Genomic DNA, 210529 nt, shown 5'->3' with positions numbered 1-210529 from the left:
GCCACACAAAAAATCTACTCAACCCCCTGGAAAGTCAAGTGACAATTGTTACATGTGAAGTACCATTAATACATTTATTTCATTATAATTTATTTTTCAACCATAAATTGGACAAAGCGTGGTCCTGGTCTACTCAATAGGAAAAATAATAATAAAAAGTAACTTAAAAATCCAAAATTCACCAGTATCAAACAATGCTAAGTTCAATATTACCTGGAATACAAAGAAACAACCAATTTGTCTATCTATAGAAACTTTAATTAAGAACCTTGCATTGTAAAGCAGATGATACAATGTATATTTAGTTGTGCTGACAACTGTTGAGGAGTGAATACCCCAATAAAATTTGAGCAATCGTGTGCAACAATGTAACCCAGGGATTAGCTGATTAGTATGGCTGATGAAAACTCTGTGTTGCAGATGAAATTAAATAAGTGTGCTTTGACCTTCCAAATTGTCTTCATGCAAAAACGGTCTGGTCTTGTTCCTTATATTATGTGTTAGAAAATTAAAGGCAGTCATGCATTTTGGCAAATTTCTTTTTAGTTGTATTGTAGGTTATATAAAAATGAATTACACTGCATAAAAACCTAAACCAAATCAAAACAGTTTCCAAAGGATTAGTTTCTCTTGCATGAAGACATCTTCGTTTCTTTCAAAGTAGTACAGAATTTATGAAACTCAGTAGTGCTCGTATAGCTTTGGACATTCTTCAACACGGAAATTATAATTTTCTCTTACTGTTTAAAAAAGTTTCAACTTGTAACAAAGAGTCAAAATCAAAGTAAAACAGTATTTTTGATATTTTTCATGACAAATCTAGACTTTTAAAATGTAAATTTATAGTACAAAAATTATACAAATCAAAGAAAGGGTGTAAAGTATTGACAAGGTCTGTTCTGGCTTCACGAAGACAGTATTATCATGGGCGGCTACAGTATCAGTCCTAAAAAGTTCAGTTCTATCTCTAAAGCAGCTAGCAAGGCTGTGCTAATAAAATGATTCAAAAGCTTATACTTCTTGAAGCATCAGACATTGCACTATTACTGAAGTCATCTGATTCAATATCAATTGAGTGGTGCGTTTCCACCCTCACATTCACACCAAACTCCCAGCACACCATGGAATCTGAAAGAAATTGGTATTTCTTTTTTTTTAATAACTTTAAATACAGCATAGAAACAGTCAGAACAAAGACATTCTGTATCTCCTGTGGGAATCCCAGTGTTGAAAGCTTAACTAAAACATAAAAGCAGGCAGAACAGTTGAGATCTTTCTGAATTTCAGTAACATCTTTTCTATCTTTTGGGGTTTTTTTTTAAAAAGGGAGAAATCATATTAGAACTTTACAACTCTTATTTACAGCTCTAGGAAGTAGAACAATATTAATTTATTGGAAAATGCAAATCATTCTCCTAATGGTTGGCCTTCACTAAAGTAAGGCAATATATGTGTCACAAAAAAATAACACTCAGGATAGTTTTTGCTATGTGCTACATTTGTCTTTCTTCTTTACTGCATAACCCATTTGTTGTTACCATAGACGATTCACACTACTTTAAATACTCTATCCATTTTTAAATTGACTCTAACGTGGAATCATTTTTCAAATTTCACTGTGCCATTATAATGACTATTTATAATCTTAGAATTTAAATCTTGTACTTTATGATTGAAGTAGAATTACTCAAATATGGCAATAATACTTGGATACCCTGCATATCTGAAATAAATTTGCTTATATAGCTATTAATATTTTTTACAGCAAAACAAACATCTCTGTGACTGAGAAAAATTACACTTGGCTTGACTAGCATTATTTTGTAAAATTACATCTTGAATTACTCTATGGCATTATAATTAAGGTGCTGGAAAATCCTTTACGGTTAGTATTTGTAGAACAGCTCCAAACCCATCTGAAATAAGAGCCATTGTGAATGAACTTGGATTCCAGTGTTCTCAACCCACAATTTAGTCACTTCAAGAAGAAAAGCTGCAAAAAAAATGGGAGCAATGTGTTTGCTTTGACTGTATCTCTAAAAATCTGGAATGTCATAAATGACAGGGGCCATTCAAAAATATGCAGTACACAAAACATATAGGATAGTACGGACAGACGTAGTTACTCCTACATATACCACATACAATCAACATTTCAATCTCTATTATGTTTTCACAATTTGTTATTAAAGTTAAAGCACCTATGTATGGTGGTTTTACTTTTACTGTACAGCCTATGTTATTGGGTTTTAACACTGTAACTTGCCCGATTGGACTGAATCATGCAACTGTCGCAGATCAGCACAAGTGTTTCATAAGGCATAATTGGAACAAGTTAAAAATCATTCCTCAAACTTTCAAAAGTTGAGTTGCTTGATGAAGGAGTTCCCGGATGCCTCGGTCTTTGAAGTCCGTAGTTAAGTCGGGAGGATAATTTGCTTGAAAGTGTAATTTATTTGGCTTAGGTTGGTGCCACAGGAATCAAAAAGGAACGGAAATCCTCTCAGGTCGGAAGGTTCTTTGCACTAAATTGTGGATGTGTAAAATCCAGCTACATTCAGAATCCCAAGGAGGCAAGGATACCAATGGCAGGCAGCAATAAACCAAGACAACTAGGTGATATTCCAGCAGCAGCTCCTGGAAATAAAGCAGATTGTGTTTATGAAAAAAAATCTGGAGAGAGCCATTGAACACTGATTGAAATTATATGTAAAACAGTGTTAATGTTGATTTTGATATTTATTTATTATACTCTGCCCTTGCCACCCCCGAAGGGGGACTCAGGGCGATTTACAAACTATATCAATAATTCAGTGCCAGATGCAGACAATAAAAATAATAGTAAAACTGTAAAAACAAATAATAGTAAAACTGTAAAAATAATAGTAATATTATAAAACTGTAAAAACAAATACATATCTATTATAAATAATATTTCAGATGATTCAAACATGGTAAAAGTCTAGCACCAACTTAACTTTATAAACATTAAACCAATTGCTTCCACCATTCTTATACAGGTTCCATCAAATTTATGTATTATATTAATTTTTGTTCTGGTTCTTGAGCATATCTTCTCAAGTTGTCATCATTTACCAAGTGCTGGGATTATTGTTCTGTTCCCCCCCCCCCCCCCCGAGCTAACTCTCTCGGGTGCCCTATTCTCGGCAAGAACACAGTTGGAAACTCACAACAAAAGGTGTAACAGTAAACAAAAAATAATTTAATTTTATTGAAGATCAGTACCCTAACTCCTCCCAGTGTCTGACTAACAAACAATTACTTGAAGGAACAGATGGAAGTTAACTGGGTTTCTCTTTATTTCTTCCTAAGAGATCTTTCTAGCCTCTTTTCTGTGTCCTTTGTCTAGTTCTGACTTCTGTTAACATCTCCTGTTAAGTATCTTTTTTTTCAACCATGGACTTGGTCCCTCAATACTTAAAGCTTGTTTCTCCAAGTCTTAAACTTAATGTCTCCAACCTTTGGTTTCTTAAACTTTGACTGAATTCCCTTAACATTAGATGTGAAAGATATTGCAGCTTCTAGATTCCTTGGCACCTTTAGACTGACTAACTGTGAAGGGGTTGTAGAGGAGGACTTCAATCTCTACCTCTTAGGGGGTTTCTTAAAGGGACAGGGTTGAATTAAGGTTCCCTCCAACAGAAAACTATACAAAAAGAAATGGAACCCATTTTAACTAAGGGGCATCTGAGGCTTAACAAAGAACAGTAAAAGCCTTTGGGGAGCATGACAAATATGCTAAGGCAAAACTCATCAGCCTACCTAATTCAATCCTGCACCTTCCCATTTGACAGTTTATTATCCAGATCCCCAAGACTCTATATAAACACTATGTGTAAAAACATAAAAATACATAGTTTCCTTTCTTCATGTTTTGTTGCAGCTCATATATTATTTTCTTAGTGTCCCATTTTTGGGAGAAACTTGGGATACAGTTTGAAACAGATGAAAAATTAGCAATAAATTCCTAATGCCACACATCTTGTCTGGCTTGCTGACATTACAAAACAATTTCTTCTGTGGACATTTTAAATGCATCATTATTTTTAAAGGCTTTAATTGGAGCATATTCAACAGGAAAAAGCTATTACCAGACTTACTGTTTGAATTATATTTAAGAGAGTAATCATTATGTTTTGGATTACTAGTCACAAGTCATTTATGTAAAGAAACGCCTAGCAAAGCAAAATAAATTAACCATATGTAAGTGGGACTCATAGGCCTAAACAGAATATCTTAAATCCAAATAATGTTCTTGCATAAAATGTGGAGGCCACATTGATTCAATGCTAACCATAGACTGCTTCCGTCTTCAAACATATTACTGTCTACAGCAATGTCAGTGGTTAATAAATGCCTGAAGAGGTCTAATATAGGAGAGATCTGATATTCTTGAGGAAGTGGGATTCTTATGGCTTTCCGTAGAACAGATATATAGGTCAGGAGTACATCTGGAGAGCTTTGTTCTAGAGAAGCATTCGTTAGAAATGAAGGAGTGGCCTATTATAAAGACTAACAACGCAACATAAACTGAATCATTATCATTCATGTCTTCGTTGTTGCCTGAAATGCCTAATGCAAATCCCTAAAGCTGAGTTTGAGTAACTGCCAGGTAATTTTTACAAAAGGTTGCAAAATATGCTATGTGACAAAGATATCATGCATCCTTGAAGTTCTTGATCATGACAGATACAAGAGTACAGGAGCATAAACTCTGGGCAGAGGTGCAAGAAACAAGGTGATATACCTTCTAGGAAAGCTAAAACATGTTCGAATCCCAGGAGGAAGGCAGAGGCAGCCAGCACGTTATTTCTACACCTCCTGCCATACCCTACTGTAGTCTTCAAATAGAGCAGAACATCAAATAAAGAAATCAATTATTGTGGTAAAAACATGTCTCTGCATTTACCTCAACATATGGCTCATCTGCACTGACCCACAATCCCAAAGGGGTGGCAAATCAGAACTGGACACAACTGTGGCCCAGGGATATAGGAGGGCACTCATTCTTCCCCTTCCATTCTTGTTGTAGCAGTGCAGGCCCGTAGCCAGGATTTCGTTTTTTTTTTTGGGGGGGGGGGGCTGAGTTTTTTTCAGGAGGGGTTTCGGGGGGAGTGAGTTTCGGGGGGGCTGAGTCTAAGTGAAAGAGGGTCTGCCTTAGCAACCCTTTTGTATCATTACCCCAATACCCCCATGCATATGGGATATATTGAGTATGGTGATCAGATCATGATATGAATAAACATAACAGTTTACATAATGCACCAGTAAGGCCTTTTTGCGAACCACCATGAGCATTTCGGGGAGGGGGGGCTGAAGCCCCTCAAGCTCCCCCCCCCCCCCCCCCGGCTACATGCCTGTAGCAGTGCCAAAGGACACAACATGGCTACTGTCCACTCATAAACTGGAATGATGTCAATCAGGGCACCAGTGTGACCGGAGAAGGGAGAGGGAAATGCCTCCTTTCCCCCTCCCCTCTCCCATGTTGCTCTGGAGCCCTGTCCAACACCACTTCAGTAATGAGCAAAAACTTGCTGGTTGCCACTATGACAAGTGAGATCCAATTTTTTTTAAAAAAATCCAGTGAATCTTGATTAATTTGTTATATCTGTAAAACAACATAATAGGATGGAGAAAGCTTTATTTTCTATCTATCCTTCTAATTATTGAAGAGCAACTCAATTTGATTGACATTGGATTATGTGACTTTAAATAAGTGGCTTTAAGGTTTAGTATGTTTTTAATTATTGTTTTAATGTATATGTTTATTTCACTATGTATGTCCACATGGCATCGAATTGCTGCTTATATATGTAAGTCGCCTTGACTCTCCGATGGGGTGAGAAGGGAGGGGTATAAATATGGTACATAAAATAAAAAATAAATTTCAATATAAAACAGTGGACATTCATATTGCAATAATTTTATTAGAATGACAATGGCATATAGTTTGGAGAAAAGGAAATCGATAGTTTGAAATTTCAAAGTCAGGTACATTTTAAAGTCCACACACCTGGAATTTTGACTTGAGCTACTTCTCCATCTCCCCCTTCACTGTGTACTCGAACTTCAACAACGTATTGACCTGTAAGGGGAGCAGGAACTTCTATATAGTGTTTACCAGTCTTAAACAGTGTGCCATTAAATTGGCCATCGGGTCGGTACAGCACCTTTCAAAGACAAAATATAATATGGCATCAGACATAAGTACACATTATACTTCAAGAACAAAAATAAAGATTGTGGTATTTATTTTAACAACTCATTAAAATACCTAAAGGATGAAATGAGCATTCTTCATTAAACTATAGCAAATCAAATTGATTTGTTCTAATGGGAATATTAAGAGAAGTAAACTGATTATACACGTCAGCAGTCCCTACTGAAAGAAGGAAAGGTTCAGAATTACCATCTTCATACAATTTTAGAAAAATTGTCTCTGCTGCCATCGTTTAGCCACTTGAAAAAAGACAGGAGATCCTATGCATGTCTTAGGGTGAATTTACACTGCAGAATTAACATGCATGATTTTGCTTACTCTATACTAATTTGTATGTTATACACCGCCTTGAGTCACCAATTGGCTGAGAAAGGCGGTATACAAATACAGTAAATAAATAAATACATAAATATGTTGTTGTTTACTAGGGAACCCCACTGCAAAATCTGGAGAAGCACGAAGGAGTTTTGATTGACGATTGCAAGAAGATGGATCATGTGCCCCTCCATAAGTTGTTACTTTTTAGTATTCCCCACCATTGGCTACACTGGCAAGGGACTGCTGGAAACTGCAGTCCCACAATTTATGGAGGCCCACATAATAGCACCCCTGGCACATTGGCTTGAACGTGCAAAATAAAGGAAGTTAATATTAAAATGTGAGCTAAACATATTCTTCTCTACTATGTCATATAATCCTATTAATGTCTTGACAAGAGCCATATCTAGTAAAAAGTTCTAGGAATTAGAAAATAGTACACTTGAAGGCAATAGTGAGGACTAGATCTTAAGATTATATATATATACACACACACACACACACACACACTGTTAGCTGTGTATGTATACCTTAGAAATTGCTCTTTTTTGTAACTGTAAAACCTAATGAGAAATAACTTAATAGTTGCCCTGCTTTTAAATGACTTGTGATCCATTGAGAGAAAAATAAAATTGACACACCAGAGTAGCCAAAAATTAAACAGTGAATCCAAATTGTTTTTATGCAAAACTTACTTTATATCCTTTCACAGAAGATTCGTTAGACTGTGATTTAACGTGGTCCCATTTGATGAGAAACTTTGAACCAGATCTTTCAACACTGACTATTCTTGGTCGCTGCCTTGGAGCTGCAAAACATCCATACCAAGAAGTACTATTAATTTTTATTACTGTTAATTACAGCTTGTTTGTGAATTTTCCTTCAATGTCTCACACATTTCTTATTTCTAAGAGATTATGGTTACAGTTGATCATAAATGATTGCCATCCATTTCAAACTTTACTGATCAAGGCAGAGTATATATTTAAAAATAAATTGTGATGTCACTGGGATGCTGTGAATTTTCCGGGCTGTATGGCCAAGTTCCAGAAGCATTCTCTCCCGATGTTTCAGCCCAGAATACTCACAGCAATCCAGTGATTCCGGCCATGAAAGCCGGAATCATCTTGATGTAACTGTAAAACAGCACCAACATCTTGATGTAACTGTAAGGCAGAACCATTTTAATGGCAGGGTTACATGTTCTCTAACTTACAGAACTCGTTAAGGCTTTATAATATCAGATAGCCTGACAAAATTGAGTGCCATACTACAAATGGAAAATTTCTAAAAGCTGACATCTATATTTTTTTAATAATAAAAGCATACCACTGACATTTATATACAAATACTTCTCATTACTTTATTTTTGACTTCTCCAATTAAGCACTCTGTCAATACCATGAAAATAATAAATAAAAACGTAATAAAAATGTTTTTAGAGCACAGAATAATATAACAAATCACTATAAAAGCTACTTTACTTACGTGCTTTTTCCGTCGTGAAGCTCAATAATTGGGAGGCAGGTCCAAAGCCTGCCGTATTGAAAGCTTTCACGTCTGCATTGTATTGTGTGTCAGGTTTCAGGTTTTCTAGCCTTACTGAAAAATTCAAATTGCTCACTTGTACTTTATTTGCAGCATCTTCCTTTTCATGGTGGGACCAGTACCGGATCTGTATGTGTGAAGAAATGCGGTTATATGACCCACGAAGAACTGATTTCTACAAAGAATGCTTTCTAACAACTGTGTGGTTACAAAAGCAATGAGGAATTATGTTTGAGAATGGAAAATTCAGATTTGACTCAAATTTCATTACAATAAAAGGATTCTGTTCAAAATAGACTTTGAAGTTTTAAAGTGCTAAATACAGCAACATGACTTAACTTAGGTCCCATGTGAACAATTAGTAACAATGTTTTAAAAGGGCTGAACTGGTTGCTAATTAACTTCTGTTGATGGGAATGACATTCAAAACAGTAATTAGCTCAGAAGCTTGATAAATGAGAGTGTCTCTCCTGATACATGCCTGCCTAAAGTCTATGGAAGAGAGCCTTCTCTGATGGTGTGATTTGTGATCTGCTTTCTAACACTTTCTCCTTCTGAACATAATAAGGTTCAAACAAACTGGTTAGAGATACATCTAAGACAGTACACTTGTCTTTTGAGGATTTTTAACCACAGTGTGAATTTGTCTAAGCAAAATGAGCTTTCAGAAATTGGCAAGGACTATCCAATCCCAGATTTCTCTCAGCAATTGTTCAGATTCCTTTGTGTGAATGCATTTGCAACATTGACCAAATATTCAAAGGTTCAAACTAAGGGTGCTTCAACACAGACACTATAATGCAGTTTGCATGTGGAGGAAAACAAACAATTTTTTTTGCTGTGCAGAACCAACAAAAACATTCCAGGAACTGGTACCATGTGGGAATGGTGGCTAGAGTATCTGCTGGTTGGTGGATCAGAACTGGACTCAGGAGCATAGTATCCTTTACAAGACAGCCACCGGAAAATGTCACTAAGATGTGTTGCAGCTGATGAGAGTATATCCGGGTTTTGAACCCTGTGTGACAAATACTTTGATCAGTTGCAGAGCATTATCTGACTTGTTCTGGGCTTTCTGGGGAATTTTTTATTGCACTGTTTCTGGCTTGATGCATACTGTAGCATGAGTTGGAAGTGTATGTCTTCTGGACCTGCTGCCCCTTGAACCAGCTTTGATCTGAAATATAGTGTCTGTAGAACTGCCCTATATCAGTGTTATAGGACATTTTAGCCTGGTCAAAGGTGATACATGACTCCTAAAATATTGTTGTGATCTTTAGAAAGTTAAGAAAGATAAAAATGTTAGAAACATTAGAGGTGATGCACAATGTGAAGAACAAAGAATAGTGAAAGAGAAGGAAAGGTAATGCAAACAAGCATAGCAGGTGCAGCTTTCTTGAGAAATAAAGCCCAGTGTTCGTGATGGCCTGCTTTATCCAATAGCTTTGTTAAAGGTTACTCAATTGTTATAATCACATCAGGAACAGAATCACTTGAGGGATATGCCATGTGTGAAGCATGACAGAGGAGCATGTGACCTTGTAGCTTACCTCCATGCATTTCTTCAGCCTGTAACTTAGGCATCTCTTTTTTCTTTCTTTTATTGCTTTATCTTTCAACTGTTAGTATCACACTACTGTTGCATGAAGCTGGTTGCAGAATTATTTACCTTATTCAGGTCTGTGAGAACTATTGGTTACATTCTAGCACTTGTGACTATGCTACCAAGATCTTCTCATGATCTGGCCAAAGTACAATGGTCTCAGTTTACTAATCATGGCTAAATATTTTCCAAATTGAATCTAATTTATATTTACACAGACACAGAAAAAGAGAGATCCCCAAAGTTCCTATCATTCCATAACCTTGTGTTATATCTATTTCATTCCAAAACCAAATCTAAATGTGACATCATTTGCTGCACTTCCTTGTTTCGCATTAAGTACACAGCTGTCAGTACTTTGTGATATACCTCAATTAATGGGTTTTTGAAAGCTCACCTCATATCCTGTGACAGCTAGATTGAAAATATGCTCCCAGGAAACAACAGCTTCAGTGGATGATCTGACTTTTACATGCACATTTCTAGGTCTTTCAGAAGGAGCTGAAAAAAATTGAATAGAATTAGTAAAAATTATGTCAAATACTATGAATGATGTATACTACAAGCAAATTTTTAATTTGTTCATGTATTCTCCACAAATCCTAGTTTTGTTTAATCAGATCAGTAGAATTTACAAAAAAAAAGATTGATTTAGCAACTTTCCATTAATTCTAACTGGGATTAATTATTGTTTTTGGGGCAAATTGTGAATCTTGGTTGTGTTTCTTGCTGGACATACCTACAAACAAAAGCAGAGTGTTCTCTATTATGCTGCTGGAAAGAGAGAATTGCGGTCTGTGAATATAAAATCATGTTGGCTCAATAGTTCCATGTTTTGCTACAACTAAAATTAGGATTAAAATGACTGTAAATGTTATGTATATTTTTGTTTATTGTTTTAAAATCTTTTAGAGTCTATATTTTTTACATGGTTCATAATGTAATTCTATCACATCTTTTGTATGTTTTTAACTACAATTTCTTAGATATGTAAACTGACTTGAGTTCCAGTCTTGGGGAAAAGATGGGACAAATATTTTTACTTAAATTAAGCTCACGATTAAATAAGTAGTTAACATTTGTGAACATAAGGCTATATAGTGTCTACGAAGGATTTCATTTTCCAAACAAAGATCAATTCTGTTTTGTGAATCTTCAGTAACAAGTTGCAACAGACAAGCTCAGGAAACCTTTCATATAACTAATCTGCTTACTGGGCATCCATTCAACTATGCATCAAAACAGGCACTGTTCAGGGAAATACAGTTTCAGCATGGATGAACAATGTCAAGGAAACCTGAAGCATCTTGTATGAGACATCATTGTTTAAAAGTAACTTTCAATAATAGTGAATATATCACACTGGAAATTCTAATATGTTATCGAAAAAAACAAAGACAGTGTATTTTCACATGGTGATCATAACTAACTGGTTCCCCAAAGCTTTTCAATATATGAATCTATCTGAAGATCAATATAAGGTACTTCTCATCAATACAAAGAATGTGTGATCTAATTATGATAATAAAAAGTGTGATCAGATTTTCTGTGAATAATTTTGCAAATATGTGGCTGATGAGAACTAAAAATGAACCTCAGTAACTTGAAATTATGCATGTTCATTAAAGATCAGTCTATCAATCACTTCTAATCAGATGGACAAAAATTAAGGTAAGAGGTAGTGTATCTACAAAACTTGGAAAAGTTACTCTCAGGGACTATAAATCCCATATTTGATCTGATCCAGCTGTTCATTTTCAGGTCTGGTTTCAGCTCATCCATAAAAATGGCTTACCCAGATGTCATTAATCTCTTTGCTATGTCTGCATTGTGTGCTTCCAACAGATAGGCTAAAATGAGTGGTCTAATCCAACTGGAAATGCTCCATATAATTGAAATGGAACATGAGCTTGCAGCTATTACATTAAGGACCTGTCTGTTTAGCAAAATGTGGAAGCGAGTGCATTGGAATACACATAACATGCGATTTCTACTTACCATCTTCTGCTGAATGGATAATAGCAGTAAGGCTAAATGGTCCTTCCCCTTTGTTGTTAAATGCTCTCACTTTCACTTGGTATCTTGATGAAGGAGGCATTGAGTCATCCTTATGCACATATCGACCAATATCAGGTTGAGGAACTGTAACTCTTTTCCATTCTTTTTGATCAAAGGATTTGAATGCTACTACATATCCAAAATTATTACCAAAATGATATTCTCTTGGCAAAGGCTACAAGACAAAACAGTGAGAATTTAGGTTTATAAGTAGGGGACTGCAATAAATGCTGATGTGTACCTGCACCCTTTAGAAAGAGTATTTCTTGAAAGGACTTCTATCAACCAAGAACACAAGACCTACAGTTCCAGGCTTATGTGGTCCTGGAAGATTTCTGGGAGAAGATTTCTTACTCTCCACAAATCTATATTTTGGAGAGGAAAAAATAACACTATGGATTAAGTAGCTTTCTGCACTTGTAAAATGATTGTTATAGGAAGCTCTTAAAATTTTCAGCCTGTATAGACTATTTCTTATTCTTTGTTTTCCCTTCAGATTTGATCCCTAATTCAGTGGGAACAATCCTTACTTCATAAGGCAAACTATCAATACAATTTTGTCACATTTCCTTATTTTCCTGAATGTCCTTCCAATATCACACTATATAAAATTGCTTTTTTTTTGCAAAAGAAACATTTCAGAGAGGAGTTAATCCATGTTTGTGCACATCCTTTTAACCAAATGGGAAACAGAAGTAATAGCTGCAGCTCAGCAGAAAACCATTTGCTTCGTATGTGGAAAGTATAGATTCAGTCTCTTGTTTCTCTTGGCAAGGATGTAAAACATTTGCCTGACAATGATACTGAGTGGAAAAATGAATTATCTAGGGCGAGGTCAGCAAATGGACAAATGGTAAATGTACACTAATCTTAGGTGCTACTATCAGTAGAGTCCTAAAAATGAAAAATATTAAGGCCCTACGTTTAGGACACAGATATTCACCCATGTACGAAGTTGCATTATCAACAAAGGATGTCTAAGCTATGAACTCACACAGCTGATTAGCTCCCTACCCAACATTTTAAATTGGTTTTGTGTATATGCCTTTAAGTCATCCATCAATCTATGAATTTCATAGGGTTTTTCTAGGCAAGGAATACTCAGAGGGGATTTTGACAGTTCCTTCCTACATAGTCAATAGTACCAGGTATTCATTCATTGGTGGTTTCCCATGCCAGTACTAACCAGGGCCTGCAGTATTGTACCTGCCAAATTGGTTGCACTTAGAGCTTTATTTATATATCTTCTGAGAAAAATGCAATCATACTTATAGAAGAACTTTTACATTTGTATATTGTCTTAACAGGATTTGATGCTAAATTTTAATTTTCATTATGAAAAATGGTTAGAAGTTGTAGAGCAACTTTATATTCCTATCATTCTATTTCCAAAAGAGAATTTGGAAATGTATCACTCATTGAGGCTTAATGAATCATAGTAAATCCTCAAGGTGTGCCAACTTACCTTACATTCTGCTCTGATGCCATCACTTATGTAATTACTGAAATACAAAATGCTGACCCACAGCCTTAGTTGAACCTTTATAACCAGATTAACTGTTTGAAGAACCAAATTATTTAACATCGTGGATAAACACGATGGAAGACTCGGAATAAGCAAATATTTCATAATGAAATAACTGGATTCAATAATTTTCTGCATTTAAAGCAGATGGGAATGCCATCCATTAGCTGAGATAAATGTTTGCTAGATATATATTTGGGTCCATGTATAAGAACAAACTGATCTTGTATGAGTACTCTCCGATCTCATATTAGTCACCACAATATGGTTATAATTTTAAACATTTAGTCACAGTTGGCAATCATCCAAACTTGACACTGCCAACATGACAACTAGGCATAAGTCTTTACTTGCAATATAAGATGTACCATTGTATTTTTTCATGGTCTGGGAAATCAAAAATATTTTCTGTTAAGTTAGACCTGCCAAACCCGTGGTCCTCCAGGTGTTTGAGACTCCAACTCCCAGAAGCCCTAGCCAGCTTGTGCAATGGTCGGGAATTCTGGAAGCTGAAGTCCAAAATACCTGGAAGGCCTCAAGTTTAATTTATGGTAATCCCATGAATATCATATACTTTTCTTAGGCCAATGGTCAATGGGTGTTTGGCTCACCTTCCTTTGAAATATAGCCTATATATAGCCTGGTATTACTTGGTGGTCCACTTTTCAAGTACCAACCAAGCCTGATCCTGCTTAGCTTCCAAGATCAGATGGAATAACACATACATACAGTTGTGATCCATACGTGTATGTTTGTGTGATCCAGACTGAGTAGATTTCTAGTGAAGGAAGGAATTCGTCCTCCAGTGCCTGCCATGTTCTAGGCTGGTTCCAAGCAGAGATCAAAATAAATGAACCAATCAGTGAAAAGTGCTTCTAAGTTTCTTCTTGAAAATTAGAGTGACTCTTGTGGCTAGAAGGAGCTTCTGGCCACAGAAGGCGAGTCTGAATAGATTTTCAAATATCACCTCCCAAGTAACACATAAAATGATAAAAATCCTAAATCTGACTACTACTACTACTACGTTTATTTATATCACACCTTCTCTCTCCATAAAGGTAAAGGAAAAGGTTTCCCCTGACATTAAGTTTAGTGGTGTCCAACTCTGAGAGGTGTGCTTTCTTCATTTCCTATTGATCTACTCACATTTCAATGTTTTCAAACTGCTAGGTTAGCAGAAGCTGGTCCTAACAGTGGGACCTCACCCTGTCCTACAGATTCGAACCGCCAACCTTTCAGTCAGCAAGTTCAGCAGCTCAGTGGTTTAACCCGCTGTGCCACCACAAGGAGACTCAAAACGGCTCATAATCAAAAGCAATACAACTTAAAATATTATTTATTTAACATATTTATACCCCGCCCTTCTTGCCCCAAAGGGGACTCCGAGTGGCTATACAATATACAAATATACAAATATACAATATATGAATATTAAAACAGTATTAAATATCATTAATATTAAAAACAATTCAAATTAAACCCATAAAAGTATATAAAACCACCATATCCCATGACTTAATTTTTTTTGATCTTTAAATGCCTGTCTGAATTAAAAGGTTTTAACTTGCTGTTGGAAAAACAGCAGGGAAGGGACCATTCTGGCTTCTCTGGACAGGGAGTTCCAGAGTCGAGGGGCAGTCACAAATAAGGCCTACTCTTTCATTCCCACCAACCAAGCTTGAGATTGAGATGGTACTGAAAGAAGGGCCTCTTCTGAAGATCACAGGGTCCGGACAGGTTTGTACAAGTTGATGCGGTCAGCCAAATAGCCTGAACCTGAACTGTCTATGGCTTTAATGGTAATATTAACTGTGCTCAGTATTACACAGTATTTACATAGATGTCATCTTTTGTTGTGTATTATCTATAATATCCAGTGTTCATAACAGTTTGAAAGACTGTAAATACTGGTAATACATTCTTTATCTCTTTGGAGGTTTCAAGTAAATGTGATAAGTATTCTTAGATATAGTATTTCATATTTCATATTTATACAGAGCTTATTTTCCAAGGGATCTTAGAATCAGAAATTGGAAATGTTATAAGGGGAAGAGAAGAGAAGACTTTCTGTGGATTACAACTTGGAAATGTAGTCCAGAAAGTAATTTTTCAAAACTCTTCTCACTTAAGGCAAAGTAAATCAAAATATACTGTGCTTTTTTCAAAGATCTTCAACATTAAATAATTGTAACTTTTTCCCTCCCTCCCTCCCTCCCTCCCTCCCTTCCTTCCTTCCTTCCTTCCTTCCTTCCTTCCTTCCTTCCTTCGTCTGTTAACCTTTTTCAGGAAGAAAAAAATATTGTGGCATACTTAAGACTAATAAAATTATTGAAGCAGGACCATCTGTGGCTATACCCCACTAAAACATATGAATCAAACCATATAGCCCTAGGTAATCGCAGTTACAGTTTGTTGATATTTTGCAAAGAACATAGACTTTTTTTGTTAATACAAAAATGTAAAATGTAGAATTGTGCAGAGATAAACAACCAAACAGAAGGCATATGGGCTGAAAAATGGAAAATAGCAATATTTGGCTTTAAAATATGTATATTGCTATCTTAAAAGGTAGAGAAACTACCCTTTACTGCCATTCACTGCAAAGATTCCAGAACAGTGCATAAAACTATGCATAAAATTGTTCTTAATCTCTAAGGTACTTAACTGTAAACCTATTGTTTCTATTTGGCTCACAATGAAGAATGCTTTATGATGGTTAGTTATGCTGTTGACTCTGAAGAGAACAACTATCACATGGAAAAGAACCCATGCATGCACATGCATGCTTATCTTTATCAAAATCAAACACAACCTTTCAAAATTAGATCTTAGACAAATGAGAGAAGAAGAGGAAAGGGAGCTGTTTAAATCTACAATCCTCATCTCCCGACTCTCTGCTTCCTGCTATTAGTAAAATCACAAACTCTGTATTCATATGACTTGGAAACAATATTTAGGAAGAATATTCTTCAGTAAAACAGATCACAATGCATAAGTGTTCAGTCAATTGATGAAATTATACTGAATGACTGTAAATTACCAGCATTTAGATGTAATTGTTCATATAGGAATAGTATATGAATGAAATGCATCTGACAGTTGGACAGTTTTCTACAATCTTGTTCCTTAATTCATAAAAGCACTAACAAGAAGGCCATGCACCAAAATTGTGGCTTCCTCAAATTACATTCAGCCTCTCTAGGACAGATCCTATTGACCTTCTCAAAGATTCCATTCAATTACATTCTTGGTTGAAAGTACCCTTTCAATTTTATCCTCCTGTCTTCTAAGTTTGCTTCGTGTAAAGAATAACATGCTAGCAAGAGAAAATGAAGCCACAATCTTAGGCACTAGATGAATAAGATGTACAAAATGATTGACATGGGCTAGACTGGCTGGCTCTCAGAATCCACTTCCTTTGATAACAAAACATTATTATCTTCTACTGGAGACAAGACACTGGTTTATATAAACTGTTGATAAGAACCAAACTGGCATTCTTCTGTCTTCTTATTTGGTTTTAAGTTTCACTAGATGTTTAGTGTCTCTTATCCCATTGACTCTACGCTATTAAAACATCACACTTAGAAGACTCCTAAATTTAAGATTAGTAGATTTAAACGCTGTAACTGGAATACAACATTGATGTGATGACCTCAGAATCAGCCATCAAGGTAAAGGCATTTCAGAATTGTATGGGCATTTGTGTAGCAGAGTTGTTCAAATAATATTGTAAAATTTAGTACTGTAACAAAAAGTAGTGTTTCTAATAAAGTTGTATTCTAATTAAGAGTTCCAAAGAATTGTTTCTTGACCTTATATTCACATGCTTGTTTTTCAAAGGTATATTTTATACAGTGGCAGGAGGCAGCAAAGCTCTCCCTGGCTGATTTCAGAACCAGCTTGTTAACTACAGTGGGGGGGGGGGGGGGGAGTATTTTATCAGATACCAATTGTACAAGTTCTCCCACTTAAAAAGATGAGAAAGGCCTGTAATTGACATCGTAGGTAGACCTCAACTATGAGAGACAACATGAGAAAACACATCCAGAAAATCACATTGTCTGATTGTCTGATTTTTATCAAATTTATTTGCAAATTATGGTGGAAAATGAGTATTTGGTCACTTACAAACAAGTAAGATTTCTGGGTCTCACAGACAGGCTCATCTGCCTTCCACTCATTACATGTAGTAATGGCTCCTATTTGGAATACAACATTGTATTGTGGCTGCTATTTGAATAAAGAACACCTGTCCACAACCTCAAGCAGTCACACTCCAAACTCCACTATGGTGAAGGCCAAAGAGCTGTTGAAGGACACCAGAAACAAAATTGTTGCTCTGCACCAGACTGGGAAGACTGAATCTGCAATAGGCAAATAGCTTGGTGTGAAGAAATCAACTGTGGGAGCAATAATTAGAAAATGGAAGAGATACAAGACCACTGATAATCTCCCTCAATCTAGGGCTCCACGCAAGATCTCACCCTGTGGAGTCACAAGGATCACAAGAACAGTGAGCAAAAATTCCAGAACCACATGGGAGAACCTAGTGAATGACCTGCAGAAAGCTGGGACCAATGTAACAAAGGTTATCATGAGGGACTCAGATCCTGCAGTGCCAGACATGTCTCCCTGCTTAAGCCAGTACATGTCCGGGGCCGACTGCAGTTTGCTAGAGAGCATTTGGATGATCCAGAAAAGAACTGGGAGAATGTCATATAGTTGCATGAAACCAAAGTAGAACTGTGTGGCAGAACACAACTCGTCATGTTTGGAGGAGAAAGTACGCTGAGTTGCACCCAAAGAACACCATCCCTACTGTGAAAAATGGGGGTGGCAACATCATGCTTTGGGGATGTTTCTCTCCAAAGGACCAGGGTGACTGATCAGTATACATGAAAGAATTAATGGGGCCATGTATTGTGAGATTTTGAGTGCAAACCTCCTTCCATCAGCAAGGGCACTGAAGATGAAACATGGTTGTGTCTTTCAGCATGACAATGATACCAAGCACACCGCCAGGGCAACGAAGGAGTGGCTTCGTAAGAAGCATTTCAAGATGCTGGAGTGGCCTAGCTAGTCTCCAGATCTCAATCCTATAGAAACCTTTGTGGGGAGTTCAAAGTCTGTGTTGCCCAGCAACAGCCCCAAAACATCACTGCTCTTGAGGAGATCTGCATGTAGGAATGGGCTAACAGGCCAGCAACAGTGTGTGCCAACCTTGTGAGGACTTACAGAAAATGTTTGACCTCTGTCATTGCCAATAAAGGATATTTAACAAAGTATTGAGATGAACTTTTGTTATGAACCAAATACTTATTTTCCACCATAATTTGGAAATAAATTTGTTAAAAATCAGACAATGTGGTTTTCTGGATGTGTTTTCTCATGTTGCCTCTCATAGTTGAAGTCTACCTCTGATGTCAATTACAGGCCTCTCTTATCTTTTTAAGTGGGAGAACTTGTACAATTGGTATCTGGACTAAATACTTCCCCCCCCCCCCCCACTGTACAAACTTTCACAGTGAACGGTCGGTATGGGGGGCATGTTCTTGAGAGTTCTCAATAAGCACAAACTTTTGTTCCTTCCTTCTATATATGAACAATAATTAATTAATCATTAATCATTCTCACTGGCATCCTGTCAGTTCCATTCTGCATTTCTGTAGGGTCCATTTGTTTGAGATAGCCTCTGCCTCAGAATTGCAAGCTTCAGAGAAGCCACAGTCTTTCAGTCTCCACAATAATGATTTAATCAGAGTTGGACAGTCTTATCTTAAATTACAGTTGTATGTAAATATTAAAAAATAACCCACTGATGCCTCAATTAATGTAATTTTATTGGTATCTATTTTTATTTTGAAATTTACCAGTAGCTACTGTATTTCCCGCCCTTGGCTTATACTTGAGTCAATATGTTTTCCCAGGTTTTTTTTTTTTTGTGGTGAAATTAGGTGCCTAGGCTTATATTCGGGTCGGCTTATACTCGCATATATACAGTATGTAAATTTTGATTATTTGATTACTCTATCTTAAGTTAAGAATGTTTCCTAAGTAAATTCTATGCAGACAAAGCTCTCCCTGATTTCCTGGCCTACAGAATGTGTATGTTTTAGAATTTTATTTACAGTATTTTTTTTTCAGCCAGGGATGAATTTATAAGAAAATCATATTCTATTCTTAACATGACAAAGTACCATTACTTAGACTATTGCAAATTTAAGAAATGCCCCTGCCACAGAAGGTAATTCTAAATTTCAGCACCATGACTAAGGTGAATTTTGATCAGTAATTCAAGGAATTTCATCTTCTTTAAAAATATAATTCATGCATGCATAAGACTATATATTCTACAGGGGCTGGGGGTGTAGCACAGCTGGTAAATCATCAGCAATTATAAGATCTATCAACCAAAAGGTTGCAAGTTTGAAGCCCCGGGTTGGCATGAGTGGCCAACTGTTAGCCCTAGCTCATTTCAAAAACAGTTTTACATCACGAGAAACATAAGCTTATACTTAAATTTATCATGTATCAAAAACTTATAATAATTGTTCTTTGCAGAACTCATACTACTTAACAATAAATGACATTATGGAAGATCTAATTCTGAGAGCTTAAAGAATATTTATGTTGTATTCAGACTACCTAATTTCTCCAAATCTATGAATCCCATATAATGCTATTTTTTTTCCTGTGGATGGTAGAAACATGCCCACAACATCGGAGAAATTAGGTACTGCTAAAAAAGCGGGGAGGTCTTTCATGACGGCATAAAGAAGGAAGATCAGAGAATGCTGGGCGACCAAAAGGAAGGAGGAAGCCCTGATGGCTCTTTGTCATAGAGGATGGAGCAACAGCACCCCCTGGACTCAAGCCCAACCTTCCATGGCACTTCCTGTTCTGTTCTGTCTGTCTGTGTATTGTCTTTACAAAGTGGCATTGAATGTTTGCTGCGTATGTGTACTGTGATCCACCCTGAGTCACCTTTGGGGTGAGAAAGGTGGAATATAAATAAAGTATTATTATTATTATTATTATTATTATTATTATTATTATTATTTTAGTGGTTTACAACAATCCATGAACCCTTAGTTCAAAGTTAACATGAACAGGTTTTTTTTGTAACAGATTGCATAATACATGTAGTTTCATTGCAATACTTACCACCCATGTTATTGTTAGTTCTCGATTACTGCCACCTCCTCCTCCAACTTCAGAAGGAGCCACATTAGGAGCTAAATAACAGAAAAAGAAAAAAATTACTTCCAGGAAATAAAGAAACTGTTATTTAATTTTGCATTTTATAGACAACGCAAGCAAGCCCAAAAGATCCACAGAATTATAATAATGATAGCCTGTAGTAGCTTAAAAAATCTCAGGGCTTGCCAAAGATGAAGTGTAAACTGCTGCCAGGGACAAATGCCAATTTCCCTTAATTATAACCTAGGTTTGGCTGAAGTGAATCATCTTTCTTGATTACATTAACTGCATTCCTTTTTATTTCTATTTATTGATAGACATTCAGAATATTCTTACATCACGAGAAACATAAGCTTATACTTAAATTTATCATGTATCAAAAACTTATAATAATTGTTCTTTGCAGAACTCATACCACTTAACAATAAATGACATTATGGAAGATCTAATTCTGAGAGCTTAAAGAATATTTATGTTATATTCAGACTACCTAATTTCTCCAAATCTATGAATCCCATATAATGCTAACATGTTTTTTTCCTGAGGATGGTAGAAACATGCCCACAACATCAGATATCCAGAATTTGGGTCTGAAGCAAACCAATTTATTACATCATTTATAATTGGCCCCATTAACTGGTCTGTTATTACTAACCTATCCAAAGAGCGATCAGAAATCCATTAAATTAACCACTGTTAGATTGTTCTTTGGGATTATATATATATATATATATACACACACACACACACACACACACACACACACACACACACAGGTCCTGAGATCATTTTTTCCTTTTCTTTTCTTGTGCAGTCTCATCACCAAACCTAGTTACTCTGCTGTCGAAAACTTCCTCTCTCCTTTAAGATTCTTCTTCAACACTATTTTTAAACTACACCAGCAGCTTGACTTTAGTTATCACTCTGATAAGTTTCAGGTGGGCCCAGAAATGCTCATTTTAGTATATGCATTCTACAACACTTTATAGCAGAGTTTCTCAAACTGTGCTCCTCCAGGTGCTTTGGGTTTCAGCTGCCAGAAATTCCAGCCAGCTTACCAGCTGTTAGGAATTGTCAGAGCTGAAGTCCAAAACATCTGGAGGAGCACAGTTTGAGAAATTCCACTCTATAGCTCTATTTCTCCAGGTGTTTTGGCATACCCATCATGAACAACTTTAACTATTGGCAGTATTTGAAGGGATGAACCTGGGATGATGGGAGTGGTAGTTTACACATCTATTTATGCATTTTCTAATGGAAACATTCATAAAATGTTTTAGGTTTTTTCTAATAAATAGCATTACAAACTGCCTAACTTGGGCATTGCCAGGTACCTAAGCTAGTATCATATAAAGCCTATGGCTTAGGTTCCAGTTATATTCCCTCATATGAGACTGTCTGACTCATGAGATCATCAAAGGAAAAAAAATCTGTCTCACTAAACTGAAAGTTATGTCTGATAGGAAAGTGGGAATAGATGAGCTCAAAAGATGCTTCCTATCTCAGGAAGTCTATGACAGATTGGTCCTCTCCATGGTGTCCTTCTTTTAGAAGAGGATTTTTTTTATTTTGACAATTATTATTCTTATTATGCATTCAATTCTTCCCATTATTCAAGAACTCATTGATTATCTTGTTCAGTGCTGGTGAAAATGGCAGAATGGCAGGATAATGGCAACAATAACTGTAGTTATTGTAGCGGGGTGACAGAATGAGAGGTGAGGCAATTTTTTTTAATGGCAGATGTGCTCATTATCCCAAATGGCGGAAGCTTTTGCTCATTAACTTGAGAGGTAACATCATATTATTAATACAAAAAGTAACAGCATGCTAATCATGATTTTGCTTTATTTATTTATTTTTTACTCAAAGCTCTTGGAAATCACATTGTGCCCACCTTCTTCATTCTCATTAACTGCCCTGCTTCTGCCCATTCATGCCTCAGAGTTCATGTTCATGTTTTTCTGATCTGGAAAGGATGACCACACAGTGTAGAATGGAAGAAGGTAATGAGATATTTCTTCCTTTACCGATCAAGACCCAAATTAGAAAATAAGATTGATGGTAGATATGTTATTCAGAACTTGGACAGATCCCAAGGAAGACATGAGTTGCTTCTTTTATGAGGATGGCTTTATCACTGGAAAACCTGGTTTGAAAGCTTTGCATTAGGTTTTTCTCAATGGAATCAAGGTTTAGATTCAGTTTCTCAGTGGATTGTACCATTGACCTTCCTTATTCTCCTCTGCTCTCTCTCTCAAAATCACTGCTTGCAGTGTGGTCATTAACATCCATAGAGAACTATATATGCAGTAAAGAATGTGTCTACAAGATGTATTATCTGTACACCACAAAATCAGGACTACATTTTGGGCTTATTTATCTTGATCATCATGTCAACAGGAAAGTAATCAGTAGAGAAGCTGCAAGCATCACAAAAATGAGGAAGAAGGGAAGGGACATGAATAATACATTCTAAACAGCTATATAGCAGTATGAAGCTTCCCTAGTCTCCAAATAAACATCAACAGCATGATGGCAGTTGTACTCTTCAACAGTTCAAGTTCCTACTTAAAAATGCTTTTATTCTGGGCTGAAAGGCAGAGAAATAATTTGCCAAATAATGCCATTCTCCCTTTCCTGTTCATTTCTGAAATGACATATGAGTTCACAGAGAAATGTTTTTATCTCCTTGACACAGTCAAAACAATGTGTTTTATCTCACACAATAAAAGCAGTGTTAATTCCTCATATTGGAAGATTAAGGCCTGTTGAAAGGCAAAGAATATACACAACTGTGTGCTGAGATATAACATAAAGCAATCAGACAAACCAGAATATGTGTTACAGAGGATAAGGTCATGTCTTTGAGGCTGTGTTAGAAGCTTACAGTCAGCTGTAAACAAGCATTATCTAGTCCAAAACACAAGCATGCTTTGACTAGTTTTCTTAGGATCGGAGCAGAGCATTTGCCTATATTATTTTATGTTGTTATAGTGACAAAGCAAAGCATATGCATTACCACTCAAAAGAGTTTCTGTTGCTTCTATCAAGCCTTTTCACACTGAATATGAAAGGACCTTAACTTAAGTATGTGATTAGCTACTCAGTAAATGCTACTCAGTATGAAACAGCATATCTAGTATACCTATTTTTCAAAACTGAGTAGCTTATGCATCTTGACATAAGATTGGCACAGCATAGCCCACTGCTATTTCATTAGGTGGTTCACTCATCTTTATGATTACAAAATCTAGGCTTATAAGTGTAAATAAAATACTACATACAGTGGATAGAATCCATATAGATCAGATACACTGCTTTTCATAAGATATTTTGCTGCTAGCCATAGAATAAAGAAGTGCCATCGAAGCACATAGGACTTTAGCTAGTACTGGATATTTTACTGATCTGTGTCTTCCATATCAATAGTTACTTATGTATATTTATCATCACCTTCAAATGTAGGGTGGGCAAACTGTAGGCCTAATTTGTCCCCAGGGCCCCAGGAATCCATTTTTTTCAAAATAATTACTCCAAAATGGTGTAGAAGGAATTTCCCATATGACACCCCAAATCCCCTGGGTTCAAAATAAATTTTAGAAAAAAAAGTTTTTTAAAGCCTCAGAATAACCTAAAATGTCTCATAGAGAAAGGCTTAAAACATGGTCCACATCTGTTTAGAGGCATGTGGGGGCAAAAACAAATTGTTATAGGAGTGAGTGTGCTGCGGTTCTCCAAGGTCTCCTAGGGATAATGCTGCCTCTTAGCCACCCACAGTTACCCATTCCTATCTTAAAGTGTTAGCAAGGTAGGCCATTGTTTGTTGAGCTGAGATCCATAAAACTAGTTCATTGTAATCTTAAAAACATGACAAATAAAAGTGTGGATCATTCCTCTCCATTCAAATCTGAGTGTGTTTTTCACCGATTTCTTACCTCATCCTCAATCCCTCAATATGCTCAAGGCAATTTTCATGTTTCTTTTCCAATTCCTCATAACAACAGTTCTGAGTGGTAGATCTGCTTTACAGAAAAGCTGGCTGGCTCAAGATTACTCGGTGAACATCACAGCTCAATGTGAACCGTAACTTACATATCTTATATCTTCCCTTCTAAAATGTGTCATTTCACCACACTTGATTCCACTAGACTGTAGAAGTTAGAATGACTTCTACAGTTCATTTTGAACAAATTTCCACTGTATCACATTGTGAACAAATGCCCACTGTATCACAGTTGGGTAAGAAATTTGATTCACCTTCTATTCTCCAATTGACCAGAAATGGAGGCAATGGCATGGAAGTAGGGGAGTGCTACTTTCATTCGATTAAAACTATCAAATACTAGATAATGTTATATATGATGGATAGCACACAGGCAGCCTTTGGACTAAGAGGGTTATAGTTATTATTATCATTCAGTCATGGGATGTGAAGCTTCTGTATTTTTAGTCCTGCAACTGATAAGGAAAAATGCCTCCACAGCTGGACTGAGATACTTGGCTGGGCAGGGACCAGAACAGCCTGAAGCCTGTATCTCTCTACTGATTTCAGAATCACAAGAAGAGGTGATTGCATTAGTGAAGGGCAAATTCCCCCAGCTTCAACTAGTATTGGGTCAGCAATTGTAATGCTTTAAAAATAAGCAATCTCTTCATCCCCAAGCCAAAAGAGTGATTTAACATGCTTTTGAGCTATGCCACATTTCTTTAAACTGTCATTTTTTTGTTGTAAAATCTGAGACATGAACTTAATCTCACAGCAAATAGGGGTTATTAGGAAGGAAGGTCAAAATTATTATATCAGACATTTAAGATGAAGGAATACCTCCAGATAGATTAGTTATTCCTCTACCCAATTTTGAAAGTCTCTGGTCTAGACAATGTCCTATTCTTATTGCCTCCCCTCACTCCCCACTCCCCCATCACAATAATACCAGGGTCTTCACTACGTGGGATGAAAGCTTTCACATTCAGTAAAAATTAGGAAAAACACTTGTCTTGGCAGATTGGTTCTTTGAAATGTCATGGGGCAGGAATGGAGAAGACAGAGATAGCACCAGAAATGAGCAATTCTATTCCGGGATGAAATTCTCCTGTGTGTGTAAAGTTTTGGCTCTAATTATATCCTAATATTTTTTGCATATGCCAGAAGTTTCCTAGGCAAGAATGAAGAAGATAATGGGTCTTTCCTCAATGTCCCAGGGATGTTTTTTCTCCACATAACACTTCAGAAATGCTTCTGTACCTGACAGGAATATTATGTAACATTCTGATTTATCCGAGAAAAGGAAGTACTGAGTTCTCCAGCACAATTCATAAAATTTAATTGAAATGATAGTGATCTTAAAAATATTCCCTGTAGAAAGAGTGTTCTGGTATTCCTGCGTGGATCTTCTGAGATGTAATGTAGGTTTTCTGCTCCTCCTACCCCAAAATAGGACAACATAATGTGAACATTCACTGATTCATTGTGCAATATTGCACCAGAAGAACATTGCAAATCTCTAAAATACTCTGAACTAACCTCAATGTACATGAATTTGTATTTTGGTATGATGATGTAATTTAGACAAGAGGTTTTTCTCTTACATTCACAGTATTCTGCAATTTGCACTTGATGGTTCTGTTAAAGAAATGAATATCTCTCTCTCATGGTCTTTATGCACTGGGATTTTTCCAATAACATTGTTCCCAAAGCCTAAATCCAACCATTAATCCCAACTAGAGCACACTAATAGGTGCAATTGATGAATGGTAAGTTAACACTTACCACTGTTTCAATGGGTAACTTCCAGTTGGGACTAGCAATTGGATTTACGCCAGACTGATTTTGTTACACAGAAACTGAAAAATATAATGCAGAATGAAAAAAGAATGTTCACTTGATCCCAGGTTTGCTTGCATCTGAACTTAGTAGTTTCCATGAAATGTTTATATGGCTAGATTTCAAAACAGAAACTTTATTTAAATCAGATGTAGCATTAATGTATACATACGAGATCCCTCTGTTTGAATTATCTGTGATGGAAGACTTGGTTCTCCTGTTCCTAAAATATTAGTAGCCATTATTCGGAATTCATATTCCATCCATGGGATTAAATCAATCACCTTGGCTGATTCCACATTTCCTTCAACAAGTGGAGGATCTGAAAGAAAACAGAAAGATTGTTTAATTTAAAAAAACCATAAAATAATGGTACAATGACATCCCGTATTGACATTTCCATTGTGAAAGAATACAAATTCCTTACTTGTTAGTTCAATTACCTATGAGACCCCATTCACAAATAGAGTCTGGGCTATTCCAAAGTTCCTTTGCTTCATTCAATCATTTCAACAGATGAACAAACTGGAGATTTTCTTTATTTGTTTTATTATGATGTGTAAACTAGGAGTCAGAGTTTTTGGTTTGCATGTTACAGAAAATCATACACAGAAAATCTAAGGTTTATTTAACTGTTCTTGCATGTTCTTGCACTCAGTCACCACTGAGTGACTGGGTAGCATGCACTCACAGGCGACTCATTCCGACTTGTTCCTAAAGAATCAAGTGTAGATAATTGTGCAGGATGCACCTACACACAACTTAAGCACAATAAGCCAGGATTTTCCTGAAACTAAAGTTTATTTCTATATCTAAACTGGGTTATTATTTATTTTCTCCTTGCATTTGATGCAATCAATATTTCACATATATTAAAATCAGTAGGAAACTACCTGAATATTCTAGTTGATGGGCTATATTTCATATGTACGATAAATGTCTTTTAATAGTACTAATAGCACCAGTATGACAAAAATGAACATCAGATAAATAATCATGTTTTAGAACATTGTATTGAGATATTATATTTAATCTGAAACATTTCATTCTTTATTTTTTAAAACAGTATGCATATGTGTCTGTGCTTTGAACATAAGGCAACATAATTAGGGAATAATTAAATGAACTGCATGGCCATGTTTCTAAACCTCACATTTGATTATTAGTGCTGTTTCATGGTCCAAAATTTCACAATGTTACATTCTTCAAAAAGCACCAAATTTATATCACATTGCCTGCCATCCAACTAGGAAGTGATAGTAGGGCAATAAAACTATTTGAAATAGAGGGGTAACCTTATTTAATTGAAACCTGTCAGCAGCATGGAAAGCAGTTAGCTGCACAACCAGCAAACAGTGTAGTCTCACACAGCATTCCATAAGGGCAGTTAGAAGGTGAAATATCTCAGCTCCAACATACATCTAAAGCAAAGTCCCAGGACTTTCATGATCAAATTTGGTACACACAATTAATTAGTCTAGAAGAGTTGGGTAGCCCTTGTGATACAACTTTCTGTTCCCCCAAGGGACCTCTCACTGTATAGCTATGAGGATACCCTCAGGTAGACAAATACTTCATCACAAGATGCTTCAAAGATGTTCACCAGGAGGTATAAATAAAAGTCAAATTCTGAAAGATAGGTTAATCCAATGAATAAAAAGCCCAACAGTAAAACACAAAATATCATAATATCAAATGAAAGTTGTTTAAATAGACAACTTAATCATAACTTACAATATGTGTTATTTATAACATACATTTTATTATTTTAAAACGCATAACAAAAAAAATTGGAAAGGGGGGGGGGGGGGAGGAGGCCGGAACAGATTAATTGCATTTCAGTGCATTTCAATGAGAAAATTGACTTTGAGATAGGCACATTTTGGGTTAAGAGCTCGGTTATGGAATGAATTAAACTATATGTAACTTTGTGTTTCATGGGAGAATGATTTGATATGAATTAAATATGCAATTAAATAGTCAAAATAATGTTATAACTGTGCAGTATGTAGTACACATGTATAGTTTCAGTGATGTTACTATTATATCACTGCATAACATGAATCTATACATGAGACAAAATATGATACAATCCAGTTCTCACATTAGCCCAGCTTAAACTTACCTGTTTTCATATCTTTCCAGTACTCAGAAAGAAAAGTTCTTGATTGAATTGTGTAATTTGAAATAGGACTGTGATTGTCTGTTCCACGACTCCAAGTAAGTACTACAGATGTATTTTTAATGTCTTCTATTTTGAGTCCTCCAGGTGGACCAGGAGGTCCTTAAACCAATAACATGAAAAACAATCAATAAAGAATTGAAAAGGCGGGTATCTAGAAATACAAGTTTCACAAAAAGGTAATAATATTCGATTTAGGCATTATAACACAAACCCTACTAAAGTAAATTATGGAGTAATTCAGAATAATTTAAGAAGGCAATATATATTTGTAAGGGATTTGTCCAAGATTAGGCTAAATATTAATTTGGAGAAAATCCAATCAGCACAGGTCTTGAAACCCACACACATTACATAGTATACCAGGATAACTAAGAAGGCGAGGTAGGTAGAGAAAGAAGAATAAAGTGAGGTAATAATAATAATCACCATCATCATCTTTATTTTTACCCCGCCACCATCTCCCAGAAGGGACACGGGGCAGCTCACAGAGCACTTGTAATGTAACAATACACACCGTGTAATAAAATACAAATACATCAACACCAAAGGTAAAAACATAATTTACTTCCTTCTGATGTTTCCTTGAAGTTGCTGTTAACACATTAATATTACTGAATCCAATAATAATCACAAAAGTCAAATTAAGTGCATTTCCCCCTAATACCAATGATAGCTTGAACATAAATAGAAGAAAAGTAATGATTTCCCTTCACTTCCCAATTTCCAAGCCCTCTGGATTGGCTCCAGTCACCTTTATTAGATATGTATGTATGGAGAGGGGGGGAGGAGAGAGAGAGAGAGAGAGAGAGGGAGGGAGAGAGAGGGAGGGAGGGAGAGAGAGGGAGGGAGGGAGAGGGAGGGAGGGAGGGAGGGAGGGAGGGAGGGAGGGAGAATTCAGTTCTGGGTAAATCCAGGTTGGGAAATTTCATCTATTCTTTTACATTTAATAATTAGATTTACTTCTGGAGCAAATTTTCCAATATTGAAAAGTTTAATCTAAATTCTGTAAGCCAACAAGGAGAAGCATGATCTCCCTTTGTTGCATTTCAAGATTGGGTGGCATTTTCAAGGATGAGGTTATAAAACCCGCCCATTGCTTCCCTGGGTCCGCCATCGCATAATAGTCACCACTGCATAATAATTGCACACACACCCCTTTTAGGTGTCCTGGCTTGGGGATTTAACAACCCCCCCTGCCTTCCCCATACCTGCCCTTTAGAGCAGCCCTGTAGGTGGGTGGGTGAGGGTGTGAGAGCTGGGAGGCTTCCCTCGGTTGCTGCCAGCTGATTGAGGCTTCCTTTTTCTCTCCAGCAGGCATAAAAGTGATTTTGCAGCTATGGGGTTTCCCTCAGTTGACTTCCACAGGAAGCCTTGTAGCTGCAAAAGAATTTCACTATGTAATAGTCCGGCTCCCCTTTCCTCACCCCCCCCCCAAAGGGGGAAAAGTGTGACTATTATGTGGTAAAATATGGTATTTTAAACCACACTGACATCCTGGTAAAGTATTAGAACTTTAATCACAAGTTCTATGGAGGAGAAATATATGGTGTGACTGTGTGGTGTTAGTAGGCAATGAGAAAAGTCATGCTTTTCTCCTTTGAAGAACTTGTCAGTCAAGTTCTAATGTGTTTTCAGGATGTAAATGTGGGCTAAAATAGCATGGAGAATCCAGAGAAGTCATGTGTGATTTTTATAACCACACCTTTGAAAATGCCACCCAATCCTGAAATGCCTGCCAACATTTTACTAGTTCTCTTAAGATATGTGTATGTATCTTAACAAAATTCTTACCTCTCACAACTAAATCAGCTGATGCTGTTGCATTATCAACAATTGACTGAGCAACACATGTATATCTACCAGCATGACGGAGTTGGGCATTTTTTACTAGGAGTTCACCATTATCTTTTATCTGTGAAAAAAACACATTATAGTATTCGTATCAGTACTATCAAATTGTTTTTTGGGTTTTTTTTACATTTAGACATACTAACAATTTCATTTAGTTCATGATAAGGGTACACACTGGAAGTCAGTATTTAGAACATGTTTATTAATTTGATTCTGGCTATATTCGAAAAATCAGCAGAGACCTGGTATTAGCTAACACCAAACTAGACCACCTGCGACCAAAGAATTTGAATAACTATCTACTCTTCTGGAAACATATTCAAATATCATTTCAGATTTATTTGTTAGCAATGATTTAAGCAGATAAGTGGTTTTCTATGGAATATAATGTCTAAATATTACAGTATGTAACATTCAATTCAGTTTCACAATGGCTTTGGTTCACTCTGTCAAATATAAATCAATATCTTTCTAATTTAACTTTTATTACTTTCAGTGACAATTACACTGAAGGCACAATTTCAATACAGTAACCATGGCATGCTCCTTTGTGTTGCAGTTTGTTAAGAAATTGAAATTAGATCAATTAATGGAGTTATACACATTCTTCCTTTTATAGACTTCTCAGTCACCCTTTCAAAATATATCCAGAGAACCTGCATATGAGGTAAACTATTACAAGAAATTAACAGCTGGATTGCTATCGTATCATCTTGAAATGGTTAGTGTTTACTGCCTTAATTCCCTCAAATCATTCCAATTATTCATTTGATTCATTTTATCTAGTTTCCCACTGGAAGCAGAGAGAGAAGCATTCCTCTGAGATTACATAGGTGTTCACTCATACTTATCTACTGAAGTATTAGAAAGTAATACTTCAAAGAATTACCTTTCAGTAAAAAAAGAAAAGTATTTTGAAGCTTTTGTTAATGAGTATTGATAAAAGCTGCTCTGTTACAAATGGGCAACATTTTCAAGAATGAGGAAATTACCTCAGAAAAAAATAAAATATTTCCAGTTACAGTAAGTAATGTATTGTAACCAGAGCAGTGAGATGGTTTATTCCAATATCTCTGATATATCTTTGAATAACACAGATTCTGGAATGGTTATGCTCATATTAGGCATAGAAAAAAAATACTTTAAAAAATCAAATGGTTGAGAATCACATCAAAAAATCCCAAAGAGAAGAATCCTAGACTGACCAGAATCTTTGCTATCCAGGACATAATATGGGTACAGGAAACTGGATATTATTTTTTTCTGTGTAGAAAAGTCTATTTTCTGCACAGAAAAAGCTGTGATTTCTATGCACATGGTTTTGCGTGCACATTAAGTGTATCTTACATTCAGGAAACAGTTTTTCTAGACAACAAAGGCCCCTGTTTCCTGCACAGAAAATGCTGTTTCTTACAAAACAACATATGAACATTTTGCACTGAGTAAGTCATGAATAGCATTTGCAGGCACACTTAATCATAACATTAATCATACCTTACCATTGAACATCTTGCCTGGCATAACATAAATTACAGTCCAAGGTCTGAGGAGTATGAAAAAATTTAACTATAAATATTGACAATTCTGGGCAAATATGTATTGCCCAACATATACTTTAGGTTGTCTAAAATGTGACAGCTCCATGGAAACAATACATAGCTGAGATTATTTATACTCAAATCAGCAACTGCTGACTTAAGGTAGGAAAGTATACAGTCAGCTTCACATCTACATGATGTCTATTTGCGTACAAAATCTCTAAGAAATCAAACATTTAATGGTTTATAATCTAGCTTGCCAGTCCTCCATGGGAATGTTGGTTTTCCCAGAGGCAAAAACAATCAAATAATTAGCATGGTCAGCAGTATGTTTAGCCACAACACATACATTCATGCCAAATTATATTCTTACTGAAAATCAAATTTAGCTAGGATACAAGGAAGACCTGGGTCATAAACTGGAAATTTTGACATAAACTTGAGAGAAATCCAAAAGGATGTATGCAGTTCACAATTCAGAAGTCTTGTGAAAGTACAAAGCAAAATGTCCACATTTTTAAATCATGATTTGAGACTTAGACATAAATTATTTTGAAATTTTGCTGCAATCACAAGAGATCCTCTCATCAGTTTCTCACAGAAGATAGCTTCATACCGTATTATGGTAGAACTAATTCTATATCACTGACATAAATTGAAAGTGTGGGTTGGCCAAAAATGAATACTTCAAACCTAATATTTTCCTATGAAGTTTATTTTTAAAACAAATTTTATTTGATAATTGATAATTGACTTTGGGAATGTTTATGCTTCTTGCTTCTTTTAACAATAATGGATTGTTTATACATTCTGGATAAAGTTGAGTACACTCTAGCTTTACACTTGAGCAATTCCTTTGTATCAAATATTAGGAAAGCAGGCATGTGAAGAGCTTTAAGAACCTGTTTCAGATGTTAATAGGTTACGCTATGGAATCGAACAAGAGTCCCTGGTGTCACCTTTTGAAACTGAGCCTCAAAGAGGAACTAGACCTAGTTCAAGACTATCTTCTCAATGCCATCACAATTATGGAGTCCCAAAAGATACCGTGGTTGGTAGCATGGAATGCAGATGAAGCCAGAAGAATGAACACACACACTCTAGTTTTTAGTTGACAAGATAAATAGCCAATCTTGGAAACCAATGTTAGTTTAGTATCAAATCTAGATTCTGAAATATGAGGTGTCTTTAATACCTATGGATAACACTATTTCTAAACTTTCCATTTATTTTTCATGACATTTCATAACATGGATAACTGGACAACTGGGCAGACAAATACAATGGTAGTAGAAAAGTGTGATCTACTTGATCTACTTGACATCACCAACACAGCACAATCCCTGATATGAACTCTGCACTTTATCCTGCTGGACTTCTCTTGGTTTTCCCTCAACCTTCTCTGGTGTGGGTTTTCCTTGCACCATTTTCTGGACTCACTAGAAAACCAAAGAACGAATAGAAAAAAAAGAAGTCCCAGAATAGAACAATGTCATTTCCATATCAAATGATCAGTCTGATTTTTTTTTTTTGAAGCACCAATTGGAACAAGGAAAAAATCCCCTGACCAGCCAGGAATCTATCTGAATCTTTATTTGGGTGGACTTTGGAAGACTACTTGTAACACTAAACACTAACATAAGGTGATACATCTGAAAAACAGACCTCATATCCTGATCACTATCATCCCATCCAGAAAAGGAACGAGAATATCATAGCAGAATCAACTCTCTTATTCAGGATCAAATCCTGTACATAGACATACTTTATATATATTGCCTCATAGGGCCTGCACTCCCCCAGGACCCTGGTAAAATGCTAAGCACAGTAGACAGAAAAAAACTAGCAATAATACAAGAATACAAGATATGACTGGGGAAGGGGAAATTCAAATGATATTTTGCTGACCACCTCAAATCTTAGGAAAACATAGGTTTAAAATGCTTTACATAAATTCAATAAAAGCAACATATGATGATTACAGATTGTCTTTTGCTTATATGCAAAGCATATTCTTGCATTCCCTTTTTGTTCTCTGTCTTGAATAGAACTATTCACAGTAAGTGGCACTTGTTTCTACAAAAGCTTCCTCCATTTCTAATGAATGCAAATTAGTTTCTGTTGTATTGCTGTCGGCATTATGACAGATATACAGAAATCTACTGAGATATTCCAGTCAGTTTCATTATTATCCTGTCACTCTTACTTGACTATTAATATTATTCGAGCTATCAAAATCACTGTAAACTCCATCAAAATTTTGAGAAATGCCTGATGCAACATAATATTATGACATAAAACATTCAGCTGAGTTTTATGACAATGCACACTGCAATGATTAATATTTTAATCTTTACATCTACAACTTCAATTGATGAAAATAGTTTGCCTGTAATGTTGGCTCCTGCCATCCCATCCAACCAGACTTCCCAAACTGGAAACAGGAAACCTTATCCAAAGCTGCCATCTGGTGGCTACATCTTATAACTCCGCATTAGAAAAGAAGCAATTTTTAGAGTGAAAGTGCAAGTGGAATTAAATTAAACTTGGTACCAAAGCAGAGGTGGGAAGGATAATAGATTGAGAAATGCCATTCATCTTTCTATGGACTCTATTCCCAAGTTTTCTAGTGGGTTAAAAGGAATGTGTGTGCACATCCACTAGAAACATCAACATCGTAATATCATCAACAATTTCATGTCACACCCACATATCATTCTATATATCCTATGAGTGGGAATTATATGGTTTCCAGATGTTGCTGGACTCCAGTTCTTAGAGTTTCCCACCGTTGCAGTTGTATCATTCCCCCTCGTTTTTTACCCTTATCATGCTAATACAGCATTGCTTATCCACCCCCTAACAGCAGTCCTTTCCAATAAATTTGGATAATAAAAAAAACAAAAGGTAATCACAACCATCCAAGTGAAAGTTCCTCAGATAGAATGTGTTATCTTACCATGATGCTCCTTTCATAATATTCACTCTCTCTATCAACATCTACTGGATATCCATTGAGAAGCCAAATAAAAGTCAAATCTAATGAGGGATCATGGGATGCATGACATTGCATAGTGGCATTTTGTCCAACAATGACATCAACATTAGTAGGAGCTAGAATTATCCTTGTAGGAGCTGTAAAAAGTAAAAGCAAAAATATGCATGTCATCAAACCAGTAGATGTACAACAATCAAAATTTTGTTCTTCTGTGTTATATACTATGTAAAATATTTTGCTGAAGTTTCTCAGTAATAACGAAGAAATTTACATCCACATGCACATGCATTTTAGCATTTATGGAGATTTCTTTTACTCATTATATCTAGTTATAATTTCAATTACAAAAATATTTCACAGAGATTACCACAATAACATTTATAACAATCTGTGTAAGCAATGATATTTTATATCTGTCTAGTTTTTATCTTTCCATGGTCATTATTTTAGCTTTATTTTGTTCTCAATTTTGCTGCACTTTAATTTTTAGTGTACTCTAGTCTTAGTCTTTTGGTTTTACTTAGTTCTTTGCTTTTATATAACCTTCCCAGAATTTTTTTTCACAAAACTGACTCTGAAGTACAAATGCACAGCAGATCTGAGGGTGGTCTCAGAGCATCCAACAGCAACTAATACCATGCAAAGTTCTGTTTTCTGTGTATTGCACATTTATCTTACACATATTGGAAAATACCTGTGGTCAAAAGAGTAGAAGAACTATTTGCTTTTCCTTTGAAATTTTCTACAAAACAGGTGTAGTTGCCCGCATCTGCTACTGTCACATTCATAATTTCCAAACTTCCATCATACCAAATACGTATCCTGTTCAAAGAAAAATGGTTAGGAAAGGTATCAAAGAAGAGTAACAGACCACCCATCCAACAGTGATAGAATTAGCTTCTCCCATCTGAAAATCACAACCCTTAACTAATAATAAATGACAATTTTTCAATATCAAGGCTGGGCCATAAGAATTTTTATCATTCCATCTTACGTATATATTCATGAACACTTTGTCATAATTTCATTAATTAATTAACAAAGTGTGGTTTTCTTTTGGAATCAAGTCAATATGTAAAAATGTCCAGAATTACATATCAAACAAAGACATTCTAATTAACAGAAGCTTTTTGCTAATTTTGCAAAGTCTATGACTTATCTCAAATATCAATGCTATTTCGAACCACAAACTGCAGGTAACATGGAAGACCAGAAATATTATTTTAGTGGCCCATTGCAGTCAGGTATGTACAGTACTTGCCCTATTGAACTCAATTGACTTTATTTCCAGGTAGATATGTATAAGATTTATTGTTGGTCTTATTTTCCCAAGGACTGAATTAGTTTATTTATTTAGAGAATCTAGACTTGTATTTAAGCCACAGAGGCTCTCGGGGTATCTTAGAAATTGTTAATTTGACAGTTCCCTGCCCTCAGGTTCACAATATAAATAGGATACCACATTTAAGTAAAATGGAATAGCAGTGATACTTTCCTCCTTTCAAAGTCAGGGCAGTTAGAATAGAGCGAGTTCTAAAATCTGTACAAAACACCTTTCAAAGTTACAATCAGCTTCAGTACTCAGTATTCCTCCTTTCACTTGTAATAGATACCACAGTGGTATCAATTGCACATCAGAAAATGCTGAATGTTGATCAGAGATAAATTATTCCTTTTTATACAGTTCTAATATACTTAATTGAACAAGCACATTCTAGAGTCCTTCAACTGAATCCAAATGAAGCACATTACTGGAAACATTATTGTTGAAAGTATGCTTTGGCTGAAGCTCTAAGTGTTTGCAAACAGAGTTTAGAGACTATTTCATCGTTTTGGCATGACAGAAACTCCAGCTGTGTGGTATAACACAAACAGGGAATAAAGGACTGCAGTAGAGAGATTGCTTTCAATTTTAATTACATTTCATGATGGTTTTCTTTATCTTTGCACACTGCATAAAAACTAATGATTTCGTGCACATCCTAACACTAATATTATAACTAGGACACTACAGTTTTATTTTTTAGAATAATGTGACAAGTTCCTGGTATGCGTATATATTTGGGGGGCGGGGAGAGAGATTGAGAGAGAAAAGACATTTTTTAAAAAAGGAAAACTCATGATATTGAGTCATGAATACTGTCTTCTAGACGTGTGTCATTGATATAGAATAGGATTCACTTCAGACATTATAAAAAGATGTAAATATACCCACAGAATTAGGAATTGTGTAATCTATAAAGCATGAAACTTCATTAACTCTCCATGGCATCTAAACAAGCTATTATGCCTAAAAAATCTGGGTCTAGGCTACAGAAATTGGTACAATCTGCACAATAACTATTGACTATAAAATGCAAAATCTGTGTTTCCCTTGTATCCTAAATATTTTAAATTAGTCTCCTTTAGCTGTTTTCATCTTTGGTGACTAATACCAAAAGAAGTCACAAAATAGCTAAGGCAAAACAAGGACACTCTTCTGTCAACTGGTACTGAGCAGGAAAGTCATTTTGCTGCCCAGGCAACTAGGAGATATTTCCTATTTTCTCTTCCCCCCCCCCCCCCTACTGACCTGTTATAGCATAGTGAAAGAAAAATAAACATTCCCATGTTGTCTAGACAACTGTACTTCAGTCCAGTCTTAGAAGGAATAAATCATCCCTCCCATATTGTCCAACCTTTCACTGCTGGTGTCAGCACAGTATCAGTAGACAACAAGCACTCTATGATTATACAGAAATACTGATTCCGACCTGTTGATCCCTGTTCTTATCATACTGTGCTATGTCGCAGAATAGAACCGGAATGTAAAAAAAAAAGAGTCTTCTATAAAGTGGGGGGAAAGCCTGTATGATGGATCACACACTCCTGCTAAGAGGAAGGGCCACCCCACCTCTCCTGACCCAGCCCCACCCCTTACTGACCCAGCCCCACCCAGTGCATGCCCACCCTCCATCCTGACCTTCCCAGCTGGGCCATCAATGCAGCCCCAAGGCAAAAAGGTTTGCCCATGCCTTGCTAGACTATTTGTGGTATGTTCCATTTTAAGCAGTGAAGCACACATTGAGTTGAACTGTAACCAGTAATACTGACCGGGTCGAGTTTTTAAGAATATCTGCCCCTTTGATCCATGTGAGTTTTGGCCTGGGAGCTGCCCTGGGCTTGCACTCAATTATAGCTTGACCTCCTCGAGCAGCCAGAACTTCTTTTTTCATTGGGTAGTATTCGAATGTCGGAGCTAAAACTGTAAAAAAAAAAGACATGCATTGTTAGGCATGTATGCAGCTATAGATGATTCTACTAACACAAGCTTATGCACATAAATTCAGAAGTATGCCCTACTGAGATTTTCTCATTTACTTCTGGAAGCCTATATGAGACTACAACTTACATCTTTGACAAGGCAGAATTGAAGAAATTTATTCTTCATTTAATAACTTCTTCTAATTCATGGAAGAGTTGAATAAACATAAAGACATTTGCACATCCCTAGACCTCAAGATATTTTGTTCTTAGATACCGAAGATAGCACAAAAACTTCTGTTACAGAAAAATATGGTGCATAGAAATTTTGAGACTGACCAGCATAATTAAATAAAAAACTTGATAAGCCATCCTCCCTGAAAATACATTTTATTCATTTGGCATAATTTGATCTACTTCCTCCATGAAAGCAACAACTCCAGTGAGATCAGTGGCCAGTTTAGTTCCTGCTCAAAAAGAATGTAAGGAAATGGGGGAAGCCATTTTGCTTTGACCATTGGCTTGTGTTGTTATACTTGATGGACAGAACAGGCACCTATAATATTTACTTTTCTAACGTCCAAAATACTCTAAATATAGACAAATATATTTTACAGAATATTTGCAAAGAATGAAAATAGTTCTAATTGATTATAGATTATGGGTAATCTATTAATTAAATTGAGTTAAATGTTGCATTTGTGTTAACTTTTAAGTTACTTACATTTATACAAGCCTTTCATATGATTTCAAGGTAATCACAACAGAAAAACATAAAATTAAATATCACATATAAACATAAAGAAGTGAAATCAGAAACATTTAAACATTATATTATTAGCAGACACCATATAGATCTGCTTAGCTTAAGAGGTAGAGGAAACTGAATGGCTGAAAAAAATAAAAATTGTTTTGTTTGGCATAAAAATAACATAAGGAGTCCCTATACATAGAGATTGAATGATCAAGATGTCTTCATCCTTTATATGTAACTATCTGCTATATTTCAGATAGCAGAAGCACTCAAAGGAGGTCCTTATAGGAAGATCTTAGAATCTAGAAAGACACATATGGGAATATGCAGTCCTTTAGGTAACTAGTTCGAAAAGATTTTAGAGGTCCAAACAAGCATTTTAAAGCCAGTGATGATTCATGACATTTTTATTGTCAGTAGTTGAAGATAACGCAAATTATTTTTTCACTAACCGATAACTTTTAGCTCAGCATTTGAATAAATCATTCCATGTATATTCTCTGCTACACATTGATACATGCCACTGTCTTCATTCTTCAGGCTAGAAAATCTCAAGTCTCCCTTCCAGTACTACAAAAAAAAAAAAAGCACACAAAATATTGTGGAAATAAATCAAAGCAGAATTCAGTACTATAATCTCAGTTTCAGTTTTTAATAAGTCAGATATTTATCTGCCTGCCATTTGTCCAAATAATAACCACAGAGCAAAGAATGTGTATTTTAAATAAAAAAAATAGTGTTTTTTTAAATTTTAGACATACATAGGCTAAAATGACAAAGGAAAAAAAAGTGTTACCTGATGTACCTCTAACTATTCATAATACTGAGAACAGTGTTAAATGTTGTGTTTGGCAAATGGTGGTGAATGTGTTACACTAAAACCACAGAGGACGTGATTGATGCAACTCAAGTATATGTAGTTTAAAGGGCTCACCATCTATTGATTAATTGTATTAAAAATAAGAGCACATAGCTAATTATTACATATGACTTCATCTGCATACTATTTTTCTTCATTTCAGTATTTTTCTCCTCTGGAGGAGAATGTAAAGAGAGTGAAATATCAGGGTTTTAAAAAATACAAAATTCTTACAACAATCAAGATTCTTTGTTACATTCAGGATAATTATATGGTCTGAAAATAAGGTGTCACTTTTTTTAATCCTGCATGGTAATACAGTATGCAAATTTTCTGTCAGAAATGCGATGTAGTTTATCATAACTATTGTGCCCCATGAAGACCCTCACTGTTTACCCCTATTTAAGCTCTTTTTAGTTAGAGGGATTAATATTTTATGTACAGTTTCTGGGAGGTCAGTCTAGACAGCCTCTTTGCATTTGAAGCCTCTGTTGCCCTGCCCATTTAAGAATCCCCTCAGGGGTGGAGCCTCTGGCAAGGCACTTTTGGTTCTTGGAAGAGTCAGTCTTTTCATGGCTGCAAGGTGAAGAGAGAGAAAGGCCAGAAGGACTATAAAATAGCATGCTTGGCGGAGCTGTATTCAAGTTCAGCCAGAGTTAAATATGGAGACCATCTTAGAGACCAGGGGTCCTCAAACCTTTTAAACAGAGGGCCAGGTCACAGTCCCTCAAATTGCTGGAGGGCCGGGTTATAATTTGAAAAATAAAATGAATGAATTCCTATGTGCACTGTGAATATCTTATTTGTAGTGCAAAAACACTTAAAAACAATACAATAATTAAAATGAAGAACAATTTTAGCAAATATAAACTTATTAGTATTTCAATGGGAAGTGTGGGTCTTCTTTTGGCTCATGAGATAGGATTGTTGTTGTTGTTGTCGTTGTTGTGTGCTTTCAAGTCATTTCAGACTTAGGTTGACCCTGAGCAAGGGCCGGGTAAATGACCTTGGCGGGCCGCATCTGGCCCCCGGGCCTTAGTTTGAGGACCCCTGTTAGAGACAGTTGAACACCATACAAGAAAGGGACAATAAGAAGAAAAGCCCTCTGATTTTAAACACCACACGTTCTTTGGATAGTATTTAATTTTAAAAATACTTTGTCCAACAATGAAATAATTCCTAGTGCAAGAAAACAGGATTGGGGTTAACAGATAGCAATATAAAGACAGCATGTTAATTTTAAATGTTACAGCAGATGAAAATGTCCATTCCAAAACCAATCAGAAAACAATGCTGAATGTATGACACAAAGATACATTTTACATTGGGGATATTATTTAGCCAAAATTTGTCTCATATTCTTTGTTACTTCTAGAAAAAAAGTAATCTAAGCCTACCGGTATTCCATCTTTCAGCCATCGGATTGTTGGAAGAGGTTTGGCTGCAGCTACACATGGCCAGTGGAACTCACTGCCTAAATCTCTCTCCGTGTCATTAATGTGCTCCACCCATTCTGGATATGCTGAAAGGTGTAGAAAATACAACTCTTGTCTTTCATGTAAACTTGAAATCAACTGTTTGTTTTCCTCTTTTGAACAAATTATTTATCTCTATCTTGTTCAATATAAGGAAGCTAATTTGTTTAAATGCATTTAGTCTTATTTGAACTATACTCTAACTTGGGATGTATTGAGATATGGGTCTCCAGATAATCACATTCCTAACATGCATCCTTTTTCACTTATCCTGCCAGGACTGATGAGAACTGCACTCCAACAATATTGGACGGCTACATGTTTCTCATCTCTAATCTAAATAAACCACAGCTCTCTGGGTTCAGAATTCATTGTGATCTGTACTTTGTTTCAAAGCAGATGGTGTCTTTCTCATGTGTGTAGGAGGAAGGTATGGTGTGTATGCAAACTCAAAGCCATTCAAAAAAAAAAAAAGATCATGGTTTCCCAAAAGATTTCCACACATCATCCCTGTTCATGTATTACTCATTGCACATACAGAAAAATATAAGCTGGAGTGGACCCAGCCAACCATTTACATAATTGCTTTCTTCACATGAAAAGTAACATGTCTGAAAAGGAGAGGTTCCAGTTCACATGGAGGCTCTTTCCATACAATTTCAAAAATAGAATAATCCCATCTTTAATCTCCATGCAACTAGAAATGAATTAGTGTTTTCTTTATTAAATTGTGTGTGTGTGTGTTTGTGTATATATATATATATCTTAACTTATGGTAATATAAATTAAAAATTAACATTTAAAGTTGACTATATTCTTAATTGTCTTGCAGAGTAGTCACAATTTAAATACAAGACAATACACCTATTCTGAAGTTATACTGTCCATTAACAAACTTCACACTTAAATTTTGGAACTGAAAGGCAGTTTAAAAAAATGATATAAGAAGCAACAGGCATGAACTATTGAGTTTTAAACATGGTCTTCAGTGTTCATTGTAAGAAAGGAGTCTACCTACCTTGAACATAAACTTTTGCTGAATGCTTATCTTTTCCTCTATGATTTTCAGCTTCACATTCGTAAGTCCCTTCATCTTCAAACTGAATATTGTAGATCCTGAGAACTGCACCAGACATGCTTATTTCTGCGCTAGTTGGCATAGGTTCCAGATATTTATTCCATCTAATCTCAGGAACAGGGCTTTGGGAAAGAAAACAGTAGATATGTGAATAGGGCACAGTAGTCTTGACTCTTTCTCCCATCCTTTCTGACATGCTAACATCTTAGCTCCACAAGGTCAATTTCTTCCAAGAAACTCTCTTAAATAATCAAGTTGATTGATTTCCAGTTTTGCTGAAGCCCCATTCTGAGATCTGCTATTTTAACTAGGATTTTCATTGGAGCAGGAAATTCATCCCATAGCACACTGTAGGATTGCATATCAGTGACTACATACCATATCATTTTATGACATAATTGCCTGACTAAAAGCAGCAGTTGACTGCTCTAAGTGGGAGAAATGAAGAGATTGGGAGTACTTGGACATCCCTAATATTGTGTAGAGAAACCAGGTTTGGCTTTGATTACTGATTAAGGTTGCTAGCCCCCAGCCCAATTAAAGTCTACTCAAACTTGTAACCATGTGTGTAACTAAATTGAAAGCATACTTACTTTCCAAGTGCAAAACACTCCAGTGTCACATTTTGTCCTAAAAGTGCATATATGTCTTTAAATTTGACTCTGATATCTGGAAGATAGCCTTTTGTACCTATTGTGAAGGGAGAAGGAAAGAAATAACCAGCTTATCACACAATACAGCACATACGATCATATGATCTGCGCAATTATACCATGTTTACATCATAAGTGGTTGGCAGGATCATTTAAACAATTAAGTTCACTTTAAGTTGTTTGGCTTCTTGCATGGCTCAATGATTTCTAATGGCTTTTGAACAATTCCAGAGCAAATTCTTCAATATGGACCTCTTCACATGGCCCTTCCGGGCCATACTGTTGCACCAGCAATCAATGGTAAGAGGGAAGGGACGCAAGGTGGCTCGCAGTGCTCCACATCCCTCCCCTCCTCCCCTCATCCCTTGGAGGGATGAGAGGGGGTGTTTTGGCACCATTTCCCTCCCCTCATCAAATAACAGAAAGGATGGCAATGCATGTTACTCTGCCACCCTTTCTGCCATCACATGGCAAAAAGTGGAGGAGCTACCCAAACTGTACTTTCCTGCCCGTAGTGGAGGAGAAAGCACATTTCGGTGCTTCTCTCCACTTTGGGAGGAATGTGGGCAGGGTCTGCTGTGTGTTGTGTGATGGTGCATGGCAGTCCCTGTCCTAGTCATAATTAAAAATGGCAAAATGGGGCAAAAATGTCCTGTGTGAAGAGGTGGCATAACTCATTCATATAACATTAAACCATCAAGTTATTATTTTCTCCTGCTCACCAATTTAACTTTTGTCTAAATTGGTGCCATGTTGAGGGAAATTAAAAGTTTTACCTCAGAGCTGAAGCCAATTTTTTAAAATTCACAGAGCGAAGAACGCTGGAACTAAAAGAAAGGTGAACAGAATATCTCTTATACAACATATGCTGGAAAAATACTTACGATCTGCTTGAGGAATAAGTGGAATAAAACTGCTGAATACACTCTTAGTGATTGAATTGCTGGTCACAAAGCAAGAGTAGTTGCCTTTGTCTGAGGCTTCAACTTTGGCAATGTAGAGATTACCATTTGACTGTGACACATATCGTCGTTTATCCAAAGTAATGAATTCTGGGAAATCATTCAGAACCCAGCGATAACTCAAATCATCTGGAAAGAAAAAAACATTTAAATAAAACCATAACAGAACATATCAAAAGGATACAATAAGTGATTTTATTGAGGTTAAAGCTATTGGTCGTTTGAGCTGACTGAGAGACGTGAATCTGTATGGCAAGCAGATTTTCTTTTAGCTAGAAACGCTAATCAGTTGAATCTTAAATTTAATATAAGATTTTCATTGCCCAAATCCATGATATCACCATATACTGCATCATAAGAAAATAGAAAACTACCTTACATCAAACTACACATGATCCTTCTAGTTTAGTATTGTACAAATACTCACTGACAGCATCTTATTAAAATTGAAGCTAGTGATTGTACAAGGTTGTTTTTCAGGCCTAACCTAAAAGGCTAGGGATCAAATCTGAGACTTTTATATATCAGAGTATTTAATTTTTTATTTACCTCAAATACAGTGGAGGCTCTGAACTCAATAAAAATACGTGCGGAGGTTGTGAGACGTCTTATGGAACGCTTTTTGATAATTTGTCCCATTGTACTTTTTGAAGCCAAATAATGATGTCAATAGCAACAATGGTACTACTTGCTCTCTACACTCTTCTAACTCCATTCTCCATGAGAGGAATTGTACTACTTCATATGTAAAATATATTCTTTCATAGGCTAATGTATTCTTTATATCAGAAGATGATAATGAGTGAACTCATTTATGGTTGAAAATATTGTTTTCCATTTGTGGGACTACAAAGTTATAAGTGCAAAGTTAATTCTGTTATATGTGAAGTTACATGCAATGTTCATAAAGCTTAATCAATTAAAGCTTTTAAAACAACCAAATACAGTTAGTCTAAAGAAAACCAGCTACTCTCTAAAGAAATAAAAAATCTCAAGTAGAGAGGTCGATCAGCACTTCTCATATTACAGGGTTTAAGCAGCTTATGAAGCTTATACACATGTATCCAAAGTTAGTGATTTTGTAATCATGTTAGTTTCTGTTCTGACCTTCCAACAAAAGCTGAAACATATGGATTTAATTACCTGGATAATGAGGTGGCGGGTTACAGAGAAGGACAGCACCAACGCCTTCTCGTACTTTTACTGGATGTCTCTCTTCAGGTGTAAAAGGATAGAGATCTATTTGAAAGAAGTTACAATGATGTTATATAATCATGTTATAACATGCAACTACTCTTACAGAAATAAATAATATATCAAAATATATTCAAAATAAATACACAGTGATATGAACAGATAGACAACAATATATTGATTATTTGTTCTGAATAATCACTTTTCATTTCCCCTCCAAACTAATATGATGAGCTACCTCATTAGTCTTCAACTTATTTCTCTCATTCCAATATCAAACAGAAAGGATGACTATAATTTCTAAGGGATTATTTTTCATGTACTTATGTCATCACAAACAATGGGAAGTTAAGCCTTCATATTTTAAGAGGAAGAAAGTTGCTCTTCGTTTTTCTGAAAACAGGATGCATGCCAAGAGATAAAAGAAGAGCAACTTGCAGGGATGATAAATAGTCCAAATGACAGACAGAGCCTAATACTTTTCAAAGAAGCAGTCATGTTAGCCCCTTGCAGCACAAAAAGAAGAAAGGGTGGGAGAAGAAAAATATAAATGTTGCAGCTTCTTTAATACTAAGTGGTTTTTATTTTTGCAAGTAGATATAACCCCATTTCTTCTTCACTCTGTATGGATTTGAAGAAGTGGGTTTATATCCATGAATGCTCATGAAAATTAAAAAACTAATTGGTCTTAAATCTGCCATTTTCTTTTCTCCTTCCTTTCCCTCTCTTTTCCATCTTTTTGTGACTTACTCCTTGTAAGGCAGGAGCCCTAAGGTTGGAACTGTGAGGTCAGCCTAGATAGGTGTTCCATTGCAACACCAAAGTAAAATGTAAGCCAGGACTCACAAGATAAGAGGTAAACTTCACACCATACTAAACACCAACATGCTTTGCCCTGTCCACAAAAACTATTTTATGTTGACCTTCAAAGGACATGCATCAGGGAAATACTATTTTACTAACTAGCTCTGATGGTCTTTGACATGCTTATACAAGTGTTACCACAAGTCTGCCAAGATAAAATCCATAGTGCAGTCTAAAATGTATTATGTGGAACTGCTACTCTTCATGTTAAGTGTCATTATTAATTTATTTTATTTGAAACATTTATATTCTGCCCTTCTCACCCTGCAGGGGACTCAGGGAGGAGGACAACATATATACGGCAAACATTCAATGCCGGGACATAAAACTATAAATATACACTAACATTAAAATCACTTATATCCACTTTAAAATCAGTTGCTTAAAAACCATTTCAGGACACCATTCTATTATTGCCTCATTGCACTGCCCCAAAGCCTTGGTCCCACAGCCAGATCTTCACCATCCTTCTCAAGGACAGGAGGGAGGGGGCAGATCTAATATTACCAGGAAGAGAGTTCCATAGCCAAGGGGCAATCACTGAGAATGCCCTGTCTCTTGTCACCACCAAATGCACCTGTGACAGTGATGGGACTCAGAGCAAGGCCTCCCAAGAAGAACTTAGTCTTCATAGTGATTCATAAAGGGAGATGCGCTTGGACAGGTAAACTGGGTCGGGGCCATTTAGGGCTTTATAGGCCGAAGCCAGCACTTTTAATTGTGCCTGATAGCAAATCAGCAGCCAGTGGAGCTAACATGGGAGTTGTGTGCTCCCTGTATGCCGCTCCAGTTATTAACCTGGCTGCCTCTTGTTGGATTATTTGAAGCCTCTGAACAGTCTTCAAAGGCAACCCTACATACATATGTCAATGCTAGCTATATTGGTGGTATTTGCCTTAAAAATCCTTGAAAGGGTTGTTTCAGGTATATTTTTGGTTTTTTGGACATAAAATTATATTTCATATAGCATTTATATACATTTAAGAACACATGATAACTGTACCATATGACAACTGAACCAGTGCCACAGAAAAAGAGTTTACAAAACAACAAGTAGAAAATGATTTAAATGTTTTCATTTTTTAAAAAGAAAAATGCAACTTACATCCAAAATTCAGAGTTGCTTCTCGGCTCCTTATAGTTCCATGTACATTGTATGCTATACAAACATATGTTCCTTCATCCCTTGATTTTTCAGGATTATTGATTTCCAGGTTACCTCCTACCATAATATGGTGCTCCTTTGCCATTTTAATATCAATATCCCAGTTATTACGCTGCCACCTATTAAAGACAGATTTAATTTTTACTAAAAAGTAAACATATAGGCAGACCTGTTCAATCACCACATTACACCCCCTCTATTTGATCATGTACTTTGAATAGGGTCCAGATACATTGATAAGAAGGATGGAGCTGTGTATAGTGACTCCAACACCAATGTCCTTGCACAAATACTGCATGTCTGACCATTCAGTGTTGAACAGAGATCTGCAGAAGACTTTTACTTATTTTTCAAGTCTGTGAATATGCCCTCAGACAGCATCCCTACTCCATGGGAAAAGCATGGATACTGATGTGAAAAAAATAAGTACCCAAACTCTCATAGTTAGGATCCTAGATTTTCATTTGGTAACAGCTTTGGCAACATTGACAGAATGGACAAATTTGTTTTTCCCCATTTGTGACAGTATTGACAATTTATTTATTTATTTACAGTATTTATATTCTGCCCTTCTCACCCTGAATGGGATGCAGGATGGATCACAGAACACATATACAGGAAACATTCAATACTGTTGTACATGGACAAGACAGACAACTGTACATAGATAGAGGTATATAGGCTTTCCCATCTTCGGCAGCTTGGAGACTTGTGCTCAGCTCCGGCCATGTGGGGGGAGGTTGCCGTCACTCTATTTTCCCTGCCAAAGAGCTTTTTTTGTAAACTTCCTCCTTGATCAAATCGCCAGCATTTTTCTGGCATTTCCTTATGGGTGTCTTAAATGCTTCCCTGCTTTAAAGTAGTACCTATGTTATCTACTCACATTTGCTTTCAAACTGCTAGGTAGACAGAAGCTGGGCTAAAGGCTAGAAGCTCACCCTGACTCAGGCTTTGAACTGCCAATCTTTTGATTGGCAAGATTTATTGCAGCTGGTGGTTAACCTGCTGTGCTGAAGCCCGGCCCTTTCATTCAGCCTTTTAAGCCAGTGGAACAAACTCTTTAAATTGCATTCTTTCCACTCAACCTCATACCTAAAAAGGTGAATTCCCTCACTTGGAATGTTTCATTTTTCAAATAGTTTTCAGTGCCTGCTTGCACTGTTTCACGTGGAAAATAGCCAATTTCCTAAAATGAGAAGTAGACCTCCAGTCCACTTTCAGGTGTCTTTGGTTTTTAACAGTTAATGAGAATGGTAAGGAGTAGAAAAGTACCACTGTACCGACCACAGTTGCTCACTTCTTATGTAGAAGCCCAGTTTGGGGTCAGCCACTGCTGACTTGCAACTGCATAGATAATTGGATGCACCATTTGTACATCAGTGCATCCAATGTACAATTGGAGCAGCTGAGAGATGCTGATCTAGTGTGACTTGGTCTTGGTATTATTGAAAGAGAATGAACACCAGAACAAACATGCCCTAAAACACACATCTGATCTGATATTCTGTATTTTACACTGATGTTATGTTGAAGATCGAAATATAATTTTGACCGCCAGGGGGAGTTTCTATTTCATACTCAACCTTTTCCACACAAGAAGCTAATTAAATTTTAATACTTGTATCTCTGAGAAGGATCAGCGCCAGAGATTTGTCAGAGACTCAAAACAGATTTCCAGTCAAACAAACACAGCCATAAAGGAAGTATAGCCATATATAGTTTACAAAATGAAAAATTCACGATCAAATTATATAGAATATTAGAATGAATGGGGAAACCTTAAGGGAATAGAACACGTTTGTATATTCTTGCTGAATATCCAGAAATTTAATACATCTTCTGGAACAAGAGTAAGCTCTTTTCATAGGATAGAGTGATGTCCAGAACTCAAGGAGAGGTTAAGGTTAAACATAGCAGGACATGATTAAGGGCGAGGGGGGATGTGCATATGAATGCAAATTGATTTCTATACATATGCTCATTTAAAATCTGACAAAGAGCTTTAAAGTCATAGTGCAATTTCCCTTCACTCCTCCCCATGATCCCTCATCTTCCCTATCTATAGTTGTTATCCCTATGAGGAACTGAGTGATTCTTTAAAGTATATTTCCACTCCTTTCCACAGAGCTAGCCAGCCCCATCTCTTTGGTACTAATGTTGAAGAGTGGTTCTTGGTCAAAGTGGTCCCCAATCAAGTGGGCCCCGGGCAAAGTGGGACCTGGTCAAAAAAGGTTGGGAACCACTGGTATAGTGAAACTGAGATGAACAATTAAATTTAGGTCAAAATCTCCAGTACTAAATTGAACTGCTACTCAAATACATTTACATATAGATATACATTAACATACTTGTAAGTTGGAGTAGGGATCCCTCTTGCTCTACAATTCATAGTAACCCTTCCTTCAGGAGATTCTTCTGGGTAGACTGTATCAATGGGCTGTTCTTCAAAAATTGGCCCATATCCTTTCTGTTCATCTGCAAATAAATTGACATGCATTTATTTATTATTTATTTACTTATTTATACATACATGCCATCCATTGAAAACACTGCTTTAGTGTGTAGAATTTAAAGGCCTATAAATCATTTTATGTCATTATAACGGAACTTTATATCAACAGGGTTGTTGTAGGTTTTCCGGCCTATATGGCCATGTTCTAGATGGCCATATAGATAGCCTCTAGAACATGGCCATATAGCCCGGAAAACCTACAACAACCCAGTGATTCCGGCCAGGGAAGCCTTCGACAATACATTTATATCAACAATTTAAATGTTATAGATGTCTATTTTCCACATTATTACCTTGTCAATATATTTCTGAACAGAAAAGAATAAACTATGTAATATTATGTGAGAAGTACCTGGCTCTCTACTGATGATGTTAATTATCATGTCATAAAGCTGAAAACCTACTGGAGACATTTGTGTTCTTGGAAGATACAGATGACTGAAATATCTCCAACAAGCACCCTCACAAGATGGAAATGACATCTGATATCCTCTAGCTCAAGTCATTATAAACAGCACAAATGAAATCAAAAGTTTAGCTTCATTAGCAATTGGCTTCATTACCATATTCTCAAACTAAACAGTCACCTGATTATTTTGCTAACATGCTTTCTAGGACAGCAGACTATATCCAGGAACTATATGCAAAGTAGAGTTTAGCACTAATAAAGCTTTTAAAGAATATTTACACATTTTCTCATCTTGGACAAGAATGGCTGTTTTCACATGCGGATATCCTCAGTTGAAAGCAAGCTTAGTCAAAATAGTATATGTGCCTCTGGGGCTAAAATGTTCTGTGCAAAAAAAAAAGCCTTGTATAGAAAAAGAAAAAGTTTTATTCTGTGCAAAAGACAATAGTATTCAACCTCAAATAACTATCATTAATTTTTAATTTTTAATATGAAAAATTACCTGTATTTCATCACATAAGAATAGTCATCGCATGTTAGTCATACCCCCATTTTCGGAATGGTAAAAATAATAATATTGCTATTCCTCACATAATAGCTGCACCCTTAGTTCATTGGTGTGACTATTATGTGTAGGGTGCAGGCCAGCCAAAGCAAGCCTCATAGCTGCAGAGGGAACGGGAATGTTTTGCAAGCGAAACCTCCATAACTTGGGAGAGGCATGCAGGTGGATGGATTCACCCATCCACCTGCCTCTCCTATTCAAGCTACACTTTGAAGGTATATCCATATGAGTGGGTGAGGCTTAATCCACTTGTGCAGCTGCACATTCAAAAAGGCAGTGAATAAAGTCCCTCAAAGGGTGATTTTTTCACTATGTAAAGGGGCAAAATGTGACTATTATGTGGTGAAATATGGTATTTTTTTGAAAAAAGTAGTATACTGTTGTCCAGAAAAAAGGAAACACCTGATATTAATACCTGACCAGAATAAGCAAATACTTACACCCGTAGTTGTGGAATGTATGAAGCAGAAAAAAGGAATACATTCACAGATATTATTGTGCCCTGCCACTAAATTCCCACAGCATGTGCCAGAAGTACATTATCACTTGCAATGTTTGGCCTTATATCATCCCACTCAAATCCTCATACATGGTCATAAAGAGATGAAAGTTTGTGTGTTACCTAATCGGACAAATTTGTAGTAAGGTTTTGCACTGACAACTATTTCACATTCCTTCTGGAATCAGTAACACTCTGGATTAATTTACTCTAAGATTTACATTCATCAGTGACCAAACCTGATAGCTAGCTCGAATCGCTACAATACACTTGGTTACATGTGGTAGACACTACAGAAGGAGGGAACTAGTATTTTTGTGTGTAGTGCCTCATCCCCGATGGTAGTGTATTCCCGGTATACTTCTGTCTGCCAGTACTCGAGACATTGATTGATTACAGATGTGAACCTGTGTTGTTCAAAATATATTTATTTATTTGAAATATTTATATTTAGCCTTTCTCACCCTGAAGGGGACTCATGGTGGAGCACAACATATACACAGAAAGCTTTCCATGCCAGATCATAAAATAACTAAAAATATTCACAAACACTAAAATCAGATTATATAGACTATTATATAGACTATTAAAATCAATTGTTTAAAACCATCTCAAAAGTATAGCTGTTCTCAAAAAAAATGCAGCTTTGGGGTTATTTTGTATGGGGCTTGGCATGAAACTGATTTTAAAGGTTATAGGCACTCCTAAACCTTTTTTTTTATTCAAGTTATGAAAGCATCAATGTCAATGCAGACAATGCTGGTTAAATTTCCTAGAATTGAAGTTACGTGGGTAGATTTTGCAGGTGAGGATGTGTGACTTCCAAGCTGAAAATATATGACTTATTTATTTCAGAAAAAGACTGCCCTAAAGCTGATATGTTGCATGGGTTTAAAAAGAGATTAACATTTGCGATAAGATTAGCATTCTCGATATTTACGTCATAGTAAATTCCCCTGATCATAGCAGACAAGCTTCAAATAGAAGCAACTTCTAAGTCATTTTTTTAAATAAAAAATCTCAGTTCACCTGAGGAAAAGCTTGATCTTTACTTACTAGATTCTCTATATTTGAATATTTCAGATGGATTAAAAAAACCTGAAGTCTCGAGTACTAGCGAAATATATTTTCTGACAATTTTAAGACCCTGAAAGCAGCCTTTGATTGCAAATTTCTAAGTCAGCTACATAAGTATGCGAATTACAATTGCAGATATCACCTTTAGTGAGATCTGATGAATTCTCTGGTGTAGTAGACTTTTGATCAGTTTCTAGTACTGAATATATTTAGATCTGTAAGTCTTTAAAAATCCACTGAGGTATGACTGTGCTATGAAGTAGGTTTTCTCTACATACTCTCCCCATGTTAGGACAGATAATGGAGTATTAGGGAGGTATACTGGTTATCTACAATGTGATAAGAGGAGGAAGGGGAGGAGGAAGGGGAGGAGAGAAGTGTGTCTTCCTGTCTGAACAATTGACACTTGGCACTGTACTAGGAAGCAAGCTACCGAGAGTGAGAAAGTGCTTCATTTTCCTACATACTAACTGATAGTGAAAAATATAGCCGCCTCCTCAGAACTTTAACTGCTCCTAATTCAAATGTGTGTATTAGGCTTGGTTGATTTAAAAAAAAATAGTTCAGAACTCGTTTCGGATGTAGGGGGTCCTGGTGGTTCGATTCTAAAGTCACTTCTGAATTTTTCCAAAAAGAAGTCAGAACTTTCCAAAACTTCCAGAACTTCTCAATCACTTCGTTAATGGTGGACGTGATTGCGCAATACGCAGAAAACAGCACTGGTACTGGGGAAACTCCAGGTCCTTCTCCCTCCCTCATTTTACACCAATCTTGATGAACTTTGATATACTGCTACAACACATCCTCCTCTGTAGGCATACCAAATTTCAACATGTTAGGACATGTGAGCAAAAAAATAAGTTTCCAGAAATGACTATGGGTAGGCTTTCTTAAACTTTTCCACCCAGGGCCACTGTTGTTCCAATAATTTTTATATGACTCTGGGTATATAAGTATATAAAATAGATATGTAAATCAAACATTTACTGATAATAAATAATAAGTCAGCCTTTGTAAGGCTTGTCAAACAAGCTGATTTTCCTCTTTGTGAAGAACAGTTGAAGCATCTTTTGCAGAGTCCACTGCAAACACTGCAAATCAGGCTTGCTAATTGCACCCTTAACACTCAGTTAATAGACACTGGTTATTTTGCCCACCCTGGACATTCCACAGATTTATTTATTTATTATTTCAGACATTTATATCCCATCCTTCTCACCTCCATAAAGAGGGGAACTCAGGGCGGCTTACAATTGGGAACCATTAGATGCCAACAACAACAATAAAAACACAGTTAAACATTAAATAAAACATCATCATAAATTTAAAAGACCATTTAAAAGAGACAAGTCCAAGACCAGAGTCATAATTCACATAATATATACTCCACTTGCTTTACCACCATCAGATCCTTTGAAGTTGACATGCTCACCCATGGAAACTCACTTTGGGCAAGCAACACTCTTTAGGAAGGCAATGGCAACATATCTTTCTGGACAGATTTTGCCAAAAAAACCAAAAAATCTCTATAGTAAGCTCACCTTAGCAATGTGCCTTTCACCTTAAGAACAGACAAGCATCCCGAGCTCTGAGAATCACCTGGGAAGGAATCCCACTGGAGCATTGCAGCACACCCAAATTCCTGGGAGTCACTCTGGACCGTGCTCTGACCTACAAGAACCACTGCCTGAATATCAAGCAAAAATTGGGTGCTAGAAACAATATCATACGAAAGCTGACTGGCACAACCTGGGGATCACAACCAGACACAGTGAAGACATCTGCCCTTGCGCTATGCTACTCTGCTGCTGAGTATGCATGCCCGGTGTGGAACACATCTCACCACGCTAAAACAGTGGATGTGGCTCTTAATGAGACATGCCGCATTATCACGGGGTGTCTGCGACCTACACCACTGGAGAAATTATACTGCCTAGCTGGTATTGCACCACCTGACATCCTCTGGGAAGTAGTAGCCAATAGTGAAAGGACCAAGGCAGTGACACTCGCTGGAACACTCCAGCAAGCGAGAGTCCAAAAGTGGCAGGTTCAAACCCAGAACCTCAATCAATGGCTGATACCAAATGAGAGACTCCCCCCTGGGCACACAGAAAACTGGGCAACTTGGAAGGCGCTGAACAGACTGTGCTCTGGCACCACAAGATGCAGAGCCAATCTTAAGAAATGGGGCTACAAAATGGAATCCACAACATGCGAGTGTGGAGAAGAGCAAACCACTGACCACCTGCTGTAATGCAACCTGAGCCCTGCTACGTGCACAATGGAGGACCTCCTTGCGGCAACACCAGAGGCACTCCAAGTGGCCAGCTACTGTCAAAGGACATTTAATCAACTACCAAGCTTGCAAATTCTGTGTTTCGTCTGTCTGTTTGTTTGTTTTTGTTAAAAATGTAATACAAATGTCTGGTTGCTGATGACATGATAAAAAAAGCAATGCAAGCTATCACATGGAGTTTCGTTGCCAAGATCTGTTTAGAGAAAGTTTATCATTGTCTTCCTCTTAGGTCTAGCAAGTGCAATTTGGACATGGTCACCTAGTGACTGAGCAGAAATTTGAATCTTAATCTCCAGTCTTCATCCTAGACTCAGATCTCTTCACTGTGCTAGCTTTCCCATAATACTGTTAATAATGTTTACAATTAGAATAAATTATTATCTACTGGCTGCAGCAACCAAAACACTTTCACACCTTCCCACCCTTCTCCTTTCTTTTCTGCTAAACTTCCCTGTTGTTTGTCCTCTCTCAGTCAGCAGCAGCAATATTGTCAGTCTCACTAAATGTTCTCATCCCTCTTTCCACCCCCTTTTGCTTGACTCTCTGCTTTAAATTCTCATAGCTTAACCCATTTAAATCCAGTTTTCTTAACCTGCTTCCACACAAAAAACTTATCAGTCCCTCCAAATGCTCCCATTACTTCTTCGTGAAAAATTTGCAGTCAAATAATATTTTTTTATATTTTACAAAAAATGCAACCTCTAAGTTGACCCACATTCCTGAATGTGGTGGCCCCCATTCCTGCTGCAGTTGCCACCACAAAGAAGTGCAGGAAACAATTAAATCAATTACAGCAATGATGGGAGAAATGCTTAAAACTTCAGACATTGCTATTCTCCCTGGGTTATAAGCAGGGCATATGGATTTAACATTCTTTATGTTTCCCCTTCTGGCAAATATAAGTCAAGGAAGGTAAAAGCTAAATGTAATTCAAAATGATTCCTTCTTTTTATTCTAGAAAAACAAAATACAAACGCAAAACAAATATTCCACAATAATTAAACAGAGAAGTTCAATGATAATTCAATCAGTATCTAAAACATTTAAGAAGTAATCAGTATAGCTACCACCGCAAGTTATATATAATTTGACCGTTCTTCCAGATATCAATGTCAAAATTATGGTACCATAAAAATAATTTCACTCTGGAGAGAAGCAGCAAAGCCTCACTCTTTTAAAATCCCTTGCATTTGAATCAATTTATTCTTCATCTGCCAAATTACTGTCTGCATGTTTCTAATTTACTGACAAAAATAAATTTTATCCACAAATAGAAGCTGTTCTTGGAAATAAAGTAATGAACTGCCATTTCAGAAACCTATGTGTGATAAACCTTACTAAGAAAACATTGGCAAAACTGTAGGATATTTTGAAATGACTCGTCTTAGATAAGGTATTGTATCAAATCTTTGCAATGATCCAAAGCAGCAGGTGAGGGGACAGCCAAGCCTTACATAGCCTATGATTCCACCCCCATCACATCCTGCATTGTGGCGTCTAGTGCCACACACAAAGCCTCCTGTTCTCTGTCCAGGGACCTCTTCACACCACGCATTTTGCCACATTTTGCAACTTTTAATTGCAGCAAGGACGGGGCCTGCTGTGTGCCATCATATCAATCCTTGCCCACATTCCTCTCAAAGTGGAGAAGTATCAAAAGGCATTTTCTTTTTGAATATGGAGAGAAAACTGTAGTTTGAGCAGCTCTGACAGAGCTACCACAGTTTCCTCCCTTGGTTTACCATGTGATGGCAGGAAGGGCAGTGGGGCAATGCGCAGTGCTGTCCTTTCTGCCATCTGATGCGGGGAGGGAAAGTGTGTCAAAACACCCTCTCCCTTCCCCTCAATGTGATGAGGGGAGGAGGGAGGGTACATGGGGCACCACGAGCCACCCTACACACCTTCCCTTTCACCGGCAATTGCCAGCGCAATGGCATGGCCCAAAAGGGCCACGTGAAGAGGTCACAGGTTTCACCACACTTGCCACAGAACACATTCTGCTATACATTTAGGAAGAAGCAGTAATGGCTGCCAACTTCACCAGCTTCAAAAGGGAATTGAATTTTAAAAAACTTGAAGGATACAGCAATTAATGGTCACAAGACACAATGGATACACAAAGCTCTTTAGTCTTAGAGCAATATTAGCTAGTGGGGAGCATGAGCAGGAGGGAGTTTCTCAGTTCTTGTGGGTTTTTTCGGGCTATATGCCATGTTCTAGAGGCATTTCTCCTCTAGAAATGCCTCTAGAACATGGCCATATAGCCCAAAAAAACCCACAAGAACTGAGTGATTCCAGCCATGAAAGCCTTCAACAATGCAGGAGGGAGTTTATTCAGTAATGCCTTTCTTCTATGCTAGCCACAGGCAACTGGTTGGCTACTACGTAAACAGACTTCTGGACTACTTTTTTCTTATCTCTTGCATCTCATGAATTTTAATGACGTTAATAGGCCAACATTGATGTACCTACATTTTCAGTATAGATCTTGTTTTAATCATAGTAAACACTATTTCTACAGTAGAACTGTGCATTCCTTAAAAATAACTAGAGTTACACTTGTAGACACTACAGGCCAGTGATTAGGAGGATGTTTGCCTCTCAAATGAAGCAGCACTTAAATTAGGTCACCTTAATTAAATGAATACAAACAATGTTCCGAGGAACAGTTTCCTTTTAGTGGCTTTTTGGGTATCACCTGGTTTTTATTCCCATGGCTCAACACTGCAATCATATTATATTCAATAATAAAGAAAAAAAGGAAAGCTAATGAATTTTAGGAAGAAAGAAATTCATTTATAAGAAATTAAATTTTATTTTCAGTCAATGGCATAAATTTAGCAAAAGCTTCAAAAATATCATGACGGTTTATCAGGGAACTACTGTATATAGATTATAGCCATCCAAAGTCCCTTCGGGGATAGGGATTGAGATACAAATAAAGCTTATTATTATTATTATTATTATTATTATTATTATTAGAAACGTTTTTACTGCACATGTATATTGCCAGTGCATATCCAATTTATACCAGTTCAAAAGTCATTCCTTTGTCAAACAATTTTGGAAACTCTGATTTGGTGACATTATGTCATGCCAAAATTCCACCAAAAGATAACTCCCACAATAGAGACAAGGGATAATCATTACACTAGTTTAAATCTGCAGGAGAGACATCTTCTTTAAAATATCACAAGTTGCTCAGTATTGCAAACAGGTGCAATAGCTTAGTTCATTATATGCCTTTCATTCTCTACATCCATTCAACATCTATATCAGACAGTATTCAGTGGCCATTGATTATGCTCACAGGAGAATATTCATAGCTGAGATTCTTCCCCCCCCCCCCCTATTTTTTTCCTACTTCTGGAAGATTTTGGAATTCTCTGAATATTATCAAACTCCTCTCTTGCCCTCTTTTGGTTACATAACTGACACAATTCACTATTTGAAGTGTTATTACTATATATGTGCAGAATATGATTATGAGGAAAAAATTTCAAAGAAATTGGGAAAAATCTAGGCAAGGTATACTTTCTGCTGCATCTCTTTTTAACTTCTCTAATTAGCTACTTATACTTTTACTATTCTGGATAGCTGACTCTGTCCATTCAATAAATGTGTTGGGATACCGAATGCCATGGAGGAGGGGGCTTCTATACTGGCCAGTAATGTGGGGTCAATCCAGCATCCTGATGGATTGGCCCTCTATGTGAGAGGAATTTTCTCACCCCCTTGGATATGGGAGAAAGTCCCCACTAGCCACCCAGGACATGGTTTGGTACTGCTGGGCAGCCACCCAGTGGTGGAGAGCTAAGGAAGCTGACATCAGCCAGGGAGTCAAAGAACAAGGTAGATAAGGTGTTACAGCTAGGAACAGACACCATACAGGTAGGAGGGGGTGACTGAACTGTCATCCTGTGTCCCCAGGATACCTGAGCCCCCGAACACAGAATAGTATTAATTCCAACTGTGGCCAATTCCAGCTAGGAACCAGCCCAGTTGGGTGAAAACATGAATCCTGGGTCAGGATTTGGGCTTTCCCCCAATGTTGTTTAACTTGGCACAAAGCTGCACTAAGGATTAAGCCATATTAATCCTGTGTCGCATTTAGCCACCACAGGATTGACCCAACTGCATAGTGAAGATGAGTCTGTAAAGAACCAGCAAGAACAGAAGCATGATTGTAGTAGTCAGAACCAAGATAAACATCAGGAAGCAAGAGGGAATTGGATACCAAATAAAGATTGTGGACCTGTTGTTTTGCAGCAAAGAAACAGCGCCGACTATACTAATTTACACACTTAAATCGGGATATTCTTTTAAAGCTAGCAAATGTATTTTCTGTGCTTTGGTTGCTGCCATTATTTTTTGCATTCCAAAATGAAGTGGTCTGATCTCTAACCTCTCTTCAATAATATTGCATCCTGGGTGTGCGGGAACAATCCAGGGGAGCAATGGTATTTTAGGGTGCAATTAGGGGGTGTTGAATAAAAATAAGGAGGTGGTGGAAGCATAATGAAGAGAATGTTGAAAAAATGTTAATACTGTGTTGTGTAGCACAGAGTGAAAGTCATAGTGATTATTTTCCTAGTAAACACACACAATGCAAGTTAAATGTGATCATTGGTCAAGTGTGCCAACAGGTAGGTAAGTGTTGGCAGGTGAGTGTGTCGTGCACTGGCAGGAAGTCCAACATGGATTAGCAGGAATATGTGTATATAATGATATTTATTGATAAATTAACTTGATATTTGACAATTTAACATGAAATATAATTACAATATCTTTCTTGACAATACTGTAGGACATTGGCAGAAATATAGATACATAATTTTTCACTGCAGCTTTCTGTTTGTTCCCTTAAAGAAGGTTGATTTCCAAGGGGGACTGAATAGTTTTTAATCTGAAAAGGGGGCAGAAGGCCAACTACATTACAGAACTTCTGCTCTAAATGATGTGGTTCAGACTCGGTTTCCAGATGCTGGCACAGGATTGCCAGCATCTTCTCACTCCAATTGAAGACTGTTATCTTAGTTTTCCTCTTCCTCTTCTTTGTCTGCAGAGGCCTCCTCCAGGTAGGACACGAGGATGAATTTCTACTTATTTCTGTTAAAGAAACCTGCTCCCTGGAATTGTCACTCATTTTCTGCACAATAAATGTTATCCTTTTGAATATTTGGCAAACTATCTCCATTATTCTGACCCTTAGCGACAGCATAAAAGTAAATAATTTCTATATCCAGCCTGCTTGCTCCCTTCCAAACTTGAAAGCATAATGAGGCAAACAAAAATAATTACATGAGCTAAATAATACAAACTTTGGAAATTGTATCAGCTAAAAATATACACAATTATTCCCAGTTTCATAGCAACCAACATCTGAAACCAACATCTGAATTTAGAATTGATTTCAAACTGTTCTTCAGAATTACTGTTTAAAAGGCTCTGGAAAATATTCCAGGGTGAGAAGTAATTAATGCCAAAATGATGAGATAAATTGAAATAAAAATGTCTGTCCACAGTCTCAATAATTGCTTGGTTTATGCTTATGCAGGTGCTCAAATAAAATGAAATATATCACATTAGGTGCAACCAATTTTGAAATAAACCCAAATATCTGAAATTAGTGGACTTCAAGGTACGTTGCAGTATATCAGGCGATAATTATAAAAATTTGTTTTCTTTAACTTCAGCAAGCATTATGATGTTAACAGTATATGGATCTTGAATAAGTCAAGTACAAATTAACTCCTATTAAAAAAGAGGCATATCCTTGACTAACATTTCTAGACTTATACATGATTATACAGAGTACTTGCTGAAAGATACAGAAAAATGGTAGCATATACCTGGCACATAGCATTTTTAAGAAGCATGAACTCTGTAGAAAGGTATAACTAATGGGGAATTTCAAGTGTAGAAATATAATTAGCTTTCAGCTCACAACATGTTTTTCCAAAACTGTTGCCTTAGAAAAGCCCCACACTCATAACACACAATATCAATTCAGATTGTTGGTCTTAAAAGTAAAAAAATTGATCTGTTTTGCTTGTGCTGGGGATACAATGACAACAACATTATTGTGTCTAGACAGTTTTCAAGAAAATCTTCTTCCCAGCATGAAAAAAATGAAGCTACTCAAGATTTTAAAAAGAGAAATGGCTTCAAACAATTATTTAACAGTGAAAAAAATGTGTGTTCAGAAATCATCTTCTGGCAGGTTGACAGTGCAATTTTGAACTACCATTTTGGACCCTGATTTTCCAGAAAATAGCATCTTAGAGAAATATACATGTGTACTACAATTTGGGTATAGTCCATGTGTATAGTTCAACTGTCACTCTTTTTTCCATTAACTACAGAAAGTCCTTTGAAAAGCCATATTCTAGAAAACATATAAGTGAAGGTGACTTCCAGGCATCATTTATCTCAAACACAATGATTGTTGGTTTTCTAACTACTATATTTCTTGAACTTATTCCTGTTAAACTGAAAAACACCATTATTGTAAGACACGTTAATTTCAGTATCACCACCACCAAAATACATAAGATACACCTGCAGTTCTAAGACACATATCATTTTAGAGATGTTTATATAGGGGAGAAAGTGTGTCTTGGAATTAAAGAAATACAGTAACTACTGATCCAAATGGACATAGATTTATGAGAGTTTAAAAAAATAATTGGGATACAAATTTGCACTTTGTGTGAATCTTAATTTCAGTTGGACTCCTGTCAGAACAAAGTACATTTATATAAACTTCTGCATTTTTATACCATCATAACACTAAGTAGAACACATCTTTAAATTAGGGGATGGTAGCAGGTGTTGTTTTTCCAGGAGTAATACAGACGTTTTCAATTGTTGTAAACCATTTTAAAACCTGTATGGCTGAACAACAATTCATAAATATCATAAATAAACTTTGCTTACCAATTTTTATAGGCCCTCTGCTCCTTTAGCTTCATCAAATTTAGTGGGCTTTATGTCTGAGCAGTGTCTTATTGTCTGAGTAGAAATATGACATTGCTGTTGGACAAATTAAAATGTCTTTCTGTTCCATACGTGAGTGCTCAGCCTTGTTTTTGAACTATGAACAACATTCTGATGACACAAAATTGTGAAACAATTGGATGATCTCATTTTGCAAATTGGAGAAGAAGCAACTCACCTCGTACATACACTGTGAGTCCATGGATATCACGTACTACAAACAGAGTTGAGAAAGAGAGAGAGCATTACTTTCCTAAGGGATTTTCTTCAGAACAACTATTATTAAATTAAAAAGTGTCATAGATTTCATTTGCAGGAATGGATTATTGAAGATTTACTGTGTAATTTGTCAAGCATTACCTGTTTTATTACTGCTAACAAAATAAATCTCAGCAAAAAAAGTTAATATTGGCTGCACCTGACTTCTGAACACCAGCTTGAAAGAGGCAAATTAAGACTCCCCAATGTCTGTTTGAAGAATGCTTCTTCCCATTCGTTTTTCAGTACATGTAGAACTCAAGACCAAAAGCACTGAACAGGTAGGCATTCTTAACACAATAGTGAATTTGTAAGCTTCCAGGAAAGACGGCATTATTCTATAAAATAAATAATTTAAATTAAGTACATTGTTTCATATTATAAGTACTTATAATATGAAATAATTAATTTGAATTATTTTTAAGTATCTAAAAGTTTGGAATATAAAGATTTTGTGACAGAATTTTGTACTGCTCCTTATTTTTATGTTAATGGTCTCAATGCTGATTTAGATCAACATCAAGACCATTAAAATAATCATTAGGGACATTACAGAAAGCTGAATTGCCAGCACAGGCTTAGGGATGAAATTATTCACTAATTTTGTTCTCAAAGGAAGCAATGAGTAATTATAGCCATTTTCTTCCTATTGTGAGAATGTCGACAAAAATGGCAGTTTTGAAGCTATTTACAGTTTATTTTGCAATACTTATTATGCAAGAAATTCACATTTGGTATTGTCTCCAGAAACAGGACAGAAAATGTTGTAACTGGGAACTTGTTGTAGTACAGCATGATAGTGACTGTGTTTGGCATTCTTGAGGCTTCTGGGTCTTGACACTTGTTGTACGCTAATTATTACACACATTTTTAACTAAAAGCCATTTTGTTTGCAGAAATTTTCCATGCAGAAAATGCTGTTTTGTATGCAAATTGTCTAAATTTTGTCCTTGGCAAGTTCTGAGATGTGAAGATGCCTGCAAGTCAAGAATTCCCCTGATTGGTTTTCAAATATTTGAGGAATACACTTTTGGATTGTTTTTTTAAAATATTTTAAAAAATTCTTTCCATTTCTACAAAGAATCTATCTGCACTAAGTCACATCAGTGCTGCAGCAATATAAAATGCATCTGTTCAGAAGCAAATCATGAGGTTTCTTAATTTTTACATTACTCACCAGGCGATCCTGCCCCACTGGAAACCCTCTGGCCTGTTTACAATAAAAGAAGAATGAACACCAAACAATTAAAAAATGCATTGTCTTTGTGAAAATATTACAACTTTTCTGCCAGTTTGAACATCTCTTTGGCAATGGGGAAAATGAGAGAAGGAAAGGGAAAATGTGATAGAAGATAAACATTCTTGCAAATGAACTGAAAAAATCATTATCCTAATGTTCCTAGAGCAAAAAAGGAATTGATGGAAGTTCTCTGGGATAACACTGCATGAGATTATGATGGTGGAATATCTGGGTTGTAACATTCATTGGACAATTCTATGCATGCTTATATAGATGTAGGTCCCAGTGAGCTTAATGACTGTTATTGTTAAGCAAGTGTGGAAATAACTGTACAGTCAATGGACCAAACTCAGGTTTTGTTTCAAATACATTTTTTTCTTTCAGCTACAAATTTAAGACAGTAGGCATATACATAAGTTTTTCATCATTTTAATTTTTCCATTTGTTTCTTGACTACAACTCCTAGCTGCCTCAGCCAGCATAATATTAATGCTAGGAATGCTAGGACTAGCAGTCCAAAATTTGAAAGACCACATGATTTCCACTTCTTAGGTTAAACTGTAAAATGATGGCTCTCAATACATATGTAAAAATGTAAAGTAGACATGTGAAACCAATTTAGCTTGAGAGTTCTCATCTAATAGTGTACTCCTTTAGACTAGCATTTCTCAAATTCTGCTCCTTTGTGTGTTTTGGATTTCAGCTCTCAGAAATCTCAGCCAGCATATCAACTGTTAGGAATTGTGGGAGCTGAAGTCCAAAACATATGGAGAAGCAGACATTGAGAAACTGCTATAGACATATATTTAGAAGTAAGACCCACTTTACTCAGTGGTGCATACACATCTATAAGTGTGCTTAAGACTGCAACCTTAGGGCCTTTTCAGAAGCTATTGGTTTCAACTAAGAGGTTATCTTACCTGTCAAGCAGACTATGAAACAGATTGCAACAAAATGACTGGTTAAAGGCTGTAGCTTCATCTTCACGGGAATGTTTATTCACAAGGATTTATGTTGCCAGGCTGATGTTCAGATAATGGAAAATAGCTGACCATAAAAAAAGAAAGAAAAATATAAACATCCGTTTCTAAAGGAATATGTGGTACAATGTAGAATAGCCAAAATAGTGCTATTCAGCTATTATAAGGAAGAAGAAAAAGAACATTCTCGAGATTAAGTGGTTTCAACTTTCAAGGGAAAAGAATGCACAAAACTGCAGTGAGTCTCAAGCTTCTACATCTAAATGATCAATAAAAATGTCAAGGTGGGACACATAGGATGAGTGTGAGACTGTCCAGTTGTCAACCCCTCAGAGACTTCTTAGGTCCGAGCCTTCACTTCTAGTTCAACAATAATTTGCTATCAATGACCAAAAGTTACTTTAATAGAGCAAAATTTTATGTGACCATTATTTTACTGAATCCATTATGGAGCAATTTATTCCATACAATCACTAATACATTTTGGTCAGTTTGTTTCAGGGTAAAAATCTGTTAACACAGACAATCAAAGTATTGCCTTTTCTCTGTTTAGCTTATGTTCCAATTTTCCCCTAAAACTGGGGCTCAAGACAATTCAAAAGATTAAAAATAAAGACAAAATAATAAAGAATGGGATTCAGTACGACCCCATATCCACAGGACATGTATTCACATGTTCATTTATCTAATACAGTATGTCTTCGCTAAACATTCTCTAGTCTCTCCAATGCAACTCTATAGTATTCTTGGGCCAAAAGCCATTCATTTTAATAGATTTCGCTACTATCCATAGTTTCAGGTATCCACACAGAGTCCAGACACATATAGCATTAAAATAAAATTGAATTAAAAGTCATTTCAAAACGATTGGTTGTTGCTGTTTTTATGTCGCTTGAAATTATTTTTAATGCAACAGTGCTATCCCTAGGGGTTTCTTTATAAAACTCACTCCAAAATTCCACTGCATAAAAGTCCACATTTACCTGCTGCAGAAGAGGGAATGGAGCTATCTAACCTTCTTTGGAAAGGAGATTCACAGTAAGCTGATAGATTCCTCAGATTCCCCCAACAAAGGACCCCCCCCCCCCAACTCATTGAACAAGTTTGAATGAATGCAATCTCTCTCAGATTCTCATTAACTCTCTCCTAGTATTGGCTCATTTTTGTTTCTAGTGTTGTTCTTTTTCCTTCCTATTCATTCAATGCTTACTTCAAAAATCTACACAGCAGCAACATGCATTTTAAATTTTAATTAACTGAAAAAGAATTCACTTGAGTAAATTGAAATAATAGAGTAACCCCATGGGGAGAGGACTGATGATAATTATGCATAAATGCATGGCAAATGTTATAACCTACTAATCACACTGTGACTTATACAGGAGGTGGCTTAACTAAGGAATGGACAATAGCATACAAGCTCATCATTTGTCTGGAGTATGGTCCTTGGATTTGCTTTTATCTAAGGTTCCATTTTGAAAGACTGTTGCTTTATCAGTTGTAAGCAGAGACTCTCCAAGAACTCATTAGGGAGTTTCAGTAGTTAAATTGTGTGCTACATACACTTATTAAAAACTGCCAAGGGTTATGCATAAGAAATGAAAGCTATTTCTGAACTGCCCAATCTTTTGAAACAGCAAAGACTTGTAGTTTACATTTGTTCATGTTCACCTAGTGAGAAGCCCTTTGATATACTGCTATCACAAATGTTCTCAGAGCTGTCTGCAGTTAATGACAATATTATAGTTCCTTTCTATAAAACTAAAAGCTGTAACTAACTGGGCTACACCAGCTAAGACACCCAAATAACCATAGAAAAACCAATTTAAGACCATCACATTTTCAAAAGATGGAATTTACATCTACATTAAGACTCCTGTATCCACTTGGGAAATGCTTTTGGTTTCAATGTAAGCAGGAAACTGTGGATGAAACTAAACCCCAATGAAATGAATGACCTCTGCCAGAAGTTGCCATAATGTTACTCTGGGAAACATAGAAAATTCCAAGAGAGGCATCTGTTCTTGAAATCTGATATCTGCTCTAACATTATTCTTGTAACTTTGAGCAGAAACAAACTATAGAATATCCTGGATGACATAGGTCCCTTCTACATCTATATAAATAAACATGTAATGTTCGTTTGTGGGATTAACGTAACTCAAAAACCACTTGATGAATTGACAAGAACTTTGGACACTACACCCCTAACAGTCCAACGAGTGACCATCACTCATAAAATCCCCCCCAAAACAGTGGAAAGGACTTAAACCCCCCCCCCCCCAAAAAAAGCTAAATGATGAAAAACTAAATGACAATACAGAAAAAAAGGGAAGGAAAAGGGAGGGAAGGAAGGGGAGAAAGAAAATAAGAAAGAAAGAGGGAGGGAAAGAAAGAAAGAAGGAAGGAAAGAGAAGGAAGGAAGGAAAGAGGTAGCAAAAAAGAAGGAAAAGAAAAAAGGGGAAGAAAGGAAAGAGGTAGAGAAGGAAGGAAGGAGAGAAGGAAAAAAAATAAGGGAAGGAAGGGAAGACGGAGCGAAGAAAGGAAAGCCAGAAGGAAGGAAAGAGATAGAGAAGGAAGAAAGGAGAAGAAAAAAAGGAAAAGAAAAAGGGAGGGGAAGGAAGGAAAGAGGTAGAGAAGGAAGGAAGGAGAGAAAGAAAGAAAAAAGGAAAGGAAGGAAGGAAAGAGCGAGGGAAGGAAGGAGAGAAAGAAAGAAGAGAAAGAGGGAGGAAACATTGGCCACAGCAACATGTGATGGGTACAGCTAGTAGCTGAATAAAATCCCACATTATCTGCTTTGAATGGGCTATATGGCAGTCTGGACTCAAATATTCCAGTTCAAAGCAGATATTGTGGGTTATTCTGCTTTGATATTCTGGGTTATATGTCTGTGTGGAAGGTCCCTTAGCAAATCTCTAAAGAGATGGTATTTTGTCAAATTGTGAATACAAGTGAAACTGCAAGTACAGGTCCCAGGGGCACAGAATTGTACTATACTGTGTATACATCAAACCCATTGTTTTGTAAAAGGAAGATTTTTTTTACTCAGCAGCTCAAGATTTTTGAGATGAAGAGAGAAGGGACTTAGTATTACATTTGCATCTAATCCAAGTGTGGTCCAGATAAATGATAGTACAGTTTTTTTCTATTTCATTTATACCCTGCCTATCTCCCCATGGAGACTTGTGGCAGCTAACAGCCACACACTTTGGTTCCCATTTAAAACAAAGTGAATATAAATAAATAAATAAATAAATAAATAAATAAATAAATAAATAATGCTGTGTGGTTTTGGTTAAAATACAATTAAAATACAAAAATACAATTAAAATGCATTCTAAAACACTCCACCCCTCCCCCAAAATCCCACCCACGGACTCCCCAGCAGCGTGCCTATTATGCTTCTCCAAATGCCTGTTGGCAGAGAAAGGTCTGTAGCTGCTTGGGAGGGAGTTTCAGTCTAGGAGCAGCCACCAAAAAGGCCCTCCTCCATGATCCCTTCAAATACACTTGGGCAGGTGGGATAGATAGAAGCCCTTCCCAATTGATCATAGATAGCTGACAGGTACATAGATAGAGATATGGTCCTTCAGATAACTTGGACTGGAGCCATATAGGGCTCTATTGGATGTCATCAGTTTGTAGCTATTTATTGCAAGGGTAGCATGGACTTTATTCTGTCTTCACTACGTTGAGTTTCTTGGAAACACAAGGCAGTTTAGATATGATCAATCCAATCTTATCCAACCTTATTGCTTTCTTGAAGTTTTCTAACTAGGATACCAAGCTGCGATGTATGCATAATGTTAACTGATTATTCTTAGAGGCTAAAATATGACCATAGCAGAAGACATTTTTTAAAAACCTTCTCTCCACTGAGGACAAACAGTAACAGATTTTCTCTCAAGATGGCATGTTCCTTAGCAACTATTTCAAATGGAGTGCCTTTTTAACATCAGTCACTTGCTTCTTTTGAGAATACTTAAAACATCTCTTTCATTCTGTGAATGCACAATAAAAATTAACTTAGGAGGCAGCTGTAAGCTAGGAAGAGGAAATGGAACATCAATACAGATCTCCAGCTGATTTCGAACAATGCTGTTTTCTGGTTGTTTATATATTTAACAGTGTTTGTATTGCCTAGGCATTGTACCTCAGAGTTAATAGACAATGTTAACATTAATTGATCTATGGTTTGGGATGGATGAATCTATCAGTTTCAGTTTTTAACTGGTTTGTATTTTCCCAAACTTAAGTTTGCTTAAATCAGTTTGAATATACAGAAATGTGCATGCATTCTGTATACTTCAATAGTAGAATGCAAGTACAAAAGCTCAATCTGATACTTTAAAAACAAAATAGCTTTTAGAGATGTTTAGAAGATGAGTCAAGCCACTGTTATAATTCGTCAGTATACTGAATTATCAAAGTCATTAGGTAACTTCATTAGTCACCATCCCTAAATTTAATCTAACTCAGCATAGTTTTTTGAAGATAAGAGGAGGAAGAGACCTGTCCATTAGCTGACTTCCTTGGAATAGTGGGATGGAAATGAAATCAGAACATATTTTTTATTGCTAAAGGTATGCTTAACTGAACTTTGTTTGCTGTTTATGATCTACTGTGTCACAGCCTTTAACATCTACATAAGGTACAGCAGATGTTGTCCCAACAGATCCTAGCCCTAGACAGTACAGTAGAGTCTTGCAGGAGCATCCCCACAAAATCTTTCAAAATCTTACATCTTGTATGGGTTCCTTGAAATAATGAGAAAGGGAAACATTCATTTGTTCTTGTTCAGGTGTAGGTCAACTGGGTGGTTATAATACATCCATTTCTTCTCAGATATATTCCAGCAGATAAAGCATTGCAAAGATATTGTTGCAGCCCAGCCATCTATGTAATTCCTTTTCACCCACAATGAAGAGCTAATTAGCCCAAATATGACTCAGCCAACAGGAATCAATCAAGTAAGGAAAGGTTTATTTTTTAAAAAGTGTTCTATCAAAACAACTAGTTTGAAAATACATGCCAAGGTAAAGAATACAAAAGTATTTCCAAGTTATATGTAAAAGGCAAAAGCACAAATACATCCAAAGCATATGCTTCAAAAGTCATTTCAAAATATAGGTTATAATCAGAGTGTTCTTAAGGCCACAATAAACAAAGTCCCATACCAACAGTAAAGCCGATACTGTATCCAATTGAGATTCTCCAATCTCTAACAGGAAAACATAACATGAAAGCAAGGTCAGAATCTCCGAGTACAAGGAAAAGCTGACTTTCTTTGGAAAATACAAAGTTGCTCTCACACAGAGCAATCCAAGAGGTTAATTTAAGAAACCGAATTGGTTCCCATGGAGACACTATCTAACTAATACCTAGAATTCCTCTGTTTATCTTTCAAATACTGAGAAAACCTTAATTGCCTCAGTTTGGCGCTATCACATAACTGAAAACACTGCATTATGGGCAACAATCCAGCATCTTCCTCCTCCCTCACATCTTTCCCAGGGTCAGGGAGATGCTCTGGAAAAGGAGCATCTGGCAGAGTTTCATGTGAAACATCCTCACTAAAAGCACATCTGTTTGTAAAATCATTCCCTTTACCCAGGGAAGAACTACTTTCTTCCTGAGGTACTACAGAAGTGGTGGGCTCCAATTCAGGAGCACATGGCCCTACCAAAGGGTTCTCCTCCTCCTCAGATTAAGCCTCAACAGATTTAAGCAAATTTGCTGTTTTATTCACAAATAAAACTTATTTCAAATAATGTTGGAAAGATTCTGTAACCTAAGATTCTGTAATACCTGGAGACACAACAAGTGATTTACAGGTTGTGGTCCTTCTACAAAGTAATTACAACCAGAAAGAGAGAGAAAACATCTCTGGGTGTCTTGGTTTTGGGGGCTATTTGGGACACTGATCCAGAAAATTGCATTGGATAGACCGCCTTAGCTCTAGTTTTTTAGATATGGTTATCATGATTTTTATGGGTAAGCAGATGAAGACTGGTGTATAGCACATGTTCTGTAACTCAAAAACTAGTGCTGATTGGGGAAAACTGCTGCCATTTTTGGAATCAGCACGTCAAATATACCCAGAAACAGATTTAATATTTGAGCCACCAAAATGTGTGTCAGCCAGTGTTATTAAAGGTATGAACAAAGGCGACGGCTCCATAACTCACAACATATATTAACACTATAATCCTTGCTACTGCATATGTAACAAGAGGAATATTCTCAGAGAACATTTTGAACCCTGGGAAACTGATTTTGATACAGTTTTATTGCTTTTGCTTATCAACTCACTGTTCCATAAGGCATAGCTTAAAAATAATAAAGTTTAAATCATCCGAACAATCATGTCATTTTTACTCCATCTCCAGTCCCCATCTACACACCACAGGCTGTTAAATCCATTAAACTCTATGGTAGATTTGCTAGTAATTTCAACAATAAATGGATAGCACCCTGACAATTAATCTACAAAGTGATAGATGTGGAACATATGACAAGCATTTCAGACATTTATAATTAATAAAATGATTAACAGGGACACTAATTTAAATCACAGCTAGATTTTAAACGTGAATACACAAGGGGCATGGGGAGTAAGGTGCAATGTACCAGATCTGTACAATTGTTGTAAAGTTTATAGTCCGTAGGCAATATACAGTCTTTAATGTAATAAAACATTGACTGACTCACTGACTCACACAGTAAGCTAAAATATGTTAGTGCATAGAATTTTGTTACAGTTCAAGATTTTTATTTTCATCATGAGAACAAGGACTGCCCATTTCGCAGAGTGATTGTAATAAACCTTCCCATTCAGAACTGGTTGAACCCAATCTCAAACTTGCATCAAAAACAGTATACTTGAAAGCTGAGGTTTAAATTGCAATGTCATAGAAAAAAAAAACCCAGAAAGTACAACCATACAATTAAATCCCATCTATTAATATCTCTGCTAGATACTATCTTTACTAGCTTCACAACAAGTTTTATGGCCCGGAAATGTCAGCTGTTATTAGCAAAATGAAAATGAATGCAGTGCAGATTTTAATATTTTTGAAGCAGTGATCTCATTCTATCAACATTGTGTTCACTCCATTGTGATTGTGCACATAATTAACATTTAGAAAATAATGTAACTCCTCCTCCTGGTTTAGCTTCTTAACTTTAGATTCTACCAGTCTATTGCAAGCGTTATGACTTGCATAATTTTACTTTCACAGTTAGTTGTTTCAGGTTATTAACCTATTACTCTACCTCTTCTTTATATCTCACTCCCCCATATATAATCAAATTTTAAAAAATATAACAGTAAATTAATATCTTGAATTTGGTTGTTCATTGGTTAATAATTATTTAGAATGAACAACACAACTGTTCTAAACTGATCATTGAGCTGATCTTAAACACCAGCCAGAAGTTTATTGCCAAGATATGTCCTTCTGTTGGTATTACAGATATTAGCAAGTGTTGTTCCATGCAGGGAAGTTGAATGAAATAATAGCTTTATTAAGATGAAGAAAACAACCAAGAATGAAATAACACAATGCTGGGAATTTCTCATTCTATTTGTGTGTGTTTTAATGTATGTCCTTCCTTAAATTAAACAACCCCTCCCAATTGGAGTATTTACATTGTATGGATGAACTAAATTGTATAATCAGACTGAGAAAATACAAATTGAAAGTTAAAGAAAAGAAACTGTATTACGGCACACTCTGCTTTTATAATGATTTTACTTTCCATTAAAGGATTTAAATAAATAAAGGGTTGGGCCCAAGTAGATTTTCAGAAACCAGAGATCTACAGAATTGATGGTGTTCAACTGTCTAAAGCAGCCAATTTATTGTTTCCAGGAGACCTGAAATGAGTAGGAAAACTCTTTTGCCTAGCCCCACAAAGACAAAGGACGAAGCAGATGCTTTTCCCTTATCCATGGCATGTAGTGGAGGGAGAGATCAAAAATTCCCCTGAACATTTATGGCACTCATTTTGTTAAAAGGGACAATTAGATCTGCCTCCTTAAGTCACAGAAACAAGGGTTTAGTCACTTCAGTTCATGAAACTTGAGGGATAACATCAGTCTGGAAGCAACCCAGCTATAGAGTTCTCTGTGCGGCTCAGTTATTTTTCCAAAAGCTAAGGGTGATATCTAGGAAAGACCATTTGCTTCAGCTGTTCTCACATTGACTGCTGTGGTCCCTGGTTAAAAAAACGTTGGGAACCACTGTTCTAGAATTAAAGTGAAATTTATTTTGTTTTATTTTCACAATTGATATTGCCCTTTAAACAAGGCCATTTTTATTTTCACAGGCTATTTAATATTTAACTTAATCTGATTTTCCCTTGGCTAAAACAGTTTGCATTGCTTTGTCGAAGGCTTTCATGGCTGGAATCACTCAGTTCTTGTGGGTTTTTTCGGGCTATATGGCCATGTTCTAGAGGCATTTCTCCTGACGTTTCACCTGCATCTATGGCAAGCTTCCTCAGAGGTGAGGTCACCTCTGAGGATGCTTGCCATAGATGCAGGCGAAACGTCAGGAGAAATGCCTCTAGAACATGGCCATATAGCCCAAAAAAACCCACAAGAACTGAGTTTGCATTGCTCTTCTAGATTTTCCTAATCAGAAATTTGACAGATTATGAAAACAAGGCACATATATTAAGAGATGTTTAATTCACTTGGCAATTTAAATATAGGTTAAACTTTTTTAAATGATTGCATCACTGAGATCATTCTGAATGGCAATACTGACCAAAGAACCAGGGGAATAATAACAATTTTAGAATTCATTACTAACCTGACAAATGTATTTTCTTTACTTGACATTTACTTGACTATACTGAATACCATTTTGGAAAGACAAAATGCAAAATTCAGTAAATGCATAAATAAAATAATTTTTACATCTACTATAACACAACACAGACCAATATGATAAGAACAGCATTGACATTTTGAATTACAGGTTAAATATTATTATTATTACCAAATCTGATACCAGATGTCCAGAAAGACTTTTAACAAACACTAAAAACAAACAAATAATCAAATAATTTAACAAGAGATATGTGACAGAACACCCATATAGAGAGACCAATCAATGTACCAAGCTAAAGAGCCCATTAAGCCAGTTCATCAGGTGGATGATGATGTAAAATATTATTATTTCTATTACTACTATTATTATTATTTATCTATTTATACCCTCCTTTTTCCATTGGCAAACTCAAAGTGGTTCCTCAACTTGTGTTACTGTGCCAATATATTAGATTTAGGAAAAGAAAAAAAAAGGAGGGGATCTAGCTTACCTAAATCCACACTCAAATGCAAGATCTCATTATGAAGAACATTCACATTTTATCAGCTTTATAAACAAGAAATCCAAGAATTCTCTACATTAAAGCAGAAAAAAGAATAAGTGAGACACTCATACTGTTTTTATGTTCACATAATAATATACAAAAGGAGAGCTATATATCTTATATTAGGAAATGTGCACAGTACTAGGCATGATCTGGTGGCAGCTTAGGGCTAAAGTACATGTTCTAAAAATACACAGCATGCATTAGAGATTTGATTTTGCTTTAGCTGTTTCAAAGCAACCACAGATGCAGTAAAAGATAGCCAGAGACATTTTCTGTACAATTCTACAATTTATACAGAATCGTGATCATTTACATACACTGTAAGAAGAAGTGAATGAATGCATGGAACAGAATATGCTAGCTGGTGGAACAAACTGTTCATATTAGAAGATGCAGTTTGTCTCCAGTTAGGAAGGAGTCCAGCACAACAACAATTTAGTTCCAAAAAAACTTCCAAGTGTCACTTGCCAAGACAATTTCAGAATACTAAGATAGTTATCCAAACATTGTTTCTTTTATGCTGGTGGCAAACTTCCTGTATCATGGAAACATCCAGGGTTGCTTAATTCCAAGCACAACTATGCCAAGACATTTTGTTCCACTTACAGTAAACAACATCATGACCAAAACAAACAGTTTGAGACCATTTTCTACTAATCCTAAAGCTCATTTTTGGTTTGGTATTATACCCTAGCTGACCTACTGTGTCTAATTTTAACGAGACTTGTGGAAACAAGTCAAAATTAAATCATGGTCCCTGATTGTGGTCTGTTCAATAGAGCCTGTCCTAAGCTTCATGTAATTATGAAGCTCTGTTAAATGCTTCCAACCTCCTCCTTTGGCATTTAACTATCATGGGCTTTAGGGACTGTGTAGCTGAGCCCTAAAAAAGATCATTTGCAGAACATCACACTCTGTTTTAAAATTGTATCTAAGAAGGTGGTTTATATTTGATAAGATCTCTCTTGACCTAACATAGAGACTGCAGATGAGATCTTATTATTTTTATCTGCTTGACTGGAAGTGCATATTAGTATTTCAAGGGTTAAGTGGGAGAATCAGGTTAAAAAGAGAAAAATCTGAAGAAATCACCCCATCTCACTATTACCTATAGTCTCCACATGAAGAAAAAAGCAGGGCCATGCTCACCAGCTTCAAAGCCCAACTGTTTTAGAGTCCCATGAAGAAAGAAGCCTGATGTTTGCATGCAGACTCCTCAAGTGTCTTACAATTCTGAGCAGTTTTCTTTTCAAAATAAAGGAACAATGCTTTCTAACTTTGGAATAAGCCAGAATCTTAAATAATTCCCAAACCAATTTGTAGCTCCCTATCCATCTGCTTCTCACTCATTTGTTGGGTGAAGTCAACAAACATGAAACTGTGTAGTGGGTGAACAGTCAAACAGGAATAGAATATTAGCCACAAGCAGTAAAATCTGAATGAAAAAAGGAAAGGAATATTATTAGGATGATAGTAGTATAGCTAAGCTTAGCAAGAGAAAGTCAGATTACGCCAATACATTTTAATGCCACTGAGGAATAAAATGTGGACATTTTTTACACTTTTGTCTAAAAAGATTCAATGAAGGAAGAGGCTGAAATACTATGCTATTACTTATGCATTTCTACTTAAAAGAGTAAAAGAGATTTTTAGATATCTTCCTCAAGTATTGCCGATATTGCACTTCCCGGTCATTACTTCACTCAAAAAATACTCGTATTTACTCGAGTCTAATGCACCATCTCAGTTTTTAAAACCCTGAAAAAGATATTTGTTGTTGAATGTAATGCACAGTAGCAAAAGGGGCACTTTTTGTAATTTGACCAAAAAAGGTGTGCATTAAAGTTGTTGCTGCTAATAAAAAAAAAACAACCAAAAATGTTAGAACACCAAAGTTTCCACCAATTGAAAAGATAACTTTGTAGTGCATCTATGCCATAGAACACATCCATTTTAATTGTCATGGTTCAATACTATAGTATGGGGGCTGTAGTTTTTTACAAGGTCTTGAGCCTTCTCTGCCAAAGAATGCTAATACCTCACCAAACTCCAAATCCCAGGACTGCATAGCACTGAGCCATGGCAATTAAATTAGAGGTGAGATCCCTCAAATAGGAGCTCCAGGTGCTCCTGAAGGAGTTCCCTTTTTGTTTTCACTCAGCACTAAGATTACTGTATTACGCCAACCTAATGAGCACCCCAATTTTGGCGAGGTAATTTACTCAAAAAGGTGAGCATTACATTCGAGTAAATACGGTGACAAACTGCATTAATTCTACAATTTTGATGCACCTTAAGAATAATGAATTTCGTGACAAATATGAATACTCCAAACTGCCTTATCTAGTTGTAGAACTTGTCAATTGATGCTAGTATTATAAACCCTGGCATGCAAAAAGACAGACACTCTTGTTACTCAACACTGTGTTCGAATTTTAGGGGGTCCTTAACTAACAGCTCTCCGCAGACGATTTATACATCGGTGTCCCACAGAGCTGTGATGGCAGCAGTAGGCAGCTGTAAGCTGCCATTTCAAATGGCTGCTTTGTTAAAATGACATTACTTCAGGGCAGTATTGGTAATTCCCCTTCCCCAAAGTGCCATTCCCCACAGTGCCTCAGACATACACACAGACATAACTCTCCGGGTTATGGCAGAAAGTTAAAATAGTGGCTAAAAGCTTCCTGGAACAGGCCTCCCAGAACAGATGTCAGCACCATAGGGGCCCCGTAGTTGCCCAGGAATACCAGGTTTGAAGGCATTGCACTCTGGATGTAAATATAATGAATAAATGCATTAAAGGGGCTGGTGCCAAGCCAACTGCTGCCATCTAGATTTCTGTTAAAATAGCTGTGCTGGACACTGAGACTTGGACCTTCTGAAAGTGAAGTCCTATTCTATAAACTGAACTACTGCTGTACATGTACATCTTTGGTTGCTAATAGATTGGCCAACACAAAAGGGAATACACAAACCAATTCAATTTGTGCATTGCAAAGTGCATTAGCATGAGTACCTCTTTATGTATCTTGGTAAGCTGGGAAGAAAATGTTCCTCTCATCATAAAGGACACATTTGAGCCATGAGAACATGGGTTTTTCATCCCAATCTTTATTATATTGATACATTTGCAATATCAGCTATTTTTGATTATCATTTCTGAAACTCTGTCAACATGGTGCTTTCAAAAAAAAAAATGCTGCCAGTTCTACTGCATCTATATCCACTTCACTTCTGCACTAATCACGTCTACTTCCAGAATTGTAGACAAGTCTTTGTTCTCTTAAAAGTCTCATTTTATTTTATGGAAACAACTTTGTATTTTCAAAACATTATAATAGGCCTATTGATCGCAGCTACATGGAGCAAATTCATTCAGGATACCAGTACTCTATTAAAACTTGGAAATATTACATTTTGGGAGTTGTAGTCTAAAAATCCAACCTTTTCAAAATGTACTGTTTCATATTATCTCTAAAATTACAGGAGCTACTTTTAAAATCAAATGGTGCAAAAACAGGTTATTTGATTTGCCTATATTATATATAAATACAATCTAAACACATTACAGACTTATCCTGCAACAAAATAATTTGTCATATTAAAGGAGTAATTTGTCTAGGTAATGATGATAAACATCTGGTAAAACCAATTTCATGTCACCTCTCTTTTATTAAATTGTGTTGTAATTTAATACACAATTATTTATTTACTTACTTATTTCATATCATAAGCATTGCATAAAATAGTATAAAACTGATAAAAAATAGAAGGAGCACAAGCAGCTAAGTGTCTTTTGACCAAAAACTCGCAACAGCTTCAATTTTTTTCCTTTGTACATGAGGCAGGACATTGCAGACAAGCATACAGATGCGGAATTGTCTGTTCTGCTCCACAGTCACACAAGGTGGAGAATTCTTTTAGGTAATTCCATTTTGCAAGGTTGTCTTTTGATACACAATGAATAATGTTTAATTTGAACAAGATCTATACTTGTTTGTTAACTATATAACATAAAGCACATTATTAAAAAGTTAGTCTACAAATTTAGTTCTTGTGTGCTTTCAAGTCATTTCCAACTTCTGATAACCCTAAAGTGAACGTATTACATGGTTTCCTTGAAAAGTCTACCAATATGGCCATCTAAGCATAAAGCATCAATGGAAGAAAAGTAATAATATGCCTCTTTAACTTTGTTTATACAAAGTAAACATATGGATTCTTCAATTCCTTTCCTATTCATGAAATTGCTTTCCTCACTTGCTAGGGTTACCCGGAGTGACCTTTCCTGCAGGCAATTTCTCTACTCTGCTTCTGCCACACTTTGGTTTGGATTAAATTTCTTAATCTGAGAGCTATATGCAGTATACTGCCTAGGGCTGGATTTAAAGGACTTCTGAAACTGATTGCACTATTTTGTTTAGTTTATCTGGCTTCCAGAACACAAAGGCCATGATGCTGTAATCATAGGTTGACTCCATTCAGTGGGGTGTGCAAACGGATCCAAAGTCTAGAATGATAAGACATAAAAAGAGCAATGAACCCATAACTTTCTTCCAGGTTAGTTTTTAGAAGAAAAACTAACTGGCCACTGGATGTCACTATAGCAAAGAAGAGTATGCTTCAAAACACAATTATCAGGCTGCAGAGATACATTTGTCAAAACTGTTTTTAAATAGTCTGTTAATCTCTGGTCCAAAATATCTTTTCCAGCTATTTCAAACTAGCCAAATTCATTTGAGAATTTTAATCTTGGGAGGGGAAAAATAGCACATTCGTTCTCTCTGTATTCCATTTTTCTCTTCCTACTGTATGGTGGTTAAGTGTTTATGTTGGTCTGTAACAGAAAAGTATTGGAGCCCTCGGTGGTGCAATGGGTTAAACCCTTGTGCAAGCAGGATTACTGACTGACAGGTCAGTGGTTCGAACCCGGGGAGAGAGGGTTGAACTCCCTCTGTCAGCTCCAGCTCCCCATGCAGGGACATGAGAGAAGCCTCCCACAAGGATGGTAAAGCATCAAACATCCAGGCATCCCCTGGGTAACATCCTTGCAGATGGCCAATTCTCTCACATCAGAAGTGACTTGCAGTTTCTCAAGTCACTCCTGACATGAAAAAAAAGTATTTTCCAGCAGAGGGAGTGAGGGGAGAGGATGTTGCTTATGTCAGTGATTGAAACATTGAAGCACATGTTGAATTAATTCCCATGGTCTAATTGAGTGGTTACCAGGGCGTGAACTGATAACTTTTAGTGACTTGGGGCTTACTACATGGCCAAAAAATTGGACTTACTTCAAACCAGTGCTGGCTGTCTCCAGGATGTACAGCAAATTCCATTGATATCCTGGTGTTTCTATTCTATGTTGTCCAAGCCACTGACTGAAACACTGAGGAATGTATTGCAAGAATTAAAATAAAACTTATCCATGGCATACACAGGATTCATGTGGTGACACTGCAACCAGGGAGGAAAAAGCTTCAGAACAAAAACTGATTTAATTACCATGGTCTAATGGAGAAATCAGCAGACATGAACTGAACCCTAGTACATGGCCAAAAAGTTGAATTCATTTTGGATCCAGTGTTCATGCTCTCCATGATAGATAGCAATTTCCTGTGAATATCCTGGGTTTTTTATTATTAACCCAACTTTGCACTGTTTTAGAAAATAAACTCCAGAGTATCCTGGAGCTTCATGGCCATCTAGGCAGTTAGATTGGATCCATTCCTGTCTTGTCCACTGTCCACATCAACAGTCTTTCCCTGTGTGATCAGTGTAGGAGAAGGGGATGACTTGTCCTCATGTCACCACTGCCATTGCACATCAGCCACAGAGATGCCTGCAAGCACCTGACTGTCACAGTTGCATCAGCTGGCACCAGAACTGGGCACCCACATAAGCAGCAAGAAGGGGAGGGGAATTGATCAGCAGAGACAACCGTGATGGCCAGACATTCACAGCAAGTCCTGTGGCTGGTAACATGTAACATGTGGGGCGAATGTGGTCTCAGCCTGGCTGGTAACTAAATAGGACTGGCTTGGTGCATCTGGCCATTATCACCATCAATAACCCAAGTTATGGAGCCCACATGTGTCAGTGATGGATCCAGAAATAATACCAAGCTATTTGGCTTTCCCTATTACAAAATGACATGTTATTGTATCATCTTTTATAAGATGTAGCACAGAAGAAAAACAGTGAAGTTTCACTGTTGAGATACACAGAAGTTTGTTTCCTTCTGTGTCAAACTTGGCATAAATGTTTACTTCTTTTTCACAGAGTAGGAGACTATTTAACAGCAGTAATTTCTGGTATGATAAAATCATACTGATTTGAAGCTCCTCATTTCATGCCTCACCAGGCACAACAGGATAGCATGATTGAGCTCTCTCTCTTTCTATCTCTCTCTCATGCACACACACACCCCACACAGAGAGAGTAAAAATTCAAATATATTTATGTCACAACATGTCAAATTTCTTTTCCTAATTACAAAGCATTCAAGAACCAGAATACTATTCTGATTCACAGTGAGATAGGAGGGATTTAAATATATGTTCAAAGGAGCTGTATTGTGATGGCGCCCAAAAAGCAGACCATGTATACAGAGAGAAATAGCTAATGCATCTCAACTGAAAGTATTTTGGATGGAGGTGATGTAGAAAATGTAATTCCCTTTTCTATGACATATAAATATTACTTGGAAGGTAATTATTATGCTGGAGGATACCAAATATGTGCCTACTTTTTTATAACAAGGAGATGGGAAAACAGCCTATGAATATGCATGTTTCCCTCATACAATCTCTTCATATTATGAAAGATGTGTGACACAAGGTAGCTTTAGTTTTTGAATCACTGGTAGAGAACAACACAAGGGCAAAATGTTAATATCTCTCCACAAGGCTATAATACTATTTTGTAATCATGCTTGCAAAGGATAAGCCCTTGGGCATTTTTGTGACATAATATACTGTAAATGGTCAGAGATTAAAACCCGGTGCAATTTAGTTTTTTTTTTAAAAAGAAAATCCTTGATACCTACTGCTAGACTTTGTAAGGATATACTCTGCATGAAGTCAACTGTATTTCACTATTACAGCTGTATGCTATTCAGAGATAAGGTTACACATTTTATTGCAATAATTTGTAAGTAAAATAACTCACATTTATGAATCCAGTTTCAAAAGATTATAAAATTTACCAATTTGAGCCATAATTCTAGGCACTAATGTTTTAAATACAGTTCTGTAAAATGCAATGCAACTAAAATGTACATGTTACATTCAACTAGGATACAATGTGTACATCACTTCGTATGTCTGTACCTATTATGCCACAGTTATATGTAATAGTGAAGTTATACACTTCTATAGATGTCAAGATGATATCCCAGGATCTTTTTGCATTTTCATCACCTAGGAAGGGACTGCGAATCAAGCCATTCAAAGACTATTTATTGAGACTTCAGTGAAACCCCCTAGCCCCCACCCCTGAAATATGCATATTATATACAATCCTGGACTGTCTTCTAAAACTGTTTAGAAATATGTCTTTTTCAAAGGAAAAACAACCACCTTAAGGATAATGAGGAGTGGGTGGAGAAGAGGAGAATCTTGGTCACTGATAACACCTTTTTAATGGCACAGAAGCAGAAAGGATCCATCACTCTAAGTCACAGGTGTCAAACTTGTGGCCCTCCAGATGTTTGGGCCTCCAATTCCCAGAAGCCCTAAAGAGCTTGTCCAATGGCCAAGAATTCTGTGAAATGAAGTTCAAGACACCTGGAGGGCCACATGTTTGATGCCACAGCTATAAGGTAATGGATCCCTTCTGCTCTAAGGTAGATAATGGGAATGCGGTGGGATAGTGAGCTATTGATGGGTTTTACCCATCAATTAAAGAGGTCCGGAGAATCACTGGGGAGAGGCAAACTAGTAATGAATGCACACATGTGATACCTACGGCCACCGATGGTGATGGTCCAGCTACAGTGCTGGTTTGTTTGTTCCATGTCATAAAGTCCAAAGTTTCAATATATGAAATCCTGGAATCGGCAATTTAATGAGAGATATTTAAAATTCTTGGCCAGACTGATCCAGACTCCAAGACTCAGGTTTCCATAGAATGGAGCCATGGCAGTTCAAATGGAATAATATCCCTCTGGTTGTGCGGTATGCAAATGGGTCCATATAAAGTTGGTGTGGGCTAGAAACAGAAGGAGTAATCCATCCCTACACATAGGGCCTCCTGCAGTTACAGAACCTTGGTCCAGAATGTAGCTGTTGCTCTATGGTTGTTGATCATTCCCTCTTCCTGTAATCTCACCAGCACCTCTTTACTCTTAAATCTTCCACTCAGGATAGCTTCAGCAAGAAAATACTGAGAGCAAAACCCTTATCCTCAGACCTTTGTATGGTAATACCTCATGACCAAAGAAGCTTCCTTCAGATAGCCACACATTAAAGCAAGGATAGATAAAGTGCATCCCATAGGTGAAATGCAGTTCCTATAAACTTTTTTTGTTTCTGCCATACTCTCAATGCCCCCTTAGTGTTGTTTTGGATCCCTTCTGCTTCTGTGCAGGTATGCCAGTAGTAAAGTGATTCTTTCTTCTCCTAAAGGCTTACCAGAATGGTAGTAAGAGCCAGAAATGGAATACACTGCATTTCCAAACCCAACCCTTCTGAACACTGGTGTGGGGGAAGGGAAGAGAGAGAGAAGAAGAAGAAGAAGGCTGAAAACACTTTTTTGATTTTGCCTATTAATATATTGCCTTTTTAAACTTAGTGCAGCTTACATTGCCAGTTCAATAGAACTGTTTATAATTGATGGCAACGTGTTATGTATTCATGATCTTGCAAAAGCATAATCAGTTTATTTATTTATTTTAGTACCATATTTAGACTTGCATGTATTTTGAAGAACAGTGTGGCAGTAATAGTACTGAGCTTTTTAAGTTGAGTGCATTACAAGAATATTATTGAGGGCAAAGCAAGGGACAAGTGGCCTTAGAGGACAGAGATGCCTTCTTTGTTCACAGGGGAGCCTTTCACATGCTGCATTTTAAAGCTATCTATACAGTACTGAAGTCCACAAATAAATTACTGAAACAGAGAAATATCTTGCAATATATCTTGAATTTCTGCATCAGAAGGAATCATTGTTGAAAAAACAATAGCCCAATGTTGTTCACTGAAGGTGATACAAAGCCATATTTACTATATTTATATCCCGCCTTTCTCACCCCAGAGGGGGCTCAGGGCAGCAATTTGATGCCATACATACACAAAACAAACAATTAAAATCAAAACCAAGCAATTAAAACATCAATTATTAAAACATTAATTAAAATCACATAATCCAAAGCATAATCCAGCTCAAGAATTGTTTTAGCACTTTGACAATATAGAGTGTTGTTGTTTATTTGTTCATTCACTTCTGACTCTTTGTGACCTCATGGACCAGCCCAATATAGAATATGATAACATAAAAACGCAGTGACTTCACAAAAGCTACAGAGCCTTTTGCTCTGTGTAATGAGGCTTATTTGGTGGCTATCCTAGTATGTTTGGCCTCCACTGAAGTCTTGGTGCTTTCACAGGGTTTTGAAAGGGTAATTTTTTCTACTAGGAATGTAGGCATCAGTCTGCTTAATCAAAAGTTTAATCAACTAGAATTTTAGTTGATTAAAATTGTGAGAATTAATAATAAAAAGGTGGTAAAAACTGTCTGTTAAGAAGATCCTATTTATTACTCTGGCACATTGTTATAGCAGATTTCTTTTTTTAAAAAGATGTGACATAAATATTGAATAGTAACTAATGTAGTCACATCTCATGCTTTAAATACCTTCAAAGCTATGTTCAAGTTGTTAATATGAAAACTTATTTAAGTTAAACTGATTAAATCTGCCATCAAATTGGTAAACAATTCTGTTTTCAATGCATTTTCCTGCCTTGAAATAATCTTTACTGCTCCATTTTTGAGTTATTATTGCTTGAACAATTTCACATCAGTTCCTATTGTTTAATACCGGTAAAATCAGACTCCACTTTCACATGGCATCAATATTATTATATGGAAATCCAACAGTTTCTGATTTGGACAGGAATTTCATGCAGTGACCGTTTATGACATTCTAATAACTATTTATGCTTTAATGAGAAGCTCTGCCCCAGTTTGATTTGAAAGAATAATGAGGTGCTAATAGTGCAGACCAAATTACTTTCTGCTTTGGTAATGCCTACAGACTGAGGCAAAAATGATTCACAAATTTCTGTAGGACGTCTTACTGGGCTGTGTTGCCTTCTAGGAGAAAAGGATGACTAGTGATGCAATTAAATTAGGCCTTGAGTTGGATAGCTGAACACTGCCTAACCCTGTAACTTCCCTGCTTTTCCTTTGTTTCTTCTTTCCTTCCTTCCTTTTTCTTTTCAGAATCTTGACTTAAGAAGTCTTAGATTTTATAGGCACTTAGAAAAGCAGGCGATGTCAAAAGATTCTTAAAATGTACAATTACTCTAAGAATTGGTTGTAGGTGTACTTCCAAGTCTGGGATGAGACTGTCATGGTCCTTCACATATTGTTGGATTGTAACTTCTAGCATTCCTCACATTGGTGATGCAGACTGTGGTAAGAAGGAAGCGGTAATTCATCAACACATGAAGAGTTGTCTATTGCCCATCCCCAATTTAAGAACGTCATACAATTTGACATATGTTACTTCTTGTATCCTCAGATCGATGGGGGACTCCTGTTTTTTCTGTCCCTTCAAAATGATAACTCTGAAGGTACATTGCAAGTATCATGCTATGGAACACTCTTTCTGGCAAGATATTGGAGATATAAAGTATACCTGCACATTATCTTTTCCTCAACAATTATGGAAATGTCAGCACATAAACAGTCTGACATTAAGGATATCACTGATAAATCTGGAAAATTTAGAATTTTTTTCAGTATTTTTTTCCACCAGAAAACACATTGTTCTCTGCGCATAGAAAAATGTTCTAGGCACAAAAGCCCTCTCCTGAATATTTTGTAAAACATACAAACACACACACAATGGGCAAAACTACAAAATCTCACCAGGAGGGGGAAAACATTAACATCACTAAAAGGTTCATTTTGTTCCAATTCTGCCAATATCTCAGCCTTAAGTGAGAACTACTTATTTCACAAAATATTCCATGCTGGAGAAATGGATGCTTCCACTATTGTCTTACTATAGTTATGGATTCCTTTATGCAACAGCACCACTAGCATACATTGACAGCAGTGCAGAAGATATTTTTGTATTTTATATATAGATTTTGTGGCTTTAGAATATTTTCTACACCCCTGGTGTAATATGTCAGGAGAAATATTTATGTTACATTCAAATACCTGCATAATATTCAGTGCTAACATGCCTGTATACACAAATAATTCTTGCTTTCATAGTCACCACACAAGGCATAACAATTATCTTGAAGCAAATCTATCTTGAAACAGATGGGAAAAAAACTTTCATGAATGGCCCATTTTGGACAAAATGGTTGTCTCTGGATGTCACCATTCTTGTTACAGGAGCAGTAGAAGTCAAGAAAAGGACATAAATACTGGACATTGGCTTCTTATTCCATGCCTTCTACATTTTTTCATATATTCCAACATTACACTGATGAAAACCAGGACACACGAGGTCCACCAATATCAGTGTGTGGGCAAGATAGCAAAAGCTACCAATGAGAAAGAACAGACAAGCTAGGAGATATTGTATATATTAGTTTCTGCCATATCTGTGAAATATTGAAGGATATGTAAGTGCAAGATTTCACCTCCTCCTCTCCTCTATGGAAGTGCATCTACACTGTAGAAATATACAGTTTGATACCACTGCCATGGTTCAATAGCATGAATCCTGGGAATTGTAGTTTGGTGATGCACCAGAACTGTCAAATTATAAAATTGGAACTAACATTTTATAACCGCAAGCCATGGCAGTTAAAAGTGGTGCCAAATTGCATTATTTCTACAGTGGGAGTGCATCCTGGGGCATTTTAAATAAATTGGGCCTATCCTTGCACAATCTGGGCAGTTGGAAAGTTATACACATCCTGGAACTGCAATTTCTCAGTATTGCAGTATTCAAAAATATGAACAGTTCTAGGGCATGTAAGATGTTGGTTCTGGATCACATGTGGCCAAACAGGAACACTGTTATCTGCCTCCACGTTGAGACACAGGCCCAACAGTCTAGCTGCACTGAAGTTGTTCGGCACAGTTGGAAATGTTTTGTTTTGAGAGGAAAATAGGGGTGAAGAGGGCAGGAAAGACAACCACTCAACCTCCCTGAGCCTGAGGAGCATGGTATGGCTGTCTGGTCACCAACACCTATTTCACATAGAAATCAGGAGTGGGTATCTACATTGCCCCACTGTGTGTTTTTTAACATGGGGTGTGGCCACTCTGGGTTAAAAAGGCGTCTTAGTCTGGGCTAAATCACATCAGCCTGTGTACATTGTGTGGATGCCTGAAGGCTGTTGAGACTCTACATGGACATAAATGGAACTGACCTTAGAAAGGCAATTGTTTGAAAAACTACCAGCTAGTACCACTCATATCCCTATTTCAGTACCATCTGACTTGATTACTGCTTTACACCACCTTAGAGACTTTGGGAAAATGCATATTTTGATTAAGCTCAACAGGAAGAACTAATATTATTGTTATCACCACTATTAGTTATACTGCTACCCCATCTTTCCACTAAATAAACAGTGCTGAAGGCAATCTGATTCAAAGTCAGATTAAAATAAATTGAAAACAGGTGGGAAGTTATTTGAACAATTAAAACAATGATAAACAATTAAAATCAACAAGACTGAACAAAATCTTAAACACAAGTTCAAAACCCTTACAAGCAGTTAGAATAGGAACTGGTCATTGCCTTAAAAAACAGAATTCTGCAGTCAATTGGGACTAGTACAGGTGAATGCTTCTTCCAGTTCCCATCAAACAGATTTTGCAAGTAATGTATGCTCAATAGGACCTTTCCTGAAGATCTTAACAAGCACACAAGTTTAAAATAATTCTGGGTAATCTTAGTAAGTCGGATTCCTAATGAGACTGCAGCATTTTAGACTGCCAGGCCCCAAGCCAGTTAAGTTAAAAGCAACACCTTTGATTGATCTTCCAAAATGTCTTGAATTGGTCTTTCAGCTGTATCTTCCTAGATGAATTTAATGGCTCCCTTTCAAGAAAGTCCTTGGCGTCCGTCTTAATTAAAACAGAAAATGAATGTGAATAAGCCTTCCCGTGTGATATCTCTACCAAAAGCACTTACATGTTTGAAGTGCAATAGAAATCTGATGGAATAAGGAAACAAACAACCCTTGTCAGATATAGAAGATGGCAACAGATGCTGCGGAAGGAACAACTCCAAAAAGTCACCTTGAAAAAAACACTGAAATAGAGCATTTATCTTCACAAGGGAGAGTAAATGAGGGGACAGGATGACATTCGCCACACACACAAAAGAACGGTTAGGAGAATGTTCTTTCTATGCTGAGTTCTATTTTTAAACCCATGCTGCCATTTATAAATTGCTCCCACTCTCTCATCTTTAAACAGGCTTTCACAGAATATACCCTCTCAGATCCTTTATTAAAAGAAGCACATGTGACATGCTAATCCTGGTCCCACTCATTTGAAAGGCAATAAAACCATCCTGCAGACTAAGGAAGTCTATACTTTTGAGCTCTGACACTGAGGAGATATAGCACAAGAGAAATTAAAAGTCAGGACACCTCAGATCAGTTGTTTTTTGATGATAAAAAACCTGATGCCAATGTATAGCTATGGCTATTATCATAGATAGATATTACCTACAAAAATAGCAAGGAAGGGGTTTGCATTTTGCCAGATGGTATAACATAATTTCTGAAATTCCCACCATTCAAACCAAGGTAGCGAAAATGCCTGTTACTTATTCCATCTGTAAAATTATCTAATAGGGATGTGCAATTCTGTTAAACACAGTGCCATTTTCAGTATCTGGATTTTGGTGACTCCCCAATCTATTTTTTTGAGAGCCCCCTAATTCGGCCAGGGGGGGGGGGGGAATCCAGTTTTTGGTTTGGCAGCCGGAAGACCTGGGAAGATCTAGCCCATTGGCAGCAATAGGGAATTTATGAGGCTCCCCTTTCTGTCATTTTTAGGGCACCAGTCTTAAGAAACCCCTGCTTCTAACATCTCTTCCTTTAATCTCCTTCAGACAGCCTTGGGTTACAGCATCAGGCTTAAGAAACCCCTGCTTCTAGCATCCTTTCTGTTAATCTCCTTCAGCTAGACCTGGGGAGGAATTGAATTCTCCCTGTGGAGACTCAAGGCTATCCCGTCCCTTCAGTAAATTTAAACAAACACCCCCTCCCCAAAATGCCCTTTCACAGCCCATAAATGAAATTGCCAAAGGAAAGTATTGGAACTGAATCCAAAAGCAAATGAAAGGACTGGAATTCAGTCCAAAAGATCCTAAGAGCAGCTAAGGCACTGAGATAGATGGAACACCTGAGCAGCTTTCTTCTCCTGATTGGCTCAGGCAGACAGCAGGGTTCACTGCCTCACGTGGAAACGTGCCTCCCTCGCAACACTCCACCAAACTCCACGCTCCAATTTGATCCCATCCCCTTATATCTTACCAGCCGTCCCCTGCCATGCGTTGCTGTGGCCCAATCTGCTTATCTGGATTTCTAATTTATGTAATTTCTTTATGCTTGTGGGCCAACAGTATTTCTTGCTGTTTCTTTGTCAGTGTTGATGTGGAGAGTGTCTGGTTTGCCCACCCTGGAACATGCAACATATCATAGTCCTTCTTTAGGGGTCCCTTTCAAATATATGATACTATATCTCTGTATGTGTGAATCATATCTATGGCTGGGTGGCTCTTTTTCATGAGGGCTTTGATTATGTTTTCTTGTCCTGATGAAGGGAGTTTGACTGGATGGCCATAAGTATTTTCTGCTGGTCATGGGGGTTCAGTGTGGGAAGTTTGCCCCAATTCTGTCATTGGTGGGGTTCAGAATGCTCTTTGATTATAGATGAACTGTGAATCCCAGTGACTATAACTCCCAAATGTCAAGGTCTATTTTCCCCAAACTCCATCTGTGTTCATATATGGGCATATTGAGTGCTTGTGCCAAGTTTGGTACAGATCCATCATTATTTGAGTCCACAGTGCTCTCTGGATGTAGGTGAACTACAACTCCCAAACTCAAGGTCAGTGCACACCAAACTCTTCTAATGTTGTCTGTTGGTCATGGGAGTTCTGTGTGCCAAGTTTGGCTCAATTCCATCATTGATGGAGTTCAGAATGCTCTTTGATTGTAGGTGAACTATAAATCCCAGCAACTACAACTCCCAAATGACAAACTCATAATTTTTTGAGTGATGGTCACTCCTTGTGTTGTGAGATGCTTTGTTGCCAAAGTTGGTGTGATTTGTTCATTGGTTCTTTTGTTTTTAAGGTACTCATTATGCACAGAGCATTTATATATATATAGATTGAGATGGCTCAATTTCCATTTTACTTAACTATCTTCACTGATCTTTTTATTATGGCAAGGGGACCAATACGATGATATTCAGTGTTTAAAAAACAAAAGGCATACAAGTGTCATAGTATCCCCAAGTGATTGGTGAGTAATAAATACAAAATTAGAGTAAGGCTATTGTCACTGAATGTATCTATCTTTACCTGGTACAAATTTGACTATCCTTTCCTTTCATATGTCCCAAGACATCTATTTTTGTATAATATATTCTCAATCAAATGACTTTAAATGCAAAAAGGCTAAGCATCTACAAGATACTCCCAATTTCTTACATGCCATTTCCCAACAGGCTGTCCAACTTGTCAGTTCAGCTGTTTTGTAACCTGAGTGCTACTAGTCTTTGCAGGAATCAGGCTAAAAGACAGCATTAATGGATGCATCAACTGAAAGGAAGAAAAACATAAGTTCAGGTGAGGTAGCTTCAAGCTAGATGAAGAGGCATTGTGGAGACTTTAAAAGCAAAGAGGCATCAACATTCTTCTGAAATGATTTCTCTGGGAGGGAAGCTTAGATAATGTCTGCTGTTTGCTTTACTACTCTAGATATTTCTTAGGTCTGTATACTCAAGCCTTTTACTTCCTTTTTACCTGATGAGGTCACTTCACCTTTCTTTAAAAAGCCACTTAGTCTCTTTGTTCCCTTAGTCTGAAAAAGGAGCCAAGGCTGGAAGTTCATCCCACACATGACAGCCAGCTTTTAGGGGCTCTTATAACCACATACAGGAAAACCTTTGATGTATATTTACTTCCATATTCCAAAATGGAGTTTCAAACAGAACGGATGCAAGTTTCTTTCCCCCCAAATAATTACTTCTACCACAAACTCACGGTCCTGCTGCACTCTGCTTAATACAGATACAATAGTTTTCCTGTCTCCTACCTTATTTACTAGATTAGTGAAACACTTAAACAGGTCAGATTAAGTTTGTGTCCCTTTCAGGTATTATTAAGATATACTGTGGATTATTATATCTCTCAAAAACAATTATACTTGTTGCTAAAAACAAGTGTTTTCTACTATCATGATACAGGTGGTGCATCCCTTATATGGAATTCTGAATTCCAAAGTACTCCGAAATCCAAAATTGCATACATGGGTGTACCCTTGCTTTGTTTCACACTCAAATATATCAAACATTTTAATATGCATTTTAACTATGTGTATCTTGTATTTTAATGGTGTTTATTGGTTTTATCTGTTTTAACAATGTGGTACACTATCTTGAACCACAAGGAGGGGTAGATAATAAATGTATTATTATTATTATTATTATTATTATACCTTATTTGTTTTATATAAATAAAATAAATGTAATGTATCTGCAAATATGGGTATTGCAAAATCTGAAGAAAATCAAAAGTACTGTCAATTCTAAACATTTTGGGTTATGGATGCACAAGTTTTACCAGCATGTTATGTTGTTGCCTTATATAGCTTTGTAAATTCTCCTATTACTTCTATTACTAGTGAGGGGATCATTTAACCCAGGGGTCCCCAAACTATGGCCCACGGTCCACTTCCGGCCTGCCAAGGGCACTTATCCGGCCCGCAGAGGAGGAGCGCCCCCCCCCCCACACAGTGCCCCTCCCTTGGCTGGCTCACGCTATCCATCAGGCCCGATGGGCAGCGTGAGCCAGCCAAGGGCAGCTGCTCCACGTGGCCTACTTGCACGTAAAGCACCTCACGAGGTGCTTTATGTGCGAGTAGGCCACATGAGTCTGCTCCTCCCTTGGCAGGCTCACGCTGCACATCGGGCCCGATGGGCAGCGTGAGCCATCCAAGGGAGGCTGCCCGGTGCTCCATGCAGTCATGCCGACCACATGACCTTGGAGGTGTCTATGGACAACACCGGCTCTTCAACTTAGAAATGCAGATGAGCACCACACCCCAGAGTCAGACACGACTGGACTTCATGTCAGAGGAAAACCTTTAACTAGAAAAATTGTGGAAGATCCAGGGTGGTGATATCGAACTAGAATTTGGGGGTGGCTCCTCCAGGAGAGAGGAGCCCTTAGATCCACCAAAGAGAGAGAACTCTTGTCTGTTGGAGGTAGGTATGAATGTTTCAATTGGCCACCTTGATTACCATTTCATAGCCTGACAGTTTTTAGGGAGAATCTTTTGTTGAGAGGTGATTAGCTGGCCCTGATTGTTTCTTGTCTGGAGTTCCCCTGTGTTTGAGTGTTGTTCTTTATTTACAGTTGTAATTTTAGAGTTTTTGTAATACTCATAGCCCGATTTTGTTCAGACTAGAAATAGGAAGATTACCCATTCTCTGCTCCTGGAATTACTGCCTAAAGAGGGCTAGAAAGAACCCCCTCTAAGGGCCCTTCCACAGAGCAAAATAAGATATGTGCAATGTGCATAGGAATTTTTTTATTGACTTTTTTTTTAAAAAAAAAACTATAGTCCGACCCTCCAACGGTCTGAGAGACAGTGAACTGGCCCCCGGTTTAAAAAGTTTGAGGACCCCTGATTTAACCTTTTAAGTTTAGACCAACAATTCTTAGCTCTTTTATACTAGTGTAACCCTTGGAATAAATTTCATGCATTGAGAGCCTCCTGTGTAAAAATTATGTTTACCATTTTTTTCCTCATAAAAGGTTGACCAAATACAGGTCAACTTTTTATGTGTATCTACTTTCATATTCCAAAATATATTTTCGGACAAAATAAATGCAAGTTTTATTTTTACCTTACATAAGCATCCTGAGTAATTACTTATGTTACAAACTCAGATTATACAATCCTGCTACGCTGTGTTTAAAATAGATACCAAATATTCCTGCAGAGCCAGAAATAAAAGTTCAAGGGAAAAATTAAGCAAATGTAAGAAGAGACATATTTTGGGGATGAATCAGGTTCTACCTGCATAGTCTTCTTTCTTCCCAATCATTTTTACTAGGTTAGTGTAGGAACTCAAACAGGTCAACTTTCCTTTGTGCCCCTTTAATTTCAATTAAAACAGCTTGAGTGTCCCTTATATGAAACTCCATAATCCAAAATATTCCAAAATCCGAAACCATCTACATGAGTGGCTGAGAGAGAAACACCCTTCCTTTCTCATGCTTCAGTTTATACAAACGCTGCTTCATGCAAAATGATGTATAAAATTCCATGAATGCAATGTGTATAAGGTATATATGAAACATCAATTAATGTTATGTTATGGTTGGATCCCAGCTTTAAAATACCTTATTATATACATATATGCAAATACAGGTATTCCAAAAACTTGAAAAAAATCCAAAGTCCCAAACATTTCAGATAAGAGATACTCAACTTACGCTGTGGGTTGCCCTCTATATATTTATAAATTGCCAGGATCCTTCTGTTACTAAAGTGGAGAACTTTTTACACTCTCTGGATGAATGTTTCCCAACCTTTTACCCTGGAAGAACACTTGAAATAATGTTCACATCTCAGGGAATCCCTATATAAAATTACTATATGCGTATATCTCAAAAAACAAAAAGTTTGATTCCCCCATCACCCACAATCATGATCTCTTACAGAAACCCTAATAACTTTTATAAAATCCTAATGTCCTGGGAAATCTGGTTGAGACATATTGCTCTAGATATTTTGGCCTAAACACATAGCCAAAGTTGCTATGAGGAAGGGATTGTAGAAATAGTAGTCTAAAAATCTATAGAGCCCAATGTTCCCCAATCCTGTTCTAGGATGGTTTGTGCTACACTTTTTTAAAAAAAAACAAACTGTAGCAAATCTAAACAGACATATCAGAGATTTTCCCAAGATGTCAATCTATAGAAGTAAATGTACCAGAAGCAACACCATCACTTTTTTCTTCTTTGTGACTATTATGTTATAAATGCATATTCATTTTTTCAGCAACTCAACCATCTTTTCACTTAATATGTGAAAATAGCACAGCCAGAGGTATACTAGAAACAACCATTTTTAAGATAATGCTTATACCTATGGTTTCTCTCTTCCTACATATTTTTCAGTTATATTCCTCTACAGACAAATCTTATTTACTTGCAAGAGCTGCTGAATAATATATTGCCACCAGGCAAGCAAGCACTGCCTATAATGTTCTAAGTGACTCAGCATCAAAGGAGAATTCAGAACACAAGAAATTCTGCCTTGCAGAAACTGCATGTCACCAACCCTTTAACCAGTTAAGAAACCCAGTGTAGAAAAGAGACAGCTGAACACATTCTCTAAAGGTTACACTCATCAATATGGCAATCTAATGTCCTGCCACTGTTATAATATTTAGACCAAAGCTGAACTATTCATAGATTTTTATAGAACCCTTAGCAACATGCAAAGAAATTCATTTTGCATATTTTACTTTGCATAGAATACCCCTATTTTAATACTCAGCACAAATTTAAATCTCATTTCTTTATAAGGAGCCCTTACAAGCTGATTAATTTTTTACACATCTTGTAGCAGATTTATTAAAAAAATGGTGATTAACAGTAGGGTTGCCATACTCTCCAGTTAAGTGGGATTTTCTGGGATTCTCTGCATGTTACCTAATGCCATTTCGAGCCATTGCCTGGCCTGGATTCCAAGCTTTCATTTAAAAAAAATTCAAAGTCTTTAGTCTCTGCAGGTATTGAGACAAGAAACAAAATGTAGAATCACTCTTCTTTGAGAAACAAGTCTGCATGTGCCTTTCCGAAGAGAAGGGAGAGTATGCAACCGTGCCTTTCCGAAGAGAAGGGAGGGAGTAGGATGGAAAGGAAATAAGCAATGCAAGTGGCAGTGTCTCAAAAAGGGAGGATGCAGTGGGGAGTGCAAGGGAAGCAGGGAAGGCAGTAGCTGGAAGGTAAACAACAGAAGAGGCAGTGTGTACTCAAGGGTGGGTGCAGAATTTGGGATAGAAGGTGAAACAAGGGAGTAGGAGTGAACACTGAGTGGCAGATTTCAAGAAGCAAGGTGCATGAAGTGAGTGAGTGAGTGGTGTGAGTGGCAGAGGGTAAAAAGCAAGAGGGGTGTACTGTGAGGATATGAGGGGAAAATGGAATAGGTTGTGCAAGAGGATGTGAGAGGGAGTAGGAATGTCAGGAGCAAGGTGGGGATTATTGTGACAGTATAAGGCAGGGGTCCCCAAACTACAGCCCACGGGCTGTATGCGGCCCACCGAGGGCATTTCTCCGGCCCGCGTAGCCTGGCCACACCCACCCGGCGCCACTCCGGCCTTCACAGGAACCCTCTGCTCCAGCCGCTCTGGTCTCCAAGGAGGCAGGTAAACTACAACTCCAAAGCCTTTTGTAGTTTACCTGCCTCCTTGGATACCAGAGCGGCCGGAGCAGAGGGTTCCTGTGAAGGCCGGAGCGGCGCCGGTGGGCATGGCCAGCAGCACCGGGTGGGCGTGGCCAGGGAACGCTGGCGTTCTCTGGCCACACCCACCTGGCGCCGCTCCGACCATTGCTGGAACCCTCTGCTCCGGCCGCTCTGGTCTCCAAGGAGGCAGGTAAACTACAACTCCAAAACCAAAGGACACTGCCCACCAAACCCTTCCAGTATTTTCCGTTGGTCATGGGAGAACTGTGTGCCAAGTTTGGTTCAATTCCACCGTTGATGGGGTTCAGAATGCTCTTTGATTGTAGGTGAACTATAAATCCCAGCAACTACAACTCTCAAACATCAAGATTCTATTTCCCCCATACTCCACAAGTGTTCACATTTAGGCATATAGAGTATTTGTGCCAAGTTTGATCCCGATCCATCATTGTTTGTGTCCACAATGATCTCTGAATGTAGGTGAACTACAACTCCAAAACCAAAGGACACTGCCCACCAAACCCTTCCACTATTTTCAGTTGGTCATGGGAGAAATGTGTGCCAAGTTTGGTTCAATTCCATCGTTGGTGGGGTTCAGACTACTCTTTGATTGTAGGTGAACTATAAATCCCAGCAACTACAACTCCCACATGACAAAATCATATATTTTTTTTAGTGAAGGACATACATTGGGTTGTTAGGTGTCTTGTGTCTAAAATTGGTGTCAATTCGTCCAGTGGTTTTTGAGTTCTGTTAATCCCACAAACAAACATTACATTTTATTTATATAGAAGTGTGGGTCTTTGTTTTTTGATTGGGGGGGGGGGGTTTGCACTGCAAATAATATATGTGCAGAGTGCATAGGAATTCATTCATGTTTTTTTTTTCAAATTATAATCCGGCCCCCCAACAGTTTGCGGGACTGTGACCCGGCCCTCTGTTCAAAAAGTTTGGGGATCCCTGGTATAAGGTGTTGGAGAAGGGGAGGTGGGGAGTAAAGACTTGTTCAAACAGAAAAGGGAAAAAAGTAAAGGAAGGGTACAGCAGGGAAGGAAGGATGGAGGAACAGAGTAGTTGGGCAAGGAAATGAACAGTGTGCAAGCAGCAATGTGTAAGAAACACAAGAGGGTAAGAAAAGGGATTTGGAAGAAAGGGAGAGTGACCATTCCAAATGGTGAACTGCAAGAAGCAAGGAATGAGTACACTATAAGGGTGTAAGGCAATTACAGAAAAGAATGAGCAGCACCAGCATTGGAGTATAAGAAACAACGGAGAAGAGCAAAGAGACAGTAGAGGTGGGACAAGGAAGGCTTCAAGAAATGGAGAAGAGTAGTGGGACAGTAGAGGTGGGACAAGGAAGGCTTCAAGAAAAAAAGAATATGAGCAGCTTAAGCTATGGCATAGTAGAAGCAAAGATAGAATGTATTCAGAGGGCACCAAGTAAAATGAGACCATGAGCAAAAGATGACAAAAGGAGAAAAGGGGGAGAACGGGTGGAGTGCAGAATGAGAGTTGTACCAAGGTGCAAGGAGTAGAAAGTACTGAAAGGGTGCAAGGTGAGGCAAGGGAAGGGTCAGGAAGGAAGGTAGAAGACAAAGGGCAAGGGCAAGACACAATGGACAGGTTTTTTGGAGGTGACAAAGTGATGTGAGGAGGATATAAGAGGAGAAGGAGGGTACATAGAGTGAGAGGTGCAGTAGCGGTGTGAAAGGCAGGATGCATTGCCAGGGTGTGAAGTGAGGAAACAGGCAACAAGAGAAATAATGTAATGTGAGTAATACAGAGCAACAATACAAAGAATGAGCTCAAAGTGAGATGAGGAAGGAAATCAGATGGGAGGGAGAGTGAGGAGAGGGGAGGTAAAAGAAGGAGTATGGAGTAACACATGTGAAAAGGTGCAAGGATTAAGGTAGGGATACTTTGCAAACATACAAGGTGAGATGAGAGGGAGTAAAAAGGGTGGGATGAAGAGCTGAGCTGAAGATGCAACTGCAAGGGTTTAAAGGGATGTGGGAAAGAAAGTAGGAAGAAAAAGAAAATGACTAGAGTGAGGGAAAATTCAAGAAGCATGGGATGGCCTAAGTGTGAGGGTGCAGAGCAAGGTGAAGAAGGGAGGAGAAACAAAGTTAGAAGGAGCAATAGAGCGTAAAGAGCAAAAGATATATGTGTTGCAAGGATATGGAATAAATGGAGGAGGGATTCAAGGCAAGAAATAATAATGTGGTTCCAGTAGCAAAGTGCAAGGCAAATATCTATAAGATAGGTTTGCTTGAAAGACAGAAATGCTCAAGTTCACATGGTAAATTTCACATGGAAACAAAAACTTTAGGTTTCCCTGTTCTAAATCTATCCTTACAACCTACTCTGCATTGGTTCACTTAGATCTGTTGTAAGTGCAAAAAAGGAGTGGGAGGAGAATGATATGAAGTTTAGACATAGGAAGAAAATGCAGGAAACATGAGCAGTTATTCATTTACACAATTAGAATTTGAGTGAGTAGAATATGGTGACCATATCAATAGCCACATATAATTCCTAATTTCTACAGCTAAGGATTTTTTCTAATATCTGAGTTCAAGAACATGTAAATTAAAGAAAAGAGCACCCCCTGTAGCACATACAAACTGTACTAATCAGCATACAACTGAGAAGATTATGATATGCAGAAGAAAGGAGAAAGCTTTCTAGCCAGAGGGAAGACTACAGATAGTTTTGAAACCTGTCATCCTTGATGGTGAAATGTATGCTACATTCATGCATACCATCACACAAATACTTTTATTTAGATGGACCTTTGTTTTCTTGTACTTTTTTGTACTTTTTAATGTATGCTCCATATTAACATGCTTTCATGTTAACACTGGTTTTATGTGTATGTTCTTTTCTTCTCTTATTTTGGCTTTTTAAAAAATCAATCATCTTTATAAGTCACACTCCTTGAGTCTCAAAGGAGGGCAAAAGCAAGCCTTCTTTGAACAAATCTTGCCAACAAGATTTGATGGTGGAAATGCAGTGTAATGGATAAATATGGAACCCAGGAAAGAATGAACATGGAACAGCTTGACAATATCTTCAGAAAATGAGCTAATAGGAAGTTACTTGTGTTTATATGTTTTTAATGCATTTTATGTTTTTTTATAATGTGTGTTAAATGTTTTTAATTTTGTTTTATTGTCATTGTGGCATCGAATTGTGCCAGTGTAAGCCGCCTTGAGTTGCCTCTGGGCTGAGAAAGGTGGCATAGAAATGCAGTAAATAAATAAATAAATAAATAAATAAAGATGTGGTAGCAATAAATCCAGAGCTGTTGAGGACTCTAGTGGCTGTTAATGGGAAAGGGAGCCTTCCTGTCCACACGGGTAACCACACAGGTGTGCAACCACACAGGTCCAGCAAGATTTTTTTTAAAGTCCCAAGATGCTGTTTTTACCTCCATATAGTAAGAGTGTCTTCCAGTGACACCCTCATTTTCTGGAAGTGCAGAAAGTTTTAATAGTTTTATTGTATTTACATGTTTACTTGTTGTTGTTTTACTGTGTTATATTTTAGACACTATGTATGTGCAATGTGCCACTAAAGTGGTCCACTGTAAGCTGCCTTGAGTGAGAAAAGCATGTCTGAACATGTCTGAATGCATCTCTCCCTATGAACTAGGTAGAGCGTTAAGATCAGCCCAGGAGGCCCTGCTCTCAATTGTACCTTCGCAGGAATGATTGGTGGGGATGAAAGACAGGGCCTTTTCAGTGGTGCCCCCTCGTCTATGGAATGCCCTTATTTTAAACAGAAATATAAATGATCATATTAATTCACCCCCTATCCAGTCTGTCTCCAGGTATTCAGGGCTGCAATTTCCTTGCCCAAAGACCTTGAGGGTCAGGGTTGATTGAGGTTACTTTAAAACCTTCAGAAGGCAATTCTAACAGTAATAAATCCTTTCCTTTCCTGTTAAGTGCAGTACCTTTTTTGTATTACAATTCTCATAAGAACTTTGGGTCATGTACATATTTTTCTACATATGTACAGCACAAACACCCACCAAAAATGAACTGTCACTTCCCTGCTGTATTTTTTTTAAAATAACTTTAAATAAAAACTTATATTGAATCCAAACAAATAGATGTGTTATTCTGGTTGTATTTTTCCAGATTTTTAGCCAGTTTGAACATCTTAGTAATTGCAAGCCATTTTGACAACAGACTGTAATAGCTCACCTACCATCTATACTAAAAAAAACATAATCACAAAGCAATACAGGCAGTGCTACAAAAATCAAGTGCATGAAACCACCGCATCATTATCTTGTTTGAGCTGATAATGAGTACAGCTGTACCATGTGGCCCCTCCCTATGATGCAGTCATCAACAGCAAACCAGACTGACCCAAAACACAGATACTAATAATAAAAAGTCTGCCTCCCACACTATAGCAACCATTCAGAAATCTACTACAAATAATATCTGAAATACAGAAATATGAAATGATCAGTTCTATAGATTCACAACAACAGTTATCCCTCCCCCCAAATCTTACTCTGCATTCTGATGCAGAGATTTGATCTGAATGAATATTACTCACTCTGCATCCCTACATTCTATCTTCCTAAATTTATATATACATTTACCTTAAACAAAGAGTTCCTTTTCATCTTTTTGTCCATAATAAGTCCTCAAGTTTAATGTTTTGAAGCACGTAGATGCAGGCTTGCACCAATAAACTTCAAAGCTCCTCTCCTGCGGCAGAGAACAAATTAAAATCAAGGGAGAGGAGAGAGGCGATTTCAAGCTGTGACCTCAGAGCACAGCATGGCCGTTATCATCTCTCAGCCAACCTTCTGGAGAAAACAGGCTGGACAGCAGGAAAACTGGCTTGCTAGATGGCTGCAACACTGTCAAATCAAGCATTCTATGCCTTGTAAGCTCAAGGATTTGTATCTCCTTAAAAAGGCTGGCCCACACAGACCGGCCCTGTGTGCACAAGCATTTCACTGCAGTCTCTCTCTGTAAAAGACCATTCTGTTACATTGAAATCTTTGTTGCTCCATACTGAGATGAAAAACAAATGAGTCCAACATGCATTATCACACACCAAAATATTCTGTGCACTTCCTGCAGCCAGCATTGCAGCTAGTAATGGGAATATATTGATCAGCTCACTGAAATAAACAAGACGAGACACCAAGTCCCTGCAGCAAATGGGACATGTCTAAGGAGAACTAGGTTTTCAGTCCCACTGCCAGTACAGAAATGTAATGCCAATATGCATGGCTTAATACATTTAAACATCCCCCTCCCACTTAATCTGGGATCTCTTATTCTTTATTTTAGGTGGAAAATAATGTTGTGCCAACTGCTTTCCCGGCTTTCTATTTGTTCCAAGTAAATATCATGTGAACTGCCTGACAGATAAGCATATGATTACCTTGTCTATTGTCACCATACATTATGCTGCTAAAATAAAAAAAATCTAGGCTCATACACTAATTTTTATTTTTTGCTTTAAGACTTTGGAAAAGATTGGTTTTTTTATATTAGTTGTCTATTAGTATAGTTAGAAAGTAACATTTACTAAGCAAGACAGAATAGGTTACCGTTGTCTTAAATGCTCACAGTTGTAGTTCACATCAGACTGACAACAACCAGTACAAAAAGCTTCCAAAGCACAATTTGTGTCTCATCTAATTTGATCTTCTGCACTTAGAAAACTGCAGGAGATATCTGCTTTGTATCAGTTATCTGTGCTTCTCATGACTGGGCGACTTGGAAGGCACTGAACAGACTGCACTCTGGCACCACGAGATGCAGAGCCAACCTTGAGAAATGGGGCTACAAAGTGGAATCCTCGACATGCAAGTGTGGAGAAGAGCAAACCACTGACCACCTGCTGCAATGCAATCTGAGCCCTGCTACATGCACAATGAAGGACCTCCTTGCAGCAACACCGGAAGCACTCCAAGTGGCCAGATACTGGTCAAAGGACATTTAACCAACTACCAAACTCACAAGTTTGTATTTGTCTGTTTGTTTGCTTTGTTCTGTTAGAAATGTAATACAATGGACTGGTTGCTCTGACACGACAAAATAAATAAAAATTACTTTACTGAATAGGTAGTTTCGTCTTGATCCCTGGGTTGGATCCAGACTTACAACCTCATCATAATTTGCCCATCTTATGCTGGATCCTTTCACCTTTTGCCCCAGAGCCCATCCCATGACATACATCTACTTCCAAGTGGGGCTCCATGCCAAAAGGAGAGAGGAAGTGTCATCCACCGCCTCTGTGGCAACATGGGAGGCTTCCCATGTTGCATTTGCAACAATGGGGGGAAGCCAGGTGGCAGATGTTTCCCCCATGGGATGGGGAAAGTCAGACAGTGAGGGGCGTGGGGTGACATTGAATCCATAGGGTAATGTGATAAGGTCCTTGTAATGTATACAATAGACCTAGTGAAATCAAAAGGGCTTAATCCAGGAAAGACTCACTTGTTACAACTAGGTCTAGATCCACTCCATTTTTGCACCATAAAAAGCCAGTAATATTATTTGTAGTAATATTACATGAACTCTAGATCAGTGACTTAAGGTAAAACATTTGCTCCTTTAAAACTGCCTCGCTGAACACAGTGGTATTTGGAAATCTAAAAACCAGTAAATAGGTATAAAATCAAACTTTTATTTACATTGCTAAAAATCCCAAATCCAGTACGTTTGAATCCTAAACTAATTTACAGAAAGATATTTTAAAGGAAACACTGGTACTATTTAAGAGCAAACTTCACACAAAGCTATTATTGAAAGCCTTTTGTTTCACTAAAACCTACAAAATAGGATTTAACTACAAAGACACAGGCACAAATAAGCATATTGATTAAGAGTGTTTCAGATTTTTATATTGTCTGTTGAGAAAACCAACAATAAATAATGAAATAACATTTTATAAAATGTAAACAATCTTCTAAAACCATTACGATACAATGCAATAATTACTGTCATTAATAGTATTTTAGCCAGACTTCAAGATACATTTTAATAAAATGAGAAGCTTACATTTTCAGAAATATAATAATGAGAAAGAGAGATTTTAAATGCATGTTCAAATCCTGATAAGAAACCGCTTTATCTCAAGGCAGAATTGCAACATCAAGAGACTCATTAAGGCGAATAAGAATAATCTTTCTCAACAGTAGAATCCACCTAGACTCCTTTTCAAAATGACACTATTTATCTGTCTACATTTTAATCAATGGGTGATATTTTCTTCTATAGAATTTATTTTTTCAACATTCTGCAGCTAGTGCACCACATTTCAAAGTATGATATTAATATATATTTCATCTACATATACGTTATTGTAAGTACAAAATATTGCATATATTGCATATACTGCAAATTTATTGTATGTAGTAAAATCTCTCAAAATGTATTCCTTTCTATCAGTAAAATATATATAGTAAGCTGTTTCCATCTTTTGCAAATAGAGAAGCACAGGAAAGCCACACCAGCCGCACCATGCTTCCTAGTTGGGGGAGCAGGGGGTGGGGCCCCCGTGGAGCTCCTAACTGTGCTCCATGGAGTACTAAGGGCTGTGTAGAGTACAGTTTGAGAACCACTGACTTAGTGCATTGCCTATGTTAAATTTCCAACACATAAAGAAAAGTTCCGCTTAGCAATAGCATCATAAACAGCATTTATTGTGATTAAAGAGGCAAGAGCTTTTAATGGTTGCAGATGTAGAAGCTCAATTTCAGCATAGTATAAAAACCAACTCATCCAGCCCTCTTGCTGGGTCCACCACTGGAATGACAGAATTGAACTTCCACATGGTTATAAACCACTGAAGGATTTCTTTGTAATTTTGCAATCTAAAAACCCTATTGGAAAATGGATAACACAACAGTGGTGACCAGAAATTGGGCAAGTTACATTGGAGCAGAGCAAAACACAGAGCCAACCTGCAGTCCTCTGGGTTCCATTGCAGTTCCATTGTGATGGAAATTACAGTTGCACCAGTCTCTGAGCTCAAGTGCCAACAATCCTTTACTTATACTAACCAGAATCTCTACTTACATATACAAAATGTGAATTTCAGTTTTAAATATCTGTAATTAGGAATGCAGGTTGATCATTCAGAATTCAAAAATACTCCAAAACCAAAATTGTCCACATGAGTGGCTGAGATAGTGACACACAGTGGTGGACTGGCCAGAGTGTCTGCTTGCCGAATGGCAAATGGGCCCCCTTAAACATTAGACAATATATTAAAATGTTAATGACATGTCACACCTTGAAATATTATTACTGTATGCAACTAATATTTATGTTCTATTACCATTTTAACAAAATAATAATAATAAAACCATTATACTTGTAAGTGGGGCCCCATTTGTCTCATGATGCACCCCCTTTGTTTCCTGGTAACAAATATTTTTAATTCCAGTTGACCACCGATGATACATTTGCTTTCTGATGGTTCAGTGCACACAAACTTTGTTTCATGTGCAAAAATATTTAAAAGTAGCATAAATTAATATCACATATAAACTCTATTGCATTATGTCCATATATGCAAATCCAGGTTTTCCAAAACCCAAAATCCAAAACATTTCTGACCTCAAGAATTTTGGATAAAGGATACCCAAGCTGTATTATTAACTATAAATGTCAAGGGGGACTTGAAACCTGTTTCAAGATTTTATATATTTAAATTATTACAACTTCTTGAACACATTAGTCAATATATCATAGAATACAACACAGTTTTTCCGTATCAGTGTTCATTGATAGAAAATAGTTATAGTATATCCCACTGAGATTAGATTCTGATAAACAGAATGTAATTATCTGAAACAAAAGAGTAATACCTGGCATAAATCAGTTACATCATCAAGTCCTCCACAAATGCATAGAAAGAGAGACAGGAACCAGAGAGGCAGGGGAATTATTGAGATTCCAGATACTGTAAAAGGATGTGAGTCTATAACTATTTGAATGTTCAAGGATATTATGAATCTATTAAGTAATACTGCATGCCAGGAAAACTCATTGTAAAGGCTATGTACAGCAGCAAGCAAAGTACCTTGAGTCACAGCATACACACATAAAAGCTTAACAGGAAACCCTTAAATGTTCATCAAATAGGATCTTAAGACAAGTTAAAGGTTCAGGAGGATCAAGTTGCCAAATATTAATACACAGCCTCCTAAAGTGTTGCATCAAATCACGATTCTTATGTGACATTTGTATGTACATTCACTTGTAAGTACATCTCATTGGGCACACTGGGGTTTTTTCCCGAGTTAGACATATATCAGTAATGGACTCTAATGTTAATGCCACATAATGAAAACAAACAAACAAACAGAAATGCTGGAGATTTGCCAAAATTCAGGATTAAGTTGTATTTTGACACCCTGTGAAAAGGGACTCAATAATTTGTTGTTATTAATTTATCACACTTAGACAATTCCTAATTGGCACTCCCCCACAAACACATAAACACACATGCAGCCTGCAAGGATAAGAAAACAAAGCTAAATGTTATGTTGCATGTTATGATCCAGCATGTTATGATGGAAAAAAATGAAAAAGAAACCAGGGAGGGGAAAAATAATCACACAAGCTTTCCTTTAAAGGAGGAATATGTGGAATAGAGCCCACTCAAACCTACATCCTTTACATCACTTGGAGTGGTTTGCTGAGCAAATCCTTTTCTCTCTCTCTCTCTCTCTCCTGGAACCAATGAGAACTCATGCTTTTTGGGTGAAAGAAATTATCTATACTGACAATAATTTCCTAACTTTCTCAGTGAAGTAATGAATCCTCTTCTTATTCTTGCCATAAAATCCAGTTTTAATTAATGCTAACGCCAGTTTCTAATGTTCTGTTAATGCTGAATGTGTCTATATCTCACATTTCCCTTCTTACAAAACAAAAGCATAACAAGTAAAGCCATTGCCACTACTATCATCATCATCATCATCATCATCATCATCAATGCACTGCTCTCCAAGTTTGGAAATCCAAACACAATTTTAAAATAATTTTATCATCCTTTGGAAGTATCAGATGCACAAAGTGAGCTGAAAGCAATATGGGAGACAGAAAGACTATTTTCAGCATAATGTTTTTGCAGAATAAAAGAAAACATAAAATTGAAAAATTCCATGTTTAGTTCATGTACTGATGTGTTTATATAAGTAAGGATGAAATACAAATGTATGGCTAGTTTTCACATTACAACAGAGCAATTACATTGCATGTTCTTTTTGGTTCAGATACCTTGGGATACTTGTAGTTGTGGTCAAAGTGTGACTGCAATTCCCATAATCCTTAGGCAACATGGCAATTGAAAGAATGCTGGAAGTTGCGGTTCAACAATACGCAGAGGACAACACTGGGTCCATCTGTATCCTAGAGCCTGAAATAAAGTTTAGGAGTGTCCAATATAGGGATGAATCTTGGTAGATGCAAAGGTGAAATTGCTCAAAGAATGCCTGGATCCCATGACCCAATCCCTGAAGCTAAGGAGACATTTATTCTGCACATGGCCTGTTGGGTCAATTTTCTCATGCTGCCCTGCAGACAAAAGATGACACCAGCATACACTGGCGCTAAATGAGCTGTCATCATGATGCAATAGAAGCTACTGCTGGGAGGCATGCAATTTGATACCCACCAAAGTACTTCCAAAAATAGCTTCCATTCTGCTGAGGAATTAATGTGACATTCAGAATCAGGCAAAAATGAACAAAACCACCAGGGGCTATATAATGTGCCTTAAGACCACTTGAAATATCACATATGTCCTCTGGGAGCAAATCCCTTCCACGAGGATGAAAAAGTGGAACCTGTATGTAGTCAGGTATGATTTCCATCTGCATGTATATTGTGCTATGTATGCAAAATATTTACTCGCACTGAAAAACATGATCAATCCTAACATCTACAGATCCAGTGAAACAAAGAATCAGAGATATCATATTAATGTAGAACTACAGCTACAATTATGGAAGAGTTTTTCCATATGGCATATGCATAACATTTCCAGCAGCTTCATTCAGTGTTTCACGAGATTTACATTTTCTATATTCTTATTGCACACCTCATTATTTAGATCTTTTTTATTTGTCTAGTCCCATAAACAAATAGTTATCACGTGGTTTATTTCTTTTCACATGCCTCATGTTTCACAATCTATGTCTAAACCTTGACTATGCACCACAAAAGTTCTGTCTGCCTCTCTGAGATGTTTGTGCTGTGATCCATGGTTTCTCTGGGCAATGGCACAGATTTCCAAGTGAATGGCCATGAGGTGCCACATTTGGAACTTGCTGCCTTATCTATCAGAAGTAGAGTCTGACAGAATTTCAACTGCACTGAAGGGCTTTTTGTTCACCCTGGCTGCTGAATGCACATCATTTTGTTTTTGTTCCCTACTGTTCTTTGTTCTAATTAGTTGGGTATCCCAAGCCAAGCAATTTGTCCCAAAGAACTGCACAATTCAAATTTAGTTGGGATTTTGTTTAAAGATCTTTTATCAAGTCTGTTTGGTCTTGCTGCATGCCTTCAAGTCATTTACAACTTATGAAAACCTCACAAAGTCTCCATGAATATGTATCAGGAAAGGAAAAGTACATTATTCAGGTGGGACACAACACACCAGAACTGGGTCTCCCAGGGTGCCCCTAACAACCCTATTATGGGTTTTTCTTGGCAAGATTTATTCAAAGAGGGTTTACTATTTCCTTCCTCTGAGATTAATAGAATATTATATGCCCAGCAAGTTTGCATGTCAGAGCAGAGATTTGAACCTTGGTCTCCAGAGTCATAATCCAATGGTGAAATTACTACAGAACACTTTTGTGTGAAATATTACAAGCAGTTTAAAACATAGCCATTACAAGAAAGCAACAACAATATAATATACATTATGAAATCCATGTTTCCCCTTAGGCAGCTAGGGCACTATAATTAGGGAGAGAACGGGTTAAAAAGGGGGGTGGCCAGATGACATTTGTGCTAAATGCATGCTCAATCGCAGCAATGGAGGGAAACCCCGTTTCAAAAAGGTCCTCATTTATTCTGGTTCCAGGTAAAAAAAGTGGATTTTTCCATGACTGTGTGGCCCTGCAGTCATGTAAACATAGAAATTTCCCTTTTAACCCCCCCCCCCCCCCCCCCCCGTGGAGACTGCTTCCTGCCTGTGCCAGTTTTAAAAAGCCTGAAACAGCTGTTCAGGCTCCTACAGAGACACAGCTGATTTCCTGTTGGTTTCAAGAAGGAGAAGCAGAGAGCCATTAGAGGTCTCTGAAAGTGTTTATTTTAAACTTTATAATATTGAGTAGATTATGAGTAAGCAATTGAGGAAAGAGGGAAATCTGGTGGCATTTTAAAAAAAATAATTCCCCATCATTATGCACTGATGTGAATATATGCACATAGGAATCTCTCCATATTTGTCGTATGATATTCGCATGTACTCATATAAGCATCAATGCATAATTGAGTGAGGTTTTTTTTAAAAAAAGAAAAAAACAACAACAACTTCCAGTGGATTTCACCCGGACACCCTCCATTTTATCCCGAGACACAGAAGGGCTGAGACTGGCAGATTTGTGTGGGGATCTGCTCTGAGGCTTCAGGTTTGTTTATCCAAGGTTTGTTTATTAATCCTGCATTTCGGTGTTGTCTGGAAGTTCCCAGAGTCTTCAAAAACCTACAAAACTAATGTATATCTATTTGTGGAAAGTCTATCTTCTGTATAAAGTCCTTCTCCCATGTTTCCACCAGCTATATCTGTGAGGATGGGTGGATTGAGTGAAGGGTCTTCCATGAAAGATCTCAAAATGCTCTTAAGTTGGGATGCTTCTAAGTCAACGTTCCACTGTATAAGACTTTCCTGTGAGTCTCAATGATCCTTAGAAATATGTTTACTTGAGACCACAAAAAAAACCCTTAACACCAGCTGAACCTGGGGTACTCCTGTTTAGGAGAAGTACCTCATGTTCCCTGTTTATGTCTTTTTTATACATATATGACTAAAAGCCTCTATTACGAATGAGTTGGTTTTAACCATGCCTCAATTTTGCATGATTTCTGTTGTTACTGCTATGAATATGTAGTATTTTAAATTACCAATTTCTTGTTTTACATTTGTAGTTAGAAAACTTGCATTCTCTGGGAGAAAGACAGAATAAAAATATTTTAAATAAATAATTATTACATTTCCTCTAGTTTTGACAGCATTTTACAAACTACCTAATAGCAAACATTATTTTTCTCTATGTGAAAGAAAGCTGAGATGAAATCTCAGTGTCTATTTTTATACAAGTACAAATTTTGCCTGTGTTAACAACCATCTAGTTTCTGCATTCCCATTTGAAGTAAATGTTTTACATGTGCACCTTAAATATGCAAATTAGACTTCAGTGACAAGAGTGAAAGAAGGGCTTTTAGCAAAGAAAAGTACTGTAGCAGTGGGCCAAGTCTTGAGACATTGAAAAAGAAATTAGGTCAGACAAATCTGAGAGGTGCAATGTTCTTTGTTCAGAGTCTTCAGATGAAAGTCAATGGAGGAAACTAGACTCTACCATACATTGCAGTTGAAATAGCATATTTAAGCTTGACATCACAAGATTGAAGACCATCATGGCCATACTACAAATATAAATTATGGATATAAATTTAAGACAGTAATGGACCCTAGTTCAATTGTAAATGCAACTCAAGTTCAATGATCTAAATAAATTTAGACTACAAACTAACAATAGAAAGGAGGGGTGAGTGGTCAAATATATTAAGTTCTCAAACACTTCAGCAAAAACCCACAATGGAATGGAAACTAATTGGCTCCTGTTGAGTTTGACAAATATATGTATATATGTGGTAATGATCACATACTTAGTTTGATGTCTTGCCATTTACAAGCTGACTAGAAAGTTGTGAGCATGGAAGGTTCTTCCCACATGTTTCTGTTTTCATTGTGGAGGTTGATTTTCTGACAGCACAATGAAGAAATTGTTGTCCCCTAAGTGTTTCCGAGTTCAAGCAAGATATGTACTATCAGTGATGGTTTTTTTGTGCTGATTTTTTTCTGGGCAATTTATTAACTACTAAACTGCATATGCACAGACTGAGGAGCAATCACACAAATATTTGCATATTAGTAAAAATGACATACAAAAGACTTTATAATAGAGGAACATTCTTGCAAAAAATTGCATATTTTGCATATGTACACATATGCATTTTTAAAAGCATACACATTTCATAGTCATTGTTTTGTTGCACAATTCTGTTCAGCAGATATTTAAAACATAAGTTTGCAGTGGGAAAGACATTTGAAACTTTTCTACTATACCACCGAGGACACACGAAATTGCATCAGATTTTGCAATTATGTAGCTTAGTACTTGCTTAGTACTTGGATCAGCAATCACTATGAATATAAGGGATCTCCCAGTAGTGTCTTGCCTATAATCTGTAGAGGTTCTCCTCATAACGGTTGACATTGAACTATATTGGGCTAGATGGACTGACAGCTTCTTATGTAGCATAGGCCAATAGCTTTCAGCATATGGATTTCTAAGAACAAAAATTATTATAGTTATTTCAAGAAAAAATAATTGCTTCTCAAATTTTAAGCTAAAATTTTGGACCTGCAACAACTTACTAGTTTTGGGGGAGTGAGTTTCCAAACATTGTTTAAAGTTTGAAGAATGAGCAACTAAGTAAAACTAAGTAAAAAGGAACTTGACAGGTTTGCAAGCATGAGAGATTGTATCTATCAAATTTATAGGAGCTGCCCAATAAACTCTGCTGATCACTATTTACCTGCTAAGTTATTATGGCCTGAAACCGACATGATTTGTTTAATCTGTGCCAATGAAAACTAGTCATATCATCATGCTAAAGAGATATCTGGTTGTGTGGTTACCAAAATTATAATTCAGCAGGCTCTTGTTGAACTCTTAACTGGCCTTTCGGGATTGGATTTTGAGAAACGTGCTTTTCCAGTACAAAAATGAAAGAGAGGGTAAAGAGACAATATCATTATACCCTCATCAGACGAGTTGGGAAAAGATTCCTCCCACTTGGCAGGACAATATATATCTTTGAAATTGAAGATGTCCCCCAAGATAGCTTAGTCATTTGTACAGCTCCGGAAGCATGCAAGATAGACCACTATCACTGCTGGGCTTTGCTAAAAGTTTGTCCATTAAAAGTGCCTTCCCTTGTAATTAATTGCAGAGATGTATTAGTTTGAATAGAAAAATCATTCTTTGCCAACAAAAGAAAAGCAGAGAAAGTGCCAGCTCCAAAGGACAGCCTTGGAGCAACCACTAAGAAGATTGTCTCCTGAGTCTTCCCCAGGTGACCTGGTGAGACTAAGAGAAAGTCTTCCTGTAACAAATCTAAAAACTCGGAAGGGTTCTATAGGGAGATAAAGTCTTTCAGACAGCCTAGGCTGTAGCTGAGGCTTTACAGGTCATATCTGCATTTTGAATTATGCCCAGAAAAAAACTCAGCTGCCAGTAAAGCTAACACTGGAGTTGCATGTTCCTTGGCTAAGTCTTCTCTAGAGAAAGTAAAGGTTAAGACAAGCTGGCAGAGTAGAAGTCATCATTTGAATCAGACACCTGACATTGCCAGATATGGGGGCATACTTGATGACATTTGACCCTGATAGTGTTTCAGGCAGAATCCGGAATCTGATCCTTCTAAAGTTCTCTATCCCTATCTCGGGTTCTGCTTTAAAATCAAAATGCAATTAAACATTCATTTTAAATTTAACAAATCAATGTGTGTGCATGAATATTACTACAGAGACTGCCTATTCATTGCAATCTTTCTAAAAGCATGTTTAAGTGGTTTGCTGGCATGAATCCTAACTATTCTACTTAGAACACAGAGAACTTTGACAAAATAATTCATGATACTTTTTTTTAGTTTTCTTAAAAACAACAACTTTATCAATCAATTAATTTCTACAGAGTATGTCATGGGTAAACAACACCCTAAGAGATCCAACTATAAAAGTGTTGTCTTTCCATTTATTCAAAAGAGGGTCCAGAACCAGCTAAGCAAAAACCATCTAAGGGCTCTTCCACACAGGCCCAAAACCCATAATGAGTTTCGGATTAACCTGAGGCATCCAAACAACGCTTCAGGTTAATCCAGATTAATCCAGACTAAATCAGGATTTCCCCATTTATTCCGAATTAAATCAAACACCTGAAAACTGTGGGGATTGACTCTCAGGACCACCTTCCACAATCTCCAATCCTACCCTGGTTCTTTGGGCTCTAAGAGCCCAAAGGAGGAGGATGGCACCCCTTCCTGCCCCCCTCCCAATTTCTTCTATAAACTAAGTGGAGGGCCCGGGCTGCATACTCAGGCCCCTCTCCAAAGTTCCTGACAAAGCTCCTGAAGGGCATGTAGCTCCCCCCCCCCCCAGGAAAAACTGGAATTTGAGCCCTGTGAGCGGACTAAATCAGGAAAGTAATCAGAGTTTCTTTAGCAATTTGGGACTGTCTGGAGGGCCCTAGATTAGTGGCTTTCAACCTCTGATCCTCCAGTTGTTTTAGACTTCAACTCCCAGAAATCCCAGACAGCTTACCGGCTGCTGGGAATTACGGGAGCTGAAGTCCAAAACACCTGGAGGACCAAAGGTTGGAAACCACTGATGAAGATGGATCAGGTACATGACTAAAACAAATCTTATAGTCTATTCAAACGATTCTGAAACTTGACACACATATAAAAACTACATATTATAAAAGAAATAAAGAAGTGTAATGTAGGTCTGGAATACACTGAACATATCCTACAATCATTTCATCTATACTAAGATGAAGAGCACACCATACTGAGTCAACGATTAAAGCTGTAAGTATACTTCCTTAGGCCTGGATCTTGACAGCTGCATTTTTCAAGGGTCATACAGTGGCAGACAAGGGACTTCAGATAAAATCTGACAATTCTGAGCAAAATCTTTTCCTTCATGGCTAGTGCTTCTGTCACCACTACATAAACAGACACCGGTGACATTTTAGCCTTAGTCTATAACAACCCAAACTCACTCACATGCTGACTAATTACAAAACCGACTTGTTACAAACACTATGCCTACAATCAAGTTAAGTTGATCATTATGCAGGGAGAGGTGAGTAATAAAGTTATTATTATTATTATTATTATTATTATTATTATTATTATTCCAAAGAAACTAACCACATATAATTATAACTAGCTTTTTTCTGGAGGATGCCTGAGAATTTCATGTTTTAAAAATTATAAATACACACACAGAAGGAGATAGAGAGTGCAATCTCAAGATAGGTATCCCCCATACCATGTCCGTCCCAGCATATACTCGTCCTCTTGAGGCACTTCTTATTCCTAGCGGGTAACTAAGCCCCATAGCTTGTCCCTCCTGTACCTCCCACCATATAAATCACTCCAGTTTCCTATCCCCCTATGTCCGTTGTTTTTATCTGTGCATCTGGCCTAGCTCATCCTGATTTACTCCTTGTCCATAATTGTTATTTCACTTCATACCTGATGTTACATCCCACTGTGTTAATTCTTTTTTTATTGTTTTTATGTTATTGTTTTTTATTGTGGTATATTATTTTAATTTTGTTTTCATTTTAATTCTACTATTATTTTGCTGTATGTATTTCATTTGTTTATTGTATTTGTTGGGCTTGGCCTCATGTTAGTCACCTCGAGTCCCTGAAGTTATTTTGGACATGTCCCTCTTTTCTCTATGAGCAGAAGGTTTTTTTTAAAGAGATTATGGTATTATTCTATCTTAATGGTTACACATTCTTAGAGACTTGGCAGCAACAAGGAACTTTATTACAAGGCCTCATGGAATAACCCTGTACAAATAGTTAATAAAATTGCCTTACATTTACAGGTACTTTTGCGTGTTTGAGAAAATAAAATTTGACAGACTTAGAGGCACGATTTATTGGTAATCTATGAATATTTATAGAAAAAAAATATGTAAACTGTAATTTCAGTTCGAAGACTGTATTTTAACTTGCAGTAAATTAACATAGAACTTTTAATTTACAAGTATTTTAAGCAGGAATTAACTTCCTCTTAAAACATCCCTCACAATATCTGAATCTTATGCATGCCTACTCCAAAGTATATACCACTGAATTCAGTTGAACCTATTCCCTGTTAAAGATGCACAGGATGGCAAGTTTAAGCAAATGTTGGCATTCCAATCTATGCCTCAAATGCAGAATTCAGTATATTGATATTTCCATGCATTGAATCATAAAAACATCAAAGCTCCATTGTCAATTCTAGTAATCAATGTTTAGCTACACATATGTATAAAGCACAAAACCCTCTCACACTCTTTCCCCCCTGCCCTCTGATATAACCTTGCCAGACAGCTGCCGAGAACATTGCGAGTCATTGGGGGACATAGGCAACCCAGTGCCCCACATCACCTGGCTTCAGCTGAGGGCAATTCCATGGAGGGAAGCATGGAGCGTGCGTCTTCCCCCCAATGAATCTATGGCAACACCTCCTCTCCTCATCTTCTCTTTCTCCCTGCACTCTCCTTTTCATCTTCATTTCCCAGCCCTACACACACACTAACACAGAATTTCATGGATGCTTCATAGAATATCTGTCCCAATAGAATTCAAATACAAGTGTATGGGAAACATATCACTAGTGATATCACTGGTCCATCTAGATCACAATTATCTACACCCAACTTTCTGAGACTGATGGATACATTTGAAATTTTTAAAAACTAGTTACGAAATGCCTGCAATGGGGGCATTAAAAAGCCATTAGGGCAAGTGCAGGCAGTCACAGAGCACTGTTTTCTGTTTTTCCATCTCTCAGTCTCATGCACTCTGGCACTCATACTCTTTCTCTGCCACATATACACACCCTTTATCCATGCTTTCGACTTCCAACATACCTCTTTAACCTCTCACAGTACTGTCAGCTTTCCAGAGTGCCTGACAAAACTTATACAAGCACAGCTGTTCATTACTGCAGTCAACATTTGGCAGTCCTGAATATAAGCAAAATCCAGTATATCAAGTCATGCTGAAAGGAAATCTGAATGTTTATGTATACAATCTCTGTCAATTACTACTAATCTCAGATAAGGAGATAAAACATTGCAGTGTCCAAAATCATCCCCAGGAAGATGGATTTATTGAACAATTAAAAACACATGCAATAAATACGTCTTAATGTTCTTTATGTGATCTGAGGATGTTTACAACTACTACAAAAGAATGCTTAGTGAATGATAAATTTCTAATAGATAACCTATTTCAGCTTAGGAAGTAATGTCACCAGTGTTTCACTGACATGATTAGATTTAGGTCAGAATGGGTTTAAAGAATCTGCAGGTATTCCAAAACTCTCACCATTCTCCATTCCTTTCACCCTCCCCCCACAGGTGCCATTTCACAAGCAAGCATGATGAAATGTCAGGTGTAGCAATGCTACCTCCATCACATGGGGGAAGTGTTGCCTAACCAGGGCAGAAGTGTGCTGGCTCCATAAGAACCAGCACAACACAGAAGCCTTCCTGTGTTGATGCTGGTTGGGGGTGAGGCCTTTGCCAGAAGTTGAGGGACATTGTGTGATGGGCTGCATGCCCATCTGTCCCTCAACTGGAGCAGAAGTGTCTTAAGAGGTTAAATTTTCCTCATGTGATGAGGTCCCTGATCACTGCTCCTACTTTCAGAGACCAATAGGAATCAGTGCCAACAGTAGCTGGAGGGCCACTAGTTGCCTACTGTGGATTAAAGGGACCAAATAGTCTTCACCTTCCAATTTGGATGCAGAATACTTCCATATACCTGCAGTTTCATTTATCCACGTCTGACAAGATATGTCATGTCACAACATTTTTTAGGTTTTTTTATGTCCCTCTATGGTATTTGTGGACCACAAATCTGTTATTTCAATAGGGTTCATATGATTTGTGGTTTAATGTACCCACACAAAGTCTAGGAATGTATCCTTCCCCCCCACCCCAAACACAGATACAAGGAATCACACTAGTAAAGGTAAAGGTTTTCCCCTGACATTAAGTCCAGTCATGTCCAACTCTGGGGATTGATGCTCATCTCCATTTCTAAGCCAAAGAGCCAGTGCAGTCCATAGACACCTCCAAGGTAATGTGGCCAGCATGACTGTATGAAGTGCCACTACCTTCCCACCAGAGCAGTACCTATTGATCTACTCACATTTGCATGTTTTTGAACTGGCAGAAGCTGGGGCTAACACCAGGAACCGGTGACCTTTCGGACAGCAAGTTCGGCATCTCAGTGGTGTAACCCACTGCTTCTCAAATTTCCTTATCATTTCACAGGCTTCTTTACTGAGTACAAATTTGGAGCAGACAGTTCTCACAGTATAATCTAAACAAAATAAAGGCAACTCAAATTTGAGGTAACACTAGTTAGTAGTTACGCATACATCCAAATGACCTCATTGGTAGTTGCACATCATAATATTATACAATTATGTTCTCATTTTTTCACTGTTATATTAGAAATTCCCCTCTTCTTGAATAATTCTGCAAAACACTCAATCATCATATTATTCAAGGACAACACTGGAAAACGCTAGGAACAGAGGCAGTTGAGTATTGCTCTCTCTGTACTGGCTGGCACAAATACTTCAACAACAATCTAGTATTCAGAAGGCTGCCTTTTTGTATATTGTTTCTGCTTTTTCTGAGGCATTGTCATCTTTATATTTATAAACAGTCAAACAAGTTGACCTGTGTAGGAGCCAGCCAATAAGACAACCTCCTATTGCCTATAATCTTAGAATGGGAAGTTGTATTTTTTGAAGATATTTTCACGTATTATTTCACATTTTACAACATTGAGTATTGCAAAATATGCAACATCTGCCCTTCACAGAAATTGTGAGTCAAAAAACAGCGGCCATAGCAAGACAGATTTGGGCTGTTCTTCACCAACCCTTGGTTGTCTGTAACCACCTTTCTTGTCTCCTCAGAGAACATGGAGGAAAAGAGGAGAAGATAATAAGTGTGCCAACTGCCAGCATTGGTAGATGTAACCTGTGAAGAAGTAAGACCCCCCATCATTAAATAAAGTACTGACTTCGCTAATGCAATGGCTCTAAACCACAATCTAATGCAAGGATTTTGATGTGTGAAATCATGCACATCAGCAGTTATAATTCATGCTGGCTTTATTGAAAGTGCCAATCCAAAATTGAGTAGGATGCTACAGATGTAGCTGAGCTTCAGTAAAAACAAAAAACAAAAACCAATATGACTTCTTACCCAAGCCAAAAGCATCACTATTACTAACACTCAGTATTTCACTTAGGACCTTCTACACTGCCATATAATTCCAATTATCAAAGCAGACCTTCCACATTATCTACTTTGAACTGGATTAGATGAGTCTACATATAATCCAATTCAAAGCAGATAATCTGGATTTTATATGGCAGTGTAGTAGGGGTCTCAGAGAAGGCTTGTAAAATCGCTTAAAGGTTTCTTAATTATGGCTGTGTTCAGAGCCATAGCCAGAAAAAAAATTCAGGAGGGGTTGAAATTTTCGGGGGGGGGGGGATTTCACAGGGGGGGTGTGAAACCTGCCTCCTAGCTCATGCTGAAGCCAAGAGCACAGCAGGGGGCAGAGCAGCCTTCCATACCCTGCAGCTCCGCCTCTGTCAACTACCTCCACCAAGTCTGGCCTCCTTAATGAGAGGATTCAACACCCCCCCCCCCCAACTTGGTTGCTTTGCTACATTGGCTATTGCTGCAAGTAATGACAGTGTGAATAAATTGTCAATATTTGCTTGAGATAGTGCTTGCAGTTCTGGAGGGACTCTTGAAATTTTGCATCTCATAGACTTAGCATGGGGATTTGGTTAACCAGTTAAAATTCATGAGTAAACCAGGTTTTTTAAAAAAAATCTGAAACATTTCGGGGGGGGGGGTTGAACCCCTACCCCCCCCCCCTCGCTACAGGCTTGGCTGTGTTACTTCCACCACATCTATTCTTCATATTTTATTTTAATCAGTTTTAATCCTGTATTTTAGCCAGTTTTAACTGTTGCTAATTTCATCCAACTGTGTGCTAAATTAGTCAGCTGTTATTAATCTTATTAGCCTTGCATATTTTGTACAGAGTAACAAGGGTCTTTGGACGTTACATATGTACCAAAGGTTTGCCATTCAATCTTGCAGAATGTGATAACAGCACATCCTCTTGTTTCTGGAAGCCAAAAGTGGGAATACAGCTTCTATATCTAGACACAATATCTTGCTACTGATTAACCTAAGGTTTCAGACAATTAAAAAAACAATGAAGAGCAGATCATTCATGTCACATATATCTCTTGGGCCACTTCCAGACACCACTTAAATGCTGTCTGGAACCAAAGGTCTTAAAAATTAAAAGAACTTAACCAGCCATCATCCAGGTCCTGCTGGAGTCCTACTTGAGCATAGAAATGATGTGCAGGGAGACAGGGAGAGTAATTTTCCTCCTCTCCCTCCTGGCGTGTGATTTCTATGTGCCAGGAGAACTCCAGCAGGACCTTAATGGTGGCCAGGTAAGTTCTTTTAATTTTTAAGACCTTTGGTTCCAGACAGCATTTAAGTGGTGTCTGGAAGTGGCCCAAGAGATTAGGCCTGGGTAACAACGGAAAAATTTGTTTCTAAAATCGATTCGTTTTTTGGGGGTTTTTGCGTTTCATTATTTAAAATAATTACAAAATTTTCCTTTTAAAAAGTTCAATATTTACGAAATTTCGTAAATGTGAAAAAAATTACAAAACATTAACGAATCGATTTCCGAAACAATAACGAATCGATTCGTTAATGGCGGACGCGACCGCGAAATACGCTAAAAAACCTCCAAAAACTTCTGAAGCTTCCCTCTCCCTCTGTTGTTGACTGTTGGTGTGATATTATAATTTTTTTCACTAATTAAACAAAAAACAACCATAAAACTTGCCCCAGACATGCGGAAATAATAACGAAACGACCTCAAAACAATAACGAAATGAATACAATAACGAAATACGAAGCATTTACAAAACTATTTAAAAATTCGTTTTTTAAAAAAATTGCTCCAGAATGGTTCGTTATCGTTTTGTAATTGAAAAAATTAACGAATTATTAATGAATTACGAATTAACGAAACGAAACCACCCAGCCCTACAAGAGATATATGTGACATGAATGATCTGGGGAGAGGTTGGTTGGTGCCCTCTGGGTTTTTCAGGCTCATAGAGCCCGAAAAGCCCATGAAGGCTGTGTGAATTGGAACCAGGGAACATGTGATGTGGTCCCTAGGCCCAATCCACACAGGGCCCATAACCCATTATATCTGCACCTTTTATGAAGGCACAGGTCTAATGGGCTATCAGATTAATTCAGGACAAAGCAGGGTTTTTCTGCTTTGTCTCAAATTAATTTGATTTTACTGGCAACATCATTTGGACACCTCTGGTAAAACCACGGGAGCTCCTGAGTTATGGGCCCTGCCTGAATGAGCCCTTGGAGAACTTTAAATAGATAAAGTAGATAGAGTAGATAAGCAAATACACATTAACTTGTCATTTTGTAGCATCACATCACTAATTAAATGCATGGCATGGGCTAATTGCATTTTTCACCTACTGTTTAGCATTGTCTTGGAAGCATAATAGAATTTAAAATGCAAATCTATTTCATATTTTCTGTTGAAATTCATAGGAGGAAAACATACTAAGTGTACATACATAAAAATATTCCAAGTTTAAGAAGGCTGGGGTTTGAATATTTTTTTTAAAAAAAAATCCATTTTATTAAGGGTAGAAAGGGGAAACCAAGAGTAGGGGGCTCCAAAAAAATAAAGAAAAGTGAAAGGGTAGTTTCTTTTACATGTAAAGTGGGAGAACAATGATATAATAGGAAAGTAGAAAACATATAACGAAAAAAACAAGAAGATAGTGTAGAGATGTGTTTATTATAAAGTGTTATTTATAATGTGTTTAAACTGTATTTATAATGTTTATTATAAAGTGTTAACTATAATGTGTTTGAATCTGTATTTATGTATTACATTTATTGCCATGGCCTAACTGTGAGGGATAGGTTGCCATGGTAACACAGCCTCAGAGGAGGTGGGCGGAGCTTAAGGAGAAAAAGGTTTGAAAGTGGCAGTTAAGCTTCAGTCCGGTGGATGAGACCCGGAGAAGAGCAGAGCCAGTTAAGGGCTCTGGGAAATAGCAGAGTCAAGAAAGGACTCTGGGAAAAGTAGTTTAGTCCGGTGGATGAGACCCGGGGAAGAGGAGAGTCGGTTAGGGCTCTGTGGTTGTGAAGCTGTGAGAATTCAGCAGTTCTTAGAATTTGTGAATATTTCTTCAGCAAGAGAGCTGAAGGTGTTACCTTGTTAGATTGCTTAGGTTGAAGAATCTAACAGAGGGGGTTTTCAGGATTGCCAGTAAGGAAAGACTGGTGATCAGTGGTTTGTTCCGAGAATAGGGCAAACCGTGTGGATATTCACAATAGGGAACTCTGAAGTAGTATAAGCACTTCACTAAAGAAGGAGTTTGTAGAATTGTAACATCAGAAGCGTGAATGTATCTCAAACCAGCCATTTTGTAACATCAAGCCTTGTGCCAAGTTCAAATTCTCAAAACTGCAACAATTACGTTCTGTTAACAATAAAACTTGTTCTCTTTGTATTTCAAACCTGCCTCCTCCATTGCTTTTATGTTTGGTGCATTCAACACTGCCAAAGTCACCTCACAACACAACTAAAGATAAACAGAGACATAAACCAGCGTCTCTATACATATTGGTGGCAGCTTAATTGATATTTAAAAGAAGGTTCCTCACAGAATATTGGTGACATTAAAGAAGATTAATACTTCCTCACATAATTTTGGTGGCATCTAGTGGGATTAGCGCTTCTTCACAATAGGTAAAAAAGAAAAAGGAAAAAGGAAAAAAGGAAAAAAAACTTGCATCAAAAATTGAGGAAAATATTTAGAAAAAATAAAAAATAGACTCTTTTTTCGCTTTTTTTCTAAATATTTTTTCTTTTCTTTTCTTTTTTGGTGTTTGACCATGTTTGATAGTAAGAACATAAGTAATAAGTCCCCTTGGTGAGGGACGGAGAGAACGGGTTAGAAATAAATTGTTGTTGTTGTTGTTAGATGTTTTTATGCAGATCATATGCTCCTTTTGCTGAGACAAAACTGAGTTTGGTACAGAAGTTGTAATAATAGCAGAACAATGGCTTCAAACTACAAGAAAGGAGATTCCATCTGAACATTAGGAAGAATTTCCTGACTGTGAGAGCTCTTCAGCAGTGGAACTCTCTGCCCCTGAGTGTGGTGGAGGCTCCTTCTTTGGAAGCTTATAAACAGAGGCTGAATGGCCATCTGTTGGGGGTGCTTTGAATGCAATTTTCCTGCTTCTTGGCAGGGGGTTGGACTGGATGGCCCATGAGGTCTCTTCCAACTCTATGATTCTATTATTCTAAGTTACCAGAAGGGAACAGGGAGGAAAAAGAAAATAACTGTGTTCCATAGGAGGACAAGAAGATGAGACAATTCTCTTTTGAGCTCCTGGGATTCCCTGAAGTGAGTATAATCAAAGGTCAGGTGGCCTTCAGACACAAAACATTTGTAATGTAAATGAATTCCCTGTGAAAGAAAAACTGAGTACTTCGAATAACAGAATACATCAAATTGAAATGATTCCACTGAAATAACTGTAAAATCTGTTTTTATAGTGGGAATTACAGCAGAGGTAGAGGGAGTTTTCCCCACCATGGACTTTTAGTGGGGCTATACCAAAAGATTAGCTGGAAAAATAACTGGTAGCCTATGTTGGAGACATTTAGATGTTTGGACAGGATTTCACTTTTTGGGGCATTCAGGAATGAGGGTGAGTAATTGACAAGTGGTCCCCAAGTTCTTAAGTTGAATTTGTTCATAAGTTGGAACAAATACATTTTAAAAGTGCAACCCTAGCCATATATGTGTGTGTTTGTGTGTATAGGGGGGGGGGGAGGGAGAGAGGGTGTGTTTTGGGTAGCATAGGAAAGGATCAACACTCCTGTGATATTTTCTTTGCTGTCTGCGCCCTGTAGATTTCACTTCACTGTGATATCTGGATTTTGAAAAAAATGTCTTGTTGTGGAAACAAGGATTGGTGATAAAGCTTCATTTAAGATACCTTTTCCCCATGATTATTCTTTCAGGAGTGAATTTCTCTTCCTGGTGGTAGATTTCTCTCCCTGTTGTTTCACCCCTGTTTGTAACTATGAGTCATTTGAAAATTGGATGTTTGAAACTCGGGGACTGCCTGTACCACATTTTTTTAGATGCAGGGTCCATATCAAGGTAATGATCTGCAGTAATTGACCTTGAAGGCCACATGTGGACTGTAATTCATATTTTACTCAAAAATATTTTAAAATCAATGTGTTATAAGTCTTTTAGGTATTTTCATTTGTTGGAATTCTGATCCACTACAACTTAGGAACTTATGACACCTGCATTATATGGTCTGTGTAGACGTATATTATGCAATTTAGTTGCATTGAACTGCATTTTAAATGGCATTATAAGGCAGAGTTGATGGGGCCTCTGTTTTACTACCATAGAAATAAACCTAAAAAGTCTCCATGCAAACCCTTGGAACATTAACTGCTTTATATATAGTGTATTTAAGATTATAGGAGTGAAGGTTGACTGTTATGCATGCTGTTGCTATCTCTATTAGTAGGAAAGCTTTGGACAGAAGGTCTGTAATTCTCAGGCAGTAGGAAATGATCTGCCAAACACTTATCCTAGAGGCACTACAACTGTCAGCCGGCTCGGTAACATTTATATTTATCTGGTACTTTCCTTAGAATATTAGGTTGTATATTTTGAAACAATAGCACATCTGTTACTCTTGATAGACTGTGTCTAGTATATTACAAGGTACAGAAATACACCAAGTGGTAAGATACTGCTAACATGAGCCAGTTAACACAGATGTGGTTTGCAGAACTGTAGTGCATCTATAAAATACTGGCTACTCAGCAATCTCAGAGCATGGGGTAATCTCCAAATATCCCAACAGAGCAGAGGTTGGGGTATTTGGAGATTAAAGACACATCTTTCACATCACAAATCAGACATTTTCCAATGCTGCTCCATAAAATTTTTACCTTGTAAGCAACACAGCCAACACTCCCCAACAAGTTAATTTCCATGTGGTTGGAGGGGGAATGAGCAGGGATGTATTCAGTTATTTTTCTACAGCTAGACACACAGTGACAGGCACAGAGCTCTAGGAGTTCTCAGGATGTCCTTGTAACATATCTATCTATATGAAAATAGTTGGTCGCATTCCTTTTATCCCCTCACTATCTGGCAACATTGAAATGATGGTTTTAGAGGAATACACTGCTTCCAAAGGAGAATTTGGAGGAGAATTTGGTTACTGTGTGGTCAGAAGTAAATTCTGACGTCTGCAATCATAACAAAACTGAGTTGCAATGGCATAGGTTTGAGTTGTCCCACTATAATTCATAAACAGGATGTTAAACACATTTTTAACCAAGGAATCATTTGTATATGTGTGTGTGTGTGTTTGTGTGTGTGTGTGTGTGTGCGCATGCGCACACACACACACAATGTGTATTCAATTGTATGAAGCAACAACGAGCACTTATAGGGTTAAAATCCATTCATGCAAGCTAATAGGTCTAACCACTAAGGGGCTGAATGCAATGGAAGCAGAAAGATCAATGTGATGAATTTAGTGGGAAAGGAAGTGAGGTGTCAATAGTCCTGGCTATATTTATGAGTTAAGAATGGCAGTTGGCAAAAGTATCTGCCGGAAAGGGGATGAAGAAGAGATAAGTGGACTGTGAATGGTGGGGTGTCCCTAACAAGTCAATAAATTTAAAAAGGAATAATTAATAAGTGGTGGCTTATAATAATGCCTATTCTTATCAGACAGCTTGCAAATGATAATGGTAATGCAGTATGTCTGCAGCCGTGGAAATGGGGACAAAGGAGGAGGGATTCTCTAAGATTGCCTTATGGTAATAAAATGGGACTTCTTTGAAAATGATCTACTACTGACTGGCTTATAGATTATTATATGCCCAGTGCCTGGGTTTAATCATTAAAATCAAATTCTGTCTCTATGCTCATTGGAATCCCAGGTGGAATTATTAAATGACTTCAAAGTGTCAATTTAAGAATAAATTGTATGATCTATTCCTCATTTTCCTAGCTTAAGCAGGAAGGGATAAATGAAACAGACTACTGAAAATACCTAGTGACACTTGGAAGGCTGACATTTGCAGCCTGGTAACAATTATGTAAGCAATAATCAGATCACAGGACAAGGCCTGGAGAACAATACAGTATATATGGCATAGAGGAGTGTTACCCTAGTATCACACACATGGTTCTATCAAGCTATAGAGAAAAAACCAAAACACCTCTCCAGTACTTTTTTAAAGCTGGAATGAATCCTCTTTTCCTAGTCTTTAACTCCTGTTCATTTGTTTTTAACTGTAACAGCATTCCTGTTTCAAGTGTGGCATAGGTTACCTGCCTTGGATTCATACTATCATCTTTATGGCTATATCTGTGGACTGATTCTTGAGACTGTATTTGGAAGGATTTTGAAATCTTGGCTATTGTGGAAATAATTTTTTGAATATTGATTGCCCTTTTAGGATTTGCTTATTTTTATATATACTATTATCTTAATAAACTTTTACTTACTGGATTACCTGGACAAATTGTGGTTTGTGGTGAAAAGGTATTTCAGGGTTCTAGTGCAACAGAGTGCAAATTCTCAAATATATCACTCTCACATGAGAGGATGATTTTGAGTGTCAGGAGGCAGATGGATCCAGTCTGCATGTGATGGTGCCACCAATTGAGGAATCCTGTCCACAGGGAATGGGTGAGGGTGGGGGGAGTCTATGGATAAATAGCCATAAAGCAGGAAGAGCCTGGAGAGTTTAAAAAAAAAGCAGGCAGCACTACACTGACAATCAAACTCCCAACCATTTTTTCTGTTGGTGGAACAGATAATCCTGTTGACATTCTGGCTGACCTCTGGAATGAAGAAATGGCTAGGGCAGTGGACGTTTTTCTCATAGAGTGGAGCCAAGTGAGTCTCCCAGGTTTACTAGGCAGATGGCAGTGATTAAACAAATTGTATAAAGGTTAGAGTGGTGATGATGATGATGATGATGGCAAAAAGATTGGAGTGAGACCAAATGTACACATTTATTTATTTATTTATTTATTTATTTATCGTGTCAGGGGCAACCAGACAATTGTATTACATTTTTAACAAAACAAACAAACAAACAGACAAAACACAAAGTTTGCAAGCTTGGTAGTTGATTAAATGTCCTTTGACCAGTATCTGGCCACTTGGAGTGCCTCTGGTGTTGTCGCGAAAAAGTCCTCCCTTGTGTATGTAGCAGGGCTCAGGTTGCATTGCAGCAGGTGGTCAGTGGTTTGCTCTTCTCCACACTCGCATGTCACGGATTCCACTTTGTAGCCTCATTTCTTAAGATTGGCTCTGCATCTCGTGGTGCTAGAGCGCAGTCTGTTCAGTACCTTCCAAGTCGCCCAGTTTTCTGTGTGCCCGGGGGGAGTCTCTCATTTGGTATTAGCCATTGATTGAGGTTCTGGGTTTGAGCCTGCCACTTTTGGACTCTCACTTGCTGGGGTCTTCTAGCGAGTGTCTCTGTAGATCTTAGAAAACTATTTCTTGATTTAAATCATTGACGTGCTGGCTTATACCTAAACAGGTGATGAGCTAGAGATGTCACTGCCTTGGTCCTTTCACTACTGGCTGCTACTTCCCGGCAGATGTCAGGGTGGTGCAATACCGGCTAGACAATGTAATTTCTCTAGTGGTGTAGGGTGTAGACATCCCGTGATAATGCGGCATGTCTCATTAAGAGCCACATCCACTGTTTTATCGTGGTGAGATGTATTCCACACTGGGCATGCATACTCAGCAGCAGAGTAGCATAGCGCAAGGGCAGATGTCTTCACTGTGTCTGGTTGTGATCCCCAGTTGTGCCAGTCAGGTTTCGTATGATATTGTTTCTAGCACGCACATTTTGCTTGACATTCAGGCAGTGCTTCTTGTAGGGCAGGGCACGGTCCATAGTGACTCCCAGGTATTTGGGTGCGCTGCAATGCTCCAGTGGGATTCCTTCCCAGGTGATCCTCAGAGTTTGGGATGCTTTTCTGTTCTTAAGGTGAAAAACACATGTGTTTTAGATGGATTAAGGATCAGCTGGTTTTCCCTGTAGTAGGCGGTAAGGGCACCCAGAACTCCGGAGAGTTTCTGTTCTACCATCTCAAAGCTCCCTGCTTGAGCAGTAATGGCACGATCATCAGCATAGATGAAGCTCTCTGTCCCTTCTGGCAGTGGCTGGTCATTTGTGTAAATGTTGAACATGGATGGACCAAGCACGCTCACCTAAGGCAGGCCGTTCTTCTGTTTCTGCCATCTGCTTCTCTGGCCCTGGAACTTAACAAAAAAGTTCCTGTTTTGTAGCAGGTTTCCTATGAGGTGGGTGAGGTGGTAATCCTTAGTGATATTATACATTTTTCTCAGGAGAAGGTGGTGGTTTACAGTATCATAAGCTGCTGACAGGGTGGCAACCGGTGTTGGACGGGGTTACACTCCCCCTGAAACCACAGGTCTGCAGTTTGGGAGTCCTCTTGGATTCATCACTTACGCTTGAGGCTCAGGTGTCGGCGGTGTCCGAGAGGGCTTTTGCACAATTGAGACTCGTGCGCCAACTGCGACCATACCTGGCAAAGGCTGATCTGGCCGGGGTGATTCATGCCTAGGTCACCTCTAGATTGGACTACTGTAATGCGCTCTACGTGGGGCTGCCCTTGAAAATGGCTCGGAAATTCCAACTGGTCCAATGTGCAGCAGCCAGGATGTTAACTGGGGCTCCTTACAGAGAGAGGTCAACCCTCCTGTTCAAGGAGCTCCACTGGCTGCCTTTTATTTTCTGAGCCCAATTTAAGGTGCAGGTGCTTACCTACAAAGCCCTAAACGGTTTGGGACCATCCTACCTGCGTGACCACATCTCCATTTACGAACCCACGCGCTCACTTCGTTCATCCGGAGAGGCCCTGCTCATGATTCCACCTGCGTCGCAGGCGCACTTGGTGGGGACGCGAGACAGGGCCTTTTCTGTGGTGCCCCCTCGACTCTGGAACACCCTCCCAAAAGATCTTAGACAGGCAGTCTTTAGAAAGAACTTGAAGAGCTGGCTGTTCCGATGTGCCTTTCCAAAATAGGAATCTCCAATAACAAGTCCCAGAAGCACTTTATTAGAACTAAGATTGCTGCACTCTGCACACTGCACTTACCCTATAATCCTTACATATCACCTGTCACATCAGCACTTTTAATCTTGTACCCATTACCCTGGCCCGGCCCAGTTTTATAGTGTCTTGATGTATTGTTTATTGCTTGTTGTTTAATATTGCTTTAACTGTTTTTAATTTGCTTTGGGTGTTGTATTGTTATATTGTGTTTTGAGGCCTTGGCCTTTGTAAGCCCTTCGGGAGATGCTAGCAGGGTACAAATATAGTTAATAATAATAATAATAATAATAATGAAGACAGCACATAAAATGTACACATAAAAACCTATAACTTGGCACTGGTAGTGGTAGAGATGGAAATAATATTTTAAAATGGTATAAAAACATTTATTTTGAATTTTAAGAAACGGAGGAAGCAAATTATTGATTGATAAAAATCTTTGCAGTTCAGGGAATATTCTACACAAAATTGGCATGTCATTTTGCAGTTACAGCATATTGTTTCATCAGTAAATATTTCCTCAAAGTATTACATAAAATAATAATTAGTTCCCTTACAATATTCAGTTAAATGTTTCAATAAATATTTTGAAACTTTATATCCCCATTATTCCCAGAGGATATAATCTCAAATTTACAGTGTTTGTGGGAAATATTGTCATAAAGAATTTCTTCTTCTCCGTTGCACATCAATATTGTTGAAGGCACATTATGTTGCTAAATTAATAGATAGTTTGATATTTTTTTTACAAAAGATAAAATAAAGCCACCACATTCATGATCATAAGGAAACATTTGCATCCAATACCATTTCCAATTCCTTTGAACCCTTGTTTATTTTGCTTTCTAATTTACATCCAAATTCAGAAATACATAAACATATTAATACATTTGGAGGGAGAATATGGGTGTTTCTACAAATTAAAGTGTACAAATTATTGGAAAATTGATCTCTTTGAGAGAGTCAGGAGAAAATGAGGCACTAATTCAAGGATTCTCCTATAAATACTTAAATCTCTTCTCACTTAAGAGAAAATTGATTTCACTCATGCTGGAACCTATATGCATTGTACAGATGAATTTGTGTCAATTGTCCTGAGGTTTTCAAGCTCAAAGAGAATCCAATTAAATGGAAAACAAATGGCAATCTCTGGTAAAATGTAATTAGATTATAAAATGCTATCTTGTCCAACAACATCTATGCAATACTGACTCCTTTTACAAATTATACAGATAAATATAGATAGCTATTGAAAATTTGGATAAAACAGAAACTAGGTCCATGTATATGGAGATTTCATCAGAAATTACAGGATGTGCATACACAGTACACAACTTTCCTACAACTCTACTGAACTCTGCTAAACTGCAGTTTCCAAGGTACCCTGAGAAGAGAAGTATTAAGGATCAAATCAAAATATCCAAGAATCTATTGCTAGAGGAGTCTAACAGCAAATTATTAATACCTGACCAAACTACAGTTTGAGAGAATGGAACCATGACAGTTAAAGTGGATCAAACTGCTATTTTTGTGCAATGTGAGTACACCCATAGCAGGTGACACTAACTTATAAGCAATGAAGTAGGATAAAAACAGTTTTACTTAGCTTATACAAAATTTGAACAATCCCTATGTTGTTGTTGTTGAAAGAGTTCTATATTTTGGAACTTACTGGTATCCACCCTGAGTCCTTTTGGGGAGATACAGTGGAATATAAATAAAGTTGTTGTTGTTGTTGTTGTTGTTGTTGTTGTTTAGGTTTCCTGCATCAACTCCATGTTGTATATGGAGAAGGACGGTCTTAATTGACAGAGTATATGCTATATCTAGGAGATAATCTGATAGAGCATTCTATCCTATGTTTACCCTCAAGGAGGGCTTCTCCGTTTGGCCTTGCAGTAGTGGGCCAACTAGGGAGTAAATCATATTATGCATTCTTCTTGGGTCTCCAATGTTTCATCCACAGGAAGCTGGTGATCACCTACCTCTGGTTCTCCAGTACTAGGTTGTTCATTGTTTTTTCTCTCCTGGGTAATAATCTGGTCCCTTTATTTCCATGGTTGGTCAGCAAAGGCCTTTTTCTCAGTATCTTTGGCCTTCATATCACCTACCTGAGCCAATCAGAACTGAGCCTCTAAAGGAGACTTCAAATGCCTTCAGATATCTCTTTCAACCAGAGTCGCAGTAGCGCAATGGGCTAAACCCTTATGCTGGCTGGACTGCTTACTAAAGGTTGGGTTGCTGACTTGAAGATTGCCGGTTGAAATCTGTGAGATGGTCTGAGCTCCCGTCTGTCAACTCTAGCATGCGGGGACATGAGAGAAGCCTCCCAGCAGGATGGTAACACATTCAGGTGTCTCATGAGCAATGCCTCTATAGACAGCCAATTCTCTAACACCAGAAAGAACTTGCAGTATGTTCTCAAGTTGCTTCTGACACAATAAAAAAAAACCCTCCTTCAACCTACTTGCTCATTAGATTTCCTGTCTCCTGGAACTTGTTTTGATTTTAGATTGCCTAAAGTTGTTCCAAAGCCTTGCAATCCATCTTTACTGCCAATAAAATTTTATTCTCAACCAAACAGACCATGCTTCCCTTTTCCTAGGAAACCAGCACTTTGAATAAATTGCTTTATATCAGTCCAACCAATCTAGCGTCATCACTATCAATGCCACAGAATCCTTTATCACATTACATAATATAGATTTATATTACAGTCATATAATCAACTGAGTCTATTAGAAGAGCAGCAAAATGTTACTGCTTGAGCTTTGCTGGATCACAGACAACCATTCTACTCATGTAATTAAAAAATCAGAAATTATAATTTTAAGGCATGCCATTCTAATAATACTTTGTGATCTATTTACACAAGTCAGATAATTTACAGCATAACTGCTATTTTCACACATTATAAATTTATGGATTTAGCTGTACCCTTGTAAAAAATAAGAATAATGATGACATTCTCTCCTCCTTCTCTAGATTACATCCACCATTTTTTAGAAACTAATACGTTCATGAAATTCCTTGGAGAAGGACATCGTTATTTATTAATAAAGGAAATATAAGATATGTTGGATGAGTGGGCTTAGAAACAAAAAACCCTCCCCATAAAGAAATTGTAGTACAGTTTAACAGCAGCAGCCACAGTGACCAAATGAACAAAAATGCACAGACTATGTTAATTTGCCTTTCACTTCCTCTGGAGGCTTTTTCTTATAACAAAAATAACACTCTTGTATTATTGCCTAGCCCACATTTAACTAGTCTGCTTGCAAAAAGGTCATGGGGCACTTTGCTGAAGGCTTTACTGAAATCAAGACATGCAACATCTACAGCATTCCCTGCATCTGTAGTAGACCCCCACAAACTACAAACAATCCAAACAGCACCAGCTACATGGAACACAGTAACACACTCCTTCATTCTTTTTCTCTCTCTCTTTGCGTGCTCTCTCTCTCTCTCTCTCTTAGGCCCGTCGCAAACTAGGTTCCTGCTGGAGGAAAATTGCTAGCATGTCCCTGACGTCACGAGACTCCGCCTCTCTCCCCGCCCCTTTCTCCGCCCCTTTCTCTTTGCGAGCGTGGTTTTTCCTGTGCTAGGGCAGCATTGCCCGCATTTTCTCTCAGTTGGCAGAATTCAACTGAGAGAAAATGCGGGCAATGCTGCCCTAGCAAAGGAAAAACCACGCTCGCAAAGAGAAAGGGGCAGAGAAAGGGGCGGGGAGAGAGGCGCAGGCTCATGACGTCAGGGACTTGCTAGCAAGGTTTTCTCCAGCAGGAACCTAGTTTGCGACGGGCCTTACAAATCCACAGGCACATCTGCTTATAACAACCTACTGGTTTAGTTGAGTCACTGCACCATTTTAACTGTTACAGTGCCAGTGTATTATTTTTGTAATTAAAAATACACTGTTAATTTTCAATATCTCTGACAAGATACACATACTAAGAGATCTAGCCATATGCTCCAGAAGCAATATATCATCTATGGCCTTGAAAAGATCTTCTACATGAATCAGTAGGGAACTTATTCAATATGCCTTAGGCTGCCTTAGTTCTTTCTCTGAAGGTTTAAAAGATGTTATCATTGTTCTTTGTATTTTATATATCCAAATAAAGAGAGAGGAAAACATTAAGAAGTACTTTGTCTAATAGCCCATCTTAAAACATTTTCCATATGCAAGAAGACAAACATCAGGTGAGATATATTTCCTGAAATGATACAATTGGGCTGGATTCAAAATGAGGTATATGGATTCAACCAGCCTCTAAAAGAGAATTATTGATGTGGTGGGAATCAACAAGAAAAACAGAACCAAGGATTTTCATTATGTCCGAGACTTCATAAATATTAAATAAACACTCTCTTATCATGAAACCTGTAAGACTGAACATAATTTTCATTTAAAGCAGTCTCCTAAATGGACCCAAGGACATATTATAAAATATTTTCTAAAGAGCAAGGTTTGATGATCACAGATGAAGTACTGCTTAGTTTAGTGTTGCATCCAAAACAGACGGTTAAGTATCAAGAAATAATTGCAACTTGTTTTTCTTCTTCCTCAGGTTGACACGATGTGTGGCCATTGTACCTTGTCACATGTAGCCATAATGTAATTTTATTTCTGAGGGCCCTCCTACACTATGCTAAAACCTGAGAGGAAGCAGGTTAAAACAACCCACTTCCTCTCGGGTTCAAGTCCCCATCCCCAACCCAAACCCTTGGCTTTCCTGGTTAGATGGCATTCTGGGCCAAACAAAAGTTGACCTGGGATGCTATTCAGCTGTCCTCCAGCCTATTTCATCCCCAAATTTACAAGAGAAATCCTTCTCCCCCCCCCCCCCACCTCCTGACATGTCATTTTCTCATGTCAGGAGAACTGCAGAGAGGGGCCTGCACTGCTGGCAGGTCTCTGATAAGTTTTGGAGGCAAAATGGGGCTGGGGGAGGGGTACCATCCCACTTCTCCAGGTTTTTGGGAACCGTAAGAAGCAGGAATGCTGTGGGGACTGATCCCCAGGGCTGCAGAAGCAGTTCCAGGAGTCAGTCCCTACAAGGTCCCCACCTCTAAAGACCCAGACCTTAGCTTAAGTTCTGGATCTTTACAGGTATTTAAGTAATGTGGAGTAAACTGGGAAAACCCAGTTTACTCTGCATCAATTCACTTTTACCTGTGGTGACATTTGGATACATCAGGTAAAAAGCAAGACAGGTCCCGCATTTTGGGCCTGTCTGGAATGGCCCAGAGTTGGTAACACGTATTTCTATTTTGTATTCATTTGATTAGACTCATGAGGATCCATGCATGCTATTCTTTTTACAATCAAGGATTTTAAGAAGAAGGAGGTGATGATGATGATGATGATGAAATTACCATAATCTGCCTATCAACCAAACTGTACTAAGTACTTCATTAATCAGGATAAGGATGAGGATATTGAGGGGTTTACAGCATCATAAGGAATTAATACCTTTTCTGTAAATGAAAGAAGAGAAGATTTAAGAACATATCACAAGCCCAACTCACCAAATAATGCTGGAATGCTGAAACCTGACAGTGTTTTCACCTGTTGGAGTTGTCTGTCAACATAAAAAAAGAACAGAAGTCAGTATGTATCATTTCTGTAGTGCCTGATAATGCCACTGTCAAAATCTCAAATATTCTCTTTACTGTTCTCTTCCATGTCTTGATATGCAGGTGATCATTATGGCTGGAGACTCCCTTTATTCCAGCACTCACTTATATCTTATTGTCATGGGACTAAGCTTTACTTTGGATCATTTGCTTCCTAAGTTGAAATGAAGCACCCTCGTAATAGAATGAATACCTCTATCTTCCTTATCCTATTCTCTCTCAAACAGAAACACTAGCACCCAGTTTCTAAACACAAAGACAAACTGTTAGGTCGACATAAATGAAAGGATAGCGTACTGAATAAAAATTAATGGTGGCCTTGTGCACCCTTACACTGAGATGAGTGATTATTCGCTAATTGAGAAGATAGGGGAAACCTGCCATTATACCCTTGAGCTATATGGTCTGGAAAGAGACTAATGTAGATAGAAGCATGCTTTCCATTATCAAAATGGGAATCAATTGTCCAAAGTTCCTCAATTAGATCACTCTGAATGTACTCCTTAAGAGTCTATGATAAGAAAACAAGATTGCTAACCAATGTGGTTTTCTTAAGAAAAATAAGTCTCCTTTTCTTTAAAAGGTATGACAAATACAGTATATAAAATTGTGAACACAGACTAAATATATTTCTGAAATTATGGAGATATCATATTATAATTTATCATCTTTACTGTTTTCTCCCTTAAAAAACAAGAAGCCCAAAACACAACAAATGAAGCATCTGTAGACAGAAATACAGTATTATTTTTTGTAATTTTACCATGTAATAATTTTTTTTCCTGTACATATCATTTCAAATCTACAAATACCATGCAGACATGGATTTTACATAGATCTAACTAAAAAAACTCTTCATAAGTATGTACAGTCAGTCTTCCATATTCATGGATTTTATATCCACAGATTTGACCATCTATGGCTTGAAACTATTCCCTACTAACCCACCAAAGAAATTCCATAAAGCAAAGCTTGACTTCGTATTTTATATAAGGGGCACCATTATACAGTGCCATTGTGCATAATGGGACCTGAGCATTCGCAGAGTTTTGTATCCATGGGGAGGTTCCTGGATATCAAGTGTACAGTATAACATAAACAAGGTCAAATGGCAATCATTTGAGCCAATACCTCAGAAAATATGAAAGTAAGTGATGTAATGGTTCACAGTTATAACTGTTCTGTCAAGATTGTAATAAGTATACTTCATGACAAATAAAATTAAGCACGTGTAGAAAAACGGATATGAAATACATGACAACACGTATGAGAAAAATACAGAATATGGACTCACCAGAATAATCTCATTCCAAAGTTTTTTAGATTCTAGATAATGTTATGTTGATCTGAATGCATTATATGGTTGACATTACATTGCCTACAAATTAATACATCTATTCAAGGTTGATTAAAAGTATTTAAGAGAATTGTTAGATTTCTGGCATTTGAAACCAATCATGTTTCTCTTATATTGTCTTCAATCTTCACTAAAATTTAATTATAGTGGGCCCAAGGTAGAGTCACTTGAAACATCCGTTATGTCATCATCCTTGTTTGATAAGGTTTTTTTTTTACTGTTTTCTATAATTTTGTTATCATTCCTCAAATATTGGTTTGCCTAATCCATTTTTCCTAATATGTTGTGAGGCCAGGATTGATGTAGAGCTATTTCAAATTCTATTTTATAGAGAGGAAGGAACTGAGGACAGGGAAGAGTTAGTCACTGCAACCTGCTTATTTACCCAGCCAAAAAAACTATCAGAGAAGAATGTATGTTGATTTGTAATCATCCCGTTTTAATTTTGAATGCCCCCAGATGGATTGGTTTCATAAGATGTTTGAACAATTAGCAGCTAGACTGCAATTTGTTAAATTCTAATTTTTATTATTTTTATGAAATACTATGTAATTGTTGTACTGCCTTATGGGAATATCACCAATTTCACAGTGTGGCTCAAAAGTGTTTAATTGGCTGGTGAGCCCTTGCACTTGTGCTCCTGTTCTGGCAACTTCTATGGCTGTGGTGGTGCACTCCTCTCCCTTGGCTCTCAGGACAGCAATGGTGGGCCTGAGGGCTAATGGTGCCAGTCAAATCTCATAGTAGAGGTGGTTGCTCTGGAGGGGACCTACAGCATTACTGGTGGCCCAAAAACTAGATGAGAGGTTCACACTATTGCCAGAGAAGGAACCAGAAAAGGAATGTGAATACAGGGCCTTGCTAGTTGAAGAGGGAACAGTGGCAGTTTTGGGAAGCCTAACTTTTGCAACTAAGGATCTCATCACATGCAGCGTTACCAGCATTGTGATTCACCAACCTCTGTGGTGAATCAGGGTGGCATCAGGGCATCACTGGAACAATTCTGGCGTGGGAAAGCATTGCTGCATGATTGACGCTAGGAGAAGTCCTGTTGTTCCTTATGGAACATGGGGCTGCTCTCATGTTGCAGCGGCAGCCTCCTACCATGCTGTCACCCCATTTCACCAATGGATCCCCACTGGAAGTCACCCTACGTCATATGATGGGTGCTGTGGGACTCTTCTCCTCATACTTTTCCCCTTACTTCAATCAAGTTGAAATTACAAATATACTTTGTACTCAAATAACTCAGCAGGGGAGAGGAAAGACAAGGGTTGAGTCTTGCCCTTTCCCAGTGGGCTCAGTCAAGAGCAATTATTTATTTATTGATTTACTATATTTGTATACCGCCCCTCTCAGCCCGGAGGTAATCTGATGCAGCCTCTCCTAGCTTATGTGGTCTTCTTTATTAATACATTTTGTCATCTTGAACATACTCTGATGCTGCTTAGCCACATGTATTTCGCTTTTCATCTATGAAATATTGGAGAGTATGCTATGCTAGAGTAGACCTGGGTAACATGATAGATCAAATGTGAATCAAATAGGATCTTAAATTAACAAGGTCACTAGCCTTTCACTAGGCTTGTGTCTTTATAAATATCAAGTCCTTGTTGGTTCTAAGGTTTTGGTTCATTCAACCAGAAAAACATTTTGCATGCATTGCAGATGCCACAACAGGAGGCTATTGGAGCTTCATTGCCTTCTTCTTTATTCTTATTTGGGACTGAAAGAGCATGTCTTCAATGGTTAAAAATACTACATTGTGCAAGGACCATTTTTTTACCCTCATACCAATGATATAACCTCTCAGTGAGAACATACAAACAGACAGTAAAGGCTCCATTCACAAAGGATACATAGCTTTTTTAAAAATTGCATCAAAATAATTAATACAATAAACATTAGAGGAAACATTAACTAGATGCTGCCGTAGCATAGATATTAGTCATCATAAATACATCAAGATGTCATATATGGTAAGTGAAGATTTTAAAATTAAAACACTAGATCTCTTACTTAAAAACCCGAAAGAGTCTCAAGAAAGGTGGAAGGTTAAGTAATGCTTATAAATTAAGTGTCACAACATATTTTCTCTAAATGCCTCCTTTGAACATTTGTTATGAGTATCTAAGATACAAGAAGTGGGAAATTATGTCTAAGAGCTGCTTTGGCAGAAGCAATTTCTTTCAAGTCATGACTATATATCGAATCTTCATTAAATCAGACTACTACTTAAGTTACTGGTAAGCATTTAATCTACATCTAATATTGTATCATTACTTTACTAAAGTATTTTCTACTATCAATCCAAATAAAATAAAATCTGAAATGAATGCAATGCTATTTCAGTACTGATCCCCATGAAAAAGACATAATTTATATCTTTACAAATAATGCATTATGTTACAGCTATTGCTGTGTATGCAATCCATTGTTGTTTGAACATGTAGATGTTTGCTTATTTCTTCAAGAACTCTTTAATAGCATGCCTCTTTAATAGCATGAACTGGAATACACATTATAACCAACCAATTATAACAATTATATACAAGATTACATCTGCTGTGTGAGCTTTTACTGAAACCTGGCTTGTTTCTTTTTAGTTATATGAAAATAGAACAAAAATCTTCAAGCTATTCAAATCATACATTAATCTTCATTCTGAGCCATATAGAATAATTTCAACAATGTGTTACTACTCATCAAAACATGATTTTCTCCCAAAAGTTTCAATCAGAAAATCCTAATATTGATCTATATTCCATGTTGTTAACAAAACCCCCACATTGCTTTTATTTGTTTTCTAAGGTTCCAAAATGCCAGGCATAGTGTGTTTAGAGCCGAAAGGTTTTTCTAATGTTACAATTATTAATCACAAATTCAGCTACCATTTAGTGTTAGGAAGCATGGAAGTAACACACAAACCCCACATCAAGGAACTTGGAATACATTCCTAGGTCCTCCCCTTGATCAGAAGGAAATTAGCAACTTTATTTACAATATTATCAAAAACTAACCTGGGTTAGATTGCAAATAAGAGTTCCGAGGTTTATCAGAGTCTTTCAAATGTTATTGTTCTCTAAGCCCAGTAAACCAAGATAAAATTACACAATTCAATAAACTTTGTGTCCACCTTATTCAGCTGTTGGCTTGGGAAGGATGATCAGATTTTACCTTCAGCCTGATCATTTCATGTTTCTTTCTTGCTCAAATAGCTGGGATGGGAGAAAAGTACAACCTTCCCTTCACATTTGTGGTCTTGACCTTTGCAGCTTTGATTATTCACAGATTTGGATTTTATTATTATAAGAAAACCAATTGTCTTCCAGTGGGATTGTGTGAGACCACCTCTTTAGGTCCTCCAATGTGATTCCATTGTCATTTTCCAATAGACATTGACCATAAAGTCATGATGGAAGACTTAGACATTCCTAGAATTATCTCAGGGAAAGACATAGCAATTTCTTCATTCATTTTTTTTTCACTTCCAGTGAATGCGGAAGGCTGGTTGTATTCCAAGAGAGGAGGTCAAGTAGAATAGGAGCTATTTATTTCTATCAGTGTTTTGCTGACTAAAGAAATATACTGATGCTATACTTCCTAGATATATCTAAAGCACAGAATGGTGTACTGTATGCATAGAATGAGATATTTGTTCACACAGGAAAAGTACTTTATATAAAAATAACATTGGACAAATGTTGGCAAATTCATTTATGTAAAATAATAACTTTATTTTTGTACCCCGCCTCCATCTCCCTGGAGGGACTCAGGCAGCTTACATGGGGATGATCTCGATCAATATAGTTAAAATATAACACATTAAAATACATACACAACAGTATAGAACAGAATAAAACACAACATTATAACAAAATATAAGAGAAAATATAAAACCACTGCAAAACAAAATCGCAACTGCAAGGTGGTGCATGCACTGTCCAGCGTATCAGCCTATGGGGTCTATATGTACATCCTTACACAAACTTTTCAAAGGATTTCTTCATTCTACAAAGAAAGGCCTCTCGAAATCTCCAAAGAAATATCTAGTGCCATATGTTCAAAACAAAACACAAACTGATTCCAGAAGAATAATTAGATTTAATTGTTTGGTCCCTTAGGATCTTGCAACAGACTAACAGATGTCATTACACTGTAAGAGTTCACTGGAGAGTGACTGTGTGGGATACACAATCTCATGAGCACCTATGAACTGCCCTACTATACTGACAATCAAGGTAGTTAACCATAGTTAAGAGATTACTTTTTATGCCCTTTTTCAACATGTTTACAAAGACAATAGAGACACAATTATACCAAGAAGCAAAGCATAATGCCACTTGAATGTGCATGTGCCATTTTGATATACACACTTGATTTTTATCTTATTGTCCCTGTAACAGAATTATCTAGTCAAACTAAAAGAGTTTAGTTTACAATAAAAAAAACCCTCAACAGACTTACTGAATAAAAAGGCAATCTTTATAATTATGTTTTGAATACCATGCAAAAAACAATTTAAACCTCTTTCCCTATTAGAGTGCAGAAACAAATTTTTCAGTTTACTTGGATGGTTCATGGAAGCAAAATTTTAGTCAGTAATTTGGAATGAATCTTAGACTATTTCTGTTCTTATTCAAAGAGTTATCAAACAAAATTCATCATCAAAGGGGGAAATTATTCACAGTCCTACTACTGTAGTACTGGACACAAGATATGCTGGCTATATTGCGCACAGTTCTGTTATTTATTTCAAAAATAGGAGAAAATTAAAATAATGCCCCTTTTGGGATTTTACTATTTGAGATGTTACTATTAAAGACTAGATGCTGAAGAAGTAGGTTGACCTCACACAGTCTATATGAAGAAGAATAAGAGAAAAAAAATCTACACTTTAGCAAAGCTGCTTAGTAAACTTTGATTTAATTAAACCTCTTAAAATACTCTTATTTTCTGTAAGGTTGATCCAGCTTATAGCTTTTTACCAAGCCAGTATAAGAAAGGCCAAGAGACAGCATGGAGGTATCATATTTGAACAAGAAATTACTCTCATGGAATTAAAACAGAATATCCAATTGCCTGGCAGCCAAAGGGACTCTAAGAGCTTTAATCTTTTTCTTCTTTCATGCCACACACAAATACAGGAAGATATGTCAGTGTGCAAAGGCTAGTAAATGGCCAGACAGTCTTTTTTCTAACTCATCATCTATATCCCCACAACCTGATTGGGTTTTCCTTTTTAACAACATAGAATTCTAATCATGTATATTAAGAAACAAGACTTCCATATCACCAGAGTGAAAGATTATGTTCTCTAAAGAATCTATACGTTTTGGTTTAAAACTAAGAAATCCAATAACTGGATATTAAAAAAACAAAATTGTGTGGTTCACTGACTAGTGTAGAAAACTTAGTTGAAATCTTTGTTCAAGGGCTAACCTTGATGTGCATTATGTAAGCAATTGTGATTTTACTTCAAAGTTTTGTTTGACATTCCTATAGCCAATGGTCTCATTTACACTGCATTTTGAAAATGCATTATATTGTCAGAATATATGTGGTTATATAATGCAGTTTAACGGCACTGAACTGAATTATATGAGTTTACATTGTTTAAAACTATGGCCCCTTCCACACAGCTGAATAAAATCCCACATTATCAGTGTCGACTCAGATTTCCCAGTTCAAAGCAGATATTGTGGGATTATCTGCCTTGATATTCTGGGTTATATGGCTGTGTGAAAGGGCCCTATGTTATATGGCAGTGTAAATGGGGCCAGTGCCTTCAGTATTGCTCAAAGAAGGAATATGTTGGTTATTGTTGTTGTATGCTTCAAAGCATATATTTGCTTTACTACCATGAAGAAATATCAAGGGATTTCTACAAACTACATAAAATTATGAAACTTCTTGAACTTACTTGATGATCCTTGGTTTTGGGAATTGTTTGTTTTTGCTTGTTAATGTTTGCAGAAAGGACAAACACATGGATTTAAAATAGGTTATTTAAATTATTTAAATTACTTTTGAAATGAAGTACTAGTTATCTATGCTAACATAAAACAATGGAGTGTCAGAGGTAAGCCCATAAAATCAATCTGAGGTTAAACTTTTATGTTCCGAGGCAGGTGCAATGCCACATTGGATGCTGCCACAGCCAAATTCTCCTGCCTGGAAAGCTGCATTAGGGTTAGAGACCCTTTGTTGCGATCCATCAATCACAAGGACATGTCCAAAAAGAGGGGCCCTCACTGGGTGGCTATGAGGACAATCTTTCTCCTCCACTATGACAAATACTTCATCACATGGTGTCTCATTCATTCAGTCATTTCTGACTCTTCGTGATCTCATGGACCAGCCCACGCCAGAGCTCCCTGTTGCCTATCTCCACCCCCAGGTCCTTCAAGGTCAATCCAGTCACTTCAAGGATGCCATCCATCCATCTTGCCCTTGGTCGGCCCCTCTTCCTTTTTCCTTCCATTTTCCCCAGCATAATTGTCTTCTCTAAGTTTTCCTTTCTCATAGGCCTCATAGGTACTCACCAGTAAATCCAAATTTGCATACACAACTTAGACTGCCATGTGCTGTATAAGAAAACCATATTTGCTTGAAAGTTCTTCTTCCTGCCATGACGCAGTGCAATCCAAAACAAATCACAGCTTTTATGACATAACTGGGCATATCAAGACAAAATAGAAAGCCATCTGAATGTGAATGTCTACTTTATCTAATATAGAGTTTTGAACAAAATCTGATTTTGGTACAAAAATGAAAAAAGTATGGTTGAAGACAAACAAAGACCAGCTCCTGTCAGAAGTTAATGAACAAAGTTTATTGGAAAAGTCCAGTGAGATACAGATGGAATTGTAAAAAAATACAAAGCAAGGGTGAGTCCTTTGTTAGAGGCAACTATTCACAGAACTCATTGAAAGGAGTGGGAAATCTCCATCTAACAGGCAGGATCTATTGTGAAACCCCTGTATCCACTCCACTAGTCTCTCTTGCCAAGCCTCTCTTGTGACCCTTCCCTATTTCTATTAAGTGGTTTTGCCCCTGCTGACTGGCTATGGAAGGAAGATTTCAGGAAGACTAGTTTGAATGATTTTTGGATCCCTTTGCTGATCAGTTAAACAGCAGGAAAAAGTTAGAGAGGAAGGTGGAACAACATCACTCATCTCAGCAGTGGAATTCTGTAATCCCCTTTCCCCACTGTTCAGATGTTATTTATTGATTTCAGCTACAAATAGCTAGAGTTCCTAGTTGATGTACAAAAAAATCTGAAAATATAACAAACAAAATAGTGATAAAATCAAAAGCACATGATCACAGCCATGGTTATGTCTCCGAAAACCTCAAATGTTTATTAAATGCCTGGAATACATATTGTAATGAAGGCACCAGGCCAGTACTTCTGTCAAAGTTTTTCCAAAACATAGATGGAACACCACAAATATATTTTTTACTGTACAAAATATTTTATCACAGTTCTATTTTATAAACAACCACAAACACTCTTAATATATCTGTTTTAGTTGCATGGTAAACACTATTTAAAAATTACACACAGTTCAAAATAGTATATATAGTCATAAATATTTGTCTACGAGGTGCATACTTGTAAATGTTATATTATGCCAAGGATTATTATACCCGAGCCACATAAAATCAGTACATAATTTTAAATGCTGCAGACAAAACCATGATATCTTTAAAAAGTTATGGTTTATGTTGCATATTACATAAACATAACTGTTATATGGCATTAAACCATTCAGATAAATTAAATGTATTCTTTCTTCATTTCTTTCCATTGCTCCAGGTACCACATATTATTTTAAGTTTCTTAATATGCCTTAATATACCAGTATGACAAATACAGTAGTACTGGAATATAATTATTTAATATAACTCCTAACTATACTGGTAATTCGAATCCAGAGAGCAGGTTGAGTTCACACTGTTAGCCCCAGCTTCTGCCAACCTAGCAGTTTGAAACATGCAAATGTGAGTAGATCAATAGGTACCCCCCGGCAGGAAGGTAACGGCACTCTATGCAGTCATGCCAGCCACATGATCTTGGAGGTGTCTACGGATAACACCGGCTCTGCAGCTTAAAAATGGAGATGAGCACCTTTCCCCAGAGTAGGACATGACTAGATTTAACATCGAGGGGAAACCTTTTCCCTTTTATACTGGTAATTATATGACACCAATATTTCAGAATATGAACATAAGAGGATTCTAAAAACACTGTGTAAGAGTCAGGAAAAGGGAGATATTCATCATAATCTCTTTAAATATTGATTTTGTTTCATTCTCATAGGAAGTTTCAGTATTACAGACAGTCTTCTGAATGTTTTGGGTTTGGGTTCCCAAGTATTCCACTGTTTGCTCTATAAGAACAGCCTTTGCAAGCATCTCTGCTGAATGCTGAAGTTCTTTGCTTTGCCAAACACCTGCCTTTCTCTGCCTCAAAATTCAAGGAGTCCTTGAAGATGAGCAGATGAGGACAGTAGCACACACTTCTTGAGCCTCAAAAACTGAGACTGGGATGATGCCCATATAATCTCTGCCAAAGATAACAAGCTATGATTGAAGTATTTAAATAATTAACATTAAATGTTATTTTAAATTATATCTCTGAAAAGGGGAATTTAACTGATCGAGTGTGGTTAGATTCTGCATGCTTTTTACTAATGCTAAAAGATATATGCATTATGACTCACTTATCTGTTGATTCCACAATTTCACCTATTGATGTTCAAGAATACCTTCCTCCAGAAGTGTTTGTGGGTTGCTCTCTAGGTCCCATGATTCTATGGTATGTTTCTTTTATGCTTCTGGCCCAAGCTTAGTCAATAGATGGTGATTTCCAAATCCAGTCAAAGCACCTATTTTCTTTCCAATTAAATTCACAAGTGACCTTTGGATTCGTGGGATTTGAATTTCTATACATTTATCCCATTTTTTTTAGTCACAAACATATTTAAGCTAAAATTGCACCCCCTTTTGATTTGAACTTTTCTAATAAGTAAGTTTATCAAACAAGTTAAACACAAGGTCATGTCTTAATATAAAAAATCTAACCTATGTATAAAAACAGCATTAATTCAGACAATACATACTACTATAGCTTATGCGACTATCAAACAAAATATTTCCTATCTAATACTGAATTTTAATCTGCTTCTGATATAGTCACTGAACCATGAATTTTAGTGAGCAAGTCTGGATGTTTTCCTAAAACAACTGATGCATTTTTCATTATTCATATACATTGCATATTTTCTCTACGCAACCATACACAAGATTACTCAACCATGTGAAGAAATGCTGGCACACCTTTCTTCCACACTAGGTCAGAGCATAAAGAGAAAGGATGCAGCAGCAGGCTGTCTTTGCATGCAACTTGATTCACACCTCTTTTTCTCCATATGTCAGTGGTTTCATGGACAAAACAAGCAATGCTTGCATATTCAAACCCGCTTGACTTTGTCTATTCTCTGGCTACTTTTCATGAAAAACAAACAGTTCTATAAAGCATTTTCCAAAATATCATTATATGACAGTAGGAGTATACTGTCTAGAGTGAAGGAAGTCATATTCCCACTCTATTCTGCTTCGGTAATCCTGCAAAAAAAATCGGATGACTTGACAAATTTGTAACGTTTTGTGGCTCCTCCATGATGACATGATGGCAACAGTCTTCAACTGCAGTGGCTTCCAAAGTAGCCCATTTAAAGTGGAATCACGTGTCAAACAGGGATGTGATATTGCCTCAAGCTTATTTGCTATCTTCATCACTATGATACTGCACCTTGTTGATGGGAAGCTTCCTACCAACGTGAAAATCGTCTGTCAGACAGATGTTAAGCTATTTAACCACAACAGACTGAAAGCCAAAAGCAAGGTCACAACATCTGTTATAGAACTCCAATACACTGATGATAATGTAATCTGTGCTCACTTGGAGAAGACCTACAAGCCACTCTAAATACCTTTGTTTTGCAGAAGCATACAAAAAGCTTGGTCTCTCACTGAATTAAGAAAACCAAAGTACCCTTTCAGAAGGCACGAGCCCATCCTTCTGCAATGCCAGAAATACATCTTAATGGTGTAATGTTAGAAGTGTTGACCACTTCCATTTCCCTGGCAGCCACCTCTTCAACATCGACACTGAAATACAACACTGTTTGAGCTCTGCGAGTGCAGCATTTTTCCAAATGAAGCAGAGAGTGTTTGAGGATTGTGACATTTGCAGGGAGACCAAGATGCTTGTTTATAAATCTATTGTCCTCCCAACCCTATTATATGCCTGGAACAATTCCATCAGCTTTGCCTCCAAAAAAATCCTGCCAATTTCTTGGGAAGACAGGAGGACAAATAACAGCATTCTGGAAGAAGCAAAGACCACCAGCATTGAATTGATGATCCTCTGCCATAAACTTTGCTGGACTGGTCACATTGTCCAAATGCCTGATCACTGCCTCCCAAAGCAATTACTATACTCCCAACTCAAGAATGGAAAATGGAATGTTGGTGGACAGGTAAAGAGATTTAAAGATGGACTTAAAACTGTGGCATAGACACTGAGAACTGGGAAGCGCTGACCCTTGAGCTTTTTCACTGGAGGTCAGCAGTGGCCAACAGTTCTATGGAATTCAAAGATGCATGAATTGAGGGTGAAAGGGAGAAATGTGTCAAGAGGAAGGCATGGCAAGCCAACCCTGACAGGTACCGACTTCCACCTCGAAATTGATGTCCTCACTGTGGAAGAACATGTGAATGAAGAATAGGTCTCTACAGTCACTTACAGACCGACTGCCATGACAGTACACTTAGAAGACAATCAGACTCAGACATGAGCGATCACCAATCATGATGATGCTTTGGTCAGATATCACCTAAAATACTATATCCAGTTCTGGACATCACAACTCAAGAAGGACACTGAGAAGCTGGAAGGATTCCAGAGAAGGGCAACCAAAATGATCGAAGTTTTGGAAGCCCAGAGCTATGAGGAATGGCTTAGGGAGCTGGATATGTTTAGTTTGGAGAAAAGAAAGCTGAGAGGGAACATGATAGCCATGTCCCCTCTCATGATGTCACATCGAGGAGGGGGCAAGCATGTTTTCTGCTGCTCTAGGACACAAAACAAAGGATTTAAATTGCAGGAAAAGAGATTCCACATAACATTAGGAAGAACTTACTGACTGTAAGAGCTGTTCAGCAGTAGTATATGCTTCCTCAGAGTGTAGTGCAATCTCCTTCTCTATAGGTTTTTAACCAGAGGCTGGATGGCCAGCTCTGACACAGCTGAAAAAGATCTGGCACAGCCTACTGCTTCCAGAAATCAGAGATGCCATATGATAAATTGAATACATTATTCCTTTCTGCAATACCACATGTTACACATACTTGTTTCTGGAAGGCGTTTTTGGAGGAAAAGCATTGGACACAATCAACATCAGGAAGACCATGGATCAACCACAGCAAGCCCAGTAAAACGCTGTCTGCAGAAGCATGAATTAAGAGCTGAGTTCTTTAGAAAAATAACAGAAATAGGGAATATTTCCTGGTAGTCTCTTAAATCCATTATTGCAATATGGAAATAATATAACTATGTCCAGATCAGTAAGAAGAACCCATAAGAAAATAGAGAGTTTGGCATCAAATCATCCACCAAACTAGGTTTTATGGAAGATTAGGTCAAGATCAAGGTCCATTTTGCTTTTGACAAAGAAAACACAATGGGAAAGCTCCTTGGTGACACCCAAACTGAACATTTTAGTCTTGTGGCAAAATAATATGTGTGAAACTAAGCTAACAATATCCGTGGTTCTTAGAACACCATCACAACATTGAATCATGGTGGTATAAAGCAAGCTCTATTTCGATATTGTGTAACAGTGTGTACAAATGTGTAGAAAAGGGGCATAAAATTTAGTACTGATTTTTTAATTTAATGACATAGATTCTCAAAAAAGGTTTCTTCTTTCAAAAATATGTTTACGAGGTCACAGCTGTAACCGTAAAGTGACTTAGCTCAAAGGTGACTATTACTCATTTTCATGCCTGCAGTTATCTACTCCAGATTGCTTCCTATCAAGTGGTTTAACCCATTGGGGTTTCAAACCTGTGTCTGCTCTTTAAAAAGTAGCTTCAGCTATCTGGAGCAGAAAAAATTGGCAGACAGAGAGAAAAAAGTTGGCGCACACATACCTACATATGTGCACAAAGACACAGTTTCTCTTTTGCCCCTGCATATAATTCATTTAACAGGCAAAAATAAATGTTACAATTTCTTATTACCATGTAGCTGTCCTTTGCATGCCAGAATACTGATGCAGATGTCCTTAATTATCAATTTTACCCTGTATATTTACAAAAATGAGGCCCGTCAACTAGCGGGCTCTTGTTTACAAGCCAATTCAACCAAACCAAAAAGTTGTTTTATCACAGCAACTTGAAAGAATAATTGAAAAAAATACCATAATTTGAATCCTCAAATTATTCAGAAAAGTTGACGTCACAGTACTATAAACAAGGGTTCATTGCTCTTATTGTTCTTCTTTGTTTTTTAAAAATACTCATTTATTGTAGTGTTGACACACACACACACACATATATACTAGCCATCCCCTGCCATGTGTTGCTGTGGCCCAGTCTTGTGTATATGTGTTTTGTGTGTGCATATATGTGTATACATGTGATTTAGCACATGCAATGTAATGTATTATTTATTTTTTGGCTTTTTAAGCTTTTTCTGTGTTTTTTTAGTGTTTTTATGAGTGATGGTCACTCATTGGCCTAATAAGTGTGTTGTGTCCAAATTTGGTGCAATTTTGCCAGTGGTTTTTGAGTTATGTTGATCCCACAAACGACATTACATTTATATTTATATATATATATATATATATATATATATATATATATATATATATAATAGATGAGAGGATCTGAAAAATGATGTGATGTCATCTTTTATAGTGTCAAATCCTTCTTTGGGGGCAACATTTGATGCTAAGAGTGTAAATAACCTAAAGACACCAGTTCCAATCTGATTTTGGAAGTTATGCATGGTCAGCATCAGTTACGAATTACAAGAGAAACCACCACGGAATATCAAGTTATGTAGGTGACATTTCAGTGAAAGTGGAAATACCACCTCTATTAATTCCTTGCCTTAAAAAACCTATGAAAGTCATGGGGTTGTCATAAGTCGACTTTATTTATTTATTTATTTATTTATTTATTTAAAACTTTTATACCCTGGTCTTCTCAACCTGAGGGATTCAGGCAGGCCAACAGCAGAAAATCAGTACACAAATACAACTAAAAACATAATCACATGAAATAAGTTAGATGCAACAGCTCATACACACACAGTTAAAGCACTTTAAATCCCGTGCCTCCCTGAACAAAATCTAGAAGACTCCAAGCAAGAGATCTACATTCATTCCTTCAATAAACATATCCAAAGATTCCACAGGGTAGTTAGAGATATAGCAGTTAAAGTGATTTCAAAAAATAGGATCAGGTGGAATTATACACTTCAGATCGCATTTTATGATGTGTGCCAGCTGACTAACATAGTGACATGGGGACCAGAATTAGAGATAAATTTGGAATACAAAATCTCCAATGTTTAGGAAGCAATGCCCAGCAAATACCTTAAATATTTGGTCCAAATTTATGAGGTTCTGTTCTACTGCCAAGCTCTCTCTGCCACTGTATATATTTTTTTCAAGGAAAAAGATTTGAAATAGAGGACAACGTCAAGTGATGAATGCTCTCTGGAAGAATAAACTTAAAATGATACTTCTGGGAATTTGGGGTGCACAAAAAGAAGTTTTAAATCCAGTACTCTATAGCAGGAAAGGACTCTCCTGGGCAAGTCCAGGACCGCCATTTTCAATTAAAAGAAAGCTAACAGGGCCCTTTTCCCAAGAGTATATTTGCTTATTAGATGTAAGACTGGCAAGGATAAATGCATTTTCTTGGGTTTTCCATCCCCCCAAAAGAACCCAAAATATATGGGGGGGGGGGGGTTACTTTACTAAAGGTAATAAATAAATGGATTCTGTGGTTATGTTGAGGAGATTCCTCCTTTATTAGTACAAGGATCTACAGGAAGCCTGTGTGATCAATGAAAAAAATGTTTTAATACTCATTACTAAATAAGGAGGGGGGGGGGGGACAAATTGTTTCTAAAATGTTTCCAAAGTATAATAAGAGGTCTATCTCATAACTATAATGGTTTTTGTTACTTTTTCGTTATGTAATTGCGTGGGGGGGGGGGGGAGCTTCCAAAGCTCCTTTCCTCTCATTTTTAGAGCTATTGGGATGAAGCTATCTACAATGGTAGAACACATTTACCACTGTTACCCTCCCCAATTTTCAAAACATTTCATACATTCACTGATTTTGGGAATTTTAAAAAGTTTTTATGAACAACATTTTAAAAAAACAAGAGCCATCTTTTTAAATTTCTATTTTCAATTATACAACATACTGAGTACTCATTCCCAGTATAGAATACACCTCACCACATTAAAACAATGGATGTGGCTCTTAATCAGACATTTTACATTATCACAGGATGTCTATGCCCAACACCACTGGAGAAATTATATTGTTTAGCCAATATTGCACCACCTGATATCTATTCAGAAGTGGCAGCCAGCAATGAAAGGACCAAGACATGGACATCTCTGGCCCATCCTCTGTTTGCATATCAGCCAGCATGTTAACAACTTAAATCAAGAAACAGTTTCTCAAGATCTATAGCAGTGGTTCTCAACCTGTGGGTCCCCAGGTATTTTGACATACAACTCCCAGAAATCCCTACCAGTATACCAGCTGATCTATAGCAATGGTTCTGAACCTTCCTAATGCCGCAAACCTTTAATATAGTTCCTCATGTTGTGGTGACCCCCAACCATCAAATTATTTTCCTTGTTACTTCATAACTGAAATTTTGTTACTGTTATGAATCATAATGTAAATATCCAATATTTTCATTCACTGGACCAAATTTGGTACAAATACCCGATACGACCAAATTTGAATACTGGTGAGGTTGGGGTGGTGGGTTGATTTTGTCATTTGGGAGTTGTAGTTGCTGGGATTTATAGTTCACCTACAATCAAAGAGTATTCTGAACTCCAACAATGATGGAATTGAACCAAACTTGGCACACAGAACTCCCATGACCAACAGAAAATACTGGAAGGGTTGGGTGGGCATTGACCTTAAGTTTGGGAGTTGTGGTTCACCTACATCCAAAGAGCACTGTGGACTCAAACAATGATGGATCTGTACCAAACTTGGCATGAATTCTCAATATGCCCAAATGTGAACCCTGGTGGCATTTGGGGAAAATAGACCTTGACATTTGGGAGTTGTAGTTGCTAGGATTTATAGTTCACATACAATCAAAGAGCATTCTGAATCCCACCAATAATAAAATTGGGCCAAACTTCCCACACAGAACATCCATCATCAACAGAAAATACTGTGTTTTCCTATGGTCTTTGGTGACCACTCTGACACCCCCTCATGACCTCCCCAGGGGTTCCGACCCCCAGTTTGTGAAGCACTGATCTACAGAGATACTTGCAGGAACAGCTCAGCAAGCAGGAGTCCAAAAGTAGCAGGTTAAAACCAGTGGCTGATAGTGGATGAGAAACTCTCTCCTGGGCACACAGAAAACTGGGTGACTTGGAAGGTGCTGAATAGACTGCTCTCTTGTACCACAAGATGCAGTGCTAATCTTAAGAAATGGGGCTAGAAAGTAGAGTCCACGACATGCAAGTGTGGAGAAGAGCGAACCATGGACCAGTTACTACAATGCAGTCTGAGCCCTGTCACATGCACAATGGAGGACCTTCTTGCAGCGACACCAGAGGCACTCCAAGTGACCAGCTTCTGGCCAAAGGAAATTTAGCATAATGGCAAGTTTCTAACTTTGTGGTTTTTATACAATATAACTATTATTTATTTATTTATTTATTTCGAGATTTTATATACCGACCCTCTCACCTTCAAAGAGGGATTCGGACCGGTTCACAACATGTGTTAACATACAAAAAATATACAATAACAACACAATGCCACTTCATTACACGATTAAAATATCAGCACCATACACATTAAAACATTATCATCACAGTTAAAAGAGCCAAATCGTCCGACACCATCACAATCCCATTCATCATCCTCCTTTCATGTGGGCAAATAATTAAATCAGTTGTCAAATGCCACGTTCCACAACCAGGTCTTTGTTAATTTCCTGAACGTCATGAGGGAGGGGGCAGTTCTGATCTCTATTCTTAATTTGCGTCTGACAAGATAAATAAAAATAAATAAATTATAAAACATAATCAGGGCATCATTCACCCCCAAGTTTCAGAAAGATTTGCACATCCACTGATTTTTAGGAATTTCTAACCAACATAAACTTAACAGTACTATTTCAACCTCCTTCTGCCAGGCAGGAAAAGTACAGTCAAACCACTCTCAACAAATGCCTATCCAGCCTTTGAAATAATAATAATAATAATAATAATAATAATAATAATAATAATATAAAACTGACTAGGTAAACTTTGGAGTTACTGCCTTTCAACTTTGTCTACCTCACAGGGTTGATTCAACTCCCAACAACCTCTTTTATCTCAAAATTCCTTTACAGAACGAGCATGGGTTTTGCCCCATCAAAACTTTCAGGGAGGAGAAGGTGGCACAAGATGTTAAGCAGAATTCTGGGAAGGCGAGGACCCCTTTGGCAGAGAATTCAAAAGGCGCCACCCTAAACTACATATGCCAGAATTCTGCTTACTTCCTGCATTAAAGCCTCAACGCGAGTGTGGTCTCTGCCTGTATCTTTCTGAACTGGCCATGTGCCGGAGGGGCTTCTTCCTCTCCTGGCCATCCAGCCAGGCATCCCTCACTTCTGCTTGCCCCCCACGGGGGCCCTTTGCTGCCCTCTTTGGGGAAAGAGCAGGGCCTCTTTCTCCACTCTGGCCTCACTATCCTCCTCAGGACCCTTTGGGAGAATCAAACCCAGCCCTTTCAGGGGAGAAGTGGCACCCAGAACAGAGACCTTAAGCCATTTACAAAACTTACATATTTCTTCCGAAAGTAATAGGTCAGTATTTTGAACCTTAAGGTTTTTGCATGGCTGCCCCTCCCATTTCTTAATATTGTTTTGTAGGTAAAAATCTTACAAAATAGATAGAACAAAAAGAGTTACAAATGAAGTTTTGCCTAGCTCTACCCTACAGTAGTGCTTAATTAGTCAACCTGTGCTTATTTACTTTCCAATATTTCATCAATGAAAACCAAGACATGCATGGCCAAATGTGATCAAGATAGCAAATGTTAATGAAAGAGAATAACCCAACAGGATCCTGTGTTGTCTTCTCCTTACTACTTGCTAAGTTAGTTAAATGCAGTCTATCTTTGCATGATGAACTTAGTTTCTAGTAAAGTTCAAAAGGGGAAAGTGGAAAGAGAAATAAACTAGAACATTTTTAAAGTAACCGAAGTAAGAGGATTAATTGGGAGTAGCAAATCAGGAAGTTAGAGGCTTGAGACAAGGCTTAAAGGTTCCAACTAATAAAAGGATGCAACTCTTCTCAGATCCTAGAGCAGGCAGTTGCATCTATCTACACAACACCTTTATTAAAGCAGCTCCACTGGCTGCTGATACGTTTCTGGTCTCAATTCAAAGTGCAGCTTATGACCTATGAAGCCCTAAACAGTTCGGGCCCCACCTGTCTTTGTGACCACACCTCCCCTATGAACCAGCGTGGGTTCTAAGATCCTCCAAGGAGGCCCTCCTCTCACTCTACCATTATCACAAGTACAGCTGGGGACAAGGGAGAGGGCCTTCTTGGTGGTGTACCCCCAACGTGGTCCTCCAGTTGTTTTGGACTTCAGCTTCCAGATTTCCTGACAATTGGACAAGCTAGCCAAGGCTTCTGGATTTGGAATTCCAAACACCAGGAGGACCAAAGTTTGTACACCACTGGGGTAGAACATCCATGCCCCTTTTGCATACAGCAAGCTTTTACTGTGAAATGAAGAACTTTGGACACAGATTATTATAAAAAAGAGAATGACTGAAATAAATTGCCTCCATAAGATTCTGAAACATATAGACATTGTGAAATATATCTATGCCTTGTAGCTATAATAACTGATCTTTTAATGACTAGGCCTTTCATAGTACTTGAATAACTATTTAGCTTAACAAGCCAATCTTTGTCCAGGGCAATTCCTCTGCGTATAAAATGCCTTTGTATACAAAAGGACAAGCACGTAGTACAATATAGATGTTTTCATGGCTAATTGACACACATTACCCTTTAGTTAGTTGTTTAGTCCTATTTCCTTTTCTTTATTTCTAATTTTGTATTCCAAAGGGGAGGAAGGCATCTTTTCAGTTGATCTGATGGGGTGGGGGGGGGGGGGGAACGGCAACAGCAAATGAGTAACTAACCTGTGTGCAATGGAGTACAGCTGGAGAGAATGTTAATTCTCTGCCTCAATGCTGCCTTCAAAGAGATTATTCAAGCCTTCCTCTGACATAGAACAGGGTGGTCGGCCAATAACAACTATACATGAAAATAACCTTTATCTGCTTTTTAAAAAAATGTAAACTAAAAAAAGGTAAGCAATGCCTTAATTATTTATAGCTTATTGGAAAAAGAATGGCTCAATAAATTGAATGATTAAAACTCATAAAGAATTGTAAATGCAGATTGTTTGGAAAGAAAAACAAGTATTTCACAAATCAGGAAAATATGTAGACAAATATCTGAGTAGAAAGGAAGGGGAAACTGTGATGGCCTCCTAAGTCAAATTTAAACTTCACTTCACTTCACTTCACTTCACTTCACTTCATTTCTTAATTAGTCGCTCTCCACCAAGGTGCTTCGAGCGACTTACAATTTAAACCACAAAGTTCATCCCATATACGCACCAAATGTTAAAAAAAATTAAAACCAATTCACAATCTTTTTGGTATTTCAAAATTTGGTGCAGATTTCTCTGTCACCATTGCTTCCCTTTTTTGAACTCCTATGTCTACTGCATTCTACTTCATGCAAGTTCTGATATATATTTATCATTCTTCTACAATCATCCACCCACTCAACTGGAACTAATTACCATAATGAGATAATTAAGCCAATGGGACATACTTTGAGTGAGAATGCATAGAATCACACTGTCTAGATACTGAAATGATAATTAGGTCAAACAGCAAAATCAAGGTTTGCTTTATAGAGTGTTTATTTTTGGAATGACTTCAACCTATTGCTGGTTGAATCTTTGGACGGACAATCGCTAGCTTTCATCTTATTACACTCTTGTTTTTGTCTTCTATTTTTGTTGGCCCAAAATGTTTAGAGTCACAAATGATACCCAAAAGAGGATGTTTCCTTGTACTGATGGGTCATCCTTTTTCCACTTTTGGAATGCCACAACATGGAAACTGACTTGGGTTCTGCTCCCTGTACTTTTAGATGTCCAATAAAAAAAACTAGAGACAAAATGTATGCCTACTGTCTAATGACCAACCTAGGCAAAAATAGAGGAGGGTTACCAGCTGATGAATTCAATATAAAACCTATGCAAATACATAGCTATGGTGGGAGCAAAATGTGAGCATTGTCTGCCCTCATAATTCCAATTCCCTTAATTTTAAGGGAAAATTATTTCCCTTAATTTTCTGAATATCTTTGGTTGAGGGTGTATAAATATAATTTAGGTATCTAAATAAAAGGGGAAGGCAAAGGAATGCCAATACAGAAGTTATAAAAGATCTGGATGCTTTCACAGTCTCATTTTCTGAAGTGATAGAAATCTGGAGAATAAATGAAAATTTCAGTGGGGAAAGAGAATTCCCTGCACCTTTCCATGGAACAATAATCTATATTAGTTGAAGGACTATCCTTATTGATGAAATCTCAGATCTTCAAAATATCCAAGGTCACATTAATCGGATATCATACTTATATCCATATTACATCATAATGCTATAATTTTAATTTCAAATGCTGTTTGCTGCATTTTTGTTATTGTGTGCCTTTGGGAGGTTCTACACTAGCTCATTATATAGGGCCAATCCAGAATACCAAATAGTGGATTGGCTCTAGATATCATCCTCTAAAGGACTCCCCTACCCTCTGCAGAGTCAGGACCCCCCCCCCACACACACACACACACACACTATTCAGTGGCATCAAAACCACCCTGATGTTGTGGGCCATGATGTCAGCTAGGGCAACAGGCCACTTAGGGAGGGAAGGGGAGGAGGAATCCCCTCCTCTATCCCATTTCTTCCCAGCACACCTTTTTGCCCCAGTTGACATCACAGCACATGATGGTAGACAGGATCTGTGTCATGGTCAGGGACTGCTATGGCACAGAAGTTGAAGGGAGGGAGTTTGGGTGGCATTTGGTGCTGCTGGGTAATTTGGTCCTACTGGGTTGTGAGAAAGAAGACTGTCATCCCATGCCCCCATATCACCTGTGACAGAATTGGACTTTCCTCTGATTTTGACTAATGTGAGACAATTGCTCGTTAAGGTGGCCTTGCTCCACATTACACCAGATCAGCTCTGTGTTTGACCACCACGAGGCTAATCAGACTCTACGCCTAAGTGGTCAGTGCAGATTAAGCCTTCAAGTCATTTCCAAGCTATGGCAACACAACAATGAAATGGTGTGTGTTTGTGGGGGGGCGGGGGGAGGGAAGAGATTTATTCAAAGGGGATACACCTTTGTCTTCCCCTGAGGTTGAAAGGGTAAGACTTGCCCAAAATAGTACACCAGGTTTCCATAGTCAAGTAGGGGTTCAAACCTTGATCCAATGCTCAAACCACTACACCATTCTGATTCTCCAGAGCACACTCTATACATTCTATACATCAGGCATGACCAAAAGTACATTAGGAACTACATCAATAACTAGTAAATTATTTTTGCTGCAGGAAATATGGTCTGTTTTAAGAAGCCCAAGTAGGTAGGTCTTTCTTGCTTCCAATAATACTTAAGACCAAGTCTGATTTTAACTCTCTGGCATATCTGTGCTTGCTTATTTCAAAACTTGGAAGTGAAGAGATATGTTTTATTGCACCTTCTTTAGTCTCTTTGCAATTAATAATGAAGGATATTTTGAGTTGGTGTCCTATTTTTACATCAGTATTCCAGTAAGAATAGCAATAACATCAATTTGAGTAATTTAATTCCAACTGTTCCCAGCAAGAAACTTCCTTCCTAATAGCTCAAGTCAAGTTAATTTTTTTAAAAAGACATTATAATTCAGAGAGCATTAGACCATCTCTATGTGTAATCCGGTAAAAGTCAAATTAATCAGTATGGAAGCCTGGGAAATAACTGTTAATGGTCAAAAGACAGTGAATACTCTACATAATTGTGTGAGGTCATTTTTTCAAAACAAATATATTGTGGTGTTTCATTAACACTTTTTCAGGAAAATAACCAAAACATCTTTCCCACAAAACTAGTTGGACTTCCCAGAATATCTACTTCCAATAACAAACAGTTGTTAACACTGTAAATTAAGAAGTTTTATAAATATGAGCATTGTGAGAATATATGTTTGCCAAAACACATATTATGAGTACATTCAGAATTCTTGAAAACATTTTACTTCAATCTTTCACGAGTAGACTTTATAATGTTCAAACCAAAATAACTTTGATTAATCAGTACAGTTGTCCCCTCCACATTTGCTATTTTGACTTTTAGGGATTTGATTATTCATAGATTTTATTAAAATGTTATTTCCAGGAATCTCTAGGGCTTTTGATGCAATACTATGGTCGTTTTCCAGCAGAATTCAACCACAGAGTCATGCTGGAAGACCTAAAATTTTCTAAAGTGATTTTCTCCAAGAAAAAAAAATCTTGTGTTTTTTTTTTTTCATTTTCACAGGAATCCTGTGCCCTACCCCAGCAAATGTGGAGGACTGACTGTAATTCTAATTTATTTACTCTCTGCAACTTCCATCATCATAGGTTTATTGTTCATCTCCAGCCTTTACTGTATTAATAATTCCAAGATGTCTGTTTTAGTTTGAAAAATTAATTTAATGCAGGCAAAGTTTTCTGATACTATAGCTGGTATAATTTAGGGGTTAAAGAAAGAGATTATGTGTCAAGAGGCCAATATAACTGGTCAGAGTCACTGCAGCATGTATTTAACCAGCTGAAGTCCTCAGATTCCTCCTTATGACTATCTGCTGTCTTTACACACATACAGTTTATTAGGTATGCTACATACATGAACTGCTTTGAACATTTCTAAAAGTGAAAGTATTATTTCACTAAGACTAAATAAATTCTTCAAGCTAGTTCTTGAAATGTTTTAGTCACTCATGATTTTCTCCCATTTGTACCGCTAAACATTTTGAACACAAATCCTAAAAACTGTGTTGAGATGCTCAAATTGCCCTTCATTCCTTAAAACCTTGTTGTTACCTGTCATTGCCATATGAAGCAGTCATTTGACAAGCTGTTGAAGGGGAAGCAAATTTAAAACAAGGTCTAATGTGTTCCAAAAATACTTGAAAAATAATAAAGGCTACTGCTTCTCTGACAACCTTGCCAGATGAGTTCCAAAAGCACTTAAAATGTTGAAATACCTGACAAGAAAATAATAGGTTGCCCAAAATGCATGATAAATATTTCAAGGACAAAGCACAGAACTAAAGCCCTATTTGTTGCTGTGCAAACACTGCTTTCAGTTTTGACTTTGTAACACTAACTCTTTGTCATTCAAATGCTATCTGCACATTTCAAAATATTAAGGCAACATGGATGAGATAACAAACAGTCAGAAAAATAGAAACAGGGTATTGATGCTGTAAAACTTTTATCATCTGTAACATTTTCCCACAGAAAAATAATCCTTAAACAAATAAAGAACAAAACCTGGAAAGTCCAACTGAGCTTTGAATACTGCAATGCATTATTTGAGGCTGGCTTTCAATAAAATTATTTTGGACTTATTAAAGTAGTGGGCATAATTAAATCTGTATTATTATATTATTGATCAAAGGGAAAAACGAAAAGTGGAAGAATATATGCCTAATATGTTGGCTTAATGTTATAAAATTCTTGCAGGGTAAACTATATTATCTTAATGAAAATTCAAAATGTATTGCACACCTGGTTGTTCGTTCAGGAAATAAAAAAAATTACATCCTGTGCTCTTTTGCAGTACGAACAAAAGCTGTTTTCTTTACAAAATAACAACGTGCAAATTTTGCATGTCCAGAATTGCAAATTGGTTTCAAAAACTCCATGGTTTTTCAAGCCTTTCTCATTGCATGAAGAAAATTGTTAAAATTAATTGTTGCTTCCTTAAATGTTTTTATGTTTTTAATTATCTATTGTATTTTAATATTGTGTAATACCCGGCTTTGGGCCTTTGGGCAGAGATGAGTAAGAAATAAATTACATTATTATTATTATAAGACTGCCCCATCTCTGGCAGTCTTTAGGAGGAGCCTGAAAACGTAGTTGTTTCAGTGTGCCTTCCCAGAATAATGAACCCCTAGCATTATGTCCTCTAAAAGCACTTTATACTGATTTAGGACTGCTTGTACGTTTCCACCAACGCCCCACCTCCTCTATCTTGTTCATGCCCAGCATTATTTTTTAAACTTCAATTACATTTGGCCCAGCCATAGATTTTAAATATGCACTGTACCTTGTTTAATGTTTATGCTATTTGTGTATGAGATTTATTTTAATTGCTTTGTATTGTGTCTGTTATTGCTTATATTGATGTGTTGTGGGCTCAGCGTCATGTAAGCCACACCGAGTCCCTTGGGGAGATGGCAGCGGGGTATAAATAAAGTTTTGTAATTATTATTATTATTATTATTATTATTGAGAAGAAATATGGTGAAGAATTGCTTTCCTGTTGGATAATAGCCTGACTCAGGGCCCTTTCAGACAGTCCCAAAATGTGGGACCTGTCTTGCTTTTACTTGAGGTGTCCAAAGGATGCCTGAGGTAAAAATGAATTAATGTAGAGAAAACTGGTTTTTCCCTGTTTGCTCCATATTAATTTGACACCTGGTAAGATCTGGACCTTAAGCTGCTGGATTGTGGGGACTGACTTTCGCAGTTCACAATATTATAATAATTTTATTTTTATACCCCATCTCCATCTCCCCGAAGGGACTCAGGGCAGCTTACAATCACCATAGCCATCCTGGTTCTTCGGGCTCTTGGAGGCCTCCCCTTCCCCTCCAGCCCTCTATTCCTCCCCCCCAAAAAAACTTATTGGAGGGGCCTGCCAGTAGCACAGGCCGCTCTGCACAATGCTCCTGACACACAAAAATGGTGCATCAGGAGGTAGCACATATATCTATAAACCTGTAGTATTTGATGAGAAAGGTTATGATTTAGCATGTATATAAGCGAAGAATCTGAGACTTGCATGTATTTCATGATGCACCTAGAAATCAGGTAACAAAAAAGAACATTTCAACAATACAAATATTAACATCTTTAAAATGAAAAAATAAAATGGATTTTGAAACTTAATTTTTAATTATTTGAGTCTGTGTGTTATCTACAAAGAATAAAAACAAGGAATAATAGAAATGAAGTCATCCCAGCAGAACTCAGTGAAATGTACAGTGAACCAAGAAATAACGTTTTTCTTGTAATACAAGAATTACAATTTCTCCATTTTGTGTTGGAGTTCTGCCTTTGTTCAAATCACATCTTCCTAAACAACAGTGAAGAACATTGTTGAAAATGAAAGCAATTATTATCCATTGCAAATGACTGCATTTCTTCTCACATACAGAAGTCTCTGTAGTATTATAATTAAGTACTGTCTATTTATAAGCACCAGAACTTTTTAAGACAATAAAAATTTACTCATTCCAAGCCACCACTTAACCAGCTATGCTTTGTATAAAATGGCAAAATGTAATTGGATGCAGGCTTGACATTTTCACTGGATCATCGTGCTTAAATACTATCAGATCAAGTATAATCTTTAATAAGATATGTATCTCTATCCAATACCTAAAGTGGCTTAAGGACAAGATTTGAAAAAGAACTCCATAATTAATCGTGTCCTTAGCATTGAAGTTCATAACTCAAGTAGAAAAGATGCACAGTCATGCACATCAAAAAGTACTGCCCAAAACACACTCCAAAGAGCAGAGTTTGAAAGATTGTTTAAAAATACAAGAGCACGGGCTGAAATACACTTCTCACAGTAACAATTACTATTTTACTCAGCACTGACTTTTCATAGAAAATCAAGACAATGGCCATATCTCTTATATATAGAGTTGATGAAAATGTAGGCCACCTAGTCTAAGACAGTCAACCTACTAGATATGACAACTTGGGGTAACCCTTCCATCAAATATAGACTACAACATTTCCATACCTTATTATGATTGCCATCTTTCTGGTGCCAAGTCTCTCTATACTGGATGAGAACTTTTCAGGCTGGTTCTCAGCACTACTGATTCATAGTCTGCTTCCAAAACAAAATTCAGAGTCATAGTAGCATGGTAAAACCTGAAAGAACTTCCATTGCTTTCATGGCCTGCAAGAAACCAGGGTCATTTCCATGCCCTAATGAAGTTATGAAGCAGGACCGTTTGACAGGTTAGTCAGTGGAGTGAAAATATCCTCTATATTAGAACTATAGAGATGTGAGAGTGGAAGTTGTCAAGGGGAAGGCACAACACATGTCTTCAAACTTTCTAGGTTTAGCTTTGTGGATCACATAAGTTATTTAAGTCTGTCCTACAAAGCTTGGCTTATTTTTTCACATGTCAGATTGTTTGCTTACCGTATCATCTTGAGCATTTATCTGCATAATTAGAAATAGAATTATGAGAAAACTGATAGGTAAAAGTAAAACTCTGCAATTATAGAATTTGCACCAGGAAGTAGACTCTTCTTATTGTCCCACCCTCATATCAAATCCTTGTTCAAAAGAAAAATAGTTATCTTATCTGCTTAAGAAAAACCTCAGTCACAATTCTCACTTCTACTCTCATCTTTGACCTATTTGCAAAGCTAGCAACCAATGTATTTCCCATTGTGGAAAGACAAACAACAGAAACATTTTGAAGTCTTAGGGCGGTTCCAGACAGCACCAAATCATGTGCTTTAATTAGAGGCAAAAAACCCAGGACCTGCAAGTAGGTCTGCACTCTTGGTCCCAGGATGTCTGACTTCCTGCTGTGTCCCTGGATTTTGCAGCCCCCAAGATGGCCACTGCAGGACATCCAGCCAGAACTGACCCATCAGGGACAGACATTTGAAACCCAAGAAGAAACCCAAATTTTAAAAATCCCATTATTTCCAAGTGCAGGGACAGATAGGCATTTGAAGATGTGGATATTAGGCTCAGAACCAGGATATTCCTACACCTGTAAATCTCGCACTTTTTGCCGTTTGTCTAGCCATCCTTCTGTTTGCTGTAGGACCTCCTGGGATGATGATGATGATAGATAGATAGATAGATAGACCATGCTTTTCTCCCTCACAGGACCCAAAACAGCTTAAAACATCTTAAAATAATACAAACAACAGACCGACTACATCAATAATAAATATGAATATCTTAAAATAAGCAATTTAAAAACCAAACTACAATATATAGTCACATTTGTGTATCACATCATGTCAAGTTATATTAATTTCCCTCTTTGAAAGCCTATCTAAACAGGAAAGTGTTTAATTGATTCTTGAAAGAAGCAAGGGAGGGAGCTGTTTTAATTTTTTTTTTGGGACGGTGTTTCACAGGTTTTGGGCAGCCACAGAGAATGCCCTCTTCCTCGTTGATGTCAGCTGCATTTGCAATGGTGGTGAAAGTGAGAGTGGGGCCTCTTCTGAAGATCTTAAAGAGTGGGTTGGTTGGTATGAGGAGATCTAGTCAGATAAGTAAATTGGACCTGAACCATTTAGAATTTAAAGGTCAAAACCAGCAACTTGAATTGGGCTCAGAATCACATTGGCAGCCAGTGCAGATGTTGTAGAAAAGGAGCTGTGTGCTCCCTGGGTCCAGCACCTGTTAGCAACCTGAAATGTCAAACAACATAGGGGAAACTACAGAACTCTGCGGGACCTCACATGACAATGGCCATGGGGTTGAGCAGACATATCCAAGAGCCACCTTTTGGGTACAGCCTTCCAGGAAGGATTGGAGCCACTGTAAAAAAAAGTGCCTCCAAGTCCCATCCCAGACAGGCGACCCAAAAGGATACCAAAGTCAATGGTATCGAAAGCCGCTGAGAGGTCCAGGAGACCCAACAGGGACACACTCCCCATCTAGTTCTCTGGCAACCAAAGCCATCTCAGTCCTATAACCAGGCTTAAAACCAGACTGAAATGGATCTAGATAATCCGTAATGCTTGGACAGTCCCTTAAATACAAAGAATCAAAAGATGACAAGTACACAAAAGACTTGGGGAAGCAAGTACAAGCCAAGTGAGAAAAGCAAGACCAAGAGAGAGAAAAAGTGAGGCAAAGCTAGCTGGGAGGTTGCAACTGGCACTCATCCATTGCCAATTCTTCTGATCAGATTTCCATATAAAAGCCCATATTCAGAAACCATACAACTATGAAAATTTAATCAATGCTGATCAAGGTCAGCAACTAAATGTGAACTATTACTTATGACTTAAAACAGGAATAAACCATTGATGCTAAGAATACAAAACACTCATCATTTACAAACATGTGATTAAATTGGATATAGTGACAGCATTGCTCTGAGTTATATATCAATCAATGAAAGTTGAACATGGCCAGTTCTATCATTAAAAATATTTGAAAGGTATGCATAAAATATTGTCATGATATTTAGCCGAGTAAGAGAAACCAGATATCCTTATCTGTTTCAATAGCTGTATTAACAAGAGGAAATGATTCCTTGAACAAAACGGAAGAAAGTTCCCCCTAAACATTAATTGGAGAGCAGGGCTTTTACAGTGCAATCCTATGCATGTCTGCACAAAGTTAAAGTCCCGTTTAAGCCACCAATAATAATAATAATAATAATAATAATAATAATAGTCAATCTTTAAAATGCTACAGGATGCCTATATGTTCTGTTCTGAAATACATATGAATACCTCTTTAAAAGGGGTTACTCTCAAGCATGCTTTGGGTGGTAGCCTTAGGGTAGTTCAGAAAAAAAAGTAACAAGAAGGACTCATGGTGGTGCTTACATTTTTTCAATGCTTGGCAAAATTACTTTTTTGATTACTATTGAACACATAGCTTAAACCATATGATAGGATAGTCTTTATTCATATTTTTATTGTTTGTGTACAAATAAAGAGGGGGTGTTTAAGTGATAGTTCTCTATTAAATTCAAGTATTGCTTTGAGAGCTCACTTCAAAAGACATGTCATGAAGGCAGAGCCCTTACACTGTAATATTACAAGTGTCACTTCAAAAATACATAGAAGAGCTTCTTATGGACAGCCAGTTATGCAGCCACAGGAGCTGACATGCATCTGCAGTTACCTAATTATTTATACTATATCCTAGATACCACTGTTAAATAGCAATCTGGCCTCTGGCCTTCATATTGTTGCACGTGTTAACAGTCCCTTGAATCTCATGTTGTTAATGTATTGTATCATAGGCTTGGACAAACACGGAGGGCAAAAAAAGGTCAGATAAATGTGAATGTGTAATTGTGTAATGGTATAAATGAATGTTTTAACTATATGTTCTCAAAAAAAAAAATCCTGAATAAACACTATGTAAAAAAAAAAAAAAAGATAAATATACCAAGAGATACTCTTGTTCACTATATGGATTTGGGATTACAGGTTAGAAACAAGTGACAAGATATACGGTAACTCAATGGAACTTGTTTTGTACAGTGTGCTTCTGTGCACACAGAGATGTTCTAACGGCTGCACAGCACAAGATCACAGTAGTGACACACAACACTGATCTTAAAGGTTATTTATTATGCTGGTACAGGCAGACATACCAATGCACACACTTCAATCAGATACAGAACTGCAGTCCAGATTGAGTTTAAAAATTCAAAGTCTACATATTAAAAAGCTCATCAGGAAAAAGATATGTTCACAATTTAAATTTTCATTTAGAATGTAATCTTGAAGATTTTTCCAGTGTGCGAACTGTAATTTCTCCACAGGGCAATCTACTGTTTTGAAGTTCTCCAAGGATATATGGTTATAAAGCCAAAAAAACCTTTCTTTTAAAGGGGCTATTCAATGTGTTTATCAGATTAAAATGTCAGAGAGTTTAGAAGGTCAAACTATTTCAGCATGTACTTTCATTAACATATTGGAGTTAATTCAACAGACATTTTATTATTAAACATTATTTAACCCTCATGCACTTGCATTGTGGGAACTGTTGTGTAATTGTAAATATTGTATAGCATTTCCCAATCTCATTGTATTGTTGTCACACACCTTCAAGTTCCCTCCAAATTAGGGGTTTCTTGGCCAGATTTATTCAGAGGAGGATTTCCATTGTTTTCTTCAAGGTTACGCAATGGACTTCCATTTGAGTCCTTGGGCCTACCTACACTGGACACACACCAAATGCAACCAGAAGTTGTTCCTGGGCATACTGATGACAAAAATGGTCTTTTGATCCCTAACATAGGGTAAAGCAATTAATCAATTTTACCACATGTTAGGAAAGGTCTGAAGCTCTACAGGAGTCCCACACTTGGGGTGGTGGTGAACAGATGGCCGGTTCTGATATGGACCGGGCACCACTGTCTACATGGAGAAGTGCTGCCTGTGTTCTGCAGTGTCATGAAAGGGAGAACAGTACTACAGGGGTGGAGGGGGTACATGCATGACAATGGCCAAAATCTGGAGATATTGTTAACAATACTACCGATGTTGTCATCTTGGAAAATATCGCTCAACCAAACATTCTCTTTACACACATTTCTCCAGTTTGTTGTTAGACCAATGGGGAATTTGGGAAGTAGAGCATAATGGTTTTCCTGCATGACTCTACCCTTTACATACTGCATCTCTACAACTTTCCTCATTTGCTCAATCACCAGTTGTAACACATGGTCATGAATGTTCCCATGTATCTAAGTAATCGCATCATGTTGCTCCAAGAATACCCAGGTGTCAGGAGTCACAACAAGAATCCTCCTTCTCTTTTCTTGGATACCTCCTTTCCCCTGCCCCCCTTTATTTTTTACAGAGACTTCTTGGAGCTGTGATATTGTAGGAATAACAATAAAGAGATTATACAACATTATCAACTGAACACACTTTCACTTGTAAAAAAAATAACATCTCCACATAAGAAACATAGTATTATGTAAAATTCATATAGGATTCAAAAAAGCTTATTAGGATACAATCTCATATAGTTTTAAACAGTACCTTAATTTTAATTGATTTCAGCACTTCCATTTTCAGTGCACTTCACACTCATTTATTACCTTTCTTAAGAAATCCTACATTCCAGGCTACTGTGGCACTTCGCAGATTAGTGGGAAAGAATATGAAAACATAAAATGTTTTACTCTGTTTATTCCAGATAAACTTAAACAGCAGTTGGACTATGTAATACCCATATTAAAATAAACCTTATTTCTCATTTCCAAAAGCTTTGAGGAAAAACACAGATCAGTAAGAACAATCCTGCATTTTTTAATTTATTTATTTATTTTTAAAAGGATGAGGGAAGGAAGCATTTCAATTAATACTTAGTGACACAACTGAAGAGCAAAAAATGTCCTCTTTTTAAACAAAACAAAGAAACTGCCTCTGTCATGTTACCCTCTGTCTGATTTTCATAAGAGACATGCTGTCCCAATTCTTGCTGTGTGACGAGAATTCATTATTCCTCCAGTGGACATCATATGGATAACAGCCACAGTATACTGTGTTGAGGTATTTTCATTTTGACCTAAACTATAATTCAAAATATACTTATCTTGGTTCAGTGACTGTCTGATGTAGATCTGTGATAGCTAAAGCATACTGTAACAGCTGTAAAGCAAAGCTATGAACAGTAGGATGAGGCAACTTGGCTGTAAACACGTCTGTGAAAATGTGTTGCTCCTGATAATGTATTGTCATTACCAGGGGCTAATGGGGAAATCACTGTTAGTTTATTTGTAGCATTTAAATTACCTCTTAGCTTGCCATAGCACCAGTTGGCATATAAGAGAAAATAGCACTTAAAACTTTAAAAACCAAAATAAACACTTTTAAAATAGGTTTTAAATGGGTTAAAAAAACACTGACCCTTAAAAAAGCCACCCTAGTTTTAATATTTAAAAACATGCAGAATGACACAATCTTAACTGCCCACTGGAGCCTCCAAAAGGGATGGAGTCAAAGCAGAGATCTAAAGTATCTTTCACTCCAAGCATCCTTGTTCTTATGTGAACTTACATCTGTAAGCCTAGGATTTGGACCATCCCTTAATCAATTTCTATACTCCATCCATTTGGTAAATCATTAATGGGAAAAATCGGCTTTCAAATAAGCAGCTAGAAATGACTAAGACTTATTATATTGACTACATTTACTTGTCAGGATTTCCTTACATTAACATAAAGAAGGGTTTTATTAATACATCCAATGGTTTTCTTACAGCAAATGCAGCACAAAAAAACTAGCAGCAAAGAATAATAAACAACAGCTGCAATTGTAGCTAGTGGAGGCAGGCATGTAGCCGGGGGGGGGGGGGGAGCTTGGGGGGCTTCAGCCCCCCCCCCCCAAATTCTCATGGTGGTCCGCGAGAAGGCCTTACTGGTACATTATTTAAACTGTTATGTTTATCCAAATCATGATCTGATCACCAGGCCTGAGTGGAGGGGATTCAACTAAATTATAGGGCTTGATTCCGTATTGGTCTTGTGATTACCCCTCCTAATTTGGTGTCTTTTTAAAATTGGATAAGAATGCATTCTTATCACCCAAGGCTGAATAACATCAGACATAGGATGTAACATCAGGCACAGTGGCATCCTACTTAGTCAGTTACCTCCAGAATGAAGAGGAGCCATTTGTATGTACTCTTTTGGTTCAGTCAGTTGACCAATTATGAATCTCCCTAATAATAGTTTTTTAGTCCATATTTTACTTGTTTGTTTACATGAAAACCATGGCCAACCTTGTTGAAGGCCTTATAGTGTTCCGTCACTTATCGTGGGTGTAACATTCCAGCACCAGCCATGATAAGTGGAAAACTGAAAAGTACGGACGCTCTGCCCACTCCTCTCTCGCTCAGTTCAAGTGGCGCCAAAGTGCATCCATTCTACAGAGTAGATGCGACCCAAGCACCTAAGGTTTCCTAAGCACATGCAGAGTACTTCCTCGGTCTGCCTAGTCATCTTCATTCTCGGAAGGTGGCCCCACGGGGTCTCTCACTTTCTCCATGGTGCTCACCCAGAGATGGCAGATGTGCTGGCCTTGATGGAGTGCTTGCTGTTCAGGCTTGAGAAGGAATAGGACGAGGAGGAAGCAGAAGTGAAGAGGCCGGGCTCCAGCAACTGAGGAAGCAGTGATGGAAGAAGCAGAGCAGAGGAGCCCGCGAGAAGGAGCCCGGCACCGGGGCGGAGGGAGGGAGAGCGGCCATGGCGAACAGAGCAGAGTCAGAGGAAGACTGGGAAGACTGTACTGAAATCAAGACATTTTATGTCCACAGCACTCCCTTTATCAATCAAGCTTGTAACCCTGTCAAAGGAGTTAAAATCAGTATGACATTCATTTATAAATGCTTACAGACTACAGTGGTACATTGACTTAAGAGCATCCCAACTTAAGAACGTTTTAAGTTAAGAGCCATCGCTCAACCCAGATAAATACGAGCAGCATTTTGAGTTCAGAGCTGGTGCAAGAGGGAGAGGGAGCATAAGAGGAAGCGGTAGCGATAGCACGAGAGTACAGAACTTTAGAGCTTCAAGGGAGCAACTTCCATGCCTCATGCATCCATGCCTCTTGTCTGCTTTGGGAGATTGTTGTCTGCTTTGTCCTTGACTGTTCTGGGAGATTGCTGTCTGCTTTACTCTTGTCTGCTTTGAGCAACTTTGGGTTAGTAGATTTTGTGTGGTTTTTTATTCCTGGTATGTTTGGCTTCATGAAGAGGGAGAGAACAAGAGAGGGAGGAGGTTGGAATGAGTACAATATGAAGGAAAGGATGCTTCTGCCTCTTCACTTTGTGCTTCCTTGCCACAACTTCGTGCTTCTATCATTAAAAAATTATCTTTCTTTTTTATTGTTCCTTGTGAATGTGCATTTATACAATATTTGTTATTTCTAAACTACATTTTCTTATTTTAAGACACATAACAAAAAAATAGGGAGGGAGGCAGATTAATAGTATTTCAAAGGGATATTTGCTTTGAGATAAGAGTAATTTCAGTTAAGAGCTCAGTCATGGAACAAATTAAACTCTTAACTCAAGGATTATTGCCAATTATTCTGATATTATTTTCCCCTGTTCTTTTAATACACTTGAATGTAATTCATCTGCCCTGCAGACATGAATTCATTTAGAGTAGTCGGGTATCTTTGTACTACCTCTTTACCATTTTTGTGCTACATTTCCATTACTGGACAATCTGCTCCAGTTTAGAAGAAATCTTATGTAGAAGGTGACACTCATTGTGTACTTGCCATTTTATATTTTAAATACAGTAACTTCTTCATATATGGCGCCAGTCCTACTCATTCCTATATAAACACAAGGAGAAATATAAAATATATACTAGATGATCACCAGAGAGGTTCGTTGCAATTGCTGGAAAGAGCACTAACACTTAAAAGTGAATATTATACTCTAAACTAGACCTTAATAATGGTTTTTTTTAATGTATGGATCCTATTTTATCATCCTTCAATGCCTCCTTCCAGTTCCATCTCACAAAATGTACTGTGTTCAAATAGTAAATTTATTTTCTTGAAACCAAGTCATCAATTTACAGATAGAGAAATCTACCAGCATAACTTTCTTGATCAATTTTACCAAGAACAAATAATACGCGTTGTAGATCACGTACAGTGCTTGCTAATCAAATGAATATTTATAATCAGAGCTGGTGGATATTAAATGCAATATACTTTTTTTGACCTATAAGATCTTGATCAATATTATCATTCTGTTGCTGGCTCTGGATACAAGTCACAATAACATAAGTTATCAGATATCTTGCTAGTATCAATATGATGTGATTAAGTTGTTTTTGACTTTGAAAAAATAGGTCTGCACACAACACAGAAGAAATGCAAAAAAGAATTATGCTAGTTCTTCTTTACAACCAGAAATTTAGCCAGTCACTAAGTCTTAATGCATGTTTGTCCTTAACTTTTCAACATAAAATGCAAATTACAAACCATTGGCTATGTTCTTCAGCATCCCCTATTTTATCCCCAGTATACTGTGGATAAAAGTTATTCCCAGGAGACTGTGATCCTTCTGAAACACAAAGCAAAACAAACAAACATAATCCAAACTTCTTGGAGAAGATATTCATTCAAACAGAATGCTGTGGCAGATGACTTAAGAGACTGGTTATGCAAGTTGCTTTTTCTATCTTCATAAATGTATGTTGATATACTTTTACGTATATACATTATAAAGATATAAATTGTATCATTTTGTCAGAAGGTAAAGTTGTAACCAATAAAAGTTGTGTTCTATCTCTTCCAATCATTGTGGTTTTGTTGGTGTATTATTTATATAAAAAACTCAAACCTGAATATGGAACATTTCATTCATTGTGTCTTGATATATTTATTAGGTATTGTTGAAGGCTTTCATGGCCAGAATCAGTGGGGTTGCTGGGAGTTTTTTGGGCTGTTTGGCTATGTTCCAGCAGCATTCTCTCCTAAAGTTGCGCCTGCATCTGTGACTGGCATTTTCAGAGGTTCTGTTGGCTGTAAGGCCTGTGGAATGTCCAGGGTGGGAGAAAGAAACCTGGTCTGTTGAAGCAAGTGTGATGTTACAATTAGCAAGCTTGAATTAGTATCAGAGTAGCCATGAAGTTTGCAAAGTCAATCAATGAGGTTATCTGCATAGAGGCAGCCTGGCCTTTGCTTTGGGAGATGTTAACTGGCCCTTGGTTGCTTGTTGTCTGACGTTCTCCTGTTTCTGAATGGTCTTCATTATTTACTGTTTTGATTCTGGTGTTTTTTTTAATACTGGTAACCAGATTTTGTGCATTTTAATGGTTTCTTCCTTTCTGTTGAAATTGTCCATGTGCTTGTGGATTTCAGTGGCTTCTCTGTGTAGTCTGACATAATGGTTTTCAGAGTGATCCAGAACATCTGTGTTCTCAAATAATATGCTGTGTCCAGGTTGGTTTATCATGTGCTCTGCTATAGCTGACTTCTCTGGTTAATTAAATTAGTCTGCCTTTCATGTTCTTTGATTTATGTCTGGGTGCTGTGTTTGGTGGTCCCTATGTAGACTTGTCCACAGCTGCACAGTATACGATAGACTCCTGCAGAAGTGAGAGGATCCCTCTTATATTTTGCTGAACATAGCATTTGATGAATTTTCTTAGTGGGTCTCCACATTGTAGGTTATGTTTCTTCACCAGCATTCCTCTGCAGTCAGTGGCTCCCTTGATGTATGACTATACAGCCCAAAAAACTCACAGCAGCCCATTTATTAGGTCTTTTATGGTGCTACAAAACACTGATGTTTTTGCTGCAAGACTTACTGCCTCCGTTTATTAATTGCCACCTGGGGCTTCAAATCTAGTTAGAGGTGACAGGATGTTAAATAAGCATGTCTCTTATTTGAGGACCAGAAAGCTTGACTGATGTCTCTAGTTATATGGGACATTTGAGGAACTGAATGTTTTATTGTTTCTATAGACTGAACAAGATGAAATACTGTGTTTATGATTGGGCTCTTTATAAAGACAAAAACATGTGCATTGTGTAATATATGAACAGGGGCAATATGTTAATACTGCAGAGAAATACATGGCTAATTGAACATAAGCAATACTTTCTTTTGGTATTTAGGTAGAACACAAACTTAGCTACTTCCTGACTGACAATCCTACATGACATGAATGTCAACTGTCCCTTGCTGCTATTTTGACAATCTAGCAATAGTAATCCTAGATTAATAAATTGATAAATTTAATATAGAAAAAGAGAATGAAAATTGAAATATTTTATGAAAGATGCATGAGCAAAATTAAAGCTTTAGAATCTTCCAGAAAGACAATCCAGCTCATGGTGAAACGGTTTGTCTCATTTATTTTAACAGGACTAAGAGCTTTTGTGTGGCTGCAGTGTAGGTCTATTGTATTTTGCAGAAACAACAGTTAGTATAGTGCCAGCTGCTCTGTTTTTCTGTATAAAAAAGATATAGGGAGATGGATAATATGCATGAGATTGATTTTATTTTAGAAAATGACAATTTTAGTTATGAATATACAGTTTCTGCACTACTGCACTACATCCCCCTTTTTGTACTGTCCCTGTTACTACTGTCTAGCGGAAGGGGCAGGGGAGGAGGTGGGCTGGAGCCGGTGAACAAAAATGAGGTGGGGAGGGGGGAGGAGGGGGAGAAAGGATGTTGGCAAGGACCAACAAATCAAACAACGAGCAAAGCAGAAAGCAAGATCTTGGCTCTGGATTGCGGCATGGAGGGGGGGAGGTGTTCCACTAGCCGAGGGGCCCCCATAGAGGTCGTGGTGGGAAGGAGGAGATGCGGAAAAAGGAAACCTCAAATTTGGCCTAATTCGGACCGCTTATCTACATTAACAACCCCTAACCGGTCTCCTAAGGTAAATTGGTGTAACCAGGTGAGCGGGCCCTCCGTTTTGAACGTGGTGTTGTTGAACGCCAGATCTGTCAACGGAAAAACGACCTGGATCCAGGATCTAATCCTGGATGAGCGGGCAGATCTGGCGTGCATCACGGAGACCTGGTTGGATGAAGCTGGAGGCGTAAACCTTACCCAGCTTTGTCCTCCAGGCTTCTCCGTACAACACCAACCAAGATCCGGAGGACGGGGAAGCGGGGTCGCAGTGGTCTATAGAGATTCCATCCATCTGACCAGGAGTCCCATCCCGCAGACCACAAATTTTGAATGCGTCCACCTGAGGGTGGGTGACCGGGACAGAATAGGGATTCTGTTAGTGTACCGTCCACCTCGCTGCACTACAGTCTCCCTACCTGAGCTAGCGGGGGTGGTCTCGAGCCTGGCGTTGGAGTCTCAACGGCTTCTTGTGCTGGGGGACTTCAACATCCATGCCGAGGCGACCCTCACAGGAGCGGCTCAGGACTTCATGTCTGCCATGGCAACCATGGGGCTGTCCCAACGAATAACTGGCCCCACCCACTGTGCTGGACACACATTGGACTTGGTTTTCTGCCAGGGATGGGAGCAGGGTGGCGGTGTGGAGGAGTTGTCCATCTCTCCGTTGCCATGGACCGACCACTTCCTGATCAGATTTAGGCTCACTGCGCCCCCTAACCTCCGCAAAGGTGGAGGACCCATTAAGATGGTCCGCCCCAGGAGGCTTATGGATCCGAATGGATTCCTGACGGCTCTTGGGGATTTTCCCGCCACCTCGGTAGGTGACCATGTCGAGGCCTTGGTCGCTCTCTGGAATGGAGAGATGACCAGGGCAATTGACATGATCGCTCCGGAACGTCCCCTCTCAAGTAACCGAGCTAAACCAGCTCCTTGGTTTACTGAGGAGCTGGCAGCGATGAAGCGAAGGAAGAGGGAACTAGAGAGCGTGTGGCGCTCGGACCCAAGCGAGCCAAATCGAGCACGGTTTGTGTCCTTTTTAAGGGCATATGCCGCGGCAATAAAAGCCGCAAAGAAAACTTTCTTTGCGGCCACTATTGCGTCTGCAAAAAACCGTCCGGCGGAGTTGTTTCGGATTGTCAGAGGTCTTTTAACTCCCCCCACTTCAGGCAGGAGCCCTGACAATTCGGCCACGCGCTGTGAAGCATTTGCTCAGTTCTTCGCAGACAAAGTAGCTTTGATCCGTTCTGGGCTGGACACCATATTAAATGCAGTCTCCGTGGATGTGACACGAGCACCTGCTTGTCCTATTTTGATGGATTCTTTTCAGTTTGTGAAGCCCGAGGATGTGGACAAGATACTTGGAGGAATGAGGCCCACCACGTCCATCCTAGACCCCTGTCCATCCTGGCTTCTGAAGGAGGCCAGAGGGGGATTGGCTGAGTGGGTAACGGTGGTGGTTAATGCCTCCCTACGGGAAGGCAAGATTCCAGCGAGCCTAAAACAGGCTATTATAAAACCGCTGTTGAAGAAACCATCATTGGACCCCACTAAATTTGACAACTTTCGGCCTGTTTCCAATCTTCCCTTTTTGGGCAAAGTCATGGAAAGCGTGGTGGCCTCACAACTCCAGGTATTCTTGAAAGACACGGATTATCTGGATTCGGCACAGTCTGGTTTCAGACCGGGACATGGTACCGAGACGGTCTTGGTCGCCTTAGTGGATGATCTGCGCCGGGAGCTAGACAGGGGGAGTGTGTCCCTGTTGGTGCTCCTGGACCTCTCAGCGGCCTTCGATACCATCGACCACGGTATTCTTCTGGGGCGCCTTGCAGAGATGGGTCTTGGGGGCACTGCTTTGCAGTAGCTCCAGTCATTTCTGGAGGGCCGTACCCAGAAGGTGTTAGTGGGGGACTCCTGTTCAACACCACAGCCTTTGACCTGTGGGGTTCCTCAGGGCTCTATACTGTCCCCCATGCTGTTTAACATCTACATGAAGCCGCTGGGTGAGATCATCCGGAGTTTCGGGGTGCGGTGTCATCTGTACGCAGATGATGTCCAACTCTGTCACTCCTTTCCACCTGCTACTAAGGAGGCTGTCGAAGTCCTGAACCGGTGCCTGGCCGCTGTAATGGTCTGGATGAGGGCGAACAAACTGAAATTAAATCCAGACAAGACAGAGGTACTCCTGGTCAGTCGCAAGGCCGAGCAGGGTATAGGGTTACAGCCTGTGCTGGATGGGGTCGCACTTCCCTTGAAGGCGCAGGTTCGCAGCTTGGGTGTGATCCTGGATTCATCGCTGAGCCTGGACCCCCAGGTTTCAGCGGTGACCAGGGGAGCATTTGCACAGCTTAGGCTCGTGCGCCAGCTGCGCCCGTACCTTGGGAAGTCTGACTTGGCCACGGTAGTACACGCTCTGGTCACATCCCGCCTTGACTACTGCAACGCTCTCTACGTGGGGCTGCCCTTGAAGACGGCCCGGAAGCTTCAGCTAGTCCAGCGCGCGGCAGCCATGTTGTTAACAGGAGCAGGACGCAGGGAGCATACAACGCCCTTGTTGTTCCAGCTCCACTGGCTGCCGATTTGCTACCGGGCCCAATTTAAGGTGCTGGTGTTATCCTACAAAGCCCTAAATGGCTCCGGCCCAAAGTACCTTGCGGACCGCATCTCGGCCTATGAGCCCACGAGGACCTTGAGATCATCTGGGGAGGCCCTTCTCTCGATCCCGCCTGCCTCACAGGCACGCCTGGCGGGGACGAGAGAGCGGGCCTTCTCGGTAGTGGCCCCCCGGCTGTGGAACTCTCTCCCTGCTGAAATTAGAAAGGCGCCCTCCCTTATGGCCTTTCGTAAGGGCCTGAAAACATGGCTTTTCGAGATGGCCTTCAACTGAGTGCTATGTTATTGGAAATGACGACCGGAATGGATTACGACTACGAGATTGATTATGATCCCATGATAAGACGAAGCGGATTTTTAGTATAATTAGATGTTGTGTATTAGTAATATGTTGTTTTGTTGTCTCGGCTTATTGTAAATTGTCCTCTATGTGCTGTACACCGCCACGAGTCGCCCTAGGGCTGAGAGCGGCGGTTAATAAATGCAAGAAATAAATAAATAATAATACTGGGAGGTAGTTAAATTATTAGAACTCAAAACAGTGGATCACAAGCAATGGGACTCCTTTCTCTGTGTACACTTAGCACATCATTCATAGGGACACTGGTTTTATTATTTCTGTTGTTATTATATGACTAGCTGTGGCCCAGTCTGGTGATCTGGAAAATAAAGTAACGAGAAAGTGATGGTTTCTAATATATGTAATTTCTTTATGCTTGTGGGTAAACAGTATTTCTTGTTGTTTCTTTGTCAGTATTGATGTGAAGATTGTCTGGTTTGCCTACTCTGGATCATGGAACATATTATTGTTCTTCTTTAGAGGTCCCTTTCAAATACTATATCTGTGTGTATGTGTGAATCATATCTATCTATCTATCTATCTATATTTATAACTGGATGGCTCTTTGTCAGGAGGGCTTTGATTACGGTTTCTTGCCCTGGTAAAGAGAGTTGGACTGGATGGCCTTAAGGATTTTCTGTTGGTCATGAGGGTTCTGTGTGGGAAATTTGCCCCAATTCTGTCATTTGTGGGATTCAGAATGCTCTTTAATTGTAGGTGAACTATAAATCCCAGTAACTACAAATCCCAAATGTCAAGGTCTATTTTCCCCAAACTCCATCTGTGTTCATATTTGTGCACATGGAATATTTGTGCCAAGTTTGGTCCAGATCCATCATTGAGTCCACAGTGCCCTCTGGATGTAGGTGAACTACAAATCCCAAACTCAAGGTCAATGCACATCAAACCCTTCTAGTGTTTTCTGTTGGTCATGGGAGTCCTGTGTGCCACGTTTGATTCACTGCTATTTTGGGGGGAATTCAGAATGCTCTTTGATTGTAGGTGAACTATAAATCCCAGCAACTACAAATCTCAAATGACAAAATCAAAAAAATTTGAGTGAAGGACATACATTGGGTTGTTAGGTGTATGCCGTCCAAATTTGGTGATGATTGGCCCACTGGTTTTTGAGTTCTCTTAATCCCACAAATGAACACGACATTTTCATTTATATAGATTCATAAAGGGTTGTTGTAGGTTTTTTCGGGCTATATGGCCATGTTCTAGAGGCATTCTCTCCTGACGTTTTGCCTGCACCTATGGCAAGCATCCTCAGAGGTAGTGAGGTCTCACAGAACTCACTACCTCTGAGGATGCTTGCCATAGATGCAGGCGAAACGTCAGGAGAGAATGCCTCTAGAACATGGCCATATAGCCCAAAAAACCTACAACAACCCAGTGATTCTGGCCATGAAAGCCTTTGACAATACATTGATTCATAAAGGTCTTACTCTACAATGGCACAGATGGAGGTGAACCTGGTTTTTAGTGAATTAATTTGTTAGTGGATTTATTCCTTGCCTTCTTGGAAGGCGCAGGATAAATCCACTATTTCAGTAGTCTCACAGTTTACCGGGCGCGTCATTTCTACGCACCAGGAGAGCTGGCTGAGGATTGTAATGGAGGCCATGTACGTTTCTATTAATTTTCTAAGGGGCCTTGGGGGAGGCGGGAGGGGGCCTCCACACATTCTCTCGGGCTAGTCCCAAGAAAACATCTAGACAGTTTTAATAGTGTCCTGTTGTATTGTTTACTATTATTGTTTTCTGCTTAACTGTTTTTAATTTGCTTTGGGTATTGTATTGTTGTATTGTGTTTTGGGGCTTCGGCCTGTGTAAGCCGCATCGAATCCCTTGGGGAGATGCTAGCGGGGTACAAATAAAGTTATAATAATAATAATAATAATAATAATAATAATAATAATAGACACCCATCCCAGAAAGCGCACATTTTCTGGAGTGGGTCTGGACAGGCTACCAGAAACATCCACTTTTTTTTTTATGTAGATGCTTCTGCGATCTGGATCCCGCCTGAGTTCTTGAAGAAGTATCATCTCTGGCAAGAGCCGATGGTGTTATTTGTCCAAGAATAGCTAAATTCAGAGAAATTGTTCACTACAGAAGGATGGCCATCAGATGATGAATTAGCTATAACAATGATGCATGAAAACATTTTTAAGAAGGGACTATCCATGCCAATGAAATCACACAGTTTCAACATATTATTATACAACAGGCTAAATATACAGTAGTTGCTAATCTCAACCAGAATAAACTCAGAGCAATCAGATTTTCTTGATTTATCATCCAGTAATTGATTCAAAGTGTCAGGGTTCATTAGGACTCACATTTGCATTTACACTAATGCATGGTATCTGCAAATATGTCAAAATATATGTTTTCTATATGATAACAAGTAGTTCCTATAACAAAACAATACAGAACTTCACCAACCTTCAGACAGAATGCTTGTGAATAGTCACATTCCACTTCCAAACTAAAAGGCACCCTCAATTTGTCATTACAATATATGAAGATTAATATTACAAACACATTGTTTGCACTCATAGTGACACCATGAATATATTACTTTTGTCTATTTTTCATTCATCATAAGAGTTATAATAATGCATTGCAAACTAGAATGCAGGAACACCTTACCGCTTTATAACAATAAAGTTGTATTGAAGAGAGTGCAGTACAGCCATTTCAGTCTATTATAAATTCCAATATGCTTACACACAATTACAAATTCAGGGAACAAATGAGAGATTACAAGAGTTAAAATAACTAATCCGGTGTGTTTATTTAGCATTCATATACAATTCATTTCCTCAGCAATCAATTCTCAGCAACTCTTTTAGGATAGGATGTCATGCCAAGAAGTTTTAATTTCCTTGAAGGTGTTCTGGAGTCCCTCCTGTGAAGTCTAAGTGGAAACTTTTAAAATGCCTTCAAATATCAATAAAATATTTTTCCCATCTGTGTGTATTTAAAAAGCAAAATCAGAGCATACAAAAATCTAAATGAAATCTGCTGGAATCCATTTAATAGACAGAAAGGCAGCGGTTTTCTCCTTGGAAATCGGCATTTGAACCCAAGATATTGCCAATAATGTCTCTGCATCTCATCAGGGCTTCGAATAAAGTGCTGCATATAACTATAGACAACATGTCTTCCAGTCAATTAAAACAGTCCTGCCAATGCAACATAACTCAGAAAACAATGTGAGCCAAAAAGGAAGCCCTTTTCAAAAGGTTAAATGACAAAATGTAGAAATGTAATTATTCAAGTCTTTAACTATTTCTTAGCCAGAGTTCGCATACAATATGTTGAGGCCAAACAGATTTATTCAAAGAGTGATTTCAGGCCATCAGTGAGAGGAACATTTACAATGCAAATCAATTGCCAAGGTTTTATTTTTGACATAGGAAAAGAAAAAAACCTTAATTGGGTTGCCACTGCTTTTCTCCAGCCTTCCAGGCCTGAAAGCATTAGAAGTGTGTTGAGGTTCATGAACTCAAACTGCTGAACATTGGCAGTAGGAGGGAAAATGAAAAAAAACCCATAGCTTTACAATTAATCCCATCTGATATAGTTGCTAGGTCAAAATGTAAACCTGCTCACTGCAAGCCTTTACTTGTGATCAATTCAAAATGATTAGAAAGGGTGTGGGGGTGGGGGGTGGGGGGGGGAGAGACCATAATGAAATCACCAGTTAGCTTATAATATTCAGAGTGGGTAAATATGCTTTCAATGTATTTTTCTGTCCAGTGTTTAAAGAGACAATACTTTGACTACTTGTCCTTATTTTAAAATAGGTGTTCATTTAATATGAAAGGATAATTAACATTTTCTATTTACTAACATATGTTTACATCTCTCTCAGACATTGGCTTTTATTATAGCACAATTTAAGACTTCGTGTTCATGCTAAGTTATATCTATTGCCTGCAGTATTTTTTGGTTTATGCAGCAATATTATGTTGTCTAAAATAAACATGTAACATTTAGGCCAAGTTCTGTTGTTGGAACAATGCAGGCAAAACTATCTCAGCATAACCTAGATTAGCAATGCAGCAGGATGGCAAATTCCTCAAAGTTGTTGAAAGAGAACAATGGCTTCTGGCTCCCACACTTCTGGCTCCAAACAATCTATTTTTTCAGGGCCAACCTTGGAGGAGAAGAGGATAGTCATCAAAGTGAAATGAACTCTGGAAGTCTGACTTGATAAACTACCTGTCTCACAGTGCTTTGACTTCCAAGGACACCCACCTCTGGGAAGCCAGCACTGCTTGAAGTCAGCTGCTTTTACTTACCAGGGATGACTATGGGTGAATCTACACTAGAATTAGTTTGACACCACTTTGGCTCCATGGTATGGAATCCTGGAGTGTGTAGTTTGATGAGGTAACAGTGCTCTTTGGCAGAAAATGTTGAAGACCTTGTAATGCTAGAGTTTCCATGATTTCATAACAATGAACTTTTACAGTTAAAGTGGTGTCAAACTCCATTAATTTGCGAGGGTATATGTCTGCCTTGTTTCTTTCACACTGCTGTTTAACTCACTTAAAAAATACACTATAATAAAACAAAGGACTGGTGCACTAGTGTAGCGCACCAGTCTTAGGACCTCATCTCATTTGGGGCACAAAGCAGAGGGAATCATCTTATCATAGCATTTCATGCCTTTCCCTTTTTCGGAAAACCAGATAATTTATTCAACCCATCACACATGATGGACTCCATTTGTCAAATCCTCAATTTACTGAACTCTCACATGAAGAAGTGTAGTCTCCACCCATACTGCTTTCTTTTTAAAACAAAATGTAAAAAAGGAAAACTTCACAATTCCGGAAATCCAAAATAAAAATCAAAGTCCTATGAAATACTGTTACTGCTTCAAGGACTTTAAAGAAGAACCCTCTGTGGTCTTTCTGATGGGTTTTTTTTTCAAAAGGGGGGAGAAACAGTAACATGCTCTGTCCAAATTGGGAAATCCCCAGTCTACAAAAAGAAAAAATATAGGTAAAGTGAAGTAGCAATATATCAAAATCGTGCATTACCTGGGTAAAAATATTTAATTAAAAAATTAATGTTAAAAATGAATGCAAGATGATCTATGGCTACAAAAAGAGCATCAGGGAACATTTCAAGACTGCCCACAAGAATTGTCACTCTTTCACATCACTAAAATGATCTGAAATCAGTGTTTCTCAACCTGGGGTTCCCAGATGTTTTTGGCCGATAACTCCCAGAAATCCTAGCCAATTTAACAACTACATAGCAATGAAATGAAAAGAATCACAAGACATGGTATTCTATGACTGAATATATGAGGTAAAGATAAAGGATTTCCCCTGACATAAAGTTCAGTCACATCCGACTCTGGGGGTTGGTGCTCATCTCCATTTCTAAGCCAAAGAGACGGTGGCCAGCATGAGGTCAGTGGCCAGCATGACTGCATGGAGTGCTATTACCTTCCCGCCGGAGCGGTACCTATTGATCTACTCACATTTGCATGTTTTCGAACTGCTAGGTTAGCAGAAGCTGGTACTGACAGCAGAAGCTCACGCTGCTCCCCAGATTTGAACCTGCGACCTTTCAGTCAACAAGCTTAGCAGCTCAGTGGTTTAACCCACTGTTCCACCGGTATATGAACACATCATTATACTCTACATAATTATAAGATTTTGAACTACTTGTTTCATTCCTCAGCCTGTGGGAAAAGATATTCCAAGCCAAGGTATTCAGGAGAACCGATATAACCTCTAACATTTCATAGGTGAAAACTGCAATACATGTAACCAAGCAACATCAAAATGTATTCAAAAGGATGTGGCAAAAAAGGAGGAGAGGAAACATGTTATTAATAAGAAAGAAGTCAGAAAACTATAGGGAGGGTAATAATTTTGTGTCAATAAAAAAGAAATATTGGAATTTATATATTGAATTTACGAAGAGTAAATATACATTCTGGCATGATTAACAAGGCCATATGAGTAAATATACACTCCTATTCTGGCATGATTAAAGTAGAATATTAAATACTAAACGTTTATAAACCAAAATAGCATTATCAGACACTTCAGAAAATTATAGCTTTCTCTCAGATCAATGATCACGGCCTGACTTCTCTGTTTGTACCCACCTACCTTGTCCAATGCATACCATATAGCTTCGCTATAACATTATTGGGGTCATTATGAGTAATTACAGGGTTTTTTGTTAGGGTATATTTGTGTGGAAGGGTTAAAATAATGTGCAATATCTCTTGGTATGGGAGAAAAATGGACTGGAGCTTGTTAGGAAAGAACTTATATTTTCTTATAATACTGTACAGCACTGGCGCAGACATATAACCATAATAAGTAAATTAAAAGGGGGGTGGGGGGTGGAGCAAAAATAACCAGTAATACACAAAGGATAGATATATTGCCAATTGCAAAAACAAATAAATCTTGAGTTAGGACCCAAGGGGGAAGGAAAAATATTTATGAACCTGGATTGCTCCTTCACACTATATATCCTAATTTAGGAAAATTGAGATACAAAGAACAACTCCATTAAGGAAAAGATCTCTGTGTCTATAGAAAAAGACTGAGGACTCATCTATACTATCAGGTGACATACCAGGCGAATGTGATTTAACCCAGAATAAACCTATTAATCCGATTTTTTTCTGGGTTAAAAATACCTGCAAATGACTTTTTTAAAGTTTTGTAACCCTGTGACATTTCTTTAGCTGATTGTGAAAATTTTGGCTTGCAGAAGCAAGGATTGGTGATAATGCTTCATTAAAGATAGCTTTTTTCATGATAAATCTTACGGGATTGAGTTTTCCTTCCTAGGGGTAGATTTTTTTTTTCATTTCTGGTTGTCCCACCATTTGTAACTGGGAGTCAGATGTAAGCCGGATGTTTCTAACTTGGGGACTCTCTGTACTCTGTCCATTTCTCTGCTCAAGCTGGAGGAACTGCATACTCTCTCAAGCTAACTGAAGTCTGTTGGCAAACTTTAGCAAGCAACACAAGGCTGAGGCCCCTTCCACACAGCTGAATAAAATCCCACGTTATCTGCTTTGAACTGGAATATATGGCAGTGTGGAGTCAGATAACCCAGGGCAGTTCCAGACAGCAGTAAAGTCCGCGCTGACCTGGGTTTTAAAAAAACTTAGGTTGGGGCAGACTGTAGTATGCACACCAGCCTGGAAAATGCACACTTTTGGGGCTGGGTGTCCAGATGCCCTCCCGGAAACTTCTGGGAGGACAGCAAGACTCAAGACCCCCTCCCCCTCACATCCACTATCAAATTATCTTGACACAAAGCAGAGTGTTCCTCCTTTGTGCCAAAACCAATTGTTTTTGCCTGAGATATCATCTGGATGCCCCAGGGGAAAATGAGGGAGGGTGCACATTTTGTGCCCAGTCTGGATGGGCCCCTAGTTCAAAGCAAATATTGTGGGATTTTCTACCTTGCTATTCTGAGTTATATGGCTGTGTGGAAAGGCCTTGAGAAGCAGGACAGGTCACTTTAAGACAAGTGAGAAGCTGGGAATGAAGGAGAGGCAGCAGTCACGCTGATCTATGCTATTGCAGGCTATGGGCTGGGTTAAGCATCATTGCTAAGCAGCTGTACCAAATGTGTAAAGGTTGGAATGCCTTGTCCCACTCTTCTAATCAGCTTTCCCAAGGGAGAAGAGCTTTCTTTTTTCTACTAGCTCGACACAGCTCTTTAAAGCACTCAAACAAGACAGTGATAAGAGGTTGGGAAATGAATCTGAATTCCTCCTTTGTGCTTTATACATCTCAATGCAGTTTAACAAGTAATTGCTTGGACTGATTTTAGGAACTAGACACATTTGCATTGTAGGCCAACTGTTTGCTACCTCGATGTACAGAAGCCACTCCCAACTATAAACAAAAGATATAAATTGGTCATTGTTTGAGTAATTAAAAAGAAAAGGCTTGATAAGAATTCAGTGATAATCTCTATGAGGTGCAATGCTAAGCTGCTGCCCTGAACATATTTACTCAAAACAAATGCTAATTTCCCGAGGTTTAGTATTAATATCTCAATTGTGTTTCTGCAGTAATCCATTTATTACTTTATGCTGATGATATTACCAGCAAACATAGGATAAAGTGCTATGGTATCTGGAAGTTACTGGAATTAGTATGTGAAAACAATATCAGGACGACATTTTGAGATAATTCATTATGCAAATGAAGAATTGCAACTCTGTAAATGAAGAATGTTGTGAAAGAAAGGCTTGTTTCCCCTAGATACAGGTATATTGTCTAGTAGCAAAATAGATATTGTTGTAGTACAGTGTGATGGCAATGTTGCTACTACTGGTAGGAGGGAGAAGAGGGCTGCGTAGGTGTTGGAAGAGGAGCAGCAGCAAAAGCGGATTAGAGAGATAATCATGGCCCCGACTAATTCCAAAACCTTTGAGGGTTTCTCCGACTGTGAAATGGGGGATGGGGAGGAAAGCAGGGGAGCCAAGCGGGCTACTCGCGAACAAGAGTCTGACGAGGAGACTCAAAGGAAGCGTATCCATGATATACTTAATGCTCCTACAGAGGATGAAGACTTCATGGGCTTTGAAGGGAGTGATGGGACTGGGAGTGACATGGGGGAGGAGGATGGGCTTGATTGGACCCGTGTACAGGAGATTAGGGATATCTGTACCCAGCCTACCTCCAGCGATGACTTTGAGCGGTTTACAAAAGAATGGCAACCGGGGAGCACTTGACAAGATCTAAGTCTTGACAGACGCTGGCAGAGGTGGAGGAATGGGGGTCTGGGTTCAGCTGCAGGGAATGGGGTAGCTGAGAGCGATGATGAAAGGGTGGGGAGCACCTCATCTTCTGATGAGGAACTTTAGGATAAAAGTGGGTTTTGTTTCAATGGGTCTTTGCAGAAGGCAAAGTGTCTTTATGTGTGTGATTCTTTGTTGCTGCCACAATTCTTGAGTTTGGGTCCTTGGACTACAGATCTCCGTGTTCCTGTGTTTACTTCTTGAAACTCCATAAGTGACGACTTCTACTCTACTGTTTTTGACTCTGGATCGTGTTTGACTACGGCTACGTGTTTTGGACTATTGCATCCTGTTTGGAACGTGTTTGGACTTCGGACTGCCTTTGGACACTGTTTTTGCTCTATACCAACTTGTTTTTGTATGCCCTTTGAACACTGTGAACTTCTAGTGGATTGCTACATGTTTTTGTTATAGCGGATTATATGCTAGGATAATCCGGTTTATGTTTTAGTTACCTTTTTCGCTTTGCAACTGCAACAAACTCTAAGTTCTTTTTTGAGACACTGAAGTAAGTGTCCCCAAGCCCTTTTTGTTACTAATAAACCTGTGTTTTGACCTTTTACATCGTGTTTGGCGTCATTAAGGCTTCTGGGTCTTGACAGATATGTACCTGGACATTACTTTTTTAACGGAGAATTTGGTACCAGAGGCTGAAATAACAAGGAAATAATTTGAATAGTTTCTTAATCACAAAAAAGAACAGCTTAACATGTTTCCAAAAATGTTTTAATTCTATTACAATCATCCCTCCACAATTGCAATTTTGATTATTATGAATTTGATTAGAAATGTTATGTGTGACTTTGTTCAATTTCCTCCAGTCATGATGGAGGATGACTGACTTCATCACCTGCAATAAAATCAATGTTAAAACCAACACTCCCAAATGCTTGACTTATCTTTTGGGATGAAGTCCTAGAGATTTCTAGAACAAACACTTCTCTAGGTCCTCCAATGTGATTCCAGCTGAAGTTGTTGTTATTGTTATGTTTATTTATGTCCCACTTTTTCTCTCCACAAAGGAGACTCAAATCAGCTTATTTTAATTCAATTTAAAATCCAAAAATATACAAACATTAAAATAGAATTAAACATCAATTGTATTAATTAAAAATCAACAGTTTAAATCCTTAAAACTGATAAAGTTGACCATAGTGTCATGCTGGAAGACCTAGAGATTCCTAGAAAAGTGTTCCTTCAAGTAAAAGAAAGGAATAGTTTATACATGCTCAGTGATTATGGAGGAAGTTGCTCTAAGATTGGCTGGAGTAGAATTTAGTTTTTCAAGCTAAAGTTTTATTTCATTGTTTAATGCAGATCTACTCCTACAATCTGACACCAAAGGTATGTGCCTCCCCAAGACTCTTTCATCCTTCTCCTAATGCTGATGCTGGTTAAAGCTTCCAAACAAAAGATGAAAAAGAGAAGTGGAGCTGCATGTGTAAAAACAAATAATGGAAGTGATTTATTTTGACATTCATCTGTTAATTGAAGTATAGTTGTCCAGTAGAGTCTCGCTTATCCAACATAAATGGGCTGGCAGAACGTTGGATAAGCGAAAATGTTGGATAGTAAGGATGGATTAAGGAAAATCCTATTAAATGTCAAATTACGTTATGATTTTATGAATTAAGCACCAAAACATCACGTTTTACAACAAACTGACAGAAAAAGCAATTCAATACCTGGTAACATTATGTAGCACTTACTGAATTTACAACCTTAGCATCAAAACAGCGCAATGTATTGAAACAGCTGTGGATCCCAGTGGGAGGCAGACTTCGTTGGATAATACAGAATGTTGGATGAGCAAAAGTTGGATAAGCGAGACTCTACTGTATTTAAATTGAAAAAATCAATTTGTTAAAGCTTCCTATACCTCTAACTTTTAACATTCACAATGTGGCTCGGTGTCTCCAAACTCTTACTATCACTTTTGTAATGGTGGGCTATTAGGGTTCATTTCAGTACGTAATGTGTATTCCTTTAACATATGTTATTGGAGCTATGCAACAACACACCTTGTTAGACAGTGACATTATACTGCACTCTTGTCATTTATGTGAACTTAAAAGGACTGAGCACACTCAAAAATATACAGTATAGTAAAATAAAGAATTCACATTTTCCAAATAGAAAAATCTTATCAATATAACAAATATAATCTCCAACAAATACCTTTGTATTTTATACAAACTAAAATAAATATATGAACAGTACCTTTAAAATACATATCTTGACCTATAAAAATGGCAAAAAAACCTCAGAGGTGGTTTTTTTTTTTTTTTTGCCTTGTTCTAAAATATAGCCCATAGAACCTCATGTTCTTTGGCCATCCCCCATCCAAGCCTAAGCCTAACCCTTCTTAGCTTCCAAGATGTAGTTCCTTCAGGATATTAAGGTTTCAATTTGCCTTACTTATCTAAATGTTTTATCACTTAAAGATCTTTCTCATAGGTGGATCCAGCCTTTGCAAATAAATAATCATTATTTTAGATTGTCATTACGAGTATATACATTATGATGGTGGTCTCTACATAAGATCTTAAAACAAGTTTTGTGTGTGTGTGATGTTCTGGGTGGCATTTGGGTCTTTCTCTAATATAGTACTTCCTTTAAATATTTTTTCCTCTAAATTATACTACTCTACACATTTTATAGACTATAGATATGAAGTACCATAAGCATTTGTCTGGTAAGATTTCAAATAAAATACAAACCACAAATTATACCATTACCATAATAAAATTCAATCATGCAAATATTTAATCAGGCTCATGTCAGACTACTACATTTGACAATATCAACGTTGTCCAATGATACCCTGAGGTCTTGATACATATTGACTTTTCTGCTACTTTAGTGGCTGATATATGCAGGAAAAAAGACATTTTAATGACCTACTTCTTATTCCTTGCAGTCCCCACTTATTGCTTGCAATGGTAACCTAAGGCTATTTTCTAGGAACATATCACTGCCTGGAGTACAGAAAGAGAAAACAAACATAACCCCCCTACTCTTAACACTGTAAACTTAATTACATCCCAAGCAAAAGAACATCCTTGAGCATACCACACAGAATGCCATCTGTCCAGTGCAGACTATTTAGACTGCTCTTTAAGCAAGATTTAGAATGAGATCACAGCATCTCATTCTGCAACCATTCGTAATCAAGCATAACAAAGACTTTATTGAACATAAGTGAGGCAAGCCATCTTAAACTTAAACTTGTCAAAATAAGCAACTATAAAAGTATAACAAAGTATCCTTAAATCCTGTATGTTATCCAATACCATAAGCTCACAGTGGAGTGGGACCTCGCTATACTATGGCTTGATTCCATCCATGGATATCAAAATCTCAATAGTGTAGTAAAAGGGTGTCATTTATATATATTTGGAATTTCCTTTTTTGAATATTTTCAAATCATGTATGGTTGAATCCATGGGTACAGAATATCGAAAGTGAAATTTAAACTCAGATCAAATTGATTAAGACTGCATTAACATATTGGCCTGGTCTCAAACAATGACTCTACTAATGGAGAAATTAAGGCTGTCATAATTCATTAATGAGCTGTAAATATCACATTTACTTTCCTAAACCGGCAATACTTATACATGTAAAGACATAAATGAAAAATGTTGTTTTCTTGCTTTTGCACAAAAGCCCTGTATTTTATGATGTAACTACTACTGTGCTAGATACTGTAAAGGTAAAGGTTTCCCCTTGACATTAAGTCTAGTTGAGTCCAACTCTGGGAGGAGGTGCTGATCTCCATTTCAAAGCCGAAGCGCCAGTGTTGTCCATAGACGCCTCCAATGTCATGTAGCCAGCATGACTGTATTTAGTGCCGTTACCTTCCCACTAAAGCAGTACCTATTGATCTACTCACATTTGCATGTTTTTGAACTGCTAGGTTGGTAGAAGCTGGGGCTAACAGTGGGAGTTCACCGTGCACCCCAGATTCGAACCACTGACCTTTTGGTCAGCAAGTTCAGCAGCTCAGTAGTTTAACTTGCTGCACCACTGGGGGCAGACACTGTACCACTTTTTAATATATAAAAGCTGTGATGCTTCCAAACATTTTAAAGCTAACAGAAGAAGACACAAGAGGAACTAGAAGTCAGAGTGGAGAGGAAAATTCAAATTAAAGAACTAAAAACATGCCATCAAAGCTTTATTAAAATCAATTGCTCTTGCATCATTTTGCCTATAGGCTGAAATTTTCTCTAGAAATGTCAAAATACTCAAGGCTATATATGGCAAGTAAATTCATTTTACAAGGTTTACAGGCAAACAAAGTTTATCAGTAGTTTACAGCTACAGGAAGAGTAAAGCAGCTGGCTTGCACATGTGGTAGCATATATAACATGACCCAATTTAATATTCCACTATTGTAGGAAATTTTAGGTATGTGGTATATAAAGAAAGTAGCTACAGATTATTATTCGCAATACAACTGTGTTATATAAGATAATTTTATTCACACCGACAGGACTGTCACTTCTTATTTATCATGGCAAAAACAATAATGCTAACAAACCATTCATTCATAAAAGAATACATTTAAATTTAGCTTCTAATACTCACCCACATATCAAAATTAATAAACACTGAAAGAACTACCATAAATGTCATTTTATGCCTTATCCTTTCCTTCATCCATTTGTCAATTTTGATAGAAAATGCAAACAAAAATTAAATAATAATCACAAGTTGCAACATTTGCCATCAAACATTTCCAACCTACTTAAGCTTCTGGAAGTTACTTTCTATTCTATGCTACAGCTTGACTGCCCAAATCTATCACATTTTGAAATTACTCTGGCTCTAATTAAAGACATGTTGAGACTCTTGCCCTTACAAAGATTAACTATTTTTGTGCTTTTGCTTTGTATCACCAGTACTCAGCATTCCAACATTTTCTCTGCTTGGTCCTAATCTTTATGTGTGAGCTAGCATGCTATAGTGATTGAAGCATTGGGCTATGACTCTGAATGTTCCAGCTGCTAATAATGCCGGGAGATTTCAACATCCATGCTGAGACTGCCCTGTGGTTCAGGACTTCGTGGCCTCCATGACAACTACTGCCCTACCCATGCTGCTGGACACACTTTGGAACTTATTTTCTGTGCAGGATGTGATGATGATGATTGTGGTGTGGAGGAACTTATCACAGTTCCATTGTCATGAGATTCATTTGAGCATCCACACAGGAGAGAAACCCTCCAAACACCTTAAGATTTGACAAACACCTTCTCCCGAAGAAGAAATCACTTTCCCCTCTTTGTTTTTGATTTGGAAAATGAACTCTATCCAAGATGAACTCATCCGATGGGCTGTTACAATTCAGTGCATTTCTCCCATCACTATACGAACTCTAGAATGGAACTAGATTTCTTTAATCCACGTACTTATCCAGATTATATGGCTTAGAAGCAGCCTAAGAGTATGTGACTTCTAATGAATGTGCATACTACCTGGGGCCCACAGAGTCTTATCCACTATCATCTCACTGCTAATGCTCCTCTCCTGAGCATTTAGTACCTGGGGCGACTGCTACACTGCTTCCAATAGTAAAGTCAGTCTTGCAATGTGCAGATGGTTCATGAGAAAAGCTTCCAGGCCATGTTTCCTAATATATGAGAAACTAATAAAAATGCAGGGCAAAAGTTCCACAGAAGACAGGTCAGACTTGTCATCCTATCAGTTACTCTTCCCAGTGATTAAAATGAGCAAGCAAAAAGAGAAGATTACTTCTGGTTGAACATTTTATGTATGCAAATAAAAATTGAATTTGTCTACAGTTGAAGAAGTTTAGAACCATGTACAAATTTGTTTTGCGTTTATGATTGCCATCCACATATACTTGAAAGGTCATGAAATCTGAGCTTTCTGAAAATCCTGGTTTCATAAATCCTGTAGCAAATAGAAAAAGGTATCAGAACATCTTTAACTGTTTAGACTAAACAAGCATTTACTCTGGCAAAAAGAAATCTTGCTTTATCCAGGTGCGGTTCCACACAGCCCTTTAACCCTTTTTAAAACACTATTGTTCCCAGGTCCTAGTCCACCCCCCACCCTCCCCCCAGAAAGCGCCTGTTTTTTTTTGGGGGGGGGGGGAGTTTCACATATCCTGCTGGGCTTTCCAGCAGGGCACCCAAACACCAAGAAAAAAACCACAAAAGCCCAAAAAATGGTGAAGATCTTACCAGGCCACTATTAGGCCTCAGAACACACTTCCTGGAATGTAGTATTACGTGCAAGAAAACGAGGGTGGGCAGGAGCATTTTAGTGATTTTGGAGGGTGGGTGGGAAGGAGTTGAGGGCCATCTTGCACCTTTTGGGCTTGAAGGTGTGAGATGGGTGTATCGATAGGCCCCTGAGAAGTTCCAGGACTCCCTGTGGTCCCGTCCATACAGGCCCTTTAACTCATTAAACCCAGGCCTTTCACAAAGACATGGATCAAATGAGCTATCTAATCAATTTGGGATAAAGCAGGGTTTTCCTGCTTTGTCTCAAATTAATCCTCTTTTACTGGAGGCATCAGTTGGCCACCCTCCATTTTGCTGAGGGAGCTCTTCGTATAAAGGTACTGTCTGGACAGGCCCCAAGTTGTAAGGGATCTTATGGGTGCTCTCTAAAAAACACTATAAGAAATCTGGTAGATTTTGTGGGTGTTGTTGTATCCCTGTTCGTAGTATCACTAAAAGACCAAAACATCCTTTCCAGCACTGTGGGGATATCTTTAGTAGTATCCCGTATACATACTGTGCATCATTTGGTCAGAATATTCACCTGTTTGCTTGTCTATCTATGGACACCATCAGACGGTGCTTGGAAGGCATCCTAGGATGCTTCCTGCCATCCAGTGACAGCTGAGCATGCTGCCCATCCCATGACATCGATGGACTCCTAGAGGAGGCTCCGCCAACAGCTGGAGTGGAAGCGTTGTACGACGCTTCTCTCCCAACATGGATGCCTACTCATATAGTGCTGGCTACAATGTGGCCAGCACGGATCCTTGCCACTCAGGCAATGTGATGGGGAAAGCGTTGCTGTGAAGCAGCAGCACACAGATTCACCCCGCTGCTCCTCTGTTTGCTGGTGAAATGGGACACTTCACCTAGCTCATATGATAAGGTTGTATCTTTCCACTTTACTTACACTGTGCACCCCTGTTTCTCTTCCTTGTGTATGTTTCATCTGAAACTTCCCTTCTTTTGCCTGGGAGAATCAGAAATATGTAATATGTAGGAAGGAGGAGCAGGGCCCACGTTTCAATACTAATTCACTAGCCTTAAACATTCCAATCTGCAACACATGTGTCTGTTTTGCCTGGGCAAAGGAAAAGAGGTTCTGAGTGAAACGGACACACAATGCACCCAAGGAGAGGAGCAGGTCTCATGCACTGCAACCACTTCACTTACCTTACAGATCTCAGCTTCCCTTCCTTTGTGCCACATGTGTCTATTTTGGCCAGTACTTCCCTTTCTTTGCCTTGGCAAAACAGGCAGAATCATCACTTCCCAAACTGCAACTTACTCCTCAACAGCCTCTTTTTCAGGAGGTGGATATGGCACAGGCAGTGATGACTCCCCCCCCCTCCCTTCACCTTCTGGAGATGGGAATGTCATGTGAATATTCACAGAACACCCTAATCTTTGGGAGTCAGGTGCAGGTTTTGATGGCACTCCCTACCACTCACATCCTGAGGACAGGGCCTCCTTGTGAATGTTCACTGGGTAGTCCCATTTTCAGGAGGTTGGTGTGTTATGGGAAGTGATGGACAGCCCTACCCCCTGCTACTCATCTCCTTTCCTATGTTTGTTATATGAATCTTGTAATGACTGTTCCTGGGAAGATGTGTGGGTAGAGTCAGCATTTGGATTTATGGCAAAGTCTTGTACCTGTCTCTGCATCTTCGTTGCAGGTCCTCCTATAATGCCATTTGTTATCATTTGTGCAGTGAGCCAGGAAACAACTGTCTCTGTTCAACCCACTGTTGATGGAGTGAGGTTTATAAATGTATCCCAGTTCCATTGTTTCTCTTTCCAATCTCTTTGAATGCAAATGAATACCTTTCATCAGATTTTGATTTTTTTTTTCAAAATGTTGTTGGCTTTAGCTGAATTTTAAAAACTGTTTTGCACTAGTTTGAGTGAAAGGATTTCAGCCTCATTAGTTTTCCTTTGAAGTGTCTTCCCTAGCAAGGCTCTTATCTTACTTAGGAGTATTATTTATGTCTATTTAACCTCTGGCCCAAAGACCAGTCTTCTTGTCCTTCAGGACTCTACATATTGGCAACTACGCCAGTATCTCTGCCAGAGGCTGAATGGACATAAATTGGGTAATAAGAATGGTAATACATAAGAACCAGTTGCAGAAAAATTCAGACCTCAGTTGACCTTGAACAATAAAACAAAGATTGAAAAGAGAAATAGCAGAATTGGAATACATCCATAAACACCAGTCCATCAATAGTTGGTTGAACAGAGTCAATGGTTTCCTGGCACCCTACACATATTATAACACCACTAAATATCCTAGTCTGAGTTTACCATATCACAGCCAGCATCACACTACAGCCCAATAAGTCCCTTCCCCATTCAAAATGTTATCTACTCATCTTGCCTTTGGGAAACATCTCCCTCCTGTCTTTATCCTCCAACAACCATCATTAATATTGCATTTTTCACCTCATTACCATACCCACCAATTTTGCAATTCTACAGCTATAGTCTGTACTTCACTCCATGCACCTTTGTCTCTGAAAGCTTATGCTGTGAACATCGTTCTCTCAGTTAGTCTTTACAGTACTACAAGATCTCCTTGCATACTAATAAATATTCAGGTATATTTTTTGCAATATAAAATACTATTGCAGAGAACTGAGAATATAAAAGATTATGCAAGCGTGGTGTGCACTCTGCTATCCCAAGTAGCTAATTCAAAGTTTTGAGCATTTCCTAGCCTTGTAATTATAACAATTTCACTGACTACCGATTCATTTCCAGGCACAATTCAGGGTGCTTGTTATGATTCATAAACCCCTATAATGTTAACTAAGGAATGGTTCTCTCCATATGAGCATGCCTGCGTTTTAAGACCCTTTGAGGAAGGCTCTCTCTAGGTCTTATCACCTTCACAGGTATATCATCTTGATGACTGCTCCCAGATTGTGGAACTCTTCCATGACTGGACACTAGACTGGCCCCTTTCTGCTCCCATTACACCAGGGGGTAGCAATCTATTGATCTAAATAAGCATTTGAAAATGTATAGCAATGCAGGAAAAAAAACTTCAATGAAAGGGAAGAGAGTTACATTTTTGTTGTTATTGTCATAGTATTACATAACATTATACTGTTTTAAAATACTGGTATATACACACTCAGACTTATATAAAATGTGCATACAACACAATTTATTTACAAGGTGTTGTCAAGGAATCACAAGTTCAATGTTCTCAAGGACATGGAACATTACATACGGGCTTTGAATCCTGTCTCCTGTAAGAACTCCCTTCAAAATCTGAACAAAATGAAACATTTTCTATTTTAGATTGATTCCTGTCACTTTTTTTTTGTCATGTCAGGAGTGACTTGAGAAACTGCAAGTCGCTTCTGGTGTGAGAGAACTGGGCATCTGCAAGGACGTTGCCCAGGAGACGCCTGGATGATTTGATGTTTTTATCATCCTTGTGGGAGGTTTCTCTCATGTCCCCGCATGAGGAGCTGGAGCTGATAGAGGGAGCTCATCCGCCTCTCCCCAGATTCGAACCTGCGACCTGTCGGTCTTCAGTCCTGCCAGCACAGGGGTTTAACCCACTGCGCCACCGGGGGCTCCTCGATTCCTGTCACTGATTAACAGGAATGATTATTGAATCCAGACATATTTAAAGTCATTTTTCGCTTGATAATGCATAGCAGTCTTCTTTTCAATGGCTTTTTTCATGTCAGGAGCAATTTGAGAAACTGCAGATCGCTTCTGGCATGAGAGAATTGGCCATTTGCAAGGACATTACCCAGGAACACCCTGATATTTTACTATCCTGTGGGAAGCTTCTCTCATGTCTCCGCATGAGAAGCTGGAGGTGACAGATAGGAGCTCCCTCTGCTTCCCTGATTCAAACCACCAGCCTTTCAGTCGGCAGTCTTGCTGGCACAAGGGTTTAACCCACTGAGGCACCAGGGGCTCCTTTTCAATGCCTATGAAGACAGGAACTGTACTCCATCAGTGTCACAAATGGAAGGTAAAGCGACAGCTCCCCTAGTGGTCAGAATACTCTAATGAAAGCTGGAAAGTTAAATAGCCTCTGTGTGTCTGTCTATATATGTTGTGTGTCTATGGCACTGAATGTTTGCCATGTATATGTACATTGTAATCCACCCTGAATCCCCTGCAGGGTGAGAAGGGCGGAATATAAATACTGTATTTAATTTTTTTCAGTGTCTAAGATTACAGTTTCTGTCTTCCTCAGCCAGAAAGACCATTTGTCCCAATGATTGCTTCAGTGAAAAATCAACTTCAAATATACTTGATTTACAAACATGTCCCATGTTCAAATCTTTCTCTAACCCAGCAAACCCTTTCTATGGACCAATCTAGATGTTTCCTCAAAAGGAGAGCACAAATCAAATAGAGACTAGTACTCTATATCCACAGTCTTGTCCTAGCTCATATGCTCTCACGTACTGGTCATATTATGAAACTTTGCTCAGAGAAGGGCTCAAAGGAAAGAGGCTGGGGCTCCATCTACCCACTCTTGTCCTAGTTCACACACTCTCACGTACTGCTCATAACTATGAACAAGAAGAGGACAGTGAGAGATGAAGAGAAACAAGGTCAGGTGGCTGGCAGTGGCTTCCTTACTGAATTGTGGAACTTGGCAAAACACCAGCCACCAGTCCTTATCAAGAGAAACTATTTCCTATGGCCCCTTCTTTGCAAATTTCACCAGTAAAAGAGCTCCTACCGCTCAGCTGGTGTGGATGAGCACATAGAGTTCCAAGGCATCACGGCTCGTAATATCTATTCCTTTACTCTTTGGAAAAAAGAATAAATTGATTGTTTTACCCTAAAAGGGAACAGAACAAGAACTTGTCTCTCAAAGACTATATTGTAGCATAAAGGAAGGGAGTAATTTCCTTAGCCAAATTCTCTGCCAATTCCCAAGTAGCATTACTTACAATTCTTACTTCTTTAGGCACTGGCGAGGAAGCACCTGCCAACTTTCACTGGATAAACAGAAACATCACAGAAGGAAAGAAATACAGCTTTGTGGGGGACATTAAATTATGGGAAACAGTTTTTCAGAACTGCAAAAAAATGCTTAGAACAAATCTTTTGCTACTGAAGACTATAAAGCAATCCTAAAAGAAAAAACAAGACCAGAATTAAAACTGTCTTCGGTGTTTAATAGCTATTAAATGATAACTCCTCTATGATGGAATGTTTCTTACTTAACTGAGAATGTAAGCTATTTTTTAAAATCTCTTGTCATAGATTAGCATCCCTTTCTTCTCTCATCCCAGAATAATTCATATAAAATGTCAAAGGCCAGATTTCCAAACTGATTTTAATGAATTTTAAAATATTGGTCCTCTCTTCTTGGTTTAGGGATGCAAGGCAATATATGAAAACCATCTTCCTACTCCAGTCTACCTTATTCTGTATCTTAAAGCTGTTACTTTTCTGCAGTCAGTTCATTTCATTTTGTGAAATGTGATAACCTTGGTATCTCTGTTCTGCTAACACCTCCAGCCAAATACATGGATACACAGTCTACAGCCTGCACCCTGTGATTCGGGCTTTGATGGATTATTAATACATCTCCCAAGACATCACTCTAACCAGGCTACTGGGACATATAGGCATAACCCATACAAAAACAGTGCTGAGGTATACAGAGCTTTCTCTCCTTGAGTCCATGAATCTCAATTTTTCTTCCTCTTTTTTGAAGTTACATGCCAAGTAAATGTGCACAATAAAAAATGCATGTACTTGAAAAATGCAGGCAGTAGTGGGAGTGTTAAAATGCCTGTCTGTGTGAGTATGTGCCTTCAAGTCACCATGGATTTTATGTGTTTTCTTAGACAAGGAATAGTCAGAGGTGGGTTTCCAAATTCCTTCTATGTTAAGAAAGTGTTTCAAAAATGAATGTCTCAGAAAACAGATATTAAAATATCAAAATTAAAATTCTATATACAAAGGACCAAAATATTAAAACAATATAAATATTGGATAGGGTAAGAACAAAATAAAATTGTGTCAAGTAATATTGAAATTGCATACACACAAAAATGAATTATACTTTGGTTTGGTTTTTTTTAAAAAAATGGTGTCTTATTAACTCATGAATAATCACTATTCTAAGAAAATATAACTATGAGAATGTAGGCTTTACCTTAAATCCTTCACATAAATCTGTTCGTGAGATGAACAGTAACTAGTCAAGCTTCTCCCAAGTCTGCTAGCATTAAAATACAGACAGCGATTCAGAACCCACAGCTAAGATGCTTCAGGAAAATTACTGTACCATATTTCTACTGCTGACATGTGTCAGCAAACAGACAAACACTCTGCTTAGAATCAAGGGAACCTATGTGACTGGCATTTGCCATTAGTTTAACATGGATTGCCCAAAGGCCATACAAAAGCAATCTGATGAATGACAGAAGAAAACATGTGTGAAGCAAATTTATGGTAATTACAGGGTGAGGAATGCAAGAGACATTTTGGGTGTGTGAAAAGCAAGTGTAACAGAAAGGCTTTAGAAAGGTACTATCTGCTATGTGACAGATTTAAAGTGTGAAGAGGCTCTCCCTTAAATGAATTTGCTCATTTTGAGACAGATACCCAATGAAGATAATACACTGAGTTTGCTTATATGCAGCCTTTTCAATATCACTGAACTTCAGCTCTCATTAGCCCTAGCAGTGGTGAAGCATGCCGAGAGCTGCATTTAAATAACATCTGAAGGGCCACAGAGCAGGGGTCATCAAACTAAGGTCTGGGGGCTGGATACAGCCCTCCAAGGTTATTTGCCTGGCCTTTGCTCAGGGTCAACCTAAGTCTGAAATGACTTGAAAGCACACAACAACAACAACAACAACAACAACAACAACAACAACAACCATCCTATCGCATCAGCCAAAATCAGGCCTACACTTCCCATTGAAATACTAATAAGTTTATATTTGTTAAAATTGTTCTTCATTTTAATTATTGTATTGCTCTTATGTGTATTTTGCACTACAAATAAGGTATGTGCAGTGTGCATAGGAATACATTCATGTTTTTTTCAAATTATAATCCGGCCCTCCAAAAGCTTGAGGGACTGTGACCTGGCCCTCTGTTTAAAAAGTTTGAGGACCCCTGATATAGAGCATAGAATAGCTATTGATTGTGTTCCATGTCAGAGGACTGTATGGATAGAAAGGATCTACCAATCTTGTAGACCCTACTATATACAATATTACACAAAAGTCTACTTGTCTAAATTGTGGTGGAGGCCACTGAAAATAAGTTTCTGAGTTTCTGATACATCAGATTTAGAACAGAATCCCCTTTCAAACAACTAAAAATATATACATGAATGATTGATTAAATTTTGCATTTATATTAAAAGTCATGTTTCAGTTTTAGAGGTTATGTCATAAGTCAGTGGTTCTCAAGCTGTGAGTCCCCAGGTGTTTTGGCCTACAACTCCCAGAAATCCAGCTGTTAGGATTTCTGGGAGTTGAAGGGGGACCCACAGGTTGAGAACCACTATCATAAGGACTACTGAAGCTCCAGCATTTACAGAACTGTTTGGATGGCATCTCACCTGGCTTCTGACATTATTATAATCCCACATATTACTTTTCACTTTTAAAGAACAATTAGATGTCATGCATAATGAGTATAGGTATAATATATAGAAGCAAGATAAGAAAAAATGTGTTGTCTCTGCATATCTTTACAACCTTTGAGGTGGAGGGGATGACAAGTTTTTCAAACTGCTGATATGGTTGAGATTTGAGGGTTGTGTTTGTTAAAGTATCTCATCTATTTACAATATGTCTTATTTACAAACGCAAAAAATAACATAAAACATAATATATAAAAAACAATATATAAAACAGCATTAAGAGAGAATCTACATATACAAACTCTACACACTTCATAATAAAATAACTTCTCCTCTGATCAGAGATTATTATTTTTATATATTTGAACTTTCATTATATGTTACTTTTTTAACACTTCTACTATTGCTTTGTCCAAACCAAAGTTGCAATATGTCCTCACCTTAAAATAACAAGCACGTCCCTGTCCTCCTGAAAGTTAACCAATGATTTTTCCTTGAACACCATTGCCAAATTATCTATTTTTGTCAAGACCCAGAAGCCTTAATGATGCCAAACACGTTGTAAAAGGTCCAAACACAAGTTTATTGGTTACAAAAAGGGCTTGGAGACACTTACTTCAGTGTCCCAAGTAAGAACTAAGAGTTTGTAGCAAACGCAAAGCGAAAAAAGTAACTTAGATATAATCTGGATTATTCTGGCATATAACAGAAACATGTAGCAATCCGCTTGAAATTCACAGTGTCCAAAAAGCATACAAAAACAAGTTGGTAAAGAGCAAAAACAATGTCCAAAGGCAGTCCGCAGTCCAAACACATTCCAAGCAAGTTGAGTAAGTCCAAAACAAATAGCCATTGCCAAACACGATCCAGAGTCAAAAACGGGAGAGTAGAAGTTGTCACTTACAGAGTTCCAAGGAAGTAAACACAGGAACACGGAGATCTGTAGTCCAAGGACCCAAACTCGAGAATTGGCAGTAGCAAAGAATCACACACGAAAAGACACTTTGCCTTCTGCAAAGAACCCATTGAAACAAAACCCACTTATATCCTAAAGTCCCTCATTAGAAGATGAGGTGCTCCCCACCCTTTCATCATCGCTCTCAGCTGCCCCATTCCCTGCAGCTGAACCCAGACCCCCATCCCTCCACCTTTTCCAGCATCTGTCAAGACTTAGATCTTGCCCCGGTTGCCACTCTTCTATAAACCCCTCAAAGTCATCGCTGGAGGTAGGCTGGGTACCGATATCCCTAATCGCCTGTACACGGGTCCAGTCAAGCTCATCCTCCTCCCCCATGTCACTCCCAGTCCCATCACTCCCTTCAAAGCCCATGAAGTTTTCATCCTCTGTAGGAGCACTAAGTATATCACGGATACCCTTCCTTTGAATCTCCTCGTCAGATTCTTGTTCACGAGTAGCCCGCTGGACTCCCCTACTTTCCTCCCCATCCCCCATTTCACAGTCGGAGAAACCCTCAAAAGTGTCAGAATTAGTCGGGGTCATGATTATCTCTCTAATCCGCTTTCACTGCTCCTCCTCCTCCAACACCTGCGCAGCCCTCTTCTCCCTCCTACCAGTAGTAGCAACATTACCATCACGCTGTACTACAACAATTTTGGTAAGTTCATACATTTTCCTCAACAAATCATCTTTTGCTGGCATATTCAGGTTTTTCCATTTTTAAGCATATAAGATTATCACAGCTGTAATCATATATTGAAGAATTATTCCATATTACTTCACTTGTGTCTTCACTGGTCCCAACAGATAAAATTCTGATCTGATCTTTTCTGTAATGATATTTTCAAAATGTCCTTTTTATCATATATATTTCTTCATATATATTATATATATATATATATATATATATAAATTTTCTGTGCTTTTCACTTGTCAACATCATATGATAAAATGTCTCTGATTTCTGGTCATATTTTGGATATTTACCCAAAGTGTCTTTGCAGATCTTAGAAAGTCTTTGTGGTGTAAGATACCACCTATACATATATATATATATATATATATATATATATATATATTAAAAAACCCTTTCAAATCATAATTCAATGTAAACAGTAAACTTTTCATCCACATTCATCCCCCATTTCTCCTGATACAACTGATTATAAATATTGAATTATTTATAAATATTTAAAATCCATCTTCAACCACTTCCTCTTCCAGTTCACCTTCAATAAGATTTTATACATTTTAAAAGTTGAATTTCACATTCTAATTAAGATGTTTCAAATTCATGAATATCCTTTTTAAATATTTCATTAAGTTGTCTATATGATAAAGTTCAAATTCTCCAAACCCACCATTTATCTGGGTGATATCTATCACTTATTCAAAATACTTTATTAAATATGACATCATATATCAAACCTACTCTAAATATATGCCATGTTTTCAGTCTTTTATATGGCACTCTTAGACAACTGTTCTAAACATAATTTGGATAAAGCAATTTCCCCTGATTTTCCAAGCAAACACATTCAGTTTTAGGCAATTAGAGTACGAAGGGAGAGATCCAAATGCAGATATGCCCATCTTACCAATGTGAAAATTAAAAACTGATTTGTGTAAGGAAAATAACATGAACCCCATATATTTCAATCTAAGAAAATAGTCTGTAGGCAAGGGAACTGGCACTGCCCTCTCATCTCTATATTATTCCTTTATGCCTGATCTATTACCATATGGATCTGAAGCAATATCGGAAAGCCAGGCAAAGGCAGCTTCCAGTGCCTGTAATCTGACTTTAAATCATAAAACAGTCATTATAGGTAATGACACTTCATGAAATGCATACCTTTCATAAACCCAGTTTGCACTGAACACCCATTTTGAAGGGTGCAGAAGGGCAAATGATTATTCAGCTGTGAATTCTTAATGCTGATAATGTTGATGTAATTCTAGATAGCAAATTGCAGCAATTCTGTATAATCAACTATGGGTAACATGAGAGGCTTCTGCAGTCAGATTCAAAAGAGAAAATGTGAAGGAATAGAGGCCATCACTTCCTTTGAATTCTTCAATAATGTGCCAACACAAATGCAGGTTTGTACAGATCAACCACGTTTAAGGACTGGTTCAGCTGCTTGCAAAAACTCCAAGAACATTGGATAATAAGACAGTATGAATGGAAGAGGAACAGCTGTGCTGGATCACAAACCTAGAGCTGTCTTAACTACAAACCTTTCTTTATACTTGTCCAGCATTCTGAGAAATGTGTCATATACCCTAATTTCAAGAAGTATGTTTTGGTCATGTCCAATTCATTTTAGTCCATCTCATCTTTATAATGAAGTACAATGTGATCTCTCTTTTCAAGTCTGAGCCATGAATATGGTGATAATAGTTTTGAAAAAGAAAAATTCCATAAAGTGTTCAGAAACAAAAACCAAGTATGTAACCTTAACAGGCCATATGGTAGGCTTGGGCTGGGAATGTGAGAGGGGAAAACTACAAAATATAGTTGTCAGTACTTGGAAAAAAATCATAATGTTTGCATGCATACTTGGCAGCCTATCCAGCTGAGTTCACTGTGAATTCTTCCCTAATATGTTAGTTCAATATTATAATTCTTGTTACTAGTTTCCATTCAATCAAAACAACAACATGCTAGCATCTGGAACCATTTGTATGCAAATAATAATTCTTCTTTTCCACCTCAGTCCAAATAAGCTGTTTCAATTCTAAACCAGTGCCTGTCATCAGTAACTAACTGGATGAGGGCAACCAAACTGAAACGTAATAAATAAAAGAAAGAGGCACTTCCGATCATTTGAAAGGAGGATCAGCATAGCAGCCCGGTGTCCCAATTTGGTAGGGCCAAGTCCTGATTAATTCTCTGTCATCCCACTTTTTTGGCTGCTTTTAAAATGTCCTACTTTCTCTCTTCTCCTACCTTCACCTTACTCACAATTTGAAATTTGAGGTCAAAGTCCAAAAGTAGTTCAATTGGCAGAACTGAAAGGGAGAGGCAAAAATCTTAATTTCTAGCAAGCATAAGAAATGTAAACTGCTGCAGCAAGTGTTAAATCTTATATCTGGAGTAAAGAGGTTTCTAGGCATCCATCTACTCTGTAGAATTAGGCTGGATCTACACTGCTCTATATCCCAGGATCTGATCCCAGATTATTTACTTTGAACTGGATTATATGAGTCTATACTGTCAGATAACCTAAGATAAGAAAATAATCTGGGATCAAATCTTGGGATATAGTGCAGGGTAGATCCAGTCTCTTTGAAGTTGACATCATTTCTACTGCCATGACTTAGTAATAAGGAACCATGGGATTTGCAGTTTGGTGAGAAGCCAGGACTCTTTAGCAGGATGGCTAAAAATCTTGTCAAAATCTCCCCAAAACTATGCTACACGCATTCATATACAGAAATATTATCCCCAAAGGAGCTGAAATTTTCTCACACCTTGCCATTTGTATTCATTAGTTGTTGAACAGGTCTCTCCTATTGCCATTGGAAAAAGCACACTCACAGACACTGAAAAATTGGCCATGTAACCCAGAATATCAAGGCAGATAATCCACAATATCTGCTTTGAATTGGTTTATCTGAGTCCACACTCCCAGATAATCCAGTTCCAAGGTGCATTTTATACAGCTGTGTGGAAGGGACCTGACTGCTGCTGCAGAGCATAATACCATTACAGTGACAGTTATAGGGCCTGGAAATTTGCCATGAAAAGGTATAGTAAGTAGATATCTAATGAAGATGGGTTACTCATTTAAATAGTGCCCTCTGTCCCTTTTGTGGGCTTACCAGGTTGGGGGGGGGGGAGAAGCCTTGTTAGTGACACTATTTTATTGAATTATAAGTATTATTTTATTGAAAGATAGGTTAAGCAATATTAAAATAAGTTAAAAGAAACAGAAAATTGCTAACAGAGTTGGCAACAAAGCTAATGTGACATAATACTATAACTGTATTACCATCAAGTATCGAACATCATCCATGAAGAACCATAAATTGATAGCTGACTTGAAGGCACACATATCATCCTCATGATTTGTAGTAAACATGCACAAGTTAGTGTTTTGGGTTCAGAATGGCTTTGATATCAAAGACTTCTCTTGAGATGAATTCAAGAACTTGTGGTTTTGAGATATACCAATTCATAATTTTTAAAATTATTAAAAACAGCTCCTTTGAACAGCAGCAAGAAGAAAGCATTGCATTAGCATAGCTAGAGACATTTAAAATGAAACCACAAAATATAATTTGTGGTCTGTAATCTCAGCTGGGATTTAGAGAAGGAGAGACTTCCTAGACCAAGCCTGGGTAATTAGAAAGCTTAAAGAAAAGATTCTGTCAGCCAGATGTGGTTGTACTACTACTATACCCATTATCTCTCACTACTTGCCATGGTAGTGAGGGAAATAGAGGCCAACAATATCTGAAGGGCTGTTATTATTATTATTATTATTATTATTATTATTATTATATTTATACTCCATTTTATCTCCCCAAAGGGGACTCAAAGCGGCTTGACATAAAAGCATTAGTATACAATTTAAAATATATAAATACGTAAAAATTAAAACACAACCAGCCCTAAAAAAAAGTTCATAGTTAAAATCCATCAAAAGAGTTAAAATCTACAGTGCCCTCTGACTAGATCTTAAACACCCTTATTCTGTCACAGTTACCCACTTTTAGGTAAATACACTCAACTGTGGGATGCGGAACCTGGTCAGAGGTCATGACAGACCACTGCAACTCCACCTTCTAGGCCTCACCTGCTGATACACAGGAAATCCTGATGGGCAGAGCTAGGTGCGATTACCCACCCTTCCCACCCCAGTCTCATCCAGCCAGATACAAACCGGATCAGCATGCTCATCCAGAATTAAGTCCTGTATGGCAATTGTTTTTCCATTCACTTATCTGGCATTCAGCAGAAACACTTTCAACCTAGAGGTAGGGGGGCTGTCACCCTGCTTATCCAAGCTATTAGATATAGGAGACAGTTTGGGGGCAATAAGCACTCTATTTCACTCCCCATTTTGTTGGTACTGAGACTGTCTCCCCCTTCCGCATCTCCTCCTGCCCTATATGACTCCGATGGCTGCCCCACAAGTCTAGGGACTCACTCCCTCCATAGGAAAACATATCCTTCTTGTATGGAGCAGGCTAGCAAGTGGCAAGTGAAAACCCCTATATAAAATCAGGCAGGGTGAGGTAATTGGCCCTCATGCCACCCTCAAAGGAGCAGCCCCCTTTGTTGGTGATCCCGTCCCACAGGCATGCTGCTTTTATCCCCAGTCTGGAGGCAAGCAGGTGCTGGTGGTCCAGAGATTGCTTTTAGTCAGGGCCTCAGTCTGTGAAGAACCAGTCCTCTGCACCAGGATCCAATGTCAGAGGCAGCCCACAATAAGCAAATGCTGCCTTCTCCTTCCAAGCTCCTGGCTGTTTGTCTTTCTGACTCTTCTTGATGGTGCTTTTCCCTATCCTTCAGAGCTATTCTTTAAAACATTGGAAATCACTTAGTTTTTGGTCCTGGAAAATCTAGTTGAGCCTACAAAATATACAGAAGGACTCAACTTCTAAGCACTACTTTCTAAGTATACTGTAGTACTATCCCCCATATCCACAGAGAACATGCTTTTGATTCTACAGTGAAAACGGGAAAATGGGTATAATAGAGAATCCTGTTGAATTGAATGGGTCCCACTGGAAATAGAGGTATCCTCTATAGGTATTTGCTTGACCTCTGGGATAATTTTACTTTAACTTCTGGTAGAATTGCTTGAAAGACCCAGAAAAGTCATGTTTTGTTGGATTCTGACACAAGGGTCATACCATAACCATAATTCTATGCCTCATAAACAACTATACTTTCAACAAACAGCAAGAAGATCACATTGGCCTTCTGAGCACTCTAACTCTGAAACCCATTCAAAGTAATTACAAATGGATCATTTTATTGATGAACCCTTATACCATAACCTACCAAGATCTTTGTTATGAAAACGAGGATGAGTATTTAGAAAATTTAAGAACTTGCTGTCCAAGAAGGTGATACCCAGGTAAAGAATATTGTTCATTATTATGTAAGATATCAAATTAGAAAATCAGAGTATATAATCAGAGGAATGTAAGTGAGATACAGATTGTAAAGTGATGGAGATGGGAAACCTGGGTAAACCCCATGCACATCACTCTGACAGCAAAATATCAATGTGATAGGATAAGTTTGCTGGTTAAAAAAACTATGTCAAACAGGCATGATGACAGAAAGCAATCTATTAATCCCTATTCCATGTAAAATATTATCCAAATATATTTTAATTAAAAATTTTAATCAAGAATGCCAGTCTCTCAAAGTCTTATTACCAGAAGTGACCAGGGTGTTGAGAGAGAGTGGTTGAAAAACATGTATAAAAGATCATATAATTGTGTTTGAAATCAGCCTTCCCCCAACCTGCTTCTCTACAGATGAGTTGGGCTACGATTCCATTACTCCCCAGCAGGACATGCTGACTTGATCTGCTGTGACCAAAACAAAGATGGTGGCAGCACTCATGCTGTTACAACTGGACAAAAAAGCCGAAAGAGCCAAAGCCTGCTTTTAAAAATGGATCCGTACACAACCCTACTATGCACGACAATTATCTATACTTTTGCACTCTAATTGTTTTTATGGTCTTAAACAATTTAACATATCATTTTTATTAAATTATAAAATTCTATATTTATTTTCCATTTTATTTTTGAGTAGTCATGAATGAGACATACTGAAAGAATAACTTCAATCACAGTCCAATAAACGCATTTCTTCATCCTTTCTTTTTATTTCCTAAGTAGAACTAAGTGAGAGAACTCGTAAGTGAGAGATTGGGGGAATATTTTTTTTCTGTCCCCACCAGAAGATTTGACTATAACAAACATGATCTGAAACATATATAACATTTTTTTAAAAAAAAATGCAATTCATATAGGGTTATCAAGAAAACAAATTTCAGTTTTCAAATTACTCTATAAATATATACATTTGTAGACAAAATCTGTTAAAATCTAGGTGCCTTCTGCAATGCAACCAGTTGTTACCCAAAATCACTTCAAACAGCTACAGCAGATTGATAACTGATATATGAACTACAACAAAAGATATTCATGCCTGTATTATACATACACTTCCCCCCCCCCCCCTCTATCTATAATGCAGTCCTGAATAGATTTTATGTATATTAATGAGAGCTAGCATTGTGCAGTGGTTTGAGTGTCAGACAATGATGTTGGAGATAAGGGTTCAAATCCGGATTCAGCTCTGGGAGTCCTGGATGACTTTAGGCAAATCACACTCTCTCAGCATTGGAGGAAGACAAAGGCCAAACCTTGTGAACTAATTTCACCTAGAAAATCCCATGATAGGTTCACTTTAGGGTCACCATAAATTGGAAACAACTTGAAGGCACAAAACAACAACAAATATATATCAACAGCCAGGGCCGTAGCTAGAAGAAAAATTCGGGAGGGGCTGAAAATTTTGCGGGGGGGGGGGGGTTGAAAATTTTGCGGGGGGGTGAAAATTTTGCGTGGGGGGGGGTCTGAAACCTGCCTCCTAGCTCACGCTGAAGCAAAGAGCAGAGCAGGGGGCAGAGCAGCCTTCAATAGCCTGCAGCTCCGCCCCTGTCAACCACCTCCACCAAGTCTGGCCTCCTTAATGAGAGCATTCAACACACACACACACAACTTGGTTGCTTCACTACATTGGTTATTGCTGCAAGTAATGACAGTGTGAATAAATATTTGCCTGAGATGGTGCTTGCAGTTCTGGAGGGACTCTTAATTTTTTGCATCTCATAGACTTAGCATGGGGATTGGGTTAACCAGTTAAAATTCATGAGTAAACCAGGTTTTTAAAAAAAAAAAAATCTGAAACATTTCGGGGGGGGGGGGTTGAACCCCTAAAACCACCCCCTCGCTACAGGCCTGTCAACAGCATATATATGATACAAAATATCCTACTTAATAAACAAAATTACATAGTTCAGCCTTTCTCCACCCAAGTAGCTCTGAGAAAGTTCAGTCTGCTTTTATTTAAGCTTCCATTTCCTCCTGGAAACTGCTGAAATTTGAGAAAAGTTAAATGCCACCTTCCAGGGTACCCCTTGCTAAAGAAATGAGTGGGGTCACCATAATTTAACAAGTGACTTGAAGACACACATACAAATACAATATTGGACCTAGGTCCTAAGGTGCACACAATGCAGCTTGACCTCACTTTCACTGACATAGCTCAATGCTATGGAAGCAAGGGAGTTGTAGTTTGGTGAGAAACCTGCACTCTTTGGGAGAAAAGGCTATGACCTTGTTAAACAAAAAAATCCCATGATTCCATTGCATTGAGCCTTGGCAGTTAAAGTGGTATTAATTCTACAGTGTCGACATATCCTTATACACTGCTCTTTCAAGCTGTTTTCACAATATCCAGTAACACATAGAATAATACAGTTCCTATAAGAATCATCCTTTCAATCTCTAACAGAAATCGATAATCCCTTGCACAGGGTTCGACCGATGAACATAGTAACTGCTTCACACTGGATAATTTCTCTACAGATGTGAAATGCCACACACTACTCTAAAGCCAGCCTCATGCTGAGTCTTCTCTACAGTGAACACTCCCATACATTCAGGCAATGCATAAATTGGCAGCTGCTTGTGAAAGCCTGTTATCCCACTGAACATGTCATCTCTGTGTGTATGTGCAAAGTCAAGTCTGCAAAAAATCCTGTTCTGTCTGCTTGCTGTCCCTTTTCTGCAGCAAAACCACACAATCCTCCTGAGCTCCAGTGCAGCTGAGACATGGTTTGAGAGACATTGTTGTCATTTTCTAAAGGTACATTGGACTTTCGGTATCTGCTGGGATTTGGTTCCTGGATTTCTGTGGATACCAAAATAATGGATGCTTAGGTCCCATTCTATACAATGGCATGATAAAATGGGAGTCCCTTATATAAAATGACAAAAGCAAGGCTTGCTTTTCAGAACATATTTTTGGAATACTCAATAATCGGCAAAATATATGCAATGAAATAATATTTTAAATACAAATTAAAATATAATGCAGTAAAACTGGGTTATATTAACTTAGGTTTGTATTTATTCATCTTCATGTGCTTTCAATTCCTGTATTTCAATATAGATATCAAGTCAGTGCAGAGTTTATGGTAGGGCATAGTATGCGGTATAGTAGATCGAGGGAAGTCACAGTGCCACTCTCTTCTGTTATGGTCAGACCTTCCCTGGAATACTGTCTCCAGTTCTGGGCACTGCAATTCAAGAAGGATATGGACAAACTAGAATGTGCCCAGAGACCAAAACAGTCCAAGATTGGGGAGCCCAGCCCTATAAGGAAAGGCTGAGGCAACTGAGTCTGTTCGGCTTGGAGAAAAGAAGGCTGAGAGGGGACATAAGAGCTATGTTTAAATATTGGAAAGGGTGTCACATCAAGGAACTTGTTTTCTGCTGTTTTAGGACCCTTCCACATAGCCATTATAACCCAGAATATCAAGGCAGAAACCCCACAATATCTGAGTCCACACTACCATATAATCCCAGTTCAAATCAGAAAATCCAGGATTTTATACAGCTATGTGGAAGGGCCCTTAGGGCCCTTCCAGACAGGTCCTATATCCCAGGATCTGATCCCAGGTTTTCACTTTAAACTGGATTTTATGATTCCCCACTGCCAGATAATCTGGGATAAATGGAAAACCTGGGATTAGGTTTTCCATTTATCCCAGATTATCTGGCAATGAGGACTCATATAATCAAGTTTAATGTAAAAACCTGGAATCAGATCCTGGCATATTAAGATAGATAGATAGATGATAGATAGATAGATAGATAGATAGATAGAATATCAAGGCAGAAAATCCCACAATATCTGCTTTGAACTAGGTTATCTGAGTCCACACTGCCATATAATCCTAGTTCAAAACAAAAAATTGGGGATTTTATTCAGCTGTGTGGAAGGGGCCTAGGACATGGAGCAATGGATTCAAATGGTAGGAAAAGAGATCCTACCTAAACATTACTTCCTGATAGTAAGCGCTGTTCAGCAGTGAAATAGTCTGCCTTGGAGCCTGGTTCTCTGGAGGCTTTTAAACAGAGGCTGGATGGCCATCTGTAAGGACTGCTTTGATTGTGTGTTCCTGCATGGCAGGAGGTTGAACGGCAATAGGAGTCTCTTCCAACTCTAGGATTCTATGATTAGGTGGGTCTGTTATGTAACAGCAATCTCCCAAGCAACTAAAACTACATTTATCCGGGTTTTTACTGAGGCCCCTTCTACACAGCTGAATAAAATAGCCCTAAATCCCAGAATATCAAGGCACAAAATCCTGCAACATCTGCTTTGAACTGGGTTATCGGAGTCCACACTCAGATATTGTGGGATTTTCTGCCTTGATATTCTGGGATTTAGGGCTATGTGGAAGGGTCCTCAGACAACCCAGTTAAAAGCAGATATTGTGAGACATTCTGCCTTAACATTCTGGGATTTAGGGCTGTGTGGAAGGGTCCACAGATAACCCAGTTCAAAGTAGATATTGTGGGATTTAGGGCTATGTGGAAGGGTCCTCAGGCAACCCAGTTCAAAGCAGATATTGTGAGACATTCTGCCTTAACATTCTGGGATTTAGGGCTGTGTGGAAGGGTCCACAGATAACCCAGTTCAAAGTAGATATTGTGGGATTTAGGGCTATGTGGGTGGACCCTCAGACAACCCAGTTCGAAACAGATATTGTGAGATATTCTGCCTTAATGTTCTGGGCTTTAGGGCTGTGTGGAAGGGTTCTCAGACAACCCAGTTAAATGCAGATATTGTGGGATTCTCTGCCTTGATATTATGGGATTTAGGGCTGAGTGGAAGGGTCCTCAGTCAACCCAGTTCAAAGCAGATACTGTGGGATTTTCTGCCTTGATATTATGGGATATAGGGCTGTGTGGAAGGGTCCACAAATAACCCAGTTCAAAACAGATATTGTGGGATTTTCTGCCTTGATATTCTGGGCTTTAGGGCTGTGTGGAAGGGCCCTCAGACAACCCAGTTCAAAGTAGATATTGTGGGATTTAGGGGTATATGGAAGGGTCCTCAGACAACCCAGTTCAAAGCAGATATTGTGGGATATAGGGCTGTGTGGAAGGGTCCACAAATAACCCAGTTCAATGCAGATATTGTGGGATTTTCTGCCTTGATATTGTGGGTTGCAGGGCTGTGTGGAAGGGTCCCGAGAGCCTACTGTATAGTCCAGATGTGGATGATGGGATCCCTGGGTGCAGGGCCCGTGGATACAGAGGGCCGAGTGCATCTGCCTGTCATGCCAGCTGCATTGCCTGGTTTGAGCCCAGCCTCCGCGAGCGCACCCAAGGCGTTACGCAACCCGACGGGGCTGGGGAAGCAATGCGCCTTGGAATCGGGGAAGCTCCAAAAGGAAGGGGAAGCCTTGGGGCTTGGGGGGCGATTCAGGCGCGGGATGCAGAGAGGGGGGCTCTGGAAGGCGCTGCGTGAGGCGACGCGGTGTCATCCCTGACCCACATTTGCTGCATCCTTTTTTTCCTCCCGCGTCATCGCTTGCTGCTGCCCTTGGCGAAAAAAAGCAGCTTCTTTGGGGAGACTTCAGTCTCAAAGTTGGGCCCCTTGAATGACAGCTTCTTCTCGGCTTTGGACCCCGAAAGTGAGGAGGCACCACCACTTGCTAGGGCGCCCCTCTTTTTCGGAGGCACGCCCTTCCCCAGGAGGTCAGAGCTGGCGAGGGCAACCCCCAGCCTCCCGCAAACCCCGAAAGGTGGGCTTGCTTTTCGCCGCAGTGGAGGAAAGCCACCCAGAAAGGGGGGGGGGAGGTGAGGCTTACCTGGTCTGAGGGGATGCTGCGCTGGAGGCTCAAAGGCTGGACCGGCGAGTGGCGAGAAGGCTTCCCGCCTCAGCACCTGGGAAGCGCGAGCCCACCCACTCACCCTCTCGCATCCCTCTCCTCCTCCTCCTCCTCCTCCTCCTCCTTGGCAACCAACCGCCCGCCTTTGCCCTGGGGGACTCTGTGATTTGCCAGCCGATTGGGGGGCTCGAGGAGCACGGCGGAGAGAGGGGAAAGCAAGCCGAGCACTGATTGGACAAGAGTGATGTCACTCTGGTGCCTGGCAACCAGCGGGGGGGGGGGGAGAGACGTGACTGGGTCTGAGTAGCGCGAGCGCCTCAGAGCTGAGAAGACCCCCGAGTTCAGAGGAGGAGGCCGGCAATACTGATATTACCAATTAGGGTGGATTAGTATTCATATTTCGAGGTGCCCCCCTTTCCTCCCTTCAGCCCCCCCCCCCCACCCCCTTGAGAGGTGGCAAGGAGAAGCCACCGGCGCGCCCAGCAATTTCCTATTCGCAGTGACACATTACTGCAGGTGGGCTCGGCTCCGCCTCAGCTCCCGTGGCGCATGCGCAGACGCGCCAGAGAAGCCCCTCGCCCTGGGATTTCTCTCAGGAGACTCCCCTCCAGGAATAAGGGCGCGGAAGAGGTGTCGAAACATCTCCCCCGCTTTCCCCGCTTCCAATGGGAAGTGAGGCAGATAGGGATGCAGCTCAAAGAAGGCACCCAGGGATGCTGCTATGGCATCGCGAGGCTATTTAGAGGCTTGCAGATGAGGAAAGCAGACCCAGGCGGTGACATCAAGCCACTGCCATCTGGGATGTCCCCTGCAGCAGGGAGGCAAGAGGAACAGTCTGTGCCAGAAATGAAACAAGCAAGAGAGAGGGGAAGGGGGAGAGGGGGGGAGCATTCTCTCCTGACGTTTCGCTTGCATCTATGGCAGGCATCCTCAGAGGTTGTGAGGTCTGTTGGAAACTAGGAAAATTGGGTTTATATATCTGTGGAAAGTCCAGGGTGGGAGAAAGAATTCTTGTCTGTTGGAGCTAGGTGTGAATGTTTCAATTGGCCACCTTGATTAGCATTTGATGACCTGACAGGTTTTTTGGGTAGCTTGTTACTGCCTGGGGGAATCCTTTGTTGAGAGGTGATTAGCTGTCCCTGATTGTTTCTTGTCTGGAGTTCCTCCATGTTTGAGTTCTTTTCTTTATTTATTGTTATGATTTTAGAGGTTTTTTTAAAATACTGGTAGCCAGATTTTGTTCATTTTCATGGTTTCTTCCTTTCTGTTGAAATTATTCACGCGGTTTTCAATGGCTTCTCTGTGTAGCCTGACATGGTAGTTGTTAGAGTGGTCCAGCATTTTTGTTTTCTCAAATAATATTAAATAATATTACTACCAGTATTAAAAAGCTCTAAAATTATAACAGAGGTTGCCTGCCATAGATGTGAGCAAAATGTCAGGGAAGAATGTTTCTGGAACATGATGATGATGATGATGATGAAGAAGAAGAAGAAGAAGAAGAAGAAGAAGAAGAAGTTGTTTATTTTTCTACCCTGCCTCCATCTCCCCAAAGGGACTCAGGGCAGCTTACATGGGGCCAAGCCCAAGGCAACATACAATTAAAAACAAAAACAATAAAAAATTAAAATATCATAAAAACATGCCAATTCAGCCCGAAAAACCTACAGCAACCCAGTGACTCTGGCCATGAAAGCCTTCGACAATACAGAGAGAGAGAGATCTTGCATACTGCTAAAGCCTAACTAACTAGACATGGAACACGCATTGTAATTTCTGCATTTTATATAACCTGCATTCCATACAACAATGCACCTCACATCTTATTGGGTCCAGGCATGTAGCCAGGGGGCGGGCTTGAGGGGCTTCAGCCCCCCCCCCCCCCCCAAATTCTCAGGGTGGTCCATGAGAAGGCCTTACTGGTACATTATTTAAACTGTTATGTTTATTCATATGATGATCTGATCACCATGCTCAATATATCCCATATGCATGGGGGTATTGGGGTAACAGTACAAAAGGTTTGCTAGGGTAAAACCTCTTTCACTCAGACTCAGCCCCCCCCCCCCCCGAATCAAACTCAGCTCCCCCCGAAACAAAATCCTGGCTACGGGCCTGATTGGGTCCCCAGTTTGTGGTTTTTGGCCTTTACTGGCTTATGATAACACAAAATAAGACATTAAATGTCCTCAAGGCAGCAGTCTTGTCAACTTACCTGGGGAAAAGAATCTGTAAAGTAAATACTAGACTATCTGCAGAGTTTTGTTTTGTTTGTTTTTTGTCAGAAGCGACTTGAGAAACTGCAAGTCACTTCTGGTGTGAGAATTGGCTGTCTGCAAGGATGTTGCCCAGGGGATGCCCAGATGTTTTACCATCCTGTGGGAGGCTTCTCTCATGTCTCTGCATGGGAAGCTGGAGCTGACAGATGGGAGCTCACCCCACTCCCCGGATTCAAACCGCCAACCTTTCCGTCAGCACTCGTGCTGGCACAAGGGTTTAACCCATGATGCCACCAGGGGGCTAGAAGACTGCATCATTTATCTTTGAATGGAAGCCAAGACATAAAGGAATAGCTACTGTGATGTAAGTAT

At 38.1% G+C, this 210529-nt stretch overlaps 1 protein-coding gene across 1 annotated transcript; it reads right to left on the bottom strand.

Moving 5' to 3' along the window:
- Window positions 1–236: 236 nt before the first annotated feature.
- CNTN1 (contactin 1) lies at window positions 237–208065 on the bottom strand. Its single transcript, XM_060777601.2, has 26 exons — window positions 207918–208065; window positions 131134–131186; window positions 63918–64044; window positions 62935–62967; window positions 61678–61713; window positions 49491–49617; window positions 47083–47261; window positions 45063–45158; window positions 43842–44048; window positions 42898–42994; window positions 42245–42426; window positions 41149–41273; window positions 39345–39462; window positions 37989–38139; window positions 35590–35717; window positions 34857–35032; window positions 30300–30420; window positions 28449–28607; window positions 26496–26645; window positions 20461–20531; window positions 11709–11943; window positions 10108–10211; window positions 8048–8234; window positions 7255–7367; window positions 6035–6191; window positions 237–2637 (listed from the first exon to the last, which is right to left on the bottom strand). The coding sequence occupies exons 3-26, from the start codon at window positions 63976–63978 to the stop codon at window positions 2558–2560; spliced, it is 3093 nt and encodes a 1030-aa protein (XP_060633584.2). The 5' UTR covers window positions 63979–64044; window positions 131134–131186; window positions 207918–208065; the 3' UTR covers window positions 237–2557.
- Between the last annotated feature and the right edge of the window lie 2464 nt (window positions 208066–210529).

The sequence above is a fragment of the Anolis sagrei genome, chromosome 5 (assembly GCF_037176765.1).
Source record: "Anolis sagrei isolate rAnoSag1 chromosome 5, rAnoSag1.mat, whole genome shotgun sequence".
In the NCBI taxonomy this organism is placed as follows: Eukaryota; Metazoa; Chordata; class Lepidosauria; order Squamata; family Dactyloidae; genus Anolis; species Anolis sagrei.
Note: the sequence above shows the minus strand (reverse complement) of the source record. Positions and strands in the feature narration are given on the sequence as shown.

What these genes read in the sequence shown, in the direction of transcription:
- CNTN1 (XM_060777601.2), bottom strand. Translation starts at nt 63,978, where the DNA reads ATGAAGCTACAGCCTTTAACCAGTCATTTTGTTGCAATCTGTTTCATA. An exon ending in ACTTATTCCTCAAGCAGATC is followed by an intron (nt 42,995 to 43,841) that starts GTAAGTATTTTT and finishes CCTTCACAATAG; the next exon opens with GTACAAAAGGCTATCTTCCA. An exon ending in AACTAACAATAACATGGGTG is followed by an intron (nt 11,944 to 20,460) that starts GTAAGTATTGCA and finishes TTTGTCTTGTAG; the next exon opens with CCTTTGCCAAGAGAATATCA.